Below are 284,509 nucleotides of genomic sequence, written 5' to 3'. Positions count from 1 at the left end.
AGGGCCACTGGAGTTAGGGTTAGCGGTCCCACGGTCAGGGCCCCCGGACCTAGGGTTAGGGGCCCCTATGGGCCAGAGTGCTGAAGTTAGGGATAGGGGACCCCACAGGACGGGCCCCTGGAGCTTGGATTAGGGCCCACATATGCTGGGCCCCTGGAAATAGGATTAGGGGTCCCAAGGGCCGGGACGCTGGAGATAGGGTTAGGGGCCCCACTGGCCGTGCCCCTGGAACAAGGGTTTGGGGGCAGTACGGGAGGGGCCCCTGGAGATAGGGTTAGGGCCCCACGGTGCGGGCCCCTGGAACTAGGGTTTGTGGGCCCAATGGTCAGGGACCCTGGAGCTAGGGTTAGGGGCCCCACGGGCCGGGCCCCTGGACCTAGGGTTAGAGGCCGCACGGGCACAACCCCTGGAGCTAGGGTTAGCTCCAAGACCTCTATCCATAGGAACCCTAACCCTAGGTCAGGAAGTCCTACCCATCGGAACCCTAACTCTTGCATCAAATGCCCTACCCATAGGAAACCTAACCCAAGCTCCAACTTCCCTACCCATTGGAACCCTAACCCTTGGGAGCGAAGGCCTACCCATACGAACCCTAACCCTAGGACGGGAGGGCATTCCCTTAGGAACCCTAACCCCTACGGTGGGAATACCTACCCAAAGGAACACTAATCCTAGGTCTGGAAGGCCTACCATTGGAACCCTAACTCTAGCTCCAAGTGCTCTACCCATAGGAACCCTAACCGTAGGTCAGGAAGGCCTACCCATAGGAACCCTAACACTAGCTCCAAGTGCCCTACCATTGGAACCCTAAACCTAGCTCCATGTTTCCTACCCATTGCAACCCTAACCCTAGCTCCAAGTTCCCTACCCATAGGAACCCTAACTCTACTGCGCGAAGGCCTACCTATCAGAACCCTAACCCTAGAGCGGGAAAGCCTACCCATGGGACCCCTAACCCTAGCTCCAAGTGCTCTACCCATAGGAACCCTAACCCTAGGGCGGGAAGGCCTACCCATGGGAGCCCTATCCCTAGCTACAAGTGCTCTATCCATAGTAACACTAACCCTCGATCGGCAAGGCCTACCCATAGGAAACCTAAGCCTAGCTCCAAGTGCCCTGCCCATAGGAACCCTAACCCAAGCTCCAAGTGCCCTAACCATCGCAACCCTAACCTTAGGGTGGGATGGCCTACCCCTAGTAACCCTAAACCTAGCTTCAAGGGCCCTACCCATAGGAACCCTAACTCTAGGGCGGGAGGCCTACCCATAGGAACCCTGACTCTAGGATGGGAAGGCCTACCCATAGGAACCCTAACCATAGCTCCAAGTTCCCTACCCATAGGAACCCTAACCCTAGCTCGAAATGCCATACCCATAGGAACTCTAACCGTAGGTCGGGAAGGCCTACCCCTAGGAGCCCTAACCCTAGCTCTAAGTGCCGTATCCATAGGAATCCTAACCCTAGGTCGGGAAGGCCTACCCTTAGAAACCCTAACCTTAGCTCCAAGTTCACTGCCGATAAGAACCGTAACCCAAGTGCGGGAAAGTGCAACCATAGGAACCCTAACCATAGGGCGGGAAGGCCAACCCATAGGAACCCTAACCATAGGGACTGAAAACTTACCCATAGGAACCCAAACCCCAGCTAAAAGTGCCCTACCCATAGGAACCCTAAACCTAGGATGGGAAGGCCAACCCATAGGAACTGTTACTGTAGCTTCAAGTGCTCGACCCATAGGAAAACTCACCCTAGCTCCAAGTGCCCTACCCATAGGAACCCTGACCCTTGGGTAGGAAGGCCAACCCATAGCATTCCTAACCTAGGGCGGAAAGGCCTACCCATTGAAACCAAAACCCTAGGTCGGGAAGGCCAACCCATGGGTACCCTAACTCTAGCTCCTAGTGCCCTACCCATAGGAATTTTAAACCTAGCTCCAAGTGCCCTACTCATAGGAACCCTAACCCTAGATCAGGAAGGCCTACCCATATTAACTCTAACCCTAGCTCCAAGTGACGTACCCATAGTAAATCTAAAACTAGGGCGAGAAGGCCTGCCCATAGGACCCGTAATCCTAACTCCAAGTGTCCTACCCATAGGAAACCTCACCCTAGGTTGGGATGCCCTACTCATAGGAACCCAAAACCTAGCTTCAAGTTCCATATCCATAGGAAACCAAACTCTAGCTCCAAGTGCCCTACCCATAGCAACCCTAAACCTAGGTCGGGAAGGCCTATCCTTAGGAACCCTAACCTTAACTACAAGCTCACTAACCATAGGAAACCTAACCCTATCTCCAAGTTCCCTACCCATAAAAACCCTAACCCTAGTGCGGGAATGCCTACCCATAGGATACCTAACCTTAACTGAGGAAGGCCTACCCATAGTATCCCTAACCCTAGCTCCAAGTGCTCTACCCATAGGCCCTTTGTCGGGAAGACCTACGCATTGGAACCCTAATGCTAGGTCCAATTGCCCTACCCATAGGAACCCTAACCCTAGGGCCCGAAGGCCTACCCATAGCAACCCTAAGCCTAGGGCGAGAAGGCCTACCCATAGGAACTCTAACCCTAGGTCTGGAACGCCTACCCAAAGGAACCCTAACTCTAACTCCAAATGCCCTACCAATAGGAACCCTATCCCTAGCTTCAAGTGCCCTATCCATAGGGAGCCTCACCCTAGGTCGGGAAGGCCTACCCATAGGAACCTGAACCCTAGCTCCAAGTGCCCTACAAATAGTAACCGTAACTCTAGGTCGGGAAAGCCTTCCCATAGGAACCCTAACCCTAGTTCCAAATGTCCTACTCGTAGAATCCCTAACCCTAGGATGGGAAAGCCTACCCATAGAAACCCTAACCCTAGCTCCAAGTGACGTACCCATAGAAAAACAAAAAATAGGGCGAGAAGGCCTACCCATAGGAAACGTAATCCTAACTCCAAGTGCCCTACCCATCGGAACCCTAACCCTAGGGCGAGAAGGCCTACTCGTAGGAACCTTAACCCTAGGTCGGGTCGGCCTACCCATAGAAACCCTATCCCTAGCTCCAAGTGCCCTTCCCATAGGAACCCTAACCTAGCTCCAAATGCCTTACCCATAGTAACCCTAACCCTAGGTCGGGAAGTCCATCCCATCAGAACCCTAAATCTAGCTCCAAGAGCCCTACCCTTAGGAACCCTAACCCTAGGGCGGGAAGGCTTTCTCATAGGAACCTTAACCCGAGCTCCAAGTTCCCTTCCCATAGGAACCCTAAACCTTGGGTGGGAAGGCCTACTCATAGGAACCCTAACACAAGCTCCAACTGCCCTATCCATAGGAAGCCTAACCCTAACTCCAAGTGTCCTACCCATAGGAACCCTAACACTAGGTGGGAAAGGTGGGAAAGGCCTACCCATAATTACCCTAACCCTATGGCGGTAAGGCCTACCCATAGGAACCCTAACCTTAGCTCCAAGTGCCCTAACTATAGGAACCCTAACCCGAGTTCCAAGTACCCTAGCCATAGGAACCCTAACCCTAGGTCAGGAACACCTACTCATAGGAACCCTAACCCTAGATCCAAATCCCCTACCCATAGGAACCCTAACCCTTACTCCAAGACCTCTACCCATAGGAACCCTAACCGTAGGTATGGACGGCCTACTCATAGGTACCCTAACCCTAGTTCCATATTCCATACCCATAGGAACCGTAACCATAGGGCTGGACGGCCTCCCCATTGGAATCCTAACCCTAGGACAGGAAGGTCTACCCTTAGGAACCCTAACCCTTGGGCAGGAATGTCTACCCACAGGAACCCTCTAGGTCAGGAAGGCCTACCATTTGAACCCTACCACTAACTACAAGTACCCTACCCATAGGAACCCTAACCCTAGCTCCAAGTGCCCTTCCCATAGGAACTCTAAACCTTGAGTGGGAAGCCCTACTCATAGGAACCCTAACCCTAGCTCCAAGTGACCTACCCATAGAAACTCTAACCCTAAGGCATGAAGGCTTATCCCTAGGAACCCTAACCCTAGCTCCAAGTGCCCTACCCCTTGGAACTCTGACCCTTGCTCTAAGTCCCCTACCTATAGGAACCCTAACCCTAGGTTGGGAAGGCCTTCCCAAAGGAACCCTAACCCTAACTCCAACTGCCCTACCCAAAGGATCCCTCACCCTAGCTCCAAATGCCCTACCCATAGGAGCCCTAACTCTAGGTCGGGAATTCCTACCCATAGGAACACTAACCCGAGCTCCAAGTGCCCTTCCTATAGGACCCCTAACCCTCACTCAAAGGTCCATACCAATAGTAACCTTATCCTAGGGAGGGAAGGCCTACCCATAGGAAACCTAAACCTAGGGCGCGACTGCTTATCCATAGAAACCCTAAGCCTAACTTCAAATGCCCTACCCATAGGAAGTCTAACCCTATAGCCGGAAGGCCTACTCATAGGAATCTTAACCCTAGCTCCAAGTGCCCTACCCATAGGAACCCTGACCCTTGGTCAGTGATGCCTACCCATAGGAACCCTAATGCTAGCTCCAAGTGTCCTACCGATTGGAACCCTAACCTTAGGTCCAATTATCCTTCCGATATGGACCCTATGGCTAGAGTGGGAAGGCCTACCCATAGAAACCATAATCCTAGGGCGGAAAGGCCTACCCATCGGAACTCTAACCCTAGCTCCAAGTGCCCTACCCATTGGAACCCTAACCGTAGCTCCAATTGCCCTACCGATATGGACCCTATCGCTAGGGCGGGAAGGCCTACCCATAGGAACCCTAACCCTAGCTCCAAGTTCCCTACCCATAGGAACCCTAAACCTAGCTCCAATTGCCCTACCCATAGGAACCCTAAACATAGGTTGGGTAGGCCTACCCATAGGAACCCTAAGCCTAGCTCCAAGTGCCGTACCCATAGGAACCCTGACCCTACTTTGGGAATGCCTACCTATATTTACCCTAACCCTAGCTCCAAGTGCCCTACCTGTACGAACCCTAACCCTAGATCCAAGAGCCCTACCCATAGAAAACATAACACTAGAACGTGACGGCCTACCCATAGGAACCTTAACCCTAGCTCCAAGTGCTCTGACCATGGGAACCTAAACCCTAGGTTGGGGATGCCTATCCATAGGAACCCTCACCCTTGCTCCAAGTGCCCTACCCATAGGAACCCTCAACTTAGTTCTGGAAGGTCTAGCCTTAGGAACCATAACCCTAGCTCCAAGTGCCCTACCCATAGGAACCCTAAACCTAAGTCCGAATGGCCTACCCATATGATCCTTAACCCTAGCTACAAATGCCCTACCTATAGGAACCCTAACCCAAGTTCCAAGTATCCATAGGATCCCTAACCCTAGGGCCAGAATGCCTACCCATAGGAACCCTAACCCTAGCTCGAAGTGCCCTACCCATAGTAACGCTAATTCTAGGGAAGACAGGCATTCCCATAGGAACAATAAACCCTAGCTCCAAGTGACCCACCCATAGGAAATCTAACCCTAGCTCCAAGTTCCTACCAAAAGACACCCTAACCCTAGGTCGGGAAGGCCTATCCCTTGGAACCTTAACCCTAGCTCCAAATGCCATACCCATAGGAACCCTAACCCTTGCTCCAAGTGCCCTGCCCATAGGAAACCTAAAACTAGGTCAGAAACGCCTACCCATAGGAACCCTACCCCTGCTCCAAGCCCCCTACCAGTAGGATCTCTAACCCTAGGGCGGGAAAGCCTACCCATAGGAACCCTAACCGTAGCTGGAAGTTCCCTACCCATAGGAACCCTAACCCTAACTCCAAGTGTGCTACCCATAGGAACCCTAACCCTAGGTCAGGAATACCTACCCATAGGATCTGTAATCCTAGTTCCAAGTGCTCTAACCATAGGAACACTAACTATAGCCACAAGTGCCCTATCCATAGGAACCCTAATCCTAGCTTCAAGTGCCCTAACCATAGGAACCCTAACCCTAGCTCCCAGTGCCCTACCCATAGGAATCTTAACCCTAGCTCCAAGTGCCCTACACCTAGGAACCCCAACCCTACGTTGGGAAGGCCTTCTCATAGGAACCCTAACCCTAGTGTCAAGTGCCCAATGCATAGGAACCCTCACCCACGCTTCAAGTGCCCTACCCATAGGAACCCTAACCCTAGGGCAGGAAGGCAAACCCATAGGAACCCTAACTCTTGCTCCATGTGCCCTACTCATAGGAACCCTAACCCTGGCTCCTAGTGCCTTACCCATAGGAACCCTAACCCTAGGGCGGGAAGTCCTATTCATAGGAACCATAACCCTAGGGCGGGAAGGCCTACTCATTGGAACCATAACCCTAGCTCCAAGTTCCCTACCCATAGATCCCTAACCCTAGCTCCAAGTGCCTTATGCAGAAGAACTCTAAGCTTAGCTCCAAGTGCCCTACCAATAGGAACCACAACCCTAGGGCGGGAAGGCCTACCCACAGGAAACCTAATCCTAACTCCAGGTGCCCTACTCATAGGAACCCTAACCCTAGCTCCAAGTGCCCTACCCATAGGAACCCTAACAATAGCTGCAAGTGCCCTTACCGTAGGAACCCGAACCCTAGGTTGGGATGGCCTACCTATAGGAACCCTAACCCTTGCTCCCGGTGCCCTACTCATAGGAAAGCTAACCGTACGTTGGAAAGCCCTACCCATAGAAACCCTAACCCTCCGGCAGTAAGGCCTACCCATAGGAACCCTAACCCTAGCTCCAAGTGCGCTATCCATCGGAACCCTAACTGTAGCTCCAAGTGCCCTACTCATACGAACCTTAACCCTAGGTCTGTAAGACCTACCCATAGGAACCCTAACCCTAGCTTCAAGTGCCCTACCTATTGGAACCCTAACCCTAGCCCCAAGTGCCCTATCCATAGGAGCCAAAACCCTAGCTCCAAGTGCCCTACCCATTGGATCCTTATCCCTAGCTCCAAGTGCCCTACGCATAGGAACCCTAACCCTAGGTCGGGAAGGCCTACCCACTGGAACCCTACCCGAGCTCCAAGTGCCCTACCAATAGGAACCCTAACCCTATGTCAATAAGGCCTACCCATAGGAACCCTAACCCTAGCTTCAAGTGCCCTACCCAGGCAAACCCTAATCCTAGCTCCAGGTGCCCTACCCATTGGAACCCTACCCCTATGGCGGGAATGCCTACCCATAGGAACCTTAACTCTAGCTCCAACTGCCCTCCCCACAAGAATCATAACCTTAGCTCCAAGTTCCCTACCCATAGGAACTCTGACCCTAGCTCCAAATGCCCTACCCACAGGAATCCTAAGCCTAGGTCGGGAAGGCCTACCCATAGGAACCCTAACCCTAGCTCCAAGTGCCCTAGACATAAAAACCCTAACCCGAACTCCAAGTTCCCTTCCCATAGGAACCCTAACCCTATGTCGGTAAGGCCTACCCATAGGAACCCTAACCCTAGCTTCAAGTGCCCTACCCAGAGGAACCCTAATCCTAGCTCCAGGTGCCCTACCCATTGGAACCCTAACCCTAGCTCCAAGTGTCCTACCCATAGGAACCCTAACCCTATGGCGGGAATGCCTACCCATAGGAACCTTAACCCTAGCTCCAACTCCCCTACCCACAAGAACCCTAACCCTAGCTTCAAGTGCCCTACCCAGAGGAACCCTAATCCTAGCTCCAGGTGCCCTACCCATTGGAACCCTAACCCTAGCTCCAAGTGCCCTACCCACAGGAATCCTAAGCCTAGGTCGGGAAGGCCTACCCATAGGAACCCAATCCCTAGTTCCAAGTGCCCTAGACATAGGATCCCTAATCCTAGCTTCAATTACCCTACCCATAGGAACCCTAACCCTGGCTCCAAGTGCCCTAGCCATAGGAACCATAACCATAGGGCAGGAAGGACTTCCCATAGGAACCCTAAACCTAGCTCAAAGTGCCCTACCCATAGGAACCCTAACCCTAGGGCGAGAAGACCTCCTCATAGGAACCCTAACCCTAGCTCCAAGTGCCCTACCCATAGGAACCCTAACCCTTGAGCAGGAAGACCTACCCATAGGACGCCTAACCCTAGCTCCAGGTGCCCTCCCCATAAGAACCCTAAGCCTAGGTTGGGAAGGCCTACTCATAGGAATCCAAACCCTAGCTCGAATTGCCCTACCCATAGGAACTCTACCCTTAGGTTGGGAAGGCCTACCCATTGGAACCCACTCCTAGCTCCAAGTGCACTACCAAACAGAACCCTAACCCAAGCTCCAAGTGCCCTACCCATAGGAACCCTAACCCTAGGCGGGAAGGCATACCCATAGGAACCCTAACCCTAGCTCCAAGTGCCCTACTCATAGGAACCCTAACCCTATGTCTGTAAGGCCAACCCATAGGAACCCTAACCCTAGCTTCAAGTGCCCTACCCATAAGAACCCTAACCCTATTTGAAAGTGCCATACCCATAAGTACCCTAACCCTAGGCGGGAAGGCGTACCCATAGAAACCCTAACCCGAGTGCGGGAAGCTCTAAGTCCCCAACCCATAGTAACGCTAACCCTAACTCCAAGTGCCCTACCTATAGTAACCCTAACCCTAGGGCGGGAAGGCCTACCCATAGGAATCCTAACCCTACCTGCAATTGCCCTACCCATAGGAATCTAACCCTGGCTCCAAGCGCCCTACTCATAGGAACCCTAACCCTAGCCCCAAGTGCCTTACCCATAGGAACTCCAACCTTAGTGCGGGTAGCCCTCCCCATAGGAACCGTAACACTAGGGCTGCACTGCCTACCCATAGGAACCCTGACACTACCTACAAGTGCCCTACCCATAGCAACCCTAACTCTAGGCCAGAAAGTCGTATCCATATTAACCATAACCCTAGCTCCAAGTTCCCTACTATAGGAACCCTAATGATAGTGCGGAATGCCCTACCCATAGAATCACTAACCCTAGCTCCAAGTACCTTACCCATTGGAACCCTAACCCTAGCTCCAACTGCCCAACCCATAGGAATTCTCATCCTAAGGCAGGAAGCCCTACCCATAGGAATCATAACCTTAGGGCGGGAAGAACTACCCATAGGAACCCTAGCCCTAGCTCCAAGTGCCCTATACATAGGAACCCGAACCCTAGCTAGAAGTGCCCTACCTATAGGAATGCTAACCCTAGGGGGGGAAGGCCTACCCGTGGGAACCCTAACCCTACCTACAAATGCCCTACCCATAGGAACCCTCACCCTAGGGTGGGAAGCCCTGCCCATAAAAACCCTAACCGTAGCTCCAAGTGCCCTACTCATAGGAACCCTAACCCTAATTCCATGTACCCTACACATAGGATCCCTAACCTTTGGGCGGGAAGCCCTACCCATAAGAACCCTATCCCTAGGGCGGGAAGGCCTACCCATAGGAACCCTAACACAAGCTCCAAGTGCTCTACCCATTGGAACCATAGTCCTAGGCCTAAAGGCCTTCCCATAGGATCCCTCACCCTAGCTCCAAGGTCACTACCCATAGGAACCCTAATCCTAGCCCGGGAAAGCCTTCCCATAGGAACCTTAACCATACGGTAGGGACCCCTACCCATATGAACCCTAACCCTAACTCCATGTGCCCTAAAAATAGGATCCCTAACCTTAGGTTGGGATGCACTACCCATAGGAACCATAACCCTAGGCCTGAACACCTACCGATAGGATCCCTAACCTTAGCTCCAAGTGCCTTAACCATAGGTACCCTAACCCTAGGACTGGAAGCCCTACCCATAGGAATCATAACCTTAGGGCGGGAAGCCCTACACATAGGAACCCTGAACCTAGTGCATGAAGCCCAATCTATAGGAACACTAACTCTAGCTCCAAGTGCCCTTCCCAGAGGAACCCTAAACACAGGGTGGGAAACCATACCCATGGGAACCCTAACCCTAGTCCGGAAACCCTACTCATAGAAACCCTAACTCTTACTGCAAGGTCTCTACCCATTCAAACCCTAACGCTAGCTCCAAGTGCCCTACCGATAGGAACTCCAATCCTAGGGCAGGAAGCCCTATCCATAGGAATCCTAACCCTAGGGCGGGAAGACCTACACATAGGACCTCTAACCCAAGGTCGGGAAGCCCTACCCATAGGAACCCTAACCCAAGTGCAGGAAGCCCTACCTACAGGAACCCTAGCCCTAGGACTGGAAGCTCTACCCATATGAACCCTAACCCTAGTGGCAAGTGCCCTACCCATAGGAACCCTAACCCTAGTTACAAGTGCACTACCCATAGGAACCATCACCCTAGGGCAGGAAGCCCTACCCATAGGAACCCTAACCCTAGCTCCAAGTGCCCTCCACATAGGAACCCTTACCCTAGCATCAAGTGCCCTACTCTTAGGAACCCTAACGCTAGAGTGGGACGCCCTACCCATAGGAACCCTAACCCTAGCTCCAACTGCCCTTCACTTAGGAATCCATACCCAAGCTCCAACTGCCCTCATCTTTGCAACCTTAACACTAGGATTAGAAGCCCTTCCCGTAGGAACCCTAACCCTAGCTCCAAGTGCCCTATCCTTAGGAACCCTAACCCTGGATCCAACTGCCCTACCCTTAGGAACCCTAACCCTAGGGCGGAAAGCCCTACTCATAGGCACCATAACCCTAGCTGCATGTGCCCTACCCATAGAATCCCTAAACCTAGGGTTGTGTGCCCTACCCTTAGGAACCCTAACCCTAGGACGGGAAGCCTTACCTATAGGAAGTCTAACCCTAGCTCCAACTGCCCTATCCATAGGAACTCTAATCCTCGCTCCAAGTTCCCTACTTATAGGAACCCTAACCCTGGTCCGGGAAGCCCTACCCATTGTAACCCTAACCCTATCTCCAAGTGCCCTACCCTTAGGAACTCTAACCCTATCTCCAAGTGCCCTACCTTAGGAACCCTAATCCTAGGGTGGCAAGCTCTACCTGTAAGATCCCTAACCTTAGGTCCAAGTGCCCTACCTATTGGAACCCTAACCCTAGATCCAAGTGTCCTACGATCAGGTATCCTAACCCTAGGATGGGAAGCCCTACCGATAGGTCCTCTAACCCTAGCTGCATGTGCCCTACCCATAGGAGCCCTAAGACTGGGGTGGGTTGCCCTATCCTTAGAAACCCAAACCCAATGGTGGGAAGCACTAGCTATAGAATCCCTAACCCTAGTTCCAAGTGCCCTACCCATAGGAACCCTAACCCTTGCTCCAAGTGCCCTACCCATAGGAATTGGTGGAGTTGGCCTAAAGCCAGCCCTGATCCCCACTTTCCCACACTCCTCCTCCCCTCATGCACCAACTCATACCTGCTTCCCACCCAAACATCTCTCCCCTGCCTTCAATTCCCACATAGTTTCCACCCCACGTACACCTCTCCCCCGCTACCCAATGCTCCTGTTCTGCCCACCCCACCACTGCCTCCTTCCCAGGCAGGCCTGCTGGCAGCTAGCCGAGAGAAGCCACCGCAGCAGGAAGTAAACATTGACAAGCACTGATAAGGCAGGTCTTATTGGCACTGAGAATCTGTCAGAGGGGAAGTCAGCGTTACATTTTCATTTCATTCACCTCATTGGGAGAATGAAGTGCGGTGCATGTCAGACCTGTCATCAGATCCTCGCACTCCCTCCCGTCGCTTTATTTCTCTTTCCCACTGCGTCAGTCTCTCCCACTTCCTCCCTCTCTCGCCGCATGTTTCTCAGTCATCCCCTCCTTTCTGTCTATCAGCTTTTCTTTCTTTCTCCCTCTATTTCTTTCTCCTTTGTCCCTTCCCTCACATTCCCTCCTTCCAGAATTATCCACCTGACTTACCTACCCCCAAAAGCACACTTTTTTCCGGAATTAGCCACTCAACATATCCAATCTGCTGAGAATTACCCATCTGCCCTAGCCTCACCTCCACCCCCAAATTATCCACTAAACCTACCCAACATTCTCCAGAATTGTCCACCAGCCCTACCCCCCTCACTCTAGAATTATCCACCAGCCCTAGCTCCTCCCTTTCCCCCCAATTATTCACTGGCTTTACCCAATATCCTCCCAAATTATCCACCAGCTCCCATCAAGCAAAAGCCTTGCCCTCCCCATGTCTCTGCTACAGCCTTTTCCCAGAGCCAGCAGCACCACAACACAGTGCAAGGGGATTCATTTCGTATGCATGGCCTGGGATGTTCCTGGCCTCTCCAGCCAGTAATTTGCTGATTGGAAAATGTTCCAGAGAAGGGAAATGGAAAGAGAGGAGGGAGGAGGTGGCAGGTCGAGGAGATGTGTGGGGAGAGAATGGGAAGGGATCGGAGTTTTCAAACTGCTCCTCCTAATACCAAGCATGTGGCCATATATTATTTTAATAAAGCCAGCACATCCTGCACTCACGACAGCTGCTGTTCCCCTTCTCTCATCCTGTGGATCTCATTTATTCTTCATTAGCAAAATCACCTGTTTGTCAAATAGGGACAGATCTGTAAGACATTAAATTGTGCTGAGGCTGACAGGGGTCTGGGGAACGAGGGAAAGAAAGAGCGGAAAAGCAAGAGGGAGGGAGGCATGCCAGAAAGCCCAGGCCTGCTATGGAGATTTAAGCCAGGACTTTAAGCAGTTCTCACAGGTTGGTGTGGGGGAGGAATTTCAGAATTGATTGTGTGGCACCTTGTGGGCTCTTGCTTCTGATACCATTTGGAATGGATATATTCAGGACTGGATATATGCTCAGCACTTCTTTAGATCTGCGCCCATGAGGCCTGCTACTGAATGTACTAGGCATTGAGTCTCCTTTGCACTACCATTTGTACTGTTATTTACCCCAGACATTTATATGATACCAGACCAGAAATGACACTCACCCACTGTGCATTGGCGTGAACAGCTGCACAAAGCCAAGGGCAGTGTAGAATCAGGTCCATTGACTTTAACGGGAGTCGCAAATTGACCGTGCTAGAGCTGGGCAAAGAATGGATTTTTCAGTTTGTCGAAAAGTCAGGGAAAACGATTCTTCGGGGCCAGCCCAGAAATGGACCTTTCTGGAGAATCAAAAACTTGAAAAAATGTTTCTGATAGAATTCAGTGTTTCATTTGAACAAAACTGGAACGTTTTGATTTCCACATTGTTGAAACATGGTTCAGTTTTGTTTTAATTCAATTAAAGGATTTTTTAAAAGTCCTTTTCAGCTAAATAGTGGGAACTTTTCATTTCAAAAACATCAAACTGGAACGTTTTGTGGGAGTGGGGATGACAATTTATACAAAATTTTGAGGTGTGTCGGGGGAGGGGGGATGACAATTTGACAAAATCAACACAAACTCTCAAAATGTTTCAGTGGCCCTGAATCTGCATTTTTGGCCAAAAAAGAAAAAAGTTTGCCTGAAAAATGTTGCCCCATTCTGCCTAACACCTTTTCCGATTAGCCCCTTAAGGTTTGATCTTCCTAGGTTCTGAGTGCCTTTAACTCTTGATGGGAGAAACCTGGCCCCCATTGTCACCATGAAGTTGGCACCCTCTTGCTGCCATTGCAGCTTGTTTGTAGATTACTGCTAAAGCCAGCCCTGGCTTTCCCCCTTCTCAAAGGCATGGCACTGGGGGATGCCCCTCAGTGGAGCATCTGGAGAATGGGGCAGAAAACACCTGCAACCCCAGAAAACAACCCCAGTTTGCAGCTAAAACCATGCCCACTTGAGCAAATCTACGTGCGTCAAAGGAAAATGGCAGTTGGGGGCTTTATTGATAGACAAATTGGCACTGGGGATTGTGTGGACAGACTGATTTGAGTTTAAAAAGGCGGGGGGGGGGATTCCACACAGTCATCTACACTGGTTTACCGAATCCAATTAGAAATCACGCCTTAAGTGAACCCAGTGACACTCTGCTTGAGGCAAGCCCTGGTTGGACTCAGTCCTGCTGACTCATCACCGTTCCTGTTTCCCTTTTCGTGAGGGATATTGGCAAGAACACAACCTTTCTTTCTCCTGCTTGTTCCCACCAGGAGCCAGAACTCTGGGACACCACAGAGAGTTGCCATGAATATCTCATCCCTGTTCTTGTCAGTCTTCTCCTCTTTTTGCTCTTCCTTCCCTCTCTGTATCCTTCACTCCTTCTTTCTTTCTCTTTGCTCCACCCATTCCTCTCTTTCTTGTGTTTTTCTGCCTCACTTTCCCTTTATCCATTTTTCCTATCCCTTCAATATTTTCTCCTCTACTTTTTTCTATTTATCTTTTTTCCTCTCTCCCTCCTCTTCATTTTTTCTCCTTTCTGACCATCCCCTCAACCATCTGCCTCTTCTCTTTGTTTTACTCTCTCTCAGAATTTTTCCATCTACCTTTTTTTCCACCTTCTTTTCCCTCTCCCCATTCTCCCTTTCTGTCTCACTTCAGCTCCTATCCACCACCTGTCTGTTTCCCTGCTACGTACAAAGATCTTCCTTTCTAATATTCAAGAGTTTCTCCATCTGAATAGAAATCTCCCTGCTCAGCTGCTTGATCTGAAAGGAATCTTCTTTCCTGAGGTGTTCATGCAAAAGGAGAGGATGTAGAGCTTGCTGTCCATAACCTTTAATAATAACACAACCCTCTCCACCGGAGAAATGATGAATTTCTGTTGTTGAAATCACCGCTAAGAGAAATAGATCAATTGATATTTCCAGGCCAGAGAGCTCTGCGATATCACAGTAGAGGAGAATGACACCTTCACTTCTTCCTCTACCCCATTTTTAAATTTGGGGTGAAATCCTAGCGTAACAAAGTTAGGGTGACCAGATAATAACTGTGGAAAATCGGGATGGGGGTAGGGGGCAATTGGCACCTATATAAGAAAAAGTCCCAAATATCGGGACTGTCCCTATAAAATCGGGACATCTGGTCATCCGAAGCAAAGTCAATGACAAACTCCTTCTGACTTCAGTGCCATCAGGATTTCACCCTCTGCCTTTGCTTCCCCGCAAAGTTCATTTTAGATCTTTTGGCTACTGAGAAGAAGTAACCAGTGCTGGACTAGGAACTTAGTTCAGTAAGGCACCACAAGCCAGTGTGGCATCTTCCCCAAGCACAAAGGGTCCCAAAGCCTACATCAGGGTACGACTATGTCTCCCAAGAGAAAAGGAGCCTGTATTGCATTCCAGTGCCCACCCCTGCAGACACGGTCCACCTAAAAGAAATCTACTTTTGCATACAGCATGTCTTGCATAAAAGACACTTTCCAATCAGTTTTCTTTCTTTTTTTCTGCTCTTGTTTTCTCTTTCTTTGCTTCTTTGTGGAAAACAGAGAATCTCAGAGGAGAGAATGGGCTGCCACGGCCGAGCCATGAGCCATCGTGGTTTATTTTGGGGGGGGCCTATATTTTATTTGGATTTCAAAACTGTGTGCATGTTCCAGGACTGCACAGACAAATCCCGCTGGCCTCTCACACTAGTACGGTCTTCAGGCTGAATGCATTGCAACAACCCAGGCTCAAGGTGATGCCCTGGGGAAGTCTGTACCAGAGACAAAGGCCTGATGCTGCTGGTCTTCATTCACCATGGCTGGCACTTCCGGTGGTCAGTCACGGGCAAGAGTAAGACCCTGTTGACCATGCCCAAGGGCACTCTGCAGCAGGCGGCACTCACTTCTTCAGCTCTTTGTAGGGGAGAAGGACTAACGAGGAGACAGAAAACCTAGGGCCAGATCCTGGCCTGTTTGTTTAGATGAGAGCCTGTTGGAGCTGGAGCAAGTTAGAGGAGTCTCGAGGCTGCTTAAATTGTACTGGGGACCAAACCAGCCCCCACCAAGGTCAGGGGAGCTGCAAAGGGGGACTCAGAGCTGCCTTTGCCCTCCCAAACCTCAGCTGTACTGAGTAGAGCTCAGCCAGGAACATTGTGTGGATGGGGGCTTGGGGGGAGCTGTAATGAACTTCCCAGGGCAGGTGTGTAGTTCCCCTCACAGTCCCAGATCCCTGACTCAGGGACCAGGAAAGGGTAATGAACAACCCAATCTCCGGGGATCAGGCCCCTCTCAAAGCCCAGCCCTAGCTCTAGGATGCAGCGAGGGGAGGATAATGAATTTTCCAGACTGGGGGTTAGGGGGGTGTCATGACAGCCCCCACAGTTCAATCAGGTCAGCCCTTGGGGGAGAGTATTCCTGGATTAACCCATTCCACTATCCCTCCCCTTCCCCGAACATCTCTCCCCAGTAGAGAGGTACATTTGCCATGTACCTTTCATCCTTTGCAGAGTTTAGATAAATCTCTCCCCACTACCACCACTGCCAGCCCTCCCCCGCCCCCCCTTCCTCCTCTCCCTCCACAGCTGAAAGTCATCAGGCCCAGCTAGGTCTTCTCCCACTTATGCAGCTTATGAATATTTAACAGCATCTGCTCTGGAGGCGATAAAGCCTACCAATCCTTGACAAATATGGCCTAATCTTTTCAATTTCGGGGTGCAAATATTCCTTCTGAGTCCTGTTTGTCACCTAGATTAATGACCGTGGGTCCCATAATCCTTTGGTGCTAATTCAAGTGGTGGCTAGCAGGAATGTTCGTGGCAGGAGGATGCTGGGATACATATGAAGGAGAGATTACTCACTTGAGGTTTCCTTACAGCAGGGCTTTGTTTCTTGGTTGTTTTTGCTTCGTACCAGCTGAATATTCAAACTGGATTTCGCACTGCGAGGTGGCGAGGGAGAGGACGGTGCTGAAAGAGCACACGCAAGTAACATTTCCAAAAATTAAACACATCTTCTCCTCTTCAGCCTTATCTTTTCTACAGCCATCCTAGGGGGATCACAGCTCCTTGAGCTGCAATGAAAGAGACTTCTACCAAATCCCAGTTTCAGATCTTCATAAAGGACCAGCTCCAAATATCCCTTCCAAACAGCCCAAAACTTTGGAAGTAACGTTTGTTTGTTTGTTTGTTTTTTGGCTAGCACTCAAGTTTTGCAGCATTGAATCCAAGGTTTTAGTTCATCCCTTCTGAGAGAGAGGGCGTTTGGATCCCAATCTGTAGCTCAGAGGAAGGGTTCGGACTCAGCGGTTTGGTTCAGCCCTTATCTGATTGGAATTGCTATGAGGTATTGTGCAAGAATGGATTAGCTATCTCAGTCCCAGTCTATGCCAGCAGAAGGCTCTACAGGGAATAATATACAAGGCCTAGTCAGCTAGTCTGCTCCTAATCTATCCCAGATTTCACTGTGGGCAAAATTTCATTGTGTGTGTTTTATAAATTGCTTTGTGTGTCAACCAGTGCTCCTCTGACATTCCCCGCAGTGACTCCTGCTAGGATAGGATGGGCCTGGGGTTGCTCCGAGTTCTCCCACAGCCAACACTCCTGCATCATCAGTTGCAGAGACTGCTCTTCATACTAGATTTGGGTGGCCTGAATTCCTACATCATTTCCTATAGTGATTGTTGCTGGGAGAAGTGTCTGAGCTCCATTATAGCCACTGCTCCTGCATTGCTCCCTACGCTAGCTCCACTTGGAAACAGCTGAGATTAGATCAGCGGAGAACCAGCTGTGATTGTGGTGGAGCTCCCAACTACACTGCTCCTAAGTTCTTCCAGCAGGAGACCCTGTAGGGAATAGCACAAGATCAATGGCTGGGCTGGGAGAGCTCACGTATTCTGGCCCGAGCTTTTCCCAGCCAGAATCACTGTGAGAAATGATATAGATTGGAGCTCAGGCAGCATGGGAGCTCCCAGATCCAATGCTAGCTGCAGATATCAGTAATAGTGCAGGAGCCCTGACTGTGGGAGTCATCCCAAAGCTCCCCCAGTTCCGGCCTCTCCCAGCATGCATCACCATGGATGTGTTGCAGCAAGTGCTGGTTGCAGAATAAAGGGTCACAAGGCAATCCAGAGAGAGCACACAAGGAAATCTTACCTAGGGCGAAATCTGGGCCATGCAGCCCTTTCAGCAAATAAAGACAGTATTGCTTTTGCCCAGCCAAGAAAAAGGAAAATAGGGAGAGAGAAAAAAATCAATGCTGGAGCTGATCAGTGATATCGACAACTTAGCTAAGGGGGCTGACGGCTCCTGTTCATTGCATCAGAATGCACAGGGGCAGCTTCATTCTTCCGTTCCAGTGCAGCATGAGGCTTTCAAGAGGGACATTCTTAACAGGTCTAAATATAGCCCAGTGTCAGCGAAAGCTGTAATGGCCAGCCACAAATCGAAGATTTGTTATTATCTAGTAGTGGAACAATAGCATGGCTGGTGTATTCATCACTGCCCCAGCCCTTGGGGGGTGAAAATATGTTGAGATTGCAGATCATTTATTTATAATTTGGCAGATGGGGCATAGTATTGGCCAGCAGGAAGGATATTTTGCCTGCACTCCGTTTAAAGATGGCAGGAACTGAAATGTCCAGGAGCCAAAATGTCCAGGGGCTTTAGAATTAGCACCATGTTCAGAAAAAAACAGTGGGCAGATTGTCATGTGGTGACGTCTACTGAGCTACAGCAACTGTGAATCTGGATGGTGGTGCATCTGGGGTGGTTATTAGAAAAGTGGGTCGAAATAGGTTGTTTCATTGAAGCCAAAACATTTTGCGGAAACGTATCAATTTCAACAAAGTTTACATTTATGACCAGAGAGAGAGGGTTTGTCTACACAGTACAGCAATGCACATCAGAGGGGTGTAAACAGTACATTCGCGCACACTAGGGAACTAATAGTGTGCACCAGTCGGGTGTAGACGAGGCACATTAGAATTCATACCCCACTGGTGCACAGTGCTGCACCATGTAGATAAGCTGATAGACAAAGGTTGAAAACTTAAATTGGTTGATCCAATAACAGATGTTTTCAAACATTTTTGAAATAAAAGTATGTGGAGGGGTTTCATTTTTGTTCCAATGTGTAACACAAACAAATCTCAAAACCTGGAATTTGTTCCAATGTGGAACGAAAACAAATCTTGAAACCTGGAAAGTTCTCACAAAGCAGAATTATCATCCTCTGGTCAGCTCTAGGGGTTAGTGGTGGAGTAACCTCAGAAGGATCAACATGGATCAGTTCAGATCAACACCAAGAATGTGTCAAGTATCAGAGGGGTAGCCGTGTTAGTCTGGATCTGTAAAAGCAGCAAAGAATCCTGTGGCACCTTATAGACTAACAGACGTTTTGGAGCATGAGCTTTCGTGGGTGAATACATCTGAAGAAGTGGGTATTCACCCATGAAAGCTCATGCTCCAAAACGTCTGTTAGTCTATACGGTGCCACAGGATACCAAGAATGTGGTTGTTTATCAGAACAATGGCTGTGCTGAACACAGATTGCTTCAGACTAGTGGTCCATCTAATCCAGAAATCTGCCTTCAGCACTGGCTAGTCCTAGATGCTTCAGAGAGAAGTGCAAGAAAATTTGCAGTAGGCAGTTATGGAATAATAACCCATCCCATTACTGAGGGCACCCACTTCCCTATGGAATCAGAAAGAAGGGAAGTTAACATTTCTGAACCACCAGTAGAGCTAGTTAGAAACTTTCCATTGAAATATTGTTTCAGTTGGGGTTTACTGGTGAAAATTGTTTTTCAATTAGATTAACATTTTTATTAAAACAATTTCACCTTTTTTGAAAAAATTTTCAAGTAAAAAGTCAAAACCCAATGAGTCTTGGCATCCAAAAACTGAACATTTTTCGTTTCCAATTGCCAAAAACAAGAAGAAAATTCCAAGACATTTTTCGATCAAAACCAAAGAAAATCCATTTTTGTCCAAATTTCTGGGGAAAAGAAAACATTTTTTGACCAGCTCTAACTGTAAGTGTCATTTCAAGTTTGCAGCGAATAGTCGATTCTGTTCTTGTCTTGTTCCCACTCCTGCTGCTTGTCTCTTAGGCCAGAAGAACTCAACTGAATGATTCAGATGGAGTTTCAGGTTTGTGTTCACAGTAACACTGACCTGAGGCTACAGTTTTTGCTACTTCCCATTTTCCTGGAGGCACTAAGTCAGAAGGAAAACAGTGACACCACTGAAAAGGAGATAGATAGGTGATGTCTTTGAGAACCAGACATGCTCACATCACTGAGAAGATCTAGTGTTGACATCACCAGGGTCAAATGTTCCTCCAATAAACCTTCCATTGGTGACTGAGTAAAGGCCTCAGGACTTGGCCCCATGGAAACAAACAAACAACACCTGGGCAGGGGAGTGGGAAGAGAAGAGAAAGGAGAGAAGAGATGTGCTAGCATGTGTGCTGACAATTCAGTGTTCATGGAAGACACAACAAGGCCAAGAAGGACCCTGGAGGCTATTTTGTGACTGTCATGGTATAATTCCCCACTCTGAACCTTAGCGTCCAAAAGATGGGGTACCAGCATGAATTCCTCTAAGCTCAATTACCAGCTTAGTACTTGTAGCGCTGCCACCAACCAGGAATTCCAGTGCCTGGTACACTCTGGTCCCCCCAAAACCTTGCCCGAGGACCCCCAAGACCCAGTCCCTCTGGATCTTAACACAAGGAAAGTAAACCCTTTCCCTCACCGTTGCCTCTCCCAGGCTTCCCCTCCCTGGGTTACCCTGGAAGATCACTGTGATTCAAACTCCTTGAATCTTAAACAGAGAGGAAAATGCACCTTCTCCCCTCCTTCTCTCTTCCCCTCCCAGATTCTCCCTGAAAGAGACAGTAATCCTTAACCTCTCTCTCCCCCTTCCCTCCTTTCTCCCCACTAATTCTCTGGTGAATCCAGACCCAGTCCCCTGGGGTCTCACCAGAATAAAAAAACTATCAGGTTCTTAAACAAGAAAAGCTTTTAATTAAAGAAAGAAAAAACAATAAAAATTATCTTTGTAAATTTAAGATGGAATATTTACAGGGTCTTTCAGCTATAGACACTGGGAATACCCTCCCAGCCTAAGTATACAAGTACAAATTAAAATCCTTTCAGCAAAATACAAATTTGAATTCCTTCCAGCCAAATACACATTTGCAAATAAAGAAAACAAACATAAGCCTAACTCGCCTTATCTACCTAGTACTCACTATTCTGACCTTATAAGAGCCTGTATCAGAGAGATTGGAGAGAAACCTGGTTGCACGTCTGGTCCCTCTGAGCCCCCAGAGTGAACAACAACCAAAACTAACAGCACACACACAAACTTCCCTCCCTCAAGATTTGAAAGTATCCTGTCCCCTGATTGGTCCTCTGGTCAGGTGACAGCCAGGCTCACTGATCTTGTTAACCCTTTACAGGCAAAAGAGAGATGAAGTACTTCTGTTCTATTAACTCTTAACTATCCGTTTATGACAGTGACACACACATCACACACACGCACGCATCCAATAGGGTGAAACACAGATAAGGAAGTCCCAGTAGCCTTAGCCCAAGTTCTGAAGTCAGGATTTTGGAATACAAACCCATTGAAATGTCATGTACTGACCAAAGGGTGGACAGAGTACATGTGAGTGGGTGTGAGCTGTATGCTTTCTAATCCACTCAGCCAGCCCCAGAAGGCTACCCCCACCAGCAAAAACAAAACATCAAGATGAATATCAGAGCATCAGCTAGCCACGCAAATCCCTCTGTTCCTCACAATGACCTACAGCCTGCATTCCTGCTGGAACGTGGCAATGGTGCCGGAGAGCAGGGGGCTTCCCATTGAATCAAAGGAAAGTTAATTTCCCTTCCAAAAAGGGCTTCAAAGAGCTTTTCTCTCTAACTATGTGTATACACTGCACCTATCACTGTGTGTCTGAGCACTTCCGTCCCTTCAGCTATCTAGTGTTTTCTTTCTATGCATTTATACTGTGCTCAGCACCTTGCCACCGTCAGATGGTTTCTTTCTATGCATCGTTTTCACAGACTCATGTTTTTGTCCTTTATTCTCTTAGAATTTTCTTCTCATACAAGTAATTTGATGGCTGTTTTGTTTTTCCCTTTGGTGTGCATGCTCCTTTACTGCTGTTTGTTTATTCTGGTCGGTTGGTTGGTTGGGAGGTGGTATTTTTTTATGTTTTTTCCTTTTGCCATTTCTTTTTCTGAGTGGAGCCGAGCCAAAGACCAAGACCCTGTATCTTTGCAATGCTGACACATCACTGCATGGAATGTTGTCCCCATGAAATAGCAAGAAACTAATTAGCTGTAGGCTCTGAAGTGGTTCTGTTTTGGTTCATTTTTATTTCAGCAGATGCTAAACCTCAGGGTTTGGAGGTTTTTTTTTAGAAAGGCTACATGGAAACAAAACAAACAAACATGACCCAGAGATGCCTTTGCCATGGCAAAGCATCCCATTGAAGGGAGGCCAGGACTGCAAAGAGTAAATGGAGTTGAAAACCAGAGGATTGAATTTCTCTTTCACCACAGGACACTTGTACAGTGGGGACAAAAGCGACAAATTGCACAAGGGATTCGGCCAACATGCCCAGCTCAGAGACACGGAGGCAAGCCCATCCCCTCCTGCTGTGAGGGGACTTGCCAAGTTTCCATAAGAGAAGCCTGATGATGGCCCTTTCTTTGCAGCAAACAACACTAACAGTTTCTAAAGTGAATCTGATCTAGTGTGGGTGAATGGGGCTTATGGCAGAGCCCTCTTCCTCCCACCCAAAATGTTCCTGCTGTATGAATTGCATTCAAGTGTTGGCAGAGGGCAATCCATTTTCCATCTTCAGTGAGCAGCATTGTCTGGGTCTGGGCACAGGAGCGAAAGCCAGGAAGAACTGGTTTTCATTTCCTGCTGCTACTGACTTTCTCTGTGACCCTGGCGAGACCCACGCTGCCAGTTTTCAAAAGTACCCAAAGATTCAGGGTGCCTCCATGTAGTGGGAAGGTCTAGTGATCAACTGACCTAGTGGTCAACTCATGGCTTTACAGGTTCTGCTGGGGATTCATCCCTGAGGGAGGTGGCCTCAATCTTCCCCTCATGTGCCGAACGCTCCCCCAGAGCTCATCGCTGCAAAACAGCAGGGGCAGAAGGGAGGGACAGACCCAACCCCACTCATTCCACCAGGTCCCAACCTAGGGCACTAGGGGGCACTCAAAGTGTTCAGCCCAGCTAATGAGCTACCCCGAATGATATTACCCCCTGGGCCACATCCTACCAGTCTGGAAGGCCTCTGTTTGGAGCATGGACATGGGTTGAGCAGACTCTTCTCAGTTTCTCAGTGTCCAATTCAGTGAGTAATTCTCTTGAGGGGTTTTCACTTCCAAAGAGGCGGGGAGCTCAAGCTCCTACTGGTAGAGCAGACTTCTCAGACCGGTGGCCACTCCCTGCACAGCTCTCAGTCTCAGCCTGGCTTCCTGGTGCCATGTACAGCCCAGGCCGTTCCCACACCCTTATCCTGGCCCACCAGTGTCCTTTTAAGCTATCCTTCCACAGGGAGCATGCCTTCTGCCTGTTGAGGAGCAGGGCCTCCCTAGCCCAGTGTTGCTCTGTTCCCTACTCTGGTTCAGTGTGGGGCCTGTAGATCCCATCACACTCATTTTGGGCTTCCAACTTGAGACCCCTTGGGACTGCTTTCCAGAGGTATTGAGCACCCACTGGCTTCATCTGGAGGGCAGGGTGCTCAGCGTATTCTGAAAATCAAACCAAGGTAGCTCCTAAACCAGGAGGCAATGAAAATCAGAGGCCACTCTTGAAGCATTTGGCCTGCCCCTCTCTGTGCCTCAGTTTCCCCATCTGTTAAACAAGGATAATAATATTGACCTGCCTCTGCGTTGTGCATCTTACTAATGAGTAAGAGAGGAAGGCAGACTCCATCCACCATAGTGAAACTGATTTGTCAGGAGATGGAGCTTGCGCTTATTGGAAATGTTACATTGGCATTTTTCCAACGGAAGCCCATTACATTGAATCGGTTTCAATGAAACTGTTGTTGGGGAAGTTGCTCAGGTCCAGAATGGAATTTCTGGTCCTAGAGATAGACCCACTCTAAAATATTCAATAGTTCAGTGGTTACAGAGCTCCTCTCCTCTGGGATTAGGGAAACCCAGGATCAAATCCTTGTGTTGTCCAGTTGAGAGCAAGGGCTTCAGCCTGCCCCTTCCACATCCCATCTGATGTCCCTATGGGCTATTCTGGGTGGAGGGGGCACCGTCTCCATCATGGGTTTTCTATGAAAACTTTTGAATGATCCCATTTTCATTCCAATGAAGAACAAAGAAAAAAATATTTAAACCTCAACATTTTTCATGAAACAGAATTCTTGCATCTCAGCCAGCCCTACTTAGGGCACTGGGGTCTCCTAAGCAGGTGATATCTCCATGATAAGGAGCAGGAGCGTGTCCCAGTTTTGGAACACCGATTTTTTTTTATTATTATTAATTTGTATTGTGATAATACTGAGAGGCTCCAGCTGAGATCAGGGCCTCGTTGTGCTAGACATTATACAAACCCAGAGTGAGAGAGAGTCCCCGCATTCAAAAGCTTATAGTCTAGAGAAAGTAGGGTGACCAGACAGCAAATGAGAAAAATCGGGACAGCGGATGGGAGGTTATAGGTGCCTATATAAGAGAAAGACCCAAAAATCAGGACTGTCCCTATAAAATTGGACATCTGGTCACCCTAAGAGAAAGGGTGGGAGGGGAACATGTGCTGCGAGGTGGAGGCTTAGACAAGTTCACAGCTGGGAGGAGAACCCTGCTCTCCTTACTCCCAGGTGAGTTCTCGATCGATCCGGTAGACAACACTGCCTTCCCTGCTCCTTGCTTTGGTCCTGTGTCTCGAGGCAAAACCCGCCTAAGTTGCAACACCGTGAAGGGTGGGAGTGGCCCAATCTGCTATTGTATTAGCTTTGTGTGAAGAGGTGGTGCCTTGTTCTTTAACTATGTGGGGGCTAGGGTGACCAGATGTCCAGATTTTATAGGGACAGTCCTGATTTTTGGGGTCTTTTTCTTATATAGGCTCCGATTACCCCCACCCCTGTCCCAATTTTTCACATTTTCTGTCTGGTCACCCTAATGGGAGCAGCCTCATTTTGCTTCTCTGATGCGCTTCATCCCTGACTAGCCACTCTCTCCTTGCTGCGCCCTTTCCACTCATCTCTACGCCCATTAGGATGGGAACTTGCCTTTAGCCTTGAGGATACTACAGTGAGACTTTCCCTCTGAGACTTTGGAAAGGTCCGGTCCCCGGCTGCCTCGGCCTGGCCAGAGTTACACAGGCAGCTGGGGCATTCATCCTTGGGCCTGTTTGCCTGTGTAGATTTAATGTTTTCTATTAAATACTAAGGCACAAAGGAAATGTGAAGGCTCCCTCATTTCACAGAGGGATGCAGCTGGGACACACTCCTGAAACCAGAGAGCAGCCATACAGTTAGGGGATCAGGGCTAGGGGTAGAGGGAAGAGCTGCCACTCAGTAAATAAACAGCCCGAATGGCTCCCAATTCCTCTTTCCATCTCTCCCTCCTTCTCTCCCCTCTATAGTCTGTCCACCTCCTCCTGCCTGCCTGCCTGCCTCTTTCTGGCTCCAAGTGCCTCTGCCTCCCGCTCCCTCCTCAGTCTGTAGTGCTGCCTGTGACAAGGAGTGTTTGGAGAAAGATGAATTGAAATGACACGCGAGCTCCAGCGTGACTGCTGGGGTGATGCATGAGGAGCCGTCACTTGCTTTCTGTGGTGAGCAATACAGATGAGATACTGACCTCCCATGCGAAGGGGTCAAGGACACGTGAAGGGCACAGCAGCTGGAGCCAAGAGCGAATAAAAAAACAGGAGGGAAATATTCTCTTCTCTATCCCGCCTTTCTGTTTCATTTTCTCTCTCACGCTCTTTCTTCAGGTCCTGTACCTCCTGATGCATTTTGAAAGCAGGTGTGTAGCATGCCATTGGATGCCAGGCTGTTCCTCTCTCTGTTGGAGATAGCAGCTCAGACACTCTCCCGAGCCTCCAGCCACTTCGCTTTTGGAAGAGCGTTGCAGACATGACTAGACACTTCTAGCTCCAGCTCCCCAAATCCCAGGGACGCTGGCTGGCAACCAGCCTGCAGTGGATTTGCATGGCCCATCAGACAGGTTGAAGCAGGGACAGAGGCTCCTTTAGCAGAGCTTTGCAAATATGCCACAATGCCAGGGTTTTAAAGTCCCAGCACTCCGGTCCATTGCTCTTTCACCATTTAAAGGACCCATGTTGGCATCCTCTGCACTTCCCATGAACCTGCAACGTCTTTGGTGCTCCTTTGGGGATCAGCTCTTTTAGGGCCTGATCCTGAGCCATGCAAGTCAGAGGGAATTTTGCCATTGACTTTAATGGGCACAGGCTCACCCCTCTAGTGCAGCCCACTGGAATCATTAATTAATTAATGCTCATAATCTGCTCTGAAAATGCAAAGGCTATGCTATATGGGCCACATTTTGAGAGGCTGCAACCCCCATTGGGCCAAATTCTTAAGACCCAATGGTGCCTGCCCAGAATTTACTCAAGTCCCATTGAATTTTGGGGGAGTTTGTGCATATGGACAGGATAAAAATGAGTGATGACTTTAGGATTTGGCCCAGAGTTTAAGTAGGAGTAAGGAATAGGAGCAGCCTTGGGATCTGGCCCCTTTTGCACAATGCACATCTGAAAGAAGCAAATATCCTGGGAGTGGCTGCAGAGAACATCTGCCATTGGGGCTGGCTAACAATGGCAGAACAAAGTCAGCACAGAAAGTGAGCCAGAAGGCCTCGAGACATCTCCACCTGCTCTCCAGCCTGTGGGCATGTCTATCATGGCACAACCAAAGGAGCAGTTAAGAAGAGTCTATGGTAGGCAAGAACAGATGTAGTGAGTTGGCACCAACCACTACATCACCAGCCTATTTATGGTGGGTAAGGGAACTTTGGCAGGTAGACTTTCAACTGAGCACACAGACCATAATAGCCAGTGCACATTTTAACTGCTGTAGATATAAATGCACCCCCACACCGCCCTACCCACACCAAACTTTGATTGCTCTGGTAGTCTGTACAATGCAATAGTCTACGTCTTGCATCAAGGCACTGGCCCAATTCAGCTTTAGCCAAGGGTTAATAACCCAGGCCTATCCTAGGTGAGTCATAACTGGGCTTGCGGGAAGCTTTTTTAACCCAGGTCCAACAATGAGTGGTAGAATTTTTTTTCCCTTTTAGGAAGAAAGTTAGGCCGAGGCTGGTTGCTGTGGTAACTGACAGCAGGCCTCAGACTGGAGCACATGGAAGAGATAATAAGTCAAGTAAAGGTGCCACTTGAATGCCATTCCGCCCATTTGAAGCAGGGAATCAGAGGAGCTGTGAAACCCTTAGCAGGTTCTGTCAGCCTTATTCACACTTTATCAGATGGGGAAAGCCCAAAGGCTGTGAGGCAAGTAATTAATCTCGGGCTATAATGGAAAGCCCTGTTGAGTTGGGGGGGAAGCGGGGACCTGGAGAGAAGAGAGGGGAACTTTCTAAAGTTTTGAATGTTTTTTTAATCAGAAGTTCACTCCTGTTTTAGCCATTTTCAACTTCTTTATATATTTTTTTCTAGTTTTATTTGTTCATTTATTTAGGGTCACAGTTTCTCCCCACTATAAAACATGATGATGAGGAGGAACTGAGTGTTTAACTCATACTAATTAAACCTCTGACTATCGCTATGAGCCAGACAAAGCATGTACAGATAGATAGGTAGCAGCCTCCATTGGTAGAGAAAGGATGGGCTTGTGGGCAAAGTACTAGACTGGCATTCAGAAAATAAGAATTCAGTTCTCCACTCTCTACCTCCAGCATGACCTTAGACAAATCACTGAATCTGGCTGTGCCACCATTCTTCCTCTGACATTCACATATACTTATTTCAATCTGTATGTACATCGACATTAGAATTGCCTATATGTCCAGGGGACAAAAGAAAATGTGAGTGATGGTGGCTTAGCCTTCTGTGGTTTACTGAGACTCACCCCTGAATCTGGCCCAGACAATGCTGCCATCAGACATCACTACCCCAGTGGCTAATGCACATGATTTTACCTTGGTACCCAGCTACTCTTCCCCTGGTCCCCAAAACTCTTCCCTCAAAGGAGGCAACAACCCCACTGGAGATGGAGTTAAACCAACATTTAGATTTTGTTATGAGCTAATAGGATCCCATCACAAGACAATGACAAGCCCCCATGCTTAAAACCATGTCCCCCAGACAAGCGTTGGGGACAGCCTCAAAGGCTGTACCCTGAAGTTTGAGAACGACTATATTAAAGGAAAGAACTATTTACTCTAGGCCTCTTCGCTGGTGTTATGTGTCTTATTTGGGGCCTTGGTCCCATGTTTAGGTCCCAGAAGATGGAGAATTATGGGCTTGTAAGGGATCTGCTTTCTTCTTTCAGATGGAACATCAAACAGAGGGCTCAGCACTCATGGAGAGGGTGCAGATTTCCAAAAGGAGCTCGGCATTGGCTTAACTCTGCTGCCAGCAAAGACGGTGGGCGCGTTCATGCTGACTTCAGTAGGATCAGAGTTAGGCCAAGGCTGAGTGCTCTAGAAAATCCCACTCATGGTCATTAAAGATCCTGGGGCATGTTCTGTGAGAGCAACAACTTGGCTGAACCCCAGCTCAGGTAACTGCATTCTGATGCCATACCCCCAACCCGCAGAGCCCTGTCCACTCTACAGAGGAGGGGTTATCTTCATAACTCTTGCTCCCTGTGAAAAGGTGTATCTATCTCGCACTGGCCCAGGTAGGGTTAACCACAACCTGTGGGCTGAAGAGGCCACACCCCTCGCCCTTGCTGGGCATGCTCCAATTGGAGGCGGAGTATAAAAGGAAGCAGCTCAGCTCAGCTCAGTCTGGGCTAACTGAGGAGGAGAGCAGATGTGTGTTGCAGGCTCCTGTCAGGAAGCTACTGGAGCCCCAGGCTGCAAGGGCCAACCACCCTGAGGCCCCTGCAGACACCCAATCAACTGCTGAGGACAGCAAAGAAGAGATTGCAGATGCTGGGAGACTACTGCCACTGGAAGTAAGGGTAGGAAGTGACCCAGGGAACAGGACTGTTGCAGTGAGAAACTGAATTTGAATGCAGGAGCACTGGTTCCTTGGGGCCCTGAAGGCAAGGGCTGCCACCTTGACTTGGGCCACTAGGCCACATGGCCCTGAAGATGGGACACTCTAGTGGCTCTTGCCACTTGAACTCTAACTACCCCTTTCATTATTGGCCTTGAACCTAACAGGAGTGTACCTATCCTGTGATGCCCCCCAGAGCTCCCTCAGCTCCCCCCTGAGATGCAGCAGTCATCCCCATACCTACAATCTCCCTAATCTTTTGTCCCATACTGGGGGAGAGCAGTCAGAGGAGAAGCCCATTTGTGCTTGCCCAATCTCTCCTTCTTTTCCTTCTTGCCCATTTGGCTGTCTGAGGGTGGGTCAGCAGGAGCAGGGAAGTGAAGGAGCAGGAGCCTGTGCTTGTGAAAGACCAAGGAGTTGCATGTTTGCCTGTACACACCACTGAGGACAAACTGCCTCTTGCTTGCTTACCCGTTACTGCTGCTGCCCCAGTAGTGGTGGTGATGATAAAAAAGCACCAGGTTCCAGGCCGTGGCATGGTCACCAGGGCAGTATCATGGGGTAAGGTATGTTTGAGAGGCTGTCCCTTCCCTCCAAGACCTCAAGGCAAGAAGCCTTGTGACTAATCTTTGATCTGGAATTACTATACACCTCTCCCCTGCACTGTCTGCCCCACGCCATCACTAAATCCTTTCTCCCAGGGACCGTTTCATCCATAGGCCAGTGCAGGGCCTGATCCAGATGCTGGAGGGAGGAATGTTGTTCCAGGGCTATATGGACTATTTTGGCCTCGGCACAGACTAGGGCATATTGAAGGCTTCTGAAATTTGCACTCCCAGCCCCTGTGAGACCATCCCCACCATGCCCAGGACCGGCGCTAGGGGTTTGAGCGCCCTAGGCAGACAGCAATTTCACCGCCCCGTGCGCTGGTCCCCGTGGCTCTGCTGGAGCTGCCACAGTGGTGCCTGCGGAGGGTCTGGTGCTCCGTGGCTCCGGTGGAGCTGCCACAGTCGTGCCTGCAGGAGGTCCACCAGAGCCGCGTGAGCAGCCGACCGTCCGCAGGCACGACTGCAGCAACTCCATCGGAGCCGCGGACCAGCGGACCCTCCGCAGGCACCACTGCGGTAGCTCCACTGGAGCCGCCTGCCGCCCCCTCTGGCAAAACAGTGCCCACCAATTATTCTGGCGCCCTAGGCGATTGCCTAGGCTGCCTAAATGGTAGCGCCGGCCCTGACCATGCCTTCTCCCTTCCCCGGCATGCTCCTCCCCATACCCATGTCATGCCCTCCAGCAAGGGCTCCTGCAGTCAGAGGGTAGGCAGAGATAGTAGATTTGGCTCTGGGCCTGTCCTAGAAGCCCTAAGCACTGTGGGGAGTACCCAGACAGGAGGGCTTACACCTACTCTGCGGTCCCTTTGCCTGCTACCTAATTGTCCCAAAGGGGCCACAGAGCAAATAGGAATCTGGGAAAGCAGCAAAGTGGTTTTGGACTACAGGAAAAGTCAATGGGATTCATGGTCCTAAATTACCAAAGGGCTTTTGAAAATGCCACAGTGGCCTCCAGTGCTCAAGATACCAGAAAATCAGGATTAGAAACGAGGAGGTGAAAGGGAGAAAGAAATGAATCTTGGAATGTGATCTGACAACGGACTAGTATCCACCCCTCTCCCTCAGCCCTCTCCCTTTCCCTTTTGACAAGCTTTGCTTTAAAGTTTCCTAATCATACATACATATATTTCAAAATTTCCCTGTGCAAAGGCCTGTTTCCTGTATCTGTTGTCTAATCTATACAGCATCTCTCCTCTGCACCAGTGTCACACTTGTTAGAAAAGCACTGAGTCCCAAGCAATGTTTACTGCTGATTTGAAATTATCTGTCATTCAACCCGCTTTTCTCTACAGGGCCATCAATCTTATCACCTGCAGACGGGAGTCAAGCGGCAGAGTTCATCTCTCTCTGGAACCCTTTTGTTTTCTTTCTGCCTTGCTCTTTCTCTCCCTTGCAAAAGAATTTCTCTTTTGTTGAAGATGCTTGCCTTTCTTTCTGTGTAAGGTGCAGATGACTTGGCTCTCTGAACCTTCCAGGGGATTTGGCTGCTGGCCACATCAGTTCATGGTTTCCACCTTGATGGTGGCCTGGGATGTATCAGGTCAAAGAGACTTTAGGATCTCGGCTGCTAAAACATCTCTCTCAAATTTCATCAGTTAAATCAGGGAGAGCGGTGCTGGCAGGGAACAAAAGAACCTTAGAACCAGGGACATGCTAAAGATTTTGTGGCAAGAGTCAAGGATCAAGTCTGGCTACAGCTGAACAAAGAAAACATTTATTTTATTTTTACAAAGCCAGATTGGTGCTGAAAGGAATAGGGGGTCGCTGTCTTTGGCCTTATACATTCTGATCCCTTAGGTGTAAAAGAATGAGATTGCATTTAAATGACTCAAGGAACATTTCTGATGCAAAGTCATCAGATCAGGACTCTGAAGAAAGATGTGAGTTTCAGAGGTTGGAGAGCAAAGTTTCACGTTAGCTGTTGGAGATGCATGTCAGACTTTGTCACTGGAGAGCAGGGGAGTGCACAGGGTGAGGCAAGCAGGAGCAGGGGTCTCCCCAGTAATTGGCGGCACAGTGGTCATGGGGTCCCGGGGGGCACAGGTCGTGCCCCTCCAAAAGCAATGAAATTTAAATTCCTGTGCACACCTCTGCTGGAGAGTCATGATGTTTCAAACTCAGGTTCGTATTTAGATGTTTGCCTTTCACATGTTGGGCAATCCTGCATGGTGTTTGGGTGTTTAAAAAACTCAGATAAGGACTGAACTGTGGGTTAGGTTTGTGGAGATTCAGATGCTGAGAGATTCAAGTGTTTGGGTGTTGGAGAGTCAGACATGGGTTCAGGTATTGAAAATGCTGTGTGTAGCTTTTCATAGCCCAGCATGTAGACTTCTTCTCTTGGGGAGCTCATAGTAAAGTTTTACGTGTGTCCTGTTGTCTAAAAAAGTCTTATCCTCAGAAGGATAAGAATACATATACATATATTTAATTTTATATTATATTAAGATATAAATATACACAAACAAAGACATAAACACATTGACCTTCATGTGTGTTAGCTCTGTTTTGTGTTAGTAGGCAATAAAGGTTAGTGGAAACTTCTACTTTAATACTTTAACTCATATTATGCCCTTTATTTTGTTGTGTGGGTGATAGTATCTTTAGCATGTAAAAATACAATTTCACTCACTATGCTGCTCCCCGCAATTCTTTTCAATGAGCAAGTGGCTCTCTGGTGGTTAAAAGTTGAGGATCAGTACTGTAAATCATTAGCTTCAGAAGTGCTGAATCATTCAACTTGATGCTGTAATCTATTTCTGCTGGATTTCAGATTGAATTTCTGGTTGGGCCCCTGGTATCCTTGGGTACTTAAAAGCAGATGCCCACAAAAGGAATGCAGCACCTTTGATTGGAACTTTTATATTCACCCACTTTACAATAATTACTCATCAGTTGCAGTTATTTGTAAATCTACTCTAGGTTCTATTCGGGTATCAGACACTGGATTTCCAACTTGCAGTCTTTGGGATAGATTTTCATCTGGTATAAATGAAATCAATGGAGCCATGTTGATTTACCCCTGTTGAGAAACTGGTCAGCTGAGTTTATGGCAAAGGAACTGTAGTATTAAGGGCTGTCCCTTTAAGGGCTGAACCTCCCAGACACAGACTGGGAGGAGCACTAGGAAGTTGCAACAATGAGGGTGGGGGAAACAACAAGCATCTGATTCCAATTAGCCAGTCAGCTCTGAGGCTGCTGGGAGTGGGAGGAGCCTGGGGTCTGTAGAAGTCGGAACCAGCTCATTGCAGAAAGATGAGTCGTAATGGCTGCAAAGGCTGGGAACCGAAAGGAGTGCTGAGGGGGGGAAAACAGCTCCAGAAGGAGTCAGGAGAAGGGATCACTTTGATGGTGGGGGGAAGGTACTGAGTTTGGGAACAGTTGGGCTGCAGCTGGATCCCATCTCCCTACCAAACTTTGAACTTGCCTGAGCTAAGAGAACTTGTTGCAGAATGGGCCTAAAGATTCTGGGTGTAGATTATGGTAACCTAAATACAGATATATCCCTTTTGTAAGTATTCCTGCATTCTTTCTCCCTCTCCCCCCGCCCCTTCTGTGGGGATATTTGAAGCTATGGGATATGGGGTATAGCCAGAAGACCATGTCACCTAAGTGATCTACCAATCTCCCTGAGGCTGGTGAGAATCCACTGGCCCGCAGAAGCTTTTGCTGTCTTGAGCAGCCAGTTGGAACTAGACACAAAATAAAGAGTTATCTTAAGCAGGGAGGTCCAGATCCTCCAAGGTATTTAGGCACCTAACTTTCTTTGTTTCAGGGGAGTTTGGAGCTTAAAGACCTTTGAGATGCTAGGCCTGAGTAATCACTGAATGCTACGTGGTACCAAGGGTAAGAAGCAATTAAGAAAATACCCTGGGTACCTCAATGGAGCAGTTACACTCCCCCAGAGCTGAAACTCTCTGGAAATGTGCAAGGCCACTGGAGGAAGTTCAGACAGCACTTCACTGTGCACATGCAAGCTCTGGGCGTCAGTAAAAGGGACGGCATTCAGAAGGGAACCTTAGCTTTGACAGTGGCTGGTTCTGAAGCATTTGCTGTGCCCCTGTTCTTCCCTTTCCTGTGGGGCAGTCTTTGCAGCACTCCCAGCCACTCTGTCCCAGGGAGCTTGGGACTTGAAGAAGACGGGGGGAATCTGAACTCAATTGAAATGTGGCCTGTTTTCACCTAAAGCTCCCAATGCTCTTAACAAAGTGAGCTCTGGGTTCTGAGCACGTCTGGCGCATATGGAAAATTCAGCTCAATACTATTGGGAATACCCAAACCCACTATGGAGACAGCATTTCCTAGTGGGTAGTGCACTGGGCTAGCACTCAGGTTCTATTCCCAACCCTACCATTAGCCCCCTGGGTAACCATAGACAAGTCATGTCCCTGCTCTGTGCCTCAGTTTCCACATCTGTAAGATAGAGATAATTCTACTGGCCTCCTTGGTAAAGTGCTTCGAGGTATGTTGATAGAAAAAACACTGTTTATTTTTATTCTGTTAGGCACTGTACACACACATAATGCTGCTTCTAAAAACATACAGTCTAGGTATACAATGAGACAGCATGGGAATACATCAGACATGGGGAGCCTGGGCTAACAGAGTTTATTATGAATATCTCAGCATCCAAGCTCTGAGAGCTCTGTTCTGCCACCACATGGTAATGGGGAGATACTAATATTCTGCATAGCAAGTTTCAAGACCCTACGATTTATGGTGGTTCAGACATCACCCAACTTGCTGTCCTGCCAGCATGTTCTGTAATGGCTAGTCATCCTCTGCTACACGTTTTAGAAAGGCAACAGTTCTTCTAGGGCTAACTAACTGGAGTGCAGCAGCAAGAGACTCTACAGCATAGACAGGGCAGTGGGAGAAGGAGGGGAAATCAAGCAAAGAATAAAGATTATTCTTTCGGTTGCCATGAAACTACAAAAATAAAATAAAATGCAACATGTTCTCCCGACACTTTTAATTTGTTTTTTTTTTTTAAACCAATCTCCCTGAATACATAGCTGAATTCAGGGGGATTCTCTCTGCATAGGCTTGCCACCTGCTTCCTGGCTTTAGCATGTAAACACCAGCCCACCTCCAGGGGGAAGAGATGGAAAGGAAGATCGCAAGTGGGTTTGGCTCAGGTCCACAAATGCTCACCTAACCCCATGACACCTGTCATCCCCTTGCTAAGGCTACGCCTCCGTTTGCAGAAGTTCACACCTACCTCCTTGCGATCTGTGGGAGGGTCCATAGAGACCTTGTCTACATGGGGAAATTGACCAGCATATTTATTGCAGAATAAGCTATTCTGGAATAGTACCCCAGGTGGACACTCCACTCCAGGACAAAATGACTTTATTTCAAAATAATTCTCCAAGCAGGGTAGAGTATCCCTAGGGGGACATCCAGGGAGCTCTTACACAACAGCTATTCTTATAGCAGAATAAGGAGGTGCTCCTTTTAGCGCCCCTGTTTTCCTTTCCCTTGCTAGTGATACAAAAAAGGCAAACAGAAGAGTGGAGTGTATATTTATACATCCACCGCCTATAATGATGAGAACATGTGTCTAGTTAAAACCACACTTCTGGTAGCTGGATACTCCTCTGTAGTGTAAGCTTGGCATATAAGTAGCTCTCTCTTATGCACTGGAATCTACGAAGTTCAGCTTGGACCTCCCTTTTCTGGGTACACTATGACCTTTGCCCCTTGATTTTCTATCTGGAGTTGTTGGAGGCCATTGGGCTCAGGCTAGAATGAAAGGGCTCCATCCTGCCATGCACTGAGACCTTTCAGAGTTGCTGATTAAGTTGCTCACTGTCGTTCTGGAGGAGATGTAGGGAGTTGTAACTTGGACAGTTTTTGGAGCAGCCTGCACGTTTGCTGGTGCTGCTGCTGTCAGCAGCCCTCGAATCATGAATGAGTCACTAAAGAGCTGGCCCATAGGTTCAGGAGTAAGTCACCACTTCAAAGCCAGCTCAGGTCAGATGGAACCCAACCCCTGTCTGCTTGAGCTGAAAAGGCATTGGGATAAAGAACGGGTAAAGGCCAGTGGTAGCAATAGTGGGACACTTTTAGGGAGCAAGTGTAGTGAAAACAAGGCTGGCAGGAACCACTGTTCTCATCATGGATTTTTCCGTCTCACTTGGAACATCCTTCCTGTTTTGGGAAGAGTATCTCCTTCAGGAAGCAGGATCATGGGGCACACATAGGCATATAAACTCTCTTGTGGGAAAGCAGCAGCACTCAGCTGCGTTAGGACAGTAAATGGAGCTCAGAGGCAGGAAACTCACTGGTTAAGTTGTTTCATTCTGTGAAGGGGCCAGATCCTCTGCTAATGTAAATCAGCAGAGCTCTGCTGAAGTCAGTGAAATTTTGCTAACATACACCAGCTAAGACCCTGTATTTAAAGGCCAGAACTGTCTAATTTAGCAGTGATTCTCCATTGGATTTGTCTCAGACTGGAGTTCCTGCTTCCAAATCAACAGCCTCCCAGCTCAGAGTTCCATGGCTTGTCGTCCAGAAAATCACCTGAGACAGAATGTCATGTTTCTTCAAATACAGAAGAATTAAAACACAGAAAATAGCCAATATCACATAGGTGGAAGGTGATTTGATTTTGATCCTTGCAAAAGAGGTTGAGCCCTGAAGGGCCTCACCCCTGGGACTAAGTCGAGGTTGAAGCAGGTGAGAGCTAGAGACAAAACATTCTCCGAGGGGATCCAGCAATGGAACGATCTTCCAGAGGAGACTGAGCCAATCCAGCATCACGCTGTCTTTGGGAAATACTGCACAGCTACCATCTTTGAAAAGGCCTTTCCACCATATGATCAACACGACAGGGACCACCTCCTGCATGCAAGCCGCCTCCTCGAACTAAACTAACTCTGAAACCAAGCAGTCAGCTGAAAAATTAAACCCTACCTCAAGCACTTTCACGCTGAAAATGGTAACGTGCCAGACACTCCATAATGTCCACTGGGGCCTTTGCTGTTTTACAGGGAAAGTGCCCAGATAGGCTGGTAGTGGGTGGAGGAATGAAATGCTAAGGTAGATGAAGGGAGAGATATGAGGAGGGAGGGATGGATAGATGTGTGGTGGAAGGAAAGGCATCTTTCCCCTCTGGAGACAGGAGAAGCCCCAAAGGCCTGGAGATGAACTAAGTCTGTGGGACAAGGATAACACACAGGAGGCTTGAAAGCCCCAGTGAGAGGATGTCTCTGTGCACAGAGCAGTAAGCGCAGCATGGCAGAAGGGGCGGCAGTGAGTGAAGAGAGGGCGTCTGAGATGGGTGGGGCAGAGCCCATGGTGCAGAGGGGATGGGGGTGGCAGGACAATAGCCCAGGAACTGTCTACTCAGCACAGGAATGCTCAGCCACCTAGGAATGGAAAGAACGGCCTGAAGCCCTGAGACAGCTCATTTGGGGAATGGATGCTAGAGAACAGCTTCATTCGTTTGAATGGCGCATCCCTGGTGCTCCCCAGCCCTTTGTGTTCTCATCAACTGAACCCCAATGGGGGGGATGCCAAGAGGCGAGACTGCTTTGCCCCTTGCTCACCCACCCTCCTGCTGCAGCCTATCCGCACAGAGAGCTCGTTGGCAGCGTTGCCGCCGGGGACAGGCTGAGATTGGCAGGACACACTTCTGCTCTGTGGCAGGCCTCCTAAAAAGAGACCGGGCCCCACTTGTCTGAGCACATGGCTCTCCCTTTCCTCCCTCCCCACAGTGCACCTCCCCCCTGCCAGATGACAGACCATCCAAGAGAGATGGCAAGTCTCTGCAATCACAGGCTTGCTGGCCCCCTCCCCACGCCAAGGCCATTGTCTCCTGTGGCAGCCTTCTCTCCCTCTCCTCTCGATCCTGGCAAACTCCCCCAGCCCTCCTCCTGCAGCCAGCCTTTCTCATAATAGCATCCTTTTCATGGAGACAAATTGTCCAGCCGGGGGCCGCACCTGAGGGCTTTCACCCTTTAACAAATAGCCTTTTAATTTTCTGCCAGAAGGGCATGGAAAGCGGGGAGAGCTGGGGGAGGTAGAGTCGAGAGAATCAATCACACATCCATCTTCATCATTGCTGCCGGGGGATCATTTTCACTGGCTGAATGCCCCTAGGGGAAGTGGGGTGAAAAAGACAAGAGGTTGGGTGAGGGGAAGGCAAAGGTGGGGGGGGGTACACAGCCAGAGGGGGGTCACCTCCAAAATCCATGTGGAACACTAGACCTCAAGCTGATAAATAGCCTTGTGGTATAACAACAGCAGCCTTTAGCCTGGGGAGGGGGGAGAAGAGTCATTTTCCAGGCTTGCTGTTTTCTCAGAGATATTGGGCCAGGTTCTCAGCCGGTGTAGCCTTGGGGTGCCATCCGTTTACACCGCTGAGGATCTGACCTGGCAGGGAAGCTTATTGTGAACATTTGTATTGCTTCTCCCACCCCGCGCTGAAATTCACGCCAATAACTCTCAGCTAAAACTAACCATGAGAGGAACTTGGAGAGAAACCCCAATGTTCGTCCCTGTTCCAGGACAAAGGCACAGCCCAGCTAAATGCTACACAGCAGCTCCCACCGACACGCTGGGGAGAGAGAAGAGGTTTTAAAAAGAAAGCTCCCCCTGCCTTTAGCATCCTGGTTTCCCAAGATTTTGTAAGAAAGAAAGGTGCTCTCAGAACCTACGGAGTTGAAAGTTGGGTGGTTAGGTAGGTAGGTGGACGGGCTGAAGAGAGGAGCACAGATGTCACAGTGTTACGTGCAGTATAAATGCATAGTTAGCCAGGTAGCGATGAGAGAGAGAGAAAATATCAAATTGTATTTAAAGCCCAGCACCTTCCATCCTTTGAGGGAAGCGAGACACTGTAATGGTATTGGCTCTGACTGGGATCCGTCTCTTTCCTGAATGAAAATAAGCAAGGAGGTTAATTAGATGTTTGCATCCAATTTACGTCTTGTTTGTGAAACCAGCATTTCAGCTGTAACCCAGGCTGGGAGCCCCCTGCCCTCTCTCTCTTGCTAAATTTATTTCACAGCTCTGCAGAACTGGTTAACCTGGGTCAAAACTCTCCCATTATCATTTTATCACTGCCTCTTACTCTATAATTACAAAGCTGCTCCCTTTTCTTTTTTTAAAAAACCTTTTCTTCTTCCTAGCCCCCACTCTTCCTCCTAGCCTGATGCAGGAAATTTGTGCTCTCCCTTCTACAATTTCTCTCATCCACAAAGGCCTGGAAAAATTTGGGCCTGGCTTTAAAAGCTGCTGACCCGGGATTTTGTATTCTGTTTTACCCACATATCCCAGGACCCACAGCAGCTTTTGTGTTGAGATCTCCACCCCACAGTCAATCCCAGGAGTCCCCAATCCCAGCCCAGGGCCTGAATCCGGTGTAAATCAGATGCGACTCCACTGAAGCCAATGGAGTAAAGCTAGTAAAAATGAGAGGTGCATCAAGCCCAGGCGCATGCATTTCTGTCTGTTGTGTGCACTCTATACTACCGCCAGGGATCTGGCTCCTGGTGGATGGAGGCGCTCCCAGTGACGATATTGCCGTCTTGCTGAGATTTTTTTCAAAGCTGCCTGAAGGATTTGGATACCTAGGTCCCATGTAAAATTAATGAGATTTGGGAAGCCAACTCTAGGCAGCTTTGTGAGTCCCGTCTTTCTGTAGTCCCTTTAACGCAAGAACCACATAGCTCTTTACACATGGATGGATCAAGCCTCCCACCCCTCCTCTGAAGCATGTCACCCACATTTTGGAAAGGGGGAAACTGAGGCATGGAAGTGGTTTTGCCCAAGGTAACCAGCCACTCAGGAGTAGAACCCCGGAGTCCTGACTCCCTGTGCTGTGCAGTACTAGATGATGCTCCCTTTGCTGTGTGGGATGGGAAGGAAGAAGTCTCCTGGCTCCCTGTGAGACCCTCCACAATCTCCTGCTGCCATGCACAATTGTGCAGAGTGGAGGTAAAACGCCACCAAATCACAGCGAAGTGTTTACACTCAAACTACACAAGTGGCTGCAGTAGAGGCTAGCTAGGCAGTAGCGAGGCAGGCCCAGAGTTGGGACTGGAATATCCTTGCTAGGAACACCGTAGTATCAAGCAACCGGCATCACTGTGCCTCTTGCGAGGAGAGATGATGCTGCAGTGATTCCACTCATCTGGTTTGGAAATGACCTCCCTTTGAGAGGGCATTGGTTTTACACAGCCTGGTGCTGCTGACCCCACAGTAGGAGTGTGCTGTTCACAGGGCCTTTTACTCCTTCCTGCTTCTCATGTGCCCCAGCAACCCTTCCTGTAGCGGGCTGGACACAGCTTCCACTCCACCTGCTATGGGCGTGCTGCTGATGAGCCCTTGTCTTTCCCCTTCCCCTTCCCCCAGGGACAGTCTTCGCAGCACACCCAACCATGGCATCCAAGGAGCTTGGGACTTCGGTTCTGACCCCCCCACACACCTTCTCTCCAGTTTCACTGCTTCCATTGAGATCACCTGATGCTCTCCTCTGGTTTAACAAAGTGAGCCCTGCATCATTTGGGTCAGAGCCCTGTTCTGGGTCATTTGGCATCGTGGGGTCATCTACACTGGGATATCCAAATCAATTAGGGAGGCAGTGTGGCCTAGTGGAGTGGCACTCAGGAAACCTGGTTCTGTTCCCAGTTCTGGCACCGACCTACAGAGTGACTCTGAGCAAGTCACATCCCCCCATCTGTGCCTCAGTTTCCCCCTCTGTATGATGCAGGTAATGATACTGGCCTCCCTTTGTAACGCACTTCGACAGCTACTGATGAAAAGTGCAGTATAAGTATTATTGTTACTATTATAAGGACAGGCTGGGAATCACAGCACCAAACTCTTCAACCAGCTGTAATCAGAGCCACTGGCATATAATTAAATCCTAGCCTGCCAAGCACATGGCATACCACAAGCAGGCATGATGCAAGCTTTCCACACCCCCCTCTTCCAATGCTGCATCCCCACAGTGCTCTTTAATAAACATCCATGTTTATTAACCATCTGCATTTTCCCCACTTTCCCAGCCTTGGGCTCCCCACACACCGCCCTGCTGGTGCCTGTCAGTCCTGTCGCTCCCAGCATTCTGTCCCCATCCTCCGCCTTGCCATCCACGGTCAAGTCATCCAAATTATGTGGACAAATGTCCCTGGAAGAATAAAAGGAGGCCTCTGAGTTCATTTCAGGAGATGTCACTTAAATGTATGTTGCAGTCAGAAACGTGAGTGTTAACCCATATAGCCTTTCAGGGTTTGTTTCTTTGTCAGTCAGAGCCTAACAAACCAGGACCCTCAAGCCTTGAGCCAGGTGATTTTGGATGCTCTAGCTCTGGAATCAAGCAAAAAAATACAACAAGGGTGCCTGAGTGGGCAGAAATACCTGGAAGTGCACCTTGCTAGATCACACACCCTTGGCAGCTGTAGTTGCCCCAACTGGCCTAGGGGAGGTGCTGCAAGCTAAGGGCCATGCATGTTGGAAGAGCAACCGACTGCACTGTGTGGGTGGAGTTTGAAGAAGCACCAGTGGGATGGGGGATGTAGGACAGGCAGGGTAGGGACCCAGGAGAGGAGCCTGTGTGTAAAGAAAGGGAGGGATCGCTGTGACCCTGTTGGTCACTGGACTGTTCTGGGCACAGAGGTGAGTCGTGTGCATTGGGAACAGAGAGTTAAGCATATGGAGCTGGTGTACAAATGTTACAGCCTCTTGTGACCTCTTGAATTAACAAAGCCCAGGTTACAGGTGCACACAGCCAGGGGCTAAGGCTTGGTCTATGCTACCTATTTATGGCGGAATAACTGCATTGCTCAGGGGGGGTGGATTTTCCACCCCCTTGAGCGATGTAATTATATCACCCTAACCCCTGCTATAGACAGCCCTATGTCAATGGAAGGGCTTCTTCTGTCAACATGGCTACCGCCTCTCGGAGAAATGATGTTCTTATGCCATCGGCATAGGTAATGTCTTCACTACATGTTACAGCAGCAGCACGGTGAGTGTAGAGGAGCCCTGAGGCTTTGTTGTGGGATTTGGCTACTTTTCAGTTAACACCAAGCATAAGTCACCAAAAAACCTGCAGGCAGCGTGAAAACAGCTGGCCCAATCACCCAGGAGAAGTTTCAGGTTATTAAAAGATAGCCCATTTGTCTCTGATGTGTGAGAGAAAGGATTGGGGAGGTATTGGGGCCTGATCCTTTGCAAGTGGATTTCAATGAGGCTGCTATTCACATGGGTAATGATTGCACGGCCCAAGGAGGAAAGAAAAGCTACCCGCCCTCATTGGCAGTAATTTGCATTTAGTGAATCCCTGGAGATCTGTTGTTGGCGGCCCATACCCCGATTGGGGTGACAGGCATGAGTGAGCGAGTGAGTGTGGAATGAAATGACCATAGACACCAAATTTGCCTTTCATCTCCAGGACAGGCTGGAGAAACATTGGCAGTGCTGGTGCAGTGAGAAGCTTGCATTCTGCTCTCGATGGGTTCTTCTAGGATGCGCATCTTGCCATATCTGAGCATCTTCCTGTAGAATCATAGAATATCAGGGTTGGAAGGGACCTCAGGAGATCATCTAGTCCAACCCCCTGCTCAAAGCAGGACCAATCCCCAACTAAATCATTAAGCAATGTGACTACGTATCTGTTACGTTCCTGCCATAGTGGGCACGAGTAGAGATGTTCAGTGTCTAGCCACTGGCATTAAAATTCACTTTATAGGCGCCTGGGAAGAGGAGGTAAGTGGTGTAGGGACTGGCTTAGGAACTGGCAGATCTGAGTCCATGGCTGGCTCTACTGTGTGACCTTGGGTGAGTTATTTCCTTCCCGCTCTTAGGGCATGTCTGCAGGTTGAGGTAGAGGTGTCAGTTCCAGTTGGAGGAGACGTATACACGCGAGCTCTGCTGAAGCTAGTGAGCAAATAATAGCAGTGTAGCCAGGGTGGCACAAGCAGTGGGAGGGGCTAGCTGCCCTTAGCACATACCTAGTGTCTCAGACAGGACGGTCCTGGGGCGGCTACCCCCTGGCAGCTACGTTCTGGTTCTAGATCACTGGCTCCATCAGAGCGAGCACGGACCCGTCTGCTCGAGCCAGGAATCACGCCCCCAGTTCAAAGCGTCGATGTGCCCACAGTCTATGCGGATTACAAGCTCTTGAGGCAGGGACGTTTGTCAGTGTGTGTGTGTGTGCAGCTCCTAGCACAACGGGCGTCTAGTCTCTACCCTGATACAAATTAAAGAGGGAAAGAGAAACCTTGGCTCTCTGCAGCAATGGTTTGGAGAGGGGAAAATAATTCTATTTCTCAACTGCTTGAGGGGCATTCAAACCCCACCAGTGTGGGTTGCTATTCATAATGCAGCATTACACAATGGGAACATTCCTGACGCACCCCCACCAGCTCCCCCTCCAGAGCTTCAGCTGATGCAGTCCCCGAGACAGGGTCAGATTCATTTATAACCAGGTGAAGCACACCAGCTCCAGCCAGGAATTTCCTCCAGGTCACAAAGGAGGAAAGCTTCCCTGAGATTGGAAATAATTGCCCCGAGGCCTTAAGCAGCAAGCAAGGGACTGGCCTCCAGATGCCTCTCACCCCTGCAGCCGATAATCCCCTTTGTGACCAGGTTAAAGGCAATGCTGAGAAGCCACAATTTATCAACTGCTTGAACTGCAGCCACTCTAGGGAAGAAGACTGCCTGGAACACTGCGGCGCACGGCCCAACAGATTCCCTGAGTCGACCCCAAAAGATTCACATGGCTTCCGTGACATCCTAGTGACATTGATGGGGAGACGTTTTAGGATGGGGGTGAATTTTACCAGCACTGAAAGGGTTAATCCAATAGCGACACCTCTTCTGTCACATATGTGTGCTGAAGCCACAGCAAGCTCAGTGATATTAAAGCCTGCTCCTCATGCATTGAAGCAAGGGAGGGGGGCTAATTGCTTCTTATGACACTATAATGGTAGGACTATTTACAGTAGATTAAAATCCAATTCATAATGAGGTATAATAACTTTGCAAACGCCAGGATTCGTCAAAGGGTGAGGCGCACTGCTGAGCCTCCGAGCCAAGCAGCCTTGGACTCGGGGTTCGCGGCTTGGCGATGGTGGGCGAGGTGCTTGCCAAAGCGAAGTTGGCTTTTCCGACTTGGTCGTCTTCCCGTCGATTAAGCAGAGAGGAGGGGGAAGGGGGATTGGCTTGGTGCTGAAATGTCTGCACAGACTGGGAGAGCCACGGCAGCAGCCATAGACGGTGATTCACAAAGTTCCCTCCACGATGTGAATGGATTTAAGGGGCTAGCCGGTGCTGTTACAGCCAACTGTTTGGGAAATAATAACATCATCCACAAAATGCCTGGAGTTCTCAGTCAGTTTGTCTGCCAGATAATATTGCTCTTTCTCCAGGGGAATCCTGCCTCCTATACAAAGGCCTTTAATCCTCAGGAAAAATCTAAATCGGCTTTATAATGAGGCCACTGGAATCTTCCTCTAGCTCCAGCATGCATTTTCATGAAGGGAAATCTCATGTGGTCAAGAGGGGTGTAATGGTGAACTTTAGCCTGAATCAGGACATTGGGCTCAAAGCAGAAGTAACTGGGTGGGGGTTAGTGGCCTATGATAGGCAGGAAATCAGACTAGACGATCTGATGGCCCTTCAGCTCTAACTCCTGTTATGCCACATGCCCCTGGATCCAACACTAGACCACAGTAGGCAATCGATATACCCGTATCAGGGGGAACTGGGGGGTGCCTACGACCACTGGGGAGTCAGATCTCTGGGAAAGAGTCTTAGGTGATGGGGGTTCAGTTCCTTCCTCTCTCATAAGCATTGCGTTCTCGTGGGCAAGCTGGAGACACACCCAGGGCCTGCTCCAGGCACCAACCCAACAAGCAGCTGCTCTCACTCCCTTTCGGAGTGAAGGACCAGCCGCCAAATTGCAGCCAAAGACTGAAGCGGCAGCAGTAGAGCTGCAGCTCGCAATCGTGGCTTCTTCCCCTTTTTTCTTTTTTTGCTGCTTGAGGTGGCAAAAACCCTGGAGCCGGCCCTGGACACATCACTATTGCACTGGGGGAAGATCTCTGAAGGAATTTACCACCACCCCCAATCCAAGCTTCAGCAAATTTAGTGAGGGTGGCTTATATCTTTTTTAATAAGATTTTTGCCGTATTCCCTTAATCAGGTACTGACCTGGCAGTCAAAATACAACATCCAAAGAGGCACCAAATGACCCAGAGAAAGGACTGGGGACAGATGGAGTTGAGAGACAAATTGTTTTCACGGAGGGTGAAGTTCATCTTGTGCAGAGAAGACAGCGCACGGCCTACATGTTGCTTTAAGCCGTCTTTGGAGGGCTTAAGTGATACATAGGCCTTAATGTCGGCCTAGTTCACAAGGCTGAACTCCAGCCATTGGATACAAACTACTAAATACAGCTATAAGACCAAATAGTATGAAAATCTTTAAAATATACTTACAATGGGGCTTCAGGGGATTGGTGAATGGGATTTAGAGACTTTTATCTCTGGGTCACCAGGCTAAATCTAGGCCTGCTTGGTAGTGACTGGAAGTCGTTGCCATCAGATGGCCTAGGTGAAATGAAGCCAGCGCTCTCAGAGCTGTTCCTCACAGAGAGCCATCCACGTCACAAAGCCAACGCCAGAGTGGCCTCACTGTTGGAAGAATTGATTAGTCCGTGACCATTGACGTCCCCTCTCCCACTAGACCTGGCCTTTCCTGGTCAGGTTTAGGCCCGTTGTCAGGGACAGCTTGCAGGAGAAGCTTGCCCTGCTGTGTCTGGGCTGGATCCTCACTCAGAATCAGTGCCCAATCTGACACCTTCCACACCGTCACTGAAAACACTACAGGGCATGACTCTGTGGGCTCCGTAGATGGAGCAGATCCACAGAAGTCTCTTTAGCCTGTTTCCATCCTAAAATATCTCAGTTTGGGTTCCTGGCGACAGACTCAAGGGAGAGAGTTGAGTATGTAACCTGATCTTTCTCAGTGGCGCCCAGGGCCGGTGCTACCATTTAGGCAGCCTAGGCAATCGCCTAGGGTACCAGAATAATTGGTGGGCGCTGTTTTGCTGGAGGGGGCAGCAGGCGGCTCCGGTGGAGCTGCTGCAGTGGTGCCTGCGGAGGGTCCGGTGCTCCACGGCTCCGGTGGAGCTGCCGCAGTCGTGTCTGCGGACGGTCGGCTGCTCGCGCAGCTCCAGTGTACTGCCTGCAGGCACGACTGCGGCAGCTCCACCGGAGCCACGGAGCACCGGACCCTCCGCAGGCACCACTGAGGCAGCTCCACCGGAGCTGCGGAACCAGCGAGCGGGGCAGCGAAACTGCTGTCCGCCTAGGGCGCTCAAACCCCTAGTGCCGGTCCTGGTGACGCCCCTACATGCACATGCAATGATCGGTCATGTTATGGTACATGTAGTGGTGCCATGTGTTTCTGCTGCAGTGGAGGCCAGCTGAGGCACTCATGCTATCAGTCCCCTGATTTAAATCAGGAAGAGCCTGGTGGAAGAATCCTTTTAGTGTGGGGGCCTTGAATCTAGAATTTGCTTCCCCTTCCCTAGATCAACAGCCAGAATCTGTTAACTTTCAGGGCACCTGCAAGACCTACCGATACTCCCAACCCTTGCAGAAGGAGACTGCTTCACAGGGATGAGTGGTGGGTGCATATATTAGCTGTTGATATTGGTTGTTACTGATGGGTTAACTGGTTAGGAAAGAGATGGTAACTGAGTAGGATCTGCAATTGCTCCTTCTGTGCATATGGAGAACTAACGTTAATAAATAAAAATACATGAGACAATAAACAGCAAGAGCTCTGAGATGATGCAGAGCAGGGGCTGCAGCCCTGTTTTCATTCCTCCTGGCATTCTCTTGTGAGTGTCCTCATCAGAGGTGAAATTCACCTCTATATGGAGGGCCAGCACAAGACCCTAAAAACAGGGTATAAGTCAGACTTACGTGTTGCATGGGCCTCATCCTGTCCCCTGCACAGGAAGGGAGTGACACGCTTAAAGCAGAAGCCTCCCTTGTAGTGATCCCCATGGAAGGGGTTAGGCCAAAGGCTTATGACCCAAAAACTACAAATCCAGCACTCTTGGGATCCCCACAGCCTGTCACAGCCAGAATAGAAATGACTCACTATGTGATGCCATTGCAACATGAACATCTATCTCTTAAAACAAGGATAGTTATAGGATCCAGAACCCTTCTAGACAGTTATTTATATGATGGTAGCACCTCCAGGTGCTAACCGAGGTCAGGGCCCCATAATGGTAGGCACTGTACAAGCATATAGCAAAAGATGGTCCCTGCCCCAAAGATCTTACAATCTACATAGACAAAAGGCGGCAGGGAGATGACTTCCTCAGGTCACACAGCAGAATAGAGGCAGGAACAGAACCCAGGTGTGCTATGGCTGAGGCTAGCATGCTACCCACTATACAAGACTGCCCCTCCCTCTAGAGATACCGGTCCCAGTACCAAACTATCTGAGCAGCTGGATAACCATTTGTCTCTCTCCAGGGCCCCTGCTTCTAGTCATGCTGTGAAACAGCTGTCAGATTTAAAAAAAAAAAAAGCTGCAGCAATCCATTCATCAATACCTAAGTCTGTCAATCACCCTGCTGCACCATCAATATCTCCATCTTGCTGCTGACAAGTCAGAGGACAAAAAAACAGATGAAATATTTATGCTTTCTTAAAGGATAATGTTTCTTTCTCTGCCTAGTCATTTCCCCAGCTCCACCCAGGAGCTGCTAAAGTTGCTGTGGCATCTGTGGTGAGGGGTGAATTGTAAAAGCAACAAAGGTTTTAATTTTTTCTTTAGCTGTCTCAAAACAAGTTACAGAATGCCTGGAATTGAAGATGGGAAAGATCTGTTCATTCCCATCTAGTCTATTTCCTTGCTGGAAAAGGTCTGTTCACTACAATGGGTTTCATGCAGTGTTTTCTCCATACTGTCTTAAGCAATGATGCTTCCACCCCCTCCTTTGGGACAATATGCCAGGCTCCAGTACGTCTCACTGCCTCAAAGGTTTTCCTGATGTTAATAGCAGGCTAGGCTGGCATTTGCTCACAGGAGTAGCCTCAGTGAAGCTGACGGCAGTAATCTAGAAGTGAGGTATTACTTAGTGTGAGTAGTGGCACAGTAAGGAGGTATCAGATCCAGGTGGTAACCAAGGGAAAATTGTCCTGGTGACTCCATAATTCTCTTAAGGGAATACCTATACACAGGTGAGTTTTGAAGTCTCTCCAAGCATGGGAAGATTGCGCTTCAGTTCTTTGGTGGATGCAAATTCCACAGTCACGGACCACCTGCTGAGAAAGCCTTCCCCTGCCCTCCCCCAAAAATCTAAAATTTTCCTTTGCTCTGTTTAGCTCATTATTCCTTGAACTGCCCAAAACAAATTTCTCTCCCTCCTTTGTGTTTACACCCTACAAATGTTTGTTAGGCGGTTATCATGGTGTCGTTAGTCAACTAGTTAACTAATTGTTGGGGCCAGGTCCTCAGCTGGTATAGAGCCATGGACTTCAACCAAGCCACACTAATTTTATGCCTGCTAAAGACCTGGCCCAGTGTTTTTTAGAGCCTGTAGTTTGCTGCCTTGCATCAGTCCTTCCAACCCCTCAATCCTCTTTGTGGCTCTTCTTTTAATTTCTTCCCATGTAGTCCCAGAATTAGTGGGTATTTTCCCTCCAAAATGGGAAATCAATTGACTTCAGAAAGCAGATCAGTTCAAATGTCCAACATCTATCCACCAGTCTTGATGACTGCACATAAAGGACACTGTATAGACTTAACTAATTACGTAGCTTGTTTCCGACCAGCTTGGTTACAGAATTTCATACAGTGCAGAACCAAGTCAATTGTCAATATAAAGAGGACTGAAAGGCAGCATTTCTTCTGAGGTGAAGAGGTCTTTGCCACATGACCTCAGGAATAACAGCCATCTTCCTGAAAATGAAACAAACCGCCTCATAAGATTTGCTAGGAGGCTAATATATTAGATTTAAACAATAGGAAACACCATGGAGAGTCATGCTGTATGTATAGATTGTGGAGAATATCTCAGTCAATTCCATGTAGTCTCAGAGTGCCCATTGTAGTGTTGGGAGCTGAATGGTGCCCCAGAACAACAATCCCCTTAACAGTACTTTACACTCAGATCATTCCCTCTCATAGACAGAAGATGCTCAGGTTATGGAGGATTCAATCTTAATCAACACCAGGATGCTGGGTCACTCAGTATGTCCAGGTTGTAAAGGACGATACCTCCAGAAGCTGAGTACCTCTAACACTACGGTGGGCTGACGGCAGATGGAACAGGTCCCAGCTTATGAAATATTTACAGCAGCACTCCTAGAATCATACCGAGATGTCACTGGGGTGAGGTTTCTTGGCCACGGACTGAGCCAATTATCTTATGGTGAAAATGATGCTCTTTAATTCATTGATAATTAGAAGGAAAACACTACTTTTTCCCTCTGTTGCTGATTCCCATTTGAATATATGTGTGCATGAGAGAGAGTGAGTTTGAAAGGAAGAGGGAGAGAGAGATGAAAAGGTAAATGGGTTCAGAGAATGGAACTGCATCTGGATTGGAGAGAGAGCCAATGGCTACCACTCAAGTGAAATTCCAACTTTATGAGATAATAGGCTTTTCCTAACCAGCGTTCCCTATTAACTTCAGCACTGGCTTAAACCCCATCGCCTCAGGCACGAGAGAAGCAGAGCTCATATACGGTAAATGTTAATACTGCTTTAGCACTGTAATAAGCTAAAAGGTAGATGCAAGAGCTGGCACATTAACTCCTCTTTTTCATCCTTTTAACACGTTTTGGGATAATATGAATAATAAATATTTGAGCTCATGAAGGTTAACAGATTGATAGTGCTGGAGACGGACATCCCCTATTTATGAGCAAGCCTGTGTAAGTAGCTGTTGCACAAGCTGTGTCCATCTAGTATTGAAATGTCAGGGGGCTCGGCTCTGATCCGGACAGCATGCCTTCTTTAAAGTAGGCCTCACTGGGCTGATTTCAGATAAGTCGAGATTCTTGTCAGCAAGGAGATAAGCTCTGGAGCAGGCTTCCAAGGGAGGGTGTGGAATTCCTGTCATCGGAGGTATTTAAGAACAGTTGGGCAGACACCTGTCAGGGATGATCTAGGTGTACTTGGTCCTGCCTCAGCACAGGGGGCTGGACATGAGGACATCTCAAGATGCCTTCCAGCGCAACATTCTGGGATTCTATGTTAGTCATGAGAACTTGCTGCTTGTTTAAAACATGACGATATCATGGCATTTATATTACATTGTAACAGAGAGAGTTTATTCTTATTTATTTGTACTACAATGCATTTATAAAGCCCACTGTGCTAGGTGCTGGACAGTCACCTAGTGCACGAGTCCCCACCCCAAGGAGCTTAAAATTGAAATAAACAAAGCAGGGTTATTATCCCCATTTTGCAGGCGGGGAGCTAAGGCACAGAGAGATTAAGGGACTTGCCCAAGGTCATCTATCAAGGCTATGGCAAAGCTAGGAATTGATCTTAGCTGTGCTGAGTCCAAGCTGAACATCTTAATCACAAGATCATCATCCTTCTTTGAGAGGCAACTATAAGAATTAGCAAGAATTTAGAGATTAGCTATGGAGACAGAGCGAGAAACCCAATCCTGAAGTCTTTACTCAATCTCTACTCAGAGCCTCATTTTCAGCCTGTCCCTCAACATATCACGACTTTGTGCTTCCTCTGGTTTTCATCTGTTTATCTGGGGTAATTTAGACCTATAAAAACTACCAGAATGCACCCGTTCAGACCTCCCCATGACCTGGGTTGCACTCACAAATAGCTGCAGGAGGAAAATGGCAGATGCAATTAAAACTGAGGGCAAAAAGGCCCAGCTTTTAAAAAATCTTCACTGGAGTCAATCGAGGTCTGCATATGTGATGTACTGAGGACAGTGCTGGAATTTAAAGCTATCACTGTAAGAACAGAGGGGGTTCCTGGTCCTGCTTGCAGGCTAGGGGGCGCTGAGCAAAGTCAGTCTTGAAAGACTCAGTTTAAAGCAAAGGGTGATGCGTTGTGCCTCTCTGCCTTAGGGAACAGCCTGTTTTCTCTGCTTTAGGATTCTTGTGTATTCTCATTCTGAATCCTAGGAAACACAGTAGTGTTACATTGCAAGCTTTGCACCAGAATGTTTGTTTTTACCTGATTGTTCTGTGTGTGTGATCTGAACATAACAACACGTACCTCGCCTCGTTACAGTGGCTCTGACAATGGCTCCAGAGTAAAAGTCTCCATCTGCCCACACACAGCATTGCTATTAAATCAGGTGTCCCAAGAAAGGTTGGCCTTGGGGGAGAGTGTTCCCTGTTAGGAGCAGGAGAATGGAAGACCTTGCGTTCTTAATATTCAGGAAAGCAAGATGACCTTTTCAGGAAGGAAGCCTTTGTACATGAGAGATTTGTCACGGTTCCCCCTAGGTCATGGAGACCATCCACATGGGAACTATTAACAAGAGGTAGGGCAAAAACACGTAGGAGCGGGACTGCTCTGGTACAGTGCTAGTATAACCCGCTGCTGAGTGAGTGTTACAGGTCCTGTTTGAGCCTCATCAGCACAAGGTATGAATCTGTTACAGTCCATTCATAGGAAGCCTGGCTGTTTATCTAAAGCTGTAGCTGCTTGTGCTGTTATCTCAGGAAGCCCTCTGGTTCACGTCCCAGTAGGATAGCCATCACATAAGTGAGAAACAGCTAAGGCTCCATAGATGAAACCGTAACACATTCATATCCTCTGTGGATCAGGACCAGTGGGTTGCAGGAGGACTGTAGGAGGGACAGAAGAGTATGGCCTTCAGCGTTGGGCAGTGTGATCCGAGTAGGATGGCAGAGCTGGCCAAGAAGCGTGTGTGCAGGAATGATGGGGAGACAGCAGGAGCTGGGGAAAAGGACAATAACATCTCCCAGGGGAGGAGAGAGGATGGCAAAACAGGGCACCTGCAAATGAATGCAGAGGAAGCAACTATAAAATACGATGCAACTGGGTTAATAGAGAAGTAGGATGGAGACAGTTGGAGCCTTGCTTCTTCAGGGTGAGTGGCTGGCAGAGACAGAGATGTGTGTTTGCAGCTACAATCAAGCATAGGATAGGGGCCCTTCGCACAGATTTACCAGCGGAGGTGCAGCGGGATGTACAACTCCGGGAATTTGTCTCCGATGTGAACACAAATTGCCTCATTGTGGCCTGTGGATGTAACCAGCATATGCAAACTTGCGTGGGCCTGGGGCATGTTTTGTGTGAAGGCTTGATGAGTACTTGTCTATCTGGGGGGCGTATATTAATGGTATGTGCATGAGAGAGAGGTAGACACGATATGTACTGATAGGGAAACCCCTACCTTACCCAAGGCCCCAGGCTTTTTGCTGAGAATAGAGTAAAAGTAGGCCTAAAAGCCTTTAGCTAGGAGCAAGAGTTTTAACTTCTGCTAAACTTGTTTTTTTGTATAAAGGGCATGCCGAGGCAGAAAGATGTGGTCAGGGCCCCAAAAAGAGGAACTAGAATTGGATAAAGGGGAACCAGAAGATCTGTTAAGTTATAACAGCTGAGCTTGCTGTCGGGACTACAGAAAAGGTGCTAGAACAATCAAACCACAGACTTGATTGGCAAAGACAATAACAGGAAAAGCCATAGATGGAAAATTGGGGTTTTGCCATAGATGGAGAATTAATTGGTTAGCTTGCTTGTTATCAACATTATATTCCAAATAAGGCAAATAACATGTGTAACCAGCGTGCTACGTTTTGCAGTTTTAACCTTTATAAGCTTGGTAAAATTTGTAACGTGTAGAGCAGCCAGCCTCTTGCGCAGGGTCTATGCTGTCTCTCCCTGCATATATGCTTGTATGAAATAAAGGAGCCTCAGGCTGTCTGATCAAATCATTAAGGTGGTGGTCTTTTCCCTGACAATACTGACATGTACCAAATGCATGTCTGATGCATACTTGTGCATATAGAACGCTCTGTGTGTGTGCTCACACATTCGTGCGCCCTGGCCTCTGTGTGTTTGCCTTTTACTTTGCTCACTGCACTGTGACAACAGAATGCTTCTTTTCCTGCGTACCTCTTTTCCACGTCGCAATCCTTTGGGGATATCAAGGGCAAGCCAGAGAAGGGTTACCTGGAGAAAAGAGTTGCTAGGCAACCAAACACCCACCACCCCCAAGCACCACAAACCCAAAACTCGTTCCAGGCCTGCAACCAGATTAGCATATTAATGAGGCTGTAATTTCCCTAGAATTGTCTGCACGTACGCGCTTGCTCGCAGCACACTGGCCCAGGAGTTTGCTATGCAAATAAACTGGTTTTACAGGCTGTGGCTTAATTAACTCATCAAGTTCATCTTCCTAACAGAAAAGGCAGACTAACTGCAGATTAATGGACCTGTGTTTGCTCTTCTCTCTCTCTCTTTCCTCCAATCCTCCCCTTCTCTAGCTAAGCCCTTCTGCTAAATATGCCTCCTCCCTTCTCTGACATCGCTCAGTAGAATGAAAGCAAGGTAGAATCTCAATCCTACAGAAGGACTAAAGTCAGAAGGGGGCCAATCCTGCTTCCATCAAAGTCAATGGGAGTCTTGCCATCGACTTCAAGAGCAATGGGTTGGATTGGGCCTTGGATGTTATAACTACACCCTCTGACTTAAGAGGGCAGGTGAGAGGTTGCAGGTAGGGGTTGGAACTTTGTGACCCTGTCTTTTTAAAATAGCTGCCTTCAGTGAGGTTGTTTTTTGTTGGGGGTGGGGGGCTGGATGTGTTTGACCTGCCATTTCTAGCAGAGCTTCAGCAGTGATATTTAATCGCCAGCGATGCTGGATCTGGGAGAGAGAGGCGTTCTCTCTGCCTGCCTGTGAATTAGAAATGTCAATCTTGGATGCCTCCCACACTAAGCAACTTTCTCTAGTTCTTGATGTCTGACCAAAACAGAGGTTTCACAGAAACTTGCAGGGAGAAAGTTAATATGGCCTTGACTCTATATTCAGCTGTGAACTTTCAAACTGAAGGTTCCTTTGAACATTGGCTAACTTGTATGTGTCTTCTCTTGAACAGATGTTACCTTCTCTCTCCCTCCTCCCCACCCCCCCACCACACTCTGTCCTCTTCGCTAACTCTCTGATGGTTGAGTGGAGGTGAGAGGAGGAATTTTCCATGGGACAAGCATTGTTAGTTTGTCCTTGTTCACGTGCCCCCTCCTCAGATCCTTCAAACTTGCTTTACTTGCAAAATGCAATTAAATTTTCCATACAGAACAAAAGGCCCTAGAGGCAGTTTTCAAAGGAACTCACTATTTTGTGGGTGAAATAGTTGAGTGCATTTTTATTTTATTTTTTTCAGATTGCCTGGGGCTGGGTGTTCAGCTGAGGAAAAGGGACATGCTTCCACTGAGTTCAGTGAATGGCTTATGTCAGCTGAGGGTCTGGCTCTAAATGTTTAATTAATAATTTAGTTATAATTAATTATTTGGTATTTGCCTAGAAGCCCCAAATGAGACCATGCTAGGGGCTGTGCAAACACATAGTGACAGATGGTCCTTGCCCCGAAAAACTTACAGTCTGACTAGATAAGGCCGAGAATGGATGGAAGGGGAGAGAGACATAGTGAGGAAAGTGACCGATGGAAGGTTACCTAGGAGGTCAGTGGCCAAGCAGAGGACAGATCCCAGGGCTCCTGAGCTCCATTCCAGTGTTTGACCCACAGACAGACCATATAACAACGATGCACTGAAACCACCATTTTCAAATTGGTTGTTTTGGTTTTTTTCCATGAAGAGCCCAATCCTGCCAGATGCTGAGCTTTCTGGCTCTAAGAAAGCTCAGCACTGAAGCATGTACTTTCCTGTAAGTGTATGAGGAGACCCATTGAATTCAGTGGGATAAATCATATGCCTGAAGCACATGTATTGCTGCATTGAGATCAGAGTACTCAGCACCTTGCAGGATTGAGCACTAAGCATCTAAACCCATGTCCTGGTGTGACAAACAATCCAGGCCAATAAGTAGCTGTGTCACCCCTGCCTTCTAACCCGGGGTATCCTTTACAATGTTTTGCTGCTGTAGCCTCCAACCTGGTCTGATCACAGTCTCCAGCATGAAGGTCATTCCCAGCTATGTGTGTGTGTGTGCGCTGCAGCCAGCCAGCCACACCTTGGGTCTTACCAGTCTTAAAAATTACCATACGGTGACCCCAACACACTCCCAGTCCCAGATTTCTCCTGCCCCTACCCCCCAAAATGTATGTCCTGTGCTGCCCAGCCCCTCCTGGATAAGACAAATACATTGAGTCTGTTATTCCTTTAAGGGAATAATATGCACACAACTTGTTACCCAAAATGGAGTTACCCAGACAGTTCAATTGAACACACTGGATTAGATAAAACAATAAAACAAAGTTTATTAACTACAAAGCAATTTCAAGTGAGTACAAGTCATGAGGCAGAAAAGTCAGAAATGGTTACACGAAAAATAAAGATTAAATGCAGCTGGTGCCTAACTTAACAAACTACATTAGACTCAAAGCAAAGTTTTCTCACTACATGCTTTCAGCAGTCCGACTGACCATATGCTTTTGGTTAAGACTCCCCAGAGTTCAATGGCTGCTTCCTTTGGCTGTGCCTACACTCTGAACCTTACAGAGGTACAGCTGTACCACTGTAAGCTCTCCTGTGTAGCCACTCTATGCCTGCGGGAGGGAACTTTCCTGCCAGCATAACTAAACCACCCCCAGTGAGCGGCAGTAGCTATGTCAGCAGGAGAGCATCTCCCACCAACATGGCACTGTCCACACGGACACTTTTGTCAGTGAAACTTATGTCGGTCGGGGTGTGTATGTGTTTTCACTCCCCTGCCCAACAAAAGTTTTACCAACAAAAGTGCTAGTGTAGACAAAGCCTACAATGGAGGTTTGTTTTGGTTTTTTGTTTGTTTGGGGGGGGGTGAGGAGGGTTGCCCCTGCCTCTTTATCTGCCAGAGAATGACCACTTAGCAGGTAATGGTCTATCAGCCTTGTTTACACCTGGCTGAGGTGTCAGCCTGCCCTTTGTCTCTGAGGAAATGCTTTGGCCACTCCCCAGACTTCCCTGGAAAACATACTGATTTCAGCTTATTTATAACTTCCCCATAACGCTGTTACCTGCATTGTACTGTGATATTATTGATCAGCAACTTATGAGTTTTAAATGGTACCTCCCAAGGCGTATGTTGTACAAACATTACTACAGTAGTGTGTGGGGTGTGAATTCAGATATACTCTGCCACTCTTGGCTTTCAGTGGGCACTGCAATTGCTTGGCTCCTCTGAAAAAAAGGCTGATTGTTCAAGTGCCTAAATCTGGAGTTGGACGTTTAACTTTAGGAACCTAGCTTGGAAATGTGGGTTTTGTTCTGTCTCTTCTTATCCCCCTCCACTTTTGGATACGTTTTAAAAGGCAGTTTGGAGAATGGTCTTTTATAGTGGAAGAGCCCATGGTACGAGGATACATGCCCCAAGCCAAAGCTTGATGCTATTGTCTTCCAGAGGCTTTGGATCAGGCCCATGAACACTGCCGTAAGAGAAGAACTGTTCAGAGTGCTCCAAAGGGGGCGATTATAATTAAGGTGAATGATATGAAATGAAGCACAATAGTTCTTGTGCAAGCAAGATGCAACTCCGCTGGCTTCAGTCAACTGACATCAAGGGCACTGTAGCAGGGTGGCCCCCTGCTCCTGCCCTGAAGGGCTTAAAACAGCCCAGGAGAGGGCTGTGGCTGGGGCAAGAAGCCTGGGCTGACTGGGGAAAGCAGGCTCAGCTGTGGCCATGCCCCAATGAGGCCCAGCTGGCCCCTATAAGAGGCTGTGAGCCAGAAGCCCAAACACTCTCTCTGGCTGTAGAGGGAGATGGGTCTGGCTGCAGGGAGCTGGAGACAAGGTACCTAGAGTGGAGCAGGGCTGGGGAAAGGCAGAGGAGCTGGGGAGCTCCAGCCTGGAAAGCCCCAGGCTGCGGCCTAGCATTGGGCTAAAAGGTACTGGGGGTTGCAGAGGGCAGCCCAGAGGTAGACCAAGGCAGCAGGTCCAAACCCCACTTGCCTGTGATGAGTGGCTGATACTGCAGTCTGCCTCAGGGCGTGGGGGCTAGACAATGACTGGCAGTAGCGTTATACCGAGGCGAGGTGGGGATAGAGGGTGGGGGTTCCCCAGGGAGGGGAGACCCTGAGAGAAAGGGATTACTGCCAGGAGGCAGCACCCCATATAAAAGGGCACCGGTCCAGGGAGGGACACGGGGGCTAGAGGACAGGCAGATCACTGGCCTGCAGAGGGCACTCCAGAGCTGGAACCAGCTAATTCCCGAGGACAACCGGCAGGAGGCGTGGAAGGGGTGAGTCCGCAGGTCTACAGGCACCATTTAACCTAATACTGCATTTCAAGAAACACTTGCTAACAGTGGTGTCCCTGAGGGTCAGACTGTGCACTCTTTATGCACATTGGTGAGCACTTGCTCACATGACTAGTTGCGGTGATGTCAGAAGGACCACTCCAATAAGTAACTCCTCACCAGGGTGAGTAATGATGACATAACCTGCCCTTGCAGAATAGAATTGTTCCACAAAGGACTTCGTTGAAGCCATTTCCCTGAAGTTGTTTGACTGGACAGAGTCCTAGAGAATATACTGTACTTGGAAGCTATCCTGCATTGGCAGAGAAATGGACAAGCTGACCTAACAGGTCGTTTCCATCTCTAATTTCTGTGGATCTATGATTCATCCCCCTTATTTGAAAGCATTTCATACATGGCGTGCCTAGCACAGGGAAAGAATGATACTAAATAATCTTTTTTTCATTTCCTCTCCTCATTGTCAGAGATGATGAGAGGTGAGGGGTAGCTCTGCCATGACATTAGTGAAGCAATGGAATAGAAAGGCAGCCAGGGATTCGGCATAACATCAGAAAAAGAAGAGGCTATTCACTCCAGATGGGGCTAACATGGTGAACACTGGTGACACTCTCAGAGAGCCCCCTATTACAGTCTTATCTCTGCCCAGGAGAAGATATTTTGATACCAAGGGAACAGACCAGGCATGGAGAGACACAAATAGATGGCCCTGGCAGGTGTGCCGGAGGTTCCCCAGGAGGCAGTTGTGGGCATGTTACTCATTCTATGTCCTGCACTCAGGAAGAACAGTCTTGTGACCAAAACACTAGCTGAGTGATCAGGAAAATGAGGTTCAGCGCCTGGCTCAACCACGGTCCTGTGTAACCTGGGCCTCCATCTCTCTAGACCTCAGTTCCCATCTGTAAAATGGGGACAATAATACTTCCCCTGTCAATTTAGATCATAAATTCATTGGCAGAGGAGCTGTCTTGCTATGAGAAGGTTCAGCACCAGTTGCAATGGGGCCCTGATCTTGGCTGGAGCTCCTAGGTGCTATTGTAATAAGAGTTGATAGCTAATGAAATGTATCTGGCTTGGCTTATATGTTATAACAGGAGAATAAGTAGGCTGGGATGATCGGAAGGGGTGGGGGAACTGTTCTATTTTTAAGCTTTGGTTTTAAATCGCTATCTACAATAGTCTCTGAGCTTCATCTTCATGCCTCCAGCTTACAAACAGCGGCTGGCTTGGTTTCAGGAGTCACTCTTCCAGCTCCAGAGATTGCTTCTCGGAAGTTTTGGCCTCCTTTCATTGGTGGGCCTGAGGAATACCAAGCCCCCAGTCAGTTGTTGTGATGATGCATTTACCTATGCATGTCCCTCATTCATTAGTAAACCCAGCCTGCCTACTTCTCTCTGCTCATCTTCCCAAATTCCCTACAAGGTTTTCAAGTTGTTCTCAATCATCTGAGACATTTCAAGGTTCAGATCAAGGGTTGTGGACAATGCTGTAGGGCTAAACACTACTCCCTCACCCTGCACAAAGCCCAAGCACCTGGGCTTTGTGCAAGAGAGCTAAAAAGGATATGTGTACATTAAAGGGACTAGCCCGGCAAAGCCACACTGCTGTAGCTCTGCCGCACGAACCTCGTCGGATTTTCCCATCCATGTAGGAACACCACCTCCCTGAGCAAGGGTAGCTAGGCCAACAGAAGAATTCTTGCACTGACGTCATCTGCATTGGCCACTCCCTGGTTCATTCCTTCTTTCCAGTCCTCTGACAATTTGCTACTGCTTTCAAAGGGAGCAAGACCAGGCCCTAAGTTTTGGGGTGAATCCGCATCCTTGTTGGGCTGCTTTCTGCTTACCTTATTTTTCCTGCTCTTTTCACCATTACTACTAATAAAGATATTGTGATTATCTGTGATCTTTGTTGACGAAGGGCAGAGCAGCTTCTTCTGTGTGTTTGTCATGAGGTGGGAAAGGCCCTCACTCGCTCTCCCATCACTGTGTTGTAGGCTCAGCATGTTATTCCCTACAAATAACATTTTTTTATTATTGACCTTTCTTCTGTTTGCGAATCACTCACAAACCAACCCTAAATGTTGCTAATAATTTATTTGTCCTCAGCGTTCTTCACACAGACAGATGTCAGTGTCTAGATTGCCTGCACACTGTTCACTTCCACTCTTCTCCGTTCACGATTCGCGTTGCATGCAAGGTCACCTAAGTCACAGGGTATCGTTTCATTGCTGGATGACAGAAATTTTCTCAGCAAGGGACTAATGAATAACAAGTGGCAAATGACAAATATCACACTTTGTGGGAGGAATGTTCCGATGAATATTCTGGTCACGTGTGCTAAAAAATTTGGAAACTTTGGGGTTCCAAGAGTAATTTCATGAATACTCAGTGGCCCTCTGCATGCTCACAGATAATATGACCCCACCAACAGCAGCAAAATGAACTCACTGCTCTTATTCATGAATAACTGGCTGTATTATTCAAAAAGATCAAGTAAAAATTTGTTTTCACCAGCAATGTCAGCTAAGGAAAGAAGTTGTGGTATTAGAGGGGGACACAGAGTGGGGTTTGGTTCCCCTCTGCAATAGGCTACCTGTGTGCCGCATCTACAGATCTCTCTCTCTCTTTCTCTATGCCTCCATTTCCTAAGCTGTGCAATGGAGATTGAGCTATTCTGCTTGATAAGAAAATTGTGATGGTGTCAAATACTATGCTGATGGAAGCCATGTCTAGATAGGCTCAAAGTTACACAGGGAGCAGGTATGTTGAGTTCATAGGTGCAATTTTTTTACCCAGAGCTTAATCCTGTCATAAATCTACACTTAAAAGTCCCATTGATTTCACCATGAATTGTGGATCAGACATAACCATCTTTCTGACTAAGACAACCTCTCCGTACTACTTCTCCTTGCTAAAAGAATGCAGTCAGGTGAGGGATATGTCTGGTTCTAGGTATTTACCAGTTCTGGAAGAAAATGAGAGAGAAACTTTATTTCCACTTGTGGATTGGAATTTAAAAAAAAACATTATCTGGGGAAATTCTGGGCTTGATCCCAGACCATTAGTCAGCAGAACTTTTATCATTTACATCATTAGGAGCAACAGTGGGCGTGATCGGTTTTATGTTTCTCCTATCTGCTGAACGTGTTTATTTGGTTATGCTTAAGGAATTTTTATGAAATGTATCTGATTTTTTTGTACTCTTATTTCTGTGTTTTAACAAATGAAATATATTGTCCTGTTTTGAAAGAAACTCTATATAAACCAGATTACTTCTTTATGAATTCTCAGCCCTTGCTACAAAAATAGTTACCAATTTTCTGAAACAAACGCCTTAGCTGTACTGTAAAGCTATTCTCAAAGGATGCTCAAAACACTAAGTTCTAGATATTTGCGCTCACCGATGTAATTTATAAATAGTTTTTTTTAATTTAACTTACAAATAGATTTTTTTAATCTAATTTTTTTCATACAATAACATGTGGACTCCATGATTCCATAATATAGATTCCTCCCTCTCTTTTTCATAATCTCTTCTTTAAAAGGTTGCTTTAAACATTTGTCTGAGAGTAGACAATTATTTAATCCAGCAAGAAAAAAAGCAGAATGGTTGGAAGCAGATGCTAGACAACTTTAGGCTGGAAATAAGGCACAATGTTTTTAAAACAGTGAGGGTAACCATTGGACCAATTTCCCTAGGGATAGTGGATTCTCCACCATATGCAATCTTTAAGTCAACACTGGATATCTTTCTAAAATTTAACTGTAGCTCACATAGAAGTTATGGGCTGGATGCAGAAATTATTGGATGAGGTTCTGTGGACTGCGTTATGCACGATGCCAAACTAGGTGATCATAATGGTCCCTTCTGGCCCTGGAACCTATTAATCTATTGACATTCTGGGGTTTAAAAAGCAGCAGCTGATCCTGTGCAGCCCCTAGTTCTCATAAGCATTTGGTATAATAGATCCATATTGTGCCAATGCATACTAATGTTCATATACATTTGCAGCACATAGAGCAATGCTTCGGAGACTGCCAGATGTCAGATAGAATCAGACTCAAAGATACACCTGTTCTGCACACCAGACCAGGATTTCTCCGCTAGCCTCGCTGGTTTCTATAGCAGAAGAGCTTTCATTTCCCTAAAACAATTGGTTTTTATCCCTTATGGCTCTGAAAAAAAATAAATTCTGAATCCAACCTAATCGGGTGCTGTTTTCCTGAGTCTGCAGACAGACAGAAACAATTAGACAGGTCTTGGGTTCAGAGACAGTCGACGAGAATAATTAGAGGCATGGAAAAAGCTCCTCACTGAGAGAGATTGAAAAGATTGGGACTGCAGATCCTCACTTCCAATTTGTTAATTATTTAACATGCTATTATTCAGTGTCAAAGAAACTGACAGCAAGGGCCAGCTTCTGCTCTCAGCTATGCCCAAGCAGCCTCCGTTGAAGTCAACAGAAGTAGCATGCCAACAAAGGGCTTGATTTTGCTCCCATCAAATGTAATGGCAGAGATCCAATTGACTTTAAAGGGGCAAGTTCAGGCCTAGGATTTAGAATGCTCTTTTTTGTTTTCTCATGCCGGTTTACCTGTGGAAAAGTTTGTCTTACATTTTATTTTGGATTGAAACTCCTGTGTGTCTGTAAAGCCTTTTGATACTAAGAGAGGGTTCCGGTTTTCTATGTAAATCTATTCATCAGGCTTATATGAGCCCCAGTAGGAAACTGACCACAGTGTCCTTTGCTAACAGTAATATAACAACACAGGACCTGGTCCTACAAGTCCTTACTCATGTGAATAGTCTTTGTTTCTTTGCTCATCTCCTTGAATACTGTCCTACTGTTATATGTTAAAGACATGGTGATAACTAAATTTTGTCATTAAATCTCTTTTATTGTGGGAATCAGAACCATTCATATGAACATGGTGTGACAAAGTTCCTCCTCTACCAGATTTGTTCACCTCAGTGATCTTCCCCACAGTCTGGATCAACTCCTCCTGTGTCTGATCAGGAGTTGGGAGGAACCTGGGCCGGCCCTCTACTCCGGGTTCCAGCCCAGGGCCCTGTGGATTGCAGCTGTCTATAGTGCCTCTTGTAACAGCTGCATGACAGCTACAGCTCCCTGGGCTACTTCCCCATGGCCTCCTCCAAACACCTTCTTTATCCTCACCACAGGACCTTCCTCCTGGTGTCTGATGATGCTTGTACTCCTTAGTCCTCCAGCAGCACACCCTCTCACTCTCAGCTCCTCACATGCACTTCCTCTCCTCTGGCTCCTCTTCACCTGACTGGAGTGAGCTCCTTTTTAAACCCAGGTGCCCTGATTAGCCTGTCTTGATTGGCTGCAGGTGTTATAATCAGCCTGTCTGCCTTAATTGGTTCTAGCAGCTTCCTGATTATTCTAGTGCAGCCCCTGCTCTGGTCACTCAGGGAACAGAAAACTACTCCCCTAGTGACCAGTATATTTGCCCTCTACCAGATTCCTGTACCCTACTGGTTTGGATCTGTCACAATGGGTTTGAAGGATCTAGTTCATCATAATATTTCAGGACTGAAGGAGGCCATGCTACCTGTAAGGGCCCATCTGGTTATCTGCCTTGTACTGTTAACATGCCATGATGGCCCGATATATGTGTGTGTATGTGTCTACTGATCATTGCATTGAAAATACCATATTTTAACACCATAAGGGCCCAATCCTGCTAATTCTGACTCACCTAAATTATCTTACTTAGGTATCAGGGGGTAGCTGTGTTAGTCTGTATCCACAAAAACAACAAGGAGTCCGGTGGCACCTTAAAGACTAACAAATTTATTTGGGCATAAGCTTTCGTGGGTAAAAAACCCAACATCTGAAGAAGTGGGTTTTTTACCCACGAAAGCTTATGCCCAAATAAATCTGTTAGTCTTTAAGGTGCCACCAGACTATCAAACTTAGGTGAGTAGTCCTATCCATTTCATTGGAACTCCTTACACAGGGAAGGACAACTTGTGTTAAGTATGGGTTTGCAGGAATGGGCCCATACATCATATAAGGCAGGATCCAAACCTCTTTGAGGTCAATGAGAGTCTTTTCAGTGATGTCAATGGGCTTTGGGTCAAGCACGTAGTGTCTTTGATAGGGCCAAATTCACATCTGATCTTAGTAAGTTGATCTCTATTGAAATCTATGAATCTATTGATGCTGCACCCACTTTCCCTAGGGGGAGCTAGTCCCCTCCCTTTCAAAATATGGAAATTCCTGTATCATCAGCATAATAAGAATATCTGTAAATTCTGCTTTCAACATATGGGGGCCAGTTCTGAACTCATTGACTCTGGTGTAAATCCGGAGTAGCTTTATTATTCCTCATTGTGACCGAGATCAGAACCTGGTTTTAAACGTTACCTCTTACTTGACTTATAAATAGCAGAGTCGGTGGCCCCAGAACCCCACTACATCTCGGAGCCCCAATTAAGGTGTCAAGGAAGAGAGGATGCTTAGTTCAGGTTGAAGCCGGATTAGAAAGCTCACAGCCAGGGAGCAGAGAGCATGTGGGAGTCAGGGGATTGTTTTTTACAGCATATGACTCCTTGGTTTTCAGTCTTGATTCTCTGACGGAGCAAATGTTGCTAAAACCTCCCTTGGAACTGAGAAAGGCAAAGCTACCTTAGCAAACATTTATTCGCCAGCTGCTGAGTGACTTAGTGCGGGAGAGGAGCACAGACGCCCATCAGGAATCGTTCGGGCCACACTCCAGTGCTCCAAAGGACCCGCTGGAGAGATCTGCCCTTAAATAGAGATGCGCAGGGACCGGCTGCTGTAAGCCGAGAGGAGCAGGTTTGGCTACGTGTTCGGATTTGATTACCTTCCGCAATGTTGCGTGTTTCTAAAGGGGGCTTCTGCCCTGCCGTTCGCCGCAGGAGCGATCCTCGGAATGAGCCTGGCAAGGTCTATATGGCACAGGAGAGAGAGGGCACATATATGAGGATGGACACTAAACTCTGCCGCCTCCCTGCATGTCCCCTCCATGCAATGGCAGGCTTTAGGGAGGAGGCCTACCATGAGCTCAGGCACCACTCTTACAGTTTCACCGAGAGAGGGAACTCTGTAGACATTCATTTATGTTGGGCTGGGTCATATGCAGGAAACCAAGCCCAACTTGTGTCCTGGGGAATCCGCCCTGGGGCAGGACTTCCCCGCTCAGCCCAGCTAATGAATAAGCGGCAGAAAAGTGGGAGGAGGGGGGAGCCTTCGCCTGCATAGAAAAAGTGGCTGCTGGTATTTTGTTCGGAGCCGATTCGATCGCACCGGGCATTGGTAGCAACGGGGGCACCCGAGGGTAACTTTCCCGGCGCAATTCGCTTCCAGGACACACCCCGCGCCGCGCTCTCCTTAACGAAATGACCCAAAGCAACTTTCAGTCTGAACTCGGGGAGGGGTCGCTCCGTTCCCTCCAGCTCTGAGAGCGCGGAAAGATGGAGAGGTTTGGGGGGATTCTTCAGAGGAAAACTCCTGTCCTGCAAGCAGGGGCAGACGAAGCGCCGGCGGGAGAGGTTGGGCTCTGCGGTGACTCATTTCAGAAGGCAGGTCGCCTGGACTGGGGGGTGAAGAGAAAAGTGAGTGTGAGAAAGGGGGGGCGGGGCTGAATGAGAGAAGCCAAATACAGGCAAAACTGGGACTCTTCTGCAGAGAAATCACCAGGGTACTTTAATCTAGTGGAAAGTCTGCGAACTTTGAAGTCTCCTGCTTTGCCCTGACTGTTGCTGAACTGCCCTTCTGTTCAAAGCACTGTTTGATTGGCGCTTCCGCGGGTGGGAACTCGCGCTTTTGTAACGGGAATGTGCTATTTGTCCCAGTGGGACATGACCGCCTGGGTTCTCGCTCATCTCTGACTGTCGCGCTAAAGCTGTACGGAGAGGTGTACATGGCACAGCTCCAGCAAAGGGCAGCGGGCTATACAAATTCATCTCCTGGAAGCCCTGTTTCTGTATGACCCCGATTGTGCTGTTTTCTGACTGTCCGGCTTGCAATAGCCAGATCACTGGCTAAACCCTCGAAGGCTGGGGCTGAGTGGATCAGGATGACCCGTGACTTGCTTTCTAGACAAGCTCTGTTGCAAATCGTTAACGTTGGCTGGGGCTTCTGATCTCCCCATCTTTCCCCGAGGCTAGGGCTTCCATTCGCGATCAAAAATGAATGTGAAATTTAAAATTAATTTAAGCTTGTCCCCCCCCCCGAGTTCTTCCCCCACGATGCAAACGAATCCAGCCGGCCCACGTGAGCTACTTTTTAATTATGTTGCTTTAAAATCAGAGGACACTGATGAACGTGTGCTTGTGTGAGAAAGAGTTTGTTGGGTTGTTAGGTCGCTGGGGTCTGAAAGACAGAGGGAGAGACAGAAAAGGAGAGAGAAAAATCGTTTAACTATGTTTTTGTGTGTGTTAGTTGAGTTAGAAAGAAAGAAAGAAAGAGAAAGAAAGAAAGAAAGAAAGAAAACCGCAACCGTCTCCAGTAAGAGTTAAATAAACCAGGCTTGCAACTTTGTATGTGACAATCCGACTCGAAACACGTGGATTATTTTTAACTGTTTCACTCAATAAAGACAGTGGCGCTTCTCTTTCTTAGGTCTCCGAAAGAAATCCTGTTTTGGAGAGGAGAGGAGGTTTTTTGTGTCCCTCAGAAATCTCTGAAAAATAACCCTTAGAAATTGCTATGCTGTGGTTAGCGGGTTTAGCTATATTACCTAGAGCTTGTTTATGAGGTTTAATCACAGCTGGTGAGAATGATAACATAACGATAAAACCGTTTCTGCACCGAGAAATAGAACCGGTGCCTGCAACTGACAATTTATAGTAGAAAAGCAGCGAGTTCGCTCATTGTAATTAATTAGTTAATGTTTATACAGCGCGAGGAAGATATAGAGTCCTATCTAAGTGCTGCGGCGTCTAATTACTGTATATGATGATATTTGTCATTGCTTTTCAGTGTGTTTCTGCAAATCTAGCTCTTTGCGAGAGGTGTGAGAAAGGCAGAGAAGATCTGTGCGGGGTCAGTGTTTGGGTCTGGGGAGGGAGGAAGGAAGTCTGCAAGGACGAGTAGCCTCATTATAGACGCTTCCAGCTTTCAGCACCCTGGCCAGCTCCCGGGCGCTTCGGCGAACGCTCATTGTCTTCTTGCGCCAGGATTGCGGAGTACAAAGCGGTGTGGAGAGACCATACTGTGCGCGCTGCTCTCTGGGGAAGATGTGGGACTCTCCACCCCCCTCGCCAATCTCTTTTTAGGAGGAGAGGGAGGGAAGGCTGAGAGAAATCAGATTCTTTCTTTCCTTTAAGGAAAGAACAGGCATAGGAAGCACAGGTATTCCACAATGAGCAACTTCACCACGTTAGCCGGGATGAAAGAAATAATTATTAGATCTGTTTCATAATCAGATTTCAAGACAAACCAGAGATTTAAATTATAGACATGGGGGGGTTCTGTATATGTTATTTTATGTTTCCGCTTTTTCCTTCTAGCCCAGTTCCTTCGCCCCTTAGAACAGCTAAATAAACCTTGTTAGCTTAAGGTGAGGTTTAAAAAAACAAAACCAATTCCAAACAATAAAAACAAGTCGTTTTACATTTTATTTAAGTCACCCGACAGGGGAAAAATATCAACTCTTTTTCTAAGCTCTTAAATTAAATATTTTAACATCATTTCCAACCTAAAACCGTGCGCTGGCGACAGACGCCCATGTATTTAACAGCTGTGTGAGCCAACACAGAAGGCGGTTCACAATTTTTTGGTTTAAAATGCATTTCATTTTTAGCACCAAAAAGCTGGAGGGGCCTTCCAAAAAGTAGCGTTCATTTTTTCCCCCCGTGCAAATCGGTTTGAAGCGTGAGGTGTGGAGATAAATAAGAAAGGAAAGATTTCATCTTTTAACTATGTCAGATAAAACCCAACACTTATCGTCTGCTCCTGAATCAGAGCCAAAGGAGAAAAGTGGGGCTTTCCCGTAAATTAGTATAAAGACTATTTAAAAAATCCCAACTATCTAGCATAAAGTTTAGGACGAGAGAGGTGTTGGCATTTTCTTGGCGGACACCAGTTTCTTGGCCACGCTCGCGTGAACCCTTCCAGCCATATCATTTCATCCCCCTAGAAGTTAACCCCAGAGCTCTCCGCCGCCGCCGGAGTGTGTGTGACTGTGACAACTCACACACCCCACAACAGTCTCCAAGCCGGGCAGCGGGACGTAGGGAAGAGCGGAGTCTCTTAAGCCGACATTTCGTTTCTTTCCCATCTGTTCTGGGCCGCGCTGGGAACGGACCCGTTTTCGATTCCGCGGAAGGAATCTTGGACCTAACCACAAGGTTTTGTTCTCCTCGAGGAAAGAAAGAAAGAAAAAAAAAACCCCACAGACTTTGCTTGGCCCCTGTAACGGGATCAGAGTGTTGCCTTCTCAAGCCCCTGGGGTAGATCTGGGAGGCAGGGAATTAAAGTTTCACGAGACACCGCCCTCCCCCACCACCATCCGCCCCCATCGGCTCAGTTCACTTCCAAAGATATTGGAAATGACTTTAAAAAAACCCACTCCCCCGGCCCCCTGCTTTGCCTTCTCTCCCCCTGCGGGCCCAGCTCTCAGGACAGGGCTTCCCGGCGCTGCGTTGAGCTGTGGATGCAGCGAGCTTTCTAATGCAGATTTTCCTTTTAACACTTTCCAAACAAAGGCAAATGAGGGCATTGCCTCGCTATATCAACACGCGATCATTAGCGGCAAATACAGAGACACACACAGCGCGAATTTCTCCACCAGAGTACGAGTCACTCAAAGGGGCAATTAAATTAACACAAGGGATATAACAGAAGAACGTTGCAACCAAAATTTGGATCAACAACACTCTGCAAACCCTCCCCCGTGTTAACAAAGGCAGAATAATTATGTCCTGGGCTGTTTTCTTCCTGCTGCTGGAGTTTCCAAGGGCTGGCACTTCTGTCTTTCTTCCCAGGCACACTCTTTATACCAAGAAATCCAGGATGGCAAGCGTTCGTTTGCCTTTATTAAGTTTGCCTCTTTCTCTCTCTCTCTCTCTCACACACACACACACTAGCAAACTCAAGATCAAATCTTTGTTCAAGATCCGATCCAATGATCGAAACAAGATCCAGCCTGCGGTCGGTTCTCTTTCAGATAACCAGCAGCCCACGCCTGGCCAGGCTGTAGCGGGGAGCAGTACCGCGGGGAGCCGTTGGCAAGAGGCGGGGAAGTGGGAAGGATTTGGGCATCGGACACCGCACGAGATTGTTTTGGAGGCGACTATTTAATGGAACTGTGCTGGGCGTTACCCCGGGCACTGGGCTCCGGGAGCGCTGGGGGTGGGGATGGTGCAGGAAAGCGCCATACAAAAATCCACTTCAAAATCAACTCTCCAAACGACCCTTCCAATAAGAGAGCGCGCACTGGCTGGAGAAGGGGGACCCCGGACAGCTTCGCAGGCCAGGGCCTCCCGTGGCTCCCTGCTCCGACCTCGGGGCCTGACCCGTTGAAGTCAGTGGAAAGATTTCCCCTTGACGAGGCTTTGGAGCGGGCCACTTGCGCTGTCAGGTCTCCCGGCCGCAGGCTTGGGAGAGGCACTGGCGCCACTCGCCCAGCCCGCAGCCTGGACGCAAAGCAGCGGGGCTCGTGGCCGCTAAGGTAACTGGGGCTCGAGCGCTTTGTGCTGCTCACGGCGACCCCCCTACCCCCAAACCTCGCTTCTCGGCGCTGGCAGGGCAAGGCAGCTCGGGGTCAAACGAGGCCAGTGGTCCAGGAGCCCGGCCTGGTTCCCCAGGAATGCCAACCCAGGGAGCCTCCGCCTTTTTAAACAGCCCTCAAAGGAGAAACAGGCCTGATTGCTGTGAGGAGCTGTCACTGAATCGAATGACAATTGTGTATAGCTCTGTGTGTGTACACACCTATACACTACTCTGCATAACACACATGCGTGTTATACACGCGCCTGGATAGAGGCTGATACACAACGTGGAATAGCATTATAATAGGATCCGTATTAAGGGATCTATAGGTCTCGGTGACCTGCCCTATAGAATATATCTGGGCAACAGACGTATGTTTACATTCATTCAACCAATGTGGGGTGTGTTTGGGGAGAGAGAAAAGGCTGAAAGATCTGGCCCACCGAGTACATGCATTGCTCCTCTGTGTGTGTGACAGCTTCAAAGTAAGTAACTGAAATCACCCTAAAATACCGTTTGCGTCTCCCCCACCCAGCCTCTCCCGAGCCCGCCGGATACACCAGTGCTTAAATCCGAATCCAGCCACCCCGGAGGAGCAAACGAACTGTGCAGAGGAGCAACGTCTCTCAAAGATCCAGGCGAGCTGTTTATTTTAAAAAGATCCCAGCATTACTGTGCATCCGATTTTTACACCGGTTATAAAACACAGGGAAAGCCATGTTGTGCCTCGCCCTTCCGATTTTCTTCTTCAAACGGTATTGATTTAATTTGGTCTGTTTGAGTCTTTCTCTCCCCGGCGCTAGTAATTCAGCCCTGCACCTTTCAAAGTCCTGTTTGGGGCTTAGTTTGTTACCTTCATTTTCCACATCTTCCTCCGAAACAGACTCTGCGGGAGAGCCCGCGGCCGCTCGCAGAGAGAGAAAGATAAAGGAAAGGGAAAACGACACCTCCCCCCCAATCCTTTTTGTCTCGGTGGCACATTCATTTCGTAGGTGAAAGAAATGCCCATTTAAGGAGACAATTAATTACCAGGATTTAATGTACTTGATTTGGTTTCCCTCCCACCCGCCCCCATCCCCTTTTTCCTGACACTAGAAATTAAAAAAACCCAGAACGGAAGATGCCAAGAAAGAAAATCGGATTGGAATTCAGAGGCTGCAGGAGAAAGTCTCCCTAACAGTGCAGACCTGCCCAGCTCCAAATGGCTGATGGGCTTCCAGATTCTTATCAAATATTAGCCCCGTTTGTATTTGCATTTAGCCTATAGAGAGAGACCATAGGAAAGACACAGAGAAACACATGCTCTGGGCTGGACAGAGAGATCTTGCAAAAGTGTGTATGTACACACCCAGGGGGAAAGCGGTCCCTCTGGACAGATGTTTAACTGCAAAGATCTGTTATAATATTTTGCTGTAAATTACTAATCTGAATGCTACCTTCAGAACTACACATTTATAAATACATATGCCCCACCCTGTGCAAAAACACGTGTGTCTTGTATGCAGTATAATTATCTTGTTTTGTGTTTGCACATGTGTGTGCTGCAATCATTGGGGAGGTAGTGCAATTATTTTGTGTTGTATATGTGTGCATCTAAGAGTGGGTTATTTTCTTGTGGGGGTGTGGTATCATTGTGTTGTGTTTGTGCATGGGTAGTGTGTGCAGTTATTATGTGAAGACGTGTTATCTTGTTCTGCTTGCGAGTGTGGTGTCATTGGTTTTTCTGGGTGCATCCATGGGGTTGCATATTATTATTACTTTGTTTTGCGTAATGTAGGAATGTTATAGTTCCTTGGTCGTAGGTTTGTTTCTGTGTGCAGTGGAATTATTGTCTTTTGTGTGTTATTATTTTGTATGCATGGATATTGGGGGAGGAAGGCATGCAGTGCTATTACTTTGCAGGGTGGAGGTGAGTGCGTTCTGTTGTTTTGGCATTGTGCAGTGGTGTGTGTGTGTGTGTGTGTGCGCGCGCGCGCGCGCACTGAAGTTCCAAATTCCCCAGCTGCCTTTCCTTTAACCTTGGTATTAATTTAGGACAGATCTCTTTAAACGCTCCTGTAATGCATTCAGACGCTGTTGGAGGTTTATCTTTTTTGTACCATGGGTTATATTTACACCCAAAACAAAATAATTACACTTTTGTTGGAAAGAGAGAGCTGGTGATTAGACTCCGGCTCTTTGCAGCAAAACCCTTTCTCAGTGGTACACCAGTACAATTTTTCACGGCTGGCTGAAATCAAACGCAGGAGGTAATGAATCCTGTGAGCAATTTAAATTTACAATTTGCAACGCAGCCACTCAGAAAGCGCCTATAGCCCAGCCACGAGATTCTTGCTGGGTTTGTTTAATGTTAAAAACTGCACCGTCCCTTTACCAGGGGAAAGGAGGAGATTTTAATGATGAAAATCATGCAAAAAATGTGTAGCCTCTCGAATGACGCAAGTGTGGGGGGGGAGGTTTGCACAAAGTTACCAACGAACTCAAATGGCTTTCACATCACCCTCTTCCAAGCTATTATTCCAATGCTTCTACCAAAGCCACTTTTGCAAGAAGAAGCAAATGCAATTTCAATGCAAAATGGGGGACTCCGTCTCTCGGTTTTTTTTTTAATAGTGTTTCAAACCTCCCAGTTGTTCGAGGGGAGCTTGTCTTCAGAATAACACTCCCCTGCACAAAGTCAACCCGCAGCTGTTTAAAGTAACACGGCTAAGATAGCCCATTGCTGACGATGAACCACGACCAAAAAAAAAAACAGCTAAGAAATATCAACAAACTCATCTGTGGAGCATCCTAACAGATAGATAATTAATTACAAAACGCAAGGGGGAATATGCAAACTGCAAATTATAAATTCTACAGGGCTTAACTGATTGGAAACAGATTATTATCTTGTTTGTCTTTTGTCTGTTTTACTTATCCCTCTGCCGTCTGTTGTGTTGTAATGTTGATACACTTGACTCTTGAAAGGGGATTTTTTTTATATAGTAAATTCCATCAACATCTTGTATAAGTGACACTGCTTCTCCATGCATTACCCTGTTAAGACACAATAGGTTTATTAGTTACATATAGGAGGACATTATGTTGCCTGAATAACCATCTGTCACCACTGTTAGCATAGGGGTAATGTGCCCAATAGACCTTGCTGGGGCTTTGGTTTCTGGCATAACTTGGGAGATTTCCGAAAGAGAAAGCAACCCCCTTTTCCCAAAGCGAATGGGGAAGAAGGGTTTGCTGAGGAAAGCAGTTAGGGGAAGGGGGGGCGGGCTGATGGAAAGCCACAGAACCAAATGACGGCTGTTATCTGCTAGTTGCAGGTGCTGATTGCCCAGGCTACAGTGATTGCATATTTATTCTCCACATTACCAGTCAAAATAAATACCAGGTGACATAGAGGGACTGGACCCGGGACCTGTGGAGGACACGTTTACTGCGCTGAAAGGATAACTTCACCTGAGAGGAAACACGAAAGAACGTGTGTGTATGTGAGAGAGAGAGAAAATATTATGTGGGTGTCATGTTGTTTGTATCTATCTGTATATAGCATGTGGTTCTAACAGACACAACACCCTATTTGCACTGTTCTTGGCCCACAGTTCCGTTCTTTGAGTCTTTCTCTGCATTGGTACATACACGCAAAGATACAAAGGAACTCACCATGAGTCTAGATTAGTGTGCATATAAGGATGTATGCGTGTGTTTGTATAGAATAGGCGCAAGAACACAGAACAGATATAATCTGAAATGCAGCTGTACATATATAACCGTCTATACACACATCTCTGCGGTTCATTTCTGCCTGTAGTCATCAGAAAATATTTATAATATATTAAAATGATAGCGGGAGAATTACAATATATGCAGTCTGATGAATATAGGCTGAAATGAACCTCAGATGTGTGTATAGACGGGTACATATCTATGTGTATTATAGGTCTGTATCTTACAGATCGAGCTAAGACGAGTTGAATAATGGAGCTAGCTGGCTTCTCCTTTTATACCCTGGCAATTTAAATCCGGGTCAGTTATTCGTCCACAGTCTCTGCAGGGCCCAGTGCAGAGCGGTCCCCCTTTCTATGGTTCAGACCCTGCGAAATTGTCTGCCCCAGCGGCTCCCCTTTCGCCGTAACGTTGGGCAGGGAGATGCCAGCCACACACTGCGTAGTTCGTACGCGCTGCTCGGGGGGAAGTTTGCAGCCTAGTTAGTTTGTGGCCGGGATTAATGAGAAACCGAAATCAATCCGCTTCCTTTCATTTATGCTTTTAACATCCCTGGAGTTAAAATGCTCTATGTGAGGGGGGTCACCTGCAGCATATCAAAGATCACAACTACGAGTCCTTCCGGAGTGCGTTTCCTTGAGAGGGCGGGTGGAGGAAGGGCTCCGATCATAAGACAATCAGTGTGAATTATTTCATGGTAAATGAACGCACTCACAGCCCCCGAGAATAGCTCGGACCTTGCAAAGTACCCGCAGGCTTCGCTTTAGCGGCCTTTCCTGCTGGTGTTATGTGCACACGATGGTAAAATAAATTCTTGGCGTGGGTATCTGGCTAGAGCGCGGAGCAGCTTTCCCGGAGCTGGCTGGGGGGTGAAATGTGGTGACTATATAAGGTGCGCAGGTATAAGTGTTCGGATATTAGACATGTGGCCAAATAAACGTGAAAAATCAGGATAATTGTTATATTAGGTTAGCTAGCAAATGTGTGTGAATATGTGTATAGTAAAGTGTGTATGAATATGTAACAGCAGCGGGTTTAGACTACATATGTTTATAAATTATATATTAGTAAATATTTTATATGTACATAGACAATGAAGCAAACAGACCAAGGGGGGTGTGTGTGTGTATATATATATATATGTGTGTGTGTGTGTGTGTGTGTGTTTGTGTATAAAAATTGTGTGTGTCTGTGTGTTTTTTAAATATTCACACATTTGCTTTGTATCTCCAGGAAGAACTATTCCATTCCAAAGCAAAAAACAAAACCTAAAAAAAACCACGGGAATTTTCGTGTTGCCCCGAAATACAATATTTTGACTCAACCACTGTAAAAATATTCCCTCCGATTTTTCTCCCCTCCCCTCTCACGAGACTATTCCCCTGTTCGTGAATTTCAGACTCTGCTGTTTGCTCTGGCGAATGATCCGTTTGTTTATGTATTGAACGCAGAACATTAATGGCTATTGACTTCTATTTATCCTACCAGGGGCACCTCTCCGCTACAATGGGGAATTTCCCTATTGACATATTAACTAGTGCAAAACATTCATGAAATACAGTTTTCTGACGTCCCGAGAAGGTGTCAGACATGTTTTTGGTCTCCCGACTTTTAAAAATACAAGAAAACCAACGAACAACAAGACACCTCTGTGCCTACAAATAGTTCGCAGAACGCGGTCCTGAAAGAAGGCTGGGAAGACTCTCAAGGGGTTTTATTTCCCTTTGCTTTTGGCAGAAGGAGAAAGGTATCACCAAACCTCAAGCCAATTGCTTTGCTCTAGAAGAAAGGTTTTTAGTAAGTGTGCAAGGGAATCTATTTCTCTTGGAGTCTCGAGCCAGCGATGCAGCTGACCGAAGGGCTTCTCCCTGCACATTCACCTGGGTTTCTAACGGACTTCGTTTGCTGGTGGTGTTCAGGCTCTTGCGAGAGAGATTATTTTATTTCTAGCAAGATAGCTCCGGGCTGCGTTTAAGCTCTGCCCCTCACCCGCTCCTGGCCCCACACGGCTCCCGAAAAAATGCTGCTCTCCACATTGGTGTCTCTTCATTACCAGACTTAATGAAATGACTAACTAAACATTTGGGCACTTTTCCATTAACAATGGCTTTGTGCAACACTTGTCCGGCCCTCCCCTTCTAGAGGGGGTTGGGAATGGGGAGGGGGGGGCACGGACGGAGCAAGAGAACCTTATAACTTAATCTATTGTGCCAGCATTGTCATTTGTCCCTCACATGACAAAAGGAGGAGGAAGCAGGGGATCGGCCTTCCCAACACCCTCCTCCCCCTAGACACCTAAGTAAAAACAACCAAATCCTGCAAACAAACCGTCCCCCCTTGTTTAGCAGGCCAGCTGCAGCCGGCCTCGCTCGCTAAGCCATTGTGGATGGATTAATTGAAATACCTGTCTCCAAAACTCGGATTTACATACTTTCAATGCGCTCTTACTGAAACATTTGCAAATATTCGATTTATTAGGTTCAACAAGTATATTAATCCAACGATGCTAAGTGAAATGTACTGATGTCTCTATAGCTATACAGATTCACCTAACTCTACGGAGATCTATCAATCTATCTATCCCCATCCACCTCTCTATCTGTCTATCCCTGTACACTGATAGATTCATAGATTCCAAGGCCAGAAGGGACCATTGTGAACATCTAGTCTGACCTGCTGTGTAACAGGCCCGAGAACTTCCCACAAAATTCCTAGAGTAGAGCTTTTAGGAAAAAAAAATCTCATCTTGAGGTTCTTCACTATTGTTATGCATTTGTATCTGTTTAACTGTATTTCCATCTATCCATCTATGGCTACACCCACTAATCTGTCTATTGTTATTTATTCTTATCTATCCTATATCGATTGCTGTACCTTCTCAGATGTCCTCCCCAAACATTCAAATCTACCTAACCATCTATAGACATTCTTCACTCTGGTTATACATTCTGATCTATCTAATTTTCTGTCTATCTGTCTACACCTTCTAATCTCTCTGTTGCTAGCTAGATCATGTATCAATAACATTTTATCATCTAATCTATTTATCTATTGCTATAGCGTCTCATCTACCTAGCAATTAGATAAATGATCTAGCAACATTTTATCATCTATCTATTGCTATACCTTCTCATCTATCTATCTATCTGTCTAGCAGTTTAAGACAACAACTTTTATTTTAACTCAGACATATTTTCAGCTCTAGAACATTTCTTTAAAAAGGTTAATTCGTTCGAGCCATCACCTTGCGCACAAGGTGACTGGGCAATTTAAAAGTCCGCAGGACCTGAAATTAAAGAGAAAAATCATATACAACAGCACAAGCACAGCAAGGCTCTCTCTTTCCAAAGGGAGTTTGCTTTCCTGTTCTCCTCCCTTCGTTCTCATGTTGACTCTGGTTTTAAAGATGTTGTAAATTACTCAAAGTAAAACTTTTTTTTAAATGCCCACCAATCTGTATAACAAAGGCCAACTAGCTCGGCAGGGGGTCAATTACCTTCATATCTGAGAAGTACAAAACAGATAACTTCTCATCCCAAGACATTGTCTGAACATGCCTTCTCCTGGGGGGGCCCTCCCCTCAGCATGCCAGTGGCCTAAACACCCCATAGATCGGGGTCCTTTGGCTTTTCTCTTTTTTTATTTGGATTCATGGAGATTACTTGACAAAAGAGCAAGAATTTCTACCTTTTCTGCTTATGCAAAGAGGCAATTAGCTGCTTTCACCGGCTTTCTGTTGACACTGAGGCGAAACAGAATTTGTTTTGCAGGTGCAGTGACCTCCCCGAGGTCTCATTCCCCCCAGCTCCCCCAGAAGAGAAAGATAAAATATTAGCCCCCCCTCCACCGCAAAAAAAATAATTCAAATCTGCACCCACCCACCCATGCAAACAAAATAAAGGGTAAATACTTACTTAGCCCCCGCACCAGGTAAAACCTACTACTGAACAATAGTGGTGCCTTGTTTTTTTCCCTCTGTGCCAAGCACAAGGCTGGAGCCAATTTAGATATGCTATAAATTAAGAGGTTGCCATGGCCACTGCCTTTTCATTGGCCCTCGGCCTCTCTACGTTCTGCGAGACGTCACCAAATCTGAATAAGGATGCGCGAATTACTAAACCGGCAGACAAAGCTGAAGATGGGAACAGCGTGAAAGTGGAGAAAAGTCCCAACCAGCCCTCTACACGAAGGAACAGGGGGCTCCTGGCTTTCTGATCATTGTGTGTTGTTATTAATCCCGTTCGTGGACCGGCTGCTTCCACAGAGGCGCTGATGCTGCTCCAGGCCGAGATGCTGCTAAATTGAAAGGCACCGGGAGAGTCACACCCCCCCGGGATATCTTTGCTCGGCTTCCCCCCACTGAACCTGCTGGGAGAGGTGCGAGGGGCGTGGGGGAAGAGAGGCATCGGCCTTAGTGGAGGGAGTCTGGAAAGCCCCCGCGGCACTTTTCGCCTGCCCTCAGGGCGCCCGGGAGAAGAAGGCACGAAGCTGCCAGTGGCGTTCTCCGTTTCCCTCCCTTGCGATCGCTTGCGGCGGCGGGGTGGGGGTTGCCTTCTGCTTTAGTTTGCCGGTCTCGCCTTCCTCTGCGGAGGTCATGATGGTGCATTGTGCAGGCTGCGAGCGGCCCATCTTGGACAGGTTTCTGCTGAACGTGTTGGACAGGGCATGGCACATTAAATGCGTCCAGTGCTGCGAATGCAAGTGCAACCTGACTGAGAAATGCTTCTCCAGGGAAGGCAAGCTTTATTGCAAAAACGACTTTTTCAGGTAAGTCTCGCAAGAAGGAGGCGAACCTTTTCCTCAACTGCTTGGCTAGCATCGCGGGGCAAGGTTATCTAGCGATACCCTGCTTCGGTGCTGTGCCTAGCTTCCTAGCCACACGCTGAGAGCTCTCGGTAATTGGCACAGTTGCTGTGGCCTCCTCATGCTGCAAAAGGTGTCGGATCTATATGCCACTCCAATGCCCCAAAGGAACCCTATATGTTCCCATAGTGGGTATCCATTTATTATCCGCCCGCCAGATCGGTTTCAGTGATTTTTAAAATCAGTTGTATCTATTGTCAATTTCCTCCTTTTGCGATATTCCTCAGAGTTTTCTGTACAGAAGGGAAGATCCTAGAACTGGGGGGGGGGGAGGCAGGCTTCTTGGTCGCTCGGTAACCCGATTCGAATGTATTTAATTTAGGTATATGCACGAGGTTGAGCCAGATCCGAGCTGATCTGACGCCAGGCCAGAGGGCACGGGTTTGTAGGTTACTTTAAAAAAATCATTCTGGAGTGAAGAAGAATAAAACTTTTCTCAGCAGAAAACTGATTTTCGAATGCCCCGGGCTTTAAAAACAAAGCCACCTGTATTGCGGAGAGGCAGAGCAGAAATCGGAATCAATCCGAACTAAAGTGCACAGAGAAGAGAGAGCGAAATATGGGGGGACATCCCCAAACTCCTTTGCCTCAACATTCCAGCCTTAACTGGGAATTCTCAAACGCACACTAAAGTTCCTAGCAAGACTTTGTGGTCTAATTGGCTGTGCAGGCACAGAGCAAACTTGTCCCGCACCCCCCCCACCCCTTTTCTTTTAAATCAACAAATGAACTCATTGAAAATGTAAAATCGCCCTAAATATCGCTTGGCCTTTTGTTTCTGGCTGTAATTGAGGTAAATGTGGGCATTTGTTTAGCTAAAGGGTGAAAAGCTCAGGGGGTGATTAATACAGAGGGGGGGAGAGGGCAGTTTTCCTAGTCCTGTAGGCCCTGATGAAGGTGAATTTCAATAGGTTAAGTGTCACACTCGCCTTTACACATGTAAACTACTTTTAATGGCCCCTGTGCATTCAGCACCCCTCCCGCTGCAACTCCTTAAATGCCTTTAATGATTTTTGATAAGGTGCAGATGAGCCAATTAGGCTCCAGGATAAGACCAAAAAAATGACTTATGACTTCTAATGTTTTCACTAAATCAACGTCATGGAAAGTGAAGCGGTTCGAAGTTGTGTTTAAACAAGGGAGGGAAAAAACAGTTTTATTTCTCCTCTTATTCCCCATCGTCCACCCCACTTCCACGAGTGCCCCCAAACCTCTAGGGAGCCCGAATCAACGCCCCAAAGTGGAAACTAAAATATCTGCTTTGAAAATACAGGTAGGATCCTGCTGCTTGATAGTCATCATTCACTAGGGATAATATACCCTTTCTGCAATGCAAAATAATAATACTAATTAATAACAACTGATAAATAAATCGGAGGGGTCTGGAATGCTGAAGAAAAGGAGGTAAAAACTCGAACCATTTTCAGCACTGATGTGGGGAAGGGGGCGACCATTTTTAGGATGCTCACATCCCCTCTTCCCACCAGTGTTTTGAATTCCATAAGCAGCCCCTTTTCTCTTCTGGGTCTAACCACCCCGCTAACCAAAGTGTCCTGGTTAGATATTTACTGGCCGAAATGTGACATCATTGAAGAGGACACGAATATTCACACGAATTATGACTGTGCGGGAAGATCCATTGGTTACCTCCTGTGCCCTCGCGAAGTGCAGCCTGACAAAAGGCTGCAAACACTCCGCAGCTTTTCGGTGCATACAACGGGGTGTAAAAATCGCTCCATAAATCCCGCGAAATCAAAGCGGGTCGTTATTTTTACACCGACTCGTGGCTGCTCTTTGAAGCGGCCCACCCGGAGCACACGCGTTCTCGCGCGTATATAGGAACCTGATCCCCTTCCCTCGCCTTCTGCTGAGCGGCGATCTAGCGCCCCATTTTTGTCTGCCCCAAAATACAGCTCCGAAAATGGCCCCTTCGCCTCCCAACTTGGGCGCCCCGGAGAGAAGGATTTTTCCTTCCTCCGCGCCGTGTCTGAGCCAAAGCTGTAGGTAAGGTCGGGCCCGCTTTTTACCTGCGGCGGATATGGGAGGGACCAAACAAAATAGACACCCCAGAATATTTCCCGTGGAGACGGAACTATTAAAGAGGGGGTGAGGGAGCGTCCATTTGTATGGAGTTAAACAAGGAAATTCACACGGAAATGCGAGTCCTCTCTTGGGCTGCTTGAGACGCGCTTTGCTGGCCACGAGAGGAATAATTTTGCGCACGCATTTTGCAGGCAACCAAATCCGCTTTCCTTGCATTGTCACAATCCAGGCAATTGCTTTAATGGCCTCATCTCTCGCCCCCCTGCACCCAGGCGCCTGCAGTTGGGGCCGAGGCACTTATAGACTGGAGGGGACTCTGAGGCCGGGCCGCTAAGCACCCGGGTGTTTATCTTCCTCCAGTCTCTCTCTCTCTCTCTCTCGCTCCTTTTTTTAGGAGGTTCGGTACCAAATGCGCAGGCTGCTCCCAAGGCATCTCTCCAAGCGACCTCGTCAGGAAAGCCCGAAGCAAAGTCTTTCACCTGAACTGTTTCACGTGCATGGTTTGCAACAAACAGCTCTCTACGGGAGAGGAACTTTATATCATAGACGAAAACAAATTTGTTTGCAAAGAGGACTATTTGAACTCGCCCAGCTTAAAGGAAGGGAGCCTCAACTCAGGTATGGAGCCTCCGCCAGCCTCTAATCCGGTGTGGGACCTTAGAGCATAGGTGTGAATTCAAAAAAGCGTCCTGGAGCGGGGTTTTAGTTTCATATTCCAACAGCAAATTCTAGCAACTTGGGGACTTGGAAGTCTTTTTTGTATTGGCCTCTCTCTCTCACACACACACACACACACACACACACCCTCTCTCTCTCTGGCACCAGATACAACCTGAGCTATAGCTGTCGGATACCCACAACCGTGGGTGTGCTGGGGGGGGGGAATCCTTTCCCGATTTATCATTTTCGATCTTTATACACACATCTGTTTACCCTCCCTCTTTTTTTTTCTCTTTTTTCCTATTTCTCAAAATATTTGTGGTTCGGAGAGGGTGGAGGGAGAGTAGAAAAGTGGACTGAAAACTGGAGAGGAGGGGGAGAAGGGGCTGGAAGGGAGGAAGATGGAGGGCTTCCAGGATTGGAAGAGGAAAACGAAGAGATATTTCCATTTTAAACAAAATCCGGCCCGCACCTTCAGCGGGTGCTGGGGGAAAGCAGCCTTTGTCAATTACGCCTACAGACCCAGCTGGGAATGTGTGACCAGCCCGGGGAAGAGGGGTGTGGGAGTTTAGGGAGACAGGTGGTTTTTTCCGGGTTCCTGTTTGATTTGGCCAGGAACATTACCTTCCCCTAAACTCCACCCACGCTCTGCGATCTTACAAAAAGGCCCGTGGCCTGGGATATTTTCCCGGCTTCCTTACATGCGAAGAGAACCCAGACAAGGCCCCAAGCTTCCAGCCCTCCGTCAGGGGAGCGATCCCTTCACGGCCATGGGGCTAACAGCTTCCGAGGCCTTCCACCTCCTCCCTCTACTGAGAAACTTCCTTCCTTTCCCCTAGAATCACACACGACTCCTCAGATTTTCCTCCCTTTCTTCCTCTCGCTCTGCCTTTCCCCCTGTGGCGCCAGAGCCCCTCACGAATGGATGTGAATACCCCAGCTTTGTTAGTCTGCTATGTCCGTGTCTCATTGTGGCGGGTGTGGACATAACAGGCGAGTCACGTACACATGAGCACCCGTTGTGGACCCGATCCTTGGAAGTTGTCTCTGCATCAGGGCGGCGGGATCGGGCCCTCACTGGCCCAGCGGTCTGTGCCTGTGGCCTGTGCTCAACCCCTTTCCCTGGGCTCTGTCTCCTTTCAGCACCTGCGGCTGCATCTTGCCCGGCGGGCTTCGCATGAGGGCCCTGTTTGGGGGTGGGCCCATTTCCGAGCCTGGGGTCAGGGGTTCGCTGGCTCCGAAGCGTGGGGGGATGAGTCAGGGCCAAGGCGGTGAATGAACTCCCCGAGGCCAGGTGGCTACAGCCAAGGCTTTGTGGCAGTGGGTTCTTGGCCCCCAGCGTCGCTCGGTTTGTGCCTGAAAGGAAAACGCTCAGCTGGTCCAAACGAAAGCGCTTCCTTCCCCAGTGTGGGAGTCTCGGGCATGGGACAGCTCCCTCTGTGCCAATGGGCTGCAAATCTGCCATCCGGATCCAGTCACCCTGGTGTAAATCACACCGGAGTCACACCCTCTGCCTGCTCCAGTGGCAGAAAAGGCCAGGGGTGTAGTGCGTCCCTGTTGCCACATAGACCGAGGAGCCCGTTCTGCTGCTAATTCAGACCCCTCATTAACTCTTCGTGGTGTTCACTGGGGAGTGGTTGATTCATGTTACATTAGCGCTGAGAGGCAGGAGGATCTGGCCTCCAGAAAAGTTTAACCCCCTCGGCTCCCCTGCCTGGGAGGGACAGTGGGGGTGAGGGTCCCATCTCTGTCCAGAGTCATCCATCTCCCTCTGCCTCTCCCTTGCAGTGTCCTCCTGTACAGACAGAAGTTTGTCCCCGGATCTCCAGGACCCCATGCAGGATGATACAAAGGAAACAGACAACTCCACCTCCTCGGACAAAGAGACCACCAACAACGAGAACGAGGAACAGAACTCGGGGACCAAGAGGAGGGGACCACGGACTACAATTAAAGCCAAGCAACTGGAGACTCTCAAGGCTGCCTTTGCTGCTACCCCCAAACCCACCAGGCACATCCGGGAACAGCTGGCCCAGGAGACTGGGCTCAACATGAGAGTGATCCAGGTACAGACAAGCCCGGCTACAAGGGGGGCCCTGGCCCAGCATAGGAGAAAGAATCAAAACCAGGGACTAGCGTGACCGCCCATAGCATCGCCATCTGCTTACCCAGCTGGAGCGAGCCCTTGTACTAGCTATTTCTGTGTCCCACTCCATTGGGTCACAGCGCTCAGCCACCTTTTGTTACATCACAGCCTGTCGCCATGGAGATGACTGTGACGTCCCAAGCGCAGCAGTGTGACTTCAGGTGGACCCGTGGGCTGTGAGAAGTGCGGGATGGAGGGGGGAGAAAATGGTGCCATTTAAAGAAAAGGGATCTGGCAAGCCGCCAGTGTCGGAGGAAATTGGCATATAAACAAAGGTCAGGCCAAGCAGATCTTTGCTGTGAATATCTCCCCTTTGTAATCATTATGCAAGCCCCTTTAACAGGCTTTACGAATGAGGTAACGCCCCATTTTACAGCTGGGGAAACTGAGGCATGAGGCAGTGAAGTGATTTGCTCAGGCGCACCCATGTGGCTTGTGGCAAAGCTGGGACTTGAGCCCAGGGCGCCTCTCCCCCACCCCACTGTTCAATTCCTACTGTATCTCTCGCGGGGTTATTAGGATACTGAACGTTTCCTCTTGCCTAGCCAAGAGGCCAATTTCCTGTTGTCAATATTATGATAACAGGTCTAGTAATTGGCCACTGTTAGTAACGGCGATGGTGATCAGAGATTTTTGTCTCTAGTTATATAATTGTTTTCTTCATCTGGAGAGTCCTCAGGCAAAACCCAACGCTCAGTCTCTCTCTCAGGCGTTCTCCTCCAAAGCCCAGTGAACTCAATGGAAAGACTCCAGCCTCTGGCGCTGGCCCTTACGCCAGACGTGCTGACCCACGCAGGCCTGGAGCTTTGGGGCTCAGCCTCCTCCGTGGGAGCTGGAGCCCCCACGCACTCTGGGCAGCGCGTTGAGTGAGTGCTTCAAAGTGGAGCGACTCCCATTGACTTCAGTGAGCTTTGGATCAGACCCAAGTTCCCTAAAGACCTGACTCAGCTCCCATCGAGGTCAATGTCAAGGCTCTGGGTGACATCAGTGGGAGCTGAAGCCAACGAAAATGGAAGCAAAAACCAAACAATGATCAAGCGGTCCCCACCTGACTCCGGGTCTGCGGGCTGTATCTGGTGCTGGGTTACACCTCCAGCCAACAGCTGGTGGGAATTTCTTCCAAGCACGGTGTCAACCTGCAGCCTCAGCCTCCCTTCCGTTTCCTGCTGACTGATTTGAAGCACTGTCAGTTCTTCACTAAACCCTCTTGCTCCTGTACTTGCCTGGAGGAGCTTTCAGGCTAAGCCAGTCAACGCAAGAGAGTTCAGAGCTCGATTCCCCCACCCCAAAATATTTCCATGAATCATAAATTACAAGTATAAAAAAACCCCTTTGTGAAGCTTAGTGGGGTCTAGAGTAAGAAGTTAACTCCAGTCCTTTCAATTGGGTCAACCCGAGAGCTGTCTCTATCTTGACACTTTGCAACAAGATATAGTCACAGAACTGGTTAAGAGAATCTGCAGGTTTATATTAACGAGGAAATGGGCGGAGGGGGGATAGACACAATCCCCAAAACAAAGACAGATTGAGCTGAACCAGAGAAGTATGTTCGGGTCTCTTACTACTGCTAAAGTAATATAAGCAATGGCGGTTTACTGCTGGCAAATATACAGTGTTGAGCGTGTGAAAAAAAATTGCCTCCGGCCAAACAAAAGGAGGGGATGAAGGGCTCTGTATTTCATCTCTGAAATCTGCAAGATGGGAAAATGTCCAAGAATTCCCCCTTCCCTCCCCCTTTAGCATCGGGCGCTGTACATATTCATTCATGTATCTAGGTGTCTGTGCTCTCATTTATCGCTATGCATTTCTGGCTCTCTGTTGCTCTACGTGTTTGTCGATGGCTGGATAGCTAGATTAGGAAAGCAGGCACCCCCACAGCTGTCTGTAGTTTGAAAACCCCCTTTAAGTGCCTTTATGACTATGTCTTCCAGGCTTTAGGGGAGGGGGGTAGGAAGCACACTTCATTATAAACCTCTCCAAGGGTGTGCAAAAATCCTTCACTCTTGAATGGTTCTGAGTTCACTCGCAACTTTCCTCTTCTTATTAATTCAAAGCCAAGCTGCTCTCCATTGGCTAAACTGCCGAGTTTAATCCCCCGGTTGAAAGTTTCTCCTCATTTTTCTTCAGAGCCTCTTCGCCTGCCTCTTGTAAAGGGTCCAGAAAGTACCCAGTTTGTCCAAAGAATGGAAAAGCGGATCTTCGGGGAACCTGTCAGTTGGCGGGGGGAGGATGTGACTTGCTGCTGCCTTCATCTGGCAAATCCTGCAGGGAAAAACTTGGAACGTCTTGAGGCGATCATGTGGAGGGGACCCGCCTCTGAGCTGGCATCCTCTTAGCACCAGCTTCCTGCTCTGTCTGTATATGTGTTGTACCGCAGCAGATCCGTGCGCCCCTGCATTACAGAGCTCAATCAGCGCGTTAGTCGATTAATCTAGAGACACGTAGTGCAAGAGGCGGGCCAGGCCGGTTAAAAGCGGGCAGATCCGAACAAATGATTCACCTTGTGCCTGCCCCTCCAAAGCGCCCGCGTGGCTTGGCAGGGCCTTGGGAGACAGCTGGGCTTGGGGTGGGTGTTGTCACCACGTTGCTGAGGTTGTTTAATTTGCCCGCAGGTTTGGTTCCAGAATCGAAGGTCCAAAGAGAGGCGAATGAAACAGCTGAGCGCGCTGGGGGCCAGGAGGCACGCCTTCTTCAGGAGTCCGCGGCGCATGCGCCCGCTGGGAGGCAGGCTGGATGAGTCTGAAATGTTGGGTTCTACCCCTTACACTTATTACGGAGGTAATGAGCATTTTATGGATCACTTCCTGGGTGACCTCCTAACGCTCCTTGTAGTCAAACATTGAAGGCTGGAGGAGCCTTTCTGTCTTTCTTGATCATTGTTCATTCTTTCATTTTTCTCTCTTGTTAATCGATGTTCTTTTCTATTTGCTCACGGTTCTTTCTTTCTTTCCTTTTGTTTTCCTTTGGGTCATTTGTTCTTTCTCTCTCCTTTCTGGTTATTCTTTCTTTTGCCACCTTTAGAAATGAAGCCTCTGAAGTTTGAACTCGACTGCATTTTAGAGCAGTTCACTGTGTCTTTTAAAGGGGAGAGCCCGTGCTCGCACTCTGTGGTAGCTGGCCGGGAGACTCTGGAGTCTGTTTTTAAGGGAAGGTCTTGACGCTTTCTCCCAATCCGGTTCACGCCACTTCTTCCTTCCAAAGTGCTAGCTCCGGATTCTATTCATTGTTACCACCTTTCCTGGCTGGGCGCGGGGGAAGGAATTTGTGGGTCAGGTAAAGTTGTTACCTTCTGTGCCTTGAACTGAACCTCGCCCGAGTCCAGCAAACTCCGGCGCGTAGGCCCTTGTCGGATTGCCTGGAGCCCCGCAGCCCGGAGAAGTCGTGGAGCGGGGTTTCTTCGGGTGTGTCTCCTCCTACATAGACGGGAGGAGATGCGGTGGTGGGGGGGCTTTGCCTCCCGTCCCGTGCCCTTAGGGTTAGATCGCACCCATATGCTGCCCATGCAGTCTGGGGTTCCCAAGAGAAAGGGACGAGTTAATCTCCGGCTAAAGCCCCTCTCCGTCCCGTGCTGGAAGGGAAGGCTCCGGATTTCACAAGGAACTGTGCGGGACGTCACAGAGAAGCTCCGCTGGGATGCTGTAGGGTTCGCTCCTCCAAACTTTACTACGGGGAGTAAATTTACTCCTCTGGCGCGCGGTCCTGCCCTGGTTACCTTACTCCTGTCCACAGCCAGGGGCCGGATTCTGACCTCAGTTACCCCTGGTGTGAATCCGGAGTCACTCCGGTGTAGCCGACCCCGGATTCTGGCTCTGCAGGACACGTCGCCCGAGTAAAGTTTACTCTCATGAGTAAACGCTCCGGATTTAGACCATAACTGGCAAATGATCATGAAAACCGCCGCACAGACAGGAGGAGAAACATTCCTTCCCTGCGGCTTGGAGGCTGTTTCCTGGCCAGAGGAGAGGCGCAGGGGGGTGGTTGTGTCGGTTCGGTTTTGGAACCAGAAGGGGGCTCCCTTGTCTTCCCCTCCCTCCCGTAGAAATACATCGCATGGCAGATGGAGTGCGCTCCTGCCCTGACATAGTTGGGTGGGTTTTTTAAAGGAAGCAGCGGCTTTAGAGAAAGTAACCCGTGACAGGCGCGGGCAGCCCTGCTCTGCCGCTGCTCCCCAGCAGCGAAACCCGGGGATGTTGGGAGTTCTCTCAGCGCCCCGCTAGACTCGCGCTTCTGCAAACCCTCCGCAGGCGCTCGGCGTCCGGGGGCCCGGGCAGCCACAGCCCTGGGTTGTAGCGGAATCGTGCTGGATCCGAGGAGTTTAAATACAGCATCTTCCCAGACATCCCCTCTTCCCATCCCTGCACCCTTGTCTCTTTCCTTCCATCCCTCCATCCCTTCTTCTCATCCCTTCCTCGTTCGTCCATCCCTGCACCCTTGTCTCTTTCCTTCCATCCCTCCATCCCTTCTTCTCATCCCTCCATCCCTTCTCATCCCTTCCTCGTTCTTCCATCCCTGCACCCTTGTCTCTTTCCTTCCATCCCTTCTTCTCATCCATCCATCCCTTCTTCTCATCCCTTCCTCGTTCTTCCATCCCTCCACCCTTGTCTCTTTCCTTCCATCCCTCCATCCCTTCTTCTCATCCCTTCCTCGTTCGTCCATCCCTCCACCCTTGTCTCTTTCCTTCCATCCCTCCATCCCTTCTTCTCATCCCTTCCTCGTTCGTCCATCCCTCCACCCTTGTCTCTTTCCTTCCATCCCTCCATCCCTTCTTCTCATCCCTTCCTTGTTCGTCCATCCCTGCACCCTTGTCTCTTTCCTTCCATCCTTCCATCCCTTCTTCTCATCCCTTCCTCGTTCGTCCATCCCTGCACCCTTGTCTCTTTCCTTCCATCCCTCCATCCCTTCTTCTCATCCCTTCCTCGTTTTTCCATCCCTCCTTCTTTCCTTCTTCTCATCTCTCCATCCCGCCTTCTTTCCTTTTTCTCATCCCTTCCTCGTTCGTCCATCCCTCCATCCTTGTCTCTTTCCTTCTTCTCATCCCTCCATCTTTCCTCCTTCTTTCCTTCTTCTCATCCCTTCCTCGTTCTTCCATCCCTCCACCCTTGTCTCTTTCTTTCCATCCCTTCTTCTTTTCTTCTTTCTATCCCTCCATTCCTTCTTCTGTCTTTCTTTTCATCCCCCATACCATTTTCTTTCTTCCTTCCTTTCTTTCCATCCCTCCATCCCTTCTTCTCTCCATCCCTCCATCCTCGTCTCTCCTTCTTCTCATCTCTCCTTTCTTTCCAACCCCCATCCTTTTCTTTCTTTCCATCCCTCCATCCCTTCCTCTTTCATTTTCATCCATCCTTTCCTTTTTCTTTCCATCCCTTCTTCTTTCCATCCCTCCATTCCTTCTTCTTTCTTTCTTTTCATCCCCCATACGTTTCTTTCTTTCTCTTTCTTTCCATCCCTCCATATTTTCCTCTTTCCTTCTTTCTATCCCTCCATCCTTTCCTCTTTCTTTCCATCTTTCCAACCCTTCTCCATCTTTCCTTCACTTTCTTTCCAGCCCTCCCTCTCTCTCCCCTCCTCCCCTGCTGCTGATTGGCCCGAAGATACCGATCACGGATCATTCTCGCCCAGAAACCAACGCGCTAAGGCTCCAACTGGCCAAGGCAGCGGGTAGGAGGGAAGGTGAGGGCCGGTTGCCATGACTTTGCCACCCTTCCTGTGGCATCTGTTTGAAGGGTCCCCCCCCCGCACACCCCCCCGCCCTCCCTCGCCTTGAATGCGAGCTCAGCTTGTCGAGATCCCCTCTAATCCCCCTGTTAGAGATTCCGTCCGGTCCTTGGCCAAGTTTGCACCCCTGCAGCAAGCAAGAAAGGGCCATTGTGATGAAGCTGTCTGCCTGAACAGAGCCCCGCTCCCGCCCGGCCCCCGCCCCCCCGCGTGTGTGCCCGGGAACAAAGCTCCAGCTGCACCCTTTTGTACCTCTTTCAGACGGCATTTGTTCCAATTACCTCCGCGCTCCCGGAGCATATGGAAGGTCACTATCACAGGGGCCGGGCCCCGCGGGTTTCCTCCTTCTTTGCTCCCCCTCCCCGCTCGGGCCATGTGGCCCCGGGAAATCCGGCCCCTTCCCCACATGCGGCGGCCGATCTCTCCCTAGCGGCGCCTGATGGGGTGCTGGGGGGCACTGAAGGCAACTTGGGATGGGGGGGCTCTGAAAGTTGGAGCTAGCCCTAGCTGGGGGTGGGGGGTGCCAGCCGGCCTGGCTGCTGCGTGAGCCGGGGGCTTAGAAAAACGACCCCTCACTTGCATCCCTGTCATTGCTGAGCGGGGGAAAAACCTTCCTTTTCTTTCCTTCTGTGCCAGCTAAATAAGACATTTCCCCCTCATCCAGCCATTTACACAACCCCCCCCATCCTGTGTCTACAGAGACACCCTCCCAGCAGTTCTGAGTGTCGATTATTTTTTTTACAGACAGTGACACCTTTTCTAGTTCTTCTTTTTAATTTTCGGTCAGTTACAATTCCGGAGACTATTTTGGTTTTAGGGTTGGAAAGAAATTCAGCGCTTTCAGCTACTCCCGCCCCCAGCGGTTTCTAAGCAGGTCCCAGATTTCGCGACTTCCGCTATTTTCAAAGATTCCGACTGCGATGCTGCGGTTTTGGAGGGTGTTCGGGGGTGTTCGCTTGTCAGGTGCCCGCGCAATCAGTGGCGATGTCACCGAGGCGGTTAATCGAATTAAACACGCCATCTTTCCCCACCCGCTCCTGTTGATTTCAAGCAAAACCTTTCCAAAATGATAAACTGACCCCCTCGCCCAGTTCTTAGACGTGTTGTTATCGTTCTGTGCGCTCGGAGAGAATTTCCGCTCTCTCTGGTTAGCGGAAGACGTTGGCTTTATTAGCGGGTACACTCATGAGTGTCCGGTTAGGAATCTATTTAATCTGTTATTTTGCACAGGATGGGCGGGGGCTACTCTGCAGCTTGGTGGCTTCCCAAAAAGCGTGCAAGTGTCCGATAAAAATCTCTGCCACTGCTCAAAATGTGCCAGGTTCTGATCCTAGACCTTGCTGGCCCCGGATAATGGTGTGACCCCAGCAACGCGTTTGATCCAATCCCTTCCTGGCTTTTATCACCGAATCTGGCAATCGGGGTCACTAGACTGGGGCGGGGGGGGGCAGCCAATGAAAGAAGCAGCCGGCAAATAAATGCCGATCACCGAATTCCACCGGAGAGTCGCTTTCTTGCGCTGCTCTTCTGCGGTGGAGCGAAGGCGACGGGCCAGACGAGTGATCCACCCCCCTGCGGGCAAAGGAGCGGGGTGACCAGGCGAGTGCGCTGCTATTCCCGGGCCCCCGGCCGCCTTTGTGGGCGCGTTGCAGAGAGGTGCTCGCCTGCCCCTCGGGGCGCGTCCCTACGCGCAGGCAGGTCGCAGCCGCTGCTGGGGCTGGGAGGCTGGGGGCCGCTAGCTCCGGGCAGTCCCGGGAACCCCTCGGGCTCTGCGCTGGGCTGGGGAGGCTCCGGAGCGCCCCGGCCCCGCCTCACCCTCCTCTCTCTCCCCTGCTCCAGATTACCAAGGAGACTACTACGGGCCCGGCGGGAACTACGATTTTTTCCCCCACGGGCCTCCCTCGCAAGCCCAGTCCCCAGCAGACTCCAGCTACCTTCCGACCTCAGGGCCCGGCTCCACGCCCCTGGGGCCCCTGGAGCCCCCGCTCCCGGGACACCACGCCTCCGAAAACCAAAGGTACACCGACATGATCTCGCACCCCGACACCCCGAGCCCAGAGCCGGGCCTGACCGGCTCGCTGCACCCCATCCCCGGCGAGGTCTTCAGCGGCGGCCCCAGCCCCCCTTTCTCCATGTCCAGCAACAGCGGCTACAGCGGGCCCCTCTCGCACCCCAACCAGGAGCTGAACGAGGCAGCGGTGTGGTAGGGCTGAGCCAGCCAGCGGGGGGCGCGGGGGACCCCCGGATCCCTCTGCCCCAGGCAGATCCCGCCTCCTCGGCCCAGCCCCGGCTAAGACACCGGGAACCGAAACCGGCCGCCGGACACTGATGCCAAAATTCTCCAGGGTCCCCCCACGCCCCAAGCCGACAGGACCGCAGGCCGCTGGGGCTCCCCGCATTGTGTCTTTCTTCCTCGCCACGTGTTAGCAGGCACGGTGCCGAGACGTGCCAGTGCTGACTAACCTCTGCCAGTATCTGAAGCAGCATCTCTTGGACCAAAGCTGGACTGGACTGGATCACTGATTTCCTGACTGACTGAACTTCCTACTTTTCGGGGGAGGGGCGGGAGTTTTTTCTTTCTTTTTGCTCCATCCAGAATTGCATATTTTTTAATCTTAATCTGGAAAGGGGGGGAACCCCTCGTAAGCCACTATTTTTTTTTATTAGAAGGTTGGTTTTGTGGTGTTGGAGGTGGGAGTGGAAACTGGTGTGTCTTGCAAAAGGAAACCTTAACTGATGATAAGGCGCCCCCTCGTGGTTAGTTCTGGCTCAGCTTTCCAGGACAGCAGGACTTCTGTTTGGAGAGACTTCCATTGGGGTTGGTTTTGTTTTCCACTGGGCAGAAATATAACTAAAACTACCAATAAAAAAGCGATCCAAGTCTGAATGTCTCTGGCAAACACCACTTCAAACCCAAAAGTTTATTGGAGGCTACACGGATTGAAGGATGTATTATAGTTTTTGCTTCTAGTTTCTTTATTTTGTATAAAGAAGAAACAAATAAAGTATGTTTTTGTGTTTACTGCTTATTTATTGTACTTTAGTCAACTAATGCACCAACATTTTTATAGTTTGAAGAGGGGGGTGGGAGGGGAGTGACAGGAAAGAGGTTTGCCGAAAAAAATTAAAAAGGCGAATCATTTTTTTAAAAGAAAAGAAATTGCTTTTCCAAAGTGTTGTGGATTTCCCTTCACCACGGCCTCTTTCAGCTGGTGCCAGGGTGACTAGCTTATGGTGTTCAATGTGAATGAAAAAAGCCTGTTAGTTAACTAATCCTCATTCACCTGCTCCCTTTTTTTAAGAAAAGGAAAATAGCAACCGTGGTTTTAAAAATGCTGCCATGATAGCTTTAGCTTCTTTTTCCAAGGCCTTCTTGCTATTGTGGGAAAAACTCGGGCACAAGACAGTGCAACTAAAATATAGTGCAGAGATCATGCAGCTTTACAATATACTTTAATTACACTGCCTAGTGTCAGAGGTATTTATTCATTAGCGTTATTCTATCCCCGCTCCAGCACTCTGCAAGAAATGTATATAACATCCAGGGTTTAATCCTGCAAGCCTACCTCAGCTGGGTAGCCCTTACTCGTGGAAGTACCCAGTTTCTGTAGTCCCATTAAAACCCTTATGAGTCAGGAGAACTCCAGTGACCCTGCAGACTCGAATGCCAATTCATCATCCCTCAGAGACATTTGCCAGGCTTTCTTCAAACTGCCTGATTGTACGCCGGAGCCCAAGCCCATCCAAGTCAAGACTTTTGTTGGCTTCATCAGTGGGCTTTGGCTCGAGCCCCCATGAGATTCAAGGAGGAGCTGCTTTCAATTTGTTTTTGCCTCTTGAGATTCATATTAGCTTGAGGTCAATGCATACACAACACAGGCAAAGCGTGATAATAGATGTTTTGATTATCTTTTCATCTTCTCTGCGAAACGCGCCCCCCCCCCCCAGAAGTCTCCAACCCTACCCAGAAATTGAAGCTCTATAGGAATGATTTACCAAGTGAGCGCCACACTTGTCACAATAGCCCGAGAAAAGAGCCGGAGTGAGATCATTTTAATTAGGCAGCCACATTTCTCTCCTCCTCATGCCACAGCAGCCTAGAGAAGCAGAAAGCCCATTCAGAGAGGGCTGAATTGTGCACATTCTAACTCACCCAGCAATGGTGGAATCAGTAGTATAAAAGCTATGGGATCTGTAACTTCTTAGTGCCGAGGCTCTATAACTAGCTAGGTAATCATTTTTGTTAAAATAAAATTGTCTACAATGATTGGTTTAAAAGTAAGTGTGTGTGTGTGTGTGTGAGAGAGAGAGAGAGAGAGAGCCCTCAGTGTCTCAGCATGAATAGCTGAAGGATGGCATTCAATTGTTTTATACACATAATTTCTTTACATGCATGTACAAACGCACCTGACGCAGATGTGCAGGTAGACACACAGCCAGAGACACCCACACCCAGCTTTTATTTTCAATGTTACGTTACAATTCTGGAAATAATTGCCCTGATTTTTTTGTTAATCACCCCCATGCAAACAAGGCCTCTCTCTGCTAAGACGCAAATGCTGCCCATGGGGTGTTAGGAGTGAGGCTTGGGGGGGGGTAGCATGGGGGCTGTAAGAAGTGGATTTCAAACTAAGGGTCACGGCATGTCATAGGCGCGTCATCAGTGCAGAGGTATTGGAAAGGCTGGTGCTGTTTCCAAAGGCTGATGGTGGTAGCTTCTCAGCCCAAGATGGCAGGAGAAGATGGGGGTACTGGGAAACAAGAAGTGAAAGCCCCAGAACCAGCGCTTAGCTTGTTGGTGTTCCTGGATCTTTCTTGCAGTTGTTTGTTAACCTCGTTGAGCGAAACTCATTCTGCCAAGGAGAAGGGGCAGGGGGAAAAGGTGCAGAGACTGAGGCCTTTTTACATGGCTCATGCTCCCTTTCAGCATGGGTGAAAAATACCTTCTCCAGGCTGGAGCAGGGGTTTCTGCTGATGGACACCTCCCCCCGCAGGGAGTCCAGGGCTGGTGCTGGCCCATATTGCCATGCGGTTGCCACAAGAAAGTGCAGCTCACGATCTGTGGGTGTGGGGGGAGGGGGTATATTCAGCAGATCCGTCACTGCTGGAGAAAGCTAGTGGGGCTGGTGTTGTGCTGTGCTCATTGTCTGGGGTACGGGCAGGGAAGGTGATGATGAGGCAGCTGGGGCTGAGGTGTTGATGTGAGGCTAACCTGCAGTAGCCAGGAACCACCCCTGATCCTCCCCTGCCCAACGTTTGAGGGCATGTGGTTCTTGTGTATCCGACGTTGTTAAAGGTTCCTTCTCTGAGGGCAGCCCAGCTGCCCCTCATGCTGGAAATAGCCCCTACCACTGTGAGATAATCGAGGCACCTGCTGGGTGAGGTGACCCTTTCTTGGGCCCACGCCACTCACCAACAGCAGTTGGTCGAGTAAAAGATACAGCCTCACCCAGCTAATCTGTCTCCTAGCCTGGGCCCAGCATGGCGACTGCAGTCCACTGCGGGAGAATGGATGTGACCTACCCCAGGAAGGCCATGCGGTGCTTGTTGCAAATGCTGCTCCTTCACACAAGGCCTCGCTGGCTGCTGAGTCCCTTCGCTGGGGCCTTCTCCCCACTGTAGGATGGGCTGACTTTCTCACAGGAACCCCAAACTGGTCACTTCCCTTAGGGCCTGACCCAGTGCCCACTGAAATCAGTAGAAAGTCTCCCAGGCTCAGCAGGGCCCAGGAGACTCTCCGGGGTCCCCCATCCTGACCTGAAAAGGGGCCCCCAGATCAAAGATGGGAGAAATGAGCTTTACACACTATTCTGGAGCTGGAGCATTGGGGCACGAACCAGGCATCTGATTATGGCTGTCAGCATCAAATTAATTTTGGATCATCAATGGCTATTAGCCAGGATGGGCAGGGATGGTGTCCCAGCCTCTGTTTGCCAGACGCTGGGAATGGGTGATAGGGGATGGATCACTTGATGATTCCCTGTTCTGTTCATTCCTTCTGGGGCACCTGGCATTGGCTATTGTCAGAAGATGGGATACTGGGCTAATGGATCTTTGGTCTGACCCAGTATGACCTTTCTTTCTTATTGGCTTCTTCTCTTTTCTTTGTTCCTGCTCTTTCATCATTATCTATCTATTGCTCCACCCACCCCACCCATATACCTCTCCACCTACCTCTCTACTTTCATCCCCTCATTCCCCCCCTCTAATCTGTGAGATGACTTCAGAGGCCAGCAAGTCGGGGTGGGGCATGTCTTTAACAAAACAAGGACCGTTCTAAGACAGCTGGCCTAGGTGCAAGGCTTTAAAGCCCAGAATCTGGCTGTTTTCTTTATCCTGCCTTGCACAGAGCTGTAATTCTTGGTAAGAAGTGGCAGTTAAACTATATCGATTCCAGCCCATATCACTCACGCAGCCCTGCTGCCAAACAGCCAAAGAGTCTCACCTCTTTTTTTTTTTTTCCCACCCAGAGGTATAAATAAATAAAGTCCAAGGAAGGCTGCAGCTCTGAACTAATATTTAAAATGCAAAATCATTGTGGAGTTTTTTTTCCCTTGGCTTGCAGTAAAAAGCTATAAACAGAATAAATTACCTTCCCTTGGTGGATTATGAGAATACCTATCTCCTGACCTGAATTTTAAGTCCTAACTTGATTGTACCACCATGCACTAGTGATTTATGAAAACCCAGACACTTCTCTGCATATTTTCTCTGTTCAGCCAAGTGATGGAATTTATCCTTCCTATACTATTAAAGATTTTTAACAATGGGGTTACCTATCATTGTAAATGAGCCATTCTAATGATGAACTGAAACCTATGGGATTCCTGAGGAATGCGATTGTGTTCTCACTCCTACTTTGGCCAATGCGTCGCTTTTAGGCAGCACCTGTCTATTCTAGAACCTCAGGTGGGCAAGTGGCTTTATCCCATAATACTTAATACTTATTCCCATAATACAAGAAGGGAGGGATAGGATACAGAGGGGCCTAGATAAATTAGGGGACTGGGCCAAAAGAAACCTGATGAGGTTCAACAAGGACAAGTGCAAAGTCCTGCACTTAGGACAGAAGAATCCCATTCACTGTTACAGACTAGGGACCGAATGGCTAGGCAGCAGTTCTGCAGAAAAGGACCTAGGGGTTACAGTGGACGAGAAACTGGATATGAGTCAACAGTGTGACCTTGTTGCCAAGAGGGCTAATGGCATTTGGGGCTGTATAAGTAGGGGCATTGCCAGCAGATCGGGGGATGTGATCATTCCCCTCTATTCAACATTGGTGAGGCCTCATCTGGAGTACTGTGTCCAGTTTTGGGCCCCACACTACAAGAAGGATGTGGAAAAATTGGAAAGAGTCCAGCGGAGGGCAACAAAAATGATTAGGGGGCTGGAGCACATGACTTATGAGAAGAGGCTGAGGGAACTGGGATTGTTTAGTCTGCAGAAGAGAAGAATGAGGGGGGATTTGACAGCTGCTTTCAACTACCTGAAAGGGGGTTCCAAAGAGGATGGATCTAGACTGTTCTCAGTGGTGGCAGATGACAGAACAAGGAGTAATGGTCTCAAGTTGCAGTGGGGGAGTTTTAGGTTGGATATTAGGAAAAACTTTTTCACTCAGAGAGTGGTGAAACACTGGAAGGGGTTCCCTAGGGAAGTGGTAGAATCTCCTTCCTTGCCCTGGCTGGGATGATTTAGTTGGGGATTGGTCCTGCTTTGAACAGGGGGTTGGACTAGATGACCTCTTGAGGTCCCTTCCAGCCCTGATATTCTATGATTCTAAGAACTAGGAGTCACCAAATGAAATTAATAGGCATCAGATTTAAAACAAATAAAAGGAAGTTCTTTTTCACGCAGTGCACAGTCAACTCTTGGAACTTCTTGCCTGAGGAGGTTGTGAAGGCTAGGACTGTAACAATGTTTAAAAGAGAACTAGATAAATTCATGGTGGGGAAGTCCATAAATGGCTATTAGCCAGGATGGGTAAGGAATGGTGTCCCTAGCCTCTGTTTGTCAGAGGGTGGAGATGGATGGCAGGAGAGAGATCATTTGATCATTGCCTGTTAGGTTCACTCCTTCTGGGGCACCTGGCATTGGCTACTGTTGGTAGACAGGCTACTGGGCTAGATGGACCTTTGGTCTGACCCGGTACGGCCGTTCTTATGTTCTTAGCCCCGTTTTACAGGTGGGGAAACTGAGGCACAAGATGGCGATGCGATTGGGTGGGTCAGTAGGAGACCTGAGACTAGAACCCAGTGGCCTAATTTCCTGTTGTGTTACCCCTAGTTTTATGATCGTGTTACTACGGCCTTACACCAAAATAAGTCTCCAGGTGCAGCTGACTCCTATACCGTGGCATAGCTACCGGGTACCCAGCCCACACCCTCCCCCCCACACACACAGCCCTACTCAGCAGTCCATGCCTGGAAGACAAGCCACTCTCGCTAGCAGGATAAACACAGTAGAACCAGATCCTCAGCTAGTGTGTCTGCATCACTCTATTGACATCTCTGGAGCTGCACCAATTTATGCCTGCTGAGGCTCAGACTCACTGGACCGCACCGATCTTGGCTGAGGGTTAAATAGGGCCCGTTCCCCTTTTTCGTGTTGTTTGTATTACTCAAGTAACAAGCATTTTTATAAGGGGACTGAGGCAAGTTTCAGAAGTTGTTAAATAACTTTTTCAGAGTGCTCATATGGTGATTATAAAGCAGAGGAGCAAGGTCTCTTCCTGGGTTATTAGCTGGGGACAGAACCTTGGGTTTTATTTTGTCATGTTAAAAAAAAAAACTATTTATTTATTTTTATTCTAAGGAACCAAACTGAGCTCTCCAATGTCAAGGGATTTTTTAAGCAAAATGGAAAATTGGCACCAGCTTCACTGCAATTACTGGGGCTGCTTATTTCCTCCTCCGTCACAGTCCCCATCTCCAGCCTCACATCTTTCCCTTGCCCAGCCCATGCTCTGGCTAGCCAGTTAGTCGGCCTCCAGTTCAGGAATGCACATAAGGTCTAGCTTAGCCAGACACCTGGGAAAGAATTCGCTGTAGTAACTCAGATAGGCTGCACCAGGTCTTTTTGGCTTGGCATCCTCGGTTGGCCTCAGATCGAGACTAGGGGCTTTGCCATCATGTCAGAGAAAGGGGAGGACTGGATCATTTCAGACCCCCCTAGTCCTACTAGCCCTACATGGAGAACCACAGGCAGTGGCAGCCATGTTTCACAGCATAAGAACAGCCATATTGGGTCAGACTAATGGTGCATCTAGTCCAGTATCCTGTCTTCCGACAGTAGCCTGTGCCAGATGCTGCAAAGGGAATGACCAGAACAGGGCAGTTAGAGAGTGATCCATCCTGTGTCATCCAATCCCAGCTTCTGGCAGTCAGAGGCCTGGAGACATCCAGAGCATGGGGGCTGCACATACCACTGTATTTCCTATTAATACAGTGTGATGTGCTGAGAACTCTATTAAAATTGTGATCTATCACTTTAAATTCTCAGGGGGGTTCCTGGTCCTGCTTGCAGGCAAGAAGCTCTGCATGGAAACATGTGATTGGGCCAAGTGTTAGCAGTGGTCAGTTTGCAGCCAGGGTAAAGTGGGGCGTGTAGAGTGTCTCTATTTTTTACAGCATAGCGTGCTTGGCTGGCTCCGTTTTGGGGTTCTTGTCCTAGATGCTAAGAAATAAAGTAGCGTTCTGCTGCAGCCTGCCAGCAAGAATGCTTTCATTTTATCTAACGTCTCTGTGTGTGTGTGCCGCAAACAGAACCGACAGAATGTGTCCACAATATGGCACTGTGGCACAACAACAACAATAATAACAGGTAATAACTAATATAGGACCTGATCTAGCAAGGGGCCAAACACCCTCAGTTCCATTTTGGCTTCAACTTGAATGTGTGCCAAGCCTTCCAGCATAGTCTGCAGCCCATCCTGAAGGGCTCTGGGTACCTTGTCAGAGGATCATTTGAAAACACACTGCAAGCAATAACGCTGATGTCAGTTTCTGAAGCAAGGGTGCGGACTAGTGGTTAAGAGTAGAGGCGTGGGAGCAGGGGTGTGCACAGGAATAAAAAGCTGGCTGCTTTTGGAGGGGCATCTTCTGTGCCTCCCGTGGCGGAGGAGCTGGCTGTCCCCCGACAGCTGGAGTGGCTGCCTTCCCAGCAGTGGTCCCGGGGCCGGTGGAGCTTGCTCTCACCCCAGCAACCAGAGGAGCTGGATCTCCCCCTGCAGCCCCAGGGCTGGAGAAGCTGTCAGGAGTTCTTTGCCCTAGCTAACTGGGGGCTGACCTGGGCTTGCCTCCTTTTGCGCACGTCCTTGAGTAGGAGGAGTCAAGTCTCCTTAGTTCTAAGCACAGAATTGTTGTTGGATTGGCAAATGACTTGGGCAAATCACTTGACCTCTCTGCGTCAGTTTCCCCAGCTGCAGAATAAAGCATTGTGCCCCATCCTACAAACACTTCTGCAGAAAAGGACCTCAGGGTTACAGTGGACGAGAAGCAGGATATGCGTCGACAGTATGCCCTTGTTGCCTAGAAGGCTAACGGCATTTGGGGCTGTATACGTAGGGGCACTGCAAGCAGATCGAGGGATGTGATCATTCCCCTCTATTAGGCATTGGCGAGGCCTCATCTGGTGTTCTGTCTCCAGTTGTGGGCCCCACAAAGGATGTGGAAAAATTGGAAAGCGTCCAGCAGAGGGCAACAAAAAGGATTAGGGGGCTGGAGCACATGACTTATGAGGAAAGGCTGAGGGAACTCAGATTATTTAGTTTGCAGAAGAGAAGAATGAGGGGGGATTTGATAGCAGCCTTCAACTACCAGAAAGTGAGTTCCTAAGAGGTTGGATCTAGACTGTTCTCAGTGGTACCAGATGATAGAACAAGGAGTAATGGTCTCAAGTTGCAGTGGGGGAGGTTTAGGTTGGATATTAGGAAAAACTTTCACTAGGAGGGTGATGAAGCACTGGAATGGATTCCCTAGGGAGGTGGTGGAATCTCCATCCTTAGAGGTTTTTAAGGCCTGGCTTGACAAAGCCCTGGCTGGGATGATTTAGTTGGGGATTGGTCCTGCTTTGAGCAATGGGTTGGACTAGATGACTTCCTGAGGTCCCTTCCAACCCTGATTTTCTATGATTCTATGTGCTTAACTTTGAATAGGTGTGTGATTTCAATGGGGAACATTGCTATATTATAACAGAATCTAGCAACACGAGTTGAGAGTAGGGCCCATTGTTCCAGATCATAAGAGACACTGCCATACCCCAGAGTAGGAGGAGAAACAGTGTGGTGAAATGAATTGCCCAAGTCATACAACACAGTAGTGACAGAACTGAGGCTAGACTCCAGGTCTTCTGAGTGATAAACCAGTTTTTTAGGCATGACCTCATTATGTCTCTTGAAAGCAAAGGCCTTTGAAAATTTCAAATGAGTCTCACTGTTATGACATCATTCCACTGCTAGCAATTAAAAGTGCTAACGACCTGCTGTGTAGGATCCTACCCAATACAAAGTGACTTATGGTAAACCCATACTGTCCGTTGATCCAGATGAGAGTTTGCAACATCGTTTTTAAGAGAAACTTTTTACATTTGTTCTGAAACATTTATGTTATTTTCTGCTTTTTTTTGGGAAGAGGAAGGATTGTGGAAGGTAGAAAATAATCAGTTTTTGGACTTAAGATAAAAAATTGCTGGAGTAAGTTGAGTTGACTTCTTATAATTAATGGCACCTCTTGTAATAGGATTCTCCAGCCTTTGGCGCTCCGTGGAAACACCTTTTTACATAAGATATTGCCCATCATGGAGCAGCAGGGTTTTGATTTATGGGGTTCCATCCTCCAGAAAACATCTCCTGGGGTTGCCTGACCAGTAAAATTTATCAGGGGGCAAAAGAAGGGACATAAAGTAGGAAAGATCCTTTAGTGAGGGTTGCAAACTAGGCCCACAACAAAATCAGCATCATTCAAAAAAAGAAAACATAGATTGCTCCTCTTGTCATTCAGCTCTGAAAGGTCTGGCCTGGGCAGCCACCACTTGTGATCATCTTTCACCTCCAGATCTGACAGCAGCTCTCTCATGGACAACAGCGTGAAATCTACAGCTGTTGTTGCTGTTTATTATTTGTATTACTACTGCCTGGAGATGCTGACTGAGGTCTCCATTTTGCGAGGCGCTGTACATAAACATAACAAGAGATTCATAGCTTTCAAGGCCAGAAGGACAATGAAGACAATCTAGTCTGATGTCCAGTTTAACACAGGTCAGAGAACCCAACCTGATTTTTTTTTCCATCAAGCCCATAAGTTCTGTTCTGCAGCATCTCTTTTAGAAAGACACTCAGCCTTTGCATAAAGACCATGAATGACGAAGAATCCACCATGACATTCCTGCCCTGGAAACCTTACAATCGAAATAGGCAAAACAGATAAAGGAAATATTATGATCCCAATTTTACAGATGGAAACTGTGACAGAAAGAGGGTAAGCAGCATGACCAGGGTCACATAGAAAGTCTGTGGCAGAGACAAATATAGATTCCAGGTATTCTGAGTCCAGTGCCTTAGATACCAGACCATCCGTCCTCTCTCTACTTGCACTAATGCAGAGGGACAGTCATAACAACAGCAGCATAAAACAATAATGGTAGATTATCTATCCTAGCTGGTATCTAACTTAGGTTTCCTATCGTGCCTAGAGTGTGCGCACTGTAGTATCTAAGCACTTAGCAGCTTTAATATTACCTTCACTGAGCACCAAATGCACTTCTCAATTACATACATACAGCCCCAGCAAAAACTCCTTTGAGGGTGGAGGATATTAGGTCACTGCTGTTAACTAGCCTGCATCTGGAGCGTGACACCTGTGGATTCACTCTGTCGCCCACTGCCCTTTTGGATACACCTTATCACCCACATTCTGCAAGATCCATGCACCAAGGCACACAGGGTGAGTTTGCGGGAGAGATGGAGAAGGTGTTGTTACTATAGGGTCGTACAGTGCCTAGCACAATGGGGCCCAACCTGGCTGTGCCCTTGAGGTGGAGCATACCGCAGGTAATATAGGCAGGTGAGTTTGCTGCAGAGAACTAGCCATATGGAAAGAGGGGGTTATAATGGGTGGGAGTTTGTCACGTGACCAGCGCTACCACAAGTACTTTATTAAATAGCCAGTGCCCCCAAACAAAGCCTTTCACTGGGCCCAAACATGCCTAGTGCAAAGGGCCCTGAAATACTAAGGAGCCAAACCCAAAGGGGCTCAGCAAACTCCAATGGGCATCAGGCCCCATTAAAGGACTCAGGATCTGGCCCCCTGATTTCAGTAAGAGTTGAAGGAGCTCACACCTTTCAGGAGCGGGACCACGGGAGTAACCAAGCAGAAAGAGGCTGCTCAATCAGCAGCGCGAGCGACTGTCACAGCCTGGCACAATATTGCCCAGGAGCTGCAGCCAACCAAAGAGCCAGGGGGAACGCCACGGGTTGAAAGAGGGGCAGGGTTTGCCCCCCAGCCAGTGAGCATGTCATGTGCCAGCCAGCCCTGCCACCAGGAATTGACTGCGCTCCCCACCACAGGACAAGTGGACTGGCCCCCTGGAATCCTGATACAGGCAGGACTCCTAGAAAATAGGTCATTCTCGGCAGCACTTTGACATCTCCTTGAAGTGTGGCCTTTGCTTAAACAGGCTAGGGATGGTCACATTGCAGCTTAACTGGAGTGAGCCAAACCTGGAGTGCAAGTTATTCAACTGGGAGGGGCGGGGGGTTCCATGCCTGGGTAGAGGGGTTGGCTCTGTATGTGTCTGTGTCTGTGTGTTTAGGATGTGTCTGTGTTTGTGTGCATGGGTAGCGTGTCATGGAATAAGAGAGAAGATCCATTCATGGATTGAGAACTGGTAAAAGACAGGAACAAAGGGTAGGAATAAATGGTAAATTTTCAGAATGGAGAGGGGTAACTAGTGGTGTTCCCCAAGGGTCAGTCTTAGGACCAATCATATTCATCAATGGTCTGGAGAAAGGGGTAAACAATGAGGTGGCAAACTTTGCAGACGATGCTAAACTGCTCAAGATAGTTAAGACCAAAGCAGACTGTGAAGAACTTCAAAAAGATCTCACATAACTAAGTGATTGGGCAACAAAATGGCAAATGAAATTTAATGTGGATAAATGTAAAGTAATGCACATTGGAAAAAGTAACCCCAACTATACATACAATATGATGGGGGCTAATTTAGCTACGAGTCAGGAAAGAGATCTTGGAGTCATCATGGATAGTTCTCTGAAGATGTCCATGCAGTGTGCAGAAGTGGTCAAAAAAGCAAACAGGATGTTAGGAATCATTCAAAAAGGGATAGAGAATAAGATGGAGAATATATTATTGCCCTTATATAAATCCATGGTACACCCACATTTTGAATACTGCGTACAGATGTGGTCTCCTCATCTCAAAAAAAATATATTGGCACTAAAAATGGTTCAGAGAAGGGCAGCTAAAATGATTAGGGGTTTGGAACAGGTCTCATGTGAGGAGAGATTAAAGAGGCTAGGACTTTTCAGCTTGGAAAAGAGGCGACTAAGGGGGGAAATGATAGAGGTATATAAAATCATGAGCGGTGTAGAGAAAGTGAATGAGGAAAAGTCATTTACTTGTTCCCATAATATAAGAACTAGGGGCCATCAAATGAAATTAATGGGCAGCAGGTTTAAAACAAATAAAAAGAAGTTCTTCACGCAGCGCACAGTCAACCTGTGGAACTCCTTGCCTGAGGAGATTGTGAAGGATAGGACTATAACAGGGTTTAAAAGAGAACTGGATAAATTCACGGAGGTTAAGTCCATTAATGGCTATAAGCCAGGATGGGTAAGGAATAGTGTTCCTAGCCTCTGTTTGTCAGAGGGTGGTGATGGATGGCAGGAGCGTACTGGTTGATCACAGGATGACTATGAGCCGCCAATGTGATATAGCCGTTAAAAAAGCTAAGGTGGTTTTAGGAGGCATCAGGCGAGGTATTTCCAGCAAAGATAAGGAGGTGTTAGTATCGTTATATAAGGCACTGGTGAGACCTCATCTGGAATACTGTATGTCATTCTGGTCTCCCATGTTTAAGAAGGATGAATTCAAACTGGAGCAGGTACAGAGAAGGGCTACTAGGATGATCCAAGGAATGGAAAGCCTGTCTTAAGAAAGGAGACTGAAAGAGCTTGGCTTGTTTAGCCTAACCAAAAGAAGGTTGAGGGGGGATATGATTGCTCTTTATAAATATATCAGAGGGATGGATAAATATCCGGGAGGGAGAGGAATTATTTAAGCTTAGTACCAATGTGGACACAAGAACAAATGGATATAAACTGGACACTAGGAAGTTTAGACTTGAAATTAGACAAAGGTTTCTAACCATCAGAGGAGTGAAGTTCTGGAATAGCCTTCCAAGGGGAGCAGTGGGGGCAAGAGACATATCTGGCTTCAAGACTAAGCTTGATAAGTTTATGGAGGGGATGGTATGATGGGATAGCCTAATTTTGGCAATTAATTAATCTTTGATTATTAGTGGTAAATATGCCTAATGGCCTGCGATGGGATGTTAGATGGGGTGGGATCTGAGTTACTAAAGAGAATTCTTTCCTGGGTGCTGGCTGGTGAGTCTTGCCCACATGCTCAGGGTTTAACTGATCGCAGTATTTGGGGTTAGGAAGGAATTTTCCTCGAGGGCAGATTGGCAGAGGCCCTGGAGGTTTTTTGCCTTCCTCTGCAGCATGGGGCACGGGTCACTTGCTGGAGGATTCTCTGCAGCTTGAGGTCTTCAAACCACAATTTGAGGATTTCAATAACTCAGACATAGGTTAGAGGTTTGTTATAGGAGTGGGTGGGTGAGATTCTGTGGCCTGCATTGTGCAGGAGGTCAGACTAGATGACCATAATGGTCCCTTCTGACCTTGAGTCTACGAGAGAGATCATTTGATCATTACCTGTTAGGTTCGCTTCCTCTGGGGCACCTGGCATTGGTCACTGTCGGTTGACAGGACACTGGGCTGGATAGACCTTTGGTCTGACGCAGTACGGCTGTTCTTATGTATACATAGAAGGTGTGTCAGTATGAGTGTGTGATCAGAGAGGGGATGGGTGTGTGTGTGTGTGTGTGAGAGAGAGAGAGAGAGAGAGAGAGAGAGAGATTGTGATGGGGGTTGTTAAGAATGTTTCTGTGTGGAAGTACAAATGTTTGTGTGCACGGTGCGTGTTTGTGTACACAAATGATGTGTCAGTGTGTGTGTGTGTGATCAGCAGGTATGTGTGTTTAGAATGTTTCACTGTGTGTATGCTTGTGTGCATGGTTAGAAGATGTGTCAGTATGTGTGTGTGATCAGAGGGTGTGTGTATGTGTTCTGAATGTTTCGCTGCTTGTGTGCATGGTTAGAGGGGGGTGTGTGTGTGCACACCTGCATAGCAAATGGGCATGTCTCTGTGTGTATGCATAGTTTGTACTGAATGTCTGTGAATCTGTTTGTGCAAATATGGATAGAGGGTTGGCTGCATGTTTGAGTGTGTGTTCATGATGAGAGAGAAAAGAGAGTGTGTGTGCACATGCAGGATTAGAGAGTATGTGTTGGTGTGCATATGGTCAGGGGGGTATGGGTGTCTGCTGCACGGTGACAGGTGGGTGTCTGTGGTGGGGGCGGGAGAGAATACGGGTGTGCTTGAAATATGGCCGTGTTTTAAATACAGCTCATGAACTCAACCAATAAATCACTGTAACAAGCAGGTCTCTGTGTGTTGTTCTCTTCTGACCAGAACTGCACAGCGGGACTGGGAGACGAGTGTAATAATTAATAATAATTATAATAAAAATGCAGAAAGACAGCGGCAAAGTAATTAAACTGAGCCGGAGTGCTGGCTAATGAATGCAGGGAGCTGCAGTCTAAACAATCTGACTGAGGAGAAATATCAAGTGTAAGAAATAACAATATTTGCCGTGGCTCAGAAGCCAGCACCAGTTAACGGTTGTACACGAGATGCCGTTGCTTTGACTGCTGTGCTACACTGGAAGCTACACTGAGTTCAGTGGGTTTGGTGGGGACTTGAGGGGCTGGAGGGACAATTTGAAGGAACAAACAAGACTCTAAGAGCCTGCCTTGGGGTCTTTGCTATGATGCAGAGCACTCTGTTTATAAAGGGCTGCAGCTTCTCTCATGGTACATCTACACGGCAGCTGGGAGACATAATTCCTAGCTTGGGTGGACGTACATATGCTAGTGCTGGTCAAGCTCGCATGTGGGCACCATGGCATAGGCTAGCCGCCCATGCAAGGATCTGGGCTTGGATGGTATTTGGGCAACTAGCCTGAGCCACCGCCCATGCTGCAGCCACAGTGCTATTTTTAGAGCCCTGGCTTGATTGAGGCTAGTGCCTGTATGGCTGCGCAAGCTGGAAATCACACTTCCAGCTGTAGCATAGAAATACCGCCGAAAGGTCCAGGTTAGGCCGGAGAGTTGGATTCAGTTGGGATTATGCTATGGCTGGAGACCTGATAGCTCTGAAAGGTGCCCAGATACATCTGTCAATGGGTGTCAGACTCAGGGGAAAAACCCTGGTTGATCAAGCCAGCGCACTGACTGTTCCTCCCATGGGAAGTCAGCAGCCGGGGTGGAGGTGTTTGGTTAACTCCCAGGAGAGTGAGTCCCACTCTTGACTGCACCACTGACCGGTGGTGTGCTCATAGGCAAAAGTCATGTTGTCCCGTGCCTCAATTTCCCCATCTCTAAAATGAGACTAATGATACTTACTTTGTTCAACGAGCTAACAGGAGGCTTCACTCATTGACAGGTGTGAAATGTTGTTCTTGTCCTAAACAGTTGCATATCCATTGTGCTGTGCTATTAAACAGCTTATACAATCCACCCCAGAGGTAGCTGCTTTTCAGTGGGTGGCTCAGTGAGCTGTGCATAGAACAAAGGCATAAACAAAGGGATGGTCTAGATAATACTTAGCCCTGCCATGAAGGCAGGGGACTGGGCCAGATGATCTCTCAAGGTCCCTTCCAGTCCTATGATTCTATGAGAAATAGGCATATTCGTTAGCTAGCTAGACAGACAGACTGTAAAACACAGTATTTATATGAGGGTAGTGCTTAGAGGCCCCCAGCTGAGATCGGTGCCCCGCTGTGCTAGGAGCTGTACATACACATCACGAGATAATCCATGCCCCAAAGAACTCACAGTCGAAATAGACAAGATAGAGAAAGGCTGAGCTTGGAAATGACACAGCAGATCAGTGGCTGAGTCAGGAATGGAACCCAGGTCTCCAATTCTAACCCCTAGCCCATGCGCTAAGTGACAAGTTATATGTAACATCAAAGCCATAAGGCGTGCAGGATACACCTGGCTGAAATGTGTAACCATAACATTGTATTAATTCACCCAACACGCCAGAGCCCCTGGTAACAGACTCACTGAAGTCAGTGGTGTGATGCCAGTTTATACCAGCTGAGCGTGTGGTCCCATATATTTCATTATGTCAGATCACTTACCAAGAGACGCCTGGACTCATGAACATCCTCCATGATCTTAAAGGTTGCTGGGTGAAGGGGGATGGGGGACAAGCCGAGCTGTGGAAAGGTACTGGCGAAAATTGGCCTTGCTAATTATTCATGTATCTCTATGTGAGTTTTAAGGGAGAGGTTTAGCGGGCATCTGAAAATCTCCCCTATTTTTAGACAACTGGCTCATACACCACTCACAAGTTATGCAGCGCTGGATCCTTGGTAATTACCGGCCGCCAATGAAAATTACCAGTAGAAATGCCAGTGAAAACATGCAAGAGATGATGGCTAGAACAAACCAACAGGCCAAGTTCTTCGGGAGAAAGCAAAGGATGCAGGGAAGGATGAGCCAACTTCCCACACAATTCTCTTGCACCGGCCCTGTTTTCAAGAGTCCACTTCTGCAGAGCTTTGCTGGTTCACAATCCCAGCCCGAGAATGGGAGAGTTGGTCTCTTCCCAACCTATCTCCTCCAGTAGCCCCATGCCCTGCTCCCCTGCTCTTTCTGTCATGTGAAAACAGCATCTGCTGGCTCAGGTGGACAGGAGAGGTAATAAAGCCGGGGCTCCTTGTGCTCCTGTACGTGAGCTCCATAAACAGGAGACAGCTGAGAACAGCTGTTGCAGGGCCCAGGGTTTCACACAGCAAACAATCGGGGAGCGGAAGCCTAGCAAACAGGTGAGAGGAGCTATGGTGTGACTCATCCAGGAAAGACAAAGCCGCAGGAGACGAGAACGCGCAGAGGGGAGCAGGGCTGAGTTATTTTTATACCTTGGAACAACAAGCCGCCCTGGCATCAGCCGCTAACTGCGTGTCACTCAGACAGACACGTGCCAGGTTTGCCCACTGTGCCAGCTACAGTTTAACCAAGGGGTTGGCTCTGCTATGCTGGCCTATGTCCACAGAAACCAGAGTTGGCCTTAAAGTCAGTTGCGGACGGGGAGTTGGATGGTTCGTGAAGGCCACACCCTTTCGTCACTCCCGTGCTCAGCACAAGTCACGGGACGCCGGCCAAACCTTTGTGGGCTCCTAGTGGACTGACCAGGGCACAAAGCCACTGGTGTAGGTGGCAAGTACCAGCCGACTTGGTGACTAGGAATGGTTGGTGGGACCCACTGAAGCTACAGAAGGGGGGGCACAGAACTCAACTGCGTAGGGAGTGAGGGGAATGAACAAACAGGAACTGGTGCTAGGGTGACCAGACAGCAAGTGTGAAAAATCGGACAGAGGGTGGCAGATAATAGGAGCCTATATAAGAAAAAGACCCCAAAATCAGAGTGTCCCTATAAAATTGGGACATCTGGTCACCCTAACCGGTGCAGATCAGAGGGTCAAAATGAGGGAACTAGAAGGGGTTAAATTAAAGGAGCAATAGAATTTAAATGCTGTACCAGGCCTAGTCAGCATTTGAACCTAACACTTATTGACAGGCCTGATGGCTTCTAGCAAAGAGATTCCAGGGAAAACAGCCATGCAGGCTTGTCTCCATCCCCAGCATGCCTCAACCTTGCTGTGGAAGGAAAACCTCTGCTTCCTTGTCTACACTGCCAGAATCTCTGAATGCCTCCTCACTTCAGTGTATTTCTCCTCCCCACCCCGTGCATGGTAGGGCAGGGTTATCAGGCATAGAGAGACTTTGGGTACATCTATGCTGGAAAAAACCCACCATCTCACGACAGCAAGTCTCAGAGCCTGGCTCAACTGACTAGCAGTGCAGACATTCGTGCTCTGGCTGGAGTCTGAGCTCTGAAAGCTGGCGAGGAAGGTGGGGCTCAGAGCATCCACACAGGGGGAGGCAATTATTATTTGTCAAGATCCAAATTTCTTGGTCAAGGTACAGCCAAGGGCTACACTCCAGAGAAAACAACACAGAAATAACGGACTGTCCATTCAAAAGCGTCTGGTGGTCCTGATTTGGCCCATGGTCTGCCTAGGGACTATCCCGATGCTGCTATTTTCACCCCACTATGTGAGCCCCACAAGCCCGAGTCAGCTGACCCAGGCTCTGGGTTTTGGGGATTTTTTTGGCTGTCTACCCATACATGAAGTGACTTGCCCAAGGTCACAGAGGAAGACTGTAGAACGGCAGAGAAATGATCCCAGCTCTGCTCAGTCTGAGTTTAATCCCCTGACTAACCCCAATCCCAGCCTTCCTCCCACTTGCCTGTTCATCCTAAACTTTCCCATCACTGGCACATTTCCCCACCTGGAGGACGGGCTAGGGTTGAAAGCAGTCGGGCAGCTGCTGTCATTTTACCCATGGTGTCACGTCGAATTATTTGGAGGCGCCAGCACGGCACTGGCTCAAATTTGTCTTGTTCACGCTGTCGACCTAGGGCTCATGTTTTCAATGCTGTTTCTAGAGACAACCAGATGAAATAAGTGTCTTATAATAAAATCAATACTAGCGCCTAGCTCTCGTCTAGTGCTTTTCATCAGCTGGTCTCAAGGCACTTCACCGGGAGGTCAATATCACAGCAGGCTTCGCTTGATCCACACAGGCATGATCATTTGAGATGGTCTCTATACTATATCACCATTTTTGAAAGCGTGGGCTAACCATTAGGGAAGATGGGCGGCGGGGGGGGGGATGTCTACACAGCAGTGTAAGCCTGGAGTTAGTGGGAGTCAAGTCAGCTGACCTGTGTCAGGGAACCCTGGGCTTGAGTGCAGGGCCGGCTTTAGGCAGTGCAGGGCCCAATTCAAACAGTTTTGACGGGGCCCCAGCAGGGATGACTAAAAAAAACAACCAAAAAAAACACGTGGGGCTTGTACTCACCGGGCGGTGCTCCGAGTCTTCGGTGACATTTCGGGGGCGGGTCCTTCACTTGCTCCAGGTCTTCAGCAGCACCAAAGGACACACTGCCAAAGTGCTGCCAAAGACCCAGAGCAAGCAAAGGACCCGCCGCTGAAGTGCCACTGAAGACCCAGAGCACTACCAGATGAGTAAAAATTAAAAAGGCGCCTTTAGCCAGGGAAGGGATTCTCACTGGGCAAGGGGCCCGATTCGGGGGAATAGGCCTAAAGCCGGCCCTGCTAGAGCATCTACACTGCATTTTAACCCCAGGTTAAGGATTTTCTAATCCATGCTCAAATCTAAGGCTCTGGCACCCACACTGCAGTGCTCAGATCCGAGTCAAAGTAATCCTACCCCGAGCACCTAGCACCCCCACCCCAAGCGTTGACACTCTAGCCCTAAGAACGTGTTGCACTTTGGGGAAACTCTACTGCTCCCCCGGTTTGCTAACTGCGGTGGTGCTATTGATGGGACATGGGTGCTGCCATACAGCACATCATGACCTCCTTTGACAGCCGTGGCAGTTGTGAGAAGGCTTTATACTGACCTACCATCTAACCCGAGAACTGGGTTCTGCACCCCTAGGTGGAGTCAGGCTGGCTGGAAAATGCCTGGGTGTGCCTGGCCTGAGGGTAATTAGAACATCAGGCACCAGGGCTGGGAAACTAGTCAAATGAAATGTGCAATTCTGAATATTAAAACTGGCTAGTCAGGGAAGGGGGTTTGGCTGGTGGGTTTTTTTTATTTATTTTTGTCCGGTTGTGTTGAAATTTGCCATAAAATGGAGGTTTCAGAGGAAAAACCCAGGCTGGCTGCTGCCGGCTGCAGCGCAGTGAAGTGCATCCCCAGGGCTTGGGGTGCAGTGTGCTCCAGCCACACCCCCCCAGGATCTCTTCTCCCTGTCCCCTCCCCAGCCTGAGAGGCAGGGCTAAGGGATCCCCAGGAGGCTGTGGGGGGAATTTGGGGGCTGGCACCCACTCCCCAGCCTGACAGTGCACACTGCCTCAGCACACACAGCCCCAGGGAGCATGGGGGGCCCAGGAACAAGGGACAGGGGGTGTAGCAGGACCAACTGGTTGCCCTGCAGAGAGAGAGAGGCAGAGTTCCCAGCTCAGCACAGCTGGGGGATGGATGACCCTCAACATCCTGGCAGTGAGGAGCCATCTCCCGCCTGTCAGCTTTGCTTCCTGCTCTGGGCAAGCTCTGCACAGCAGCAGCTGGTCCCGTGGGAGGCTGCTGGGAAGTTTTAGGGCTGAGTCCCACTCATTGCCCTGACAGTCCATGCTGCCCCAGCACCCCTCCACATGCAGTCCCAGGGATGGGGAGTGGCTGGGGTGTTGGGGGATCAGCCCCGCCATCCATGCTGAGCTGGGATCTCAGCCACTCCTGCTTCCAACAGGGCAGCTGCTTGGTTCCCACTCCACTTCCCCCCTGGGCATGGGCATCCAGGCCGTGTGCACCAAAATCTGGCTGTGTTCTTGTGACCAGGAAGCAGCTCTCTTTGCAAAGTCTCTCTGATCCGTCTCCATTGCAAATCCTGGCGTTCAGCAGACGGTAGGTAGTTAACGCTGATCGGAGCTGCTGCCATCTGCAATAGAGTGCAATAAACTGCACCCCAGATTGTTGGCATAGAGAGGACTAAGGAAATTGCCCCCAAAGAACTCTGGGATACATCCGGAGGACTGGTGGGACCCAAGTCAATCTGAGCCCACGTGCATACAGGAAAGCAACAGGGCTTGGTCCCTAGGTCCCACTTTAACACAGGCCTGGTTCCTCCATCCCCTCAAGGTCCTGGGCCTCTATGTTTGAGCGCTACGTTAACACAATTGGTGTGTAGCCTCAAGGGGGGTTAGGCTCAAGCCTGGTCTCACACTGCTGTGGACACATACCCCAGGAGTCAGGACTCTTGGGTCCGATTCTTGACTCTACCACAGATTTCCTGTAACCTCGCTGTGCCTCCATTTCCTCTTTAAAAAGGGACAGTGAGACTTGCCCACCTAGCAGGTGGCTGCATGCCTCAATCAGTGTTTGGGAAGTTGATGCAAAAGCCGCAAAGCATGATTATTATGACTGAGTCTGGAAATTAAAATGGGCCTGAAATAGGTTCAAAGAAGGTCTGATTATTCCCAATTGTTTGCAGTGGGGTTGTAGCCCTGTCGGTCCCAGGATGTAGAGACAAGGTGGGGGAGGTAATTTACTGGACCAAATTCCATTGGGAGGAGAGACAAGTGCAAACAGAAGCTGGCTCAATAAGAGATATTGCTGCACTCACCTTGTCTCTCGAATTAGTCCCAAGACAAATATAAAAACTGGAGCTGAATTGGTCGCCTGCCCTAATTGCTGAAAAACAGAAACCCTTAATTTCCTCACTTACTACTTCATATTTGGGGCAAATTTCTGCTCTTTGATCTGCTGAGCGGAACTCAGCTGTGTGCTCTGCAGGTATGGAACTTCCAGGTGGGAGAGACTCTGCTTCCCCCTTGTGGACTGAAATCGTATAATTTCCTTGCATCAAAAGCTTATTTTTTCTCCCCAGTACCTGCTGTGACTTCAGGGGAGTGTATAAAGCAAGTTCCTTGGGATCTGGGCCCAGCAGTCTGAGGAAATCTAATGTAGCAGTGAGGCAGTGGGAAAACCCTACAGATCTGATTTTCAGAGATGCTGAGCTCCCACTCCTCTAATTAAAGACAGTGGGATCTGTGAACGCCAAGCACCTCTGAAAAATCAGGCCCTGTGCATCTATGAGGAGGGTTGAGGAAACAGTAGCAGGGAACAGAAGATCAAGGAGTACCTTGGAGGATACAGAGTGGGTGTGGCTGAAGAGAGAAGGCCATTTAGGGGAGTTTGACTGAAGAAGATGATGTATCTATGGGACATTACAAAGTTTTAGTGGATTTAATAATACAGGAGACCCACAAAGGATTCTGTTTACATTTGCTTGAGTCTTGCTCCTTTCTAAGCCCTGAAAGGCTTTTGTTTTTAAGTATTTTTTTTCCAGCTTAGAAATATATGCAGTGTTGCAAACTCTGAAATTTGTAAGTTGCACTTTCATGATAAAGATGTTGCATTATGGTTGCTTGCATGAGGTGAACTGAAAAACACTATTTCTTTGTTTATCGTTTTTTACATTGCAAATATTTGCAATAAAAATAATAATATAAAGTGAGCACTGTACACTGTATATTCTGTGTTGCAATTGAAATCAACATATTTGAAAATGTAGAAAAGCATCCAAAATATTTAATAAATTTCAATTTGTAGTCTATTGTTTGTGTGATTTTTTTAATCGCCATTAATTTTTTTGAGTTAATCACATGAGTTAACCGCGATTAATCGACAGCCCTAAAGAAAAGCACAAAATATCATGAGACTGACTATAAAATCATCAGAATGGGCAACACAGTATCTGGAATAGCCAGGCCTGTTTTGCTGGAGGACTCCTTGGATGGTCTCAGAGATGGGTATTTTCAGATCTGACACCTTAGTTGAGCAGGCCAAGATGTTAGATCTTTAACAGAGACTTCCTTTCTCCCTAGTGTGCAGGCAACTGTTGAGTATTCATGAAAATGGTTATGAAGCCAGAAGGGTTTCACAGATTTTTAGCACAAATATTTATTCATCGGAGTGTTTGGCCTTTGAATAGTGCTATGCAGACTCCATCAGTCACTGTCCTTTATTTGCTAGCTAGACAAGTTTCAGTCATCCAACCAGGAAGCAGAAACAACTCTGTTATGACTGGTGACCAATCACAAATAACGAAGAGCTGACAAGAACATTTTGCCCCACTGTCTGAGAATTATTCAGCAACTAAAGCTCTGTGAATAACAGAAATCAGCATCAGCCGTGAACGATTCACACTGAGAAAGATAGGTTAAAACCACAGTGATGGATAGTCACAATCCATAACTTTCCTACCTCCAGTGGGTGCCCTAAAGTACCTTCCCAAATGGCACAGCTCATAGAGTTGCTCAGCTGACTCCTCCTTCATTCCTACCCAGGACACACAGAGCAAGCAGCCACATCCAGCAGTATTAAAGCAGTCAGTGGGGAGCTCAGGATCCAAGAGTAGCTTGGTATTTATTCTATAAACTGCTTTGAATTCCATTAGATTCCACTTACAATAACACAACAATATGATTTATTAGTGTCTGCCTGGGATCCCATGCACCCCTGCCCCGTGAGCTGTCCTGGTGCTTGGGGCAGCAATCTGCAAGGGGCGGCAGTGTGTGTGTGTGTTTTTGCCGCCCCAAGCAGCGTGCCGAATTGCCGCCGGACGGCGGGGAAAGTCCGTGTGCTGTTAGGGTGGCTTGTGCATTTCGCAGTGGCGGCAATTCGGCAGCAGCTCCTATGTTCAGCTGCCCATGGCGGCAATGCAGCAGCAGCTTCTGTCTTCAGACAGAAGACAGAAGCCACTGAACTGCTGCCGCCGCGGAAATGCGCGCGCCGCCCTAACAGCACACAGACTTTCCCTGCCGTCAGTGGCGGCAATTCGGCGCGCTGCTTGGGGCGGCAAAAACAGTAGAGCCAGCCCTGCCTGGGGTTGGCATCCGCTGTCATTTCATGCCCAGCTGGGTTTTCAGGGCCTGGAGCCCAGCCAGTTGGATGCTGCTTCCCCCGCACACGATGACGACAATGGAGTCCAGGCCCGGGTTCAAGTGCCCTTCCCGCTGCAGCTGTTGAACACGACCCGTGTAGAGCAAGGCCAGAGGGGCTCCACAGGCCGGCTGGACCAGCATCCGCTCATCATCTGGGCAATGCCGGCAGGAAGGAGAAAAAAATCACAGAATATCACAATTGGAAGGGACCTCAGGAGGTCATCCAGTCCAACCCCCCGCTGAAAGCAGGACCCATCCCCAGATCCCTAAATGGCCCCTTCAAGGATTGAAGGCTCACAGTGCTGGGTATAGCAGGCCAATGCTCAAAGCACTGAGCTATTCCTCCCCCCCGTAAAGGAGGAACCCCGCTATGCAGTGGCAGTAGGCTGTTATCCTCACAGGGAGATGCCACTAGAGGGGAGAATGACCATAGGCACTAATTGGAGACTAGCCCTTGTGCTTTCAACCTAAGCTGGTAGACTGCACATGTGACATGCTTAATCTGTCCACTAATGTTCAGATTTCCTACCATTACATTGTGCTCCAAGCCAGTTGAGGAAGCCTGTCTCTGCACTTAATTTCTTCAGGCCTATGGCACAAGTCCTTTAGTGGCTGTAGCACAGTTTGGACCCCTCTACTCGGGTGAAACCAAATATCCATTATTAGGATACATTAGGGTCCCAGCTGGGCCGCAATTGCGTGGCACAGCGGTAACTGTAACATAGATGGGTCTGCCAGTGCCTCTGACCCCTGGAGCTGATTTCCCCAGTCCCCGTTTGACAGAAAAACAGTAACTAAACCCACGTTCCTATTCTGCAGAGAATTGGCAGAATCAAGGGTCAACAATTTCCCTATCCAAAAGAGAGAACTCGGAGCACGAAGCACCTCTGACAGGCGTTAGGTGGTGCTGTTGGCTCGCCGTAGTCAGCCAGAGAGCAGCATCAGCACCCAGCATCTGCAGGACTTACCTAGGAACAGCTCTACGGCTTGGACTGCTTCCACATCCTCCACCAGCTGGGAGATGACCTGGCATTCGCTGGCACATTCCAGTGCCCGGGCAGACACCGTCTTGGCTCCTAAGCATTTGGCCACGCTGGGAAATGGATAGCAAAAGAGAGAGCCCCCATTAGCACTCCAAGCTGGGAAATCCAGCCCAGGCCAGGGGAGAAATTCACCCCTTCGTCTCTGCAGCTAGGACTTCGTGGTGGTGCAGGGTTCTAGGCTGGCAGCCCTTGAGGAACGACATTTGACCAGACACAGCACGGGACAGCTGTGAATCCCACCAATGAGCCTCAGCCTTGAGTAAGAGGAAACCATCACAAGGTTACAAGGCAGGAGTTTGGTCTCCAGGGCCCATCCAGTCTTTTGCCTCTCTGCCAGGGTTGCCCCCAAGGTGGTCAAGAGTGTTGCTGGGTTTTGGTGATGTGGAGCCCTGGATTGAGGCCTGCCAACTCATTGCACACAAGGGCCACCAAAGGGTCAACAGATGGAGTAAGAACTTGCAGTCATTACTGACTCAGGCTGGATCTGAACCCAGTGCCCCTAGAGGCGGAAGGAGCTGGAGCTCTGCAATGTTTGCATGCTGCTGCAGACCCAGAGCATGAGCAGCAACCCAATCTATGTCCCACCTATAAAAACCTTTCAATGTGGTGTTCTCCGGAGCTTGTTACAAGTTGCACCCTAGACAGGACCTGACTAGATCACCCTGACTGCAGCAAACCAGAGCACTGTCCACTCATTTCCTCCAGAGCAAAGGGATGGTCACAGGTGGCCTTTGAAGTCCAAGGCTGGGATTCCCGAAGGAGCCGGCAGAGTTGGGCTCTTAGCTATCAAAGGTATTTCCACAGTCTCTCTATTGTAGTGTCCAAGCACCTCATGAGCTTCAATGGATCTGTCTTCACACCAGCCCTGGGCAATACTCTTAGCCCCATTGTCCAGGTGGGGAACTGAGGGACACAGAGGCTAAGAGACTTGCTTGTGGTCATATAAAGTCTGCAGCAAAGGAGGGAACAGACCCTCTATCTCCTCAGACTGAGGCTACACCCAACCACTGACCCAGCCTTCCTCTCCTAACAGGTTCACGCTGTTCTGGAAACCCCAGCCCTTAGAAGGAAGGCTCAGGTGACTAGCTGGCTGGCCAGTTCGATCGGCTCCTCATGGACAAAATTCATGGCAGAGAAACTCTTTCTGGGGCTGTTTCCTGAACTCCCGTATCTCCTTTGCTCATTTCTGCTGAGGACACGGTATTAGCTCCCCAGATCCCTGAGAAAACACCCTGCTCCAAATCTTAGCAGGTTTCTGGCCAGCTCAAAGGCCACACCAGATCCAGAGAGTGAGGAGGTCACTGCAGTGTGAAAGCAGGACTACTCTCACTTCTTATCTACTACTGCTGGTCACTTTTAAAAACCAAGGGAACATTGTGGGTTGTGGTTTTAAGTGCCTATCCTAGCACCTCCCTAAAGTTTTGACGTGTACAACACACTGATCTGTGCACAAGCCAGGGCATATAGTCCAGGGACACCTCTGAGATTCTCTCTTGAAATGAAATGGAATTATCAATAATTAGAGGATTGGGCCAAAAGAAATCTGATGAGGTTCAATGAAGACAAGTGCAGAGTCCTGCACTTAGGACGGAAGAATCCCATGCACTGCTACAGGCTGGGGACCAACTGGCTAAGCAGCAGTTCTGCAGAAAAGGACCTAGGGTTACAGTGGACGAGAAGCTGGATATGAGTCAACAGTGTGCCTTTGTTGCCAAGAAGGCTAATGGCATTTTGGGCTGTTTAAGTAGGGGCATTGCCAGCAGATCGAGGGATGTGATCATTCTCCTCTATTCAACATTGGCGAGGCCTCATCTGGAGTACTGTGTCCAGTTTTGCACCCCACACTACAAAAAGGATGTGAAAAACTTGGAAAGAGTCCAGCAGAGGGCAACAAAAATGATTAGGGGGCTTGAGCACATGACTTATGAGGAGAGGTTGAGGGAACTGGGATTGTTTAGTCTGCAGAAGAGAAGAATGAGGGAGGATTTGATAGCTGCTTTCAACTACCTGAAAGGGGGTTCCAAAGAGGGTGGATCTAGACTGTTCTCAGTGGTGGCAGATGACAGAACAAGGAGTAATGGTCTCAAGTTGCAGTGGGGGAGGTTTAGGTTGGATATTAGGAAAAACTTTTTCACTTGGAGGGTGGTGAAGCACTAGAATGGGTTCCCTAGGGAGGTGGTGGAATCCCCTCCCTTGGAGGTTTTTAAGGTCAGGCTTTACAAAGCCCTGGCTGGGATGATTTAGTTGGGGATTGGTCCTGCTTTGAGGTCCCTTCCAGCCCTGAGATTCTATGATTCTGTGATTCTTAAGTTGGGCCCTGGACAGAGATCGGATCCGTCCTGATTTCTGGCTTTTTCTGTCTTGAACGTAGGTTCCTGGCTGGCTGCTGGCATTCATAAATCAAGGGAGTTCAGGGTGGGACTATCATTCACAGAGGGAGGGTGGGACTAAGGTATCCTCGCATGGCAGGGCTGCCCCAAAGCTGCAGACCCTGGAATCCCAGGATGACTCTCTCCAGCCCCAGGGCAGCCTGCATGGCGGGGCACCGCAGCATCCAGCCAGGCAAGTTGTCAGGGAACCAGGCAGGTTCCCAACGAAACCAGGCCTGTGATTCAGCCAAGCAGGGGTGTGCTGCAGCAGCAGGAAGTGGGGAAAGGAAGCCTGGCCTTGAATTTCCTATTTGAAAGCCAAGCAGAGGATTTCAGCCTCCAGAGCTGTCAGTCCAGCAGCTGATACCAGCTGCAAACTCCCCACAGGAGAGTGAGTGAGGGGCATCGGCCAAGAGGTGCAGGGGAGGGGGAAATAGGAGTGACAGCCCCCCCACCACATTGAGTAAGGGCCACGCCTCTTCTGAAGCACTAGCTCGACTATTATTGGTCTCACATGCTCCCTTCCCCACCCAGCTGCTTGTGTGTCGCATGCGCCTGCATTTCCCTACCCTGTCATTGTAACGAGTTTGTACAGCCCCTAGCGCAACAGCCAAGGCCTCAACATGCTGTTGCAAGGCAATTAAATAATAATAATATCCTCAGATCCCACCTCCCCTGCCAGCACCTGCTCTGAGCCCCTCCCCTCACCCTCTGCAGATCCTCAGCACCACCTCTGAGACCCTCCCCTCCCTGCACCCCCTGCAGATAGTCCCCTCCCCAACGTGCACCCTCTCTCAGCCCCTTCCCTCCCCGCACCCTCCTGCAGATCTCCCTTCCCTGCCCGCACCCCCTGCAGAGCCCCCTTTGCCATCAATTCCCTCCTGTCTCCGCACTCACCTGGTTATCTCCGGCAGGGTGACCAATCTCCCAGCCTTGAGTGCTGCATTGAAGCTGTCAGCTCCTTTGGTTTCCACAGCAATGATGGGTACATCCTGCCAGCCCACATCCTGCAGGCCGGCCACCACTCCAGCTAGCAGCCCTCCACCACCCACCGCCAGGACGATGGCGCCCGGCTTGTGGCCTAGCGAATCCTTCAGCTCCCTGACCATGCTGGCATGGCCTTGCCTGTGGGAACAGGGGTGGGGACAGCAAACCGGCTGTGAGAAACCAACCAACGGGCACTTCGGTGTGACGTGTCCCTGCCGGGCCGGGCTCTGACAATGGGCACACGTCTGGGCACCCCCTAGTCCCAGGCAGACCTAGCTGCAGTTCCCCAGGGAGCTGGCCAGGGCACATGCAGCAGCAAGAATCTTGGAGGTGGCAGAAGTCAGGAGAGGTGAGGAGGGGGCTTGGGACCATGAGAGGAGGGATGGATAGATACACAAGCACAACCCGGGGGAGGTCGAGGAGCTTCCCAAATGTCTCCTCTCCTGAGGCTCCCCCTCAGAGCAATGGCGGGATTTCAGGGCTTAGCCACACCCTGCCTAGCAAGTCTGACATCGGTACAGCGCTGCCTGCCTCCGTCCCGTCGTGCCAGCCTCACGTGGAACATCTGCTCCCCCAGAGGTGTTGGGAACCTCCCGCCTTGGCTTCCTGCTCCTGCCCTCCGCCCACTGGATTGGACAGTATAGGAGATGAGACCACGTGGGGCTGCTGCCCCAGGGTCTGAATCAAGGACAGGGAGACCAGCCTGGCTGCGTATGACCATTAGGAGCATGCCCAGCCCTGCAGGAATGGGCCAGAGCCCAAGGGCACAGGGCACCTGGGCCAGTGACTGAGGCTGGAGGGCCACTCGGACTGGTTGTTTGCGGACAAGGGTGCTGGAGTGATTTTGGGGGGGACTCTCGCCTCCCCGAAGGCTGTCAGAGGGTGTTCGGAACAGGGAAGCCGCCCCCTCCCTTCATTCCCTTGAGCCCCATTCCCCCACACTAGCCCCTCAACTCGAGCTGAAGTTGTGCACCTGCTTCAGCATCTTCCTCAGTCAGGACCTAGCAGGTCACGTTCTCCCATTGCTCTGGGGCAGAGAGACTCTCAGACGACCGGCAGGACAGGCCCAGCTAATTCCCCTTAGAGACACCCAGCTGGTGGCATTCCAAGACAACCCTCCTGACCCGACAGCTGCCCCAGAGAGTGGAGATCTGGTCTAATGAGCAGCTCCTTGCTCTGGAGCTGGGCTGGGACCATGCCTTTGCCAGCTCAGTTGAAAGGGAGGACAAAGGGGCTTGACCCACCCACACTCCCACCACACACAGAGTTCACCGGGAGCAGCTGGAACGTGGAGAACCCAGCAACCTCAGTCAGTTATCTCCCTCCCGCGCCACCTCTTGTGCACCCTGCCTGGCTCCTTGCTCATCTCACCACGCGGATCCCGCCGCAGCCCGAGGCTAGTCAGACTGGGGCCTCTCGGCAGTAACCCCCTGGGGGCTGACAGAGAAACCGTGCAGTGGGAGAGGGGACACACAAGCCCCAAAGGGGCACAGGGCAAATCCTCTGCAGCCTGATTACACTAACAGCACCCCAGCCACGAGCAGGACATTTGCTTTGTAAAAGGAAGAAAGGGGAAGACACAGAGATTGAGGGTGGAGGGTGTCAAGACCCCAAGTGCGGGCCGGGGGGATGGGAGGGAGGATCCTGGCAAGGCCCCAGGTGCGGGCCGGGGGGTATGAGAGGGAGGATCCTGGCGAGGCCCCAGGCGCGGGCCGGGGGGATGAGAGGGAGGATCCCGGAGAGGCCCCAGGCGCGGGCCGGGGGGATGAGAGGGAGGATCCCGGAGAGGCCCCAGGCACGGGCCCCAGGGAGCAGGGGAGGGATGGGTGTGGTGAGGCCCCAGATCTGAAGAGACAAAGCGCCAACCTCTCACCAGATCAAAGGATGGTCGAAGGGATGGATGCTGACCCAGCCTTCGGTCTCCGCTAACGCCAAGGCTTTTGCGTAGGCATCGTCCCAGACCTGCCGACACAATGATGCAGGGAAGGATCCATGACCTGCCTGCCACTGCCAGCTTCAGCCAGCCCTTGATCCCCTGGCTGTCTAGGAACGGCCTGCCCACCGCTTAGACTGCGTGCTCTGTGGGGCAGAGACTGTCTTTCCTTGATATGTATGTGCAGCGCCGAGCACAATGGAGGCTGGCTGGTCAGGGGAGGCTACGCACTAGGTCCTGGTTACCCTCTCCTGGCAGGTTCTGTCCAGTGCAATGGAGTTACACTGATGCAAAACTGGGGGAAGAAGAGAATCTGGCCCAGTGACTTTTAGCGGGTGCCTGTGTGTGTTTGGTCTGGTGCACGGTTATGCCTGTGTGTGTGAGGAGAATGAGGCCTCCAGCTCTGTGAGCACGTTTGTGTGCATGTGCCAGGCCTGGCGTTCAGCCCTGTTCCCTGTGACTTGCACTGGGTTGCGTGCCCACGGGTGAATGAGGCTGGAATTCAGCCTCTTTTGTCACCTCAGTCCAGAGGTAACGGCTGTTTTTCTGAATTTCAATTCTGCTAATAGCCTGTGCCCTCCCCACAACCCAGCCCTAGTGTGTTGCTCACCGGCTGAGTAACTAGCAGGAAGGCTGCAGAGCTGCAGGCTGGAAGGGGAAGCAGCTGCAGGAGAGAGTTGCCGGGCTTCTGTTGGTCCCAACGCCCTGTTATCCAAGGGTGTCAGATCCCCCCCAGGCCATTCAGAGAAATGGAATTCACCCAGATACCTTGTTACTAGCTCCCCATTAGCAATGTGGGGGAAGTGAAACGCCAGGCAGAGTGAAAACAAGGAGGCACTGAGCCAGATGGAGCTATCCCAGAACCCCACTGGTGCCCATCGCTGGTCTCTAGCAGTTTTACTACCCACTGCCATTCTGCAGAGGTTTCCCGGGTCATGTTTTCCCCCATTCCCAGGGCGCAGGCGTGACCGAGGTGGGAATTTTCTGTACTGTTTTTATGAATTATCCATATGACTCTCTCCATCACTTTGGGATTGCTAGGCAGTGAGTGCAGAGGGGTTCAAACGCTGCTGGTGGGCAGAACGGGAGACATGAGGGGTTAGCTCAGGGGTGGGCAAACTTTTTGGCCCGAGGGCCACATCAGGATTGCGAAACTGTGTGGAGGGCCAGGTAGGGAAGGCTGTGCCTCCCCAAACAGCCTGGCCCCCGCCCCCATCCAGCCCCTCCACTTCCTATCCCCTCAGAACCGCTGACTCATCCAATCCCTGCTACTCCTTTGCCCCCTCCTGGGATCCTCCACTCCTAACAGCCCCTGGGCCCCCACCCCCTATCCAACCCCCCTGCTCCCTGTCCCCTGACTGTCCCGACCCCCAACCATACCCCCGACCCCTGACTGCCCCCTCAGAACACCCACCCATCCAATCCCCCCTGCTCCTTGTCCCCTGACTACCCCCTCCTGAGATCCCCTGCCCCTAACAGCCCCTGGGACCCTACCCCCTATCCAACCACCCCGCTCCTTGTCCCTGACTGCCCCTTCCTGGGATCCTCCACCCCTAACTGCCGCTGGGACCCCACCCCCATCCAACTCCCCCTGATTGCCCCAACCTCTATCCACACCCCTACCCCCTGACAGGCCCCCGTGGGACCCAACCCCCTATTCAAACCCCTCCCCGCTCCCTGTCCCCTGACTGCCCCGCCCCATCCAACCGCCCCCTGCTCCCTGTCCCCTCACTGCCCCCTGGAACCCTCTGCCCCTTATCCAACTCCCCGCTCTCTTACCGTGCAGCTCAGAGCAGCAGGAACTTACAGCCATGCTGCCGCGCTCCCCGGCAGAAGCGGCAGGCCAGAGAGCTGGCGGCACAGCGAGCTGAGGCTGCAGGGGAAGGGGGACAGCAGGGGACGGGCTGGGGGCTAGCTGCCCTGACCGGGAGCTCAAGGGCCAGGCAGAACGGTCCCTCAGGACGGATGTGACCCTGGGCCATAGTTTGCCCACCTCTGGGTTAGCGTCACATGGCTCTCTGGGATGATGCGACTAGGTCGCTGAGGACTGGCTAGAACCAACCCAGATCAATGGAGGATCTGGGAAGCCAATGGGAATCCCAACGACTGAACCACTGACGGGTAGCGATGGCAAGGTCCGGCAGGCAGAACATCTGAACTCAGCCTGGACCTGCAGGCTGAGGGCAATGGGCTGAAAGGTGTCAGCTATCTGGGGTAAGATCTGAGCCCACAGACACACAGGAGCTCTCCCCTGGCACTGACAGACAAAGGGACAGAGAGAGAGAAAGAACCAAGATGGTTCCTCCAGCATGGCTGAAGCTTTGCCTCTCCGTGCTAACAGAAGGACTTTTGGATTCTGGAGGCCATGAGACTAAGATATTGTTACCGTGTCTGGGAAAGGCAGTTCCTGCAAATACTCCCTGGGACGGGGCACCCCAAAGGGGCTGATACAAGCCTCCCGTCAGAGTCTGGCTCAGCTGCACTGGCTGCAGGACCCACAGAGAGACAGAGATTGCTGGTGTCTGAAGGCCCAGTTTCAGTGTCATGGACTCCATGGACCTGCCCTGTGGTCCTTGGGGTCTGGCCTGCTACAGCGGTCACTCCCAAGGGACTGGTTACAAGCTGGGGCACAGACCAGACCCTGTGCATCTGTGACAACAAGTACCTTCCCAAAGACCTGCACCTCCGTCCCCTGCTCTTCCATCTTCTGCACTGTGGCCTGGGGGGTGCTCGTTGGCACTATGATGGTGGCAGGGATCCCCAGCTTCTTGGCAGCGTAGACCGTGGCAAAGCCAGCATTCCCCCCTGTAGGGACAAGGAGACAGGGTCAGTGACGAACAGTGGGGAGCTTGGGGACCCCCCAGCGTGTCCATGGAACAATGATCCAGCGGGCTCTAGATTCGGGCCCCACTTGATGAATCAGAAACAGACCCAGGTCTCCACATCTGGGTCCATGCATGGATTCCAAACACACCGCAGATGAGGGCGACTTGGATCCAGGGCTTGAGTCAAGCTCCCCCCTACCATGTAGGGAACCCTAAATCACAGCTTGAGAACCCATGCTGCTCCCTTGACACAAAGATCGCAGCATCAATCGCTGCCCCCTGCTGGCTTCAGGGGCAGAGCTGGAAGTGGGCGTGTGGAGACAGGCACCCCAGGTGAATACAGAAATGCGCAGTGAATGACACCAGCACATTGGTCCAGCCTGCGACAGAATCTGGACCAAGCAATTCAAATAAAAGGGCTCTGATGTGTCAGCCTGGAGTGGGCTCTAATCCCCAGCCCTCTTCAGTGACAGGTACCCACTCTCCCTGGCAGAGATCAGACAGGCAGGCAGGCAGGCAAAGGGAGAATAGGATTATCAGATCTGTTCACCGACACACAGCATAGAATAATCCTCTTTGGGGCTATTTCCCCATGTGGATTTACAGACTCCCCACTCACTGGACTGTGGAATGAGCAAGATCATGCCCGGCACAGTGTTATACGGACCCACCAATACAGGCCAAGCCCCCATACCCCCCCCCAAATATATCCTGCAGTCAGACTGGACTCGAGTGCAGGGAATGTGGTGGCCAGCGCCACTGAGAGGGTGAATGTCCAGCTTTCCACCCTTCAGATGACCAGCCGTTTCTCCTTCCCTCTGTCCTCTCAGACTGGCTGCTCTCTGTTTACTGCTGAGGCTAGAAAGCTGAGTCATGAGACTGCGTCAAGACACAAACATTATGCTCAGAAACGATCTACTGCATCATTTCACACTGCTTCCCTCTCCTTGGGTTCCTGGCTGAGTCCCAAATGTGTCTTCTGGCCTGGATCTGAAAGGCTGGATGCCCTCACCTGGGCCTTGGCAAGGTGAGAGCTGATGTCCCACTTCCCCTATGCTTTAAAGACATCTGCATCGGTACCCCGTGGAACGCCTGGCTCACCTCCCCAGGGATCAGGGGATGGAACAGAACGGCCCTGTCTTGCTAAATATCCCAAGGGAGAAGAATAGTTGGAAGTAAATTTACCTGTTGAACAAACAAAATGTTTGCAGCCCTTCTTGGCGGCCTGAAACCAAAGAGAAAGTAGAGCTCGGAATTCACTTAACTCACTTCTCAGGGCTGGTCCTGTACATCAGCCAACACAGTTTGGTGGGAAAATTAGTAATACAATTACAGCTATAATACTGCAGCGTTTGGACTACACACCCACACCCGAATGCATTCTGTGCCATATACACACAGGCGTCTGCACCACCACATACACCCCCCAATGTATATTGCACCCATACTGCACACACATACACACTAATATTTCCGCACCATTTTGCAAGCCCATACAAGTGTGTTTTGCAACGCGCACCCACGCTAGTGCATTCTGCACACACCAATGCATTTTGCACCACCCTACCCACACATCCTTCTTCTGGGCATACTCACGGCACATGGTGTCAGTCACCAAGCTCCTCCAAACATCACAAGAGCAAGGGCTAAGGTCCCAGTGCTGGGCTCACCTCCTGACAGAAGTAGCCAATCCCCCGAATCTTGAACGAGCCAGTAGGTTGGACATTCTCCAGTTTCATGTAGACCTTGGTGCCTGCAGCCTTGGACAGGGCGGCGCTTTCCAGCACAGGAGTGAGGACGTGGAACCCTCTCCCATCTCTGTCCAGCAGGGCTGCCATTGGTGTCAAAGGGAACACCTGAAGTACACACAAGGCATGTCCCAAGGCAATGAGACAAGGCAAGAGATACCAGAGGCCAAATCCTACTCAGTTAAATCTGGAGCATTTCCACTGATTGGAAGTTAATGGATGGGCCGACAGATATTGTGCTGCCCTAAGCAGGCCTCCACGGGAGGGGGGGTGTCCCCAGGGCTCCACAGAAGAGGAGGGCTGCGCCCAAGGTCTGTGGGGGGCAGTGGCAGGCTTGAGGGCAGGTGGGAACTGCCCCCCGCAGCACGAACTGGCACAGTGGAGCAGGTTGGGACCAGTTTGCTCCACTTCCTGCCACCCGGTGATTGTAGGGCAGGCCCGACCCCACACTCACAGGGTGGCGGGAAGTGGCGTGACCCAGCCACAGCACCCACAGCTCTGCCTCCCTGGCTCCCAGCCATGGGACTTGGGGGTCGGGGGGAACTGCCCCCCAGCACTCACCGACAGCACGGCTGGAAGCCGGCGTGGCACAGTGGAGTGGGCTGGGGCTGGGTCAGTCCAATTCCCGCCACCCGGTGAGTGCAGGGCACCCAACCCCTGCTGCAGTCCCCTGGGACATAGCTCGGGGAAGAGGCAGGTCGGGGGCAGCTTTCCTGGCCAGCTCAGCCGGCCGAGGGAACGGGCTGGCCACTGGAGCAGCACGCAATTGCAAATTGGTACCTCAAATTTCCCAGTGCCCTAAGCAGCTGCATAGTTTGCGTATGAGTAAGGATGGCACTGGAACTACCCTAGATTTGCACTGGCGTAATGAAGGAATCCAGCCTTTCATGCCATGCATGCATAAGGGTGCAGCAAACACCTAAGAGGCCAAAATCTGCTTTCTCTGCCCAGGGAATCAAGTAGGTAGGTGCAAAATGACTAGTAGCAAAATACAAGGGCTTTGTCCTTGCACAGAGGTGTTGTTCCATTCTTCAGAGGGTCCATAGGCGCCGACTCCATGGGTGCTCCGGGGCTCAAGCACCCACAGAAAAAAAAAACAGTGGGTGCTCAGCACCCACCAGCCACAGCTGTTCGGCAGGGCTGCCAATCAGCTGTTTGGCGGCTGCCAGGAGGTGCTTGTGGGAGGGTGGAGACAGTGAGCAGTGGCGGGGGCCTGAGGGAAGGGGGAGGGAAGAGGTGGAGAAAGGGCAGGGCCTTGGAAGAAGGGGTGCAGTGAGGGCAGGGTCTCGGAGCACCCCGAGGGAAAAATAAAAGTCAAGGCCTAAGAGGGGTAGAGTTGCAGGATCTGGCTCCAAGGGTAGGATATGCCTTGCAAGCTATTTGCAAGGACGTCTGAATGGCTGAAATTGGAACATTTTTGCAGTTTATTGCCAAGTTGAAATCTCCCTCTCCCCCTTTTTTTCAAAAACGCCAAGAATGAGCTATTTTGAGTGAAAAGGGGCCTCTGTATTTGAGCCAAATTGCTATCACTGTAATGACAGGGCCTTTGGTAATTTTGCATGGCTTTTGCTGCTAAATTGTTGCTTTCAAAAAAAAAAAAAAAAAAAAAAAGAGACAGCACCAGAAAAACTGATGAAATCAATACATTGTGGAAAATATCATGAACAATCTGCTTGAGAAATTGTCTGCCATTTGCCTAGTAATAAACAGAACCCAGATATTCTTGTTCCAGCAGCAGCAGCTCTTCCCACTTACGCTAAAATTCAAGGAGACTCTCCTTTAACGAAAGCAGTATAGGACATAAGACACACAGTTACGTAATTTTGATATCACGCAGTAGAGGACAGTGGTGACACCTGGACACTAGTCTGCTTATTACAATATAAAATGTAAAATAAAATTCTTCTCTTTGGGGGAAAAAAAGAACATTGAACAATTATTTATTGCAGTTACTGTGGGTAACTGCACTGACATCAATAGTCAATACGCTGTTTCTTGGCTTTCTTTACTCACGTGGGACCAGACATTTGGCTATTATAAATCAGCAGAGATCCATTTACTTCCATGGTGCTTCGCTGATTTACGCCAGCTGAGGATCAGGCCTGCGTTCTTTCCAGATCCGAGCATCCTGCACAGAGCGCGCCCAGCTGCCAGTCTCTCTTCCACTGATACAAACTGCCTTACTACTGGCCAGGGAGATCTCTCCAACGGCTGGGGCAGTTAGGGACTTAAGTATCAGACCCAGTACTTTAGGCTTGCCCCAGAAATCACTCAGCAGATCTCAGAGGGTGGGTGTCGTGGGTTCCCTGCACTAGGCGCTGCTAATCGCAGCTCCTGTGTTCTGTGCAGGGGCGGCTCCAGGCACCAGCACGCCAAGCGCGTGCTTGGGCGGCAAACCAGGAGGGGCGCTCTGCTGGTCGCCACGAGGGCAGCAGGTCTGCTTCCTTTAGCGGCTTGCCTGCAGACGGTCCGCTGGTCCCGCTGCTTTGGCGGACCTCCCGCAGGCATGCCACCAAAGCCACAGGACCAGGGACCTCCTGCAGGCAAGCTGCTGAAGGCAGCCTGCCTGCAGTGCTTGGGGCGGCAAAATGCCTAGAGCCCCCCTGGTCCTGTGCTAGGAGCTATTTCCCAGTGGTCTTGATGTTCAGCCTCGCAAACAACCCTTGGCATGATGGAGACAGGAAGGAACAAACCTAGGGATGACTAAGCGTGGCGAGCTCCCATGGCCGAAGGAAAGGACTGAACCTCTGTGCTCAGTGCAGGTAATAGGAAAAATACATAGCAGCAGCCGCAAGCTGGGAATCCAGCAGCAGCTGGGGATGGAACAAAGTGTCAAACCTCGGAGACAAGTGATAGACGCAACCTGTCAACCATGGGTGCTGCTACAATCTCTGCAATTTCTCCTGGCACATTCCCTATCATCCCCCTTTCATCTGGTTCATAGCTAGCCAGCTGCCTCTCTGTTAGACACTGGGGGCTTGAGGCTCACTTACTCTGTGCCTACTCTGCGGGCAGGAATGGGGGGGTCGGAAGAGATTTTAACCATCTTTGTGACTCCTTTAACCATCCATGTTTCTGGGGGCTCTGCAGGACCCTGTCCAGTCCCTGGTGTAAGTTAGAGCAGCCTCATTGCTGCTCTGATTTAGGATTTGCCCTCTGCAGGAGCAGAGAGTAGTACAGTGCACATCAGCCATGCTCCCTTTTTGTCCCTAACATGCCCTCTATGGCAGGAGCTGGAAGTAGGGTCATTGCAGAGCTCTCATGCTAGTTCCACATCAACCCAGGAGAACCTCTGCACAAGGGGGTGTTTCATTCCTTGCCCCATTACGCTGCCAAGAGGACACTGGGGACATTATTATAACGGAGAGTCGGACCCCAAGCAAGCCCCTCCGATGCACCTTGAGAATCAGAAATCTGTCTGTCTATCTAGCCCGTCACCAGAGTTATCAAACATATTGCTGATGGTGACAGCGCTGCTTCAGAACAGAGCACCAACTCCCCACTTCTCTGTCCCTGCCATTTCCTGAAGATCCTTGGGCCCCAATTCTCGAAGGTATGTAGATGCCTAAATCTCTGTGAGGACCTGGGCCTGTCTGAATCCACGTTGGATCCTTTCTCCAGATCCATTCAGGAACTGCTCTTCATAGTCCCCAGGCAGTTTGCTTCAGAGAGCACACTCATGTGAAAGCTAGAAGATGGCCATTGCTAGCAGGGGCGGCTCCAGGCACCAGCACGCCAAACGCGTGCTTGGGACAGCAAGCCACGGGGGGCGCTCTGCCGGTTGCCGCGAGGGTGGCAGGCAGGTTGCCTTCGGTGGCATGCCTGCGGAGGGTCCGCTGTCCCACGGTTTCGGCAGACCTCCCGCAGGCGTGCCGCCAAATCCGCGGGACCAGGGACCTCCCGCAGGCAAGCCGCCGAAGGCAGCCTGCCTGCCGTGCTTGGGGTGGCAAAATACCTAGAGCCGCCCCTAACTGCTAGCCACACAGCTTCAGCCAACGTCACCCAGGGATCGAGGGCGGCTGCGGTCAGCGTGGCCTTCAGAACTGGGGAATTCTTGAGAGCAGAACCTTTGACCAATCGTCTAAGGCTTGACCCGCCAGAGGGCTGAAGAAAGAGGACAGAGTTCACTCATTCATTTATTATTTACTGACGTGGAGTGTGATCCTGGCACATATGCATGACCTACATGCACCTAGGGAAGTGCCTCAGACTCATCCAAGGGTTAACGGGTATAAACAGATAATCCCAGCCTAAACTGAAAATATTATCTCCCTAAAAGAACAAGGCTGTGTCCTTAGCAAATCCCTTTTGAGTTAGACACCCTCGCCCCTGCATGCAAGGACAGGACTGGCTCCCTGACCTCAACTCTCCCCAGCCCTCTTAGCTATGTCCTTAGCAGTTTTGCCTGTCAGTTGGGTTGCACAGCCACAGGCCTGCCATCTGCTTTATATTTGGAATATTTACCTTGATTCTGGCTGAGATCTCTTGCCTCTTTGACCCAGGCCCGAAAGGCGATGCCCTTCCCAACGCATACAGATGGGGAGGAGCCGGTGATTCCAAACTGCAAATAGCAGAGCAAAGGTTAAGAAATGGAGGCGGGGAAACAGAGTTAATGAGAGTTACATTAAAGAGACCCTGTCATCTTGATGAGCCCGCTTCTGTCCAGACAATGTTTCATGGGCTCTTGTTGCAAACATCACCGAATAAAACAGAACCGGACACGATTACGCTCTATTCTCCGGTCTATTTACTTGGTGTTTTGCATGCTGTCAGTTTCACTGTTTAGTCAGGGGAACATTTTCCAAGGCACCTGAGAGACTGAGCTGCCAAAGCCCCATTGCCACAAGTGATTAGGGACAGGACCAGCACCAAGTGTTTTGCCGCCTCAAGCCAAAAAATTTTCCCTCGCCCGCTTGGCCCCACCCCAACTTCAACCCTTCCCCGCCCCATTGCAACCTCTTCCCCAAATCCCCAGCCCCGCCTCCTTCCCCAGGCGCGCTGCATTTCTCCTCCTACACCTCCCTTCCAGGAGGGAGAAGCAGAGCATCAGCGCGCTCGGGGGAGGAGGCGGAGGGGAGCTGGCGGGGGGGAGCGGTTCCTCTGCCCACCCCAGGGTTACTTCCTATGGCCCTCCCCACATCCCCCACTGCCGCAGCTCACCTGTGCTCTGCCTGCTCCCCTGAGGGCGCCATCACTGCTCCGCTTCTCCCCCCTCCCTCCCAGGCTTGCCGCAAGACAGAGATGCAGAGCAGTGGCGCACTCGGGGGAGCAGGCAGCAGTGGAGTGGAGGTGAGCTGCGGGGGGGAAGTTCCTCTGTCATCCCCCAGGTTTACTTCCTGTGCCCCCGCCGGCACTTCCCACCGCTGCAGCTCACCGCCGCTCAGGGCCGGCTCCCGACTTTTTGCACCCCAAGCAAAAAAAAAAGAAGCCAGAGTGCCGCCCCTTGGAAAGTGCCGCCCCAAGCACATGCTTGGAGTGCTGGTGCCTAGAGCCGGCCCTGGAAGGACCACATATTCCAAGTTATTAGGTGTGTAACCTGGTGTGCCTGGGGCAGCCCTCACTGAAAATGCCAAGGTCAGGGCAGGCTGCGAAAAGGGAAGCAGATTCTCCCAAAACTGGCGGTTAACACGGAAGCTAAACTTACCAACCTGCCACACAAAAAGAAAGAAAGAAAAGAAGAAAAGAAAAAGAAATCACACAGTCCCCTTTCTTGCATTCCAGTTCTCTGGTTCCCAGTCAGCAGCTAGGTCCTGCACGGTGAGAAGTTATTTGATTACAAAGTGCTCTTCTGAACCCCACAGGGCATCAATATTAGGTTGGATCTTACCCAAAATACCAAGCTGCCAGTCAATCGTTTAGGGTCTAAAAAAGAACAAGAAAAAAGTTGTTAAATGATAAAGCACCTAGATACATACAGAGACTACAAAGACCATATAGCAGGTTCTTAGCAGTATTAATGAGTTTGCTGGCTTGAAAGTCTCTCTGGAACACGTCCACAGCTGGGATGGGTCATGCAGTCCTTTGTTCAGAGCTTCAGGTTGTAGAAAAGTTCCTCCAGAAGTAAGAAGCAGGAATGAAGACAAAATGGAGATGATGCAGCCGCCTTTTCATATCCTTTGCCAATGTGGCTTGTACTTCCCATGTCCTCCCAAACACGAACTTCACAGCATATGGCATGGAAAAGCCTTAGAGTTCTGTCCATAGGCCTGCCCCTACATGCCTGGCCTTCTCTCAGTGGGTCTTTGCCACCTGCCGTACTGGGGTTCCACCAGCCAGGGCTCCCTCACCACGTCCTGCTGCCCACACACCCAGCTGCAGAATCACACAGAGTCTGCAATCAGCTCTGTGTAGGAAGACTCAGCTCAGGGATTGCCCTGCACTCAAGTACACACCCTCTCTGGAGCGCAAAGCCAAAATGATATTGTCTTGCGCTGTAAAGAGATCTATACAGCGTCAGCGCGTGAAATCTGCTCCCTCCCTCAATGTGGAGGAAGATACTCACAGCTTTTTACCCTCCCCCCCTTATGAATCGCACAAACTGGGTTTTAGAAAACAAAACAGGTTTATTAACTACAAAGGATAGATTTCAAGTGATTATAAGAGATAGCAACTGATCAAAGCAGATCACTGAGCAAATAAAACAAACCTGCAAACTAAGCTTAATACACTAATTTAACTGGTTAATAGAAGCAAATTCTCACCCTACGTGTTGTTTTATGCAGGTTGCAGAGTTCCCTGAAGGTAAACGGCACTGCTGGCGGCTTAATTCTCCCCAGGGATTCCTTTCACAGGCAAGACCTTTCTCGCCTGGGCTCAGCCCCTACCACCCCCAGCTTAGTTCCTTTGTTTCTTCAGGTGTTTTCATCAGTCTTTCTTCTTGAGTGGGGAAGCAGTGGAGGAGATCCAAGATTATCTCACACCCTGGCCTTAAACAGGAGTTACATATGATGGGAATCCTTTGTTTCCCAGCTTGACGCTCACCCCCTTTCAGTGGAAAAATACCAGATCAAGATGGCTTCCTGTACCAGGTGACATGATCACATGACCCTGCAATGTCAAAGCAGCATCCCAGGAAGCTTCTCAGGAAGGTGGGTGTCACGGAGTGTGGGGGAGTCCGGCCCTGCACCCCTCTTCCAGGGACCCACAGTGACTCTCAGCCAGCCAGTAAAACAGAAGGTTTATTGGACAACAGGAACACAGGTTACAGCAGAGCTTGCAGGCACAGTCAGGACCCCTCCACCGAGTCCTTCTGGGCTTTCAGGGTGCTTGGATCCTAGCTAGGATACCCTGAATTCCGCCCACACAGCCCCAAGCCCAAACTCAAACTGCTTCCCTCCTGCCACTCCCTTCCTTTGTCCCCTTCCCGGGTAAAGGTATTGACCTTTCCCCTCCCTTACCTAGCTTAGGTTACAGGCTCTGGCATCGTCCATCCCCTAAAGTCCTCCCCTGCTCTCTCACTCCCCACACAGACAGTACCTACTGCATCACAGTGGGAAATTAGTATCTTCAAAATCCTATTGTCCTTCCTAATGGCCCATCCAGGCTGATTGTCTACTGTCCGGTGGGTGCTCCCCAGGTGCAAGCACTTTTGTAATTGATACATAGTCCATATTCCTAACTTCAGATACAGAAATGATACATGTATACAAATAGGATAATCATATCCAGTAAATCACAACCTTTCCAATGATACCTCACTTGACCCATCTTGCTTAAAACATCTTAGTCATGCCCTATTCATATCATAACAGTGTTTCTATGAAGAATATGGCGCGTAATGTCACAGGATCAATTGTATAGTTGATGATCCTTGATGGGCCGTCGAACAGGCTAGACAGTGCTGATGCCAATGTGTCTAGAAGTGTCACCTAGAAACACAGCACAAGTTTAGAAATACAGATATACCCTACATATCTGTAACAAAGGTGATCATACTTGGCAAATCATAACATCTTTATAGATACCTTCCGTGGCATATCTAGCATGATTCGTTGCAGTTTTATAATATTGGTACTAATAATATCGAGATGGGTTCCACATATTCCATTCAGTGTCACCAGGTGCCTAAAGATGCAGATAGACACCTACGTGAGTTTTTTTAAAGCATTGAAATCAATGGGAGTTTGGCACCCAGCTGCTTTGGAATATCCACTAGGCACTGATCTGGAGCTTTTAGTGCCTAAATACCTTTAAAAATCTGGCCCTCGGGACTTTCAGGGAGACTTAGGATCCTATAATTGCAAATAATACATTATAAAAACAAATGCCCAAGTCACTTTTGAAAAAAATCATCTCCTAAGTCACTTAGGTGTAGGGTGACCAGACAGCAAGTGTGAAAAATCAGGATGGGGGTAGGGAGTAATAGACGCCTATTAAGAAAAAGACCCAAAAATCGAGACAGTCTCTATAAAATCGGGACATCTGGTCACCCTACTTAGATGCTTTTGAAAAATATCACTCTCAATTTCTCCCCATTTGTGTGGGTCTTTCCTGCAGCAGCAAGGGAAAGGGAAACCACAGAAAAATATGGCTATAAATGCACAATTAGCACAGAGGAAGGGGATGCTTTGGGGGCAGATGTAGCACCAGAAACTACTTTGAACTCATTTTGTGAAATTAACCAGATTTCAGTTTGACACTTCCTCAGCAGCCATGTGTGGTCCATGTAACTGTTCCCCTGCAATCCAAGGGCCACTCCTGATTTTCACAGTCTGGCCTAATTCCTGCAAGCCAGGCTTTGCCAAGAATTTAATAAAACTCTGGGTTTAGTTTGGAGCTTGTGACACTAAGCTAGGATTCATCTTCACAGCATCATGATGCAAAATTGCCATATGAGGAAGCAAACATCCTGGCATCGTGCTGCAGTGACAGACAATTGCAACCGTATTATTTTGCTCCATTGATCAATAGATGGCATTCCCTGTCAGGGCATCACAGTATTTTCCAGTCCTCATGCCACTGCTGCTTTGCCAGGCATGCACCAAACAGCCACGCAGCACCAAAGAATTTCCTCAACAATTCTAGGAACTTTAACTCCTTCACAGCTGGGTCTCCATCCTTCCTGCTGTCCAGCTGTTGTTCTATTAACATACCATGGGACTATTTAGATAGTGGGATGCACTTCCCAATATGTTCAGGAACTCAGCAGGTGCCTCCCATCAGATCTCTCTGGAATGTTTGGCTGCACAGAAATAAACTAAAATCCATAAACGAGTGTGGCACATGTGCATTCATGAGGACAATGAGAGAGCCATGTGTGCAAACCCCACAGGCATGCGTATGCCAGAGAACTTGGTGCACAAAACCTGCATGTGTGTGCACATGCAAAATGCAGGGATGTGCTTGTGCATGCATGCACACATGCAAACTTACATGCAAAAGCTGCACGTAGCCAGGCCAGCTAATATAGGATTGCTCGGCAATATGCACGAGCAAATGCATAATTTGCTGCTGCCACTTAAGGACTGAGTTTTGGAAATTTAGCTCTGAATGCTGCCCAACTACAGGGTCCCTAAATCCACTTGCAGACTCCCAGCTGCTGGCATTCCCAACAATGGGCAAGTTGAGGGCATCAGCTCAACAACCAAAGATGCAGGCCCTGCTCCGCTTTGTGAAGCATGAAAAAAACAAGAGCACCACACAAGCTCAACGCTGCAGCAGGTCTGACCGATAGTTGGAGGGGCAGGTCTGAAGCAGGGAGGGAGGGATCATGTACAGTATAGCCAGGGTCTAGGTGCAGGTTATTTATTTGCACAATAATGCTTCAATCTGCACCATACTCACAAGTGTACTTGGATTCTACAAGAGCTGCATTTTCTAATCAGGCCCAGTGCATCAGGCTGGGTACATCCAGGTTTCCTGAGCTGCAAAGGACGGGAGTGGTAATTATCTTTGCAGCCAGAGTACTCCTGGTTTTGGCCTGTGGCTGTCACATACCTCAAACAGAACGTTGAGATTTTCAGACTGATCAGACATGCACACGAACTGTCCATCTTCTTATAAAGTAAAAGATGCTTGTGCATGTGTGCATACATGTGTGACAGCAGTTGTATGCATGTGCATATATATTACTTGTGCACACATGTGTGCATGTGTATATGTAGGTAGCGCATGTGTGGGCATTCACAGAGTGCAAGCTGCTGGTTGTATGTGTGCATATGCATGAATGAGCCTTTTGTTCATGTGTGTATACATAGATTTATACCATCTTCTGTGTGTGTACATATGCGTGTGCGTAAATTTGTGTGCATGCATATTTACATGACTGTATGTGTTTATGTTTGCAAGCACATGAGGGCCTATATGCCTGTGTATGGACACATATATGTGTGATCATTTGTGCATGGATGAGTATGTGTGTGTGTGTCAGCACATGTATCTTAATATGTGCAAATACATGTGTGTCAGCAGCTGTATTCATGTATGTGTAACAAATCAAGTGTTGTGTAGGGGCTTGTCTACATGGGGAAGTTTTTCCACGGTAACTTTAGTTTACTCAGCATAAACTGCCTCGCAGCCACACACAAAAGTGCTGTTTTCAATTTATCTGGAGTCCTAGCCCGTTTTAATCAATCTGCTTTGAAAGGCAGCATAATGCTATTTCAGAATGGGTTGTATGGGGCTACGGTTCCTGTGAACCCACCCCTATTTTGGATAAACTATACAACCCCCTGCTATCCCATACTGCATTGCTTCACACCTGAAACAGCCTCTCTGAGGGGGCCCTCCTCTGCTCATCTTGACCAGATGTCACCTCCCTGTTTAAATCCTGACATACACCTTTTTGATTCCAGCTCCTGGCTGGTTCACATACCCAGAGTACATTATAGTGACCATGCCCTGTGCTCCTGCCCGGTTACATCTGAACAGGAGTCACCAAAATGCCAAGCTCTACGGTCAGCTACAAGCACAAATGCAGGGATGCACCCTGTACCAGGCCAAAGCCGGGGAGTTGAGGCAGAATTATAAAAACATAAGAGACAAAATGAGACCTCCCAGGATATTTGCTTACTACAGGGAACTGGATTTTTGCCAGGGAGGCCACTACACCCCACTACATCGTGGACAGTTTGGAGGACATCCAGGTGACCATGGGCTCTGAGGAGATCCGCCCCCTGCCCCCAAATAGAATCATAGAGTATCAGGGTTGGAAGGGGCCTCAGGAGGAATCTAGTCCAACCCTCTGCTCAAAGTCAGACCAACCCCAACTAAATCATCCCAGCCAGGGCTTTGTAAAGTCTGACCTTAAAAACCTCTAAGGAAGGAGACTCCACCACCTCCCTAGGGAACCCATTCCAGTGCTTCACCACCCTTCCAGTGAAAAAGTTTTTCTTAATATCCAGCCTAAACCTCCCCCACTGCAACTTGAGACCATTACTCCTTGTTCTGTCATCTGCCACCACTGAGAACAGTCTAGATCCATCCTCTTTGGAACCCCCTTTCAGGTACTTGAAAGCAGCTATCAAATCCCCCCTTATTCTTCTCTTCTGCAGACTAAACAATCCCAGTTCCCTCAGTCTCTCCTCATAAGTCCTGTGCTCCAGCCCCCTAATCATTTTTGTTACCAAAGGTCTCTGTGAGCCACCCAACCCTGAGCCAGGGCCAGTACCAGAGATGGTCCCCAGGTAAAGAGACAGTTGGACAGTGCTGCTGAGGAGGCCTCAGCCAGCAAATATTATATCTTGTATTACAGCTAAGCCTTCCCCCCTGTTTTTTCTAGGGGTTCAAGCCCCATGGCCTCCTGGAGTTGAGGCCAGTGGTTTTATTGCTCACACTTAGCAATTCCTGTGGGAGGAACTCAAAGCACTTTGCAGCCATTAATAAGCGAAGTCTGACAACAACTCCAGTGAGACTCCAGAGTATCATTATCGCCATGTAACAAAAAGGGAAACCGAGGCACCATGCAGTATCGCAACTTGCCTGAGACGGCTCTAGAACTGTAGGGCAGAGCTGGAACCACATTTTCTGGCATCTAGCCCTGCACTTAAACCACAAGACTATTCTCTTTTTGGATATGAGCACCCAAGGTGTTTCAAAGCCATAAAGGTAGACAGAGGTGGGACCATGCCTGTGCACTCAAACACTACCACCATGCTGTGCAGCTTGAGGCCTGAATCCCGTTCACTGGATCCGGCCAGATGATAGGGGTTATGCCCTTGTCTTTCTGAACAGACCCATCTGAGTTTTAACTTCCACCATCACGGACAACAAAGAGTTACTGCTCCCCTGCAGCATTACCCCACTGGGCACAAGCCCCGCTCCAGGAGAACCCATGATCCGATACCCAGATACCAAGCCGCAATATGGCAATAAATAGAAATCCAAGAAACTCAAACTACTCTGATGTAGATGGGCCATTCCATCTTATTCACTTCGGTGTTTACTGTCTCTCTGCTTAGGCTAGCAATGACTTTCTGTTGCCAATACCCTTATTGGGGCTTTGTTTTGCCTTTAAATTTGTCACTGTTGATAGCACTACAATCAGCCATGCTCCTCCACCTCTCAGGCAGGAATATCACCCACCGTAGGTGCCGACTCCATGGGTGCTCTGGGGCTGAAGCACCCATGGAAGAAAATAACGGGTGCTCAGCATCCACCAGCCCCAGCTGTTTGGTGCCTGGGGGAGGAGCTTGGGAAGAGTGGAGAGCAGCAAGCGGGTGGGGGCAGGCGGGAGCCTCAGGGAGGGGTCTGAGCAGGGCAGGAAGAGGTGGAACAAAGGCAGGGCCTCGGGGGGTAGAGCGAGGGCAGGGCCTTGGGGAGGGGGTGGAGCAAGGGCAGAGCACCCCCAAGAAAAACTAAAAGTAAGTGCCTATCACCCCCACAATCATTAATGTCCTTCACCAACTCTTGCGCATTATAATTATAGGCAGCACAACATCACCTATAGTTAAGGTTGCCCAACACTTTCCATTGTAAGCCCCTGTTTTCAGTTGCTTACAACTCGCCAAACTTTAATGACATTTTCCACACCAGGTGTTTGCCACAAGATGATTTTTTTAAGTTTCAGCTAAAACAGATCATTCATTTCTGCCAATGAAGCTAGGGGCAAATATGTTGTTTTGCCTGCATTAAAAAATTCTTAGTTTCCCTGATAATACACTAATAATCACCATTAAAGTTCACAGCTGCTTCTTAAAGGCACAGACTACCTTAACTTCCCCTCCCCGCCCACAGAGCTTGGACAGATCCCTAGGTACTAAGAAGTCAAAAGTGTGTGACAGCTCAGAGAACTGACTCCCAACCCGCTCCTGCTGAAGTCCGAGGGAAAACCTTTGGACCAGCCCAGAGCCAGGGGCAAATATTTAACTAAGCTGTTTAGTGCAGGATCCCTTAGGAAATGACATCGCTTGTCTCCTGTTTCGCTGGCCTGGTCCTGAATCTCCCGGCAGAAGGAGGGGACTCCACACACTCAGCCCCTGGCTCAGGGCAGGTTTCCTGATGAGCTTTTCTTCTCTTAGCCCAGTTGCCAAGGGAAAGCAAGGCTGGCACAAGCAACTCCAGCAGCCCCTGCTTCCCCTCCACCCCCCTCCAGCTGTGAGGCACAATGGTCAGAGGGCAGCACCTGGTATTCAACTGCTCTGCCATGCTAGCTGGGGTGGGGGTCAGTCCTGCAGGGAGAGGAGAGAGCGGAGGAAAAGTGGAAGCAGGGGAAGAGAGGAAATGGAGGCTGACAGTTAAACAGAAAGCTTGGGAGAAGTGCAGTAAAGGGGGAGATACCCTGAGTCCATAGGGGGGCCCCCAGTCAGCACTATGCAGCTCGCACTCTGCCCCATGGCACATGAGCAGAATTATGACACTCCATCAGCTGGATGAGAACCCCTGACTTCCCCAGGGCAGCTTGTCTGAGCTGGCCTGGAGGGTGTGTGCTCCTCCTTGGGGTTAGAAACAAAACATCCCCATTTGTCCTCCAGTGTCCCCACCACCCTCTCTTTCCTTTGCCTCCTAACTCCTCAGTCCCCTCCTCACATTCCAGCCCCTGCAGCCCCCAGTAATCTCCTTTTCCTGGCTGAACAGCTCAGCAGGAAGGAGATGGCTTGAAAGCCAGAGCCAGATACTCACGTGGGGCAGCAGCCGGTGGCAGGTGCCCTGTGTCTGACGAAACGGGCCAAGTTTCGCTCTACTCTTGCACTGCAGCCACTCGTGGGATCCCCTGCCTCCCCCGATAGCTTAAAGCTACAGCACAATTAAGGCCTGTTCACTGGAACAGTCTCTCCAGCTTTCCTGCTCTCTACCCATTCGTGCACTGAGAATTGGGGCCGGGGTATTAAAGACTTGGGGGTCCAAGGGCATGAGTATCTCAGTCCTGGAGACCTGCACTGTCATCCTGCTCTAGGAGCTGTGACAGAGTCTGAGCTTGAGGTGGGTCAGCAGTGGGGGACCCAGGGCAGGGAGAGCAGCAGGGGGGCTGCAGGCTGAGGTAGATAGGCAGAGCTACTGTGGGGGGGGTGTGTGCTGGAGTGCTCTAGGGGAGGAAGTATTGTCTTGTGGTTAAAACACAGATCTGGGCATTGGGAAGTCCGGATTCTTTGCCTCTGTCTGCCATAGATATTAGGTGCCCCTGGGCGAGTCACCTCACCCCTGCTGTCTGTTGTCTCACGCTGTGCATTCCCCTCCCCTTGGGGATAATACAGCTCTTCTGAGGCAGGTTGATTTGCAGCGGCTTCAGGGGGAAAGCAAAGCACCTGAGCAATCTTTGAGAACGACAAACTCCACAACAGCTCGAGCACAGCAAACCCGGAGCAAAGCAGCGCCAGCCGACAGGGCACCCGCATGGAGATAACCAACAGGCACGAGCTGGGGGAGCAGCCTTGTTGGCGGACCCCGTTCTCCTGTTCCCAGCGAGATACAGCGGAGGCCTCCTGTAATGCAGTTCAGCGTCCCAATCAACAGAGGCTTCCAGGGCAGAAGCCTAATGCAACTCTGAAGTGGAGCTGCGGCCTGGAATCCCCGAGCCCAGGAGCAATGGGGGACTCTCATTCTATTCCTGGCTTTTCACTATGTCCAAGGGGGTTTCGGGCTGTGTGAGGGGGCAGTTCCCCTGGGGGGTTGCTACTGCTCAAGCCCAGACAATGACACAATGGGACACTCTAGGGTGTCCAGAATTCAGGGTGGAGAAGGTTGATTCAGTTGAATAATATTTGTATTTGATTCTGCCAACCGCTGGATACTCCTGACCCCCAAAAAGCCATAACAGTGAACGGAAGGGCCCATCAACGACTCAAGACTCGCAGCCCAAGAGGGTAACTGGTCCTCCACCTGCACAGCCCTCAGCCGTAGAGCTCCAATCCCACCGCCATTGCCAGTCACCACCTGCATGAGGCCATGGGGGGAGCTGGGGAGATGCTCAGGGCAGCTGTGCCAGCAGGAGGCAGTATGCCACACTTCTGGCCCTATCTCCCCACTCGCTCAGCCAAATTCAGCCCCTGGATAAAGAGCAGCTGGCTAAGGCTGAATGCAGGCGAGACAGAGGGGAGATCAGCAGGAAGGGAGAAGTGCTTTGAGAACCTGCTGCCTCCTCGGAGCAGGGATCACCTTTCTGTTCTGTGCCTGTACAGCGCCTGGCACAGTGAGGTCCTGGTCCATGGCTGGCACTATGGTAATGCAAATAATAACAGCCTGAAACATTCTCCATGATCGAGGGCACCTGCCCTCACACTGCCAAATTCTTCTGCAGCCTTACGATCTGTTTGGACTTGCCAGTACTCTTAGCTGCTCAAAGAGCGCTCAAAACACCCACTTCCAGCTTCCACTGACCCGTAGACTGCATCCCAACCCATTGGTCAGAGACCTGCCCATGGTGAGCCGTACACTGGTGACACGTAGGCATATGTATTGCAACTCACTGGACCAGAGTCTCGTCCCTGCACCAGTGTCAATCAGGAATGAATCTTCATGGATGTCAGTGGTATTACACTGGGCTCAGAGTGGCGTAAATGAGACGAGACTCCGGCCTCTATGTCTACAACACTCCCTGAAAAAGCACCAACTGGGACAAAATGCAGCAGCTCCCTGCTAGGTCATCATGTCCCCCCCGCCCCCAAGTATCTGCTCTCTGTACCATGTCCCCACTGAATAGCAAGTCCAGGGCAAGGCTTCTGCCTTCACACTCAGCACCCTCCCTGTGACTGGCCCAGGCTACCTGAGTGACGCCCCCATCACAGTCACACAGAACAGCTAAGCCCGCCCAGAACTACATAACTGTGAATGTATATGGGGAGGCTCAGAGTGCAGGAGACAGAACTTTCAGACCAACTGGAACGTAGACTTTGGAACTCCCTGCCACAAGACGTCCCAGGCTCACCTTTTTGAGAACTAAATTCAAAAAACTCTCTCTGACTGAGCTTTCCCTCAGTATGTTCTTCGTACTCAACACACCCGCGCTCTCTAGCTCACCTCCCTCCCCAAACAGAATACCAAACCAAGCCAGCATTTGCTTCTACAGGCTGGGAATGAATGGAGATTATTATTGCTTTTTCTCCTTTGAAATAGTTGGGAGGTGCCGGTAGATGAAGGAAGGAGGCCCAGCAAAGCTAACTGACTTGTCCCTGATCACACAAAATCAAGAGCAAATAGAACCCTGAAGTCCGGCCCCATTTAATCATTTCATGACATCGCTTCTTAAAAAGTAACTAACTATAGAGATGTAAATGTTCCAAAGTCTGGTGGCGGAGCGGGAGTGAGAGAAAGTTGGGGGTAGGAGAGTGAATAAAAAGAAGCCAGGTTTGGAGAAGCAGTGATCTCCGGTTTATGAACTCCCTTGGCTTACGTGCTTTTCTCTGAGAAAGCAAGGGGACTGGCTGGCCTTGTGAAAGCAAAAGGCCCCCTCTGCCTTTCCCCCTAATCATAATTCCAGACCTGGCTCCTCAGCCTGGTTTGAGCCGGCTCAGAAACATCTGACTCAAGGAACCTTTGTCTGAGCAATGTCCCTCCCCAGTGTGCGTCACCCTCCTTTGGGTATGGGAGCGCCTGAAATAGGCTCTTTTCCTTTTGCAACGAGCCTGAAGAATTCCCCCTCCCTGACCTCTTCCCTTTTGGTATTGTTGCTGCTGGTTTCCCTTTAGCTGGAATCTCTCTGCTGAGCAGGGGAGGGGAATGACATCAGAGGCAAGGGGGTGTGGGGGGATGCCCCATTCCCCAATTGGCCACCAAGCAGAAACCATGGGCCTATAAAACTTGCCAAGGGACTAGCATCCTCCAATGAGACCGTGGCTCCACAGATTACCCTGGCTGCAGAGAGGGGACCACAGGAGACCGGCAGCCTTGCTCACTCCTGCACTGAACAGCTGCAGCCTCTAAGCCATCAGGGCATATATTAGCTAAAGGCCCTGCCGCTCTGCTCTAACCGCTAACCGGTAAGTGCCTTCACTTTCTTCCTTTCCCAACACTCAGTGAGATTATTGTCTGTTACTAATACATAAATAGGAAGGTGGGATCAGAGCACAGGGCTGGGAGCACTCCTTCTAGGGTCATAGGCAAGTGACTGCATCATTCCGTGCCTCAGTTTCCCCATCTACGCATTGATGATAACAGCATTTCCCTGGCTTGCAGGGCTGTTGGGTGGCTGGATTCAAGCTTCAGACGAGAGGTTTGGTAAGCTGAATTAGGGAAGGTTTCAGAAGTGCTCCTACTTACCTATTCTGCTTTCATCACCTTAGCAGCTGAAGATCTTTGAAGACGAAGGATGATCATTTTCAAAACTGGCCCCTGATTTTTTTTGATTGTCTTGGTTTCTTTGGTGCCTGACCTGAGATTTCTTTTAGGTCAGAATAAGTGGCCACTTCTTCACAAAGCTGGCCCCTAACTGCTTTGTCCAGTGCAAGTCCGGTAATTACTGATCGGGTTCCTGGGATGGGCTAGGCAGCTGCTCAAATCTATGCGGAGTCAGGCATCTCCACGGGGCTCTGCACACTTTTAACAGTAATACGCAGGATTCCAAAGGAGGTTGCTTCACTGTCTCTCCCTCACACACACTGCTCCATGCCTCCGTTTCCCTGCTGGATCTCTGGGGACCCCTCCCCAATTCCTCCCTTCCTTTCCTAGCTTTTAACTCCGAAGTACTTACATTTCTGCCAGTGCCGTCTAACCAAGAAGGACTCACTTTGGAGCCACAGTCAGCCAGATGGCCAGAGCTGATGCTGTGGGGCAATGGTGTAGCCTTCTCCTCTCCACCCCACCCTCTGCCCCAGCCCCCGCCCTGTGCCAAGCGACTTGCGTTCACAAGGATGGTCTGTTTGTGCATTTCCCCTGGCAAATGATCCTCCCGGGGGATCAGCTGCAAATGGGATGGCATTGAGTTATGGCCCAGAGCTAAGAGCAGGGTTTACAGCAGCATTGCAGCAGGGGGGAGCTCTTTCAGCTCAGAGACGGTGTACCCCCTGCAAATAGGCTGTCCCTGAGTTAGCTGCAGGATCTTTGCCTTGTTCATGTCTACAGAATGAAGTCCCCCGATTGGACTCATGTCTGAAGACAGATGCAGTGCGGGCAGTAGCAGGGTTAGTTTCACACACACATGCCCCAACACTGTGCCTCTGTCTTCACTTCTGGGATGAGACAGAAGTTCAAAACCGTGGTATGGTCAGACCTCTACCTAGATGCTAACGAGGCCCAGCTAGGGGGGGTGGGCTGCGGTGACCGAACGGGACTGAAACCCCTAAGTCATTCCACACAGAGCTAGGTGGGAATGCTACACAGGAGGCCCTGATCTCTACAGCTGGTTGGGAATTTCTCACCAAAACATCTTTCCATCCGAAAATGCTGATTTGTCAAAACCAAAACTTTTCCTGGGACAAGGTCAGTCTTGAGAAATGTTTTGATTGAAAATTTTTTTTCACTAAGTTTCAAAATTGCCAAAATGTTTCATTTCGCCACGTTCTAAATAAAAAAAATCCAGTATGCCAGCTCAAAAGAACTTTGTTTCAACTTTTAAGCTCATTATAAGTAAAAAAAAAAAAAAAAATCAAAATTGGAGCAAAACATATAAATTGACAGGAACCAAAATTTGTTTCAGATTTTTAATTTGTGGGACTTTTCAAGTTAGTCGTTTTGTCCTGATCTGGGATGGGAAAATTTGATATCGCAAAAGTTTTCATGGGCCAGGAAAACCATATTGCTGGCCAGATCACTGTTTACTAATAATTACTGATTCATGGCACTGTTAACAACAACAACAAAAATCACAACTTCCCCCTCATCCCACAACAGACAATGGCTTTTTGACCAAATCAAAAATTTGTGTTTGGCTGACATTTTTCAAAGGAAACTGAGAAACCTTCATGTGTGTTTCTTTTGGATGCAGTGAGAGGCAAAAAGGGGGCAAAAAACCAAAAAACATTCCATAAAATTCTGTGGAAAAAATTAGCACAAAATGAAAACAATTTCAAGTTTCTCATGGAAGACAAAAAACTTAGCATTTTTTGACCAGCTCCACTGATACATCAATTCTGTGCATTCTAAGGAGATTCTAGACAAAAGTGAAGGGAGGTCTTTGCACCCCAAAGAACCTACCTTCCAGACATACAGATAGACAAGGGATAGGGGGGCAGTGATTGTGTGTGCCAGGTTAACAACGCTAGCCAAGTGTCTTATGTCCCCCTCTAGTGGCTGGTCCATGTAGAGGATAAAAGCCCACTACTGCTGTTAAGCTACTGTAACTCAAGTAGCAGCTGCAAGGACTCTTTTTGGTCATGGAGGCCCCAATTTGCAATCCTGCTGATGGCCTGTGGTGGAAATGTTACACAGACATCTTACTAGTTCCATGGTCTGTTTTGCGGGTGTCATTTGTCCAGTGTCCCGTCATTGAGGGGAAAAGGTGGGTTTATAGGCCTCACCGTGTTTTGAGATTATTGAAGGGTGAGAGAGGGCAGGAACATGGCAAATTGTGCCCACGCCTTGCAGGTCACGTGGAAGACAGGACAGGAGTGGAAGAAAGACACAAATGGATGATGGGGCTTGGGATACAATCTCCTGACTGACCTGGGGTCATATGGGAGTGGCACTCAGGCCAGGTCTGGATTTGGCCTCTCAAGCTGAAAGTCTCCATATCCCATTTCCCCCAGTGCAGTTTATCCTGAATGACATCTTTCACACACAGGGACACAAAGTGCTTGGCCAAAGGGAGCCATAAGCTAAGGGGCAAAGGAAGGTTTTAATGTGAAAATCTACAGAGAGAATGGGACTCAGACAAATCCAGCAGACACAGTCCAGCATGGCCTGCAGCTGGGGAGCACAGAGGGGACCAGATCTATACCAAGAGCTGAAAAGAGGGAGTGGCTGGACCTGAGGCCATGGTGGTGGGATAGAGGTGGCCAGAGAGAGCCTTCAGAGGGTGGGTATTTGGGCAAGGACCCATGTACCCCAGGCAGGGCCGGCTCCAGGCACCAGCCGACCAAGCACATGCTTTGGGCGGCACCTCGGGGCGGGGCAGCGCTCGGATTGTTTGGGTTTTTTTGGTTCGGCCGGGCGGTGCTGGAAGGTGTTTGTTTGTTTGTTTGTTTTTGTTTTGACGGCGCAGCACTCGGGAGGGGCAGGGCCTTGGGCGGCACGGCGCTCGGGGGGGACTTGGGCAGCATGGCGCTCTGGGGGGTGGGGAGCTTGGGCAGCGTGGCGCTTGCGGGGGGGTTGGCGGGGCAGCGCTCACGGGGTGGGGGTGTTACAGCGGGGCAGCACTTTTTTTTTGTTTTGCTTCAGGCGGTAAAAAAGTTAGAGCCGGCCCTGACCCCAGGGCAAGTTGGGTGTAGATTCTGCAAGAAGATCTCCTGGTTATTTGAAGTTGGTTCCACACTTTCATTGTGACACAGATTTTTTTGCATTGTCCACGTGGGAGAAGGAAGAAGCTGGAACAGCTGGGCAGGGGGAGCTGGCGCTTTTTATGCCTGGGGAGGAGGTAATTTGGAGGTGAGGCATAAATAAATTAGCTGAAATGATCAACAGTGAAACAGTTAATCATCCCAATGCTTGAGCTATTGTTAGGCTTCAGTGTCAACAGTTCATTGAAACGAATGGGCAGCTCACACCTCTGTAAAATGGGGGCTGAGACCCCAGAGCATAAATTCATAGCAAGAAGTGGGTTCCATGGTAAACCCACAGAATACCCTGGGTCCTGATGATAGGTCTTATTTCCCCTATTCCCTCAGAACCCAGCATGACTTCTGCCAGGAGCTTGCATGTGAATACGCCCCTGAGGGACAGCGTCCCGCTCTCCAAGGTGGCTGGCACCAATGTCTACCTGAAGCTGGACAATGCTCAGCCCACAGGCTCCTTTAAAATCCGAGGCATCGGCCACCTCTGTAAAACGGTACAGACTCTGAGCAGCACTGCCAAGGGCACAGTGTTCCATTGGTGGGGAAAGGAGATTGCAGAGCCAAGCTCGAATGTGCCATTACTGGCGGGGGGGGAGGGGAAAGGGGAGCGGAGAGATGGCAGGTAGCATTCCTTGCAGTAATCCCATATAGTACTGTAGGGAGCATTAGCCCATGTGGTGACTAAGGATAACCTGGCCTGGATTCCTATGCCCACCTGGAATGGACTCTGGTGCAACCCCTAGGAGGGGAAGAACCTAGCCTGGATTCCTGTGCCCACCTGGAGTGGACACTAGCTATGCTCCCTATATATCTCCAACTGGCTGCCGTTGAGCAGCAGACTACAGCAGTCCCATAGCATGGGCATGCGCTCACCGAACCGTCTGCTCTCAGACTGGAAGAGGAGGGTGGAAATTGCTGAGACTCTGCATTATTGGGGCCACGGGAGCAGAAGGGAGGCTGCTGCTTGGCCTTGCGTGGTCATGGCGGCTTTGATGATGATGCAAAGACTCTATGGAAGGGGCAGACGAGAGGTATAAAAGGAGCCCCCAGGGAGAATGACCTGAGAATCAAAGGGGTTGGAGGGGCTAGACTGCAGAGAGAGGAGCAGCTCTCGTGCGGTCACCGGCTGAGGCCATGTTCGCTCCCACTCACTCCTTCCTCTTGCTTTGTCTCTACAGTGGGCAGAGAGAGGCTGCAAGCGCTTCGTATGCTCCTCAGGTGAGATACACCAACCCAGGGCCCTGGCTCCCTGAGGGGGCTGGAGGCTATGTCACACCCAAGTCCATGCTGCCCCAGAAACTCACGGGCACTGGCTCCTCGTCTTGGGCCTGGATGTAAATAATGTCCACTAGGATGGCCAGGAATCCAAATCCAGGCTGCCTCCTGCTGGCTGGTGCTGCCATTGGTGGGACAATTGCCAAAAGAAGAGAAGCCCCAGGGATGGTATTGGTGTGGGTCATGCGAGAGTGGCCACAGGGCTTTAGACATCTTTGGTCACATGGGAAATGCTACGTTGAGTTCCTGGGAGGTTACAATCCTCCCCACTTCCCCGCCACACCCTGACACTGTCTTTCTGTTGGGGTGCTGCAAGATTCCCACACCTCCTGAAACTCCTGGGCAACCCCCAGGCTTGGGGAGGGCTGGGGAGTGCTGAAGGAGAAGAGGGCAGAGGGACACACTGCTTTGGGAGGCACCAGAGGCAGCACCGTGGGATGCAGGAAACCATGAGGCCCAATGTGGTTGCTTTTAGGTGGCAATGCTGGCCTGGCAGCTGCCTACTCTGCCAGGAAACTGGGCATCCCAGCCACCATCCTTGTGCCCACATCCACGCCAGCTTTCACCATTGAGCGGCTGAAGGATGAAGGGGCCACTGTCTGCATTGTTGGAGAGGTAGGTATGCACGTGGCTGGGTGAAGGGGTATACAAGAGAGAGCAGACTGCCCGCCTAGGGTGAGAGCCTCAATATCTCCCCCCACCATGACCCAGAGCCTGGGACAGATCTGCAGAGGGAGCTGCCCCACTGGCTGTGAGGTTCATGGTTCTATGCATAAGCCACTGTGAGTGGCTAATAAAATGTCTCTTCTCTGCAGATGCTGGATGAGACCATAGAACAAGCCAAGGAGCTGGTGAAGAACAACCCTGGGTGGGTCTATGTGCCCCCTTTCGATGATCCCCTCATCTGGTATGTGGCCTGAGGGAAGAGGGGACACCAGAGGCTGGAAGGCTTCATTTCAGCCATTGCTGCCTATTAACGTCCCTGCTTGCCTGAGTCACCATGGGCTGAGATTAAATCTGACTGCATACAGCCCTGACAAGGTCATTCTGTGTTGCACACAAGGGGGTGGACTATCTAAGCAGATTTCAGAGGGGAAGCCTTGCTATACTGTATCAGCAAAAAGAATGAGGAGTCCTTGTGGCACCTTAGAGACTAACAAATTTATCTGGGCATCAGCTTTCACCTTCTGCTTAGACTGTGTTAGTGTGGCCACCATTTCCTTGGTGCACCAGGTGTGGGATCCAGCATGAAGCTTGCTGGAGAGAGAGTGCACGTCTATTGATCACCCACTGTTGTGGCCCATGCACCACATGATGAATCTCTAAAGTCAGCACATCCACAGAAGCCGCTGCCACCAACTTAGCCTGGATAGCTGTGCATTGTATCTGGGCTGGGAACTAAAGGACGTAAGAAAGGGAATCCATGCCCATTTCCATGTTCATTAAGATCTGGGCTTCCCCGGCACCACTGCACTGATACGCCCCACCCCTGCCCTAAAAACAGTAGCTGTGTCTCTGTAGCACTGGGACAAATGCCTCAGAAAGTCCTATAGCTGGGAAGACTTACAGGGATCTTCCCATGCTGGATGGAGGCGGGACCTCAGCCTGCTTGTCCACAAAACCCCTTGCCTTCTAGTTCTCATGCCTGGGCCTGTTCTGAGGTGTCACTCGTCCCCATAGGCAGCGAGATGCAGCCTGAGCCGCATGACTCTGGAGCGCAGCCTTTCAAAGCTGATATGGTCTCAGGCTGCTGAACCAAAGTATTCCAGACTGGGGGAGACCCAGCTTCTCCGATGTTGGAGTGAACCAAGAGTAACTCCACTGAACTTAGTGAGATGACACTGATGTCACTGAGAAGAATCAAGACCTGTATTTTCCAGGCTCTTATAGAGAAACGTGGTCAGGACTGTTGATCTTGGGTCATCTCTAGCCATGGCCTTCACATCCCATGGTCCCAATCCCTCTTGCTATCTCCCTGTAGGAAAGGCCACATGTCCATAGTGAAGGAGCTGAAGGAAGACTTGGACTCCAAGCCTGGGGTGCTGGCCCTGTCTGTGGGAGGCGGCGGGATGCTGTGCGGAGTGGTCCAGGGCCTCCGTGAGGCAGGATGGGAGGATGTGCCCATTGTTGCTATGGAGACCAAAGGGGCACACAGCCTGAATGCTGCCATGGCTGCTGGGCAGCTGGTGACACTGCCAGAAATCACCAGGTGAGTGAGGGGAGGAGGGCGAACCGGAGCACTCGGCCTGTGACCCGATGTTAAGGGAGAGGAGCCGTGGCTTGGGATGGCCTAGGCAGAACCACAGCTTGGGGGCTGATGGAGGAGAGACTTGAGGCGGTAGCCTCATGATTCCCCTCCCTTTTCTCTACTCTGCAGCCTACATGTCTTGGATGCTCTTTGGTTTTGGTTTATTCCTCCTATGGGGCTCCTCCACCCAGCCCCCTTCTGTGCATAGCACAACAATGCTGCCCCACAGGGGCAACAGGGGGCAAAGTTCTCTAGGCACCGCAGATGGGGGTATGCACTTGGGCCCAGATCTACAAAACTAAGCTCCTTTGTGCTCTAGGGCGAGGTGGGAACCAGGCTTCACCAGCTGGTAACTAATGCCACGGACAGTCAGTGGCAGCAAGGGAGAACTGAAAGGGCTGTCTGCCCAGTCAGAGACAGGGGCCAAGGAAAGATGCTCATACAAGGGATTGCTCAGTGGTACCCAATGTGGTAGCAGCACTAAAGCTGGGACACTCTGTCCTGTTCAGAGAGATGCAGCATGAATGCAGGGATCCCTGCTCTAGCAAGGGGAATGTGGGGATCAGTGGGGACTCCACCTCGAGATCCCACAAGGCCCTGCCTGAAAAAAACCTGGCTGCCTGCATGCTCGTAGGGATAGGGAGCACTGACCTTACAAGGATACGCTGTGGGGACTCCATTATCACCAGCTGACGTGTCTCTTTCCTCTTTTCCTCTCCTGGATGCAGTGTTGCAAAGACCCTTGGAGCAAAGACGGTGGGAGCGGAGACGCTGAAGCTGGCCCGAGAGCACCCCGTCTTCTCAGAGGTTATCACGGACCAGGAGGCAGTCATGGCCATCGAAAAGTTTGTGGGTATGTAACAGCCCCCTCCTTGTGCGTGCGGCTCCCCACCGCCACCACTCACAGACCACCACATGCCAAAGGAGGGTCCTTTGTTCCAGGGCATTACTGCTCCCCAAAGGTGAATAGTAACATTTTCAATAGCCATGCTGACCATGGCCAGGTGTTCTAGTCGTATAGCATGGCAGGGACAGTCTGTGTCCCATTCATTTGCCAAGTCATCCCCACACAATAGCTGACCATCTCCCTGCAAATTGCAGGCTCCTCACCCTTCTCCCCATCCCCAAGCAGGTGCTGCCCCAGTACCAGATTGTGCCTGTAATAGGTCAAGGTCTCCTGCTGCCTTCTAGTGGTAGGTACACATCCCTGTGGGTCTCACAAATCATTGTAGAGCCCACTAGACTACAGAGACAACGTGGGTGAGGTCATAGCTTTCATTGGACCAGCTTCTGTTGGTGAGAGAGGCAAACTTTTCAGCTACACAGACAGAACTCTTCTTCAGGTCTGAGGAACAAGTGTCAGAGCTAAATACAAGGTGAAACAGATTGTTTAGCATAAGTAGTTAACATCTATTTCAGGGGACCATTCAAGGTAAAGTGGCCCATTAACACCCCTCCAAGCACAGGAGGAAGGGGGAGAAGGCAGCAGGAAGGGGGGGTTGTTAATGGGTTACAGACTGCTGTAATAAGCCATAAATCTAGTGTGTCTGTTCAGTCCATGATTTTTAGTATCTAGCAAAGTTACGAATTTAAGCTCCCTGGCTCACTTTTTGAAAGGGTTGTGCAGGTTTCCTTTGAGGAGGACGACTGAGAGGTCAGCTACAGAGTGATCACTTTGTGAAAAGTGTTCCCCCACGGGTGACAGGGTGTTTTAAAACCCACTGGAAGAACCTGGCCAGGGCTCCTTTATTGAATTACAGGGGCCCTCTCCCAGCCCAAACCATACTCTTGGCTTTTAAACCTGAACCCCAAACAATTACCCCACTCCCCACCCCACCCGAGGGCTTTCCTCTGAGATTCTTTCTGCCTGCTGCCACCCAGACCTTTGCTCCAGGCATAAATACACCAGAGAGGGCCAGCAAAGACCATCTCAGCCTGGGTCCTCTTTATAGAAAGCACACGGGCCCCACCCAGCTGGGACAGATGCCACCAATTGGAGTAGAACCAGGTGCACTAAATTGACCCCACTGAGAAGCAGCACAGGAACTGGTCCCCTTGCCTCTTAAAGGGGCAATGCATCGTCTGACTGCCAATGAGAATGCCTCTCCTGCCACCTGCTGTGTTCCCTAGAGCCACAGCTGTCCCTGAGTCCCTGACAGGCTAACAAGCCTCCCTCCACGTGCTGACCCTATCCCCTCCCTCAGGGCCGGTGCAAGGATGTTTTGTGCCCTAGACAAAACTTCCACCTAGCGCCCTCCCCCCCGGTGCCCCTGCTGTGAAGCACTCCCCCCTCCGCCCTGAGGGCCCCCCCCACATGGCAGCTCCCCCCCTCCACCCTGAGGTGCCCCCATTGGGGCAGCTCCCCACCTCCCACTGTCCGCCCTGAGGCACCCCCCCGCCCCAGCTCACCCCTGCTCCGTCTCCACCCCGAGCACACCGTGGCTGCTTCACTTCTCCCACCTCCCAGGCTTGCGGCGCCAATCAGCTTAGGCACCGCAAGCCTGGGGGACGGAGAAGTGAAGCAGCGATGGCATGCTCGGGGAACAGGCGGGGAAGGGGTGAGCTGGGGCAGGGAGTTCCCCTGCATGCCGCCCCCTATCCTTACTTGCGCTGCAGGAGGCCCTCCCCATACTCCCCTGCCCCAGCTCCCTCCGCCTAAATGCTGGCAGCGACTGGGGCGGCCGAAGATCTGGCCGCCGTGGTCGCTGCTGAAGAAAATGGCGCCCCCCAAATCCCAGCGCCTTAGGCAACTGCCTAGGTCACCTAAATTGTTGCACTAGCCCTGCCCTCCCTGCCTTCTCTCTCAGAAACGGCCTGTGGTGCGGAGGAGGAGAATCCGACAGAGCAAGCGAGAGCGCCCCCCGCTGTTCTCATTACCCCAGGGGGTGGTCAGTTAGATCCGACGTGTCTCTGACTGCAGGGGAGAGCAGTGGCTGCTTTGACCATGGCCAGACAGGTCATTCTCTCCTAGCTTTGCCCTCGTTGTGGGGGGAGAGGAAGAACCCACCACAAGTTTTTCCAGCCCTGTTTCTGGCTTGTTCTCTCCATTGGCCCTTTCCCCAAGAGCTGTCATGGATCAAGGCCAACTTTCCACCCCCATCAACACTTGAAGCTGGTGACATACCTCCCCGTTCATGGGCCAGCAGCGAGCTCACCCCCCATGTCACCTCCCACCCCTGCTAGCTGAGGCCTCCTGCTCTGGGATGGGCAAGAGACCCCACGGCCGCTCGGAGTACCAGCTAGCCCCTCCCCCATCTCTCCTCCCTCCCCCCCGTGCAGACGACGAGAAGATCCTGGTGGAGCCGGCCTGCGGGGCGGCGCTGGCTGCCGTCTACAGCGGCGTGGTGCAGAGGCTGCAGGCGGAGGGGAAACTTGGCCATGCCCTGGGCTCCCTGGTGATCATCGTGTGCGGGGGCAACAACATCACGTTGGCCCAGCTGCAGCGCCTCAAGGAGCAGCTGGGCATCCAGAACGTCATGGCAGCCTAGGCTGGCAGGGCACCACGTGGGGGGGAGGGACGGGAGCTCTGGAGTTTTATCCAGGGCCTTATTTTAAGTGTAGGATGCTGGTTTTAATAGTCTGCACATTGGCAAAGATGTGCGTTCCTAACTAGTAGTCATGTCACGTCGCCTCGAGCGCTGGATCACATGGGCTGAGGATAAACCTACGGCTTCCAACCTGCCTACAACTTCCAGGCATAGGTTTGTCCCCAGCCCCCAGGCAGGAAGGAATTTCCCCCACGGCCCACACCTCCTCACACTGCTGTGCATAATCAACATCTGTTCCAGTAGCCCCTCCAAGCCTGCTCTGAGATCAGGGCCCCGACGTGGCAGGCGCTGCCCAGATGCGTAGCGAGAGACAGACCCTGTTCCCAGAGAGCTGGCAATCTAGCCCGACAAAGGATGGGAAAGAGGCTCGGAGAAAGGAAGTGACTTTGCCCAAGGTTATGCGGCAGAGTCAGGAATAAACCCAGGTCTCCTAGCTCCTTATCCACTGCCCTGACCTCCAGGCTATGCTGGGTAACCGACTCACCATCTGCAACAACGGGGCAGGTTTAGTCTGAAGACGACTTGGGGAGAGTCAGGGACCTGATCGCAGTCTTCAGATATTTTATAAAGAGCCTGTGATCACTGTTCTCCGTGTCCACTGGCAGTAGGACAATTAGAATGGGGCTTAATCTGCAGGGAGGGAGATTCAGGTTAGATATTAGGAAAGACTTTCTAATGCTAAGGACAGTTAAGCTCTGGAATAGGCTTCCAATGGAGGCTTTTAAAGACAGGTTGGACAAACACCACTCAGGGTGGGCTAGGTTTACTTGGTCCTGCCTCAGAACAGGGGGCTGGGCTCGAGGTCCCATTCCACCATCGATTTCTGAGATTCTCAGAGGTGTACTCCTAGGTCTGGATGGACGGTAGCTCTGTTTTGGCATAGCCAGGAGACCCTCTACCATACTAGATCAGCCACAGGGTTGGTCTGATCTGGCCTGCCGCAGTGGGCTGATCCTTACCTGGATGAAAGCTTGAGCTGGTGTAAAAGACCATTGGAATGCCTCGCCTAGTGGTTGCACAGCCTATGCCTTCTGGGGAGGGACCTCATGCCTGCTGGTTTAGCATCACTGTTTTACCAGCCTGGACCTCTTAGCACCGGGGTGGAGAGCAGGCCGGGCCAGTCTCTCTGGAGCTATTACCTCTTTCACATCACTGCCTACGCTGCCGGCTGCAGTTGTCAGGAAAGGTTTTGTGTAACGCGAGGTTAGTCTGAGGCATGAGTATTGGATGTTGTAGCCAGAATTCAGAACGCCCTAACATGCTGGCTTTTCTAATAGTGTCCACTATTTACCTTTTTGCATGTAAAAAAAATTCCGTATTTCTATAAGGCTGCGTCCCTCGTTTGTTTCCAGACAGAGCTGCACGGCCATTTTAAGTGAGGCTGCCCCGGTGTCACCATCTTGGGATTTTATCTCACCTCTACTGCTTGGAGAACGTGAGCGCCTCATAACAGCCCTGCAAAGCAGGGCAGGGCTGTTACCCCATTGTACACATGGAGATCTGAGAGAGAGAGAAATGACTTGCCCAAGGTCATCCGGAAAGTCTGTGGCAGAGCAAAAAATGGAACTTAGTTTGCTAGCTGATACTCTAACCCCTGGACCATCCTCCCTCTCTGCTGTGGAAATGTAACAACTCTTTTCTGTAGGGGTTTGAATCCAGAAACTTTTGTACCAAAGCACAGGCCCCTGTCACCTGAGTTAAGGGAGTAGCTCCATTAGCTATGGGCAGTAGTAGGTTTTTATCCTTTAAGTCAGTGGTTTCTCACTTTTGCAGTCTGAAGGTTGAACATATTGTGACACACAAGGTCAAGGTCAGAGTTTATAATTTGGGGGGTAATTCTTGTGTCCTGATATGCACCCTTTTGCTGCTCAGGTGGGGCAAAGGGAAGAAAAGTCTGATTTCCACCCACACCCCAATGTAAGACAGTCCCCATTGGCACAGAGCCAGTGTAGCTGGCTCCTCTACCTCCCTCTTTGCAAGTCCTGCAGCGTTAGGGAAAGCGGCTGGTTTCTGGCTGTCTCCAGCTAGGAGGCGGTTGCCATTTGGTGAAAGGCAGAGCAACCTCAAGGCTGCTCAAACCAGAATTGGGGCAAAGCCTCTTTCCTCATCTCTCCTGTGATGGCCTGCGTGGGAGAGAGGAGGTAGTGTGTACAAGGAGCATCCCTTGGCTCAGGCAGAACCAGTAACCCTCCTCTCCTACTCTCCCTTGGGCTCCCACAGCCCAGCAACAGAGCAGAAAGAATCACTCTCACCTCCTTCCCCCGCAATGCAGCAGGCCACCAGCTGGGGCAGTGCTGAGAAACTGCATTCCTGGCTCACACTGTAGCTGCTACAGGGGCAGCAATGGGAGATGGCTGGGGATGGGTAGCACCCGCTTCTGTCTCCCTGTAGCAACACGGCTTATTTAAATCTTACAGCTTAAAAAAACAAAAACAAAAAAACCCCACAGACCATGGCTCAGGGAGCACACTTCAACTCACAAGGGCCACAGGTTGGACGCGGTGGCTATATGGGGACCCAGCCACTAGAGGGAGACAAAAACACTCAGCCAGTGTGTCACAGAAAGTGACACAACAGCCATGCCCCTCCAGCATTTAACAGGGACAAACAGATGTGGGTGATGTTTAGTAAGGCCACATCCACACTACAGAGTAAAATTGAAATTAATAAAATCGATTTTATAAAGTTTTATAAAATCAATTTTACGCGTCCACACTAGGGCACATTACTTCGGTGGTGTGCGTCCATGGTCCCAGGCTACCATCGATTTCCGGAGCGGTGCACTCTGGGTAGCTCAGTAAAAGAATGGGACCAATAACTTCGATTTCCGTCCACACTAACCCTAAATCGATATAGTAATATCGATTTTAGCGTTACTCCTCTCGTTGAGCAGGAGTACAGAAATCGATTTTAAGACCCCTTAAAATCGATTTTAAGTGCCTTGTAGTGTGGACGGGTACAGCGTTAAATCGATTTAACGCTGTTTAAATCGATTTAACGCTATAGTGTGGACCAGGCCTAAGTGACCAAACCCATCCTGGAGAGACCACCCTGCCCTGTTTTCTCTCACCCAGAACCACCTGCATTTAAGGTGGGAGGGGAGCCAAACAAGAGAGACCTCAAGCAAGACCACCACTGGGGAGAGCACCACTGGGGAGAGCTCCTTCTCCGTAGCAGGCATCATGTGCACTGAATATAAAACAGCAGCTGCCTTGCACTGTGAAATTCAGAAAACAAGACTGCGTCAGTAATAAACCTCCAGAATTGCCCAACTCCTCAGAATGATTCGTTACTAATCTTGTGGCCTATTTTCTAATACTGCAGGCCTGAAGGGCTGGGAGGATTTCTGCCAGTTCGGTACAGTTGCTAGGCACACGGACAGTGTATGCAAACTAACCATTGCAGCAGTGTGAAAGGGCATGAGCACCTACAAGTGAAAAGCACCGGGAGCCCAGGTGTCAATCCCAAGCATCCACAATATCATCAGAATGAATTAAAAATCATGACAGTAAAAAAATATAATAAAAAAAGGATTTTTTAAAATTTTGTCTTCAGATGTCCTAGCCTTCAGGATGCACTACTAGGGTCAGACTTTCAAGCTTTCTCCTGCAACCAGGAGCACTAAAAATTTACATATTTTAAAAATGAAAAGGTTTTCCTCTAACCACGTTACCAGAAGCTGGGGCTTTGAGCAGCACAGCTGATATCTCAAGAGTGCAAATGTGAGCAAGACACACACATCTATTTAGATTCTTGATAAGAGAAACACCAGGAGGAAACAAACAGCATAAATAAGTGCCAAGACACGATAGCAATCCCACTGATTTGATGGCATTACTGATACTAGGATTCACACAGATCTGTAAAGGAGGGGTTTTTAAAACCCCTGTGATCTTTCCCTTTTTAATCCCCATGAAATCAACCCATTCTGCTCAGTCAAACAGAAATGTGTGTCTGGGAACACTGGGTGATGTCTTTGAAACGGCTATCCCTGTGCTGGGCTCTTACGGCTAAGGCAAAATTGTCTTGTCCCCTTCCATTCTATGTTTCTGAGAATCCGGGGGGGGATTCCTTCTAGGAAGGAAAGAGATCGACCAGTTCCCTGTGACCCCACCTGTCCCCCCCTTCTCTTGCTCAGCTGTTGCTGGATTTAAAAGCAGGCACTGAGATCCCCCATCTATACCCTACATCCATTCTGCCATGGACTGGCCCACACAGGAGCTCTCTGCAACGGTCTCTTGGGGTTTCCAGAGGAGGGAACTGCACAGACATGCGTTGACAGCAATGGTCTCTCATGGCATTAGTGTAAGCTGATGCCATTGGGTGGGTTGTCAGCACGGGGGTTGAACCTGTGACTTTGGAATCCAAACCCACGAGCTTCTTGTGCAAGATCAGTGAGGGGTTGTGCAGATAAATACATTACACATTGTGAGGTGCTCAGATAACTGGCCCCCATCACTATGCTAAGTACCATCCCTCGCTTCATCAATTATAAGGGATTATTGTGAACATCGAGTCTGACCTCCTGTATAACAGGCACAGGATGCCCTTGAATTAATTCCTGTTTGAAAGAAGGCAGCACTTTAGAAAAACTTTCCATCTTGATTTTATAAAACTGCAGGGATGGAGCATCCACCACAACACACAGTAAATTGTTCCACTGGTGAATTAATCTCGGTGTTAAAAATGTGCCCCTCATTTCTCGCCTGAATTTCTCTAGCTTCAACTTCCAGCCACTGGATTTGTTATACCTTTGTCTGCTAGTCTAAAAAGTCCACTAGCTACTGTCAAATTTCTTTTCCTTATATAGGTACTCTAGGTAGAGACACAGACAGACCGAGAGTCTGATCAAACACTCTCAGCTGGGGTGTCCTTCACCCACCCAACCCAGCCTGAAGGGCTGACCGAGGCGAGACCACTGAAGGGTGAGAAGTAAAACAGGGAAGGAAATGCTAATTATTCTGCCAAAACACCAAAAAAGTCCATTGTTTTCTTAATCGGCCCATGCACATTTTTTCAGTTTTTAAAAAAACCTGGAAACATTTCAATTTTCTGTGCAAATGTTTGGGTTTCAGAAAAACTGGGATTTTGACATAAAAACCTAAACAGCCCCCCTCACAATAAAAGAAATTCCACATTCAGTTTTGAATTTTTCACCAAAAAGGCTGTAAAATGTTTACCAAAATAAAAATATTTCACTAAAAATGTTTATTCAGTAAAAAAAATAAAAGTTTTTGTTTAAAAACTAGAAGGTGCATTGAAACACAAAAGCCCCCGCCCCTGCTATTCTGCAGGAGTAGCATTGAGGGCAGCTGGCAGCAGAAACCGCTGCATGGAAAGACACTGGTAAACCAGCTAAGGGCTTGATGGGGTTCGAGGTAGGAGGCTGGTACTTTAGCTGGAGATGCACAAGGCTCTGAGCTGGCTCCAGAGCGGCTGGAAAGTGAGGGTTCTTTTGGGCCCCACCTCCAGCCATCTGCTAGGCCTAGAATCCTCTCACTCCTCCAGAAAGACAAGATGAGAGCTGGGGGTGGGCAGAATCTGATGTTCAGTCCTAACAGGTTTGGGTGAAGGGGGTATCTGGAGTCTGTCCCTTCCCTGCTCTTCTAAACCCATTGCCTAGAACAGCTTGGATAAGTCCCCCTGCCTGCCAGAGACTGGAGGAGTTTCTGTGCTCGTACCACACAAGCAAGGAGCCCCAACCCTCCTCCCCTTCCCATCAATCAACAGCCCCCTTGCAGTAAGTGCTGGTCCCAGCCAGAGGAAACTGGCTGCTGGGCAGCACCTGGGATCAAACTACCTGCTGACTGGAAAAACCAGCCAGACAAAACTTGACAATTCTCTAGCACTTGTGCATAAAGAATCTCCCTCAACAGTTAGCAGCATAGAGACTATGATACAGAAAGCGTGTCTCTTTCACCAACAAAAGTTAGTCCAATGAAAGATAATCAAGCAGTTTTTTCCTGTAAGTTCCCATGTCTAGAAAGATTATGTCAATAAGGAGAGATTTGGAGGGTGTGGATTCTTTAGCATGGACTGAATTTACAGAGGGGCTTTGCCCGAGCCCTGGGGTATTTTGAAGGGCATGATGAACACATTGCCACTCGTTTGCCCCATTCCCTAATCCAAGAATCTAAACCAGAGGGGGCAGCTAATTAGCCAAAGATTAAAGCCTCCCAAAGGAAATCTCTCCCTTATGGTTGAGTTTTGCTGTGGAGCCAGATGGACTTAGCCCTTCGTGAACCCTTTAGAAAAACCTTCAACGCATTTTATAAACATTAGCTAATCAGCCCCAACCCAATGAAGTGATCACTCCCAACTGCTCCCTGCCTGCCAGAGCAGATCAAGGAATCTAGATTAAGAGGACTTTGCAATCATTTTATGACCACTAGAAATCTCACAACCAGGCCCCATTACCATTGCTCTAACTCTGGTACTCTCAGGTCTCCCATCACTGAATACTTCCTTGTCTTTAAGGTATTTATCTTCATACCACCACTGAGAGGTAGGGCAGGGCTATTATCCCCACCTCAGAAATGAGGAAACTGAGGCACAGAGCGGTTTCCTCACTTGCCCAAGGCCACACCGGAGGTTTGTGCTGGAATGGGGAATTGAGTGCAAGTCTCCAAGCTGCCGGCTGGTGCACTAAGCCAGGGGCATTCCCTGCTTTTCTCCAAAGCAGTCCCAGATGCTTGGCTGGGCAGACAAGGGTCTATGCTAGAGGTCGGCACTAAGGCTGGGACACAGCTGCTGCCCCACATGCTTCATGGCCGTACCCTGCTTGGGCCCTGGCTCCAAGACACCCCTCGGGCCGCAATCAGCTTCTAACACAGCTCATCTGCTACCCCCACAGACCTGAGCCTATGAGCTGGGTTAGCCAGGCCTCCCACCTCCCAGATCTTGCTGGATGGCTGTCCTCAGCTCTTGCCCGTGGCCCCAGCAGCTGAGGCAGGATGGGATGGCTGCCCAGCTTTTCCACCCCATCACGTTCCGGTAGTTGAGCAGCATGGACCGAGCGACCCAGTTGTGCTGAATTGCTGCTTTCATGGATGCACCCAACTGTGCGAGCAGTAAAAGCATCAGAGCTGGGGGCGAGGGGAGGGGCTGAGTGGTGCAGGTGCGTCTGCACGCTCACGCCAGAAAGGGCTGGCGGGGTTGTGATGGCGAGAGGAAGGAGCAGCAGACAGCAGCTAGGAGCCCTTGCTGCTAGCTGGAAAAGCGACCTCATGGGAGATCTTCTGCACCCCATACATGAGCTCAGACAGAAGTTATGGGCCTGGAGCAGGAATCCCAGGGCGAAGTTCTCCGGCCCGTGTGCTACAAGGTCAGGCTGGATGGTCAGAATGGTCCCTTTGGGCATTACCAATCTAAAAGTCTTCGGGGCAGCTGAAACCCCACCACGCCTCGTCTCATCCCGAGAGCCGGGCAAGAAACAACTCCGTGAGTTTTATTACTAAAACCAAGCCAAACAGCTCTTTTAATCCTGCTTTTACACGATTCCAGAACTCCTGGGTTTGCACTGGGGACCCAGCACAAGCCACTCAGAGCCAGCTGGCAGCTAAGCCAAGGGGGTGAGAAGGCCTCTGGCCAGGGAGCATCTGAGGCTGGCTTTAAGCCTTCCCTTTTCGAGGGGAGTGACGTCTGCCCTGGTGGTCTCCTGACGAACTCTGCTCCATTCCCCTTTAACGGGCAAAAACCTCCTCACGTGCACAAGCCCCACGCCTGTGGCGCCATGTGGGTCCAGACCTAAGGAGGAAGCAGGCACAAAAGGCGAAAAGCAGAAAGATTTCAGGTTGAGGCTGTGCCCTGCGGGCAGCCCGCTGGGCTTTTCCTCTGGACTGATGCCAGCAAAGCAAAGGCCAAGGGCATCACCCAAGCCCCAGCTGCATCAAAGAGCAGCGGAGGATTCAAAGGCAGCATGAGCAAAACAGCAGCAGTCAGCCCCGGGCACTGGAGTGCAGAGAGACGCAGGCCTCCCGCCCCCTGGACAGCACTTCACCAGCGATCCTCCTGGGGCTGCCAGCCACCAGCTAGGACGACGCACCCCCAAGGCCCAGTGCTGAGGGGCAGGGGATTGGGAGGCAACCTCCACCCCCACATTACATTCAGAGGGGACAGCTCCACCTCCGCTACCAAGAACGCCAGCGCTCCTTCCCATGGGTCACCCCCCGGGTTTATAGCATGGATCTGACCGCTTCTCGGTGCCACCACACAAGTTGGCAGCCCATGGGGGTCCCAGCTTCACCATCCCAGCAGGCAGCTCCTCCTTCCCCAGGGACCTGGTGGCAGCTCCGGTCTTCAGAGGCGGGAGTGACAGTGACGGAACCACCAGCGGGGCAGGGAAGGAGGGGAACTAGGGGGCAGGAGAAGAGGCTGGGGTTCCCCTGGCTTCTGGGGAGCGTCAGTTTGTTCAGAGGATGAGAAGCCAGCCATAAAGTTAAGACAATGCAGCAAAATGACAAGCTACGTCCATTGGGAAAAACCAAGGCCTGGCAGAAGCAGGTGCAATGACCATCGGCTTCACCGAACTCCAGCCACTTACACCAGGGCTAAATTTGATGCAGTAGCTGCACTGTACCCAAGATCATCATGCTGCCCCCTCTGTCATTTCCCCCCACCCCAGGTATCCCCTGTGCTCCCCCTGCAGAGAGAGACATTCTACCCTTATTGCTCAGGGGAAAGGCAGCTGGGGGCGGAGCAGCCCCACAGCGGACAGGCCAGAGTCCAGACCAAAAGGAGACAGACAGGGAGACGGGACACACCCTCAGCACCCCTGCTCCAACCCACGTGGCCACATGCGCCAGGGGATCCAGTCTCCACTTCAGTCCCACCAGATCTTGATAGGGGGGAACTTCCAAAGGTCAGGGTGCCCCATGTGAAGCAGGTTGCTGTAGGGAGAGGTGCTCCACTGGAAAGGGGGGACGTCGTCCCAGGTGGGCCCGCTGGCGGCAATCAGGCTGTAGCCCTTGGCCATCGCATAGGACGTGATCTAGGGAAGAGAAAAAACAAGCATCTGATGATTTCTGCAGAGTCAGTGGGAACATCTCAGGGCACAGGTCCTGCCGGACGGCCTCTAGCCACGCGGGGGCAAGACAGGCGGAAACGCTCGAATGAGGCTGAGTCTATGAGTTGTCAACAGCAGGGATCGAATCTATGACCTCTGGATCCACCGTCAGAGCCAGAGGCTGCAGTAGGTTTCCCCCCGCGTAGGAGCATGAGCTCACCTAACACAAACTCCCCCATCACCTCCTCCCCGTGGCTCTCACCTTCATGTCCGTGCCCCCGTGCGACCGCTGGCGCAGCGCACCGAAGGGGTAGGTCCCATTGGCGGGGTTCAAGTCCGACCTGGCGGCAATGGCGTTCTCGGCATTCTGGGGCGGGTCGCAGCCCTGGCAGCGGGAAAGCGGGTCCTTCAGGAAATCGTTGAACCTGAGAGGCAGCACGAACACGTTCAATGGAGGCAGCTCCAAGGGGAGGAGAGCTGGGCCCCACCAGGTGCAGGCCTGGATTAGCCACTGGGGCAGCTCTGCCCTGGAAGGGAGGGAGCGGGAAAGACCCTAGGCTGGGTTTCAACTGGGGATGGAGGGTGCGATTCTGCTCTAAGTTCTTAAACCAGGATCATCGCTGTAGCAGCTGCCCTCAGAGCCTGACCCAAAAAGCCAACGTTGCCAGGGCAGAGTCTCGTCACCTTCAGTGAGCATTGGATCAGGCTCCTGGAACTATGGAGGTGGGATCTAACCTCTGCCCTCGCCAAGGTTAGACCGCGCTGGATTAGGCGGCAGAGGGAAGTTGAGATTGTGGTCAAGGGTGATCAGGAGATCAGCCCCGGGAGGGAAGCACTGAGAGCTTAGCCTGGTAACCAGAGACAGTCCTCAGGAAACCCTCAGGATCCAAACATCTCCATGCTGAAGGATGCTCCTGATCTGGCTTTTTGAGCCCACCTCTCTGTGTAACTGCACTTGCCCCAACCGTCCCCTGGCCTGACACACAGGAGGGGCTGGCTCCTTTGAGACAATAGCTATAGTGCATCATTGTGCCATGACTCGATCACCGCAGTGACAGCGCATCAGCTCCAAGGATGTGCCAGGACCCATTGTTAGCATTCCACGTGGCCCGCACGCACAGCTGCCTTGTCAACATCAGGATAAGCGGTAACCCTACAATAATAAAGCCTTTAACACTCTCCCTCTGCCCCCACACAAACACATCGCTTGGTTCCTCATCTGTGCCCATCTCCCCCGCACACCTTTGCCCACGCCAAGGTGCCAGAGCACATGGAGCGCTTATGTCTTGAGGGCCGCTTTTCCCATGAGCGATACGCCCTCCCGGCACGAGACGTCGCCAAGCTCCGTCTCCCCACAGAGAGGCCCTCACCTCATGAGCCGGATCATAGAGTCCAGGTCTTGGACGAGCGTCTGATTGCGCCTGAAGATCTGGGCCCGGGGGCTTTTGTCATAGGTGAACCAATCGCCGTATTTCTTCACCAGCTCCAGCTGGCCGCTGGTGTTGAAGATCTGCTCAAAGTACCTGGGGATGGGGAAGAGAAAGTAACACACAGGTCGAGCAGGGACCCCTCCTGCCTTTGTACATGTGCTTCAAGGAATCCCACCCCCACCCCAGGGAGGCCAGGCCAGGCATCAAAGGGATGGGGGAAGGTAACGGATGGCTGGGTGATTACAGCACTCGCCTAGGACTTGGAGGTTCAACTCCCTGCTCTGTCCCAGACTTCCAATGTGATCAGAGGCAAGTCATTTAGCCTCTCTGTGCCTCAGTTTCCCACCTACAGAAGGGGGAGAATAGCCCTGCCCTGCCTCAGGGGGGTCATGTAAAGCGCTTTGAGACCCACTCAGGGAGGTGTTATTAGAACAGCCTATCAGGGCAAGGCCCTTTCTAAAGGGGCATTTCCACCCAGTTGTCACCCAGCTGCCAAGCCCACCTCATGTCAACTGCCAGACAGCAATTAAAGGCGGATTCTCGCTTAACAGCTGAGTGCTGCCCCCTTCTGGAACCAGGCAGCACAGCTCCCCGAGAGCACAGTACTCCCAGCCCTAGCTGGCGGGGGAGCAGGGGAGAACGCTCCTCATAAACCCAGCAGGGTTTGGATCAGGCCTTCAGTGTGGTTGGAAGAGCACTCCACGGATGGCAGCGGGGGAGATGGCACCAGGGGTTGGGTGCCTATTCACTCAGCTGACCCTTCCCTCCCCCCACCTCCCTGGAGTAAGATGCCCTAAGTCAGGGGGTTGGACTGGAGAGAGAAGAAAACCTCCTTACGGCACATTGTAACTGGCCCAGTACCCCTTTTGGTACAGCTCCTCTGTCTTGTCAGCCACGACCACCAGCCCCCTGAGGGAGAGCGAACGAGACGGGGCATGAGAGACCAGAACACAAATGGGAAGCAGATTGCATGCTGGGAAAGCAGGAGTGCAGCCTCCATCTCGGATAACCAAGAACCGGGACAATCAGGGGCCAGAGTACTGCCCAGCCAGTGCCAATGGGCAGCTGCCCCCAGCACAGGCAGCCACTGGCTGCCCCAAGGCGCCCGGCTCAGCAGGGCTTCCACATTTGACCAGCACCTAGAAGGACTGACCCGCAACCCAGCAGGAGAGCCCAGCCAGGTGCAAATGAGCTGGCCAGCCTTGGGGGAGCCAGCCAGACCTCTGTTATCAGAACCCTCCCCCCCGCATCCAGGCGACAGCCTCAGCATTAAAGACAAGGAATGTGACCTCGTCTCAGAGCAACAGGGGAGGTCTCAGCCAGTCAAGGCTGTGCTGTAAACACAAGTGTGACAGCTAGACCCAGAGCAGGGGAAACAGGCTCCTTTGGGCGTGGGGGGGTGGAGCTGTAACAAACCAGGCATCATCCTATCGCTCTCCAGAGCCCATGAGGAGGGCTGGGACAGGGAACGAGTTCACAGCTTGATAACATTACAGCCGGAAAAAACAAGGAGTCTGGTGGCACCTTAAAGACTAACAAATTTATTTGGGCATAAGCTTTTGTGGGTAAAAAACCTCACCTCTTCAGGTGCATGGAGTGAAAGTTACAGCTGCAAGCATGAATATACTGACACATGGAGAGAAAGGAGTTACCTCACAAGTGGAGAACCAGTGCTGACAGGGCCAATTCGATCAGGGGTGATGTGGTCCATTACCTCTCCTGGAATTGATAGCTCCTCATCAATTACTGGGAGTGGACCACATCCACCCTGATTGAACTGTTCCTGTCAACACTAGTTCTCCACTTGTGAGGTAACTTCCTTCTCCATGTGTCAGTATACTCATGCCTGCACCTGTACTTTTCACTCCATGCACCTGAAGAAGTGGGCTTTTTTACCCACGAAAGCTTATGCCCAAATAAATCTGTTAGTCTTTAAGGTGCCACGAGACTCCTTGTGGTTTCTGTGGCTACAGACTAACACGGCTATCCTCTGATACATTACAGCCGGATGTTCCCCTTTGAAGGTACTTACGGGATCTGCTCCAGCACCGTGAGCACCCCCTGCTGGAGGCCAGCTTTGCCCGGCAGGAAGGTGTTATAATCCACTATCATCCACTGGTTGTTGTACCTGGGCAAGAGACAAGAGGGGAAGCATTTGGCGTTCAGTGCCCGTGCGCCATGGTAGGAAATGTCAAGTAATAGTCCTGGTGTACTTATACTGTCACCACATGGCTACACTCTTTGGCATGTGATTTCCTTACTGTTAATAAATGTACACAGTCAACCTGTGGAACTCATTGCCAGGGTGTGTTGTGAAGGCTCAAAGGATAACGGGATTCAAAAAAGAATGAGAAGTTCATGGAGGATAGGTCCATCAATGGCTGTTAGCCAAGAGTGCATCCCCTTGCTCTGGGTGTCCCTAAACCTGGGGCTGCCAGAAGCTGGGACTAGACGATGGGATCACTTGATAATTTTTTATATGGAGACATACCTATCTCATGGAGCTGGAGGGGACCTTGAATGGTCCTTGAGTCCAGTCCCCTGCCTTCACAGCAGGACCAAGTACTGTCCCTGACAGATTTTGCCCCAGATCCCTAAGTGGCCCCCTCAAGGATTGAGCTCACAACCCTAGGTTTAGCAGGCCAATGCTCAAACCACTGAGCTATCCCTCCCCTGCCATTGCCATGTTCCATTCAGTTCCTCTGAAGCACCTGGGACTGGACATGGTCAGGGACAGGATACTGGTCTAGATGGACTGTTGGTCTGAGCCAGAATGGCCATTCTTATGCTCCTGTTTGAAGGATCCCTGTGTGGCTACAGTGCAGGCAACTCTCACGTGACTGCAGTGGACAAACGGACACCACAGCGAGGAACAAACTGAACACAGTCAAGGTTTCAAACAAAGAGATTCCCTCCTACTCTGGTATTTCCATTCATCTGCCCCCACTTCTCACCTCCTCGCCATGTCAGGTCAGGACATCGTTTGGGGCTGGTTTCTGAACAAACTGCAGAGCAATAAGAAGGAGTTGTCCCATAAACAGTGCCTGCAGCATCACAGGCGGCTCTGAGAGCCAAGCAAATTGCCCTGTGGCCAGAGCAATGGACTCACTTATTGTTACAAATCCATGGAGACCTAGGACCTCCCGATGGTCCCCGGACCAACTCACAGAGGCTGAGTTTCAAAGCAACAATGGAGACAGAACTCAGGTCCTCCTCCTTCAAAACCAGAAGCCCCTTTTATCTGCATAAGAGGAGAGACTCCCTTAGCAGTACAGGTCCTATGACACACAGCTGAACTGTTTCAGTGTTCTGTGCCTTTCCCCTATCCTTGATCTACCTTGGCTATTTGGCATATACGTTCCTCATGGCAAGGACTGTCTGCTACTGTGTACGTACAGCATGTGGCACAAGGGGCCCTGATCTTAGCTGGGCTCTTGACATTAGAGTAATAAACAGGATGACAATGACGATTAAGAATAATTCCACCAGCAGCGGTGCACATACAGATTAGCAGCCTCTAAAGTCTGCTGCTTGGTCTCAGTGCCACTGACATCATGCAGTGTGCCAAAACTTAACACATTAACTAACATGTGGCACCACATGGCCAAGGCATGTCACAAGGTCACATGATGCCCCATGATATTGTGCCATCACCACAGAGCGCCTTGTGCAATAACCTGGCATCAGAGACAGGTTAGATCTTCCTGCTCGACTGAACTCACCCATCCCATCACTGCCAAAGGGAGGGGAGCAAGGGGGACACGACAGGAGGCTCTGGATGACTGCTAGTTGACTTACGTGCCACTGTTGAACTGCTGGAAGATGGCAGCCCACTCGGCCCCGCTCCTGGCTAGCCGGTTTGCCACTATATTTCTCAGCCACTCCAGGACACTCCCTTCCGGATGGATGTACTTCCACAAGGCAGCATTGCTGTTCCCGATGGTGGTTTCCAAAGTCACCTGCAGGGGACAGAACAGAGTCATAAGCGAATCCAGACAAGGATGCGTGTGACCTAACAGAGACCAGACCTGGGCTCCTGGCAATGGGGCAGGGGAGTGACACAGGCAGAGCTGGAGGGACAATCTGCCTCACTGCCCATGTGAAGAGTGCAGTAGCAGGGTAGTATGCAGGCAGAGGGAGATTTTGGTTCTGTACCGGGGTGATAGGATTCCTGGTGTCGACAGCAACCCAGGGCCTGCTTTGAATCCCAAAGCAGCAATGGTGCAGGAGGCTCAATCCCCAGCCGGCAGCACTCAGGAACAGCTGGATCACGGGGGGAGGGAGGCAGGGGAGGAGGATCTAGGCAGCAGCTGCTCACCAAGCCACTGCTCAAGATGTAGAAGTCATCTCCTGAGAAGATGGTGCCGGGATAGGACGAGAATGTCTGGATGTGCCCCGAGATCATGTCATCACCTGGGGGAGCAGATGGCAGGGAGCCATCAGGGGTGCAGAGGCCATGCCCCATCACCTCCAGAGACGGGCCCTGCCAGCTTCCCACAGCAAACTCTGCCCCAGAGTGGCAGCAAGATCCAGCGGCAGGGGCAGGGGGAGCAGGACCCTTCTCTCTCTTCACATAAGGAGCAGGAAAACTTACACAGCATCTTTGTGGGGTCTGGAAGTGCCAGTCTGGGGCTACCCCTCTCGCCCTTCCCACGAGGCAGCCAGCAATCCTACTTCCTGATAGCGGGACACATGCTTACCCCTGCCGCCTTATCACCCCCTCGTCCTGCCTCCCTCCTCCTGCCCAGGGCCAAGGAGCACTGATCCTGGCACCGACCCACACGGCTACCTCCCAGGCCCCTACCCAAACTACGCACTGTGGGCCGAGGTCCGGAAGGGCAGCGTGTACTTCTTGATGACGCGCAGCATGGACTGGTAAGTATTCCAGGTGTCATGGGAGACCAAGAGCTCCTGGTTCCCGGGCAGCAGCTTGAGGAGCGCAGAGCAAGACCCGGAGCCCAGCGTGTGCTCGCTTTCCGTTCGGTTCAAGGCCGATTCCAGGTCCTCCAGGTCCCCACCCAGCTGGAACAAGCTGGACGGGGGTTTGGGGCGGGGGGGGGAAGGAGAACAGACACACCTCGGTTCATAACAATCCCCGGCAGCATAGACAGAGGATTTGCCAAAGCAGAGTAGACCCTTGGCCCACCTACCCTTACCCTGGCTGGAATCCTGCTATTGGTTACCCCAGCTATGCCCACTCCCTGGGTTGGAGGAAGCAGGAAACTCCACCCTCCTGATCCTGGTTATTTGCATGCGATAGCCGTAATGATGCTTTCTTTGTCCCCACAAGTTCTCCCTGCAGCCAGGACTCCCTTATCTGACCATGGATAAGCCGCAAGCCCTAGTGACGGTCATAAAACTGCAGCCTGAGGCAAATGCAGACAGAGGGCATGGGGGGAAGAACTCCCGACCTTTGGCTTCAGTGACTCAGGCCTCGCCTCAGCCCCAGGGGCTAATGAAGCAATAGTACATTGTTCGAGCCCAAGGCTGGGAGCATGTGTGTATTTGGGAGCGGTCTGCCTGGGTATAAATGCATTGTGGGTAGGAAGGGCTAAGAGGGTCCGGGCAGAGGTACTCTAAAGTAGCTGGCGGACTGTATCATATTTTAATTAAAATGGGAGGTCCTCTCCATGTTGGGGTGTCAGCCCAGAGAAGTCATCCAGGCATCATGCAAACGTTAACAAGCAGTTCTCAGCACCCTTGGAGGAGGCAACTCCTCTCCCTGGTTTACAAATGGGGAAACTGAGGCACAGAGTCAGGCTAACCAGGAGGGGGCCTACATTCAGAATCCAGCAAGCAATACGTGAGGCAGAAGCAAATCTGGCCTCACTCTTCTTCAGCGACTTTGGCTCTGCAGGACCAATGAGAGCCAGGGCATGCTGGCTGGTCAGCAAGCTAAGTAGATGCCGGGGGGAGGGGGTTCTGCAGAGACATGGGATACAGCAACAAGTCCCCATGTCCAACCAGGACCCTGTATTTTAAAGAGCATGTGGTGGGGGTGCCATCTAGGGCTCAGAGCAGAAGCACAGAGTTAGAGGTCCTGAGTCTACTCGCAGTGCTGTTGCTGACTCACTATACGACCAAATTACAGCGCCTCTCTGTGCCTCGGTTTCCCTCTGTAAAATGCAAATTATAGTGGATCCCTAAAGCCTACAGCTTCCTTTTGCTGCATGCCTATGGGACGCAGCCCCAGCTCTTCCCTACAGCCACCAGCGAACGCAGCTGCTGAGCACGTACCAGGCCAACATCCGTCTGCTTCCCCCAGCCTCACTGCGCTGGAGCCGCCCCATTCACTCCACCCCATGTCTCCACCTCCCCCTTTGCTCCTGACATCAGCCAGGACCAAAAGAGTTAAGTCCAATCACTCAGCTCCTGCCTCACGCCCAAAGGGACTTACAGGAAGCCAAACGGGGCGATCGAGAATCGTCCAGTCGGGAAAGCCACTCGCCCGTTATAACCATCCTCCAGGCCCTTGAGCTGCAGCAGAGCCAGACGCACCTGTAGGGGGAGGGACAGGCACACGGTGAGACCCCCACGCACAGGGCCCCACATGCGGAGGGGAGGGGCTGGGAACAAGAATCGGAAAAGGGGAATCTAAAGGGAGGGGCAGTTCTACTCTGAAAAACGGACATCTTGCTCCTCCGTGTTTAAGTGCATCTCAGTGACTCCAGATAACGCCGCTCAGCCTGCGAGATGGATCTCCCCAGAACCTCTAGCCCAGCACCTCCGGAGACCCCCAGAGCCAGGCTGAGAGCGCTTCTCCACCAGCATTAAGGGTTCTGCCGGCCAAGTGAGGCCACTGGACCGAGTGAGAACTCATTGATGGATCAGGCACTCTATGGATCACCCCTGAAATCCATCCTCCTGCCCATACAGAACGACCCAGACAACGCTGCCCGTGCAACGTCCTGTAGGAGGGGAAGTGAGGAGGAACTTCTCCAGCTCACGCTGCAGAGGAAAGAGTTATGAAGGATGGATCCACTCACCCCAGCTGGAATCTGGCCAGGACACCCAGGTTAACTTCAGTCCTGCATTTGCTTAAAAAGCCAGGGGGCCTCTAATGGCCATAAGTAGCCAGGGGTCCAGTTTTACAGCTCATGGCACCAAGTGACATCCAGTTCCTGGCTACCCTTTGTATTTAAAGTCGAGCAACATCCAGGTTTTTACTGGCAGGTGCCTGGTCTGGGGCCCCTGTAGGAGAGCGGTGGGAACTGGCGTCTCAGACTCCAGCCCTGGGCCCAAAGAACCTGTCCTTTCCTGACAGCGACCGGCACACCCATATAAATGCAAAGCACTGCCCACCACCTAGCAGCACACACTCACCTGGTACCAGTACTCTGGATTGTCTCCTTTCTCCATCTGCTCCTGCATCCAGGCCAGGTTGGTCTCTATGTAGTTCTTCAGCTTCTCGCAGTAGTCAGGCTGGTATTTAAAGGGGCCGCAGTAGCCCACCATGGTGTTCATCCAGTGCATGTAGATGAGCTGGAGGAAGAAGTGGGCACAGTGTAACCATGGGCCTGCTCACCCCTTTCCATCCACTTAATGTCCTGGAGTGAGAGGCTGGTTCTCCATCACCTCTGGTGAAGCCAGGCTTTCCTCGCTAAGGCATCTCCTGTTGGCTGGCTGGCTGGAGAGCCAGGGACAAGCCACAGGGCAGGAGGCAGCTGAGGAGAGCAGAGAGGCAATCCAGCCACCCTGCGGTTCTATAGGATTCAGTCTCGGGCAAGCTTAGCTCACATGTGAAATGAGCTTTAGAATCTCAGCCTCGCCCTCCCGGCACAAGCGAGCTGTTAACCTGTGGCACCACTGGTCATTTGTGATAGGAGAGGCCCAGAAATGGACTAAGCTGGGCCTGAGTCTAGGTCAGGAGTCGGCAACCTCTGGCACACTGCTCGCCAGGGTGAGTACCCTGGTGGGCCGGGCCAGTTTGTTTACTTGCCTAGTTGGCAGGTTTGGCCGATCACGGCTCCCACTGGGTTCATTGTCCCAGGCCAATGGGGATGGCGGGAAGCCGCAGCCAGAACATCCCTCATCAGCTTCCTTCCTGCTGCCCCCATTGGCCTGGGGTGGTGAACTATGGCCAGTGGGAACCGCAATCGGCAGGTAAACAAACTGGCCCGGCCCGCCAGGTGCTTACCCTGGCAAGCCGCGTGCCAGAGGTACCGACCCCTGGTCTAGACTGAGGTGCAGTGGCATAGCAGGGCGGGGGGAACCTAGGACTGGGACACCAGGGGGCTATACAGACCAACCCTAGCAGAGCTCCAGGCTCCATGGGTCTGACTGTCCCCTGCCATGCACCATCATTTACCTGCTCGGACACAGCAGCTTCAGCCAGTCCCGCAGCATAGGCCTGCAGGCTGTCGTTGTACTTCTCACTGGTGGCCAGCTCCAGGAAGGACCACCTGCACCAAGCAAAGACACCGATTGAACAAGGGAAAAAAAAAAAATCACACACAATGGAAAGTCTCCATGTGGCCCATGGTAATGCACTCCCTCCCCCTGGGCTCCCATCTTACTTTATCTGAAGTGTCCTTCAGATAAAGGCTCCAGTTCGAGACAAAGCAAACCCCTCCCTGGGCCTGTCCGTCCTTCGCTTCTTGTTTGCCTTGTCTGGAGCTGCTCCCAGGAACCCCCCAGCACTCTGCTCCCACACAGCTGGGGCTCAGTGGGAACCAGGGGAGGTGCTCACTTGGGTATTCCTCCAGAAGGGGGACATCAAGGGCAAGAGGAAGCGGAGTGGGGGGACCAGACAAGCTTCTGCTCGCCCTTAAAGGGTCTGCACAATCATTGTCCCTTACGTGGGGATTGGCATTTCCATGGTACCCAGCACTGCAGGGGCTTCTACACACAGTGCTTTGCACTTGCACACGCGTTCGCTAATTCAACCCCCCCCACACACTCCAAAAAAAATCCTCAGGAGGTGAGATGTGGAGGATTAGCAGTGGACAGAGTCTTTACTTTGGGGGGCCCTCCACAGGGGCCAGTGGAAATACAAGGGGGCAGGGCCTTTGGCAGCTGGCTCAGGGCCATCTGTCTCATAGGCACCCCTTTACAGCCCCCGCATGGATCAGCCACCAACAGCAAATAAAACCCACCGGCCAGCAGCACCTGGTACTTTCTGTACCCACAGAGCTACTGGATCACTTTAGAGAGCAGAAGGCACCTCCTCCTCACACCACAAAAAACCCAATCCAGCTCATTTGATCACTTTGACGGGAGAAACCGGCGTTTCCAGCCTCCCGCCTCTGACCCCAGCCTACAGAACAGGGCCAGGAGCTCATGCCCCTGATTCAACCCTGCTGGGATCAGTGAGCAAAACTCAAGGCCAGCGCAGGAGGGCACCAGCAACTCCGATTGGCTCAGGCAGGTAGATATTCACACCGAGATAACGCACGGCTCCACTGCAGCTGGCTAAGCGCCCACGGAGAAGGAGAGTTATTCAGTCAGTTATCAGAGAAATAGTGCTGGTGCCAGCCCGATTGCCCTGGAGACAGAGGGCCCCTAGGATGGGTACGGTGGGGTGCTGGCACTGTGAGCTTCCCCCTACAGGTGCTAGAGTTAACTCAAAATGGGATCCCACTTGTTAATGCAGCGGGATCCTATTGGGGTGACTTGATAGTACAATACTCATCCAGGCAGTACTGGTGCTAAGTATTTCAGAGTGCTAGGCGCAACTTAACCCCTCCAGTATTAGGTACACAGAAGCGGCTTGACCAAGGTCACACAGCAAATCAGACCTGAATGCCACACCTCTGCCAGAACCAGCAGCCAAACTTCCTTCTTCCAGCTGACCTAGGTATGTCACCATAACATCTAAACACAGCAGAGCGGCTGCTGCGGGGAGGCAGTTGTCACTGTGCCCTGCAAACTGTTCCAGAGGGAGCAACAAATGCAGTAGTGCCGACTCCGACGACGCTGGGTGCTTTTTGTGAAGCCCAAGCTCCTGGAGTCATGTGATCACGAGACTCTCAGCTGTTTGTTTGTTTGTTTTTTTTTATTTTATTTTACTAAAGGTAAGTTTCCAGGCCTCACAGTTGCAGAGAAAAGCTTGAAAATGTGAAGCCTCAAGGCTACGACACCAAAAGATAAATAAAAAGAACCCTAAAGTTGTTATTATTATTTTTAAAATCATGATTTTTTTACACCACTCTTGTGATTTTTGGAGGGTTTGACATGACTTCTGAATACCTGGGATTAGCAACACGGACTGCTCTCTCATCTAAAGAGACTAGATTTATTGTTTTGCTTAAATCTGAAATAAGCCACCTCTATTGTGGTACGGAGGGATTGCTCTTTACATGCACACGGTGAGGCACAACAACAATTTCTGCTACACTGGGTTAAGGAAAATGCCACACATGACAGCCCTGGGGTGGGCTGGTGAAATGCAGTTACTTATTGCTCTCGGGGCCAGCTTTGGACCTGGGAGACGGGACTGCCCAACATGTCCACACTGACCCAGACAGCAAGAAGTAGCCTCTCGCCTCAGTAACCTTGATAACTGCACTGAAGGGCAGAAGAAAAGGGGCATTTATCGTCCGCAGCCTGCTGCTTTGCTAGACCCACACTGTGACTCTGCTCGGCTAGCTGATGTCCCACAATGCATTTCAGACAAACACCCATGGCTAATCAGGGAAGCTCACCCAAAACCTGGAGCATCCAGACTCCATCAGTAGTGGACAAGTCAGGTCAGGGCTGTCCTAAGGTGAGTCATAGAACCATAGACTTTAAGGTCAGAAGGGACCATTAGGATGTCTAGTCTGACCTCCTGCATGCAGGCCACTGAATATCACCCACCCTCTCCTGTATCAAACTCCTAACCAATAGCTCAGACACAGAAGTCCTCAAATCGTGGTTTAAAGGTGCAGAGAATCCTCCAGCAAGTGACCCACGCCCCATACTGCAGAGGAAGGCAAAAAAAACCCAGGGCATCTGCCAATCTGCCCTGGAGGAAAATTCCTTCCTGACCCCAAATATGGCGATCAGCTAAACCCTGAGCAGGACTCATCAGCCAGACACCCAGGAAAGAATTCTCTGTAGTAACTCAGATCCCATCCCATCTAACATCCCATCACAGACCACTGGGCGTGGTTACCACTAATACTCAAAGATCAATTCATAGCCTAATTCTAGCAATCCCATCCTACCATCTCCTCCATAAACTTATCAAGCTTAGCCTTGAAGCCAGATATGCCTTCTGCCCCCACTGCTCCCCTTGGAAGGCTGTTCCAGAACTTCACTCCTCTGATGGTTAGAAGTCATTTAATTTCCTAGCCTGCCAGCAATACCAGATCATTTCACCAGCCAGATGATGGGGCGCTGGAATGACAGAGGTTCCCTGAATAAGAGGCACTACGCCGCAACATGGGGCTGACACTAGCATAAGCAGAACCAGAGTTTGGAGAGCAAGGATTGTACCAAGAAGGTGGCTGGTTCTTTCCTGTAATCAGTTATTTCAAATTGAGGAGAAAAGCTGAAGCAGCTTCAGTTTCAAAATATTCATCATGACAGCAGTGATGCATCTTTACCCCATTCCCCTTCAGACTGTTATTCTGGACCAGTGGCTCTCAACCTTTCCAGACTATTGTCCCCCTTTCAGGAGTCTAGTTTGTCTTGTGTCCCCTAGAGTTCTGCCTCATTGAAAAACTACTTGCTTACAAACTCAGACATAAAAATCCAGAAGTGTCCCAGCACGCGACTACTGAGAAATTGCTGACTGTCTCATATTTACCATATTATAAAATCAGCCAACCGAGCTATAAACATTGTACTTACATTTCAGTGTATAGTATATAGAGCAGTATAAACAAGTTGTTGGCTGTATGAAATTTTAGGTCGTACTGACTTTGCCAGTGCTTTTTATGTAGCCTGTTGTAAAAATAGGCAAAGCTCTAGATGAGTTGATGTACCCCGGCAGACCTCCATGTACCCCAGGAGTACACGCACCTCTGGTTGAGAACCACTGTTCTAGAACAGGGGTCGGCAACCTTTCAGAAGTGGCGTGCCAAGTCTTCATTTATTCACTCTAATTTAAGGTATCGTGTGCCAGCAATACATTTTAATGTTTTTAGAAGGTCTCTTTCTCTAAATCTATAATATATAACTACACTATTGCTGTGTGAAAAGTAAATAAGGCTTTTAAAATGTTTAAGAAGCTTCATTTAAAATTAAATTAAAATGCAGAGCCTCCTGGACCGGTGGCCAGGACCCGGGCAGCGTGAGTGCCACTGAAAATCAGCTCGCGTGCCACCTTCGGCACATGTGCCATAGGTTGCTTACCCCTGATCTAGACCATAAGCTGTTCAGGGCAGGGGCTGTCGTTCAGCATGTCTTTGTACAGCACCTGACACAGCTCCAGGCTTTAAATGGTTGATGCTCGGATACCATGGTGACAGGCAGCAGCATAAAGCTTTAAGACAGGCTCAATCCCAACTGGAGCCTCTTGGTGCTACTGCAATAGGAATAATAACGTCTAAAACACAGAGGAAGAGCCATTTGACAGCATCCCTGTCACGAGCAACCCAGAGAGATGTGCACATGCATGTGTCTGCAAGGCCTGCCCCACACCACAGCTGGCAGCGTGCTTCCCACTGCAGGTAGACAGCCTGTTCGTTCTGCTCCAGCCAAAGCACTGCAGGTAGCAGCGTGGCACAGGCGGCAGCGTGGCCTAGCGGAATATGCACTGCGAGGGTCGAAGGGATCCAGGCACTGTACTTGGGCGGCGAGCCAAAGCCCCCGCCCGCACCACTCCAGCCACACTGCTATTGCTAGCGCACTCGCTCCAGCGCAGTGAGCCTGCATTGGTCTCCCTGCACTGGAAGGCACCATCCCAGCTGCCAGGTGGACATACCCAGAGCGGTCTCAAGGGTGGAACTGCACGGATGCTGCACACGCCGCATTACTCCCCCTTTAACGGCAAGAGGGGATTTCTCCTCACGCCGGCGATTTGCAACGGGCCTTGCCACAAGCGGAACACAATAACCGCAATGGAAAATGAAATCAAACGCGCATGGGGCCACTGGGCTGGAACAAAAGGCCCTGGGCGTTGGACTGCGGGAAGGTGGCGCCAACAGGCCTGATGCTGCAGAAGTGGTTGAGATGAGCCCCTGGTTAGGGGCACTGAAGCGTCACTGAAAAGCAGAAGCGAAAGGGGTGTGGGGGTGAGAAAAGACACAGTTAGATCTTGTTGCCAGCCGTTTTTGCCAGCACGGGGCCCGGGGGGAGGAGATGGAAAAAGGCCAGAGAAACCAACTCGAACAGCCCCCGAGCAGAAACTCCCCCAGGCAGGGCAGCTCCAGGACCCGACCCTCGCCCCCACCGCACCCCAGCCTCGAGAGCCGCGAGGGGCCCCTTCAAAGGAGCGATCCCCCCCCCACCGGCGATGGAGACCCCAGCCCCGCAGCGCAGGCTCGCTCGCTGCCAGCTGCCGAGCCTGGGCTCGCCCGGGATCAGCCGGATCGGGCCCCGGGGTTGCATACACCCCCCGCCCCGGCCAGCCCCGCCTACCCCGTGTCTTGGATCCGGTCGGTGAGATTGGCCCAGGCGACGGCGGCGGGGTCCCAGCGCGGGACGAGCTGCAGCTGCCCCGAGGCGGGGTCCAGCAGCACCGAGCTGCGGCGCGTCTCGGGCCCGGCGAGCGGCAGCGCGGGCGGCAGGAGGCTCAGGAGCAGCAGCAGGGCCATGGGGGCGGCGGCCGGGCAGCTCCGGCTGCTCATTGCCCAGCTCCGGCTGCACCCGCCGGGACCGGCCTGGTCCTGGTCCTGGTCCGCCCGGGCTGTGCACGGCCCCGCCCCGCCGCGCTGCGCAGCGCTGCTCTGGCTGTGACGGGGCGGGGGCGGCCGCTTGCAAAGCTACGCCCGGGGCGAGCGGCGGAGGAGGAGCTGGCGGGCCCCAGGCAGGGCTGTGTGAGGCTGCACCGCTGCAGGCATCTTCTTCCAGTGCCTGGACCCCCGTGGGGCTGTCATCAGACACACGCACCCCATCCTCCGTGGGGACCCCAGCATGAAAGAAAGCTTTCCCCAGCCTCCTCTTCTGGCCTGCCGGGAAGCGCCCCACGGCCCAGGACAGCCCAACTGAAAGCAGCACCAGACCCTGCTAGAACAACAGATGCAAAATCTGCAGCCATCTCGCCACTGCTCTGAGGATCAACAGCCCCATTAGCACCTTTTGAGAGATCCCAACATGTGGGGTACCTCCGCCAGTGCACCAAATGCCCCAAGAACAACTGGGTTGGTGGAACCAGACAATCAGGCTGCTCTCGAATGAACTCACACAGGGAAATGATAAAAGATGGACTGGAAGGGACCTTGAGAGGTCATCTGGTCCAGGCACCTGCATTCAAGGCAGGACTAAGTATCATCTAGACCATCCCTGACAGGTGTTTGTCCAACGTGCTCTTAAAAATCCCCATTGATGGGGGTTCCACAACCTCCCTAGGCAATTTATTCCAGCGCTTAACCGCCCTGACAGGAAGTTTTTCCTGATGTCCAACCTAAACTGCCCTTGCTGCAATTTAAGCCCATTGCTTCTTATCCTATCCTCAGAGGTTAAGAAGAACAATTCTTCTCCCTTCTCCTTGTAACAACCTTTTATGTACTTAAAAACTGTTATCATGTCCCCTTGCAGTCTTCTCTTCGCCTATCACCTGTGGGGGACACTTCTTTACAAAGCGATTGCCCTACATCTGACCTGTCAGTCCGCATCCTCAAAGGAAACCTGCACAACACCTTCAAAAGAGGAGCCTGGGAGCTTAAATTCAAAACTTTGCTAGACACTACATATCACGGATCAAATAGACACACTGGATTTATGGCTTATTAGAACAATCTGTAACCTACTAATAACCCCCATGGCTGCTTCTCCCCACCCTTCCTTTTCTCCCTGTGATGGGGGTGTTAATGAGACACCTTACCGTGAATGGTCCCTCAAAATGTGTATTAACTACTTATGCTAAACAATCTGTTCCACTTGTATTTAGCTGTGACACTCTGAGTCCGTTTCCCAGAGCTGAAGAGCTCTGTGTAGCTGAAAGCTTGTCTGAACTCTCTCATCAACGCAAGTTGGTCCAGTAAAAGCTATGACCTCACCCACCCTGTCTCTTGGCTGCACCAAACACAACTGCAGGGAACCCGGCTGCCGGTGTTGCCAACTCTCATGATTCTGTCATGAGTCTCAGGATAATCAGTGTTTTCCTTAAAGCCCCAGCTCCTGGAGTCAAGTGGAAGTGTGATGATTTCAGCCTTCATTCTTAAAGAAAAAGTAAGTTTATAGTCCTCATGGCTATGGTGAAAACTTCAAAATGTGACCCCAGCATGGGTGGTGGGTGAACCACTGGCTGAGGGAGTCTAGTCCCTCCCTGGCCATGCCCGCTCCCCTGCAGCCCCACCCCTTTCCCCCACTGGAGCCTGGAGCCCCCAGCCCTGTGGTTGCCAGCCCCCACCCTGAGTCCCAGAGCACTGGGTAACATGTGGTCCTCCCAGCCCCCAAGTGCAGATCAGGCAGTGCATGGCTCCCCTTGACTCCCCCAGTCCCAGTGTCTCCAGCCCCAACCCCGATCACCATGTGGCATGGCCCCAGCCCCCATGCTCCCCTCAGTGCTGGGCAGCCCCAGCTGCCCCAGGTCCTGGCAGCCCTCACTCCAGCCCCACTGAAAAGGAGCAGCCTGCCTGGGCTGGGGCCAAGGGGGACAGGGCAAGCAGGAGGGGGCTTTGGGAGGAGCACGGGCTGGGTCATGTGGGCTGTTTGGGGAGGCACAGACTTTTCCAGCCTATTGGACGTCCTGCCCCTGGACCCCAGTGCCCCCTATGGGCTCAAAGAGCAGAGGGGAATAAAGAGAACAGCAAATGTAGTATTGGTGCATAATCTCATGATTATAAAGCCAATCTCGGGACTGTTGGTGAGCCCCACACATGATTTTTGAACATTTTGGGCTGGTAATAGATCAGGCCGAACAGGGAGAAGCCAGTGGCAGAGTCAAGTTGCCAGGGACAGAGGGGCAAGGCTGTCCCACAGATGGGCTGTTCCTTGTCATCAGGATTGGTTCTTGGCTTCTTTGCAGATTCTGTGATGGTTAAAGCCAGTCCAATCTCCCAGCCCTTGAGCAAGACAACTCTGCAATCAGGGGAACATCTCACTGGGTAGAAGGGGCATGGTGTAAGGATGCATGTGAGCGGGTCCAAAAGGTCCTGACTGGGCAGGGATGATGCAGTACAACCACACAGGTCAGAGCCAGGTCAGCCACAAGACGGACAACAGGTAGTGAGAGATTCACCCACCAGGGATTAGGCTGTTTTATTACCTAGCTCCAGTGCTACAAGGCCTGGTGTACAGGCTGCTTTGTGCTGATGGGGTAATACCATGGAGGATCCAGGTGATATGTACTGAGCACGCCAAGCAGCCCTGGCAGAACAGTTTGGGCAGGGAGGGTGGCACAGTGCATGAAATCCTGGCTCTATTTGAAAAAACAGAGGGAGTTTTCCCCTTGACTTCAATAGGGCTGCGTTTTACCCCGTGCTCGATCTTGGTTTCTGCCACTACCGTGCAATTCTGTGGTTTGAAGAGTGTCTGAGATTTGCTTGAACCAGCCCTGCCAGCTGTAACAAAAAACATGCAGAGACTGTATTCACTCGGGGGAAACACCTGGTGCTTCGGGCATCAGAGGGGTAGCCGTGTTAGTCTGGATCTGTAAAAAGCAACAACAGAGAGTCACTTGCGACCTTCCCTCTCTGACTCAGATGCACCTGAGATGTGGTTTCCAGGGCCCTCTGCTGGATGGACTCAGTACAAACACCACCCACTCCAGCACGTGTTGGCTCTGGGATCTGCACTGGTTCCAGTATGTTTCCAAGGGGAATGGTTTTAAAGCCCTCGGTCGTTTGGGACCTGGTTGTCTGAGAGCTGCATTTCTCCCTGTGCAGCTGCCCTCGGTATGGACATCTGAGAAAGAAAAACAAAAAATGTCAGGCTTTTGTGAAAGAAGCCAAAGAGGGCACATGGGTGCTCAGCCTCTCTCCTTGGCCTCTGGCGGTCCCTTGGAAGTACACTGGCCCTTTAAGACCTTGCCCTCCTAACCTTCTAGTTCAGTGGCTCTCAACCTTTGTAGACAACTGTCCCCCTTTCAGGAGTCTGATTTGCCTCCCCCCCCACTTCACCTCACTTAAAAACGACTCGCTTACAAAGTCAGACACAAAAATACAAAAGTGTCACAGCCACAAACCCAGGGTGCGAGTTCCAAGCTGCTTTAACCCACAGAATCCACGTTCATACCTAAAAATAGACCCTTCTTTCTCAAATATTTCTACATACTCGATAAGTTTTCCTTTCTATCCTTCCTCAGTTTGCTAAACTCGCAGCTGCTGCCTGTATTTTAACATACCTTAAAACAGTTAATCTCTCTTGACTCAAGTCTCCCACCTCTCCCCACTTCTGCTCTCTCTTTGTTTTAAAAGTTCCAAGTTACAGTTTTTACAAAAACCTCCAAAACATAAAGCAATTTCAAACTGAACAAAACAACAACCCAAGAGAAAACAAAGTTAAAAACTTTACTTTAAATAAATCCCGTAAATTAATTATTTTAGCCTTTCAGAAATGCAACAGCTGGAATTACTCCTAACTTTCTTAAAGATAAGGTTGTCAAGCAACAAAAATGTAGACTCTGCTTCTAATCCTAACCACTAACTAATATTTGAAACATGGGCTTTCCTTATTACCGCACAGCAAAGTTTTAAAATAAAGTTAACATAAAGTAATAAACAATGCCTTAAGTTACTAAATTAATACAAGGGACAGCACACAGAAATACTATAAAATAGTAATTATAAAATTGAAATATAACTATTGTACTTACATTTCAATATGGAGCCGTATAAACAAGCCATTGTCTGTATAAAATTTTAGTTTGTACTGACTTCGCTAGGGCTTTTTCTGTAACCTGTTGTAAAACTAGGCAAATCTCTAGATGAGTTGATGTACCCCTGGAAGACTCTGTGTACCCCTGGTTGAGAATCACTGTTCTGGTTCAACTCCAGTTATCCTCAGACTCCTAGGCCATATCCTGCCCCCTCAGGCTGCCAGCGATTTTTAATGAGCCTTATTAGTATTTGTTAGTTCTATTCTAGAAGCTCCTAAAGGCCCCATTTAAAATAGAGATCCCACGGTGCTGGGCAAGCATACAGAGAGGGACAATCCCTGCCCCGGAGCGCTTACAGTCTAAAGAGACAAGTCAGACAGAGGGTGGGAGGGGAAACAGACAGGCCCAGAGAGGGGCAAATTGCCTGTGTCAGTGGCAATAGAACCAGGTGTCCTGAATCCTAGTCCAGCTGCCCACGAGCAGGAAATATTGCACAAAAGGGTGAGTCGGAACCTGTGCTTCTTCCCCATAGTCAGGGCCGGCTCTATCATTTTTGCCACCCCAAGCAAAAAAAAAAAAAAAAAAGCCACTGGGACTACCGCCCGAACTGTGCCGCCCCAAGAAAGGACAGAATGCTGCCCCTTAGCACGTGCCGCCCCAGGCATGTGCTTCCCCTACTGGTGCCTGGAGCCGGCCCTGCCCGGGGTGAGAACTGCACAGCATGGAGAAAGCTTTCCTGACGTTGCATTGTGATGCCCTTGGCATGGAGCAAAGAGTGTTGCTTTGAAATCACATCAGCGGTTGGAGATCCTGCTATGAGCTCTCTCTGATGGGCACCAGGGCACATTTTTGCAGTTCTGAGCTCTCAGGGAGGCTTGATCTATACGGCAAAGGCATTTGTAACTTTCCTGAACACAACAAACCCAGTGCCCCGGGGTGGCTGGGTTCATTTTTTGCTCAGTTAAAAGCATATTTTTTTCCCCTTACAGGCATGTGATTTTAGTGGGCAATTTAACAAGGTGAGAAATTGACCCTTTAAGCTCTTAAGGCTCTTATGTCGCCCACAGCCAGGCTTCTGTTTTCCCATTATCAGCTCCCTTGGCGGCCTGAGAGGTCTCTTATCTGATCTATGTTGTCCCATGAGCACTGGGAGGGGGAGGAAGCAGGAAGCACAAAATCAAAGCCAAGCACAAGGACTTGGCCTCACGCTGGCAATGCAGGAGAATCAATTGTGGTGGATGGTCTTCTTCCCAGGTGGGAGCAGGGCAGGCTGGAAATTCAAGATGGTTTAGGTTTGGTTGGGCAGGGCAGGGCCAGAGATGACTGCAGCGCCTCCTGCTCGAAGATACATGAACTGGTGCCCTTGGCTGAAGACCTTCTGCCTTGTAATGTGGAAGAAAAAGAAGGTGCCATTTGGGGTGAACCAGCTCATAAAGAACACGTCACCCCCTCCCCATGAACAAGAGGTAGATGGCTGGGTCAAATACTTGCTATGGACTGTTCTAAAGCCAAGGTCTCGACAGGCATTGTCCCATGCCCTCCTCTTTGTTCAGCATGGCCTAAGCAGCCCAATGTGTAATATCCCGATAGCATGTTCTCCGGGGGTTCACCCATCACGGGGATGAGTGTAGTCCATGAAGCAGAGTAGAACAGCAAGCAGGGCTTGGGTTGTGACCTTTCATTCAAAGCCATCCCAGAATGTATGCTGAGCCGAGTGCATGACAAGAGAAGGAGGTGGGGACAACTGTGTGGATACCTATGCAGACACCTAGGACTCTCCAGGTGAGCTGTCTTTTTGTCCTGTGTCTGTACAGCACCTAGCACAATGTAACTGGGGCCTATAGGCCTGACATCAATAATAGTCATTAACAATTAACTACCAGCGCCTCTGCCCCAGCTCCACCCAGTTGCTCTATGGAGGGGCTGAAGACACAGTCAGTGATGGCCTCTTGTCATCACCAGGCCCTTAATCTTTGGTCCAATCCCTTGGGGTTGCTGCTGCTCCCCAGAGCTAGGAAGGGAACCCAGGTGTCCTGACTTCCTGTCCTCTGCTCTAACTGTTAGAAAATGCTTCCTCCTGGCGTGGGCTTCTCTGGCAGTCTTGGTTCATAAGAACTTCAGACCCAACATTGGGATCATTCCAGATTGTCCTGGAAGGATCTGGAGAAGCTCTATGTACTGTCCTCAGGGAAGAATCTCACATGATGGGTTGAGTGGGACACGAGTGTGGGTTTAACCAATTGGTGGAGGCCCCCATCTGGTGACTGCACCCAGTGCGTGTGTATCCTGCATGTGACTGTCACGGAGACTCAGTTCAACACCCCTGAGGTTTGCAGACACAGCATTACTGGGGCAGTTGGAAAAGCAGAACCTGTGCTGAAGTTGGAAGCACATTGGGGAAGTTGGAAGAGTGGAACATGGCAGGGATGTGCCTTTGGATTGCTAGCTGTGTACTAGTCAAAGGGATCGTGGGTCACACAATCAGCCAGAGAGCGTCTCATTTACAGCCGCTCCAGTGTAGCTACACTTATACAAACCCTCATGTAGACAGGCAAAGTCTTTGTAAGCTGTGATGTGCTCTGGTGGATTCAGAGCCACCCCGCTCACCCCCACGCTTCGAGCCAAGCTATCCAGCTATTGCTAAAGTTTAATAGATGGTGACATTGCCTGTCTGTCAGAAGCCAGGACAGCCCATCCAGAGCCAGATTTTAAAACGTAGGTGTTACGGAGTGGCTATTTGCCAGGCACACCCTTGTGGCCCTCCCTCTGCCCATCTCTCCGGGAATCCCTGGGAGCCCTGTATAGGCTCTCTCAGGGCTCTCTCTCAGGTCAGGAGCCCAAAGTAATTCAAAATATCCTCAGTGTCCCAAACACGAAATCCACCATAGCAGCGCCATAGTTCACACCCGTCACCAACACTTCTGTCTTCCATGGACCCCATTCTCCTGCTCGGCAGCAGCCCAGCCTCCTGGCTCAGCCTTCCTTCCTCCGTCCCTGGGCACTCTTTCCAGAGGAAAGCTGGCATATATGGTACAAGCTTTCTGAAAACCTCTCCCGGCTGGCTGGAAGGTGGAGTCGTCCTGCTCCCACCCTGCACTACAGGGCTCCTCATCCAAGGCCTTTAAAGTGACAATGCTCCATCCCGTTGCTAACCTCCTATGACCACCACCATTTTCTAAGCCTGTGCTCACACCATCCTCCTAGATGCAGGATCTTCTTGCCCCCACCCCAAGGCTTAACTGACGCCCTGTCACGTAAGGCATGGAACCACAGATGCAGAACGTGTCTGCCGTGACCGGCCTTACTTGCACATGCAGCTATCAAGCCTGAGCCCATGATGTGGTTGCCTATGCTAGCAGGGGACTGGATTTGATGACCCAGGGAGGCCCCTTCCAGTCCTGTGTTCCTAAGCAGCTTGCAAATTGGAGGCACAAATAATCAGAATCCTGTGAAATGATCCAATTTGCACGTCCAGTCACAGTAATTGTGCTTGCAAATTAGGCACGTAGCAACTGGTGCCCACAGATTGCTTGCACGGTTGTACACCGGAGTCATTGGGAATCCTAGCCCCAGGTGACTGCTCGGGTTAGGGATCACAGTAGAGTTTGGGGTCTTATCATTTAGCATTTTACTGCCCTTGGCGGGCAAAGGAACGGGCTGCCCAACCCAGACCTGGATGCAGGAAGAAGTGAGGAGATCCAGCAACAGGAGACTATGCTGCATTGTAGCTGGAGTAATTCTGGGCTTTTTCAATGTCCCCCAGACCTGTGAAAACTAGGGCATTGTGTGAAGGGTGGAGGAGGAGGTATGAATTAGTGATGAGGCGACAGCAGCACCTAATCACAACCCCTTCTCCCCCCCTAGTTCAGACAGGCTGTCCCGCCATTGACAGCCCCACCCTCTGGAGTTCAGGGAGGCAGAGCAAAGCAAGCCAAGTGAAACTTTGAGGAGCTGAAGGACTGTGGAGATCAGGAAACTGGCCCAAGGGAGAAAGGTGCGTACAGCTCCAAGGTCAGCAGCATGGGAGCCAGGGTTGACTCACAGAAGGGCTCTACAGTTTTCAATGTCAATAACTTTTTTGGCACGACAAGAGTGCGGATTACAGAAGTGCTTGGCTGCCAACTGGAATGATGCATTTTTAGGCAGTCTGTAAGGTGCCTCTTGAGTGCATTTCAATGAGACGCGCCAAGTCTTTCTTCCCATTTCATACTGGGGTCTTGGGAACGGTGGTTTAGATTCCCAGCTGGGAAATGTGCTGCCGAAGCCCCCGTTCTGTTATGCAGGGGCATGGGAACTGCATCGCCGAAGAAAGAGGATCTCGTTCAAGCCCATTGTGCCCAGAGTGGCTCCCGAACACCACACATACGCCACAGCTTAGCAGTCCCTTGTTCCTATCTCATAGAGCTAGAAGGGACTTTGAAAGGTATTGAGTCCAGTCCCCTGCCTTCACAGCAGGACCAAGTACCATCCCTGACAGATTTTTGCCCCAGATCCCTAAATCCTCAAGGATTGAATTCACACCCCTGGGTTTAGCAGGCCAATGCTCAAACCACTGAGCTATCCCTTCCCCTCTTGTATATCTCTATAAAGCTGTATTGATCTATAGCTATGTGCAGCACCTAGCACAATGGGACCCTGGTCCGGCACTGGCACTCCTACAAATAATAATTAATATAGGGTGTATACACATGTAGAGGCAGCCACCCACCATGCTTGGGCAAGTTGAGATGGCCCGAGGCCTCCTGGATTTCAGGCGCTCCAGTATAACTGCCCTATCAGGTGCTATGGTGGAGTCCTCCTAGGCCCCCTTCTGCTGTCACGGCAACAAGAACGGATCCTGGATGCAACACAGTTAAACGCCGTTGTGGAGACAGGGCCTAACTGGACTGCCATGATCGGGCTAATAAAGCCTGGCCTCTCGAGGGTTTGAATGCAGCTTTGTCTTGGCTATGTAGCTTTCAGTCACAAGCCCTCCTGGCTCATCTGTAGGGGCAGTGTTGCCAGGACTTTTCCTCAAAGCAGAGCTGCAATTTGCCCCTTGCAATGCAATGAAACAAGCCTGGGATTTTATTCTAACTTCCTTACAAAGGAGTTTCACTATGAGTCCCTTATGAGCAGGTTCTGTTTATTGTAAGGTTTCATTAAAATTAGGGTGACCGGATAGCAAATGTGAAAAATCGGGACAGGGTGGGGAGGTGCTGATATAAGAAAAAGACCCCAAAATCGGGACTGTCCCTATAAAATCAGGACATCTGGTCACCCTAAACAAAATACAGTCTGGTGTAGGCCCCAGTCCTGCATGTGTGTTAGCTACTCACACGAGCAGTCCTACTGGCCATTTGCAAGCTCAGGGCTAGAGCCCATTGGGAATTTTTCATTGGCAAAGCCAGTTTGCCAAAACCAAAACCTTTCGCAGGCAACGGTCAGTGCGGCCACATTTCTCAACTTGAAGAATGTTTGAAAAATAAAAAGCTTCAGAATCATTGGAATGTCCCGTTTTCAACATTTTCTACATTAAAATGTTCAGTTTTCCAGTTTGAAACAACTTTCTGCTTCAAAATGTAAACTACATGATAGGACTTTCAAACAAATTAAAAAAATGGTTGAAATCAAACCAAAAGGTTTGGATTGACCTGAACCAACTTTTGGAGGGATTTTCAGTCTATGAACATTTTCAGAATTTAGTAAAAAGCGACAAAGAGTCCTGGGGCACCTTATAGACTGACAGACGTATTGGAGCATGCGTCTGACAAAGTGGGTATTCACCCACGAAAGTTTATGATCCAATACATCTGTTAGTCTCTAAGGTGCCCCAGGACTCTTTGTTGCTTTTCACAGATCCAGACTAACACGGCTCCCCCTCTGATGCTTCAAAATTTAGATATTTTGTCCCATGTTGGGATGGGAAAAACGTCCAAAATCTCAAAAACGTAACTGAATGGGGAACCCGTTCCCTGTCCATCTCCAGTCAGCTCACATGCCATCCCTAGCTCTGTCACTGGCTGCCTACCTGCTGTCATCAGTTCCCCGCTCGGTGCCTCAGTTTCCCCCTGAGAAGGAGGAAGGTGTTGCTATTGACCCACCTTTGTAAACCAGGCTGAGATGGCTAAGGTGATTATTGTTAGAGGAGTAGGGGGATGCTTAAAGAGAAAAGTTATTAAACTCCAGAGGCATGACCCCCCCCCCCAACCATTTCTGTTCAAAGTTTGTGCGGAGATCTGTGGGTGTGGGGGGCAGCGGGGAGGGGGAGCGAGAGGAAAAAGGAGCCTAGCCCTTTAAGAGAGGCTGGCCCTGGCCGTGTGCGAGAGGGAAGAGGCGGAGGGGAGCGGCTGCCTGGCTGCTCCGTGGGACTCGACAGCCCGGTCACGCGTTAGCCCGGCCCTGTGCAGGAAGCCAGCGGGCGAGCGTTGCAATTCAGCCCGGATCTGGCTGCGGGGAGGGAGGCTCGCTCCGGCCCCGCCCCGGGGGCTCGTATTTGGAAAGTTTATGGCGTGGCTCAGGGTCCAAAGCCGGTGAGCTCAGGGGTGGCCCGGTTCAGCTTTTGCAATGTCCAAGTTTTATCCCGCAGCGCGGGCGCCCGGGGTCACGGTTGAGAGACCCGCCGGGCCCCCCCGCAGCCTTGTTTGCTCCCCGGCGTGCTGAGGCTGGCGTTTTGCAAGCCCCGGGAAGGAAGACAAATCCACAGGCTTCGGTGACACCTTTCAGGCTGGAGGGACCGGATTTTCCTTTGCAACCCTTCGCCTCCCTGCGGCGTCCTGCAGCCTGGATATAACCCCCCGGCTCGGTCACCCCTCCCCGTGCTGCACACCTTCAGCTGAGAAAGGGCAGTGCAGGGAAGCCAGGCTGTGACTCCCCTGCCCCAGCCACAACCTGCAGGAGGGCCCAGGCCTCTGTGCCTGCAGAATGGGCCGGGGGCTTTGAAGGCTCCTGGGGCTGGTCAGACAGGAGACAGCCACATTCCCTGCCATGCTGCGGCCAGGACAGTGTTGGGCTGATGGTGAGGACATTCTGCCTGGGTTACTTTCGCTGTAGCATTTTTTTTTTAAAAAAAAACTTCCTTGTATTTGTTCATCTTTAGCTCCTGCGCGGATGCTGAGAGTGGAGTTAAGGAGCTCTGCCTACTTTAGTGTCTTCGCCGCCTTCTCTCCGCAAAGGAAGCGGCGTATAAAGGAATCCCAGGCATTGTGGCGGTAAAAAAAACATTCATTAGCGGCTGGGTTACTTCTCTATTTCCATCAACGGCTGAAATTGCAAAACTGACCAAACATCCTAGACACCCAAAGAAACAGATGTTGGAGGCGACTGATCCAGGAAGAGAAGCTGAGGTGCCGTAAGCCAAGGGCCTGGCTTCAGGGTAAGAGCCCAGACACTGCATCGGGATGGCCCTGGGGCCTGTGAGCCAGAGGGCTTCCTGCATTCTGGGGGTGCTTTGGATGCTGAGCTGCGGGGCTGGTGCTTCAGGAGCCGACGCTGGATCTCGGGGTGTTGGGAGCCAAATGCCCCCCCAGCTGGAAATTGGGAGCAAGTCTGATGGCATCCGGTATGCCCAGCACCAGGGCAGCCCTGCAGATGTAAGTATCTGAGATCTTTGTGTACAGGGACAGTTCAGATTGATGGAGCCCTAGAAAAGTGCTAGAAAACTTCCTCAGGATGTTAAAGTTCTGGGGCCAGATTCTCCTATGGTGTAAATCAGCAGTGCTACATTGGCATCAACTGAGAATAACTTCTAGTGCATGGCTAATACATCCCTCCCTGTGGTACCTAATGTGCCTCCTCCAGAGGAGGGAATTGCCCCAGCAGAGAATAGGGGTGGAACTGTTACAGGTCTTCACTGGGACTCTACACCATGACCTATTTGTCCAGTGCTCTGAGACGTATGAGTGGAAAGCACCAGCGAAGAGCTGGTATTTTCCTGGAGCAGCAGCCATGCTGCACTTGGTTTGCCGAGACCGTGAGAGATTAGCTGGAAGTGAGCGCAGCATTTGCAGTTCCAAGACAAAACTGGGGGATGGCATTTGTGCCTGCACCTACCCACAAGCTGCCATGGGCAAGCAAGCCGACAGGAACTGACTGGGCACCGCACGGGTCACATCTGTATTAGTAAGAGGAGTGAGGTCAGTGTTCATGCTTGTAAATAAATAAGCGATAGGATAGGAAAGGTGAGCGACCTGCCCCTGCCCACAGTCACTCTATAGAGAGGCCTGGAAGGAAGAAATAGCGGCCTCTGGTCAAAGCTTATTAACATATCGACCTGTCCTGCTTGCTTTGGTCACAGGTCCCGCCCAGTCACCAGGTCCATGTCAGACCCAGGGAGCAGCCAGCCAAGCAGAAGTTCCATTCACCGATTTGTTAGAGTGCAGTGTAATATCATGCCATTGAGTAGAGCATTAACGAGAGGAAATGATTGAGACAGGCTGCTGAGGAGCAATGCAACTGCTTCCCAACCGCACATTAATGCTCTGGCGTTAGCCATCATTGACCTGGTCGTGGGAGAACATGTCCCTGAATTACAGGGTTATGAATTCCCCAGGCTGGCTGGTGCTGGTGGAGGTAGTCCAGCCCCTCCCTTGGCTGGATGTTCTCCCCCCACCCCACTGCTCCAAGGCTAGCAGCTGCAGAAATTTGCTGATCCTGTATCTTTTTTTATGCTGGTTTGGCAGGCCAGGGACTTTTGCCAGTCTTTCCATGTGCTTTTTGTCAGGAAGTTGCTCGGAAACTGGTGCTAAGCGGAAGTGACCTGTTCCTTCGTTATCAAGCGGGAGGTGTGTGTTAAGACTAGCTTTCTGCCAAACACATGATTTTTCCAAATGTGCTAAAATCCACATGCATACTTGGATGGTCTTGAAAATTGCTGGCTCGGGTGGGATCCAGGGTACCATTAATGGTCCAAATTTGAGTTCATTTGAGCCAGGCCACTTTAAAGAGCCAGCCAGCTTGAAAGAAATAAGTGAATCCCATAACATCAACATTTTGTGGTTTTTATAACTTTTTATACAGTTAAGACTCTGTGGGAGGTGCTGTGACCCAGTGAGTTAGATACCGTGTGGATGCAGGACATGGGGCATGTGCTATGTGTGAAGGGCATGAGTTAGATGTTAGCTGTGGAGCCTAAAGAGCTGTATTCTAATCTTGGCTCTGAGCCTTGCCTGCTATTGGACAGTATCAACTCTAACCCCCATGATTCTTCACTCTCAGCTACTGGTATAAATCATGAGCGAATCCTCTGAAATTGTTAAAGCCCTATGAGCGTGAGAGAAGAACCGGGGTCCTTTAGCAAGTAATAAAAAGCAGTTGTAAAGGGTGGGATTACATGCTGCTTTTGGAGGGTATGGAGCATTAATTTCTATAGCTTAGGGTTCCTAGAACACCCACTGAGGTAAGCTCTAGGGAGGTAACATGGAAGGAAGACTGTAATCAGACTGATGGGATTAAAGTTTCTTATCCCAAGGCAGGGTCAGGCCCGAGACAGATGCTTCATGCCACTGGAAAGCGCAGAGCCAAGTCTAGCTCTCCGGATTTGCAAGACGGCTGCCCCTTTTAAAGCTGGGCAGTTGCAGGATGGTGCACTGCAAACTCTTGGCCTTTCTGGCCCAGCACATGGCTGGAAACCCATCCAGCGCCTTACGGCTGATGCCTCCAGCTGATTTTTGAAGATCCCCAGCAGAACCTGTCCTTGCAGAGCAGAGCAGAGCGAGAGAGAGAGAGAGCAAGCGAGCTGTGCGTTCATCCTGGCCTCTCTGAGGAGGAAGGACTTGGAAAGGATGCCAGCAGCATCCACAAACTTATGGGAATTCCTAGGAGCTTGATCTCTTCTGACAGTTAGCTTGGGCTATCCCATGTGGTTCAGTTCGTTAGCATCTAGCACTAACTCAGGACTGACTGACGACAGCCTTCCCTCCCCAGAGCAGCCTAACTCAGAGGCTGAAAACAAATCAGGGCAGTTTTTCCTTTGTGGTGCCAGGCCTGAGGGGGACTGGACCGGGCGTATACTTTCTTTAGTCTTCCCGACTTCCCCCTGCACTGACATTTTCATACCAAAGACACCAAGCTTCTCTATAAGCAGCTCTGTCAAGCCATAGAGGATGGTTTACAGGGCCAAACATAAGGTTTGAAAGGATAAAACCGGGGGTTCAAAGCCCAGCAGGGTTGACCTTGCTGCAGGGTGGCCGAGTGGGTAGAGGGGCTGGGAGGTGGAAGACCTGGGTCCTGTTCCTGGCTCTGACCTGCTGGGCAACCTTCAGTCAGTTCCCCTCTCTGTGCCTCAGGGCTTGTGTACATTTGAAACGCTCCAGCACAGCTGTGTAGATATTCCCTGCCCAGGAGGGAGGGGTGCTCCGGTCCCTGGAGCCGGTAGCTAGGTCAATGAACGAGGGTTAGGGTCAATGTAACTACATCGCTCAGGGCTGCAAACCCCCTTCTTCCCCAAGCAATGGAACTCGGTTGATGTACTTTTCTAGGGGAGGCTAGCTGTCAGTTTTCCCATCTGTAAAGTGGGGGTAAAGATCCTAACCTTTAGGATCTACTGCTGGGAGGAGCTGGGTAAGAGCAAAGTGTTACCCTTCACAGCAGACTGCCAGTGCAGGCCCTGGCACTGTGGTGACTCACTTCTGCCCCATTCTGACTGAACCAGGTGGCTTCGTTTCTGCCCTCAGTCATCAAGACTGCAGCAATCAAAGCCATCCGGGACTGGCTGCTCTCCCCATGTATGGGAATGCAGTCAGGCCAGGCCATGCTGGGCCTGTCTAACACAGCACAGTAGCTGGGTGTTTCTCAGATGGGATCAGATGATTAACGATGCTGGCATTTGTCATAACATTTTTCCCAGATCTGGATCTTAGCGTCCAAAATATGGGTGTTAGCATGAAAACTTCCAAGCTTAGTTACCAGCTTGGACCTGATAACGCTGCCACCAGCCAGGGATTTATACAGTGCCTAGCTCACTGTGGTCTCCCCAAAACCTTCCCTGGGGCACCCCAAGACTCAGACTCCTTGAGTCTCACAACAAAGGGGAATAAACCATTTCCCTTCCCCCTCCTCCCCTCCTGGTGTTCCCTCCCTGGGTTCCTGGAGAGATACACAGAAGCAAGCTCCGTGAATCTAAACAGAGGGACTCCACCCTCCCTGTTTCCAGTCCTGGAAAAAACACCAGTACCGAGAGAGCTAATCTCTCCCCCACCCCCCTTCACCCAGAGGGTATGCAAAGTCAGGCTAGTAAATCTAACACAAAGAGATTTTCCCCCTGACTTCTTCCTCCCACCAGTTCCCTGCTGAGCTGCAGACTCAATTCCCTGGAGTCCCCACTAAAGAAAAACTCCAACAGGTCTTAAAAAGAAAGCTTTATATAAAAAGAAAGAAAAGGACATAAAAATGGTCTCTCTGTATTAAGGTGACAAATACAGGGTCATTTGCTCAAAAGAAAAAAAATGAATAAACAGCCTTATCCAAAATGAATACAATTTAACACATTCCAGCAACTACACACATGTAAATACAAAAGAAAACAATATAAACCTATGGTCTTACTATCTTTGTACTTAGAACTTGGAAACAGAAGATTAGAAAGCCAGGAGATAGAAAAATCACTCTCATAGCCGAGAGGGCACAGACACAAGACAAAGAACTCACACCCAAAACTTCCCTCCACCCAGATTTGAAGAAGTCTTGTTTCCTGGTTGGTCCTTTGGTCAGGTGTTTCAGGTTACTCCTTTCCAGGTGAAAGAGACATTAACCCTTAGCTATCTGTTTATGACAGCATTGTATTTAAATGGTGAATAATAGGCTGGGAGGTTAACGCCCCTGGTCACCTTTATCTTTGTGCTGGAATTTCTGGCTGGATGCAGGCTGTAAACACAGCTCTGCCTGGGTGATTCTGTCTCCATTGAGGACTTTCTAACCCAGCAGCCAGGCAGGCTGCACTCATGTCACACTGTCAAAGGCCTGGCTTCCCCACAGTCGCCCATCATATCCCAATGGCGCATTGCATGCTCCAGGCTAGGCAAACACACCCCAGCATTCCCCATGCTCACACTCTCCCCTGATGTGCAAAGAGGGGGGAGCACCTCCTGCCCCTAACTGGGGCCTGCCCAGAGGGCGGCCTCAGCGACACTTGCGTTCTGGCTGGTACAACGGTCCTGCAGAGAGCGAGTGAGCGTGAGTGTAAAATGATCCCATGAAGCCAGTGTGGGAAGAATTTAAGAAATTCCTCCACCCAGACAAGGGCTCTGAGGATGAAAAATTCTCATCAGGAGCAGTCTGCCCTAGAAACATCACATTGGGGAACCTGACTGCAGCTCAGTTGCCCCCCTCCCCGAGTTACAGATCTGGTTCCTTTCTCTGGTGTATATGCAACACCCACTCAGGGTGGTGCTCTGTCCCCTCCCCTCCCCGAGGGACTGTCTTTCCTTCTTGTGTTTGTACAGCACCTAGCGCAAGGGAGTCCTGATCCATGACTGGGACAGCTCCTAGACACTACCACAATACAAATAATAAATCATACCAGCAGCAGAGGCTCCTGGGTTAAGATTCAGAGGGCCTAGGTTCAATCCCTGCTGCTGGTGAGGTGTTCTCACGTGCTGTGCCTTCACTGTAGCTAGGCCAAACCAAAGCGGGCAAAAAGGGGAACTGTAATTCTCCACAGAGGTGCAACTCCACAGGCGTCAGCAAGGATGGGAGAAGTGGGGTTTTAATGAGGGGTTTTCACCACACGCTCTGGCCAGCATTAGACAAATGCTGGAGCCTCGTCTCCACAACAGTGACGCAGTTGCCACTTCCGGGGTGCAGCGTGGCTGGAGAATTCCAGGTCCCCCTTTGAGCAGTGTTGCTGAGGCCCTCGTCAGATACCATGGTGATGGGCACCTGTAACATTGCCAGCTCTGTCACTTTGCTGCTGGGTGACCTTGAGGAAGGTACGCCCCTCGCTCCGTGCCTCAGTTTCCTTTCCCTCATCATCTTGGCGTTTAGATTTGTGTGTTCCTCAGGGCAGAGTGTGCCTCTCACAGGTGCTTGGCACCTACTGTCATACAAGTGACACGAGCGAGTATTGTAAGAGCAGTTTTCAGCCCTAGAAATCAAAGCACTTGATCAGTGAAGCCACTATTATCCCCATTTTACAGGTGGGTAAACCAAGGCCCAGAAAGAGGCAGTGACTTGCCCAAAGTCACCTAGCAGGTTAGAGTCAGAGCCAGGAACAGAACTCAGGTCTCCTGAGCCGCAAGCCAGTGCTCTACCCCCTAGGCCATACCGCCTCTTAATGAGGGTAATAGTATGGGGCAACAAACACCATCCTGCAGCCATTTACCTACCAGCTCAGAGTGCCCAGGAGGCCGAGGCTTTTCCAGGTAGGCCTCAGCTGCACTCTGGCTTTCCAGGGCGTGTTGCTAGAGCTTGACTGGTGACTCCTCCTCTGTTGGCAGTGCTGGGAAGTATGGACCCAGAACAGCTCCAAGTGGTGCCACTTCATCTGGACCATCCCAGACTGCCAAATGGACAGCGGCTTCCTCAACTACCTGAATGGGGTCTTCTGCGTCTTCCCCTCGGGGCTGCTGCCGCTGGTGGTGACCCTATATGTAAGGATCATCCATGGGGAGGCCCTGCAGGGAGGGATTGAGGGAAGGTTGCGAAGGGAGAGCTGGAAGGAGGAAGTGACTCACCCACTGGCCACTGTTACAGACAGGGCATTACACACCATGGTGTGACCTGGCCCCTTGCCCTATGGACACCCAGGGGTGAGCAGGGAGAGGCTCCGAAAGTGTTGGGTCCAGCTAAGTGCCAAACATTAGCTGCTTCTCTCTGTCCCCTTTTTCTCCTGTTTTTTTTTTTTTTGGGGGGGGGGGAAGGGAATTTACCCAGAAGCCCCCCGGGTTTCATCTTTGCCCCTATCCTGCCCTTTGCTAATTCACTGTTGGCTTATTGCAGGCACTCTGGCTGCTGTATCTGTTCCTTATCCTGGGGGTGACAGCTGAAAAGTTGTGAGTAGCTGCTGGGCCCGGTTCCTCCCCCCAGAGGGAGCGGGGTGCTGCAGGCAGAGAACCTCCTGGCCAGGACAGCTTCACTTGTCCGTCTAGCCAAGGTTAAGGCCTGAGCAGGGCTAGAAACTGACCTGTTCTAGTGGCCAGCAGGGTGGTTACACTCCCTGCAACCACTGCCCTGGATGCCGTAATGGCCAGAGCTGCCTCAAACCCTCATTCCCCAGGCATGGCCTCCTTTGCAGTGAGAGAGGGATGGCAGATCCGTGCTCTGCTGGCAGCGTCTGACTCCTCTCTCAGGAGTCCCCTACAGAGACGGGGGCTTCTAATCTAAGAAGTCACAAACCGAATGAGGTTGACAGGCTCTGTGGAGGACCCTCGTGGCTGTTGGTTTGCACTTAAGATGCAGGAGGGCTGCAGGTTAGGACTGAGGGGCATCGAAAGAGCTGGGTGTGGAGGGTGGGTGGGACTGGAGTAGCGGAGTTGGGTGGGGGGGGGTCCATGCAGTGGAGTGCAGGAACTTTCCACAGCACCTTGTCTACACCTCACTGGGTCACCAGCCCCTGCCTGGCCCAAGCCTTGGCATTTACTCGCTGCTAAAACGCAGACTGGATTGTCCCTGCACCAACTCCAGGACTTGTGAATCGTTCGATTGTACCTGCTTTTGTCTTCTCTCTTGCTCCAGCTTCTGCCCCAACTTATCTGCGATCTCCACCAATCTGAGACTGGCCCACAACGTAGCAGTATCCTTCTGCTCACCCATCTCCCGGGGCATGGAGGCTGAGAGAACTGATCTTTCTGCGGGCTGGGGAAGCCAGTGAGGGCCAGCTTCAAACACAGAGCACCACCACCACTGTGGAGGAAGCACCTGAGGAAGTGAAATGTCCCGAGAACGGACTGAGCAGGAGCCCAGCCCTGGCACTGCTGAGTTATGAGCGAGGGGGGCATTCGGGCCAGGGCTGTGCTGGCAGGGGCCACCTGGCCAAAGCCAAGCCGTATTGATACATTTTCCAAGCTGTGGGAATGATGGCTTGCAGGGAGCCCATTACAACATTAACCTTCATTCCCTGGGCTAGCCAGCTACTAGCTACAGGACAAACCTCTGAGCCAAGAGCTGGTATATAAGAGTGGAGCAGGAAAAGAGGGTGGCCTCCATGAGTCCAGGTGCAATGGGGTCTTGGCTGCTATTCACCCTCTTTTGCAAAGAGTTCAGAGGTCTACTGCCGAGATAGCGTAAGGGGGCAGGAGATTTGCAAAAGCCCTCAGTGTTGGTCTGACTAACTGCTCCTGGTGAAGCCAGAGGGAGTTTTGCCGTGGACTTCAATGGAAGCAGAGCGAGGTCAGCGCTTTCCAGACTCTCATGCACTGTTGCAGAGCCAGGCCGGGGGCCATGCGGCTCTGATCGCTGTGGCAGTGTCACTCTCTGGTCCCCTGCACTAGCTTCCATGCAGACACACATTTCCCAGAGGGCCACAGCATTACCCCATTTTACAGAAGGGGTAACTGAGGCACAGAAGTCACCCAGTAGGCCAGTGACAGCGTGGGGAGTGCAAACTGGAGCTCCTGATTCCCATTCCAACGTGCTGCATACTAGATCAGATTACCTCTCTCAGCTGTGCTCCCCCCATGGGAATTCCTGGGGAAGGGCCTGGATTGCTAGAGCAGGCAGCGGCGCTCCTGTGGGCCCGGGGCTGGCTTGTCTGCACATGGTAGGAGCGAGGGAGGGGAATAGATTGGAGACTGTGAAGTGTCAGCCCTTCCTTGACGTTCTCCTCTCCATGGCGTCACCTTCCTGGCCTTTGGGAACGGCGCGCCCGATGTCTTCAGTGCTGTGGTGGCGTTCTCCGACCCTCGGACTGCCGGGCTGGCTATCGGCGCTCTCTTTGGTATGGAATGGCACCTTCCCCTCCCCAAGGACCCCAGGGGCCCCAGCCACAGCTTGTCAGTCCCTCTCCATGCATGTCTCCTTTCTCCACTGCCCATGGCTCAGCTTCCTTTCTGGGAGGTGTTTTCCCTGGATCCGTTCCAGGCCCGATGGTTTCATAGCACCAGCCCGCAGCACGGTGCCTTGCTAACCAACTCTCCCTTACCCCCAGCATCTTGGCATAGACTATCCTTATGTGGTGGGCATGGTGTCCTGACTTCTGTCCCCCCAGCCCCACTCTCCAGTAGACAGGGTGGCCTCCTCTGAGATAATCATTGGTGCTGATGCAGGGCGTGGCCAGCAGGAGGTGCTGTAGGGTCAGAGTGCCTGTCAGCTCCTTGCTCTGAAGGGTCTGGTCCCCTGAGATAGCAGGAACTCGGCGGTGGCTTTGCAACCAAGTCCCTCTGCCCTGGGCTTGATGCCAGATGTGTTCCATTCACCAGCTGCCCACCTGCAGACTTGCCAGGGCAGCGGGAGGTTGCCAGCGGCTCAGTGCCAGGGAGCTGGGGGGAGGTGGCTTCCTGCCAGCTGCCCAGCGGTGCTGACTTGGCCCCGTTTGTGTTCACAGGCGCGGGCGTGTTTGTGACAACGGTGGTGGCTGGTGGGATCGCCCTGCTCAAGCCCTTCACGGTGGCCTCCAGGCCGTTCCTCAGGGATGCCATCTTCTACATGGTGGCCGTGTTCCTGACCTTCACGATGCTGTACTTCCGGAGGATCACTCTGGCAGGGGCGCTGAGTAAGTCACTGGCCTGCAGCCGAAAGATCTGGGGGGGCAGGGAGCCAGTGGCAATAATCACCACCTGGGGGAGCGCTTTTGAGGGGTGCAAAGGGGCGGCTGGTGGAGGGTGAGATCCTGTGGCTGAGGGGGGCGGCGTGGACGGGGGAGGCTGAGAGTGAAGCTATTTCCCCCTCTCTGGCCAGGCTACCTCGGGCTGTACATCTTCTACGTTCTGACAGTCGTGATCTGCACTTGGATTCACAAGAGGCAGCGTGGGGAAGGGTTGTCTCCTGCCGGCTCTGGCCAGCCAGGTAAGAGAGCTGCCATGCAAGGGACCCATCAGGCCTCTTGGGTCCCCACAAGCCACTCACGCTCTTGAGCTCCTTCAACATACCCACCTCCCCCTTCTCTCATCTCCTCCAGATCGTGCGTCTGACCCAGAAGATGAGGATTCCCTCTCCTCCAGCGTTCACCGTGAGGAGTACGGTAGGTCTTTTCCTGGCCAGGTGGGGCTGCAGGGGCCAACCGGGACATGCTCAGCATTGTCCACTTCCATTGTCATGAGTAGGCCGAGTGGGCCGTGAGCATCTGTGCTATTTCAGTGGCTCCCCAGTCGGCCATGCTTGTGCTCAGTCAGTGAGAAACCTGGGGCTTGGTGAACAGGGAGAATGGATTTTCCTTGTGTCAGGACAGAGCTGTCCCAGGCCAGAGCTGGGCTGAGGAACCAGCACCTACACCCATGTCCCCAAAAGGGGCTGATCATGCACCAATCCCCTTGGCAAATTTTGGACAGAAGAAGAAGAGCCTCCTAGGGACATAGAGTCCACCAGGGTCCTTGTAGTCTGTGAAGCTAAGAAAGCCAGCCCAGCTCAGCCTTTGTGCCTCTCTTGCAGAGGAGGAATACCGGCCCCTGCTCCCCTCCGAGGAGGGGACTCTACAGATCCTGACCAACTCCATGAACCCTCTGGATCGCAGGAAGTGGAGGAGGAAATCCTGCTACTGGAGATTCCTCAAGGTTTTCAAGGTGCCTTGGTCGCAGCCCCCTTGTGACTCCTCTAGCGCATGGGACAGGAAGCTGGGTTTAGGGTGCAGTCTGGGGCATGCTGTAGACATGAGACACCCAAGGAAACAGAATATCCTTGCTGCTGACATAGACAGGTCCCCTCTCTCATTCTGCCAGCCCACTCCCAACAGGGGTAGAGAATCTTTGTAGGTCTCCCTTCAGCACAGGGAGGGGACCAGCCTCTCAGAGTGCAGCTCATGAAGGCTGGACACTTGAGCGATCTGGCTGAGCTGTCAGGAGCCTGCTATGATGCATCCCCGGAGCAACTTGCCCTGTATCTGCTGGACACAAATGTAGGGGTGCTGGTCCAGTAGGCAGATCTCTCAGAGCTGGCCTGGATGTGAACTGGGGATAGAAGTGAAGGCTCCTGGCTCCCACTCCACCCGTCGCTTTCTAAGACCTCACCCCACATCCACCGGCAAAGTGTCCTGGTCACTCACAGGAGTCTGGCTGGGTCCCCCAGGGTTGCACTGAGCTCTTCAAACTCCTCTTAGCCGAGAGAACTCTCCAGGCAGGGGAAGGCCAAGCGCAGAAGTCACAGCCCAAACAGTGAAACTTGGGTACGTAAGGAGGCAGCCCAAATCCACGGCTGGGCACCTCCGTAAATGGCCTGTTTTCATAAAGGGAGCCTCCCTGCCCACACTGAGAACAGGCCAGCACCAGGCCGGCAGGGATCGGCCTTTGAAAACGTTGGCTGGTGTTTCTGTGGGGATCTGCTGGGGGCCACACGAGAGCTCTCCCCGCAAACCTCTGGCTTTGGAGAGCGGGAGTTCTGCGAGGCTGGGGTCCGCGTGGAGAAGGCTGCTCTCTCCAAAGCCCACCTGCAAGTTCAACCTCATGTAAGCTGCCTTCTTGGGGGCGGTCTCTTCCCAGATGCCGGTGGAGTTCGTGATGCTGCTCACGGTGCCCGTGGTGGATCCCGATCAGGAGGACCACAACTGGAAAAGGCCACTGAACTGCCTGCACCTGATCACCAGCCCTTTGGTCTGCATCCTCACGCTGAAATCTGGTGCCTGTAAGAACCTGGCGTGCTCCCAGCAGTACCCCCTTGGCAGAGCTCTGGTCCCACGTGCGGGCATTCCACGGCTGTAGGCGGTGCAGCTCACCCGGCTTTGCAGCTGGAATCGAAGGGAGCAAGCACAGCAGCTGCACCATGTGTCTGGGGCCAAGGCCGCTGGAGCGATCGCTCAGGGAGTCGCGGCATTGCTCAACTGATCCTCAGGCCGCGGGGCTCACTTCCCTCTCGAGTCCCAGCTTCTGCTAGGCGCTGCTCGGCTGTTCTCGGCGGCGAGCTAGAGAAACTGAGCACTGTGCTGGGGGCTGCCAGGAGAGCAGAGGCCCCGTTTGCTTTGCCGGGGTAGGGGAAAAAAAAACCCATCAAGAAGAGGGGTTTTAGCCCAAGATGTCCCTAATCCAGTATAGTTGTGCACTGTTTCAAATCAGCACTGTTCCTCCCCCCCCGCCCCCCAAACCCACCCAGAGGTGGCTGCATTTCAGTGCTGGGGGGAATCCTCAGCTGCTGTACAGCTGGTATATTTGGCTTTGCTGCAGCTGCTCTGACCATCCCACCCATACAAGTGGTGTTGGGGGAAAGAGGTGGGGTGCGTGCGGAGTGCACTGTACTCTGGGAGTCCTCACCAGCAGAACTGCCTCTCGGGGGCCAGAACAAGCTCTTAGGCTAATTTAACTTGTATGAAGGATCCTGACCAGCTACAGGTTCGGGGGCTTGGAGCCCCCTGGCAGCCCATCCTTGAGCTCAGCTGAGGACTGAGACCCTGCTTTCTTCCATGGGTCCCTGGTGGGTCCCTCCATGGTCTGAGAGGCAGTTGGTGCCCACCTTGCCCAGTTGGGCACCAGGTTTTCCCAGCACCGGGACGTGCGGATCCTCATCATGGCTTTCTCTCTCCCTCCCCACCCCCCCTGCAGATGGGCTGTATAAAATCCAGGGGGTCTTCCCAGTCTGGGGCCTGGGAATCCTGATTGGTGCTTTCCTGGCTGCTATTGTCTTCTGCACTACAAAGAACGAGGAGCCACCCAAGTATCACTGTGTAAGGACCCCTGGCATCACAGCCTCCATCCTCCCCTCCCTGCCCATCAGCTCTGTGGCCGAGGGGGACACCGCCCCTCCCAATCCTTCAGCTCTGTGGCCACGAGGACCCCACCCCGGCCCATCTGCCTCTCTTCCACCCAGGCCATGTCTGGGGAGAGCCACAGGCCTGGCTCATGTTCTGGCTGCCTGTGGAGAAAGCCAGGCAGGGAAGGGACCCCAGCCTCACTGCGAGGCAATGCTAGCTGGTGAACTGTCCCTTCAGAGGGAGCCAGGCTATGCCCCAGCGCTGGGGTCAGGAGGACATTACAGAGCTGCCCCAGAGGCTCTTCCACACAGCCTGGAGGCACTGATCTCAGTGTGGCCCTGCGCTCGCTCTCTCTCTCCTGGCAGGTGTTCGCCTTCCTGGGTTTCTTGGCCAGCGCCCTGTGGATTAACGCAGTCGCCACAGAAGTGGTCAACGTCCTGCGGACCTTAGGCGTAGTCTTCCAGCTGAGCAACACCGTGCTGGGCCTGACGCTGCTGGCCTGGGGGAACAGCATCGGCGGTGAGCGGATCCATGCACGCGGCAGAGAGGAGGATTTCCCAGTGCAGGCTGGCTGGTCCCGGGCAGCATTTGCTGGCTCTGGAGCCAGGGGCAGGCCAAGCAGCAGGGACTTTAATCTGGGTCCAGCGTGTAGTCAGCTGTGTCCAAACCCCGGCACAGTGACCTTAGCAGCTGGTGTGGGTGGAGGACTCATGCCCCTCTGTTCTCCAGCAGGACCACATGGTGGGTTAAGCTTGGAATTCATGCCTCACAGTGGCAGTATCTTTGTGGCTTCCATTGCCACCGTTACACCAAGAGCAGCTGCTAGCTGTTTTGCACATGTGGCATCCTTAATAGAGGATGTCCCCTTCAGTCCTGCCACCGATTCCCCGCAGCACATATGCTGCAAGGCACAAAGGCTGCCATGTATTGGGAAATACAGGATTTTGCCACTGTATTGATCTCACTGCTCTTGATGATGGTAGCTATGTGGTGGCATTTCCAGCAGGAGGTTATGGCAGGGAAGCAGCTTCCAGTGCTACAGACCACTTAGGAGCTGTTAGCCTGGGTCCTCTGCTTGTCTCCACGGAGGTGCCAGGGCTCCATTCCCAGCAGGCTGTGCCAACTCATGCACGACAGTTTTCTGGTGCAACCTGCATCTAAACCAGGAGATGAGGGCTGCATCTCCCCCAGGACTTTTCCAGTGCACCTGTGGATACACACCATCCTCTGTGCAGCATGGCTGGGACTGCATGGCTGAGGAGTGAGCCAGTCCTCAACCACAAAAGCATTCACGCAGCATCCAAATCCCACTTAGGGACACCTCAAAAAAAGCCCACCTCTAGGAGACTGAGCCTTCCTCGTGCTGGGTCTCATGAGCTTAGAGGTTGCCATCTGCAACACTGGTGCATGCAGATGATGTTTGTTGTTCTTCCTTTGCAGACACTTTCTCAGACCTTACCATGGCGCGGCACGGATACCCCCGCATGGCCTTCGCTGCTTGCTTTGGGGGCATCATCTTCAGTATCCTTTCAAGCTTGAACTCCTTTGGGCAATTGCTAAATCAGGCAGCATGGCCTAGTGGATAGAGCTCTGGACCAGGCCACAGGAATCCTGGGTTCTGTTCACAGCTCTGTCACTGACTTGCTGGGTGACTTTGGGCAAGTCTCTATGCCTCTATTTCCCCATCTGTAAAACAGAGATAACAATACTGACCTCCTTTGCAAAGCGCTTTGAGAGCTGATAAAAGCTAGGTGTTAAACTTTTAAACTTGTGCAGAGGAAAATCCCTGGGCACAACTCCGTTTTTTCCATCTAGCTGTGTAGCTACAGGGGTCAGGATCAGAGACTGGTGCAGACCTCACACTCGTCTTTTAGGAGTGTGTACCTCTGCATGCTGACACGTATAGAAGTCCCATGCAACTGCAGTTGGTCTAGGACCCCTCACAGGAGGTGTGATTGTGGGTAGGGTGGCTGGATGCACGAGCCCTCTGTTTCCAGAGTGAAGCCTAGGTTAGGAAGGAGCCTTGGGGATGTATGATTGAGGCACTCTGGCAGAGCTGTGCCAAGGAGACTTACATGGACTCTGTCTGGTGTTAGCATGGGCTTAGCTTTGATTTTTAGTGCAGTGACCCACCCACCATCCCTGCCCAACATAGTCACAAGCTGAACCAATCGTAAATCACAGATTAAGTTGGACTTGGAACTTCAGGTGTTCAGTGTGGCACGCAGACCGTTAACCCTTGTAGGATCCAGGGCTGGTAGGCAGCAGTGGCTATACTGCACAGATGGGAAAACGGGGGTGGAGGGAAGGGGAGAGGGGAGGAAAGAGATTGTGACTTGGCCCAAGCTACATGGCAAATTAGTGCCGGGGCAGGATTAGACCCCAGGAGTTCCTGGCACCAAGGCCCTAGGTTCCCCCGGGCTGTGCTGAAAGATACACATTCAGCACCTGCAATCAGGGAGTCTGGTTAGGAAAGGAAAACCAGGCCCATTTGCCCAGGGGAGGAACGTGTGCACCCCAGGAGGAGCCATCTGGATCCAGCACTAGAGGTGCCCTTTTTTACTCCTGCTCAGTTGATCTCTAAGGTAGTTGTAGGGTCCACCATCATGGTAGCAGCCGAGAGCTGGGGTGCAGCCGGCCTGTAGCCAGGTCTCTGAGCCATTTGCAGGCCTTGGATTGTAGGACTTTGTGGAGAAACAAGCCCTTTCTCCAGGGAATCAGGGTGGACAGGTCTCAGCTGTCTCCTCCTTCGCCAGGTTAGACTGGTCAAGCCCATGTCTCACCAGACAATCCAGCTGTTTGTTGGCCCACTTTTGCCCCCTACTGGCTAATTCCATTTCCTGCAGGGTTTTTTTTCCCTGAGCCTGGCCACAGATATGCTGGTGGGAGTGGGATTGGGCTGTTTGCTGCAGATGACAAGTGGCCAGCTGATGGTAAAGGTAGGGCTGTCTTTCGCTGACTTCATGCTCCTCCTGTGCGCTGATGAGTTGGCTTGTCTTGCTTTTACTCATCTGCTCTGAGCAGGGTTAGGTGATGCACTGGCTTAAACAACCAATGTCCATGTTACAGCTTCCACTTCTGTGCTGGTAAATGGTCGCTTTGAATTTTTGCCCCATGCAGTTGTATGCTGGGGATGAACACCCATCGCTTTATGGTGGGAGCTGTGGGTGAAGACACAGCTGAGAGAGGAGGGAGAGACCATTTCCACATCTAGAGTCAGATAGAGTGGTGGGCCCCTCATTGGAGACAAGGATTATCCTATCCCTTTTAGGATTTACTTCGGGAATCCCTGTTCTTGGAGTCTCAGAAGGGAATCTATTTCTGGCAGGTGGCTCCTGGCTGTACAAGGTTGGTTGGTGGTATAGAAACCCAGAGTGCTGATGCACTGTATTGATGTACTGACTCCTGAAGTAACCACGTGGCACCAAGAATTAACTCTTGCCTTTCCCTTCTCAGCTGGAGCTGGATGGTCTTCTGGTCTGGATTCTAGCTGGAGCACTGGGGCTGAGCCTGGTGTTTTCCTTTATAACAGTGCCGGCTCAGTGCTTCCAGCTGGGCCGAGGGTACGGAGTCTGCCTCCTCCTCTACTACCTGGCTTTCCTCACGGTAGCTTTGCTGACGGAGTTCAAGGTGATTCAACTCCCTGCCCTCTGACGGCATCGCCACCGGACGCCATCTTGTCTCTTAGCACCTCTGGTGAGAATGGTGGGAGTGGGTTGATGAGCCTGCAGGGCTTGGACCAACCTGCTGATGGTGAAGGGGCAAGAGGCGACGGTGGGACGGGCCAGATGCAGGTGAGCCACTAGCATGAGACTTTCCACATTCGCTGGCTGGGCCAGTTCTGTTCCCAGTGACTCATTGAAGGACACGCCACCGGGGAGGTGAGGGACACGGAGCTCCCTTCCTGGCGAGCTCAGCTCTGGAAACGTATCCATTTCTCTACGCTGAAGGCATGACGACCATTGGAACATCCCACCTGGAAGGTGTGTGCTTTGGATCCTGTACACTAAGGTTCCTGTGACCCTGCCACCCCAGGAAAGGAAACTGGAGGATCAGGAGTTGAGGTTACATTGCTGCTCAGTTTAGCCATCCTCTAGGCCAGGGGCTACCCAGCCAAATGAGAGCTCAACCTAGGGCTGCCTGGACTTCGTCCCTGGGACTCCACTGCCAGTACTGATTTCCAAATGATTTTTGTAAGGAAAGGGATTATTTAGATTTAGAATAGGGGCTGGTTTGTTAATTAAAGATTGGTTTTCAGAGGAAGGCTTTGCATTACATTACAAGTGGGGATCAGTTTAAATCCCTGCTGCCGTAAGTGGCATTTTGCAGCTGCACGGAAGGGGTGGGGGTGTTACCCTTCCCCCTATAGGACAAGAGATCGTTATTCATGGCACAATAAAGCGATTCTGTGAAATAACGGTTTCAGCGCAACTTTGAAAGACTTCTCAGTGTTCCAGTGGCTTCGATACGTACCCTTTCAGCCTGTGGAAACCTAGGTTAGGCTGAGATGCTTTATGGAAGGGTTGCAAAATAAAACATTCAGTGGTTTCTGCATAGTGCGGTCGTGGTCCATCACTGGGCTCACAGGAGCTATTACAGCACATCTGTCCAGCCATGGAGCAGTGGGGAAATAGATCGCTACAGGGGCAAATGCAGCAGCGCTGTAGCAGAAGCTTGTACCATACCCAGCTATACTGGGAGTACATTTAAATTTGCTCTAGTGCTGACAGGAAGTAGCAGTCGTCTCCCTTCAATAGTGAAGGACCTCTGAACAGCAGTCACATGTGGATTAGTTTGCCATTAAAGAAAAAAACAATCCTCCTGGTTTTCTAGGAAATTGCATTGTCATGACTTTCTTTAATCCTGTGTCAGCACTGTGCTTGGACTGAATGACCCCAAGAGTTAGTCATGGGCCTTGTGCAACAGGGATGGCAAGAAGCCTGGTGAAATAAACGTATCCATCAACATACAGGCAGCCCAGGGAGTGGAGACTGCCTGAGGGGGAGAGGAAATAGTGGTGAACATGTATAAAAGCTTAAGGGTTCGAGTTATGGCTGCTTCGAATGCCCAGAAAAGTGAACTGCACAATTCTAAGAGATTGTTCTCAGGTGCCAAATCTGCACAAGATTTAAAAACCATCTAAAGGAATATTTGAAAAAAAAAAAAAGCCCATTTTCAAAAGTGACAGGCACTTCGGATCTTAAATTGCACTGAAAGTCAGTGAGACCTGGGCTCCTAAGTCACATACAAAAATGGGATCTAGGCACTTCTGAAAATTTCACTCTAGACCACAAGGGACAACTCTGGTGGGTTGGAGAAAGGGAGCAGCCAGTTTACAAATTCCTAGGGTTACTTAGCATTTTAAATGCATCGCAGCAGAAGTTTCCGGCAGCTTTTAGAGTGGGGGCAATGGGGGGGGGGGTCTCTGCACCTAGCGACTGCAATCTAAGGAGGACAGGGATCCTCTCAGTTTGCCAGTAGCTCACCCACAAACCAACTAGTTCTTGAAACGGACACAGGAAAGAGGAGCTGAGGCAGCTCTCTATGTAGCAGAGGATGTTTTTATTAATGTGCCTGAAAATCTACAGACTGTTGTACAGACATGTCCATAAAGTTATTTATAAACAAACCACCAGCGTACAAAACTCTGCAGTGTTTCCTCCCTTATCCCTACAAAATGATTGTCTTTGTAGTCACGGTAAGTCAGTGTCTAAGAAGGGGATGGGGAGGACAATTGGAAGGGGATGCCCCGTACTCAAACTTTTTTCCCTTGCAACTGTTAAGTCATTTGGAAAAAGTAACTTCTACGAACCTCCTCAGTTTAAAAAACAATAAAAATAAAAAAAACAGTGCATACTTCAGGCCAGATCCAAATCTCAGCAATAAAACCACAGAAGGCAGAGTAGCACTTTTACCCTGGAAAACGTCTTTCAGCAATCCTGTGCACCCTTCATCACGAGGTCTCTCCTGAAAACTCGTGTTCTGCAGGTTCATACCCCCTTCATATAGTCCCGTGCCCCCCAGGAGTGCAAAAAGGCCTGAATGATGGCTTTGAAAATCATCTTTTTTTTCTTCCCTAACAGCTGCATTTGTTTTTAACCCTTGCAATCCTGGTGCTTTCCATCCTGCCAGCAATAGGAGTTGTGCTTCTGCAGCATCTAGAGACACGCTATTTTCAGTGCTCCTCATCAGTGAGTGCCCTGGACGTGATCTACACAATTTGGAAAATGGCCCCAGTTTCTCAAGAGGCAAGCTTGGCAGGGCTCAAGGGTCACGTCGTAACTCTGGAGTCCATTGCGCACAAAAAGGAAGCAAAGAGTTTCATTTGAGTATCCAATGAATGCCAGAATGCAGCAGTGAGGACAAGCAGCATGCAGTGGGTGCAGGCATGGTGACTACCATCTCATTCACTTAACCAGAACACATTGAACCACTACCCAGAGAGGGGCAGGTTGTCAAAAGCATGTGAGACTTAAGAGCCCAGTTCCCGATGGCTTAAGACATTAAGATGTTTTTGAAAAAAATCTCACCATAGGCCATAATGGGAATGGCAGAGCAGCTCCTAAATGAACAGTGCAACCAGCTGTGGAAACGCTTTCCCTTCCCTCAGTATAGTGCAATATGGTCCTTCACAGTGGGTCTATAACTCCAAGGATGAGGGGGCATTACCTTACGATTAATGCTGTCTGATTTAGGAGGGAGGCATTTCCTATGCAATAGCTTTGGAGTGCAGATTGCCAAAGGGATTCCTAAAAGCTCTCACTTCATTTAGAGGGATCCACCCACCCGAGACAGCAAATTTAAAAGGTGAGATGCCATGGCAACCTCTCCTTTGACCTGCCACTGCACATGTGCCATGACTACATGTTTTTATAATACTGAGCACTTTCCATCCACAGACTGTGGCGTGCTTTACCCAAGTGGGTTTTGTTACTCCCAGTGTGTGGAAATAGAAGCACACAGAGATTAAGTGACCTTGCCCATGGTCACAGAGCAAGTCAGAGCAGAGAACAGAGGCTGACTCTATGTATGATACAAAAGGACAGGTGGATGGAAGAGTTTTCCACATCTCTAAGTCCAGTTCTCCCATTAGAAAAGCTTCCCAAACTGGCTCCGATTCATAAAACAATGGTTCCCAGAGCTGGCAAAGTTTTTGCAAGAGAGAAGGCAAAGAAGGAGAAAAGTTCCCTTGTGGTCACATCAACCTACCTGGGAAATCAAAGGCAACATTACCCTGGTGGTGACTGTACAGAGGTGCTGTGCAGGCGCATACGCACACACCTCCCCAGCACTTCTCAATCCAGCCCCACATGAAGCTCAGGTCACTAACCTTGTGATGTCTCATTCTCATACCAGGCAAAGATCTTCCGCTTATAAACTGGAGGGTGGAATGGCAAAGGCTCAGAATCACCGTCCTGTGGAATTTGCATCTCACCTACTAACAGATCACCAGAGTTTTGGGATTTGTCAAATGGCTCCCAGCCTGCATAGCACAGAACACTAGAGAGAGAACTTGGATAGCTTCAACAAGGGCATTGCTCCAGAACTCTGTCAAGTTTCATAATTTTTAGTACGGATCCAAAGAACTACTGGAGCTCAGTTCTACAGCCATCCTCCAAAGAACAGATTTAAGAGGTTGGATGACCTACTGAGGAATGAAACAGGGAGTGTCTCTAGAATGGTCACTAAGCCTAGGTAGTTAGGAAGAGGCAGAATGGGTGTAGATTAAAGTGGTAAACTTCTCATCCAACCCCATCTTGCTGGATACTAGTTGGGGAGGGAAATACAAACTTGCTCCCTGATTCTTTTACTTAAGAATTAATGGGTTAAATAAACTATATTTTAAGCACAGGATTTCAATATTAGCAGCCGGGTTCAGTATTATTTCCTTCTTCCAAAGGATTAAATATCCCTCCCCATGGTTTCCGACTGGTAAAACTAGTCGTGGGCCTGTGTTGGGGAAGCATAAACCAGGAAGAACAACAGAGTATTCTGCACCAGATGGTCATCAGTCACAGTTGCAGTGCAGGGTCTTGCTGAAGGGTTATATAATAACATATATATATTTTTGGTTCCAGCAGTCCTATTTTGAGTCCTCCGAGTCTTTGCTTTTCATTTATTCGAAGCAACTCATGATGTCTTCCGGGGAAGAGCTGTTTAAAACCAAAACGTGACTGATATACTGACTATATCTATATACATTATAAAATACTATGGGATTATTGCATAGAAGAATGGTTTGCACTAGCTTGGCCTAGGTAACTGTTTGCGAGCGCTGCCTGAGGCCCGAGGACAGCATGCGGTTGCCGGACGGGAAGACATCTTCTTGCCACTGATCTTCTTTTCTGGAATGCTCTTCATACCACTCCTGAACAGAGGGAAGAACACACCCAATGAGAGAAGTCTTCGCCATACCACACTACTCTCCTTCAGGCCCCTCTTGTTGTCCTGAACAGCCACCCTCCCCCTTTCCCTGTGAAACACAAGAGGGGTCCAGTACATCTCAAGTGCTTTGGCAGTAGTAAATAGCGAGGGCTTAGTTACACTCTCGCTTTTCAGGCTTCTATACAACTCTGTTTTTCCTCCAAGGCAGAGTTTGGATACAACTGGAGCTGCTGTCAGGAAAGAGCTAACTAGAGCATCACTGTAACATTTGCAGGATGGAAGCCCTGAGCTCTCAACTCCTGGTTAATGCTTTGAACCCATCACCCCACATGCAGTTTGCAACAGCAGGATGCACTAGGAAATCCTGGGGAAAAGGTGTTTCATCTTTCAGTGACATGCCTCCTTTGCAGGCGTTTAAGATTCATTTGCTAAGGACAGACTGGTCATTTCACTCGCTATAAATTAGAAGAGTCTCAGGAGATTCTGACCAACACTAAAGATAAGCACCAGGGTTACACTCATTGTTGGAACCACAGGTCATCACACTGCTAGCAAGAGAAGGGACACCAGAAAGATGCAGAGAATAACTCCTTTGGCATCCATCATCATCAAATTAGTCGTGACAAATTCCTGTGGAGTTAATGGCCCCTTCCCTCCAGAGAGGGATTTTTCTGGTGCAGTCCTCTCAGTGTACGAGCCTACCAGTGTTTGGAAAGGCTCCTGATGTTTAGAGCGTGTCAGCAGCTTTTCAACAAGAGGTTTTTGTTAAAACCAAAATTTTGTGGAAATGTTTTGGTTTCACCTGAACTTTCACTGGGGAGCGCGAGAGCCCACGCGCCCTTAGAACAAGTAGTTGCCCGGTGGCTTCGTAGGAGATCCCAGTTCAAGTTCCTGCTCAGTCAAGCAGGGCCAGGTCTCAAACGTGGAGATGCCCTAACCACTGGGCTATTAGGTAGCTTGGAGCGGTTGGTCAGTCTCTTGCTCTCTCATTTCTGAAAGGTCTTTGTTTAGTTCAACATTTGTGACCCATGTCAAACTGTTCATTCTTCATCAAACGGAATGCTTCTTTTCCAGTCAGCCCTGGTGATTTCACACTAAGCCTCCAAGGAAATCAAATGGCCGGAGTGCACCCACAGTTTGCACTGCTCATTAGTGAGCCCCTGCCAACTGACCCAGGAGAGGTGGGGCGGGAGAGGGCAGGCTCAAGAGAAGGAAGGATGATGCCACCCTCCACTTGCTCAAGCGGTGAAATAGTCTATGCCCACAGCTCAGACTGACTACAGAGGATTAGCATGATAGGAGTACCTCAGGGTTAAGAGGGGAGTTCAGCCTCCATAACCACTAAGACCATGGTCTCTCCATCTGACACAGACAAGGGTACCCTATCACGGTGCTATTTAATGGAGTAAATAAGACTAATAATTGACGTAAAAGAAATTGGTAAAGATGGAAGCATGAAAACAACTGTCCTTTGCAGCAGAGACCTTCTATGGTTGAAGAATATTATCAGGAACTGCTTCATCAGTTAATCTAGGTCCACGTTTACACTACAGCCTATGTTGGTATAATTTGTGTCATTCAGGGGTGTGAATAAGCCACTCCTGAGTGACTTAAATTATACCAACCTAAGCGTTGGTGTAGACTGTGCTGTGTGAGCAGGAGAGCTTCTCCTGCCACTCATGGTAATTAAGTAATTGCATAATGGAGTAATTAAGTTGATGGGAGAACTCTCTCCTATTAGCTCAGAGCAGTGGTTCTCAAACTTTTGTACTGGTGATGCCTTTCACACAGCAAGCCTCTGAGTGTGGACTCCCCACCCCCCCACATAAATTAAAAATGTTTTTATATATTTAACACCATTATAAATGCTGGTGGCAAAGCGAGGTTTGGGGTGGAGGCTGACAGCTTGCAACCCCCCATGTAATAACCTCGTGACCCCCAGTTTGAGAACCCCTGGCTTAGAGCAGCTGCACCACTTAAGCTGTGTAGCGTAGCCATAGCTTAGGTGTTTTTAATCCTTATTTTTCACCTCCTGCCCTGAACTGCCAAGCGATGTTGCTAGCACTGGTAAATGTGTGCTGTGTTTCACCCTGCAGCGCACTTCCTTTCAGTGGCACGCACAGTTTGCAAAGCACTTTGGCCTGTAAGGGGCTACATAAATTTAAGAGGTTATGAATATTGTGAGATGACCTTTATATACTGTATATTCTACAGAGCATCCTGCTGTCTGGTTCTTCTGGGTGGAAGACTCCCAACATTTAAAGAATGATTAAGCGTTCTAACTAATGGACAGTGTCCTGCTAATCAGAAACTTATGAGGACGTTTGCAATTTGATGTTTCCTACCTGTATCTCCTCCTCGTACATTTTCATACTTAAGTCACTTTTGGTCCTCGATCTCCGTCCCAGAAACAGCATCGATGTTTGCTGAGAAGACAGAAAGTAGAGATATTAATAACAATGGGAAAAAGAACCCAGGTCCTTCAACAACTCCCTGCCCCACTAGGTCACAACTAGGTCAGTGGTGAGATGAGAATCCAAGTTTCCTGAGGGAGACTGTGCCTAACTAAACTTTCCTCGTTCACCTATACCTGCTAGCTTACTCAAGGGATCTTGTTAGTTTCAACCCATACAAGCAGAGAGTAACAGCCTAAGTTACTGTGACACCATTTTGGGTTATTTATAATTGAGAAGTATTAAGAATATCCCTACAGTTACTGGTTTAACCTTCTTATTTGGACTGTTATTTAAACTTTTCTTTTAAATGGACATGGTTGAGGTTAGAGCCATTTTTAGACCGAATAACTTGAAAACTGCCTCTTCTTTGGCAGATGTAACTGTCAAGATTCCAGATCTGAATTTTACCTGTGTGTACAATTGCTCAACATTTCAATACCCCAGCAATGAGAAATGCAGCAAGCCAACTGATGCAAATATGCTGTCATCTAGTACAGCAAGTCTGGTGGCTACAAATTCATGGGGTGGGATGGAAGGGGCAAATTCCAGCTATTACAAAGATCAGTTTAAAGTCTCCCAGCATCATGAGAGACAGAGCTCTTGAAGGGAAGAGTTTTCAAGGTCACTTCATTTTCAGACTTGACAATATCCCTTTTGCGATACCAGTGGTACAAGTAATTGCCATTGTCTACAGAGAAGCAAGCCTGAAGCTTGGAACTGACAGAGTTCTATTATTGCACAATGTTTCAGAACTGTATGGACACAATGGTACAATAGTGATTCAGGTAAAAAAAATAGATGGGGCAGCACAGGTGAATTACAGGATAGTAACTGCAGTATTAGGAACACTCAGAAAACAGAATGCTCCTTCCAGTGGGGTCAGCTGGCCAGGATGGCTCTTAGCAATGTATATTCTGTATAGTGAGATAGGTCCTGATCAGTGCTCTCTGGAATACAGTGGGAATTCAGCCCAATGCCCTGGGAATTCAACTGCAGTTGCTTTAGTGCAATGAGTTTTAAGTGCTAATCTGCAGGGCACTGATCCAGAGTCCCTTCTACACAGCAGATTCTAACAAGAACCAAAGGCGTATGTGGAAAGAGGCTCCTGCTGCACCCTAGCAGAAGAGCTCCTTTAAACCGCACAGCTGTGCCTCTGCATGTTGCACCACAGAAGTGCAGGGATTGTGGCCTGAATCCCAGCTTCTCTCTTTACCTCATATTTGTCCATTTGTGCAATGACCTTCAGCAGCGGGGCAATTTCAGAGGCAGCACAATTCCGTCTGTAGAGCTCAATTACGCCTGCCATTTCCTCCTTGGAGATCTCCTTCTCCAGGACAATGCCATTGTCTTCTTCAGAGGGAGGGAAAGAAAACAAGGAGAAGACATTGGGAAGTCACAATTTTAATCAGCAATGGCAATAATCCTAAAGGTTTTCAGTGATTATAAGGGCAGAAGGGACCACTGTGATCATCTAGACTGACCTCCCATATAGCATAGGCCAGAGAACATCCCTGAATTCTTGCTTGAACTAGGGCATATCTTTTAAAAAAAAACATCCAGTCTTTATTTAAAACCTGCCAATGATGGCAAATCCATCACAATCTTTGGGAAATTGCTCCAATGACTAATTACTCTCACTGTTACAGGTTTACTTCTCTTTTCCAGTCTGACTTCGTCTAGCTTCAGCTTCCAGCTGCTGGATCTTGTTATATCTTTGTCTGTTAGGCTGAAGAACCCATTATCAAATTGTTGTTGCCCACGTAGGTACTTATAAACCATCAAGTCACCCCTTGGCCTTCTCTTTATTACACTAAATAGATCAAACTCCTTGAGACTGTCACTACAGGGCTTGCTTCCCAATCCTTTAATCATTTTTGGGACTCTTCTGAAGCTTCATAGCACACAGCTGACTGTACAGGAATAAACAGGAAGCCAGTCAAGGTGTTGACTTATTCCTTTAGAGGCATATGCCCAACCTCTTCAGAGAGAGAGCTGGCAAGGGGAGCCACATCTTACCAACAAGTTAGAAAAGAACAACCAATCAGGAGATGGCAGATAAGTCTGACTGGGAGGGTTTTTCTAGTTCCTCGGATGTTTGGGGCCAAAGGTCTGATTTTTAAAAAAAGGACCTATACCTCATAGCCTATTTTGTGTGCACTCAATTGGGAATGCAAATAACCACAGTTACAACTGCTGCCATTGGATATTCAGCTACCTGAGCTGGATGCAATCGGGTAGCTTGATATTTAAATACAGCAACTGCAGTTATTTGCAACCACAGATTTGTGGGTGCATGCAAGGTGGTTACAAAATCAGGCCTTTCCTGTTCAGTCATTTTCTCTCATATGCACAATCCAGACTTTGGGAGCAAAGATATACAGACCAGCAGGCTGGCCAGGCCTGGCACTAACCTTCTGAACCTTGGTTCTTTCGGGTGTAGTTCATGCGGAATACAAAAGCCTCCAGTATAAAGGCCACAATGATCGTCATCACCACCTGGGAAGGGAGCCAGAATGAATAGAGAACGTCACAAGGTTTGGAACTGCAGCGTCCTTCCAAGTCTGGTTCTAACTGAACTGCACCTGAATTCCTGCTGCTTCCCTTCACTCCTCCTTTCAGCAGAGGGAGTGTACAAATCCTAATCCACGAGTTTAGGTGGTGTGTTTGTGTAACAGCCTGCCAGTGAACTGGGAATGGGCGGTATGACAAGATGTATGCAGTGATGCCCCCCACTATAACTCCCATCCAGACACAGACACTCCCTGGGTTGCGCAAACCCGACTTACAGAAATGTGGACTTATGGAAAAAGTTCCATAAGTTGTTTTTTTATTTTTGTTTCTTTTTGGGGTGAGGGAGGAGAAACATAATTGTCAGAGACACATTCCTGACTTACGCAAAACTCGACTTATGCAAGGCATTCCGGAATAGAACACTAGCATAAGTCAAGGAGCTTCTGTACACAATGTGTCGATTCTGGCAACACTTGTAGTTTTTGCCATACCAAAGTTAGTGAAAGTGATTTGGACACATGCCTCTTTCTGAGCTATGTTTCATAAAGAGGAGAACTTCCCTAATTGGCCATGGATTCTTCCATTAGAGTGCAGCAAGACTGCCGCTGGCATTTAGAGATTTTTCCATCAAAAGTGCACTGAGAACCTACCATGGTCACGATATAGAAGATCATGAAGTAGAGGCGGCTCCAGTGAGAGGTTTGCGAGGTCACCCCTTCCTAGGGGCAAAAGAGGGAGGAGTTCAGTGGCAGGCAAAGAGGAGGGAAGCTGCCATCAGTCCCCTTGAGAACAGACAAAGCAGCACGACCCCCAAAATATAAATCTGTACCTCATGACGTAAAGGACAAGTAGTGCACCTCATGTATCTAACCCCAGGGACTGCATCCACCATATTCAAAGTCCCAGCAGGCCCCTGGGCCTGAAGCCCTTCCCCTAAAGGATTGAACGCAGATTCCCATATAGTACTTTGAAGTGTAAATACTCACACAATGGTGATGAGTGCTACAGAAAAGTGTAGAGACAGCAGTCTCTCTACATATCTAGCTAACAATATACAGCATGGTGCCTGGGACAAGCTATAGTACAAAAGGTGCTTGAAGAGGTCACTAAGACCCTTACACCGAAGGTACAACAAGTCTACCATAATGCATTCAGAATTCATTAGATCAGGGATCCTCAGGTTACTCCTAATGCAGATTTCCTGCATAGTATTACAGAGAATGGCAGTCATTCAACCAGATAGAGCAAGGTGGGAGGAGGAGAGAAGAAATCAGAAGACTGATGAGAAACCTCATTGAGCAATACATGAAGTAAAAGGGCAGCATTCAGAATCTTCCATCTTCTCCCTAAACCATTCAGAATTGCTCAATAGCTGTATCACATGCTGTACAAGAGCCAAAAGGTACAGTGCTGAGCCAGCCAGTGGGGTCAGAATACCCGAGTGATGGTACTGGGGAGGACAGCTCCTGGCAGGCAGCTAACAGTGTCACCCGTGTGAGCCAAAGCTGGCCATTTTCCATCAGAGTGATGAAAAAGGATCTGTGCTAAAGAGAATCTTTCCCTGAAGAATTGATGACACAGCCCTGATGCTGACTACATTTAAGTACCCCAAGATCTACGTACCATGATGATGTACCAGTCATTGACAACTGTCAACTCAAACAGCGTAACTGTATGAAGACAGAAAGGACAAAACAAGTAATTTAGCCAGCCTGACCTGTTTCAAAGTCATTTCAATGCCTCAGTTTCCCCTATTACGTGCTTTCTCCCATTTTCTCCGTAAGATACCTCATTTCATTATAGCCCACAGAGACCGAAATACTTGAGTGCTGATGACAGGAGACAGATTCTGCTCTCAGTTACAACGCAGTGAATCTGAAGTCACCCTATAGAGGACAGTGGAGTGACTCTAGAGTTATAATGGTATAACAGAGCACAGTTTGGCCCATATTTCTTAGTGGAACCAGAGTCTGCCATGCCAGTCCACGCTAAGCAAGACTCTGGACAGATACACAAAGATTAGAAAAAAAAATCACCACTATCATCCTCCTCCTGCAGGCCTGACTCATGTTTAAAACAGGAAAACAAACAAACAAACAAACACAAACACAACACACCCTGCAGGTCATTTGGCACAGCCACACGTGGGTAGCAGGGTTAGAACGGGAAGGGGTACTGTGGACCAGGACTGACACTCATTGGTACAATTCTGGGGACTAGAAGGAAGCATGGACGGGTGTTATGCAAGCTAGGTTAAGAGTCTCACCCCTACATAAGTACCAAATTCACATAGGGTCGTTCTGCATTCAGCAGCAGTAGATGCGAGGGAGTATGGTCAACAGTTTCTTGGATAAGAACCAACGTGTAAATATTCCTCTTACCAAAGCTGTTCAAAATGTTGTCAAAGTTGTTCAAATAGTAGTAACCTTCTTCAACCACGGTCTTGTTTCCAACCGTGTGATTCACCCAGCGATAGGCATCTGCAACTGTACTTGTGCTGATTAGAGAAGCCAGCACAAACGTACAATGAGAGGTGCTCTGGAAAAATGTGCAAAGCTACAGGTGCTGACAGACACCGGCATACTTAGAGACCTGTGGGCAGGGAAACTTTTTTTGCTTTTTGCCAATACTTGTTGCATTTTGAATGCCGTTCTCTAAAGTGGTACCTCTGACAGGGGCACTGTAGCATCCTACATACCACATGGGTGCTTTGCTGTGGTGCCATTATAGAGCATACATCCCACCCAACTGCTTCAGGCAGCGATTCAAATACTCAGCACTACCAACTAGCACATTGCTACCCCTCTTCCTTCTCAAACTGTAAGTAAAGATCATTGCACTGAGTCTCAGCGAGAGAAGTGGCAAGTCTCTCTTTTACTGGGAATCCCTCCCAGTTCAGACCAACCACTCTCAGTAAACACACATCCACTGGCCTTTTTTTGATAGGAAAATACGGATAATTGAGACAATGCTCCTGGCTTGGCATTGAACCAGGCTATTAACAAAGCTATTTCAGAGGAAGGGCGTTGCTGGGTACTCACTTGCAGCAGTTTGGGTAGACAACCCCAGAGAAGAATTCCATGCCGACAATGGCAAAGGAGTAGTAGAAGATCAGCAGGGTTAAGCCCAGGCTGGAGGAGAGAGAAACAAAAGTAAGGCCTTGTCTACACTGCACCTTCATCATGAAAACCTTTGTCCCTCAAGGATGTGAAAAAATAACCACCCCTGAACAACAAAAGTTTTAATGATGAAAAGCACCAGTGTGGACAGCACTCTGTCAGCGGGAGACACTCTCCGGCCGATGAAGATACTGCCCCTTGTTTGGCGTGATTTTATTTTGTCGGCAGGAGAGTGCTGTAGCATTGTTGTAAGGTGCGCAGTGTAGACACAGCCTAATTCTGTTATTCACCAGTTGGTAGGACAGAGAAAAAGCTAAGTCACTCAGATTGGCTGTTCTCTAAGCAGTTTCCCATCTCTACCATCTACAGTAAACCTTAGTGTAGCATCTAGACCACCTCCCTGCAATGCTGTTTTGTTGCCTATGGAACACGTGCAGTGTTTGTCTAGACTAGTTTTAAAAGTTCAGAGTCATGGAGTTCTGCACCACTCCCTTGGTGAGAAATCAGCACTGAGAAACTTGGAGAACCCTTCTTTCCTTACAGATCTGCTCCTTTCCATTAAGCCATTAAAATATTTATTCCCCCTCCCCACCACTCAGTTTCTCTAATGAGGCACAAGCCAACATCGCTCTATCCTCTGTTTCCTTGACCATCAGCAGTGATGTCAGAACAGCTTCAGAAATAAGCCTAGTTGGTAACATGTTTGAACACCTAGCTAGTTCTGCAGCAGGGGAATAAGATCCTGTGATGTCATACACGGACAATGGCTACTTATCTCAGTGACTAATTAAACGGGCATTCCACATCACTTCGCAATAACTGTAACCCCTCTGATCCCCTATTGTACCAAGGACATAAGGAAACATCTCTTTTATGAAACCTTCTTTGCACAAAAGCCATCACTTAAAAACCAAACAAGTGCCATAGTGGGGTTGCCCTTGTGCTCAGGAGCAAAAGGGTTAATGTGAAGAAGGTGTTAGGCCTAGTGTGCTGGAGAGCTCTTTATGTATTTTTTTTGCATTGCACTGCAAAGAAAGAAAAAAAAAGTGATCGCTTCTACTCCGACCCCAGCCCAGGTATTCAGTACCCTGGAAATGGCAGCGCCATATTAGTACACGCTTCTTTGGGATGTTGCCCATTTTTCCCCCTCCAAGCAGGGCTGTGCAATACCTGGCCATCCTGGGGAATAACTCAAACATTGTGTCCAGGACATTCCTGTAGCGCTTCTTCAACTTAAAGAGCCTGAAGCAGGGATGAAAAGCCAGTGGTTACTTACATGAGGACAATTCCTGCCTGTTTTGTTATTAGTTGCATAAAGACAAGTAGCATGTACAAGCAAAACAAGGCCAAGAGAGAAGCATTTTGAATACAGGTTCAGCCAGGGTCCATGTGGAGGCTGCACCAAAGCAGACCACCAACCATGTACTTTCCTCGCTGTGATGCTACTGATGAGAATCTGGGGACTGTACACCTGCACTTAGCCGGGGAAGCACGGACAGCAGAAAGATAAAACATGATCCACTGGCTGGAAATTGAAGCTAGACAAATTTGGATCTGAAATACAGCATACATTGTTAACAGTGAGGGTAATTAATCATTGGAACAACTTACCAAGGATCTTGGTGGTTTCTCTCCCACTACCAACTTCTAAATCAAGACTGGATGTTTTCCTAAAAGATTTGCTCTAGGAATTATTTTGGGAAATTTCTATGGCCTGTGTTCTACAGGAGGTCAGACCAGATGATCACAATGGTCCCTTCTGGCCTTAGAATCTATGAATTATTTTGCACTTCCATTATTCACCGATAAATTTCCCCAAAAGTGGAGTGGGACAGGATAATATCATCGCTCTTTTAATCAGTAGCTCTCAAAGCACTTCACTACAGGAGGTCTGTATCATTATCCCCATTTAACATATGGGGAAACTGAGGCACAGGGCAGAGGAAGCGACTTGCCCAGGTCACACAGCAAGTCAGCGACAGAATCAGACACAGAACCTAGGTCTCCCAAGTACCAGTCCTATATCCACTAGGTCCCACTGCCTCCCCTTCACTTGGTTGGGATATTTAGACTTTAGGCACAGCAAAAGTGGACAGGTAAGGCCTCCCAGGTCCTGATCCAGACCATCTTTACTTAAATAGTTTTCACCCTCATGGGTAAGCCCCACTGTCTCATGTGATGAAGGACAAGGTCTACAAATAAGCATTTGCAGGATTATGCTTCTTAGGACAAGGACAGTGTTTTACCAATAAAGCATCATGCATAAATAATTAATTATTTATAAATCATGAGCGCCTACATCATTAACATGTGTATGCTTAGCATTTACAGAACACATTTTAAATGTGAGCCCACTTACCAAGACAGAAGCTCAGTTATTTGTTTTTTTCCTGCAACAATCAATGGGAGAAAGCTGCATTCCTCACACATCAACCATTACAAGCGAAAAACAGACTTCCAAGTGCAGGCTTTGGCAGGTGAGTACATTTTAAAAGAAACCATTTTCTCCTTTAATTAACCCAATTTTTAAAATCCTCACATGTGCTCCATTAGCAAGTGGGGATCCTAGACAGTGTGACCTAGTGAATAGAGAATTGGACTGGAACTCAGGAGACCCAGGTTCCATTCCCAGCTCTGCCAGGCTTCCTGATTGACCTTGGGCAAGTCATGTCTTCTCTTTGGGCCTTAGTTTGCCCATCTATAAAATGGGGATAATACAATGATACTGACCTTCTCTGTAAAGCACTTTGAGATCTACTGGTGAAAAGTGCTACATAAAAACTAGATATTAGTTCACCTTTAATAAAAGAACACTTTGCCCTTATATGGAACTTTCCTGTGATGATCTCAAAGCACGCTACAAGGATGAATGAATCTTTACAAAAACCTTGTGAGGCAGACATCATCATACCCATTTTACTGAGGGACAGAGATGTTAAATTACTTGATCAAGGTGTCACTGCAAGTATCAGAAGTGAGAAGAGAACTCATGCAACTTGCTTTAACTAGTAGACAACAATTTGCCTCAATGATTGGCATTTCTGGGACCTACAGCGTTCTGCACATAGGATTCTAACAGAAGTTGGGTTAAGCCCTGAAGCATGAGCTTTAATATCCCTTCTGAAGTTTGTCATAATTAATTCTGATAACTCAAGATAATCTTATTATCCATATAGGGTTCCAGTTCCTTTGTGATACAGTCACGTAACCATGCAACCCTCCCAGTTGGGTCCTGCCAGTGAGCTGAGCCCTGGATTGGGGTGAAGGAAAAACAAACCTCCCTCTCTCTGCTGCTTTGAAAACAAAAAGGAGTCTGGTGGTACCTTAAAGACTAACAGATTTATTTGGGCATAAGCTTTCATGGGTAAAAAAAATCTCACTTCTTTAGGCGCATCTGAAGTGAGAGGTTTTTTTTACCAACAAAAGCTTATGCCCCCCCAAAAACTGTTAATCTTTAAGGTGCCACCGGACTCCTTGTAGTTTTTCTGGATACAGACTAACATGGCTACCCCCTGATACTCTGCTGTTTTGGTTATTTTCCCATTCCCCATGTGCCTTTTCTGTCTCACCTGAGCAGCTGAAGGGGTCGCAGGACGACGATGAAGTAGAATGGCTCCATGTTAAATGCCAGCGCCAGGAGACCCAGAAATGCAAACAGGGTGACTGAAAAATCAAAGCTGGAAAAGGAAGCGTGAGAGCAGAAATGGCCCGGTTTAGCCTTGCGAGGGGCAGAGTGCTCATGGCACTCTAGTTCAAAAGAAGACAAAGGGAAAGGTGATGGGGCACTGGAATTTCCTGCAGAATCTCTATTGAAATAAAGTTTTCTAATCTATCGGCCTAAGGCCATTTTTGAAAGAAGGCAACTATATCCCAGCATCTATCACCTCAAATCCTGCAATTTTGAGTTCTCTCTCTTTAGATCCCCACCAAATTCAGCTGATTCAAATTCAGATTGCTCAAGTGATACTGATGCAATGCAGGTTAGCACAACAGCTCTGGGTATTATGCCTCCAGCCCCCATTCACTCTTCACAAGCAGCACACTTACAGATTCCATCCAGAAGATAGATACTCAATGGGTCCCAGGCCAGTGGTTTTCAGGAGCAGCTCTACCCCATAGACTGCAAAACAAGAGAAAATCTAATATCAACCCTTAAATAAGCCACACCTTAACCATTCCTTATGTGCAGCTTGAACATGTAGGTTTCTTGACCGTACATTTAATAAGCTCTCATTTCCTTCCTTCATGTTTATCCTCAAGGGGATGATAAGTGGGCCCCACTTAAGAAAGGCGAGTCAGTCATCCAAAGGAACTTCAGGGCACATACTCACTCCCACATACTCGCCCAATTTAACCTCAATGGAATGTAATAAAGAATCATATCTATGAGCTCATCGGACCACGGGAGATAGTTTTAAACAGGGTGGAGGAAGGCTGTTTGTTTCATACACTGCCACGAGGGCACTCTGAAGTTCTTGAATTGGTAGAACATTATGACATCAGGCAACCGTTCAGTGATCAAAGTATTTCTATACATCTGGGAATAAAAACATAAGAACGGCCATACTTGGTCAGACCAACGATCCGTCTAGCCCAGGATCCTGTCTTCCAACAATCGCCAGACCAGATACTTCAGAGGGAACGGACAGAACAGGGCAATTTATTGAGTGATCCATCTCCAGGTTCTGGCAGTCAGAGGTTTATGGACACCTAGAGTAAGGGGTTGTGTACCTAACCATCTTGGCTAACAGCCATTGATGGACCCATTCTCCATGAGCTTATTGAATTCCTTTTTGAACCCAGTTCTACTTTTGGCTTTCACAACATCCCCTGGCAACAAGTTTCACAGGTTGACTGTGCACTGTGTGAAGAAGTACTTCCTTAAGTTTGTTTTAAACTTGATGCCTATTAATTTCATTGGGTGACCCTGAGTTACGTGTTATGTGAAAGAGTAAAAACACTTCCTTATTTACTTTCTCCACACCAGTCATGATTTTATAGACTTCTATCATATCCCCCATAAATCTTTTCTAAAATGAACTATCCCAGTCTTTTTAATCTCTCTTCATACAGAAAATGTTCCATAATCCTAATCATTTTTGTTCTCCTACCCTGTACTTTTTCCATTTCCAATACATCTCTTTTGAGAGGGGGTGACCAGAATTGCACACAGTATTCAAGGTGTGGGCATACCATAGATTTATATGGTGGCATTATGTGTTTTCTGTCTCATTACCTAGCTCTTTCCTAACAGTTCCTAACATCCTGTTAGCTTTGACTGCTACTGCACATTGAGAAGATATTTTCAGAGGACTACCCACAATGACTCCACGATCTCTTTCTTGAGTGGTAAAAAAAAAATTTTAGACCCTATCATTTTGTATGTGTAGCTGGGATTATGTTTTCCACTGTGCATTACTTTGCAGTTAATCAACACTGAATTTCATCTGTCATTTTGTGTTTCAATTATCCAGGTTTGTGAGATCCCTTCGTAACTCTTCGTAGTCAGCTTTGGACTTAACTATCCTGAATAATTGTGTGTCATCGCAAACTTTGCCACCTCACTGTTCACGCCCTTTTCCAGATCATTTATGAATATGTTGAATAGCACTGGTCCTAGTATAGATCCTGGGGAGAACCTATTATTTCTCTCTCTCCACTATGAAAATTGACCATTTATTCCTACGCTTGTGTCCTGTATTCTAACCAGTTAATGACCATGAGAGGACCTTACCTCTTATCTCATTATTGCCTATTTTGCTTAAGAGCCTTTGGCGAGGGACCTTGTCAAAGGCTTTCTGAAAAAGTCTAGGTATATTACATCCACCGGGTTACCCTTGTTCACATTTGCGGACACCCTCAAAGAATTCCAAGACTGGTAAGGCATGATTTCCCTTTACGAAAGTCGTGCTGGCTCTTCCCCAACATATTGTGTTCATTTATGTGTTTGATCATTCTATTCTTTACTATAATTTCAACCAATTTGCCTGGCACTTAAGTTAGGTTCATTGGCCTGTAACTGCCAGGATTGCCTTTGGAGCCTTTTAAAAAAAAATAATAATAATAATCAGCATTACATTAGCTATCTGCCAGTCACTTGCTACAAAGGCTGATTTAAGTGATACGTTATATACCACAGTTAGTAGTTCGGAAGGAACTCAGATGTGAAATTGCAGAACTCTTGGGTGAATCCTATCTGGTCCTGGTGACTTATTACTGTTTAATTTATTAATTTCTTCCAAAATGTCCTCTATAGATACCATAATCTGAGACAGTTCCTCAGATCTGTCACCTAAAAAGAACTGCTCAGTAGGAATCCTCCTTACATCCTTTGCAGAGAAGACCGATGCAAGAAATTTATTTAGCTTCTCTGAAATGTCTTTGTCTTCCTTGACTGCTCCTTTAGCATCTCGATTGTCCAGTGGCCTTTGATCATCCAGTGGCCCTTCTTGGTAGGATTCTAATGTACTTAAAAAGAATTTTTTGCTATTAGTTTTGGGGTTTTTGCTAGCTGCTCTTCAAGTTTTCTTGGCCTGCCTAATTTAACTTTTACACTTGACTTGCAAGTGTTTACACTCCTTTCTATTTTTCTCAGTAGGATTTGACTTCCAATTTTTAAAAGATGTCTTTGTCTCCAACCACCTCTTTTAGTATGTTGTTTAGCCATGCTGCCTTATCCTGTTACCTTCTTTTTGGGGGGAGGGTGGAGTGTATGGGAGGAGGAAACATTTAGTTTGATCCTCTATTATGGTATTTTTAAAAGGTTCCATGCAGCTTGCAGGCAGCTCCCTCTTGTGACTGTTCCTTTTAATCTCTATTTAACTAGCCTCATTTTTGTTTAGTTCTCCTTTTTGAAGTTAATGCTACTGTGGTGGGTTCCTCCCTACAAGGATGTAAAATGTAATTACATTATGAACATTATTACTGAGTGGTTCAGTTATAGTCACTTCTTGGACCAGGTGCTGTGCTCACTTAGGACCAAATCAAGAACTGCCTCTCCCCTTGAGGGTTCCAGGAGTATCTGCTCCAAGAAACAAACAGTCATTAATAGTGCCTAGAAATTTTCTCTCTGCACCCAATCCTGAGGTGACATGAACCCAGTCAATAGAGGGATAAATGAAATTCCCCATTATTTTTGGATTTTTGGGTTCTGTAGCCTCTCTAACCTCTCTGAATATTTCACAATCAGAGTCACCATCCTGGTCAGATGGTCAGTAGTATATTCTAACCGCTATACTCTTATTCAAGCATGGAATTTCTATCCACAAAAATTCTATGGTACTGTCTGATTCAGTTAAGATTTTTACTACATTTGATTCTAAGCTTTTTCTTTCACATACACTGGCACGCACCCCAGCACAACCTACTCTGTCATTCCTATATATTTTGTACCCTAGTATTATGTGTCCCATTGATTATCATTGTTCCACCACGTTTCTGTGATGCCTATTCTACCAATACCCTCATTTAATACCAGGCACTCAAGTTCACCCCTGTTAGTATTTAGGCTTCTTGTATTAGCATATAAGCACTATAAAATTGGTCAATATTTAGTTGTCTGCCTTCATGTGAGGTCAATAATTAGGACAGCTCCAGGGGAAACAAAAACAAGTCACCACATCCTCATAAAACAAACAATGAACATTTTCTCTAACTTCAACTTTTCTAACAACTCCTCTGCTCGCAACTGTAGCCAAAGGAGCTCTCCATGCAGTTAAGTGAGAGGTTAGCAAACAGGTATTTGGATTCTCCCAATGTCACCTTTACTGCAATTGTCAGCTTTACTTAGTAACAGCTTTAGCTCTGTTTCAGCAGAATTGCTCAGCAGCAGCAGTGAAAAATAATCACCACCTATAGGAGAGGATGAACTAACTTGGATAAGTAATGAATTCCATGGCAGAGCAACACACTGGGATATAGGAATCAAAGGTCAGACTCACTCTTGCCTTGCTCTGTTCAGGAGTGCTTGACAGTACAGTCAGCCTCTGCGAGAGGGGCAGCAGTATACTGCTCTCTCAAGAGCGCCTCTGATTTGTCTGAAGTGGTGCTGACAGGCTCAGAGTCGCCACCTCCAAAATGGAAGAAGGACTGCTCAGACTCAAAGGTAGGGAATGGCAGTACCATGGAGGAAAATGGAAGGAGATTCCAGGTGAAAATAATTAAGGGAAGAGGAGGATTCCACAAAACAACAATTAGCAGAGCAGGAAATAAATAGGGTCTTGGTTCAAGATATGCTTCCAATCTGATAATTCTACCAAGAGGGCTATGCAATGTTACCCAGTCTGCACTGACAGTAACGTGAGCGTGGACGGGGGTCAGTAAATGTCCAACAGTTTATGGTTGGGGTGAAAATAGAAAACCAGATGGGTGTGTGGTTTTGGGGCAATGTTACTAGGGGCTGAGACAGAACTACATTCCCATTTAGCTGCATCTCATTACATAGATAGCAGGGGTGCAAGAAGTTCCCTCTTCAGCACACCAAAGGTTACCAGAGGCATTTCTTACAACCAAGCAAGGCCAATAAAATCTGTTCAGATCCAGGCACTGAGAAAAATGGTTTCCAAGGAAATGGATACTTTAAGCCCTTGAATGACTAAAATGCACAACTGAGAAACCCCACTATACCCTTCCGCAGCTGTAATGGAAAAAGGCAGTGCTGGTCTGGCGCAGCAACTTACTTGTGAGGAAGACGATGTAACTCCACGGGACATCTCTGGGGAAGAAGTTCCCACCTGCAAGGCACAGGAACAGCACCTTCTCAGAGGGCTGATCAAACTTATGAAAGATGACAAGTCAAGAAATGAACCATGTATATCCTACCTTGCAGCATGAAGGTTTGAATTAGAATCCAGATCCCATTCACAGCTACCACAGTATCTGGAAAACAAAATACACTGCTGCAATGAAAAGTTGCTGGGAATCAGATGTTAATTTTCTAAACTTTCAGGCAGGCAGTGTGGTCTAATGGTTAGGGCACAGGCCTAGGCATCAGAAGATCCAAGTTCTGTTTCCAACTCTCCCAAGGTTACGCAACCCATTCACTACAAAAGCCCCCCACATTCTGTGCTTCAGTTTCCCAGTAAATAAAATGAGTATAATAATTTATCCACCTATGTAAAATGCTTTGAGAGCCTCAGAAGAAAAAGTGTATTGTTGAATCTCAGTCTGACATACCAGTTATTTTTCCTGGTACATTATTTAGAATTACTTCTATATTCCAGTTTCTTTCCATCTCTGCACAATTGTTCCAGGACCGTACATAGCTCCCAGCTCAGTTACAATGCAGGAAGGATACAGCACCATCAGAAGGCTCCCACAGGCCTCTTTGTAGTGCCCACCATTAAGCCATTGGGACACAGGAGGATCCAAGATGTAGGAACTCTCCCTTTCACTCCTCTTTTTTTCTTCCTTCATTTTACCATCATAATCAGCAAAAGGGGCACTTCTCTTACAGAATAAAACTCAATCAAAATTAGAGATTAGCGTAACAAGTGGGACCAGGAGTCAAACATGCTCTCCTCTCTAGAGGAGCGTGAGAGCAATTCTGCTGCTCTGCTTAGTACAAACTCCAAGCAATACCCCTTGGAATTAAGCTATTTGCACTTTCTGAAGTACAGCAAACCACGGGACCATTGTGCGTCAAGTCAAGTCCTTTTATCAACATCCTCAGCTGCAGTGTCAAAACTGAAAGCATATGAAGTGTAATATCACACCCTCTGAAATGCAACAGGATGTAATAGCCAGCTTCTGAAGAAACCAGTCCCATAAAACACACTTCAAAATAATGTATAAACTAGTCCTTATGAGAATCTCACACGCAAACTCCTTCCCTGATCGCAGATAAGCACAGGAATTATTGTGTGTATTGTGGCTCCAGTCAGAGATCAGGTTCCATTGCACTAGGCAGTGTACAAACACACAGCAGAGAGAATCCCCGCCCTGAAGAACAAAGAGAGCCGAGTAGGTAAAATCATGAGATTTTGTTTTTCACACTTACACATGGCATACTGGAATGCTCGGGACTTCACCAGAATGTTAATGCCTGTATGAAGAAGGGAAATATTACAAACAAATAGATGTTCGTTACAAAAAATACTTAAAAATAAACTCACACGTGTACCAAATACTCCCTCTTCTTCCTCCGTATCTATTTAATGACCTCTCCAACATTAACTGGGCTCATTTTTCATATCCGTTCTCAGCACAGGGTCTAGGTAGGACAGTGGGCAATAGTGCACTTACATGTCTTTCACTTATGCCTTGAGTTCAAATCCTGACCTAGAACTCAAGTGACAGTTCTCACCCTACTGCAGTTCCAAATTTGCCCACATCTTGAAGCCAGTGCACAGTTCAAATGGAGATGTCAGTCACTGCCCAGTCCTGGAACAGAGGAAGTGTTCTAACTCCGGGCTAAAGTGTATTAGCACAGCTGCATAGGGATCTTGTACCGGTAGCTGCCTGCACTATCCTTGGTTCAGGCTAGTTGTCCCTCACTAACCTACATATATATTAAACAAAAAAAAAAACCCCACTTATCCAGGGATACAAACTGGTAAAGAAAAACTGGGACATTTGCAACAGTGGCATGTAGAGGATATATTATGTTTAAGGCTGTATCTAGGCCACATTATAACCTCTATTTTCTCCTTTACAGCAACTGCACATGCTCTGTGCAAATGCGGCATCCACCAGAGACTTCGAAGACCAGCAACCCCTCGGAGACTGCAAATCCACTCCACAGCCTGCTGCTGTTGGAGGAGAACTGCAGCCTTGGATACTGAGAAACCAACCTCCTAGACTCCAGCAAGCTGGATCGCTGCATCAGACCCCCCTGCATGCTGTACCAGAAGATGAATCCAGCAATGGGTGGGTTCAAGGTATTTGCTAAGAAGCTTTTCTTATTTTATAAAGTTGGTTTCCGGGTCAGTACACAGAATATATATTTATGTGACAGATGTCCTCCTCCAACAGGCCAGAATACCGTGCCTTTTGAATGGATCAGCAGTTAGCAACTGTGCCTGTCTCAGCAGTTTATCTGGAGTATTTAGACTGTTACTGTATTTAAGCTTGGGGTAGTGTACAGAGAATGTATTCTTTCAGAAGGTCTCTCTTTTTTTTTTGAAAAGAGATGATTTTTGAACAGGTACATGCTTCTGCACATGTTGAATTTAAAACATAAAAGACCATAAGAACGGCCATACTGGGTCAGAGCCATGGTCCATCTAGCTCAGTATCCTGTCTTCAGACGCTGGCCAATGCCACACGCTTCAAAGGGAATGACCAGAACAGGGTAATCATCAAGTGATCCATACAGCAAGTTACCTTTAAATATAAGAAACGCTGTCCGTGGAAGGTCATCAAACCAGTGCTCGCGGTTTCGTTTTGCCTGGAAGTAGAACAGACCTGATCAGCGAGAGGTATGAGCAGAAATTTATCAAAGTAGGTCAAAATTACATCCATAAGAGAATGGAGCAAGACCCATATTCTCCCTATGTGATTTCGGTCTTGTTCCAGTCTTTATTTCTCCTCCACCTTCTCTCCATAAACTTCCCTCCAGTCCTCATCTCCTTCTCTCCTCACACTCTCCTCCATGTAACACTTGCCTTCCATTTTAAGCCAACAACTTCATAGAAATTGTAGAAATCCTTTAGGCTGTAAGAGAGAAAGATAAAAGGGTGAATCAGATCAAATCTCGGTGGTATTTGGATTTTGCCATCATGAGAACCAAACGCTTCACTATTTAAGTATATCAAATGCCTAATTGTGTCACCTGATTGTGGGAGAGGGGGGAAGGTTTTCCATGCCAGACCTTCTTTTTGGGAGAAGTTCCTTTAATTTCTTTTAATTCCCTGTTCAAACTATATGAAAAATCAACGTTCAGCTCATCCATTGTTTGTGTCACAGGTTTTCCTAAATGCAAGTGGGCCTCAGGAGAGAGTAAAGGCTACCACATTTCTGCAGCAAGGCCTGACAGACTGATACAGTCTTAGGGTGAAATCTAGGCTTCACTGAACCTCAAGGAGAGTTTTGCTATGGATTTCAGTGGAACCTGGATTTCACTTATATTGTAAGCTATCAGCCAGGAGGCTTACGCAAACCTTAATATTGGTGACATCTTACCTTATTTATTTATATGCATGTTTACTTGTATGCATTACATGCATATAAATAAATAAGGTAAGATGTCACCAATATTAAGGTTTGCATAAGCCTCCTAGCTGACAGCTGAGCGATCAATTGTGTGGTTTGAAAAATGCCATTTACAAATAACGGGACCTGAACCAACCTGGAAGCACAACTATTCCTTTCCTACTAGGTTTTGGTTGGTTGTTTTAAAAAGGTAGTTTTAAACTTTTGAGCAACAATAAAACTGGTGCAAAGACATGAGATAAGAGATCCCTGTAAGCGCATGAAGTAAAAATGACTGACAATCAGCCTGGGCCAGATTTTTAAAGGTGTTTAGATGCCTAAAGATGCAGATTTGAAAAAGAAAAAAAAAAATCTTACTTGGTGCCTAGTTGAACCTTTAGACAGCTAAAATCTTTAACAATCTGACTCTTGGCCCCTATCCCATCCTCAACAGAACACACAGATGCTGAACTCGCATCCTGATTCATTCCCTTCCTGGGGGTTTAGTTTTATTGGGAAATGAAAACCATTATCTACAACCACATAAGCGTCACTCTAAGATTTCACCCCAAGCTTAGCTATGCCCTGAGTTTCCCTTCAGGGTTTCCTTGTCCTATCATTCTAGGACTCTCTCCTCAAAAGACACACTCATCTCTTTATAGCCAAAGTGGAGTTAACTGGACCATCCCAACAACATGATTCAGCAAGAATTACTCTGACTCTTAATGCAGGGCTCTGCAGTGTTTTTTGGAACTCCAGGAGAGTGGTGCTTTCGTGACATGCCAGGGGACATAACCAATTGCCGGTTAACTGGGAACACGTTAAGCTAAAGTTGCATTGCATGTGCAGAAGTTTTCCTTTCTTTGGGTGTCTCATGTCCAAACAGGGTCCTCGGTTTCCCCACTCTTTTATTCCAAGGACCTCTGTCTTTCACCTATCTCCTTCTGCTTAATGGCTATCATCGCAGTACTGTCTCTCCAACGGGGCAGAAGGGAAAGTCACTCATTGATGGGGAAGATCATAAAGCAGCAAGGGATTATCACTTTGACACCTCTTTCAAGCCCAAATTCACCTCCAATAGCCGAAGAAGGCAAGAATCCCAGAAGTGTTTCCCGACCCCAGGCTGCATCTAAGCCTGCATTCTGGGATTGCTTTTCCTTGATAAGCCACATCATTCCCTCTGACACATGGTATGGGCCCAGAGTGTCATGAATCCTGTAGAATGTCGCTCTTTTCTAGGTTACAGCAGCAGCATCCTACCTGACTAAAGTTGTATTGCTTTGATTCAGTGCTTTGAAAGTTAGATAACGCTCTCTGGCGCACATCCGAGGCTTATAAAACCGCATCAGCCCTTCAAACTGCTTGAAGGAGATACCGGACGGTCTCTAGAAACACAGAAAGGGGTTGCCATAAGTGATGCTGTAAGAGGAAGCATAGGAACATATAATTCTCTCTTAGGACTGCTTCTAAGCAAGATTTTGTCAGGAGAAGATGCTGTTGCTACCACCTCTAGAAGGCACACGCTCACTTATTACTCTAGAACCTAGATAGAGGAAGTCTCCTGGGATTAGCTCCTCTGCTCCGTCTCCAGATCAGTGGAAGAACAGAGAAGAATCTCGCACTGAAGTTCTGTCCAGTTCAAGTGCCAAGCAATAGGGCTTCCACCACTTCCCTTGGGAAACGGTTCCACAGCCTAACAGAGCTCACTGCCCAGATACTTTTACTGATACTTAACCTACACTTTCCCTTTTCAATTTCATTCCATTACTCTTTGTTATACCATCAGTTCACCATGCTAAACCATCCCTCTTCTCCCTGCATGTGTACACCTTGCAAAATATATTTACAGGCTTAACATTCCCTTTCGTTGCCACTTAGCCATCCTGTATCTATTGAACCCTTCAGGTTTCTGACCACACTGAACTTTGTCATCAATTACTGCTGGTGGAACACCACCTCTTTAAACACTCAGTGTCTTCTGATGTGCTACTAGTGGGTGTCAGTGACAGTTTCTAGTGACACAGGCTGGGTATTTCTTGCACACACAGAGAATATCCCTTACCTGCTTGCTGACAAGCAGGCGGTAGGCGTGTTGTATGGCTGTGCGTTTGTGCAGCAGCAGCGACTTGAACTTCCTCTTTTCAATATCACTGAAAGTGTCAAACACCACAGCAAGAAGCTGAAAAGAAACAGATGAGAACGCGGAAGTCAGGCTTTGATCGCTACAGCATACGGCCTCTTATGCCGCATGGCATCTGGACACTTATGAATAAGCACCACAGAGAGGCACAACAGATGCCAGCAGTATGGGTTTTGCTAAGTGCTGTGCTAATGCAAGGTACAGTAGAGTTAATAAGAATCTCTAAGCAACCCGGATACCAAAGGATTAACAAGGGCACACACCCACAGTTACATTTTTAAATGGTGCATAGATATTTGGCTACACAGCTCCTATTATCGTTAATGAGTCACATAAAGAAGTTTGTACAGTGACTGTTCATACTAGGACAGTAAGTTCAGAAGAACAGGGGAAGGAGGCTAATTGTTTTTAATCAGATAGACCCTGTCACAACACCACAAAAGATTACAACAGGCACTATTACCAAACCATTGTGACAGGTGAAGGACTCTACTGCAATATCAAAATGAGAGGAAGGGGAGTCCCAGCCGCAGTAAGAAACTTACCAAGTTCATAATGAAGTAGAGCTCAATGGAGAGGTACACTATGAAGAAGACACAGGACCAGGGGTTCCGGGAGTAAGATGGCATCATCACATCAGGGAAACTGCCCCCCAAAAGATACAAGCCAACTTATTAGCAGCCAGAATAGTCTCATTCATACAGCATTTCACACTGACTAGATGATCATACTATGTACAGGAACTGTGTATATGAACAAACAAATCAACATCCTCATATGGTTATGCAGACTATGTAGCTATACACAATATACACATTATGAACCTATACATTAGCTGCAAGAGTTTGAAATGCAGTGAAGATTATGTATCCCTAAACATCCCCAAAGTTTGATGGGCAACAGAAACTTACAAAATATTTATGGTTTATTTATGTTTTAATATTTTGCAGCTCTACAGAGATCTTATTCGAAGGATTGCAAGTTAATTAATCCTCACAATCACCCTAGAAAATGCACAAGCATCATTATCCCCATTTTACAGATCGGAAAGAGAGGCAGAGAGAGGTGAAGTGACTTCCCCATGCCTGTATAGTGTGTTAGTGGCAGACAAAGGAGCATAACTCAGACCTCTGTATTCTTAGACTTGTGCCTTAACAATGAGACCATCCTTTCCCTTCAGTGGCTTCAGAATACTTAAGGGTGAACTAGAGCAGTTCCTTTGGGGCGGGTCATTGAACATTAGGCTGCAGTGAAGTACAGGTTCCCCGTTGGGAAACGCTGCTCTCATGCTACGAAGAAGAGGTCACAGCGGCAGACCCAGAGGTTTCCCAAATAAAAGATCTGCTGTGAGAGACTTTTTCCCAGGGATGAGGGGAAGGGAGGGAGCCCTGGTAAAAGGAAGCATGGACTTACTTTGAAGTGGTCAGAAGAACAAAGAGATTCACAAGGCTGTTCTCTAAGGTATTGAAATACTGAAAGAGAAAACAAATACAAACCAGCCCCACATTGACAGAATTCCTTAACTCATCTCCTAACCTCTCTCAGTAGCTCTTGACATGTAGTTGCGTGCCCCTTCTGCAGGCAAACATAAAGGTGTGGCATGTGAAGAGTTAAAAAAATAAAGCTTGCCTGCACATTCCTGTAGGTTACTACCAATAGTGGTCAGACTTGGCAGCTGGAACCTGTGGCTGTTGAGCAGTAAGGCCATCATAGGTTGGGAGGAGGAGAATAGTTTCTTATACCACTCTTTCACTGCAGACCCAACTGCCTCCCATTTGGGATGGAAAAGTACTATTTCCCTTAAACCTGTGATCCAGTATCCCAGTTTTGGTGTATCACAAGAGGTTGCCAGCAGCTGTGCTGGGATCACAACTCTTTATTGGGGATATTCACTTACTTATCCGGGCAGAAGCACTAATAGCAGGGCAGCAAGGTACATCAAGGAAATTGATGCACCAGCCCACAAGTGTCATGCACTGCACTAAATGCAGTTGCGTGCAGTGGGTGATGTGGTTTGCACTGATTGGATTCAGACATCAAGAAGAGGGTGTGACAAATATAGTGTCCCCTTTTGGATTTCCTGCCATGGAGGGGGTATCATTTACTCTTTCCCATTGGAGTCTGATCCTTGGTTAACTACATTTAAGAAAAATAAATGGTCAGTCACGGCCCTCTGTCCTCCTTATTGCTAACTCCAATTAAAAACTGCACCCCCAGAGACAATCCATTCAGGAGAAAAACAATATCAATACCATATAGACGATTTGAATTTGGTTTTCAAGATGACCAAATGGGTCTTAAAAAGGTAAGTCTGACGAATTTGTTGTTTACTTACGGGATCTGAGTGGTTAGAAGAAAACAGATAAAAACCTAGAGAAATGGAAGAAGAAAATGGGAAAGGGGAAAAAAAACCCAAAACCAAAACATTTAATTTCAAACAACAATATAACGAAGAGTCGCTATCCTCAAATCGTGGCCATAAAACTCAAGAACATCAGCTAAACACTCTGTTAGTTAATATCTGTATGCAGCATAATGCATGTGCACAGTGCTTTAGAGAGGATGAAGATATAAGATCTCATTCTCCACTGCACAGACACCTTGTGTCAGCATTTATACCTATGCTAAATGGGTGCAAGTGAGTGGGGAATCCTAATTTGGTAGCACTGTACACACATTTTTATACAATCGTAAAGGACAAGAAGATGTGAGAATCAGACCCACAGCCCTTCTCACCAGCACTGACATGCTTCTGCAGAAGACAGCAGGATTTGAGTTTGTGAATCCTCTCCTCCTGATCTGGCATTCCTTCTCTCTTTTCCCCCCTTTTATTACTGATTTTATTCCATCTTGATTGGTTTTATTTTCTCTTCCATTTCTCAAACCTCTGCTTCCTCTCTCCTTCCCACTTTTCTTATTCCCTTTTCTCCCCTACTCTTTTTCCTTCTCCAAAACAGCAAGAGGTTCTTCAGTCCAAAGATTTAGCACCTGCCCCCATTGTTGAAGATCCCCTCAGAGCCTTTCCCAGCTAGTGCTACAAAGGGTCAAGAGACCCAGACAGCATGCTTTCATTTCACAAAGTCCCATGATTTGACTGAAGACCTGGCATGCTGTAAGCTTGGACACACTGGCTGACCCTTAGTCTGGGCAGTGACTGTTTTGCAGAAGAGGCACTGTGTGCCAAAAGCTCACCATCCTTGGCATACTTAGTCACGCAACTGTTAAGCTCTCTAATACCATGAAGGTGAAAAGGTATTGTATATACTACACAGTGCCAGTTCCAATACTGTAGACTCCTTGTACTTACTAACACACATTCAAATGACCCCTCTGAAAAGCAAATTCTCTGAGACTCTCCAAGGATAGCATTGTATAAGGCACAGTACAGACAGTAATTTTCAGACATTTAAATTGAACCTGCAGACTGAAGTTGGTTAAGAAGAACTTGGAAGTCGCACACAAAGCATACAAGAACTCCTTTTGGCAAAGTCCCCTATTTCCCATGTCACTTGTGATGTTAACTTATGGGGCGGAAATCCCTGATTCCTATGTTTTCCAACTCTTCACCTGCCCTCACCTCCCAGATAATTATGAAGTGAATCGGACAGAAAGGAAGTGAAGCACTCATCAAGACATCTTATGTCCATTCAGCTTTACATTCCCCCCTGCTCTTTTGTGGCACATAGACAATAATTATTGCAAGGTGCCATACAAGAAAGCAGATAGCTTAACTTTTCACACAGCTTAACTTTTCACACAGGCAACTTACCTAGGATGGCAAAAATCACCATGAAGAAAAGGAGGAGGAGGAGGATGTCAATGAAAGGAGGGAGAGACTGGAAGATCTGTCGCAGGTTTCTGAAAAGGAGGAAACATTTATTCCATATTTTAAACTGAAACCTGTGCATGGGCACCAGACAGTGAGGATAGATCAATTGTACATTGGCAAGCCGATAAACTGGAGAATCTAGTCAGCCTTTTTCCATCTCTCACGTCAATGATTGGGAATGGAATGCTCCGGATTTCTAGCACATTGTTAAGTTCTGTTAGCTCTGAGAAATAAGAATCTCAAACTCACTCTCTAGACCCAGGTCTCCCATGCAGCAGTACAATGCTATACGGTCCCCAGAACATCAAGTAATTTTCCAAGCCATATTTAGTTTCTTTGCAGTTAGTTTTCAGGTAATGCATGTGATACAAGTTTCACCATGTCAATTGCTTTCTGCAGGGTTAAGACATACAGCCTCCCAATAGGACCAAAACACGAGACTTAAAAGGTACAGTAACATTTCTGAGACTGCCTTGCTACTATTCTGCTCTCTCACACATCTCCAGGGTAAATATGAAGTCTCTATGAAAAAGGCCTGGACAACCACAAAGCTTTAGTCTGATCTCCTTCTCAGTTATGACTGCAGGAATCAGCCAGTTGGCCAGGCAGCCAGTCACCTTCTGACGGCTCCACAGTAGCGACAGTCCACCAGGAAGATACACCGCAAAGCTCGTGTTATCCGGACGTGCGAGGTCTGACGCACCAAAACCACTATTGCTTCTACAAACTGCACTAACAGCACACAGGTCTGCAAGGAGGGAGAACAAAAGGTAAGTGATCAGCATTACAACGGTAACTTCCTCTTCTTCCCTCCCCATTCCCGATTAGTGAGAGAAAAATCTTCTTTATGTTGGCTGAACTGTACATGTGACAGCCAGTATAGAGAAAAGCAAAAGAGCAGAGTTGTAGTGTTCAGACACAGACAGAGAAAGCATGGCCTGCATTACTCTTATGCCATTTCCCAACAGCCAGACAATGGAATAGCATTCGCAGAGTGGAGGAAACAAAAGTTGTGAAAGTGTATCCTGAGTGGTACATGTTCATAGATAGCTGGTATCCCTGTGTACTGTGTTCCACAGTTTTGTAACTGTGATAACCAGGGAAAGATTTTTAAGGTGGTGAAAAGAACCCCAAAATTCAGACATGGACAATAGCTCACATAAATTGGGAGACAACTCAAATGCCCTATATTTAATAGCCCAATATTTATTCTGATTCTTTGGTTACAGAAGACATTGAAGGAGAAATAACATTGAAGACAGGCAGGCAGTGGGGCAAGCAGCTTACCTTAACCATGGTTCTTTTGTGTCTGATATAGGTGTAAAAGCCCATCCATCTCATCTTCATACAAAGTTCAAAGACCACAACCACTAATGCAAAGAGCTCCAGGGTGGCATGGATCTGCAATCAGACCACCAGTAAATTTTACCTCTCATTTCCACTGGTTCCAGAAACCAGAGTTTTACTCTCCCTTCTCAAGAAGCTTGTGGCTTCTGTAACAAACCTCTCTGCTTTGTAGCAGTCAGGCTTTTTCTACAGAGATAGAAGACCTGAATATAGATTGAAAACATGTGCAAAATCAGAACAAAACAGTCCTCTGTCTTTTAAACATTCTTAAAGTTAGCCTTGCACTAATATTCTAAGGGTTAGATTAATGTTCAGCATTAACTGACAACAGCTGCTGAGCACTTTGGACAAATCCAGCCTCATATCACTTAGCACTTTCTCTAACAAGGGTTACCTTTGACTGAAAATGTTTTCTGTTTGGTGTTATCCCAGAAATAATATGTGATAAAAAACAGTCAATGAAAACTATTTTGCCATTTTTGATGAGCTACTAATGCGTGATAAGTATTTCCATGTAAATTAGCTCAGCACACTTTTTGCACATCTGTAACTCAGAAATGGCTTTTATTTATTTATTTTTGAAAGATCCAAGTCTGGCATATACTCTCCCAATGCAGTACGGGAATAAGAGCTTGATGGAGAAAGAGCCTGCATATATGAAAAAGTTATGGATGATCAGAAATAGCACCCTGAACCACCATGGTTATAAGCCTTAGCACTTAATTGTTAGCGTCAGCTTCTCTGTTTGCAGGTGAAAGCTGCACTCACAAATCAGAGTGCTTGCACTTCTCACTATCTGATCTGTAGCCACAATGAGGTAGACACACAAGTCCTCTGATTTGCACTCAGAACTCATTTTTGCAGACACACTGCACCCACAGAAAGAGAGGCTGGGTCTTTGAAAAAAATTTAACCATATAGCTTCAAGGCACTTTAAAATGAATTCTCACAAACAGGGAGAAGTAAATATTTTTATATCCATTATAACCCTTGGGAAACTGAGGCACAGTGCTTCAACGACTTGTCCACATTACAGGAGGAATCTGAGCGAGAGCTGGGATTAGAATGCTATTCTCAAACACACCAGGGGACAAAGATCTGAAATGTTTGCATTCTAAGAGCTGCTAATGATTTTGTTTGAATACATCATGGGTAGTATGGTCTGGGATGATGGTGGCCTTTAAAAGCATCATACACATCCTGTCTTGCTCGTTGATCTGAGTGAGCCTGATCTCATGGAAAAGGAATTCTTCCCTATCCATATCCAGTGCAAAACAACACTGCTTCTGCGCCCCCCATGCCCTTAAACAAACCAGATGGTATTTCTGGTGCTGCTGCCTTCTCTCTGTGCCCATCCACTCACGTCATCATTCTTTGACTGAACTACGTACATAGATGCCAAGGCGAAGAATGGGGACAGCAGGAGCCTCGCAGAGGGACAGCAGCAGGAGCAGCAGTGCCGTGATCAGCTCCATTAGGTAGAAAAGGTGATTGTGTACAAAGAGGTAGGCAGCCAGCGCTTTGGCATTCTTGGGGTGGGTGAAGAATTTATCATTGTTTTCTCCTTCCTGTAGATAATAATAGCAGCAACATTACTAATGTTTTACACTACAAGAGCACCTTCCAACCAAGGAACACAAATCTTACATACATCGAGTTAGTTTCATAAATTGCCCTGTGAGGGAAGTAGTGTTATTCCCATTTTACAGGCTGGAAATCTGATTCATTGAGACGTTAAGTGTCTTCGTCAAGTGACAGAGATAGGACTAGAACTCAGAAGCTTTGGGTCCCAAGGCCTTGCTCTAACCAGTAGGTAACATCGCATATATTATACACGAGGCACACCCCATTTTTTCCTGTATATATATATTTCAGTAGTACAAAATACATTAAGAGCTGTGAGCTTCCCTTTTAGAAAGCTATTAGTTTCTTAGGAAAAGGAAGTGTCCAGGTCATTTTGCAGGGTAGCCAAAGAAACTTAGCTAACACTTCAAATAAACTCTGGGGTTTTTTAATTATTTCCACATTTGTGACTTCCCACATCAAACTGATGAACTTATCCAGGACAGAACTCTAAAGAATTCAGATAAGCTCAGGGCCAACTGGTTAACAGTCATGGTTTCTTATCACAACCTCACAAAATGATTGTGCAAGGAACATCCTTTTGTAGAACACAAATACTGTCCAGTACATTCTGGAAAGGAATGTGGGAAGCTGGAGACCATGAAAAATTAAAGCAGTCTATACGCTGATGTGTCATTCCCTCTTGCTTCAGGATCTTAACAATATTAAAGTTCAGTTACTCAACTCCAACAGTTTGCTTGCAACTGATTTACAGCAGTAGCTTTATTACTACTTTAGCTCATAAGAAAAAAGACTGCTCTGGTTCCAATGAGCTTACATGTAAATAGCTCTCAGTCTTTCAATATAAGACCATCAAGCAGCCACTTCTATTGTTTAAACTAGAGGTTCGCACACTATGGACCAGTGGTGACCTGCAGAGCACTTGCTGGTTTGTCTGAAGTTGTCACCTGGTGCTGGCTAGTTTTTTCCAACTGGGACGGTTAAATATATGTTAAGTATGCCCATAACATTACATTTCTAGGTAAGGCAAGCAATTGCTTCAGTTATTATGAGGATGTTAAGCAATTATGGATGGGAGGTTGGTACCTGTGGTCAGGAGTGGGAGATGAGGTCAGGTCCACAGGACAGTTTTTCCATTAAGAGGTGATTGACACTATAAATGCGAGCTAACAATCCCAACTACACATATAAAATGATTGGGTCTAAATTAGCTGTTACCACTCAAGAAAGAGATCTTGGAGTCATTGTGGATAGTTCTCAAAAGCATCCACTCAATGAGCAACGGCAGTCAACAGCGAACAGAATGTTGGGCATCATTAAGAAAGGGATAGTGAATAAGACAGAAGTTACCATATTGCCTCTACACAAATCCATGGTACACCTACATCTTGAATACTGTGTGCAGATGTGGTGCCCCCATCTCAAAAAAGATATATTGGAATTGGAAAAGGTTCAGAAAAGGGCAACAAAAATGATTAGGGGTATGGAACGGCTGCCACTGAGGAGAGATTAACGAGACTGGGACTTTTCAGATTGGAAAAGAGATAACTAAGGGGGGGATATGATTGAGATCTATAAAATCAGGACTAAGTGTTATTTACTCCTCATAACACAAGAACGAGGGGTCACCAAATGAAATTAATAGGCAGCAGGTTTAAAACAAAAGGAAGTATTTCTTCACACAATGCACAGTCAACCTGAGGAACTCTTTGCTAAAGGATGTTGTGAACGCCAAGACTATAACAAAGGTTCAAAACAGAAATAGATAAACTCATGGAGGATAGGTCCAGCTATTAGCCAGGATGGGCAGGGATGGTGTCCCTAGCCTCTGTTTGCCAGATGCTGGGAATGGGCGACGGAATGGAGTCACAGAATGGAGTCACTTGATGATTACTGGTTCTGTTCATTCCCTCTGGGGCACCTGGTATTGGTCAATGTCAGAAGACAGGATACTGGGCTAGATGGACCTTTGGTCTGATCCAGTATGGCCATTCTTATGTAAGGACTTCATCCCATGTAGTCATCTCACAAGGAAAGACCAATTCTCAACAGTTAAGTGCAAGCTCATGTTCTGTTTAACTGTTAGCATATTAACAGTCAGTTCGGTGATCCAGATTGCAAACAAGACAAAAAACCTAAACCAGATGAAACAAGCTCCCACTCAGAGACAGAGCTAGCTTTACATCAGCAGGGCATTCTTATCCAGGCCTTACCAAAAACAAACTTGCAGAATGAAAAAGAGCCAAATTCTGCCTTTTGGTAACTAACCAATTCAGAACATTCTCGGGCCGCTAAGCCCTCTTATTCAGATAGCAAACTCTAGCCTGAAGCTGCTAATTCAGATACACAATCTGAGTGCTATTTAAGTTATGTCTACTTCATTTCAAGGACATCATCAATATGGCAATTGGTCAAGACAGCAACAAGAATAATTCTTGGATCTCTACTGTATGTGTCATAATCAGACAGACAACGTATAAACTCAGTAAACTTCCAAGATAAACATGAGTTCACATTAGACTTGAATGAGGTTGAATATTTTCTCAGAATCACACAGTGAGTCTGGCAGAGTTAGGAATAGAACCTAAATCTCCCAAGTCCTCATCTTTTGTTCTAACTATAAGGAGACACTCCCATATAGAGAATCACCCCTGCAACCTCGAAACTTCACAAATACAGTATATTTAATAATGATTATGATTTAAAAGCCCACATTACCAATTTACACATCAAAGGGTTACTGCCCTGTTCACAAGCCCTTGATGAACAATTTCAAACACAGGGTGGATACTTCTACCACAACACTGAATAGCAGGCCTTACCTGGAGGTAGATTGCTGCCTCTTGGTAGTTCATTTCCCAGTTGTGTCTTGCAGATCTTTGCTGAGAATGGTAGTCCCCTGTTGCTGGGCTAGACACATCATTAACAATGTCATAGCTGCCTCCATCTGTATCCGTAAGATTGGGGGTGGGGAGAAGAGAGAGATAGATACGTACAATTAAATAGGCTCAATTTGATCAAGAGAATGCACCAGCCTTGTCTAGAACACAAGCAGGTCAGGTATCATGTAATAAGACAAGTGACAAGCACCAAGTGACAATGTAGACACTGGCTAAATGATTCTTCACAAGAAGCAGCTTTCAAAAGCTAGCATGTTATGATCAGCTCTCGAACTCAGCAGCACATGAGCATTTTATAACAGGATATGCCAGATTCTCTCAAAACAGAGTCAACTGCCCATTTAAGATAAGAAGATTGTCTCTTGGTTCATGACATTAATGCTTTCAGGTTCATACCTCTACCATAAAGAGCAACAAATTAAGAGGAGATGGCAAACTTCTGAAAACCTCTTAGGGGGCATGCAACCCAGAAAAAAACACAAAAAAAAATACCGCAAAACTTTATTTTTAGACCGAATACTAGGGAAGACTAAGGAAGAGTAATGGGCTACAGCAAGCAACAGAAACTAAATCATAATATTTAACATTGAAAGACAGTGTTATATTTTCAGAGCGCTCTATAGTCATTAATTCATCTGCACAATGCTCCTGCAATACAAGTAAATATCAATATCCCCATCTTACAGCCTAAGAGAAAAAGTTAATTGTCTATCTTCATGTTCTAGGTTAGTTTAAAACTTCTGGGGTCTTTTTAATCTCTAAAGAGCCACACAAACAGTGTGCTACCATTTATATAAAGATTCCAGAGACAAAATCCTTGTATAAAAAAGGGTATTAGGGATAACTGCAATATTTCCTCCCCAACTCAAACCCTAAAAAGCAAGGAAACAAGTTATAGGACACTACACAGCAAACTTCCTATGACAGTGACATTGTCGGTGGGCATGTGTGAAAACCAAATACTTGCTGACATGGAGGTTGTAATTGCACTACCACAAAGACAACACCCCCCATGTCCAAAAGGATCATTATCCCTGTTTTACAGATGGGAACGGAGGCTCAGAGAGGCTAAGACTTAATTTTTCAAAAGTAATCAGTGATTGCAGATGTCCAAGTTTTTGATGGTTGCTCAGTCAATCCTTTTTGAAAATTAGGTTCCTTTAAGGTTTGGATACCCAAAAACAAGAGAGAGACACCGCTACCTCGATATAACGCCACTCATTATAACACAGTAAAGCAGTGCTCTAGGAAGATGGGGCTGGGCACTCCGGTGGATCAAAGCAAGTTCAGTATAACACGGTTTCACCTATAACGTGGTAAGATTTTTTGGCTCCCAAGTACAACGTTCTATAAGGTAGAGGTGTACCAAAAATTCACGTGTCACCTTTTTAAAACGTTAGGTCTAAGTAACTCACCCAAGGTCACACAAGAAGCCCTTGGCACAGCAAAGACATGAACCCAGTTCTTCTGAATTCCAGTCCTGCACTTTAACTACAAGGTCAATCTTCCTCCGTGGTAGTTTCCTTACAGAGGTACACATAAGAATAGTTTTGCCAAAGTCTCAGCATGGGAAGTAGTTGGATTTCCCTCTACAAAAGCCCCAGTCCTGTTGTTTCAAAGTTTCTATGCAGCAATTCTTAATCTCTGTGTTAGGAGCAGCACCCTACCAAATTCACATCTGTGGAAAAAAGTGTCACAGACCATGAAATCAGACCTCCCCCATAAAATCTAGCTATTGTAGGGGAGGGACAGGGCTGCAGGGGGCATGTCAACCGAGGGCTCCTACTGTGCCCTCTTCTCCAGCTGCAAAGGGACTTACTCTTCCCCTGCACAGCCACTCTGGGGAGGAGATCAAACCCGCCTTTGGATACCTACCCAAGCTGCATGAAGTTGCTGGAAGTGGGTCTGATTTCCCCCATGCTGCTGGGAGCACCCCAGCCAGGAGCTCCTAGCTGCTAGCCCCAGCCGGGCTGGGGAGGGACAGGACTTGCTCTTTTCCCTCCAAGTGTAGCCATGCTGGGGATCAGACCCACCCTCCAGGTACCTCCTACAGCTGCAGGAAGCTCTGGGACTGGGCAGCAGCCCAAGAAGCTGTCAGAGGCATAGGTAGGTCTGATCTCCCCCAGAGAGCGACCATGCAGGGGAAGAGCAAGTCCTGTCCCAACTCACTCTAGCTGGGACTAGCAGCTAGGAGGCCCTGGCTGGGGCGCTCCCAGCGCGGGGGAAGATCAGACCCACCTACACCTCCAGCAACCTCCTGTGGCTGCAGGAAGCTCCAGGGATGCTGCCTTCAGATCCCACGTCTAAAGGCAGCAGAGAAGTGAGGGTGGCAATCCCACAACCCACCTACAACAGCTTTTGGACACTCGCCCCCCACCCCCATGACCCTCTTTTGGGTCAGGACCCCCCCAGTTATAATACCCTGAAAATTCAGATGTAAACTGGAAACATGCAATTAACTAATTTTCAAATCCTAGGGCCATGAAATTGACCAGAATGGACCATGAATTTGGTAGGGCCCTAGTTATGAGACTATCTGGGGTATGGGGAAACTGTAATTGTGCTTTCATTTCTTCTCTCTTTGCTATAATGTTCATGCAGATTTGCTGAGGCACTTTGCAGCAAGGTCCTTCTCAAATGCCAGAATAACCCCATAAAACTGATGACTCAGTTCCTGTAGTACCCCTCTGGAAGCACTGGGTAGACCTGACAAATATTCTGGAGCACACCAAGAAGTAATTGAAAGTAACTGCCTATAAGGACATGGCATGCAAGGGACTGACAGCAATTGTGTCAATGCAGCATGACAATTGCATTCTAACTTGGAATCAAATGAACATAAACACAGCTGCAGAATGACCATAAAAAGCTTTGAGATCCCAAACTTCAAAGTGATCTAAACATGCAATGTTCAGTCAGTCTATTCTTTCTTTTCTTTTTTAACATGTGGATGAATTTGGTGACTATTTAATCCTCTCCTCCACTGAAGCTTCTATGAATGCAATGCAACAGAATGCTGAAGCCCAAAGATTTCTATTTATCCATGACAGGTGCAGCATTTTTTAAATGAAAGATTATAAATCGGCAAAAATTTCTTAGAGACCTTTAATTGTGGGATCTGCTTTATTATGTTTAAAAGGATTATGCGTGTGCGCATATTTCAAGGAGACCAACTTCCTTATGTAAATTTTAGCCTGACAGCAGAAGCTGCCAAGTATCCTGGTCAGAGAGAATGTTTAGTGGACTTACAGAGGGACCATGGTTTCATCAGTATTTGCTAACCTCTCAGCACATACACATTTTTCAGTCAATATAAAAAAAACTTTATATTTTCAAATCCCCAGCCCAACAAAGCAAAGACCTCATTGGGAACTCTGCCCAGCAGAAGGTCCAAATGTCATCCCACGACCCAAATGAATGAAGATTTTTTTTCCAGTTACACTCACCCACCCCCCTCTCTCGGAGCAGAGACTAAAATGGAAATTTCAAGCCCAGAACGGTGAAATGTTTAGAAAAGTTATTAGCATGCAAAGGAAACAGAATTATAATGGAAACCTAGTTTGTTGCCTTAACTGCACACAGTTTTGTAACTGGCACCTACTATTTCTGCATTTTTAAGTGTTTAAATTCATAATCCTAATAGTGCATTAATATATATCTTTGCTAAATACATTATTATAATTTGCTTAACAAAATTTCTGAAAATATATCCTGCAAACAAAATATTAACGGAAATGGAAACTCAAAAATGAACTCAACACATTAGCAATAAACATCCATTTGACCTATGGCAGGATTTTAGGGATAAATAGGGACCTCTGAAAAGCTGTAAAAATTGACCCAGAACCGAGGGTAAGGGGTGAGCTGTGGGAATCCTCTTAACTGCTGGTATCAACTGGCTGAGAGTACATGGCTACTTTCTGGAGACAAGTATATTTATACCGTTCCTATTTTTCGTCATTGTGAAATATCACCAGGACACGTGGGCCAACTGCAGTTTGAAAGCAACTTCACTTTATTTACTTCATAAACTGCAGCTCCTTTGTAGGTTGGGATTGTGTCCAGGTGCCTCATCCACTCACTCAGACTTGCCCAGTTTGATACAAGTCCTAAAATGATTGGAAGGCTTTCAAAATATCAGAACTGATTTATTTCATTTCTCTTCTTCAAAAATATTTCACTACCAACAAAACTTGACAATACCCACAAGATTTAAGAGCATCAAAACTTAAGGTCAGATCAATTTAGTCACACCAACATTTTGAATGGAAAGAAAAGGCAGCACTGGGTTAAACAAAAACTTTTCCAACATTTCATACACAAGATGCTCACTGCTGAAATACAAATGAGATGTCCCTGGGGGAACAAGTGCAAAAACAACAACAGCTCTCAGAGCCATGAGTCAGAAACAAACACTTTTGGAGACTGCTATGTATTCTCTCTGCCCAAAACAAACATCTCCATGCTAGTCTCACATAGAATGGAAGACTGATTAGTGAAGTGTCCCATTGCAGAACTCCATTTACTCTATCTGCTTATTCCCATTGGGTTCCAGAAGGTTGAGCTAGAATCCCAAGGCACTCGTATCATCTGGCTAAAATAATAATACATTTAAAATGTGACTCTCTGACTTTAGCTTGGCAGCCATCCAGGTAGCTAATTTCCTCAGCTGCTCCCCCGATAACAATGACACAGACTAATGCAACCTTTCACTCTGCTCCGATCATGCTGTGGAACAGCCGCAACGGCATTTACCATTAGCGTCAGGCTCAGTCAGATAGGAGGATCTCTCCATGGGACTCTTGGAAGAGTGGATAGCAGGCTGCTTCCACCACTGCATATCAGTCTTTGCTTCAGGATGCAGATGCAGGATACTTGGAGATGGCAGAAGGAGAAGAGTCAAACAATTTAAGTTCTCCCCTCTCTGTTGTCTGAAAACTTCCTTTCACCTTCAGAGGTTACTCAAGGTTTTAAGAACAGCTAAAACAACTAGATTCCCTTTTACTCTCTGCAAAACAAAACCCACAAATAAAACAATTTGTTCCTGTGTGGAAAGCGGCTCAAGGCTCCAGATAAAAGTTTGTCCCGGCCATACCAGAGACAGGATGCTTTGATTTCTCAGATGGCTTAGCAACTGGATGAAGAGTTTCTAAAATTAATTCTAGTTATAAAGCAAGGACTCATTTGCATTTCCCCTTTCTTTTCTTGGCATGCATCAGAATCTGCTCACCCCCACAAGTGTACTGCTAATGGGAAACGATTCTGCACAGTGCTGAGTGATCCATGTAAAGAACCTCCTCTCCCAACCAAACACATCCAAACATTGTTTGGAAGTTCATAATACAAAGGGTGCAAAGAAATAAGCCAGCTGAACTGCTCACAGAGATGGTAATATTTCCTCCACACTGATGTAACTTATCACAGACATTCCCTGGCCTGCTTACACAAGGCATCCGGAATGATACTGCAGGGATTCCAACATTTTCATTCACCAGAGCAAAGCATGCTCCAGTGTAAATAGCTTCCATATGCCATCATTAACAACAAACAAAATGAGAGAGAAAGGAGGGGCACAAAGAAAAAACTTTCCTCATGCTAAACAGCTCCCTTTAGTAAACAAAGTTCCCTGCCATTGGTTAGCAGCATAAGCAACTTCTGCCACTGAGATTTGGGAAAGAGGTACACAGCTTTTAGAAGTGGATCAATGCCAACACAACTTACACATGGCCATGTGTAAACTAGCATAAAGTATGCTGGTCCATATGACAGAACGAGGAGCGGAGCAATGAAAAAAGAAGTCCCCCTCTGAGTTGGGACAAATCTCCTTCACCATTCTGCATTTGAATCCAAGTTGACATCAATTTGGCAGAAGTCTTCAACTGCATTTCTTTGATGTAGGGTGGTTTGTTTTTCTTTAAACCTCTCCTCCCCACAACGAGCAAACGGATAAATATAAAGTTATATATAACAGCCTCTCTCATATTTCCCCAGATCTCCATGCCTGGCTTCTGCTTACCATATCCCCTGTGACTCTCTCTTTTCTGGATGTAACACACCATTTAAGGTGTTGAAGCAAAATAGCCTTAAGCTGCTTCTAGTTAGCTCCTCAGCTGACTACAAACCCTGGCTAGGAATTAACAGCCACTTAGTACAGCCAGGTCCTAGGGGTATCACAGTAGAGGGATCAGCACTATTGGTCCTTCTGTTCAAATACGTGAAGCCACTGGAAGGACACTGCAAGAAAGTATGGGAATGTAGTGGATCAACATCCTGCTTATATGCAAAACAGTACAGAGGCCCTTCTATCCCAAAGCCTGAAGTAGAGACCTGAATAAAATAAGAATTCAATCCAGGCAAAAACAGAGGTGATGACTGTTGACAGGAAGAAGCTTCAGGAGCAATGAAGTTACATCAGCATCATGAAGATGTCTGCTTTCCAAATGCCAACATGGATCTTGATGGAATTATCTCTGCTCCTGGACTCTCCTGCTAAGAGACTGCACCCGCTCTTCTCGGATGCTGACTGAGTCACAACAGTCTATACTTCCGACATTTCAAGACTAGTCTCACCCTGTGGGAGACAACCCTGAAACCCACCTGGAAAGCACTGCCAATGTGACATTTAGCTGACCATAGTATAGGTAGTGTGGGCCAAAGAGAGCACAACTCACCAGCGCTGTTTGACTGCCAGTTAAATTTTACATCTCCCTCTCTCTCTCTCATATATATACCAGATGAAGGAGGAACAATCATGGCTGGGCACTATGGGAAGCAAGTCACCTGAGGTTTTTTATTGGTTTGTTTAGGTTTTGGTTTTCTGAGCCAGTGGCTTGGTTACTGGGGGGCAGGGGATGAGAGCCATGGTCTTGTCTGGGAGAAGACCTGATGTACTTTACATTCATATGATGGTACCTGGATCCTATGGGTTGAGCACCTTAAATAGTAAGTGCAATAAGCATGCATGGGATCCATCTGGAGCAGGGATTAAAAATAAGATATCCAGAGCTGCCTGAACAAATTACTATTGTAATTTTGGTGCCCAGAACATACAGCGTGTCCCCAATGACAGGCATTGTCAAGCCACGATGTTTCAAGAGAAATAATATGTTGACTTGAAAGGTTAGCATGATATGCAGACAGCGTGTCATTAAAAAGAAAGGTTGGTTTCAGCCAATCACAATTGTTAGCAGCCACAAAGTATGCAAATCCCTGCCCTCTCATTAGCTAGACCCTCTACAGGCAACAAAATAATGCAGTCATCTCGGTGTCTTTTAATGCTGTCTCAAAAAGATTTAATTTTCAGCTATTTTAGCATAAAAAACTGGATGATACTTCCTGTTAACAATAACTGTAACCAAGATTATAAAGCAGCCTCGCCTTCTGCCTCAGTGTTTAGTCCACAATACAACTACCTCATAAAAATGAGGCACCCTCAAGTTAACATCCAAACGACTGGATTATGAACATTTTAAATGGGAGTTGAATACACATGCTGAAGGATGAACAGACCCCCTCCCCAGCATGGAAAGCTATTTTAAATATATTATCAACTCTTTTATAAGCCATGCTGCCTAATTTCTCATATCAAAAAAAAAAAACAACACACCCAGAAACTGCACTGTTTGACTAGATGAGTCTATGGTATCTGCATTAATGTTTGTGCTACACATACTTAAGATATTGGTATGCTAACGTTAAAATGTTCTAGGGAACCAAAGACAATTCTCATTTTTGGTACAACAGTGCTCCTAGTGCGCTACTGTAGTATGAGGTACCATGTTACCTGATGTACACATTACATCTTAACATTAAACTAACAGTTAGTTTGTAAAAGGATCTTTCTTATGTTTTTATCATTTGAAATTGTTTACAAGTCATTAAACAATCTCCTATCCAAACTTGTTTCCTTGTGGCAAGTACAGTGAATTTTCACATGAAAAAACAATGGAAAGGACAGCATAAAAGAGCAAAGACAAAAATAAAAACTTAACCAAGCAACCTCAGTTATTGCATTAAGACATGTACAACTCCCTTATGCATCTGTGCTGTTTGTTGCCTCATTTTGGGTGCTGCACTGATGCTTATTAATACACGAGTAGTTGTGGCACCTTAGAGACTAACCAATTTATTTGAGCATAAGATTTCGTGGGCTACAGCCCACTTCAAATGCATGAAGTGGGCTGTAGCCCACGAAATCTTATGCTCAAATAAATTGGTTAGTCTCTAAGGTGCCACAAGTACTCCTTGTTCTTTTTGTGGATACAGACTAACACGGCTGCTACTTCAAAACTTATTAATACAGAATTCCAACTTGTTGCCTGCTCCCTCACTCTCCCTCTCTGAGTCACTCTGTGGTTTGTCTCCTGTAATTGTGCTGACTGCCCAGTTTTCATCACAGGAAAATTTGATCACTGTTGAATTTCCAAAGACACGTCCTAGATTCACAGCAGCCATGCAGGGCCAACAGAAATGTGTTCCCTCTTTCATTTAGCTGGTCCAAAATACCTCTGGAAACCCTAAAGAGTCCTAAACTACATTACAACTATCCGCAGGCATCATTGACTGAACACTGACTGATGCTTCACTATGACAGAAGCTGCTACATGGACCAATACCAATTAGAAGCTTTCTATGGAGCACTGGTATACACATACTACAGTTTGAGAGCCACCCAGTTCATTCATAGTTAGTATATAAAAGTATGAAGATAATTGTTCAATTTATGAAGGGTTGCACCTGATTAAAAAAATATTGTTACTTATCACCAGTAGTTCTCGCTCTCCATCTGTATTGCCTTCACAGAGCCACATACCTAGCCCTTTTCCACAGAACCTTTTTGGCATTCAATTCCTTGGCATTCAATTCCTACACGGAGGCTTTCTGGATGTAATATCACAAGGGAGATTAACTACTATAAGCAGGGGCAGATTTCAATATTCTTACATCCAAAGTCTGATGACAAAGTACCTGCTCCTTTCTGCATTGCTCCAGTTGCTGAAGTCAGATGTTGTTTGAATTCAGGGGATTCTGACTAGCAAAATACATAGTCCCACTTATTTCGACATGTTGGGGTACAAAAGACAAACTAGATCCTTTTTGCATATATTTAAAATCCAAAACTACTTTAAGTTTCAGATCTTTTATTTTGACCATAACAGACCAAAATCAATCCTGCAAAAAGGAGAACCCTCAAACCACAATATAAAATTAGTCTCCATAAAGTGATTTTGATGGCCATTTTGTCAGTTCTTTCAACTAGTAGTATGCTTATGTAATCCTATTAGACCTCTGATATCCCATTATAAATACATACATAAATTCTTATAACTGACAAATCTTAACTCCTGAGGTGAAGACAGGGTCTGCAAATTTGTTTCCAACAGGGAGAAAAAAAAAAAAGTCAACTTAAGTTGTAAGATCCATGTTTTCAAGACTACTACTTAAGCATACAGCTACCCTACCGTGTTCAGTAGGAGAAAGGCAAGCTCCCTCTAACAGTATAAATGCAGAAAGGTCAGTCAAAGAATGCATGAAACAGAGCTTTTAATAGGAGTGTCAGAAAGAAATCCAGAAAGACAATATCTGAACTCCCCCACTACTGTCCATCTTTAATACAGTAAGTTAAAATGAATGTTAAATATTCTCTCCAGTTTTGCAGCTCACTTCTAATGTAATGCTTTCAGATGTCAGCACTGACTATTTCTTAAGATGAAATCAGAATGAAGTAATCCAAAACTGGCAGTGAAAAGAAAAATGTGATATTAACACCTGAAGACAAATATAGACTGGAAAAATCTGAAATTTGTAAGTTTTGTGGGAAAATCTGCATTAATCAGTAAAAACGGAACCCACAAGAACCTGTTTATAAATTATCTCTCTGCTAGCTGAACAATTTTACAAAGTACACCCTTAATTATAGTGATAAATCTCTGTGGTATTAAAAATATGTTCCAGCTTGCGATACCTGTGGAACACATTATCACCTCCTCTTCCTTCTCTACTCTGGCAGAACTGGGGAAAAGAAGTTGCTAATAGCCCATGAGCCTGTATAAAAAGGAATAAGGAGAATCCCTGACTTCTTGTCTCACTAAACTGCTGCCCAAGGAAAATAAAGAGGAACTGCGTAAGATCAGCCCCAACAAGATTTAACAGGGAGTAAAGATACTATCTTCCAGAGGCTTACCCACAACTGCAAGATTTATAAGTTTTTTTAGGTCATGAGGGATCATTATAAACATCTAATCTGACCTCTTGCGTGACTCAGGTGACAGGACTTCCCTGAACTAACTTCTGCTTATCTGTGGTTGCTAAAGCATATAATTTAGAAAAATATCCAATCTTGATGTAAAAATTGCTAGTAATGGAGAATCCACCAGAACTCTTGATAAAGAGAACGAGGAGTACTTGTGGCATCTTAGAGACTAACAAAATATCTCTTCCTACTGTATTTTCCACTGCATGCATCCGATGAAGCGAGTTTCAGTCCACGAAAGCTTATGCCCAAATAAAATTTTTTAGTCTCTAAGGTGTCAAATACTCCTCGTTCTTTTTGCTGATACAGACTAATACAGCTACCACTCTGAACTCTTGATAAGTTGTACTAATGATTAATTGCCCTCACTGTTAAATTTTTTTAACAGTATTTCTAGTCTAAAGTTGTCTAACTTCAACTTGTAGCCATTGGCTCGTTATACTTTTGTCTGATAGTTCGAAGAGCCCTCTAGTACCAAATTTCTGTTCCACATGTAGATACTTACAGGCTGTGATCAAGTCACCCAATATCTTTCTCTTTGATAAAGTAAATAAATTTAACTCCTTGAATCTTTTGTTGTAACAGACAGGTTTTCCAATCCTTTAGTGGTTCTCATGGCTTTTCTCTGAACCCTCTCAAATGTTTCAACATCCTTCTTGAAGCACAGACAACAGAATTGGACAAAGTATTCCAGCAGCGGTCACACTAGTGCCAAATACAGAGGTAACATGAACAGGGGAGCACTGAGTTTAAGCATCTAAGGATCGCATTCACCTTTTTGGAAGCATTGCTTTAGTTTCTTAATCAAAATATCATAATGCTACCAAGTCTATTACATCAACACTATTCTCTTTATTAACGAAACTTGTAATGTCATAAAAAGATAAGGTTAATTTGACAAGATTTTTTTCCCATAAATCCATGTATATTGGCATTAATAAAAAAAGTTCGATAATAGATATTCCACTATTTTACCTGGAATCAATGTCAGGCTGATTACAGGCCTATAATTATCTGGGCCATCCCATTTACTTTTTTTAAAATATGGGCACAACATTAGCTTTGGAACTTCCCCAGTGTTCCAAGACATTGGGTTAAAAAAAACCAAATACGAGCATTAACGTTTCAGAGAGCTTCTCATCCAATTCTTTTAATATATTTGGATGCAAGTTATCTGAACCTGCTTATTTAAAAGATGTCCACCTTTAATAGCTGCTGTTTAATATCATCCTTAGTTACTGTTGGAATGGAAAAGTATCAACATATGATTTGAATACATCATATGGCTTTTCTCCAAATACAGAACAGAAATATTTACTGAACACTTCTCCCTTTTCAGCATTAATGAAAATTCTACTATTTCCACTTAATAATGGACTAATCCCATTGTTAGCATTCCTTTTTTCCTAATATACTTAAACTCATCCATACTATTCTTAACTCTGCTGGCCATAGATGTGTGTGTGTGTCTTTGCGCTTTAGCAATTTTCTAGTTTCCTAACTTCTAGATTACATTCTCTACCACCTATTTTATCCTCCCTCCCCTCCCATTTATTATGTTGTTTATTTTATAGCCGGTTTTACTTTCCCAAAAGCAGAACACTTAATGTGCATACAGGTTGCAAAGCAGAGTCAAAGAATAAAGTGACATGGCCAAGTAACACCCAGCAAGTTTGCAGTAATTGCGGTCACATTTCCAGTTGTTCTGGAATGACCACCACACTACTAAGTCTCTGCCCCACCCAGGCATCAGTAAAGAGGTGCGACTGTCCAATACAAGGCGTACTTTCAAGTTTCAATGATGACTTACTGTTGACAAATTAATAAAATAATCAACTCGAGTTAGCAGTGTCACCTTGCAGGAACATTGCGTGAAGAGGATAGCATTTGGACCGTGAATGGCCTTCCTCAAGATACACTTTTCTGAGGTCATTATCAACCGTGGTGCCAAGTGCTGCTCACCCCACCCAGGCAAGCAGTCCCACTGACATCAACGGGACAATTTACATGAATAAAGCAAGCAGGATTAGACTATGGCTCAATACTTCAGTTACTATTCAAGAAAACACCAAAAGACTGATGACCCCCCGCACCCCCCATGTGGCAGTCTCGATATTTTCCCCTTAACATATCTGGTCACCCTAGTGGAAATACCATTCTACTCAGACCCACCATTTTTCCTAGGATTCCCCCACCCCAGCTTAGAAATAGCACAACATATTCCTATGCCTTCTGGAGCCCAATGATTGCAGCTGATGGATTGCAAAGGAATAGCTCTGGAGGAGATAATGCTTCTCTTTACCTCCTTACATGTCTGGTTATCTCTTAAATGGCAATATAATCTGCATTTAGAAATGGGATGAGGCCAAACTCCCTAAAACGGCTGGGCCCTGGAGATTTTTTCATTGCTCCTACATATGGAATTATGTGCTCACGCCTCAGTTTTATGAGCATTGCCCTCATTCAACCCAATGCACAGATGTATTTATGTATTCCACGCAATACATTTAATGGGTTACATTATCTTCCTGTATGCAGCTTTTCCCCCATGACTGGTAAAAGTAAATGCCACAAACTATATTTTGTTCTCATATAAATAAATTCACAGAGGACATCAGAGATTACCAGATTATGATTTACAGAAAAAAAACAACAGCATGTACCATATTTGTTTATATTTCCAAGGCATCTCTCATCCTAGCATCTGAGTGCCTCACATCTACTTGTATTGATATATGTTCCATAATTTTTTATTTCCTCTTGTGCAAGAATAAAAGCATTGTTGTGAATAGGTTTCACCAGGTCAGGATAGCTCTCTCACATGTAGTAAGCAGTGTTTTTTGCCTCCCCAATGACCATGACACAAGCCTCTTAAAATTCTGATTTGATCTTAGGTTTGTAAGAGCACCTCTTTGTCAGCTGTGAAGTTGTCCACCATCAATACCGAGCAACTTGGGGTTGAACCAGAGATATATTTAACTTTCTTTTCCCCCAAAGGGAAAGAGTTCCCATGTCTCCTCCATGGCATGTGGGAGCCTGAGCTTTCCATTCAAATGCTCAATGGGTACCAATAGAATCCCAGAGCCACTCGACAGTTCACGTAAAGTTGCACTTAAAGAACTACTCAGATTTATACTCTAGGATGAACATTTCCTTTTTATTAAACACATTGCACAATTGTGCTATAAACACATGGAAATCCTTCGAAGGTGCATATCTAAAGCCAGAGCCTGTCAGAGAAAATGGAGACCTCTCAAACTCATTCCACTTTCCCCATTTTAGAAAATCAGAAATTGAGTGTTCTGGCTCATAAATTCTACTCCTGGTGAATGTGAGCGTAGAACCCCAGAGGCAATCAGGAAAAGGCAATCAACAACAACTCTAACCACTGCACAGATGCTGCTGTGTAGTTCATACAGCGCTTCTTAAAGCATTCGGATGGATAAAATGGGATTTCAACGCAGGGGGGCTGAGGGCAGCAGGCAGGATCCCTCAGCGAAGACACCGAGGGCAAAGGAAGTTCTGAGGAGCATCATATTGGTTATGATGAGCTAACTCAGCATGCTCAGCTTTTGCTCATTTTAATCTGCCAGTAAGCAAACTTGGCCATACCAAACATCCTGCTTCTAAAATGCTCTAAAAATCCACAGGAACCATAAAAAAAAGAGGAAAAACAAACTGATGTCTTCCCTGGGAAGCCATGAAAAGCTAATAACTATTTGTTTCCAACTGTTGTTGGGTTTCCTGTTGTCATTTCAGAATCACAGTCTGAATGTTTTCTAGCTCTTTAAAACCTTTTATAGTTCCAGGACCACCTGTTCAAATACTTTGACACTACTACACATGTGCACTTCTCTATGCATCCCTCAACACAAACCATCAGCCTGGGAAGGAAACACTTAACCTGTTTTTCTGTTCTCCTATCACGCAGAGCCAAGATGTGCTGAAGAAAAATGCAGATAGCTTTCTCAAAGCATCAAGGTCATTGTTGGCTTCTACACAAAAGGGGAGATGAGTGGCTTCCAGATTCTTCAATCCCCATTTGTCATACTCTTAATGACTTACGTTATGTGGGTATAAAACTGGAAATGTGTTTATAATTCTGGAGGTAGAGTGGTGAAGAGAAGGGTTTTACTTTAGCATAATTACTCCAGGGGGAATTCTGTGCCAAAAAATTGAAAATTCTGTACACTATTCTAAAATTTAGCAAATTGTATTTGTCAAAACACTATATAATCATGCCAGTTTCAATTATTTTGGTAATTTATTTCAAAATACCTGTCAGCAAGTATGTCTGTTGCAATACAGACACAAAAATTCCCCAGGAATAGAGAGTTAAAGAAACCCCTATGACAACCCAGTTCCAGCTTCTCTTCCCCCTACCCCTCAGAGCCTAGCTGGGGGGCCAACACGCACACCCCCTACTCCCCAGTTGCCAGCCATGGGGCTCTCCCCAACCCAGATGCTCACACCTCCTACACCCCAGATGCCAGCCATGGGGCCCTCCTCAGCCCAGACGCTCACACCGCCTATTCCCCAGAGCCCAGGGATCCAGAAGGAGAAACAGCTAGATGCTGAGTCCCAGGCTAGCATGGCGTTGTGTCACCACCTCTTTCCTTTAGGGCATGCTGGGAACTGCAGCTACTGGGAACCCTCCAGTTCCCTCTCCCTCCCTCTGACCTTCTCTTCTATTTGTGAGCTGGGCTCTGCTGAGTCCAGCGGCCCCTATTGGCAGCCAACATCTCTGCAGCGCATTTCTGTGGGGCAATAGGGAAATTCTGCACACGCAACATTAATTTCTGCAAAATTCTGCATGGCACAATGGCGCAGAGTTCCTCCTGGAGTAAATAATGGAATCCTTTATAACACACCATGAAATGATCTTGTGCATCCTACTTCTGTGCAGAACAAGTAGGATGGGGTGCAGGGGGAAGTTGGACTATTCAAAATACCATTGTGGGACAGACAAGACAGTGACTTATGAAATTTATTATACTACATTCAACAGTGCAGCTGTTCTTTCAACAAAGTGCCCTACTGTGAAAGGAACAATGTCTGAATTAATGTAGATCAAGCTCCCCCCCGCCGACTGAAAAAACAAGACAAACACAATGAGTTCATGCTAACTGCAAGACAATCCTTCATAGTACTTGATTAAGTTGAGAGTTACTCTTCTATAGTTACCATGCACTGTGGTCATATATTACTTTTTTTTTTTTTGGCCACAGATGCTTTTGTAACGCATGGACACCACATTAAATTCAAGAGAGAGTATATATTTAAAAGTAACAATATTACTCTCTCTTACTACAATAATTATGCATAATTACAAACTCATACCCAAAGCACTGCTGTCTCACTAAAGCAGAGACACAAGGAGATGATGTGTTAGGAGTCTAGCACACAACTGTGTATTCTTCAGCATTAGAAGACAAACAGCAGCTCCTGAATGGAATGCAAATTGGAAACCAACCTTTCCAGACTTCATCCGAGTTTACAGGGCGTGGGCACATCACATCAATAATCACAGTGACAGGGGAACAGTGTTGAGAGAGAAGTCAGTACATTCTGATGTTTTGTGTGCTGATTTCTTCTGCTGTAATTTCCATCTCCTACAGCAGTGTTTCCTCAACCTTTCTGTGCTGGCAATCTCTCTATTTGAAAAAATTGAGACCCTCTAGCTACCTTAAGCTTGGCCTTTGGCTTCAGCCCCCCTGCTGCTGAAACCATGTAAACTGGCAGGAAGCAGGGCAAAAGCCAGGGGTCCCGCAAAGCTATCTAAAGCTGACTGTGTTCGCAACCTCCCTAAAACCACTCTGTGACCTCCGATAGGGGTCATGAACCCAGGCTGAGACACTGTCTTAGGAAGTCATATTGGAGACAGCTTTCCTTCAGGGGCAATTTGCTTTTCTAAAAAAAAGAGTTCCATTGTAAGTTATCTGGGCAAGATGCATATTATAAAAATCCCAGCAGACATTCAGGCTGTACAGTTGTGAGTTTGGGAAGAGATTTTTATCAGTTTGATGCCTCTCATTGAAAGTCAATGGGAATTAGGCACCAAACTGCCCTATACACTTTGGAAAAAAAAAAATCTCACCCTTAAATAAATATAACAGAATAAAAATACTTCATCACTACAAAAAAATTAGTCCTTCATAAAACATTAATTACTCCTCCCAGACCCACTGTGAGGTAGGTATAATACACATTTTACCAATGAGAAAACTGAAGCACGGAGAGGTTAAGTGACTTACCCTAGGTCAAAGAAGGAATCTGCGGCAGAACTGGGACTGGCACGCCTAAATTTCTGTCTCTCAGACCTGTGCTCAAGCCATGATTTATCTCCAAATGAAGTAGCTGAAGCAACACTACTGGAACTATTTAAGAGGAGATCAGTGGTACGAGAAGGCATGTTATAGGAAAATATACTGCATGATATGTAGAAAGTTTAAGATTCTGCTATCAGATCTCATGAATTACCAGGTCAAATGCAACCGCCTTGTCTGCCCTCACTTCCCCTCCCCATTATTTTAGTCACAGTCATCAATTTCCACATAATCTGTGTGCTGAGTCTGTAATGTCACCTTTCAAATCTCTCACTGCCATTTGGATGATCAATATCTTCATTTCCTGGAAGGTTTTCAAAGTCTTCTACAAAACTAACTTTTAGTATCCATTTACTTTCAAAGCCAGCGAAGTCAAAGACCTCCTTGACAAGGAATCTGTTTCCTCAATGAACAGAATATTAGCAGAAGCACAGATAGTTTGCTGGAGATTACAGTATTTTCAAAAGAGCCAAAAAGCTGTTCCCTACTTGTTTTCGCTAGGAACATCAGAGGATGTGGTGCAATTTCACATCTGGGGAACTCTCACTCACTGGCTGCACTATAAAAGTTACATTATTAGATGATAACAAGGATATTTCCTAAAGAGATGCTAACTGTTCAGATATGGTATCCCTGCTAAGTATGAAGGGAAAATCCTTTTTCTTTCACTGCTGACACAAATATGTTCTTGAATCAGAATTTATACAAGGAAATTTGTATTCCTTCAAGCTTTATGCAGATTACAGGAGTCAGCAAGTGGATATTCACATCCCTGAATGCTTGTGTATTTCAGCAGAACTATGTCAACCATTCCTGGGCTAGATTCTAGCCCAGTGCTTTGGGCACGTGCCTACAAGTGGATAAGTAGATAAACTATTCAAAATGAACTGGTTTATTGTACATGATGTGCCCTTATTCCATAATTATACTCTAAAACTGTTCTGAGTTATTGAACAGAGCATCAGCCAACTGCACATCTGACAACTTTGCTCAAAGCCTCATTACAGTCCACTAGTTCCTTGATAGGATTTTTCTAATATCAAGACCAGAGAGTACTTGATAAAAAGAACTCCTTTATTCCCAACTTCTTATGGAAGTGTAGCACTTTCTCCAATACTTTGAGAACCTGTGATGAACACTCACACAGTAAGTACTGCAGCACAGCTTCTTACAACTGAGGAACTTTGGATTCATAATCTTCATGCAGGAGGGTTATGCACCACTGTGCACTTCACTGTGCAGTATCTGTAGCTTCGTCCTTTGCAGGTCTCATGCTATAAATGTCAGGATGGCCCAGAACATACTTAGAAGTGAGCTTGGGTAATAATTCTCTATTTTCCACCCATTACAAATTAAATGGAATGGCTCAGGCTTTCTAAAGTCTCCTTTGATTCACCTTTAAGTAGAGCCCAAGTTTGGAAAGGCTCAGCAAAGGTATGAGTGTTTTTGCAAAATTACAATTGCCTGAAGACAGGAAGCTTCATTCAAAATCTAGGGTGGACCCTGACACTGCTACTAGAATTTATTTTTGCCTCAGTAGCAATCAGTGTTTTTCTTATTCAAGCCAGAGTTTGACTTTTTCCACTAGCTATAAATCCACTAGCATGGAAGTATTGTGGTAACACAGAACAACATTGTTGCCTATATAACATTTGTACTGTATGTTCTGCTCTGAATGCACTGGACCTGCACTGCTAGTTGATGCAACAGGAATTTCCATATAGAAAAGTACATCTTGAACCTCAACTAACATGAGGGTAAATCATCATATGTATATGTATGTATGATTTACTGCCTATAAAGCTCGAGATGCTGCCCAATACTTGCAAGACTTATATATCAGACTTTGAGATATGATGAAAATCTTAAATTTTAAAAATGTTCTTCCATCAGTAGATCTCAAAATGCTTTACAAAGCAGAGCAGTATCATTATCCCCATTTAACAGATGGGGAAACCGAGGAACAGAGTAGAGAAGTTACTTGTCCAATTTCACCCACTAGGACAGTAGCAGAGGCAGGAACAAAACCTCTATCTTCTGAGCCCCAGTCCAGTGTTCTTTCGAGTAGGCCAGCCAACTGTTTAAAACAAAGAACTAAAAGTCAGGAGGTCCTGGGCTATTTTTTCCACAACTGTTAGTGACTGACTGTGTAACTGAGTAAGGTCACTTAATTCCTGTGCCTCAGTTTTTCCCCACAGTAAAATGAGGGCAATAACACTCATTTAATTCACAAAGGAGTTGTGAAGCTTAATTAGTGTTTATTCAGCACTTTGAGATCCTCAAATAAGATGTGCTAGGGAAGGACAACATAATTTCTTTAAGCAACAGACTCAAGTGATGACAGTACCTCTCTCCCTCTCTGTCTCCTGCAACTGCTGGAGTTCTGAAGACTTACTATCAAGCCTCACAATTCTTTTTGTTCAGACTGCTGCCTGCATTGTGGGAAAACCTCAATACTGCATCTGTTAGGATCAAAATTCTAGTCAGCTTTGCAGAATACTGACAATCTGGAGAGACAGAAAAGTGATAGCAGCCTGGAAGACATGATACTTCAGAGTACAATATAAAACCCTGCCTTTCTTAATCTCAGTCATTATAAACCTTTTATGTACTCCTCACTCAAGTGTTTTCCTCTATTCAGTGTTTAAATAATTAAATAGACCAGGGGACATTTTGTCTTTACATTCTTATTTTAAAAGGAAATCCAGCTTCTATCTTCTCATTTAATTTTCTTTAAATTCCAACCTTGTAGCATTAACTTTATCCAATAAAAGACCCACCCCTCCTGCAACAGTTTTAAGAAACACACCCCTGTATTTAAGTTACCATTTTTACTTTGTATTATGGTTTTGAGAAAATTGGCATGTAGCGACTTACAAAATATTGCAGTCTAGTTTTTACAGACTATCAACACTAACAACTCCCCCCCCTCCACAGGTCTGAAGGCCCAGTTGCAACAGAGTTAACATGTCCCCAAGTTAAAAGAGTTAAACAAGGGCCTAAAACAGATAAACTATGGTTATGGTTCTGTGTTGTAAAGTAGATGGGACCTAACTGTGTTGCACCCACATACTTGAATTATGCTAGAACGTTGGGATAGATCAGGACTATAACATGGTTTGGGAGTATGGGTTAAACCTTGGAGATATTCCACCTACACAGCAAAATGGAACTGTTGTAACTCAAGGATTCTCAACCTACAGGTTGTAGCTAGGTGCCAGGAGGTTGAAACCAGGCAGCTCTATCCATATAGTTACAGGGAACAAGACTACTGGCTACTTTGTAAGGAGCAGTCCCAGCTTAGAAGAGGCTGAGAACCACTGTTTTTGAGGACAAACTATAAAGTAATTGAGCCCCTCAACATGGTTGTGTTTACACTACAGAAAGGCCCTTAGAAATCTGAGATCAGAATCACTGACAGGTAGACCTTGTCATGCAATTCCTCAGAATCCCTTTAGTTTTGCTAACATTTCTAGGACTAAATTCATTCATGGAGGCGGACAGAGACTGAAAAGAAAGCAAGGAGCAGAAAACAAGGAAGGAAAGAGGTCTTTTGTTTCCCTTTTTTGGTCCTCTTTCCCTATGAATAGTGACTGCTTCTACTCACAGCTTTCTCCAAGCATCCACAAAGTGAAACAGACATCTCTAGTCAACTTTAGAGTTATCAACAGGGTTCTGAAACAGGAACTTCAATTTAGGGGCAAGAAAGTCCCAATTTATTACCTGAAAGTATCAAAGGCTGCATGACACACAGACTCAAATAAAAACCAAATCATCTACTCCTTGATCACCCAAGACATTCACTAAAATTATGAGAGTTTTCAGTAAACAATAAAAAATTCCTAATAGGTTTTTTTTGAGGCTACTCCGAATACTGTGAGTGATTAGGTTTTTTGGTAAGATTTCAGGCTCCCAGCAGGAAGTATACAGAGCAACTGCTATGGATAAGGGAAAAAAAAACAACACAAACCACAATTATGGCATCTGACTGAAAATAAACGGTGCGCTCCAAAAAACAAAGTGGTCTTACTTTCATTAGGCAGGTCCTCCCGATCCAGCTCCTCGTTGGGTGCTGAGGTGTTGCTTCCACTCTCATCCAAAGTGAGAATGAGGGGAACATCATCATCCATGCTCACAGCCATTCTATTTCCTTTCAGGCTCCTCTTCCAAGAACTTTAAATAACGTCTTTTGCAGTTCACCTTTCAAAAACTCTTTGTCAAAAATATTCTTCAGAAAGTTCTCCATCAGGTGCATCTTCTAGACTTAAAAATATGCAGAAAGATACACCCATTTCCAGGGGATCTCAGTCCAAAAAAAGACTCTACCAAGCTGTTTGCTAAGAGTGGTGCAGAACAGCAAGTTCACTAGCAACATTAGTTTATATCCAGCCACTGGCTCTTAAAACAAAAAACTTTATCTAACTTGAGCTACTTATCCGCAACCATAATACTCATGATCTTAGCTGCAACAGTCATGATTTAATTTAGAACAGAAAGGAAACAATTCCAGGTAAATCCCTCGATGTTTATGAACAACAAAGAATAGGCAGGAACTCCATATATACAGTTAACTTAACACTGCCACTTTCATACATGGCTTCAAATCCAAAACTATTGTGTTTTTCCATTTCAAAACTCCAGCCTCCAAGGGGGAAACGGGAAAAGGAGCCCGATGAGCGTGCACACTCATGCATTCGCTAACCGAACTTTTCCTCGACTACACTTGTGAATCCCCAAGAACCCAGAAGTTACCCTAGAAGTGCCTTACTAATGCTGCCACCCTCCACGCGGTTAGGGCGGGAGTCTTCCCGGGGGCCGAGGTGACGGCTGGGGCTGGGGCTGGGGCGGAGGTAAGGCCGGGTCAGGTCACGCGAACAGCAGCAGGCTCCCAGGACAAAGAGTGCAAAGGCGCGTTTCCGGGTAGCTGTGCCAGGCGCCCCCCGCCGAAGGGAGACGCGCTGCCCGGTACGGGGGGGCTGCTTTGCACCCTGCCTAGGAGAGGCGCGGGGACCAGCTCCGCCGAGCTGACTCCGCACCTGCCCAGCAACTCCGCGGCGCGCTGCACGAGCCGGCCCGGGCCCCTCCCCCACACAGCGACCCTCCCCCGCGTGCACGTTTCACGAGGACTTGTCACGCTGCGCCCAGCCCACGCGAGAGCCCAGGTCCGCTCCCCGGGGAGCCCTGAGCCCCAGCCGGCGCGTCCAGCAACACAACCGACCCCTCAAACCACCCCCGGCCGCTGCGCCAACTCGCCTCAGCCAGCCGCCGACTCAGAGCCTAGCCCCGCCCACCGGCACCGCCCATTGGCCGCCTCCCTCCAGGCTGCCTTCTGATAGCTCCCCCATCCCAGAGACCCACCAATCGCCCCTGGGCACCCTCTCTGCCCCGCCCTCCCACTACCGCGGCGAGTGGAAGGGGATCCGGGTTTCTCTCCTTTTGTCCTGCCATTGGATGGAGGTCTCGCGCATCAAAGTAGAGGTGAGCGGTGACGTTTCTGATTGGTCAGAAGGCTCGGTGACACACTGGAGACCCCGCCTTTCTTCGGAGATGGAAGGGGCGGGACTAAGCGTGCTAAGAGAGGGCGGCGATTGGTTACGGGGAGGGGTGGGGGAAGAGTCAGGGAGGTCCTGTCCCCGCCTTCTCCGTTTGGGGTTAAAGGTTAGTGACGCAGTAACCTAGCAACAGAGACACGCTGGAACTAGGACGGCAGGCGGCGGTGGCTTTGATGTGAGCATGTGAAGAGCCAGGGAACCTCCCCGGGAGCCCTGCCCCCGATAGACCCGGGAGCCTCCCCCCGATCCTTGAGGGGACCCCTTCCCCCCTCCCACCTCCAAGAGACTGGGGAGCCCCTCGCCACAGTCCGACCCCCCCCCAAGAGAGACCGAGACACCACTCTCCCACCCTGCCCCCCGCCCCAACGTGGCCACCTGCTCAGCCAGACCAGCCCCTGTTCAACCCACCTTCAGAGGGACCAGGGGGCCTCTTAACCCAGACCCTGAGAGACCATCCCTCGAAACCAGAGATCCCCACCACCATCCCAGTCTCTTCGCAGAACTGGGGAGCTTTCCCTCCGCCTTTCAGCATGGGGAACAAATAGCTCATCGCTCTGTCTCAGTGCCACTGCAGGCTTAACATCTAGTTAAGCACAGAGACAGGCTGTCAGAGGTGTAAGGACCCAATATCCTGAATGTGCTTTTAAACCTAGAGAGAGCCCCCGTATAATTCAACATTCACAATTTTTACCAAATGATATCGTGTTGCTAATGCTGAAATCAAACTTTTTTTAAGGTACATTTTGTGAAAGAAGAGCATGCAGCTGAAGCACCGGGAGGATCTAGATGTTGTTTGATTGAGATGTCCTCTGTGGCCCTACTCATATAGAAGATTTTTGCTCCCTTTCACCTTAGAACATTCAACTTCTAAGCATTTAGCTGAGAACATGGCAACAAAGGTGGCTACCATGCTTCAGTTACCGTATGAGTCTACTGATTCAAGCAGCAAGTCCTCGGTGGGACACAGTCAGACTCCAAAAAAGTCAGCGATCAAAACAAGCCCACTAAAGCTCTTGGATCCAGGTCGTTCAAAACTTACCACTGTTGAGACCAAGAGGATCATATCTGTTTTGGATGAGGCCATCTTTAAGGTAGAACTGATCAGTCTGATCTCTCACATTACTGAATTTCTGGATGACTTAAGCACTATACTGGGATCTGAGCTCATGGGTACCCTTAAGGAGCATGAGCGGCTTTCAAACAACATGGAAGCTCTACTTACCCAGCTTCAAAGAGAAGGTCTGAAGGAGGAAGATGGAAGAGGGGACCTTGTAGGAACTGAGGAACAAATCCGCCATCTTCAATTGCATCAGCAAGCTGTAAAAAGCTCTATCAGAAATATTCTGAGACTCTTTCAGGCTGACCCTCTAGCTTCTCAAGCCGTGAGAGATGAGGCCTATGCTAGAGATTTATCATTTGAAATTTTTATCAAAGGCCTTTCAGAGTTCCGGGGCTTCTTGCTTGAGAAACTCCTGACTAGTCCCTTAGAAGAACAAGAAAAGGTTCAATTCATGGAAGAAATCTCCCTCCGGGATAAGAAAAACACTGAAACCATCGCAGCTTTAGAAGCAGAACTTGCAACGGCAATCCAGAGTCGAGACAATGAGGTACCGTGGTACTAAGACTAAACATTTCAGGCTAGAGGGGAAGATCATTGAAGGAAAGGCCAGTAAACTAAAATATAATCTGTTGCCTCTCATAAAGTGGAAGTCACTGAAGTATTTCTTGAAACATTTTCTGAATTAGAAACAGTTGTTACATTTTAAATATAATTAAAATGAATCACTGCATATTTAGATTGAGGCTTTCAAACATGGTTCAAGCATGTTTTGACCCCATCTTCGTTGGCCAGTTCAAGCCCAGTTCACCCACCACTGAGTTTAAATAGTATTTAAGAATGGTTAAAACAGTTGAATGTCTCATGTAGACAGGGCCATATATATACTGATGGAATTTAAAGTGACAGTGAAGTCAAGCATGCTAGTCTATGTGTCTGAACCGTTCAATAGCTAAAGGAAGGGCATTGTACAAATCCATAAGGGAACCAGGGTGCAGCCTGCAAGTATGTGGCCTATATCTTCTAACTGACCACCATGGCAAAGAGGGAGTCACAAAGGCCCCTCGTGATCAGGGCCATAATATCAGCTCTCACTGAGAAGCACTAGCACCATTCCCTGTAATGAGATAGTGAAACAGTGACAGGCAGTTCTAAAAAACTGTTTTAAAAAAATCCATTTTTAATACAGACTCCACATTCACTATTTAACATCAGAGGGGTAGCCGTGTTAGTCTGGATCTGTAAAAGAAGCAAAGAATCCTGTGGCACCTTATAGACTAACAGACGTTTTGGAGCATGAGCTTTCGTGGGTGAATACCCACTTCTTCAGATGCATGTGGTGGAAATATCCAGGGGCAGGTATATATATGCTAGCAAGCAAGCTAGAGATAAGGAGGTCAGTTCAATCAGGGAGGATGAGGCCCTGTTCTAGTAGTTGAGGTGTGAAAACCAAGAGAGGAGAAACTGGTTCTGTAGTTGGCAAGCCATTCACAGTCTTTGTTCAGTCCTGAGCTGATGGTGTCAAATTTGCAGATGAACTGAAGCTCAGCAGTTTCTCTTTGAAGTCTGGTCCTGAAGTTTTTTTTGCTACAGGATGGCCACCTTAAGGCCTGGCCACACTATAGCAGACCTTAAGGTGGCCATCCTGCAGCAAAAAAACTTCATAGAACAGGGCCTCATCCTCCCTGATTGAACTGACCTCGTTATCTCTAGCTTGCTTGCTAGCATATATATACCTGCCCCTGGATATTTCCACCACATGCATCTGAAGAAGTGGGTATTCACCCACGAAAGCTCATGCTCCAAAACGTCTGTTAGTCTATAAGGTGCCACAGGATTCTTTGCTGCTTTTACTATTTAACATGTTTGTTATAGGCATTTTCTATGGCCTTCATCATAGTATCTCTGTGCCTCGTGAACATTAATGAACTAAGGCCCACATCCCCAAAGGTATTCCCCAAAATACCTACAAAGTTCTGGCCCTAAGGCTCACAACCTCCTTCTGAGGCAGTATTGTTTCTTCATTTCACAGCTGTGGAAAATGAGGCTCAGATCACACTACAGGTTGGTGGGCAGAGCCAAGACAAGAACCCAGATCTCCTGACTTCCAGTCCATCGTTGCCTTATACACAAACTATTCATTCCTCCCTAATTATTTAACTAGTCATTTCAGTTTTCATATGGGGTACTGGTAGGGTTGTCAACTTTCTAATCACACAAAACCGAACACTCTTGCCCCGGCACTGCCCCACCCCTTCTCTGAGATCCCGCCCCCACTCGCTCCATCACCCCTCCCTCCGTCACTCACTCTCCCTCACTCTCACTCACTCTCACTGGGCTGAGGCAGGGAGTTGGGGTGCAGGAGGGGCTGAGGGCTCCCGCTGTTGGTGCAGGCTCTGGGGTGGGGCTGGGAATGAGGGATTTGGGGTGCAGGAGTGGGCTCCAGGCCTGGAACCAAGGGGTTCAGAGTGTGGGAGAGGGCTCAGTGTTGGGGCATGGGGTTGGGGTGTGGGAAGGGGTGTAGACTCCAGCTGGAGCTGGGAATGAAGGGTCTGGGGTGCAGGAGGGGGTCACAGCTGGAACAGGTGGTTGGGGTGCAGGAGGGGGTTCGGGCTCCGGGAGGGAGTTTGGGTGCAGGAGGGAGTTCAGGTCAGGGGTTGGGGGTCAGGAGGCGATGTGGGGGGGTGGGCTTCAGGAGGCGGTTCCAACCTGGGGCATGGGGGTTGGGATGAGGGAGGGTGTTTGAGGTGTGGGCTCCAGCCAGGTGGTGCTTACCTCAAGAGGATCCCAGTCTGCAGTGCATCAGGGCTAAGGCAGGCTCCCTGCCTGCCCTGGCTCCACACAGCTCCCAGAAGTGGCTGGCATGTCCAGCTCCTAGGCGCAGGGGCAGCCAGGCAGCTCTGTGCGGTACAGGGGCAGCCAGGCAGCTCTGTGCGGTACATGCTGCCTGGGCCTGCAGGCGCTGCTCCTGCAGCTCCCATTGGCCGTGGTTCCCAGCCAATGGGGGCTGCAGAGCCGGTGCTTAGGGCGGGGGCAGCGTATGGAGCTTCCCTGATTGCCCCTGCACCTAGGGGCCACAGAGACATGCCAGCTTCCTCTGGGAACCAGATGGAGCCTGTCTTAGCCCAGCTGCACCACCAACCAGACTTTTAATGGCTTGGTCAGCAGTGCTGACCAGAGCACCAGAGTACCTTTTTGACTGGGCATTCCGGTCGAAAACTGGATGCTGGTAACCCTAGGTACCAGTCTATCTTGTAGGCTTTGCATAAACAATGAAAGAAAACAGAAGTAAGGAAACAGATTAACAATGGACAAAGCGTAAATTCACAAGTGAGCTTGTAAACAACATGTAGTTATTAGATAAAGAAATAGTAAGAAGAGTGATGTGTGATAAGTTTACAGCTGCAGCTTTGCTTATTAGCAGTTCCAGATCTGTACAGAGGCTTGCTACAAAAATTAGTAAGCCAATTATAAATCATGATGCAATGTAAAATGTAAAGCACATGCATTAGTTTGTTTTCAAACACGTATATAATCTGATGTATTATTATGTGCTTTGGAGCTATGGTAAACCTCCATACCCACCCCACTGTATTTGAGCTTGATCACCTCAGCATAGTGTTGCTGTGTGTCAGTTAAAAAACTCTTCAGTGATGAGTCCAGGTTTGAGTTAATTTCTTGGGAACCAAGTGGAAAAGGCCTCGGAGAAAATCCCAACATTTCTACTAAACTTCTGTAATATATATGTATGTTAGTTTGTTTTAATTCTGGGAGCAGTTTCCAAATTTTTCCTTTCTGTCCAAAAGACCTCCACAGTGACTATTTAAAACCACAATCTAAATTTCCGTTAATGCATTCCAATCAGCATTCCAAACAACATACACACATGCGCGTGCATGCCAACCAAAATCACTTGTCTTTCTGCTTGACTTTCCAAATGTAAGGTAAATACACAAGCTCTGAGGAAGAACATTGAGCAACTATTCTAGCCAGGCCATTTGTCATGAGGATGTTCATTATGCAGTATTCAGGATTCCCATTGTTTTGAGAAGGGATTAATTAAAAAGTCATTTTAACCTCTTTCTTTTAAAATTAAGAGTACAATAAAAATAGCAATACTCTTGTAGACGTTAATTAGACCAAAACCAGTTAAGATCCAGCGTAATCTGTTAATCCAGTGTAAATGAGCTGACATCTAGTGTAACCTGTTAATACAGCCTTGCAAAAATCTACCCACCCACTTCTCTGGAGTGAGAAGTATATTAGTGGGGTAAGTGATAGGGCCGATTTTTCATCATCATCATTGCAGGGAAGGGTAGCTGAGTAGCTTTTGGGCTTGGACTGGTACATTTCTGTGATGACTTTATAGGGATCTATAAGCTGCAGCACCTAGTTATTTTTCTTTTACAATTTAAAGCTATGATCCTGCAATCGGATCCATGTGGGCAGACACTGCATTCGTTTAGAGCCCCATCAATTTCAGTGGGGCTCTGCACAAGCCCTAAGGTCCACTGGAAATGGTCCAATTGAATGATTGGGGTCAAAGTGTACTTAGCAAGGCAGTAGGTCAGGCAGGATAATCATCCTTTTTTTCGCACTTGGGGGATATCTACAGAGGAACTGAGGCATCAGGGGTGAGTTCTAATTTTCAAGCTCAGGTCAGGCATGCTGGTAATTCTATGCACTCATTGTTTTTAAGTGCAGTTTAGCAGTTTGCTCAGTGCTAGCAAGGAAATACATTTCACTTGTCGGGACTGTATTTTTGTCTGTTCTAGACGGCCAATAGGACTGGTCGCCCAGTCTAGCCACAGAACAGGCACAATAAGCCTGATCTCAAGCTCACTGAATTCAGTAGGAGTCTTTTGCACTGACTTCAATGGGCTTTGGATCAGGTCCAGCATGGATAGCAGCTGTGCTAGCTTCCCTGTGCTGCACAGCTGGTGTTCTTCAGTGCTGCCCATTCACTCCTTGGCCTGTCTGCTAAACTTCCAACAAGAGTCAGTGAGGAGGGGAATTTCACTCCAGGCTTGTCTACACTAGAAGCGCTACAGCAGCCCAGCTGCAGAGTGTCTGGTGAAGACGCTCATTGCCACCCAGAGAGAGCTCGCCCATTGGCATAATAAATCCACCTCTGTGAGAGGCGGTAGCTATGCTTGTCCACACCAGGGCTTAGGATGGGGTAATTTACATCGCTCCGGGGTGTGGATTGTTCATGCCCCGAGCAATGTAAGTTATACTGTAGTAAGCACTAGTGTAGACCAAGCCTCAGTGTCGGCCTAACTCTGCTCCCTTTGAAGTCACTGGGAGTTACACCAATAATTATGTCAGAGTTCTGTGCAAATGCAGTGTCCTCATTGTCATTGGAATGTAGTTACTTATCTTAGGACACTGGTGTCTTTGTAACTAAGTCTTAATTCTACCGGAGGTTTGATCTGAAAACCCCTTGACATACCCAGCAGTTCCTTATGGTGCCTCTTTTTCCTGGGTTTAGATTATGAAAATGAATGCTGTAATCAGGGATCTCAAAAGCCACTTACTTCACCTGGAGAAGTCCTCTGAAAGCCACATCCAACGCACGAAGCAGGAAGCAGAGAAACTCCAGAAAGGGGAGCTGCGAATTTCCCAGGCAAAGTGTGCCAAGATACAGCAGGATATACATCAGCTAAGAGCACAGCTCAATGTTCTCATCATAGACAATCGAGACTCAGAGCTGGCTCTCAGAAAGGTATCGAGGGAGGGGAGTTCTAGAGAAGCAAGCAGACCTGTTAAAGTGCTGTGAGTTCTTCATGTTGTCTGCTAAGCTTAACCACTTAACTGCTAACAAAAACGATGAGGGGTCCTTGTGGCACCTTAGAGACTGACAAATTTATTTAGGTATAAGCTTTCATAGGCTAGAGCCCACTTCATCGGATGAATGAAGTGAAAAATACAGGAGCAGGTATAAATACATGAAAGGATGGGGGTTGCTTTACCAAGTGTGAGATCAGTCTAGCGAGATAAATCAATTAACAGGAGGATACCAAGGGAGGAAAAATAACTTTTGAAGTAGTAAGAGTGTGGCCCATTACAGACAGTTGACAAGACTTCATGCATCTGATGAAGTGTGTTTTAGCCCATGAAAGCTGATGCCCAAATAAATTTGTTAGTATCTAAGGTGCCACAAGGACTCATTGCTGTTTTTGCTGATACAGACTAACACGGCTACCACTCTGAAACCTGTTAACTGCTAACAGACATTCCTGGCAGCATGTACCAGCTGTGCAGCTGAGCATATCAGCTATGATCTAACATGCCACTGATTTCACTGGAAAGCAGCATCCCAGCAACCCATCAGCAAAGGGTCTTATTTGTAGTTACCTATAGCTCCCACCGGACATATACATACTGGGCGCCAGCCTGCCTCCAAAAACACTTGCAATATATAGCATAGGTTACACAGTGCTCTAGTAGGCCAATGAAGCAGCCAGAATTCATAGCCCCAAAATGACTACTGCAAAGTGCAAGGGAGACAAACTTATTCTGAGAAACAAGGGAAGAAATCTGAGACCATCAGAGGAAATGACATCAGTCAGACAGCATCCTCACTTTCCACTTAGCTAGGTGCCCTCCCAATCACCAACATCTCCAAGGCCTCACAATACGACCCTCGTGGTATTGTTCCTGCTGGAGAGTGGCTGAATTGTGCAGGAAAAATCTATAGTGTTAAAAAACTTTATCTTTTCTTTTCTAATCAGTGCTCAGTCCAAATAGGCAGAGACCAATTTGCAGGCAGAACATATTACATTATATATCTTCTCTAGCTCTTTCAAAACACTGTACAGTCCAAGGCAGAATAAAGCTTCATAGTGTAGGGGCTCTGCCAACGTGGCAAATGAAAGTTTCCAAAGCAGTATGAAATCCAAGCAGCCCCATCCATTGTAGGCCTGCTTTGTCATCCGGCTCAAATTCAAGCTGCAGGGCATTTCTCTGCTTTCTGTTAAAAGCTGCTCAGCTCAATCAATTATACATGTTGAGGGAGTAGGGGAAGAAAGAAAACACACTTTCTCACCACTGAAGTCTCCCTTTCCTTCCTACAGTGCTCTTCTCCTATGACCCAATGTTTTAATTGGATTGAGGAATTCATGTGTGAAGAACTGGGAACAGTCATAGTGAAGCACTGGAATGGCTTACCTAGGGAAGGGGTGGACTCTCCTTCCTTAGAAGTTTTTAAGGTCAGGCTCGACAAAGCCCTGGCTGGGATGATTTAGTTGGGAATTGGTCCTGCTTTGAGCAGGGGGTTGGACTAGATACCTCCTGAGGTCCCTTCCAACCCTGATATTCTATGATTCTATGCTAGGCTAATCTACCTCACATAAAGGCAGGAGCTGGTCATCAGGGCCTGCCAAAAACCTGGCTCTTATACCATCCATGCAGAAGAGGTGTGGTCAGATAGGGAACTGGATCTCTTAACAGTGAATGGATAAGCTTAACTGGTGAAATTCTCTTCCCTGTAATATACAGGAGGTCAGACTAGATGATCTTCTGGCCTTGAAATCTGAGTGGTTCTACAGAGTGCAGATACCATCAGCTTGAAGGAAACTCTCTAGGATTCCATCACACAGTGAGGTCAAGTTATTTTCAGCTCATTTTCCAACGGTTCAAAATATTTCTGTATTTTAACCACGTCCATCATTACAATCAGTCTAGTGTCTCTGTGCTGCAGCTGAATCCCAGCCGCTTGCTGTAGACCAAGCATGCTCCATATTCTGTAGGTGAAAGATGTCTGCTCTCCATTAGAGGTCCAGAGTCGGAGAAAAAGACATCTCGGACTGAAGAACCTTTCTGAAAGGAGCAGGCATCACTCAAGCATACTAGCTGCTGGGATTCAAATCTACAGCTCCTTTCATCCCAGCATACTGCATGTTATATTTCTATATTCAGCTGCCTGTAAATGTCATTTTTTTCCTGTGTTGTTTATTTTAGAAGAAGTACAAAGTGGAGATGGAAATCGAGAACTGGATCCAGAAATATGATGCTGACATGGGAGAAAAACAGGTACCCTCAGTGGTCAAGACAGTTGGTTCTTCTTCGAGAGGGCTTGTCCATGTGGATCCCACACAAAGAGTGCATGTGATGTACACAGACAAGCCATTTCAAAGAAGAACTACAGTTATTATCAGGCACATAACCATTTTTGTGCTTTTGTGTTCAGCTGCTCTCTGCTGTATAGGCATTGTTGAGAAGGGTCATGTCAGCTGCAGAATCCTATCCTATTCTAGCACTGGATGATTGCTTTCTCAGTGTATTGGATGGAATTGTCGTGTTAGTTTCCTTAGCCCTACTGGCTCCACCTAGTGTACAAATCAAGTGCTCTTCCACATCACTGCTAACTTGTTAGACAGATAGCTCAGAGTCTGGAGAGCGACAGTAAATGCATCATTGTCTATCTTCCACATTAAGCTTAACAGTCTTAAAATCACGTCCACACCACCTAATCCCTCCTAGAATCCACTAATTCCTCACGTTTCTGGCATCTTAGTGGATGTTTGCTTCATTATCCAGATCAAGACAGGGCGCTTGGTTAACAGTAAAGCAAGGGCCCAAGGAGGGGGACCTGGAAAATTGTTGTTGATTGGCCTTAATAGTAGGTCCCTGCCATGTCAACCTTGTAATAGGAAGCAGAAATGAGCTCAGTACATGATGGCTTGTGGCACCAAGCCCTGCTGGTTCCTGGCTGCCCACGAAGCCATCATCATGAGCGCAGAGGCAGAATTTGATAAATAAGGGTTGGTAGGTCTGACACACAAATGTTGCTGGTTCCCCTTATCCTATCATGCGAGCATGTTATCTCCCTACAGCTGGGTTATAATGACAAGAAACCACCATCATCCAGCTGATTGTGTTTATACCATAGATAAAAAGTTGCTTAATAAGTTGAGAGTTGCCTGGCCTTGCAAGGCAATGGATGGTAACAACTGGAACCATGCCTGCAGGTTTTAAAGAAGCCTAAAGGAATTGGGAACCCAGCTCCCACTGGCGTTGGGTGCCTCCTTTTAGACCTCTTTGAAAATTCCATCCCAAGAGATGAAAAGAATAAGGGCTGCAAGTGGCCCTGTATGCATTTGTGATGGATGAAACGATCTCTATTCGTATACAGTCTGTAAAGCTCTTTGAGATCCTTCTGGAAAGACACCACCTATGCAAAATCTAGGGTGATATTATGAATGTCATTTATAAGTCTGGTGTTTTCTGTCCTCCCAGACTGAGTTCGAGGAAGCTGATGCTGTCTATACTGAAGAGAAGGCCCAGCTAGCTGAGCTGAAGGAGAAGTATGCTGTGCTTGAACAAGAGTATTCTCAGATCAAGGAGGAGAGGAGGCGATCCCAAGAGAAGAAGGAAAGAGCTGAGAGGGAACTGGCTATCATGGTCCGTGCTGCCACCCACATTCAGGCCTTCTGGAAGGGCTACTTGGTCAGGTCACTGTTAAAGTCAAAGAGAAAGAAGAAGGGAAAAGGCAAGAAGAGCAAGAAATAAATTAGTTCCATCCTTTCCCCTCGCTCTCTCTTCCCAACATTGCAGACGTTTCCCCTTGGACCTCAGCTATCTAGGGTGTCTTCACTTCAGCCAACCAACTAACCTATCCAGGATGTCTATGGTTTTTATATACACAAATTTGGCATGTAAAAGTGATTCTATCATAAATAAATGTCAGCCAACGTGTTAGACTTCCAGGTGGGATATTTTAATTGCTTTTGGCCCTAATTTAAGAGAAGAAGGATGATCTTGTAGTTAAGGCACTTGACTGGGAGCTGGGACTCCTGGGTTCCTTCCGCAGCTCTGCCACACATGGACTGTGTGACCTTGTACAAGTCACTTACGGCTCACTCCTGCTCCTGCTGAGGCTAATGGCAAAATTCTCACTGACTCCGGCACCAGTCCCAGTAAAGACCCCAGCAACGGTCCCATGTGACATACCCAGAGTACGATCTAGACTAGGTAGTAGCTGTGTCACCTCTGCTCTCTAACTTGGGGTGTCCTTTGCACTGCTTTGCTATTGTTGCCTGCACTCCTGGAGTGCTCACACACAGCTTCTGTCATGTAAGTCACTCCCAGCTGTGTGTGTGTGCAATCATAGGCACCGACTCCATGGGTGCTCCGGGGCTGGAGCACCCACGGGGAAAAATTAGTGAGTGCTTTGCACCTACTGACAGCCAAGCTCCCTCCCCGCCCCTCTTCCTCCTCCTCCCCCCCCCGAGCGCTGCGTCCCCCCTCCTCCGCCTACCTCCCTGTGTTTCCCACCCAGCTACTGCCAAACAGCTGCTTGACGGTGTTAGCAAGCTCTGGGAGGGAGGGGGAGGAGTGGGAATGTGGCATGCTCAGGGGAGGAGGCGGGGCTAGGGTGGGGATTTGGGGGAGTTGGAATAGGGGCAGGGAGTGGGCAGAGTTGCGCAGGGGTGGGAAAAGGTGGGGCAGGGCCTCATGGAAGGGGTGGAGTTGGGGCAGGGACAGAGGGGGAGTCCAGCACCCAGGGGAAAGCAGGGAAGTCGCAATTGCAGCCTCACACTCAGGATTTCACTAGCCTGACTTGCGCTGTCGGGTGACTCCAGCACACTCCCAGTTTCAGACTTCCCCCAGAAATGTATGTCTTACACTGCCCAGCTCGCGCCCGGACAATACAAACTCCTATAAAGTCTGTCATTTTATTAACAGAAATTATAGGCACAAATCTTGTTACCCCATATGGAATTCTCCAAACACACTGATTTAGATAAAACAAGTTTATGAACTATAAATAGAGAGATTTTAAGTGAATACAAGTAATGTGGCAAAAAAGCCAGAAATGGCTACAAGAAAAAGAGGAAGTTACTCACTTTGTGCAGTAACGATGGTTCGTTGAGATGCGTGTCCCTATGGGTGCTCCACTGTAGGTGTGTCTGCGCCCCTGCACCTCTACTCGGAGATTTTAGGTAGCAGTCTCCATTCAGCCCGCATATGCACCCTTGTTCCTTGTAGTTTGCCTCAAGGCTATCTAGCACGGGGGTTGTCAACCTTTTTCTTTCCGAAGCACCCCCCGACATGCTATTAAAATCCCCACGGCCCAGCGTGGGGAGGAGGGAAACGCAGGGCTCTAGGCCAGGAGGGGAGGGGACTCTTGGGCATAGGAGTAGTTTGACTTCTATTTTGCGGGGGGCAGAGGCCAGCAGGGCCCAGGCCAGCTCTACATGGCAGGGTCAGGGGAGGGAAAGGCACCTCCACCCCCTGACTCACCTAAGCCAGCCACACAGCCTGTCTGGGTTGTGTTTGGGGGGATGCTACCGAAAAATTATAACTCAAAGCAGGAGGGTTCAGCTGGCCCTGATAAGAGGGCTGGGGGCCAGGAGCAGAGGGAGTCTCACTCTAGCCCTGGAGGGAGAAGGGCCTGGCTGCCTGGGAGCAAGGTACCTGAGGTGGAGCAGTGCCGGGGACGAGCAAAGGGAGCTGGGGAGCTCCAGCCTGGTAAACCCTCAGGCCGCAGGCGTTGATGAGGCCTACAAAAGGTACTGGGGCTGCAGAGGGGCAGCCCAGGGAAAGGCAAAGGCAGCAGGTCCTAACCCCTTGCCAGTGATGAGTGGCCTTTACAGTCTGCAGTTTGCCCCAGTGAGTGGGGGCTAGATGACAACTGGCAGTAGCCACTGAGGCAAGGTGGGTGTAGAGGGTTGGAGTTCTCCTGAGAGGGGAGACCCAGAGTGGGGGTACTGCAGGGGAAGAACCCCAAAGTAAAGAGGCACCGGGATCCGGGAGGGACACGGGGGCTCTCAGGCAGGCGTGACACTGAAGCAGAGGGCGCTTCAGGCTGGACAAGAGCTAATTCCCAGGATGACCAGCAGGAGGTGCCTCACCTCTCAACCTTGCTACACTTCTGTACTTACCTACATGCCTCCAGCTTCCATCCAGGACACATCACATGATCCATTGTCTACAGCCAAGCCCAGTGCTGCACAGCTGGTGTTCTTCAGTGCTGCCCATTCACTCCTTGGCCTGTCTGCTAAACTTCCAACAAGAGTCAGTGAGGAGGGGAATTTCACTCCAGGCTTGTCTACACTAGAAGCGCTACAGCAGCCCAGCTGCAGAGTGTCTGGTGAAGACGCTCATTGCCACCCAGAGAGAGCTCGCCCATTGGCATAATAAATCCACCTCTGTGAGAGGCGGTAGCTATGCTTGTCCACACCAGGGCTTAGGATGGGGTAATTTACATCGCTCCGGGGTGTGGATTGTTCATGCCCCGAGCAATGTAAGTTATACTGTAGTAAGCACTAGTGTAGACCAAGCCTCAGTGTCGGCCTAACTCTGCTCCCTTTGAAGTCACTGGGAGTTACACCAATAATTATGTCAGAGTTCTGTGCAAATGCAGTGTCCTCATTGTCATTGGAATGTAGTTACTTATCTTAGGACACTGGTGTCTTTGTAACTAAGTCTTAATTCTACCGGAGGTTTGATCTGAAAACCCCTTGACATACCCAGCAGTTCCTTATGGTGCCTCTTTTTCCTGGGTTTAGATTATGAAAATGAATGCTGTAATCAGGGATCTCAAAAGCCACTTACTTCACCTGGAGAAGTCCTCTGAAAGCCACATCCAACGCACGAAGCAGGAAGCAGAGAAACTCCAGAAAGGGGAGCTGCGAATTTCCCAGGCAAAGTGTGCCAAGATACAGCAGGATATACATCAGCTAAGAGCACAGCTCAATGTTCTCATCATAGACAATCGAGACTCAGAGCTGGCTCTCAGAAAGGTATCGAGGGAGGGGAGTTCTAGAGAAGCAAGCAGACCTGTTAAAGTGCTGTGAGTTCTTCATGTTGTCTGCTAAGCTTAACCACTTAACTGCTAACAAAAACGATGAGGGGTCCTTGTGGCACCTTAGAGACTGACAAATTTATTTAGGTATAAGCTTTCATAGGCTAGAGCCCACTTCATCGGATGAATGAAGTGAAAAATACAGGAGCAGGTATAAATACATGAAAGGATGGGGGTTGCTTTACCAAGTGTGAGATCAGTCTAGCGAGATAAATCAATTAACAGGAGGATACCAAGGGAGGAAAAATAACTTTTGAAGTAGTAAGAGTGTGGCCCATTACAGACAGTTGACAAGACTTCATGCATCTGATGAAGTGTGTTTTAGCCCATGAAAGCTGATGCCCAAATAAATTTGTTAGTATCTAAGGTGCCACAAGGACTCATTGCTGTTTTTGCTGATACAGACTAACACGGCTACCACTCTGAAACCTGTTAACTGCTAACAGACATTCCTGGCAGCATGTACCAGCTGTGCAGCTGAGCATATCAGCTATGATCTAACATGCCACTGATTTCACTGGAAAGCAGCATCCCAGCAACCCATCAGCAAAGGGTCTTATTTGTAGTTACCTATAGCTCCCACCGGACATATACATACTGGGCGCCAGCCTGCCTCCAAAAACACTTGCAATATATAGCATAGGTTACACAGTGCTCTAGTAGGCCAATGAAGCAGCCAGAATTCATAGCCCCAAAATGACTACTGCAAAGTGCAAGGGAGACAAACTTATTCTGAGAAACAAGGGAAGAAATCTGAGACCATCAGAGGAAATGACATCAGTCAGACAGCATCCTCACTTTCCACTTAGCTAGGTGCCCTCCCAATCACCAACATCTCCAAGGCCTCACAATACGACCCTCGTGGTATTGTTCCTGCTGGAGAGTGGCTGAATTGTGCAGGAAAAATCTATAGTGTTAAAAAACTTTATCTTTTCTTTTCTAATCAGTGCTCAGTCCAAATAGGCAGAGACCAATTTGCAGGCAGAACATATTACATTATATATCTTCTCTAGCTCTTTCAAAACACTGTACAGTCCAAGGCAGAATAAAGCTTCATAGTGTAGGGGCTCTGCCAACGTGGCAAATGAAAGTTTCCAAAGCAGTATGAAATCCAAGCAGCCCCATCCATTGTAGGCCTGCTTTGTCATCCGGCTCAAATTCAAGCTGCAGGGCATTTCTCTGCTTTCTGTTAAAAGCTGCTCAGCTCAATCAATTATACATGTTGAGGGAGTAGGGGAAGAAAGAAAACACACTTTCTCACCACTGAAGTCTCCCTTTCCTTCCTACAGTGCTCTTCTCCTATGACCCAATGTTTTAATTGGATTGAGGAATTCATGTGTGAAGAACTGGGAACAGTCATAGTGAAGCACTGGAATGGCTTACCTAGGGAAGGGGTGGACTCTCCTTCCTTAGAAGTTTTTAAGGTCAGGCTCGACAAAGCCCTGGCTGGGATGATTTAGTTGGGAATTGGTCCTGCTTTGAGCAGGGGGTTGGACTAGATACCTCCTGAGGTCCCTTCCAACCCTGATATTCTATGATTCTATGCTAGGCTAATCTACCTCACATAAAGGCAGGAGCTGGTCATCAGGGCCTGCCAAAAACCTGGCTCTTATACCATCCATGCAGAAGAGGTGTGGTCAGATAGGGAACTGGATCTCTTAACAGTGAATGGATAAGCTTAACTGGTGAAATTCTCTTCCCTGTAATATACAGGAGGTCAGACTAGATGATCTTCTGGCCTTGAAATCTGAGTGGTTCTACAGAGTGCAGATACCATCAGCTTGAAGGAAACTCTCTAGGATTCCATCACACAGTGAGGTCAAGTTATTTTCAGCTCATTTTCCAACGGTTCAAAATATTTCTGTATTTTAACCACGTCCATCATTACAATCAGTCTAGTGTCTCTGTGCTGCAGCTGAATCCCAGCCGCTTGCTGTAGACCAAGCATGCTCCATATTCTGTAGGTGAAAGATGTCTGCTCTCCATTAGAGGTCCAGAGTCGGAGAAAAAGACATCTCGGACTGAAGAACCTTTCTGAAAGGAGCAGGCATCACTCAAGCATACTAGCTGCTGGGATTCAAATCTACAGCTCCTTTCATCCCAGCATACTGCATGTTATATTTCTATATTCAGCTGCCTGTAAATGTCATTTTTTTCCTGTGTTGTTTATTTTAGAAGAAGTACAAAGTGGAGATGGAAATCGAGAACTGGATCCAGAAATATGATGCTGACATGGGAGAAAAACAGGTACCCTCAGTGGTCAAGACAGTTGGTTCTTCTTCGAGAGGGCTTGTCCATGTGGATCCCACACAAAGAGTGCATGTGATGTACACAGACAAGCCATTTCAAAGAAGAACTACAGTTATTATCAGGCACATAACCATTTTTGTGCTTTTGTGTTCAGCTGCTCTCTGCTGTATAGGCATTGTTGAGAAGGGTCATGTCAGCTGCAGAATCCTATCCTATTCTAGCACTGGATGATTGCTTTCTCAGTGTATTGGATGGAATTGTCGTGTTAGTTTCCTTAGCCCTACTGGCTCCACCTAGTGTACAAATCAAGTGCTCTTCCACATCACTGCTAACTTGTTAGACAGATAGCTCAGAGTCTGGAGAGCGACAGTAAATGCATCATTGTCTATCTTCCACATTAAGCTTAACAGTCTTAAAATCACGTCCACACCACCTAATCCCTCCTAGAATCCACTAATTCCTCACGTTTCTGGCATCTTAGTGGATGTTTGCTTCATTATCCAGATCAAGACAGGGCGCTTGGTTAACAGTAAAGCAAGGGCCCAAGGAGGGGGACCTGGAAAATTGTTGTTGATTGGCCTTAATAGTAGGTCCCTGCCATGTCAACCTTGTAATAGGAAGCAGAAATGAGCTCAGTACATGATGGCTTGTGGCACCAAGCCCTGCTGGTTCCTGGCTGCCCACGAAGCCATCATCATGAGCGCAGAGGCAGAATTTGATAAATAAGGGTTGGTAGGTCTGACACACAAATGTTGCTGGTTCCCCTTATCCTATCATGCGAGCATGTTATCTCCCTACAGCTGGGTTATAATGACAAGAAACCACCATCATCCAGCTGATTGTGTTTATACCATAGATAAAAAGTTGCTTAATAAGTTGAGAGTTGCCTGGCCTTGCAAGGCAATGGATGGTAACAACTGGAACCATGCCTGCAGGTTTTAAAGAAGCCTAAAGGAATTGGGAACCCAGCTCCCACTGGCGTTGGGTGCCTCCTTTTAGACCTCTTTGAAAATTCCATCCCAAGAGATGAAAAGAATAAGGGCTGCAAGTGGCCCTGTATGCATTTGTGATGGATGAAACGATCTCTATTCGTATACAGTCTGTAAAGCTCTTTGAGATCCTTCTGGAAAGACACCACCTATGCAAAATCTAGGGTGATATTATGAATGTCATTTATAAGTCTGGTGTTTTCTGTCCTCCCAGACTGAGTTCGAGGAAGCTGATGCTGTCTATACTGAAGAGAAGGCCCAGCTAGCTGAGCTGAAGGAGAAGTATGCTGTGCTTGAACAAGAGTATTCTCAGATCAAGGAGGAGAGGAGGCGATCCCAAGAGAAGAAGGAAAGAGCTGAGAGGGAACTGGCTATCATGGTCCGTGCTGCCACCCACATTCAGGCCTTCTGGAAGGGCTACTTGGTCAGGTCACTGTTAAAGTCAAAGAGAAAGAAGAAGGGAAAAGGCAAGAAGAGCAAGAAATAAATTAGTTCCATCCTTTCCCCTCGCTCTCTCTTCCCAACATTGCAGACGTTTCCCCTTGGACCTCAGCTATCTAGGGTGTCTTCACTTCAGCCAACCAACTAACCTATCCAGGATGTCTATGGTTTTTATATACACAAATTTGGCATGTAAAAGTGATTCTATCATAAATAAATGTCAGCCAACGTGTTAGACTTCCAGGTGGGATATTTTAATTGCTTTTGGCCCTAATTTAAGAGAAGAAGGATGATCTTGTAGTTAAGGCACTTGACTGGGAGCTGGGACTCCTGGGTTCCTTCCGCAGCTCTGCCACACATGGACTGTGTGACCTTGTACAAGTCACTTACGGCTCACTCCTGCTCCTGCTGAGGCTAATGGCAAAATTCTCACTGACTCCGGCACCAGTCCCAGTAAAGACCCCAGCAACGGTCCCATGTGACATACCCAGAGTACGATCTAGACTAGGTAGTAGCTGTGTCACCTCTGCTCTCTAACTTGGGGTGTCCTTTGCACTGCTTTGCTATTGTTGCCTGCACTCCTGGAGTGCTCACACACAGCTTCTGTCATGTAAGTCACTCCCAGCTGTGTGTGTGTGCAATCATAGGCACCGACTCCATGGGTGCTCCGGGGCTGGAGCACCCACGGGGAAAAATTAGTGAGTGCTTTGCACCTACTGACAGCCAAGCTCCCTCCCCGCCCCTCTTCCTCCTCCTCCCCCCCCCCGAGCGCTGCGTCCCCCCTCCTCCGCCTACCTCCCTGTGTTTCCCACCCAGCTACTGCCAAACAGCTGCTTGACGGTGTTAGCAAGCTCTGGGAGGGAGGGGGAGGAGTGGGAATGTGGCATGCTCAGGGGAGGAGGCGGGGCTAGGGTGGGGATTTGGGGGAGTTGGAATAGGGGCAGGGAGTGGGCAGAGTTGCGCAGGGGTGGGAAAAGGTGGGGCAGGGCCTCATGGAAGGGGTGGAGTTGGGGCAGGGACAGAGGGGGAGTCCAGCACCCAGGGGAAAGCAGGGAAGTCGCAATTGCAGCCTCACACTCAGGATTTCACTAGCCTGACTTGCGCTGTCGGGTGACTCCAGCACACTCCCAGTTTCAGACTTCCCCCAGAAATGTATGTCTTACACTGCCCAGCTCGCGCCCGGACAATACAAACTCCTATAAAGTCTGTCATTTTATTAACAGAAATTATAGGCACAAATCTTGTTACCCCATATGGAATTCTCCAAACACACTGATTTAGATAAAACAAGTTTATGAACTATAAATAGAGAGATTTTAAGTGAATACAAGTAATGTGGCAAAAAAGCCAGAAATGGCTACAAGAAAAAGAGGAAGTTACTCACTTTGTGCAGTAACGATGGTTCGTTGAGATGCGTGTCCCTATGGGTGCTCCACTGTAGGTGTGTCTGCGCCCCTGCACCTCTACTCGGAGATTTTAGGTAGCAGTCTCCATTCAGCCCGCATATGCACCCTTGTTCCTTGTAGTTTGCCTCAAGGCTATCTAGCACGGGGGTTGTCAACCTTTTTCTTTCCGAAGCACCCCCCGACATGCTATTAAAATCCCCACGGCCCAGCGTGGGGAGGAGGGAAACGCAGGGCTCTAGGCCAGGAGGGGAGGGGACTCTTGGGCATAGGAGTAGTTTGACTTCTATTTTGCGGGGGGCAGAGGCCAGCAGGGCCCAGGCCAGCTCTACATGGCAGGGTCAGGGGAGGGAAAGGCACCTCCACCCCCTGACTCACCTAAGCCAGCCACACAGCCTGTCTGGGTTGTGTTTGGGGGGATGCTACCGAAAAATTATAACTCAAAGCAGGAGGGTTCAGCTGGCCCTGATAAGAGGGCTGGGGGCCAGGAGCAGAGGGAGTCTCACTCTAGCCCTGGAGGGAGAAGGGCCTGGCTGCCTGGGAGCAAGGTACCTGAGGTGGAGCAGTGCCGGGGACGAGCAAAGGGAGCTGGGGAGCTCCAGCCTGGTAAACCCTCAGGCCGCAGGCGTTGATGAGGCCTACAAAAGGTACTGGGGCTGCAGAGGGGCAGCCCAGGGAAAGGCAAAGGCAGCAGGTCCTAACCCCTTGCCAGTGATGAGTGGCCTTTACAGTCTGCAGTTTGCCCCAGTGAGTGGGGGCTAGATGACAACTGGCAGTAGCCACTGAGGCAAGGTGGGTGTAGAGGGTTGGAGTTCTCCTGAGAGGGGAGACCCAGAGTGGGGGTACTGCAGGGGAAGAACCCCAAAGTAAAGAGGCACCGGGATCCGGGAGGGACACGGGGGCTCTCAGGCAGGCGAGACACTGAAGCAGAGGGCGCTTCAGGCTGGACAAGAGCTAATTCCCAGGATGACCAGCAGGAGGTGCCTCACCTCTCAACCTTGCTACACTTCTGTACTTACCTACATGCCTCCAGCTTCCATCCAGGACACATCACATGATCCATTGTCTACAGCCAAGCCCTAAGGTACAACCGAATTTGCTCCAATCCCTCAGACAGAGACAAACACCTACAAGATCTTTATCAAGCATTCTTAAAATTACAATACCCACCTGGGGAAGTGAGGAAACAGATTGACAGAGAGAGATGGGTACCCAGAAGTCACCTACTACAGGACAGGCCCAACAAGGAAAATAACAGAACACCACTGGCCACCACATACAGCTCCTAGCTAAAACCCCTCCAGTGCATCATCAACGATCTACAACCTATCCTGGAAAATGATCCCTTACTCTCACAGATCTTGGGAGGCAGGCCAGTCCTCCCTTATAGACAGTCCCCCAACCTGAAGCAAATACTCACCAACTACACACCACACAACAGAAACACTAACCCAGGAACCAATCCCTGTAACAAACCCCGTTGCCTACTCTATCCCCATACCTACTCTGGTGACACCATCATAGGACCCAACCACATCAGCCACACCATTGGGCTCATTCACCAGCACATCTACTAATGTGATATATGCCATCATGTGCCAGCAATGCCCCTCTGCCATGTACATTGGCCAAACCAGACAGTCCCTACGTAAAAGAATAAATGGACACAAATCAGACATCAGGAATGGTAACATACAAAACCCAGTTGGAGAACACTCCAATCTCCCTGAACATGCTATAACAGATTGAAAAGTAGCTATACTTCAGTAAAAAAAACCTTCAAAAATAGACTTCAAAGACAAACTGCGGAGCTACAATTAATTTGTACATTTAACACCGTTAATTTGGGCTTGAATAGGTACTGAGAGTCGCTGGCTCACTACAAAAGCAATTTTCCCTCTCTTGATATTGACACCTCCTTTTCAATTATTGGGAGTGGACCACATCCACCTTGTCTGAATTGGACTTGTCAACACTGGTTCTCCACTTGTAAGGTAACTCCCTTCTCTTCATATGCCAGTATATTTATGCCTGTAGCTGTAATTTTCACTCCACGACTGAAGAAGTGGGCTTTTTTTACCCACAAAAGCTTATGCCTAAATAAATCTGTTAGTCTTTAAGGTGCCAACAGATTCCTCATTGTTTTTGTGGATACAGACTAACACAGCTACTCCCCCAATGCATGAGTGAAGTGATCAATTAGAAACTGAATGTCGTCACTCGTGTGAGCAACTGATGTACAGTTATTAGCAAATAAAAGCTCCTTAATGAGTAAATTTGCCACTTGCATGCAAGTATGGAAGCATGGCAGATTGAACAAATTTCCATTGGTGCAGAACTGGATAAATACTCCTCTGTCAGTATTGTGAAATTCATCCATAAGCCTAGCTGAAAAAAGGATGGAAAAGAGTGCGGGAGCCAGCACACAGCCTTGTCTGGTGCCACTGGTGACCGGAAAGGGGTCTGCAGTGAAGACCAATGCAAAGAAATCAGTTAGCTTCTGCACAACAGCTGTGTCTTCCTTCAGTGCTGTTTTAGCACCTCGATCATTCAGTGCCCCCCGCCCCCTGATTGTTTGCAGGCTTCCTGCTTCTCATATACTT

The 284,509-nt window shown here is 48.7% G+C and overlaps 7 protein-coding genes and 1 long non-coding RNA gene across 19 annotated transcripts; 4 read left to right on the top strand and 4 right to left on the bottom strand.

Moving 5' to 3' along the window:
- The first annotated feature begins 76,710 nt into the window (after positions 1 to 76,710).
- On the top strand, positions 76,711 to 90,736 carry LHX5 (LIM homeobox 5). The gene is made up of 5 exons (XM_050924433.1): positions 76,711 to 77,054; positions 79,588 to 79,811; positions 81,642 to 81,919; positions 84,612 to 84,777; positions 89,554 to 90,736. Exons 1-5 carry the CDS (start codon positions 76,882 to 76,884, stop codon positions 89,919 to 89,921), a joined length of 1,209 nt encoding a protein of 402 aa, XP_050780390.1. The 5' UTR covers positions 76,711 to 76,881; the 3' UTR covers positions 89,922 to 90,736.
- A 21,955-nt stretch (positions 90,737 to 112,691) lies between these two features.
- SDSL (serine dehydratase like) lies at positions 112,692 to 124,620 on the bottom strand. The gene is made up of 7 exons (XM_050924427.1): positions 124,453 to 124,620; positions 123,968 to 124,007; positions 122,623 to 122,762; positions 119,898 to 119,986; positions 117,935 to 118,162; positions 114,594 to 114,718; positions 112,692 to 113,777 (listed from the first exon to the last, which is right to left on the bottom strand). The coding sequence occupies exons 1-7, from the start codon at positions 124,618 to 124,620 to the stop codon at positions 113,584 to 113,586; spliced, it is 984 nt and encodes a 327-aa protein (XP_050780384.1). The 3' UTR covers positions 112,692 to 113,583.
- A 17,126-nt stretch (positions 124,621 to 141,746) lies between these two features.
- On the top strand, positions 141,747 to 155,025 carry LOC127034548 (L-serine dehydratase/L-threonine deaminase-like). 2 transcript variants are annotated; one of them, XM_050923426.1, is made up of 8 exons: positions 141,747 to 141,881; positions 145,662 to 145,822; positions 146,507 to 146,546; positions 147,079 to 147,218; positions 147,419 to 147,510; positions 148,585 to 148,812; positions 149,580 to 149,704; positions 153,752 to 155,025. In XM_050923426.1, exons 2-8 carry the CDS (start codon positions 145,670 to 145,672, stop codon positions 153,772 to 153,774), a joined length of 801 nt encoding a protein of 266 aa, XP_050779383.1. In that variant the 5' UTR covers positions 141,747 to 141,881; positions 145,662 to 145,669; the 3' UTR covers positions 153,775 to 155,025. The 2 variants fall into 2 exon arrangements, with proteins under 2 accessions (XP_050779383.1, XP_050779382.1); XM_050923425.1 differs by having other exon boundaries at positions 152,131 to 155,025.
- Positions 155,026 to 161,119: 6,094 nt separating this feature from the next.
- Positions 161,120 to 176,604, bottom strand: PLBD2 (phospholipase B domain containing 2). 2 transcript variants are annotated; one of them, XM_050923804.1, is made up of 13 exons: positions 176,340 to 176,424; positions 175,684 to 175,963; positions 171,142 to 171,235; positions 170,157 to 170,315; positions 169,231 to 169,331; positions 167,651 to 167,865; positions 167,152 to 167,246; positions 166,632 to 166,792; positions 164,866 to 164,961; positions 163,671 to 163,742; positions 162,774 to 162,926; positions 161,666 to 161,828; positions 161,120 to 161,388 (listed from the first exon to the last, which is right to left on the bottom strand). In XM_050923804.1, exons 4-13 carry the CDS (start codon positions 170,304 to 170,306, stop codon positions 161,221 to 161,223), a joined length of 1,374 nt encoding a protein of 457 aa, XP_050779761.1. In that variant the 5' UTR covers positions 170,307 to 170,315; positions 171,142 to 171,235; positions 175,684 to 175,963; positions 176,340 to 176,424; the 3' UTR covers positions 161,120 to 161,220. The 2 variants fall into 2 exon arrangements, with proteins under 2 accessions (XP_050779761.1, XP_050779760.1); XM_050923803.1 differs by lacking the exon at positions 175,684 to 175,963 and having other exon boundaries at positions 176,340 to 176,604.
- Positions 176,605 to 176,721: 117 nt separating this feature from the next.
- SLC8B1 (solute carrier family 8 member B1) lies at positions 176,722 to 204,842 on the top strand. 5 transcript variants are annotated; one of them, XR_007769452.1, is made up of 15 exons: positions 187,178 to 188,252; positions 194,094 to 194,246; positions 194,596 to 194,648; positions 195,331 to 195,389; positions 196,427 to 196,531; positions 197,138 to 197,305; positions 197,491 to 197,598; positions 197,711 to 197,773; positions 198,181 to 198,311; positions 199,224 to 199,365; positions 200,277 to 200,398; positions 200,791 to 200,944; positions 201,866 to 201,946; positions 203,300 to 203,773; positions 203,882 to 203,974. XR_007769452.1 is itself a non-coding variant. In XM_050923773.1 (15 exons), exons 1-15 carry the CDS (start codon positions 188,061 to 188,063, stop codon positions 204,077 to 204,079), a joined length of 1,794 nt encoding a protein of 597 aa, XP_050779730.1. In that variant the 5' UTR covers positions 187,178 to 188,060; the 3' UTR covers positions 204,080 to 204,842. The 5 variants fall into 5 exon arrangements, 4 of the variants coding, with proteins under 4 accessions (XP_050779732.1, XP_050779730.1, XP_050779729.1 ...); XM_050923773.1 differs by having other exon boundaries at positions 203,300 to 203,364; positions 203,882 to 204,842; XM_050923775.1 differs by lacking the exons at positions 187,178 to 188,252; positions 203,300 to 203,773; positions 203,882 to 203,974 and adding an exon at positions 176,722 to 178,091 and having other exon boundaries at positions 200,791 to 201,950.
- Positions 192,005 to 196,522, bottom strand: LOC127034722 (uncharacterized). The gene is made up of 2 exons (XR_007769470.1): positions 196,434 to 196,522; positions 192,005 to 195,396 (listed from the first exon to the last, which is right to left on the bottom strand). It is a non-coding gene; the product is annotated as an uncharacterized LOC127034722 (long non-coding RNA).
- A 1,757-nt stretch (positions 204,843 to 206,599) lies between the features above and the next one.
- TPCN1 (two pore segment channel 1) lies at positions 206,600 to 262,235 on the bottom strand. 2 transcript variants are annotated; one of them, XM_050923729.1, is made up of 28 exons: positions 261,434 to 261,521; positions 257,332 to 257,454; positions 240,748 to 240,872; positions 237,733 to 237,909; positions 236,282 to 236,395; positions 235,612 to 235,742; positions 234,935 to 235,023; positions 233,501 to 233,535; positions 232,579 to 232,637; positions 231,711 to 231,810; positions 231,088 to 231,204; positions 230,286 to 230,410; positions 228,500 to 228,548; positions 228,219 to 228,282; positions 226,894 to 226,938; positions 225,717 to 225,773; positions 225,575 to 225,628; positions 220,944 to 221,016; positions 220,466 to 220,573; positions 218,067 to 218,138; positions 216,819 to 216,908; positions 216,159 to 216,274; positions 215,401 to 215,447; positions 214,428 to 214,496; positions 213,678 to 213,762; positions 212,480 to 212,616; positions 211,156 to 211,236; positions 206,600 to 208,793 (listed from the first exon to the last, which is right to left on the bottom strand). In XM_050923729.1, the coding sequence occupies exons 3-28, from the start codon at positions 240,778 to 240,780 to the stop codon at positions 208,680 to 208,682; spliced, it is 2,241 nt and encodes a 746-aa protein (XP_050779686.1). In that variant the 5' UTR covers positions 240,781 to 240,872; positions 257,332 to 257,454; positions 261,434 to 261,521; the 3' UTR covers positions 206,600 to 208,679. The 2 variants fall into 2 exon arrangements, with proteins under 2 accessions (XP_050779686.1, XP_050779685.1); XM_050923728.1 differs by lacking the exon at positions 257,332 to 257,454 and having other exon boundaries at positions 261,434 to 262,235.
- Positions 262,236 to 262,795: 560 nt separating this feature from the next.
- IQCD (IQ motif containing D) lies at positions 262,796 to 280,985 on the top strand. 5 transcript variants are annotated; one of them, XM_050923838.1, is made up of 5 exons: positions 262,796 to 262,881; positions 263,692 to 264,562; positions 276,528 to 276,761; positions 278,999 to 279,070; positions 280,277 to 280,985. In XM_050923838.1, exons 2-5 carry the CDS (start codon positions 263,843 to 263,845, stop codon positions 280,547 to 280,549), a joined length of 1,299 nt encoding a protein of 432 aa, XP_050779795.1. In that variant the 5' UTR covers positions 262,796 to 262,881; positions 263,692 to 263,842; the 3' UTR covers positions 280,550 to 280,985. The 5 variants fall into 5 exon arrangements, with proteins under 5 accessions (XP_050779795.1, XP_050779796.1, XP_050779797.1 ...); XM_050923839.1 differs by lacking the exon at positions 276,528 to 276,761 and adding an exon at positions 269,504 to 269,737; XM_050923840.1 differs by lacking the exons at positions 276,528 to 276,761; positions 278,999 to 279,070 and adding exons at positions 269,504 to 269,737; positions 271,975 to 272,046.
- Positions 280,986 to 284,509: the final 3,524 nt, after the last annotated feature.

This window comes from Gopherus flavomarginatus, chromosome 15 (assembly GCF_025201925.1).
Source record: "Gopherus flavomarginatus isolate rGopFla2 chromosome 15, rGopFla2.mat.asm, whole genome shotgun sequence".
Lineage (NCBI taxonomy): Eukaryota > Metazoa > Chordata > Testudines > Testudinidae > Gopherus > Gopherus flavomarginatus.
This window is presented reverse-complemented; position numbering and strand designations above follow the sequence as displayed.

Coding starts and splice junctions, on each gene's coding strand:
- LHX5 (XM_050924433.1), top strand. CDS start 76,882: ATGATGGTGCATTGTGCAGGCTGCGAGCGGCCCATCTTGGACAGGTTT. Junction 77,055..79,587: donor TGCAAAAACGACTTTTTCAG/GTAAGTCTCGCA, acceptor TCCTTTTTTTAG/GAGGTTCGGTACCAAATGCG. Junction 81,920..84,611: donor TCAACATGAGAGTGATCCAG/GTACAGACAAGC, acceptor ATTTGCCCGCAG/GTTTGGTTCCAGAATCGAAG.
- SDSL (XM_050924427.1), bottom strand. CDS start 124,620: ATGGCAGCCCTGCTGGACAGAGATGGGAGAGGGTTCCACGTCCTCACT. Junction 122,763..123,967: donor ACATTTTGTTTGTTCAACAG/GTAAATTTACTT, acceptor TTGTCCCTACAG/GGGGGAATGCTGGCTTTGCC. Junction 119,987..122,622: donor AGGTGCAGGTCTTTGGGAAG/GTACTTGTTGTC, acceptor TTGTGTCGGCAG/GTCTGGGACGATGCCTACGC.
- LOC127034548 (XM_050923425.1), top strand. CDS start 145,670: ATGACTTCTGCCAGGAGCTTGCATGTGAATACGCCCCTGAGGGACAGC. Junction 147,219..147,418: donor CTGTCTGCATTGTTGGAGAG/GTAGGTATGCAC, acceptor TCTTCTCTGCAG/ATGCTGGATGAGACCATAGA. Junction 148,813..149,579: donor ACACTGCCAGAAATCACCAG/GTGAGTGAGGGG, acceptor TCCTGGATGCAG/TGTTGCAAAGACCCTTGGAG.
- PLBD2 (XM_050923803.1), bottom strand. CDS start 176,548: ATGAGCAGCCGGAGCTGCCCGGCCGCCGCCCCCATGGCCCTGCTGCTG. Junction 170,316..171,141: donor AAGCTGCTGTGTCCGAGCAG/GTAAATGATGGT, acceptor TTCTTCCTCCAG/CTCATCTACATGCACTGGAT. Junction 167,247..167,650: donor CTTCCGGACCTCGGCCCACA/GTGCGTAGTTTG, acceptor CTGCTCCCCCAG/GTGATGACATGATCTCGGGG.
- SLC8B1 (XM_050923772.1), top strand. CDS start 188,061: ATGGCCCTGGGGCCTGTGAGCCAGAGGGCTTCCTGCATTCTGGGGGTG. Junction 194,649..195,330: donor GGGGTGACAGCTGAAAAGTT/GTGAGTAGCTGC, acceptor CTCTTGCTCCAG/CTTCTGCCCCAACTTATCTG. Junction 195,390..196,426: donor ACTGGCCCACAACGTAGCAG/TATCCTTCTGCT, acceptor CTCCTCTCCATG/GCGTCACCTTCCTGGCCTTT.
- TPCN1 (XM_050923728.1), bottom strand. CDS start 261,545: ATGGCTGTGAGCATGGATGATGATGTTCCCCTCATTCTCACTTTGGAT. Junction 236,396..237,732: donor TTCTTCGCCTTGGCATCTAT/GTACGTAGTTCA, acceptor GTCTGATTGCAG/ATCCATGCCACCCTGGAGCT. Junction 235,743..236,281: donor ACAAAAGAACCATGGTTAAG/GTAAGCTGCTTG, acceptor CCCTCCTTGCAG/ACCTGTGTGCTGTTAGTGCA.
- IQCD (XM_050923838.1), top strand. CDS start 263,843: ATGGCAACAAAGGTGGCTACCATGCTTCAGTTACCGTATGAGTCTACT. Junction 264,563..276,527: donor TCCAGAGTCGAGACAATGAG/GTACCGTGGTAC, acceptor TCCTGGGTTTAG/ATTATGAAAATGAATGCTGT. Junction 279,071..280,276: donor CTGACATGGGAGAAAAACAG/GTACCCTCAGTG, acceptor CTGTCCTCCCAG/ACTGAGTTCGAGGAAGCTGA.